This window comes from Dipodomys merriami, unplaced genomic scaffold, assembly GCF_024711535.1.
Source record: "Dipodomys merriami isolate MVZ:Mamm:240054 unplaced genomic scaffold, mDipMer1.0.p SCAF_198, whole genome shotgun sequence".
In the NCBI taxonomy this organism is placed as follows: Eukaryota; Metazoa; Chordata; class Mammalia; order Rodentia; family Heteromyidae; genus Dipodomys; species Dipodomys merriami.
Window position 1 is genome coordinate 682,678 of NW_027203359.1, and position 265,347 is coordinate 948,024.

Genomic DNA, 265,347 nt, shown 5'->3' on the forward strand with positions numbered 1-265,347 from the left:
TGTATGCATAAGGCCCTGGGTTCGATTCCTTAGTACCACATAAGCAGAAAAAGCCAGAAGTGGCACTGTGGCTCAAATGGTAGAGCGCTCGTCTTGAGCTGAAGAGCTGAGGGACAGTGCCCAGGCCTAGAGTTCAGGCCCCATGACCAGCAAAACAAACAAAACCAAAAAACTCTCAGAAGCTTCTAGAATTTGAAAAGCTAGGTTCCCATAAAGCACTGCACTCACCCATGGACTTAGTAAGGACCCCTTTCTTAGTGCTTGCCTTCTCCCAGATGCTTTAGTGCTGTCCAGCCTAGTGGGGACACCCCCTGGCACACCCAGATAGTACCTTCAGTTCTTCCAAAAGTGCCCACTATCCCCACTTTACAGATAAAGAAACTGAGGATCAAAGAGGTGACGTAAAGTCAAACTAGGAAGGAAAGGATTGCTCAAAATAAATCCGGCATATGCCGTAGGTTGAGGGGTAGAGAAGTCAAAGGATTGCTTCCCAGTCCAGCTCCATCCGGGAGACCACGCCTCGAGGCCAGCTCTGTCCCCAGTGTGGTGCTTGTCCTTGGCTTATGGCTTGGGACCTCAGCCACTTACTTCTCACCTCACCCAGCGAGAAGGTTACTACTGTGCCAGTGGCCTGCAGAGTGCTACCCGAGACAGATGGCAGGCCCGAGCCCAGCTCTGCTCCCCAAGCGCTCTTGAGAGCCCCATTGCCTATCTCAGGCAATGTTCATGGCATGAGTTCAGAATGTACATTGCCTCTCCAGTCAGAAACACCTAGAACAACACAAACACAGTGTCATAGGACCATAATGCTCCTGTGGTCCAGTGGCCAGCTTCATCTCAAAGCCTGCTCCCAGACTGCAGGCACCATGAACTTGTCACAAGAGCACCCTTGGGCCCTGGTCCAGATCTCCTAATTGAGAAAGTAGAGCTGAGAGTCAGAGGTGTGGGTATGATTTGGCAGGCGCCACATCCCTGAGTTCAAACCCTAGAACTGCTGAACAGAAAACTCAGCAGTGGAGGAGAAAAGCAGAATGGGTCTTCCAGATGAGTCTGGTTCAAGCTCAGGTTTAAGGATCCTTGGAAAAACCATTTGGGTTATATGCTGCAGAATAAACCAGAAGAAAGATTTAGGCACTAACCTCAGACACCTACTATTAGGTTCAAAAAGGCACAGCAAATAAATGAAGAGACAGCTCAGCACCAGCCCAGGTATACTGGAGAGAGAATCTGAAGATGGAGCCTTCGACCTAAGTTAGAGTCTTGTATGAACAAGCCAGCGCTTTTATAGTGAGTGGTGGAATGCTGGAATTGTCTGGTGGGAATTGGAAGGAAAAAGTAACCCTGGTGAGAAAAAGATAATGTGTAAAATGGGGAAGAAGGCAGCTAGGGGTATCTGTTCAAGGTCCTCATCTGTTTTACACTGGCAGTAAATTCTGGCCTGGCGCCATATGCATGAGTTCAGCCATCAAGGAGAGGGGGTAAGATGGCAGTGGCTATAAATTGAGGTATAGGTCTGGGGTCTCAAGATGAGGACACCTGGCTATTCCGACCTAATGCCCTATTCCAGAATTCTCTACTTTAAGCAAACCCTCCAATGGCTGATCTGAGTCTCTCAGGTGACATGGAAGCTTCCAGAATTGTAGGGCACAGCCCACTGTGTATGCTGTGTTGCAACACCCCTCCATGTGCTTCAAGATCACTACTCCATCAGCCTCCCACATCCCTTCTCCACATCAGGTGGCAATAGCAGCAGCAGGTTGCTCACCTGTGCTCTGAGCAGGTGGCTGCGGAGCCGGAGTCCTGCAAACTCCACCCGGGGTTTCAGCCATTTGTTCCAGCCATTCATAGAACCCAGGGCAACACAGTTCACTTGCAGGTCATTACCATGCCCCGCCCCCCAAAAAAGCCAGATGAAGATATGTACAGGTTATGGCTTCCAGCAAGAGGTGTGAAGCTTCTACATCTTCCCGGGAGGCTACTACACGTGTCCCCTGCTACAGGTGTCCTCAGGTGTCTCTGAACCCTGTCTTTAGGAGCTTTTATGGAGATCTAAAGCTCAGTCCCTAGCCAACTATCCCCAATAAGGCTGCTCTCTGGGCAGCGCTCCTCCCCCCTAGGTGTGGGGGTAGGACCCCTCTAGACAAGGGGGTCTTGTGGTCTATCAGGCAAAGCGTGTAGGTCAGAGAATTTCTTGATAGCCATAAAAATAGAGGAAGGTTAGGTTTCCCCCCTGCCTCTTTCCTTTTTTCTTCTCTTTCGTTCCTGAGGTTTGAACTCAAGGCTTTGTACTTGCTAGGCAGGTCCCTTCACTGCTTGAAGCATGCCTCTAGCCCTTTTTGCTGTGGATCTTTTTGGGATAAGGTAGGTGTGTGTGTGTGTGTGTGTGTGTGTGTGTGTGATGGAACTGGGGCTTGAACTCATGGCCTCTCACTCTCTCACTTTCACTTGGCTTATTCACTCAAGACCGACACTCTACGACTTAAGCCATACCGCCACATCCTTTTTTTTCTTTTGCTGGTTAATTGGAGATAGGAGTTTCACAGACTTTTCTGCTATGCTGGCTTTGAATGATGATCCTCAGATCTCAGCCTCCTGAGTAGTTAAGATTAGGGGCATGAGCCACCAATTGCCAGCTGAGATAGAGTCTTGATTCCTGCCCAAGTATTCTCCTGGACGTCAATCCATCTATTTCGGGTTCCCATCATAGTGTTGCTAGGATGACAGGTGCACAACAACTGCAGCTGTGGATTGAGGATTCTGTAAACTTCTGTCTGGGCTGGCCTCAAACTGTGATCTTCCCAGTCTCAGCCTCTCAAGCAGCTCAGGGCTTAGATATAAGCCACCAGCACTTGGAACCTTTCATTAATAACTAATTAGTGAAATTAATAAAGAATTAATGAACCAATCTCTTTTAGAGGTTGCCCTAGAGTTTGCAGTATATGGTTACAATGTGTTATGGTTTGAATATGCTGCATCTCCTTAATCCTGTGTGTTGAAGGCTCGGGCCTTAGATGGTGGCCTTGTTCTGGAAGACTTTGGAAATCTGACTTGGTCATTGGTGGGCATGTCTTCATGGCTCAGGAGGTGAGCAATGTCCACTAACACACCCTTCCGCCATGTTGTTCTGTGTTATTTATAGGCCCTGAAGTGATGGAGCTGGCTGCCCATGGACCAGGGCCTCTGAGCCTGTGAGCCCACACCAGGCCTTTGTATTTTTAACTGGTTTCCCTCAGGTATTTGTGTCAGGGATGAACAGCTAATGCCTCTGACTCTGAGTCAGGTCCCTCACATGGGCAGCAGCTGAGCCTGTCTGAGGGTCAGGCAACCATATCTGCACGTCATCTGTGCCTCTTTGGCTTTGGCCATCCCATGCTCATTGCCTTCATCACCCACTCCGAAAAGGAAGAGGAACGGAGTCAGTGCCAGGATTGGGGCATCCATGGGAACAGGGCAAGGCAGTCCCCTCTCACACACACACACCACGTGGCGGGCTCAGGGGTTGGCTACGGCTGTTTTTGACAGCCAGGAAGTTGTTGTTTCCCTTTGGGCTTTCTAGAAACTTCTTTAGTTAGAAAGGAGTTCGAATCTGGAGTTCACAGAGTACAAATACATCTCCTATTGGATCATCTTCTTCTCTAGTCACGGGCGGCGCATCTTCTTGCTGATGGTGCCAGGCCCACTGTAGATAATGGAAGGTGACAGGAGCTTCCGTGGCGTGACCCCTCACTGGCTCCTCTCATATGACTGGACAGCATTCCAGTGGAGGCAGTGAACTGTCATCCACTTCAGGAACGGGGGTGGAGGGCACCTATGTGTGGGGCTATCCGCACCACAGGGGGGTCCGGTTCACATTGGAAGTACCCATGTCACATGCCCTAAGTGTGTTAGTATACAGACGAGACCACAGGCCAGAGGCCCATCTGAGCTTCCGTAACAGTTTAATGAATCCATGTTAGAATATATAAATGTTCAAAAGAATTCTGCTCCTTGGCAGAAGGAATAGAATTCATTCAAACTCTGTAGCAAGCCCTGTAGTTTGTCCCTTTCAAGATGGAGCTCTTAGTTGACAGGTTACTGTTTGATCCTATGTCTAGGTATTTCTGGAGAGTTCTAGACACCACAAGTTCACTAAACTGAATGTGATTGTATGTGCCTATCTCCCTGGTCCTTGTTATTACTTAGCAAGACTGAGCAGAAGGACCAAGGGTCTCTTGAGCCCAGCTGACACAGACTAGTCTAGGTGAGAGCCACACTTCCACTTCCAGCTTTTGGCTGGTTAACTAGAGAGAAGAATCTTCCTGACTTTTCTGCCCAGGGTGGCTTTGAACCTCCATCTTCAGATCTCAGGCTCCTGCACAGCTGTGATTACAGGGGTAAGCCACTGGTGTCCAATTTAACAACCTTTTATGCAAGATGTGTGTCCCAACACCTGGAGGACAGAAAACAGCACCTCCCAAGCCTGCAAAAAGGAGCCTACAGAACAAAAGTAACCCTGAATTTGAGTCTGCTTCCAAACTGGCTTGAGAAACTCATCTTCGGAGGTGGGCAGGGAACTAGAGTTGACCCATAACAAGTCTACAGACCAGACTTGGCCAAAACAGAATCAGACAATTGAACCAGACAATTACCAGCAAACAAACATCTTCCATTCACCCCCTGGCAGTTTTTCTCAGAAAGAGCTTTCCTGATCAGCGACAGTGCTTTAAATTATAGAAAACAATACAGCCACTTAGAAGTGAAAACAATACAGCCCCTTAGAAGTGTCTATGACATGAACAGCCAGCTCCTTTTTGTGATCTTGAGGGTGCCACAGAATAGACTGGGGTTCATTCAGTGAGCACTGCAGGAGCACCCCCACTTTGAGCTCAGAGACCCCTTTATTCTCCACCCAAGACTGCCTCTTCATAGGCCTGGGGTCCTTGCCTGCCAGCCCTGAGTGACAGGAAGCTAAAGCCAGCCAAGCCAACCGCACTGGGTATGCCCCACCCTCAGCCTCTTCTGGGAAAGGCCAGGGATTTGCAGAAATTCTCTGATACACCCAGAAGGCTTTCATTGTCTCCTTAAAAACCTCAAAAGCCAATGGGGACTAATGGGTCTGGAAAACACTTTGAAGTGTTTGCAGCAGACACAGAACACAGACAGCTTCTTAATGACCAGAGAGGCTGAGACTGGCCCCTAGGAAAGAAAGAGTTGCTTTTCCTTGGGGGTGCTCACAGCCAGATGGAACTTCATGAAGGTACTCCCATTCCAAATCCATATTTGGCTCTGAGGGTTTGGTCTCTGCTTTTAATTTTCCCAGCAACACCAATGAGCTAAGTAACCATAATTGGAACGTACTGCCTTCCTAACTCAGGATTTTGAAGACCCATCAACAATACAATGGATGCCAAACTTCTTGGAAAACTACAAAGGTCTGTAAAAATGCAAATGATCACATGATTAACAATGGTAACACTAGACATTTTACTTAAAAAAACACATATTTAAAAGTGAACATGCTTCACAAAATGATACATGATATATCCCAACTGAATAATCTATATAAAACATAAACACAATCTAAAAAATGCTGGGCTTCAATTTTAGGAGGGTTACTATTTCATTATTAGCTGTATTTCTTTAGAGTCAGGGATGTGTTCTCTAAGTGTCCTTTCCCTTCCTTGGTGAAATGTTGCATTTCTAAATGAAATTTTGACTGGTGTCTAGACTGATCATAAACAAAAGAACATCTTTGGAACTGGAAGCAATTGTGAGCTGTCATTCTTTCCTGCTCTGGGTTCAGCAATCAATACAATGACATCGAGTGAAATAGAGTCACATGGAATTCTCAGGCCCTCCACTTACCAGTGGATGAGATTCCTGGAATCTCCCGGGCTGCAAGGAAAAGATCATCAATAGGACCAGCTAAGGTCTTCATGTCTGTTGTCCTGGTGCTGAGGTACTTGCCATCGGCAGCTTCTCCCACACACTCTACCAGGTAGGCCAATCTGAGGCCTGGGGCTTTTTTGAATGTTTCTCTTGTGAGCCTCTGTGAAATATCCTTTGTTCTTTCTTTGACTCCTTGATGCTGATGGACTGAGTATCTCCTCTGTGCAGGGCCTCTGCTGGGTTAACCAATCACATCATTATAAGAAATAGCATCGCTGGTGCCTCCGGCCTGCAATCCTAACTACTCAGGAGGCTGAGATCTGAGGATCATGGTGCAAAGCCAACCCAGGCAGAAAAGTCCATGAGACTCTTATCTCCAATGAACCTCCAAAAAACTGGAAGTGGCGCTGTGGCTCAAGTGGTAGCGCATTCACCTTGAGCTGAAGAGCTCAGGGACAGCGACCAGGCCCAGAGTTCAAGCCCTATGACCAACAAAAAGAAAAAAAATAGCACGGAGCTCTTTAGCAATTTCCTTATTAGAGTTAGAGGCTGCGAGAAGAGAGGCCACTGGTCAAGGCAACTGGAATGGCCCCAGCCAGCGTCCTTTATCCCACAGAGGGGCTGTGGTTGCTATTGGCCCCCAGCCACCGGCTTCCAGGCTCCTGTTCATTTTACAGACACGGAAAATGATTTGAAAGAGAAAAATGGGAGAATTTTAACACATAGTGAATTTCTTTAGAGAGAAAAAGAGAACTAAATGGCACAGTGGCCGGGTGTGAATATGACAGGAATCAGTCATGGGCCCATGCTAGGGAGTAGCTTAGCTTGTCAACCTTTGCTCTCGGCACACTCAGGGCGGCAGGGCCACCACACAGTTTTCACATTGGTGTTAAAACTACTAAATGACTTTATAGGCAGCCCATACTTACTTAAAATTCAACAGTAAGGGTCACTTGTAGTTCCTACTAATGTGTGTGTGTGTGTGTGTGTGTGTGTGTGTGTGTGTGTGTGTGTGTATGCCAGTACTGGGGTTTGAACTCATGGCCTGGGCGCTGTCCCTCAGCTCTTTTGCTCAAGGATAGCACTCTACCACTTGAGTTCCAGCTTCACTCTAGCTTTGGCTAGTTAGTTGGAGATTAGAGTCTCAGGGACTTTCCAACCTGGGCTGACTTCAAACTGTGAACCTCAAAACTCAGCATCCTGAGTGGCTAGGATTATGGGTGTGAGCCACCAGCACCCAGTAAGGACTTTCCCACCATCATTTAAAATTGTTATTATAAAGGTGATGTACAGAGGGATTACAGTTATATAAGTCAGGTGAAGAGTACATGTCTTTTTGGACAATGTCACTCCTTCCCTCGCTCTTTCCATTTTCCCCTCCCATCCCCACTCACAAGTTGTATAGTTCATTTTCAACATGGTGTCTAGTGAATACCACCGCTGCATTCATTCACCCTTTGTCCCTCCATTTCTGTGCCCTCCTTTGCCCTCCCAAAGACAAACAAGTGGACAAACAAGACAGAAAGAAAAAGAGCAAGAAAGACAAAACCTCTTGTTTCCATTTCCCAGAATTCACTTAGATAAATATGATTTTATATGATCAGAGGCACAGAGGCACTGTGCCCGGTGTTCCTCTCCTAAGAGCATCCTCCTTTGGTCCCAGTGAGGACTTCTGATTCTTCCTCAGGAGTCAGTGCTGGTCCACACGCCAGCCATGGGGGGTACAAACACTCCCAAGATGCACCTTCCACACTCTTCAGGTTTATGTAGCACATTGTAGCCTGGTAATTAAGAACACCACAGCCCACAGGAGCCAGGAACTGCGATGTCACTATGCTTTCAGGGCCTAGGAACGCCCTATTTTTTTTTTTATTCCAAGCAGACATTTGTCAGTAGGCTAGAAATAAATTTGTTGGACCAACTCTGTATTTTTTGAAAATGAGACCAGAACAAATTGAAGAATCTCAGTGCACTGCACAGAGACAATCTGAGCTCCACAATACTGCAAGCCAATGTTATCTGCACGTGTGGGTGCCCGCACACTCATGTGTACTGTTTGGAGGTGCAAAATGAGTTACAGTGATTGTTGTCAAGGTTATTACAACTTCTAAAATCAGACACCTGTCCCTTCATACAATAAGCATGTTGGTTTTAAAATCTCTGGCCCTGACACACAGCAAGAAGTGCACACAAAGGCTCACAGCTCCTGGCCAGCACTTACTACTCTACAATCTGTGCTGGCCAGTTCCATCTCTTTTCCCAAAGGGGCAGCTTATAGCTGAACTGAAATCACCACTCTCAAACGAGTTGTGACTTGCTGTTTGAGAATCTGCTAGATCCTGTTTACAAATGAATTCTCCATCTCCTGAGCTAGAGGCAAGGCTAAAATGGTAGGGTACTTGCTGACTAGCAAGTGTGAAGACCTGAGTTCAACCACTCGTACTGGGGGGAGGGGGGAGGAGAAAGAAGAAAGGAGGGGCTGGGAAGGGGGCTCAGTGGTAGAGCGCTTGCCTTGGATGCATGAGGCCCTGTTCGATTCCTCAGCACCACATAAACAGAAAAAGCCAGAAGTGGGGCTGTGGCTCAAGTGGTAGAACTGAAGAACTGAGGGACAGTGCCCAGGCCCAGAGTTCAGGCCTCACGACCGGGAAAAAAAAAGAAGAAGAAAGGAGGAGGAAGAAGAAGAAGGGGAGGAGGAAAGGAAGAAAGAAGAGGTAAGAGGAAGAAGAGAAAGAAGAAGAAGAAGAAGGAGGAGGAGGAGGAGGAGGAGGAGGAGGAGGAGGAGGAAGAGGAGGAGGAGGAGGAGGAGGAGGAGGAGGAGGAGGAGGAGGAGGAGGGGAGGAAGATGAAAAGGAGGAGGAAGGGGAAGAAGTAAGAAGAAGAGGAGGAGGAAGAGGAGGAGAAGGCAGTGGTAGCAGCAGCAAAGGAAGAGGAGTAGACACAAGAGGAGATAGAGGAGGAGGGGAGAAGGAAGAGGAGGAGGAAGAAGAAAGAAGAAGAAAAGCAGGAGGAAGAAGAAGAGGAAAGGAGAGAAGAGGAGGAGGAGACACAAGAGGAGATAGAGGAGGAGAGGAGAAGGAAGAGGAGGAGGAAGAAGAAGAAGAAGAGGAAAGGAGAGAAGAAGAGGAGGAGGAGAATGATTATTCATCTCTCCCTCTATTTTGGAAGATGTCATTGTCCCCTCCTGGCATGGATCTGCTATTGCAGAGATGCCCCGGGCCCTGTGGGTGCCCTGTCTGGTGTGGCAGCCTTCCCACCGGAGCCCCTGTCTTCCTGGGCTCCAGGCTGTCTTCTTTCTCAAAGGCTGGGGCATGCTGGGGCTTTGCTGGCTAAGTTAGGAGGATGAAGGCTTTTCCGCCATGGCACTCTCAACCCAGAAGGGGAGATACACATCTTGGTGGGCTTTGCACAAAACTCCCAGTGTCTTCCACAGCCCCACCTTGTCAAGTTAGTATTGGGAAATGGCTCTTCAGGACCCCTTGAAAATAAAAGCTAAGGAAGGACCCGTCAGGCCCGGGTCCTATTTTGGAAATTCACATGCGCTTTTTAAAACCCTCTTTGGGGAACAGCGCTACTGCCAATGAAAGGCACCCACAGAACACTCTGCTGGCAGCGGAGGTCAGATGCAGGAGGCTAAATTTGCCTTTGGTCCTGACTGGACGTTAGGGTTGGCAGAGGCGGGGGAGGGGATCGGGTCGGTGTGGAGGAGTGAGTATGTTGTGGGTAAATACCACAGGAACAAAAGTGTGTTGTGGCCCCCTGTCATGAAGAATGCTGGGTAAGCTGGACAGGCTGCAATCCTCGCTATCGAAGGCTGAGACCTGGAGGACTGAGGTTTGAAGCCAACCCAGACAGAAAATCCTGAAAGACTCCACCTCCAATTAACCAGCAAAATGCCTGATTGGAGGTATGGATGAAGGAGTAAAGCATCAGCCTGTGTGAAAAAGTTGAGAGAGAACATGAGATCCTTGGGTTCAAGCCCCAGCATTGGCAGAAAGAAAGAAAGAGAGAAAGAGAGAGAGAGATGGGGAGGGAGGGAAGGAGGAAGGAAGGAAGGAAAGAAAGAAAGAAAGAAAGAAAGAAAGAAAGAAAGAAAGAAAGAAAGAAAGAAAGAAAGAAAGAGAAAGAAAGAAAGAAAGAGAGAGAGAAAGAAAGAAAGAGAGAAAGAAAGAGAGAGAGAAGGAAGGGAGAAAGGAAGACAGAAAGCAAGAGAAAAAATAAAGAAGGGAAGGAAGGAAAGAAAGAAAGGAAAGAAGGAAGGAAGGAAAGAAGGAAGGAAGGAAGGAAGGAAGGAAGGAAGGAAGGAAGGAAGGAAAGAAAGAAAGAAAGAAAGAAAGAAAAAGAGAGAAAGAAAGAGAGAGAAGGAAGGGAGAAAGGAAGACAGAAAGCAAGAGAAAAAATAAAGAAGGGAAGGAAGGAAAGAAAGAGAAAGGAAAGAAGGAAGGAAGGAAGGAAGGAAAGAAAGAAAGAAAGAAAGAAAGAAAGGGAGAGAGAGAAAGAAAGAAAGAGAGAGAGAAAGAAAGAGAGAAAGAAAGAAAGAGAGAGAAGAAAGGGAGAAAGGAAGACAGAAAGCAAGAGAAAAAATAAAGAAGGGAAGGAAGGAAAGAAAAAGGAAAGAAGGAAGGAAGGAAAGAAAAAGGAAAGAAGGAAGGAAGGAAAGAAAAAGGAAAGAAGGAAGGAAGGAAGGAAGGAAGGAAGGAAGGAAGCTAGCTGGGCCCACACTGTGCACAGTCTGTGGTATGAGTTTCAGACCTCCACTAAGTATTGCTCTATTCATGTTCTTATTTAATTTTCCTAGTAACTGTTTCTCATAAAAATAGTATGATTTGCATTCTTCAGGGAGGGAAAGACTCAGAGGCGCTGAATAACGTGATCAAAGCCAAGTAGGTGGGTATCAGGACTCCCGTTCTCACTCCAAATTCTCACCCACACCCCACCCCCAGACCCCATTGCATACATTCAGGGAAGTTTAGAAAAACCCAGGGCAAAGTCCCAGAGACCCGGCCAGGGATTAGTTACTTGTATGGGGGGTGATTTCCAAAGTAAATTTGACTTTAAAAAAAGGCACCATGTCTAATTACAAACATAACGCCTATTGTTATAGAATATGTGGGAAAACACGCCCAATCCCCAAATGAAATATAGTGTGGTTGTCATTAATTCACTTATCTCCCAGTGGCTTTGGGGAAGAAGCCTGGAGTATTCCCTAACCAGCATGTAGTCTTTTATTATTTCATTTTTCTTAGGGAGCATACACTGATTGCACAAAGGGCTTTTATTATGGCGTTTACCGATTTGCACATGAAGTCTTCTTCAAGGAGGACTGAAGACAGGGATCTGGATGCTGCACCTGTGCTATGGTAGGTGATCCTGGATGGATCACAAACTCTCCTGGGCTTGTTTCTCCCTCCTCTGTAAAACAACACTCAGCCCCCAGCATCGGCTTGCTACACCACACCCCTGCACCTGCCAACAGGGGCCGGGCACAAAGAAGGCTGCTGTTTCTCATTCTCTGGAGTGGATGGAAGCTATAAGGGGATTCTGGTCAGAAGGGGTAGCGGAGAGCCTCCCAGGGCATGGAGCACCCCCCCCAAAGTGGGGCCCACACCAGAGAAAGGATTTGGGAACCTCAGGAAAGGAAGGTTTGGGGGCCTGAGTTTCAGAGAAAGACTTTTTTTTTTGATGCGTTTATGCCCAAGGCAGAGAGAAAATGACTCTGTCTTCTCTAAACCATTTCCCAGGCCCCCCAATTCTCAAAAGCACTGAAGTAAGTTTTCATTAAAAGGCCAAATGGCTTTGTACTACAACATTCAATAGCGCAACTCCCCGCTCCAAGAGCCCCGCGGGCCGCCCAGCCCCAGCTCCGAGCGGAGTCCCTGGGCGCCGGCCAGCCAGGCTCTCAGGCCAGTGGGGAGGACACTGCTACTTCTGGAAAGTGGGTGGCTAAAAATAGGCGCCAGAGCAGTTGTCAGATGGAAAAGGGTGTCGGGCTGTGAGAGTCTGACACAGTTGCCTGTCACTTTCTCCTTGAGGACATTCTCTGTCCTCACAACATGGTCACTCGATTTCTCCCCCCCCCCCCCCGTCTTTCTGTCTCTCTGTCTCTCTCTCTTCCTCTCTCTCTCTCTCTTGTTCCTTCTACTCTCCCTTGCTGGATTCACCTCTTCTCTTCACCCTCTCGATGTGAGGGACCCCAGGGGGGCATTCTGGAGTCCTCACTTAGACCCATCGTGAACTCCCCCAATTTTCTTTCTTTCTTTTTTTTTACTAGATTGGAACTTGGGTCCTCATACTTGCTAGACAAGCACTTTACCACATGAGCCATGCCCCCCTGCTTTTGCTTTTAGTCTGTTAATTTTGGATTGGGTCTCTCACTTTTGCCCAGATCGACTTCAAACTGTGATCCTCCTACCTCTGTCTCCTAAGTAACTGCATAGCGACAGGCATACACTACTACACCAGCCCTACCTCTCGCCAAAGCCTTCCAACCTGTCCTTGTAGCCAGACAACTCCCCTGAGCGTCTCTCCCTCTGATTCCCGCACAACTTCTCCATTAGTGTGTCTCACAGGGACCTCACACTTGGCAGGCTCAAACCTATGCTCTTTGTAAACAAAATTTGATTGTGGAAAAATACATGTTTTACATTTACTATTGGCGGGGAGGGGGGGGAAGGTTAGTACTGGTGTTTGAACTCAGGGCTTTATGAGACAGGACACTACCATTTTGGGCCATATCCCAGTCCTTTCCTTTTTTTTTTTTTTGGTCAGTCATGGAGCTTGAACTCTGGGCACTGTCTCTCGGCTCTTACGCTCAAGGCTAGTGCTCTACCACTTGAACTGCAGCGCCACTTCCGGTTTTCTGGTGGTTTATTGGAGTTAAGAGTCTCACGGACTTTCCTGCCAGGGCTGGCTTTGAATCGCAATCCTCAGACCTCAGTCTCCTCAGTAGCTAGGATTACAGGTGTGAGCCACCGGCGCCTGGCACTGTAGTTATTTCTTAAGGTAAGGTCTCATGTTTCTGCTTTCTCACACCATCAACATCTAGCTTATGACACCTATTTGATTGTCACCATGAGCACAGGTCTGCTGTCAGTTCTGCTCACAGGTGGATCTCAAGAGCCTGAGGCCATGCTGGCACACAGCAGGTGCTTAGGCTACCACTTTTGCCACACTTGAGTGGTAGAGTCCCAGCCGTGAGCCAGACGCCTCCACAGGTGTGCGCCTCCACATTTGGCTACTTTCTTTCTTTCTTCTTTTTTTTTTTTTTTTTTTTTTGGCCAGTCGTGGGACCTGAACTCTGGGCCTGGGCGCTGTCCCTCAGCTCTTCAGCTCAAGGCTAGTGCTCTACCACTTGAGCCACAGCACCACTTCTGGCTTTTTCTGTTTATGTGGTACTGAGGAACCGAACCCAGGGCCTCATGCATGCAAGGCAAGTGCTCTACCACTGAGCCACCTTCCCAGCCCCACTTTCTGATACTTTCTGATGTTCCTACTATGAACCCAAAGTACTTCTGATGAGCCAGGAAGAGGATTACAATATTTTAGAGAATAAAAAAGCATGGACTTAGATGTAATGTATGTCCTAGGGTGTGTGAGCCCCATGGGAGAGAACAGAGGAGAGAGGATTTGGTCAACTGGAAGCTATGTAGACATGTATGATGAGGTTATCAATGGTGCAAAACACATTACTATAAATCTCGTACTCTTCATATCCTCCAGGCACCTCAAATGCAAGGCAATGTCTTCTCAAGGATGACTGAGGCGCTCTGTTATTATGCTCAGTGAGTAATGTCCAGGACACTATACACTGTCATTAATCTTACATCTGCTTATTTAATATAGTGGAGATCAGAATCACCTATTGTTCTTGTGGATTAAAGATGGGCCTTAATAGATGAAATCAGCATGCCCAGACGCTCATAAATCTGCCAACTTGGAGCCTCAGGCTCTAAGCCTGGACCTGCAGTAGGCAGAAGCAGCGGGGCATGGTCTTGTGCTTGACCTCTAGCTCATCCTTATTAAGTAGTGAGTGAACTGAGTCAATAGAAAATCTACTCCCCAGTTTCTTCCTTTAAAATGTGAGCTAATAGCAGAGTTAATCATTGATCTTTCCTCAGGACCCAGTGCTAAATCAGCTTGGAGAAAATGCAGTGAAATTAAAGAAAAAAAAATCTACCCAGTAGATCATCTATGTAAGGGACTCCATGTGTATACACACACACACACACACACACACACACACACACACACACACACACACACACACATATGGAGAGAGAGAGAGAGAGAGAGAGAAGGTCCTCAAAGTGTATTGCTGGTAGACACATATCCCAAATTCATTATGTGTTTGTATGTAAAGGGATGAACAAATGAATGAGTGAGTGAATGAACTGGCAAGCCACCAGTGCTATTTCTGGTGTTTTGGTGAAAGTGTAATAATGTAGACCCACCTGTCATTGAAAGACAGCCTTTGGTTTTGGCCCCAGAGGAGAGAAGCAGATGTTTCTAAGCGAGCCTGCTCTGTCAGGTCCTCAGGTTTAGTGTTGGCCAATAGGAGCCGGCCTCCCAGGTAGTCGTGTCTTTAGTCACCTGAAGCAGCTCTGTGTGGGCCCTGGGATTCTGGCCAAGAGAGTCACCTCCCCAGGGCCTCACTCCTCTGGGCTCTGTGGGGCCTACCACCATTGATGCCAGTATCTTCTCGGAAAAGAAGAGTCACGTTGACAAGTGGGGGTGGTCACATAAGTGTCCCCCAAACTCTCAAGAGTGCTCAGCTTCTTGTTTCAGGCTCGCAGCCTGAGAGAAGGTGCAGAAGAAGGGATAGAGTGGGAGCTGGGGAGATACTGGAACATTCTTTTCAATGCCAGGCAAGGATGTGACTTGCCATTCCGACACAGATTCTAATTCCACCAACACTGATAAAACACAGCCATTAGAGTCACCAGATAGTGGTTCAAGGTCTGTCCTGACCACCTGCTGGGTAGGGGAACTTGCTCAAGCTTCTTAACCTTACATATCTCAATTTCTTCTGTTAAATGAAGTTAACAGAAATTGTCTTACAGAGTCAGTGAGAGGAGACATGCTTTTAGCATGCTGTCTGCCATAGTAAACGCAGAAGACAGCTTTTATTTTTAATGCTTATTATGGTCCTGGAGAAAGACCTAACTTTCAGTACTCCTGTTGTATTCACAAGGAAACTGAGGCAGAGTCTACATTGTAATTTGCTCATGCACATAGTGGGTGAAGCAGCGCCCTCTGCTGACAACCTGGAATTAGAAATCTGGCTCCCAAGTATAGACACCAATGTAAGTTAAAAACTCTCAATCAGCTCTCAGGAGCCTTTTCCTGCTAATAATCAGCAGACCCGCTAATGCATCGCACCAGCCTTGTCCCCTATCCCAAAAGCTGGGAGCTTACAACCAACAGAAGACGGTTCCCTCCCTTAGACACAACATACAGTCCATAGGTTGGCTCACACCCTTGCCTGCAGGATCCCCAAAAGGGAAGACATCCCACCCCCACCCCTTTACCTGCTCGCTGTCCAGCATTTACAAACCCTAGAGCAGTGGCCCACAAAGGAAAAAATTAGGGGTGTAAACAAACATGGAAAACTTGTTTGAAAATGGCAGCAGTCCAATAACAAACAAAAAAGAAAGAAGGAAAGAGAGAATAAGAAAGAGAAAGAGAAAAAGTCAGATGTTGGTGGCTCATGACTCTAACCCTAACTACTCAGGAGGCTGAGATCTGAAGACTGCAGTTTGAACGCAGCCCAGGCGGGAAACTCCATGTGAGTCGTACCTCCAATTAATTCAGGAAAAAGCCAGAAGTAGAAATGTGTGGCAGAACTCCAGCTTTGAGAAACAATAAAAAGCCATGCAAGAGTGAGAGACTTTGAGTCCCAGTACTGGCACAAAAGAAGGAAGGAAGGAAGGAAGGAAGGAAGGAAGGAAGGAAGGAAGGAAGGAAGGAAGGAAGAAAGAAAGAAAGGAAAAGGAAATGGCAGTAGTCACTAACCTAGAGCTTGCCTTACCTTTTTCTCTGGTCCATTTGGCTTTGGGTGGTGATGTACCATTAACAAACTCACCCTTAAAACTATCTCCCATGTTTATGATTGAAATTTTGAGCAACCACCACCACAAGTCAGAAAGAAGTAAACCATGACTATAACACAACTCCCTAGAGATCCGCTGTGTCAGCACTTTTGATATGTTTGCTTCTATCCTTTTAGGAATTCATACACAGTATAAGAACTGCCTGCTGGGCGCTGGTAGCTCATGCTTGTAGTCCTAGCTACTCAGGAGGCCGAGATCTGAGGATCATAGTACAAAGCCAGCCCAGGGAAGGAAAGTCTGTGAGACCCTTATCTCCAATACTATCAAAAGTGGAGTGTGACTCAAGTGGTAGAGCACCAGCTTTACCAAAAATAAAAATAAAAAGCTCAGGGACAGCACCTAGGCCCTGAGTTCAAGTCCCAGGATTGGCCAAGAAGAAGAAGAAGGAAGAAGAGAAAGAGGAGGAGGAGGAGGAGGAGGAGGAGGAGGAGGAGGAGGAGGAGGAGGAGGAGGAGGAGGAGGAAGGCTTAAATATTCCACTGCTGGTATATCTATGTATTTGACTGTTCTGGTTCTTACCCGTGTCTATGGCAATGGATGTCTCCAGCTTTCTGATCTTCTGCACAGCTGAAGCTGATGTACTGCTGTAGTGCAAAGGAGTTTGGGAGATGTGGTAGAATCCACTGTAAATGCAGTTTCTATTTTCACCATTGGAACTTACCTTTTCCTTGGCTTGTGCTTTTTCTTAAAAGATAAAAACATCCCCCTCCCCCTCCACTTCATTGATCATAGTTGTGAAGATGTGAAATCATTATGGAAAATATGCTCAAATGTGAGATGGAATTTTGTCTTCTGGACACTGATCCCCTCTACTGTAAAACAATAATAATAATAATAATAATAATAATAATAATAATAATAATAATAATAATAATACCTTTATGATTATCATCAGTGTTAAGCTACAAAATGCGCAGAAGAGTGCTGAGTAAAGTACCTGACAGAGTGAGCAGCAGACATGCTTCATGTCTAGGTCCTATATCTTATCCTTTGTCCTTGTACTGGCTTTCTAGGTGCTTCCTATTTGATAGATATAATTTACCCCTTTGGGTCTTGTGATCCCCTCTGGTTGCTGTGTCTCAGGTGGAGGGGATGCCACACGAGCCTCGCACATGGTAGGTGTTCAATAACGTAGGTGTGAGGGCTGGGAAGGTGGCTCAGTGGTAGAGCGCTTGCCTTGCATGCATGAGGCCCTGGATTCGATTCCTCAGCACCACATAAGCAAAAAGAAAAAAAAGCCGGAAGTGGCGCTGTGGCTCAAGTGGTAGAGTGCTAGCTTTGAGCTGAAGAGCTGAGGGACAGCGCCCAGGCCCAGAGTTCAGGCCCCACGACTGGACCCCCCCCAAAAAAAAAACAACAACTAAATGACGTAGGTGTGAATTGAGCAAATAATAACATGTTGGATTTCACAGAAACCTTAACATTTCTTAGATGGAACAGAAAGCCAGTCATCCAACACTTTGAAAAGAAAGTCTACAAAAGCCAGGTGCTACCTGGTGGCTCGTGTCTGTCATCCTAGCTACTCAGGAGGCTGAGATCTGAGGATAGCAGTTCAAAGCCAGTCCAGGCAGGAAAGTCCGTGAGACTCTTATCTCCAATTAACCCCGGGGAGGGGAGGAGGGCGGGGTGGGGGGCGCGGAACGAGGTGGACCTGTGGCTCAAAATGGTAGAGTGCTAGTGCTAGCCTTGAACAAAAAGAGCTCAGGAACAGTGCCCGGGTCATGAGTTCAAGCCCCATGACCGACAAAAAAATGAAAGAAAGTCTATAAAATTTTAGACATAAAGGATACATAAAGGGAAGCCATAAACCTGGCACAGGCTTTGCTTCACCAGTGGCATGCTGACAAAGAGTCCAGCGCCAACAGACTTCACATGCCCGTGTGTGAGTCATGTTTGTTTGTGACTGGTGACGAAATCACTTCTTGGTCATCAATGATGCCATCACCCTTAGAATGACAGGACTGGCGTGTGTTGGGATGTGAGATCCACTTTGAAGGCCTATCCCATCCAACTACTGCACTTGTGTCCGTGTAGACACCCCTCCTTACCCCATTTATTCTTTTTATTTTATTTTATTTTTGTTGGTCATGGGGCTTGAACTCTGGGCCTGGGTGCTGTCCCTCAGTTCTTCAGCTCAAGGTGAGCACTTTACCGCTTGAGCCACAGCACCACTTCTGGTTTTCTGGTGGTTTATCATCGATAAGAGTCTCATGGACTTTTCTGCCTGGGTTGGCTTTGAACTGCAATCCTCAGATCTCAGCCTCCTGAGTAGCTAGGATTATAGATGTAAGCCACTAGCGCCCGGCTCCTTACATCATTTAGAAACAACCCTGGTCTCATGCAGCACTGCATTCCCAAGTCCTGAGCTCATGGCACACAGTAGGTGTGCATATTAAGTAAGTGAATGAGTAGAATCCTGTGTATCTACCATCTATGTCCTCTTGCTATATTAGAGCAAATCTCTATCATGAAAACATTCTGATAGAGAAGTGTTCATGAACACTTTCAAAATAAAGCAACACTAAATTCTATTCTCTATAGTGCAAGGGTGGCTGATCCAGTCAGAACTTTCCAGTGGCTATGACAACGGGTTGAAATAATTCATTATTCTTAATATTTGCATTACATTCCTTATTGTGAGGTAGTGAGGGCGCCCTCTTGTGTCTCTTCATTGTAATGCTACCCTGCCCTTTGGAATAAAGTACTGACAGATACTGCTTCCAATCATATTGCTGGCTCTCCAAATTCATCTGACTGTGGACTGAAAATATTTTAAATAAAAACAACTGCACCTGTATTGATCATGAATAAACAGCAAAGTATAATATCTATTTACAAAGAATTTACGTTGTATCAGTTATCATTCAGAGATGATTTAAGAAATGCAAGAGGTGCGTGGGTTGATGTATACATTGTACTATTTTATAGAAGGGTGTTGGACATTCCTAGATTTTGGCATCTGAGAAGGATCTAGAACCAATCTTCAGAGGATAGTAAGGGCCAACATGCAATGATTTGTTTAGCTGTGTTTCTTGGTTTCATGATGTTTAAAAATGCCAAGCGAAGTCCATGTCCTTCTCTTAGGACAGACAGTGAAACTTTTGTCTATAGAAATATTAAAAGCTATTTGAAGCTGTAAATAGTTGTGCATACCTGTAATTCCAGCTCCTCTAGAGGCTGAGAGAGGAGGATTGCAAGTTCCAGGCCAGCCAGACCCTATTTCAAAAACAAAATAAAAAAGAAAGGCTTGGGGGGGGGTATAGCTAAGTCGTAGAGCACTGAAAGACCCTGTGTTTGACCCCTACTATGCCCCCCAAAAAGTGTATTTCTGCTATAAGACAAGCTGCTTTGATGATTACAAGAAGAAAGCTCGAGAGATACTCATTGCAGGCTACAGGCTTTTGTTTTCTGGCTTTATTTTTTTTAAATTGTTGTTATAAGCCAGTGCTTCCAAGGTGAGTGCTCTACCAGTTGAGCCACAGTGCCATTTCTGGTTTTCGGGTGGTTTATTGGAGATAAGAATCTCACAGATTTTCCTGCCTAGCCTGGCTTTGAACCGCAATCCTCAGATCTCAGCCTCCTGAGAAGCTAGGATTACAGGTGTGAGCCACTGGTGCCTGGCGGGAAAGTACTTTGATTCCCAACAGTACTGAAGATGGGAAAAGAAAATGCAACTCCATGACCAATAGTGATGGAAGGAAAACACACAGAATAGTGCATGGTACTTTATCCCAAAGGAACTCTACTCAGAGCACTAACGCCAACAGAGCTGGAGGAGGGGGCAAAGAACAGGAGGAGGAGGAGGTGGAGGAGGAGGAGGAGGAGGAGGAGGAGGAGGGGGAGGGGGAGGAGGAGGAAGAGGAGGAGGAGGAGGAGGAGGAGGAGGAGGAGAAGGAAGCGGTGGCGGTGGCCACATCTTACAGCCCACATTGACCAGTGCAGTTCAGCTCAGGATCTCAGACTCCACCAGGGAGTCTGGAGGGAACGGGTGCCTTGTGCACAACACTGAACTCTCATCACACAGATTGCTGACAAAGCCAGAAATGTGTGAGTTGATCTGGCTAGAGACAGAGTCGTGGCAGATTGACTCAGGTCACACAGCCCTAAGCTCTGTTGTTTATCACCAGCTGTGTTGTTTATCCTGGCCAGCAACTAGCAAGGAGCTGACAGGGACAATAATAAAGATGGGGTGTGAGGTTCCAACCTGCCACCAGTCCTAACAAAACTATTCAACTGATGCCTTCTTGGTGGGCGATCCTGAAGTCATCTTTATATGATGAAAGCAACAATTGCTGATGGCATTGACCTGGAATGCTAGGCTCTTTCTGCCTGCTTTTTGTCACTCACACAGCTGAGAATATTCAGGAACGTGGAATGCTGGCTATCATTCAGGGCCAAGGCCAAGCGCTCTAAGAGCCTTTTACCCTCTATCCTTGGATCTGTTCACTCACTCTCAATTTGAGTAAATGCTCTGGGATCAATGGATTTGAATCAAAGCAAAACGTGGGACAAAATATCTCTTCTTATGTAAGGACCAGCAGCCCAGACCAGAGGTTGCTCTGAGCTCACGTCTCAGGACAAGGGCTCCTGCCCCTCACCCTCTGCTTCCCACCATTGCGGGATCATTTGAAGCTCATGAGAGCTTTTTGTTGTTCAAAGCCCTCCAATGCATGAGGCTGGCTGGCCCACCAAGGGGGCATCTGTATATCTGAGGGCGCTGTACCCAACCTTGACCAGTGCTAGAATCTCTGCTGAAATGCCTGAGAAGTGAAGCGAGATCTTGATTGCACCTCATCCCCAAGCTGGGGTCATAAAATAGGGTGGGCACTGACCGGGGTCCCCAGTGTGGATGGGTTGTTCCGGCTCACCTGCCACCTTCCCATCTTGTCCTTGGGAAATGTGCCTCAGTGTGACCACCAGAGGGCAGCAGAGGCCAGCAACGGCTGCACAAAGCGCTGTGGTCTGACAAGTGAAAAATATTTTTTGTTTTGTTTTGTTTTTAGCACAAACCCAAGCCCCAGGCACCAAGAGTTCAAGGCAGCTGAAGGAAGGGGGAGGTCCAAGATGTGTGGTAAAAATACTCCTTCTACTTTTAGGTGTCACAGAAACGAGGAAATGTGCAGACAATTATAGGTTTAAAACATGAAGTTTTAACGTTTTATGTTAGGATCCTAACTTTTTATAGACTCCTGGCCAAAGTCATGTATTTCTTTTATTGCAGTTTTGCTTTGTTTTTTATTTTTATTTTTGTCAGTCATGGGGCTTGAACTCTGGACTTGGGCACTATTGCTGAGTTCTTTTGCTCAAGGCTAGTGCTCTACCACTTTGAGCCACAGCACCATTTCTGGTTTTCTGGAGTTCATTGGACATAAGAGTCTCATAGGTGCTGGGAAGGCGGCTCAGTGGTAGAGTGTTTGGTTTGCACGCATGAGGCCCTGGCTTCGATTCCTCAATACCACATAAACAGAAAAAGCCAGAAATGCGGCTGAGGCTCGAGTGGTAGAGCGCTGCTCTACAGCTGAAGAGCTGAGGCCCAGAGTTCAGGCCTCACAACTGACCAAAAAAAAGAGTCTCATAGACTTTCCTGCCTGGGCTGGCTTTGAACTTCGATCCTCAGATCTCAACCTCCTGAGTAGCTAGGATTCAGGTGTGAGCCACCAGTGCCTGGCTGTTTTGTTTTGTTTCTTTTTTAAATCACATAAAAGACAGATCTGTTAGGTCCTGAAGGAAACCAATTACATTGCAAATATAATGATCAAATTCTAGAACAATTGGGGTAACAGCTAATATGTCTACTTTTTCTTTAACAGTCAGAGGAACAAGATGGCAGATTGCCCTTCTGAAGTGACCATGTATAAGACTTTTGTTGTTTGTTTGGAGACACTGGGAACTGTATGGTGATCTCACCATCTCTGTGGTTTTCTTCGGTAGTCACAAAGAAATGTTGACATTGGTTGCCCACGGTTATATGGAAGGAAATGCTAAATTTCAGTTGGCAGTTAAAAATTGAAATATATTTTCCCAGCCAGTTTCACGGACTTTTTCCTGGTGGGCCTGTGGAGCCCAGGTAAAGAACTTGGGGAGACTCCAGGGCCCAACAGAGCAGAGTATCCCAGACCCCCCTCCCCCCCAGACCCCCCTGGCTCCTGGCTCAATAGACTTCCCTCGGGGTGGGCCAGGGGCCTTTCGTGGCCGCTGCTCTCCCGCTCGTGCAGTGGGGTTTATGAAAGACTGAGGACATGCCCAGGCCAGAAGTCCTTGGGGACAGACTTGGCCACCACCTCAGGAAGGGCTTGTTCTTACACTTGAAACTTTGGGGTGCTGTCAGCCTGGTGTCTGCCTGATTGCCCCAGGGCAGCCCACTTGCAGAACCAGGCGGTGACCCCCTAAAGCCAAGACACCTCCATCTGGGGGTGATTTTATCTGGCCAAGCCACCAACAGAACCCAAGATGGCTGCCCAGTCATCTCTCCCTTGGGACCAAGGAGCAGATGGGTTGCCAGGAAACTGAGGTAACCATGGTGTGTGTGGGGGGCGGGGGTGAGGCAGGAGGTGTTGGAAAGCAACAGTGACAGGATAAACACAGTTCTGGGCAGGTGTGACACTGAGCCGGGGAGGGGGGGGCAGGGGTCCGGGTTCCCACTGGTATTTTGAGCCTTGGCCAAGTCCCTGTCTCTCGCTTCCTAGGGCTTGGTTTCCTCATCTCCACTGAGAGGCTGGGCCCCGAGGCCCTCCCCAGTCTTCCCTGCTACAGAAGACAGTGTGTGTGAGAGCCCAGCCGGGCCATGGGTCCTGGCCAGTGCTGTGGTTCTGTCTCCACCCTTCCCTCACCTCTGGGGCAGATGGCTCCCGGGAAGGGGAAGGGCGGCGAGGACTGTGGGCGGCCTTGTTTCTGACTCCGGCCTGGCTGGCAGGGCCCCACGCCCAGGATGAAACCTCCAGTCTCTGCCTCTATAAATACAGACACCTGGAGGCTGGCCCGCTGTGCCGGCTGACCATTGATCTGGTGGAATGAGACTCTAGACTGTTCCAAACTACACCCAGAAAAGCCTAAGTGGCAGGAGAGCGGCTAGCTGTCCCCTCCCTGACAGGTTACAGCTGGAAGAGAAGCTGGGGGTCAGGGGAGCGGCGAACCTGCTGCTTTTGAGAGCAACAGGAGTTACCCCCAGCTGAGAACACGACCCAGCTCTCAGGAGGGTGTCCCACATGAAGAGCCACGCTCCAGAGTGACTTGATTGACCCAGCCGCAATCGACGGCCATGCAGAGCCACCGTGATGCCACCGCGTGATCAGTAGCGGGGCAGAGGCTGGCTCAGAGATGCTGGTCGCTATTTCTGGGTTGCACAGCTAGAAAGCGCTGTTTTTCTGCCTTCCGTGCCAATGTGCTCCCCCAGTCCACACAACTCCCAGCCTGTATCGCCACCGTGTATGCTCCTGCGTGGAGGAGATAGACCTGCTGGGTCTTTCCTGAGCAGCCCCATGATCTCCAAAGCCTCCTTTAGGGAGAAGCTGCAGTCCAAGGCAGAGGTCAGGCAAGGCCAGGCAGCCTGGGTACTTCCAGAATTGGGAACAGACTGTCCCAGGGAGATAGCGCAAAGCTCCCAGATCTCCACACTCTCAACATGGCCTCTTGACAGTGAACTTTCTAAAAGGCCCCGGGAAAAGAGAAGAGATGTCTACTGTGAACATTTCAGGCATCGTCTCCTGGGGAAGGGAACACAGGTTCTAGCAGGGGACTTTGCTAGAATCTTTGACGTGATCAGATTGCTGCTTCCCACTCCATTGTTTCTTAAACACGGCACCCTCTTGACTATGGAGGTGAGTGGGGTCAGCAGAAGGTACAGGACAGAGGACCCGTGGCTCAGGGACTGATCAGAGATGACTGGGGTTAGGCCGCCCTTGCTCCTTGGAGACACTCTCCTGTCCGGCTGCAAGCATTGTGGGAAATACGTGTGCCCTCCCTTAGCATATCCCTGGGGCTGTTGGACAAACACATACTTGGCTTCAATGGGTACCACCTAATAGTTTTCCAAAGTGACTGGCATGCCCACCACCGTAGATGTCACCCAGGAGACAATGGTAGCATCGCTTGCCTCTTCTTTTAGCCATTCTGGGTAGTGGTGTGAATTGTGATTGTCATCGGCATTGCGCCCACCAAGTCCCCTGTCATCTAGGTGATTGGCTATGGGTTCATCTTTTGGGAAAAGCGACTAAGGGGGCCTTGTGTCTTGGCAAACTGATTCTCAACTAAGCAGGCACACGTCATCTTTGTTTTCCCTGTAGAGACTGGCTTACTAGCGCTGTGACTATTGGTAGGGCCTGGCCTCAGTTTACTCGTCTGGAGGGCAGCAATCATCATGCCCACCTCAAAGAGAACTCCTAGCTAAGGCCTGAGAACCCCTTACCTCGGAGCTTCGGGAATAGGGCTTAGAGTTGTATTGATTCAATAATGCATAGGCATTCCAAATTATGTATAGAACAAGCATTTGATTATATTGAGATAGACTTACTGTGTATTGTTACAAGAACAATACTAAGTAACAGATTCTACTTTTTAAAAAATTAATGAGAGAGAAAGAGTAGAAGGAAATCTATTTGCATATTAATCACATTTGTCTCCAGGTAACAGGACTGTTGAGTGATGCTGACTTTCTCCTCTGTGCTTTTCTTAAAACTGCTGTGGTCTGAGCATTGGAACCTTGGTTTTCTGGGTCAGTGTTGGGAGGTGGGGTTCAGTGGGAAGTTTACATCATGGTACAAAGCTCTAGTCATCATGAATGGGTGACTGTCTTTTTTTTTTTTTTTTGGTCGGTCGTGGGGCCTGAACTCTGGGCCTGGGCACTGTCCCTCAACTCTTCAGCTCAAGGCTAGCGCTCTACCACTTGAGCCACAGCGCCACTTCAGGCTATTTTCTGCTTATGTGGTGCTGAGGAATCGAACCCAGGACCTCAAGGCATGCAAGGCAACCACTGAGCCAACTTCCCAACCCCAATGACTGTCTTCTTGTAGACGTCTTTGCTTTATAAATTACCCAGCATCAGACATTCTGTTACAAGAGCAAACAGATTAAGAGAAAGGCTATAGCAAAGAAAAAAACAACTGGGCTCTGTTGGAGAAATAACTTTAGGGAGGATTCTCCTAAGGAGCAGATTTTCTCTATTAACATGTAGTCATTTCTCTTCTGCATTCATATTGTGAGCTAATAGTTACTGTGTTTTATTATATGGAGATTATCAGTGTTAAGTGACTTACATACATAATCACGAGTCATTTATAATGTAGGGAAACAAAGCTCAGAGACATAACACAACCTTCCTACCGGTCACACAGCCAGGATTGAAGCCAGGCACTGAGTTCCTTCCACTTAGCTACCATAGCTCGTGGGCTGTGGGTTCTCGGCCTCCCTGGGATGGGCCCACCAACTCCCACTCCTTATTCAGGGATTGTGCAATAAAGCAGATCCAACCACCTCTAGGGAAAAAAATCCAGAACAGGTTCCCTCCCTCTGGAGGGCTGGAACTCATGACCTCAGAACACACTATGGCTGCCGGTACTACAAACAGACATCCCAAAGGGAGAGGCCCTGGATACCATCCCAGCTGTCAGTGGCACTGGTAGGCCCAGCTGTGGTTCCACAAAGGGTCCAGAGCCAGGTGGAGGGGAAGTAGCCAGGGTGGAGCCCTGCCCCCAGCCCCCCTTCTTCCCCATTGCTGCTTCTCTCCAAAGCCTGTTGTGAGGACAAATTGGATTTTTAATACAATGAATCAGGGAGGCATCAGGTGCACAAAGAAGCTTTGTTTCCTGTTTAATGAAATGCACCATGGGGAGCCCTTGTGCTTAGCTTTCAAGTGTCACCCACTGCTGGAGATGACATGAAAAGTCTCCGAGTTGTCCCCATTTGTAAGGGGACCTGGAGGGGGAGGGCTGGGCCACAGAGCCTCACTTCGGGGCAACGGTGGCTTGCAGTTGGTGTGATTTATGCACCCTGGATCTCCTGTGTGGTGGCATTTTCTCATGATGAGAGAAATGGAGCAATCCCTCTGAGTCTTTTTCCTCCTTAATTCAATTTTTTAAAAATAACAAGAGGAAGGATCGTAGTTTGGTGTTCCTGACCCAGAAGACAGCTCCAGTTTGGGGTTGCCCCGTAAAGTCTCTCCTTTCAGATCATTCTGCAAGAGCAGGTGCATGGATTGAGCCCCTCACCTGCCTCAGCCGGTGTACTTCCTGAGCCCGGGAGAGGCCACACCATGTATCACTCTGCCACGAGTAAGGAGCAAAGTTAGGTTCACACGCATGTTGTCAACTCTAGGGCCTTAAGAACCTGGCCGTTCCGCCCCATTATCTCCTCCTTGAGGTCCCGGCAAGAACTGGTGACCTGTGCTTATGTGGGTGTTTGCTGATTGTGCCAAAATGTCTTGTGGCAGCCCTGTCTATATAAATGCTTCCTGATAGTTACACTTTCCTGGAGCCCCTTTCCCATTGGCTCTGGCATTGGTCATGTGATTTGGTTTGGCCAATGGGACATTAGTAAGTGGCCCACAATCAGTTGATAATGTTTTCAGCATTATGATGAACTCTCCTGGAATAATCTCTCCTAGAGACCTCAACTTGCATGGAAAGTTTAGCTACCACTATTGAAGAGGCTTTGTAAAGAGGCTTCCTGTTACGCCTAGCTATGCCAGCTATCCCAGTGGACACCAGATATTGGAAGGAGAAGCCATCTTGGATCATCCATCTCCAGCATATACTTTGCACAAAGAACCACTCTGCTCAATCTCTAAGTTCCGAGACCATAGACTGTTAGCCCATACATAACACCAGAGGCCAGGTATGCCAACAAATAAAATGAAAATTATTTTGTTCTGGCATTTGCAACAGGATTGCTGGTTTTCCCTTTCAGCGTTTCCTCCATCACCAGAAATGTCTGTTTTATTTTTGCTGGGACCTAGGTCATGACAAATCTGGGCTGTGTTTTCTTTCACAGAACACTTTGAACACTGGGCGAGTCACTCCTGGGAGACAGTGGGGGGAAAGGCTGCTATCCAGAGAAGGTCTGAATCAAAACTAGGTTCAATGAATGCCATCTGGAACTGTTTTCCCAGAGAGAAAACTCCTGTTATCATCAGCACCCCTGAACTATTGTTCACCTGGATCTGGGGGACCCCTTGATGAGTTCCACACTTCAAATCCAGTCCAAGGTGCCAAATCCTTCTGGAAAGTTACGTAGTGACTCGAATTCATACCTTGCTACTCTTCCTCCCTACCCCGCACAGAAGCTAAAAGTCTCAGAGATATCTGGGCCTACCTGCCTGATTCTTCCACAACGATCTTTTAGGAGGGTGGGAGGAATCTAGAGCTTGAGCTCAGGGTCTGGGTGCTGTTGCTGAGTTTTGTTTTGTTTTTTGTTTTTCTCAAGGCTAGCACTCTACCACTTGAGCCACAGCACCGCTTCTGGCTTTTTGGTGGTTAATTCTCCAGAGAAGAGTTTCACAGACATTCCTGCCTGGGCTGGTTTGAACCATGGTCCTCAGATCTCAGCCTCCTGAGTAGCTAGGGTTATAGAAGTGAGCCACTGGGGCTCAGCCAGGAATATTTTTTCAAACATCTAGTTTCACTTACCCCAGCCATGCAGGATGTGCTTCCGGTGGGGTAGAGAGAGGGCAGGTCACTTACAGGGCATGGGGAGCCCATCCTCCATCCTCCAAGGGTCGCAGGAAACCTGGCAAGAGGAAGAAGGCAGATGGATCAGCTCTGAGTCACCACCAGATGCCATCTTCTGGGCTGTCCTCAGGAGGACTATTGGAGGTAAGAGCTGCCCGTAGTCAAGTCTCAGTTTCTAGGGAGAAATTTCTAATTCTTGGTGACCCCTGCTTGCCCCTTCTCTGAGCTGCAATGTCTGCCATCTCCTTCAAGAGACCTTTCTGTGCCTCAGAAGCCGCTCGAAGTCTATGTCTCTCATGATATTCTCTAAGCCACTGGTTTTGGCCTGAAATCACATGGCCCAGTATTCAGGGTAACTATGTACTCCTTTGTCTTGCTAGTGCTCAGAAAGTAAGCAATCCTCATTCTTCTCCAGGTCGCACAGTACGTCTCGCTACCTAAGCGAGATGGAGAAAAATGAATGAACACTGTTTCAATCACAGTTGAAATAGCAGGCCCATTATCTATCTATCTATAATATCTGGTGGGTTTTTTTTCTAGCTTGAGCTTCTTAGAATGTGGGAAATTTGTGTTTTCTCCCCACCCTCCTGTTGAAAACATGATGATTTGTACAGACTTTTAGTAAATCAATAAATACTATAATTTCCAAAAGTAAACTATGTTTTTTAAATCTTTAAAAAAATGGATGGTCTCAGGACCTGGGTATGGTGGCACATGCCTATAATCCCAGCTACTTAAGAGGTAGATATTAGAAGGATCATGATTTGAGACTAGCTTGGGCAAAAAAGTTAGTGAGAACTTCATTCAACTAATAAGCTGGGTGTAGTGATGATAATTCTTCTACCTTGGATTTTAGGCCAAGGCTAGCTTGAGCAAAATTAACTAGAATAATTAGTAACAGTATGAAAAAAATAACTAGGGCTTGGGGTTTAGCCCAGCGGAAGGGCGCCCGCCCGGTGCACACAAGGCCCTGGGTTCGGTCCTCAACCCTGGAAAAAAAAAAAAGAAAGAAAAGAAAAAAAAAAAAGCTACGAAAAAAAATAACTAAAGTAGAAAGGGCAGAGCACCTGCCTTGGAAGCACAAAAACTGCCAGGATAGAGAGAGAGAGAGAGAGAGAGAGAGAGGGAGAGAGAGGGGGGAGAGAGAGAGAGAGAGGGAGAGAGAGGGAGAGAGAGAGAGAGAGAGAGAGAGAGGGAGAGAGAGAGAGAGAGAGAGAGAGAGAGAGAGAGAGAGAGAGAGAGAGAGAGAGAGAGAGAGAGAGAGAGAGAGAGAAATTAAACAGCTGGGAGCCAGTGGCTCATGCCTGTAATCCTAGCTACTCAGGAGGCTGAGATCTGAGGACATCCCGGGCAGGAAAGTCCATGAGACTCTTACCTCCAATAAACCACTCCGAAAACCAGAAGTGGCTCTGTGGCTCAAGTGGTAGAGGCTCACTTTGAGCTGAAGAGCTGAGGGACAGCGCTCAGGAACACAAGTTCAAACCCAATGACCGACCAAAAAAAAAATTAAAACAGAAAAAGCTCTAAGAAATTGCGAAGCCTGTAAGTTGCTTTATATACTGGAGACATGTATTAGCAAAAGCTAGGCTACAAAGATACATTGTGTTCACGTGTAAGGCATGGTCCACATTCTTTTTATCCAAATAATCCCAATACCACATAGTAATAGAAAAGCAGGATTCAGTGAGTGAGTGTTGAATGGCTGGCTAATTACAGAAGGGAAGAAAGCCTAACTGAAGATCACTGTTCATCGTGAGCTTAGTGGACAGGTTGATTTCCAACAACTTTCTAAAGAGATTCTGAACCACGATTTATGTTTGTAAACTCTAATCTCATAGATGGTAAGCCCTATGACTATTTTAGCAAACACTTGAGTACATAAAATCTCCAGCACATGAAACAAAGAGAAGATTGCCCTGGAAGGGGGAGGGAGGTATTTAAACCTGACATGAGTGCTCCACTAGCTCTGGGAACAAAGAAAATACAGAGGAGAGAACATTTAGTCCCTCTGGCTGGGTGTGGGGTGTCAGAGGGATCAGGTTGGATCTAAGGCAGTTGCTTTGGCGGGTGGAGCCCTTGCCTGTGTGTTGGACTGAGAAACACCTAGACCTGGCACCCTTGACCTCCAGCCAAGCAGAGACTCACCAGCTAAGGTCTTGGATAACTGCAGCTCCCACAATCACCACAGAGGACTTAGCACCCCAGCCTGGCACTCAGCAAAGGCCAAAAGGAGGCTCACTCCATGACCTTGTGAAAGATGAACGTTTGAGGACTGTTTCCTTTCCCTTGTATTTTATTATGGAGTTATTATGAATGCAAGTGGTTTATATGTTGTTTTCCTTGCCTGGAGATAAATGTAGCTGGAAACCTGCCTGTGAAATGCATGCTGGGAATATGTCACCTGCCATGCCTCCTGGGAAGGAAGGGATGCGGAAAGAATCTACTTTATGGAAGGGAAGGGTCAAACACAGGGTGAGGTTCATGCAAAGAAAAGTCCTGAATTCACCACCCAGAGAATGCTCACTCGTCATAAATTATAGCAGCTCATTATAGGGTTCTTACTTGTGCCAGGCTCTATCATAGAGTATCTGTGTAATCCTCTTGATTTCTTACTGTGGTCTCACAAGAAAAGCATTGTCAATCCCATTATAGACAGGGAAACTGAGGCCCAGGGAAGTCAAAGATGTTACGTAAAGACCTGTAGTTCATAGGTAGAGCCCAAATCCAAAAGCAGAAGTTCATGATTAGTGTTTACACATCTAGATCTATGTATCTATATAACTGTGTATCCATCCATTCATCCACCCACCTACCCCCATCCATCCATCCATCCATCCATCCATCCATCCATCTATCCTCACTACATCTTAGAGATAGCAAGGACCATCTCCCTTCCCAGATGGGCAGACCAGAGTCTTTTGGGGCCATGCGTGTTTGAGGACTGAATTCTGAAATTCCTGTACTTTCTCCCATGACTTCTGCTGCATACCTTATACTGGCCCAGCAATCTCATTCCTCAATATCTTCTAGCACTAAGGTAAGACAAAGTCAAACAATGAATGTCAGTTTTGTTGAGTGCTCTCTCTCTCTCTCAAGATAGATAGAGATATAGATATATTTTTGAACAATATATCAAATCCACAAATATTATTTCCTACTGTAAAATATACTGGGGAGGAGCTTCATGGATAATCAACCCTCTACCAGTAGCCTGACACCCTAATCTGCAGAGCAAAAATATCTCATCTGTGCCTATCGTTGATGGCTAAAATTCTACTATTATAGAGTCATTTCTCTGCTTCAGTGAAATTGTAGGAATGTATCTACAGATGCTGTTGAAGAATGGACATTATGCTATAAGGACAAATAACATTGTAATAGAAATAAAGTAGAAACAACCTAATAGAGGTTGATTAAACAACAAAAGGCTGGTTGTGTAGAGTAGCTAAATAAATGATTGCACATGCATTTGTTTTTTTCTGGTTGTTCTGCTTTCTGGTTTGTCTTGCAGCGAGGATGCTCCTTCTGCGTCCATCCCCACACCTCCTTCAGTTTCTGTTCCCAGCCACTCTCAGGACACTCCTGGCCTCTGTCCACCTGTAAGCCTCTCCAGGAGGCCAGGCTCACTCAGTTCTGCACGAGAGGCCTGTCTTCTCCTCTCAAACCCACATACTTTAGAAACCCAGGCCTTCTCTCATTCTGTTCTGTTATGCCAAAACTTCTGTCCCTTCTTCTGGCTGAGCTAATTGTACTTATCTCTCAGAGGGCACAGACCATTCCTCTCCTCTGTGCTAATTACTGGGATCCAAGGGACAATGAGGAAGGGAGAGAGGAGGTGGTCGTAGTAAGTGCTCTGAAGAGGAATGGGAGGGGGATTGGATGGTGCTTGGACCCAATCCCAAATTCCCTCCCATAAACCAACTATCATCCTATTCTTATTAAGTCACCACCCACAAAATAAACTATTCAGGCACAGTCCATCCATCCCTGCCCCCATCCATCCACCCTCACACATCCACCCTCTCACCCACCCATCTATACCTCTAGTCACCCATTTGTCTTTCCATCCACCCATCTGTCCATCCATCCATCTACCCACACCCACACACCCACTCACCTTCATATCTAACCATATTTCCATCCATCCTTCCACTCATCCTTTCATTCAAGAAATGTTTCGATAAAGACCACAGACTCAGGACAGATGGGGCTCCAAACCTAGAGACCTAAACCTGGACAACATGCTCAGCAGCGATCATTAACTTCCCTAAGACCATTTTCTCATTGATAAAATGGGACTGGTAACAGCAGGAAGCTCGCATAGTTGTGCCAGCGGCTAAGGAGTTAACCCATGTGGGGTTTTGGGACACTCCCTTTCCAGTTAGCTCTGCAAAGCATCCTGTGCTGCTGGCTCTGTGTGCAGTGTGCACGAGTCACTCTCCATACAACAGCCACAGCCCACGCTCACGGGGCTTTACCAGCCCAGGAGACAGACATTAAACACATAATTACCATCATGTCTGTTTCCTAAGGGAAAAAAGCAAAGCAAATTGTTAGCCATAACACCCTGTGCTTAGCACTCCTGGCCCCCGTGGAGAAGGTCTAGGGGTGGAGGAGAGGAAGTGGCTGGGTCTAAAAGGATAGATAGGAGTCCAGTGAGCAAAAAGAGGTCAGCCCTTCCAACCCAGGGACAACAGGAGCAATGGCAGGGAGGCGTCCCCAGGACTCGGCTTTCAGTGCAGCTGTAGCGTGTGACACAGGTAGGAGATGGCAGAAACAGGTTCCAGGAAGGCACGCAAAGGGCCAATCAGGAAGAATTGTGAGAGATGGGCAACTGAAAAGTTTCCCTTCTAGAAAAGGACCTGGAAGTGCACAGACTGACTTAGCCCTTCCTGTGTCCTGTAGGCCAGTGCTGAGTATACTTGGGAGAGTAGCTGATGTTGTTCATGTAAAGCAGGGAGAAGAACACACACACACACACACACACACACACACACACACACACACACACACACACACACACACACACACACACACACACACACACACACACACACACACACACAGGAACACAGAAGTTCTCTGTTTTCCTTTCAGCCTTATGAGAGGAACATGTTTTAAAAATCCTGTTTTATTCAGTGTTCTCTTTCTTGCATCCACAATGCTCCGGGGCACAGAGAACACACCCTGTACATGTCTCCTTTCGGGGAAATGGGCCCAGCAAAGGGTGCACACAGAGGTCCCTGGACAGGGTAAGCAGCAGGGTGGCAGAGAAGCCATGTGGCTCAGGCGCCCAGGGCTGCAGGTGTTTCATGGAGGAATGAGTGGTTCATGGAGACCAGAGCAGAAGCTTTCATTGGGCTGGGTGAACCATGTCCCTTCTCCTGTCATAGTTCCATGAGCCAGGCACAGGAATGGGGGCACCTTATATTTATGAAGGATGGTATTTGGGAATTTCAGGGGCCCAGAAAAAGTAGAAGACTCAGTCCATACTCTTGAAGCTCATAGTCTAGCTGAAAAGAACACCACGATGCATTTCTGGTTTCCATAGTGGTCCCCTGGATCACTTTCCCAGAGCTTCCCAACTTGATCATTGGAAGAACGGAATGAGTAGGTGTGCAGACCTTGTCTCTCTACTCATTAATTTTTGTGGTGGGAGTTGCTCAGGGTTTGCCAAGAGAGTTGCTGGTGGTAGCCTAAATACAACTGCAAATTTGCAAAATAAAATGTTGCTGTAAGGAAGAAGGCATCCTAACTGTACAAACATTTCATTAAAAAAATAGCATTACAATAACAGAGACAATAGATTGGGGAGAACGCTGGCAGTCATAATTAGTATTTGTTTACAGAAAAGGTCAGCTACAAGCTATACCCCATATGCAAAGGATTTTTAACAACTATTTTCAACCCAGGCCAAATGGCGATGCTTTCTTCCTCGTCAACAAAGCCATCCTAAAGGGACAGGTGCGACAGAGGGGGATGGGACCTCCCAGCGAGGTCCAGGAAGGATCTGGCCCATGGCCCATGGCGTTGCAGGTTGATGAAGGCAAAGAGTTGTGCTTTTGTGTCTGGAGGCCATTGGCCTGTCTTGGTCTGCAACAGACACATTGAATTCCAGATCTTGGATTCTGAAGCTCATCTTCCATTTCAACACACTGAGATTCCTCAGAGAAATTCATGGCTGGGGCAAGGAAAATGTAAGTTGAGTCTGAAGCCTCTTGTCACACCAGGAAGTGAAGATGTGGTCCATAATGATGAAGGAGACGCAGGGGAGGGTCACAGATGGGATGAGCTCTCACCGGTCGGACTGGGGGAGTTTCAAACTCTCAGAGAAAACTTATGATGGAAAGAATGATAAGAAGGGGCGTTAGGGATACTGTGGTAAGTGTTTCCATTTTGTAATTGTTTCAAAAAAATAAGGACTACAGAAAATAACAAATTGTGGATAAACAAGAGCTGAAATATGTATGCATGTGTACTATTCAGCCCTGAAAAGAAATGTGCACACATGCTGCAATGTGAAGTAAACCAGACGCACGAAGACAAATTCCACTCATACAGAACCTGAGCGGTCAAGTTCAGAGACACAGAAAGTAGACTGGAATTGCCTGGGCCAAGGGGGTGGGGTGGGGGCTGAGGAGTGCATGTTTAATGTTTCAATTTGGGAGGATGAAAATATTTTGGAAGAAAGTGCTGGCGATTGTGGCTGCACAAAATGAGTATATTGGATGTCACAGAAGCGAGCAATAGAATTGGCTAAGATAGCAAGGTTTACATTGTCTCTATTTTGCCACAATAAAGACACTTGGAGTTAAACAATTTTTTAAATGTAAATTATGAGTTGTAAGATCATTCACTGAGCTTGCATCTTGAATGTTTAGTTCAGCGAGGTGCCACAAGTGGCTCACAGCTGTAGTCCTAGCTACTGAGGACAGAAAAATCTACAAGATTCTAATTAACCAGCAAATGGATCACCAACTAACCGACAAAATGACAGACTGGTGGTACAGCTCAAATGGTAAAGCACCAACTATAAGGAAGAAAGCCTAGGCAGAAGTGTGAGATGCCCAGTTTAAACTACATACACACACACACACACACACACACACACACACACACACAAAGTTCATTCAAGTTGGTGATATGGAAAAGGACATGGAAATCAGTGTGGATCTTGAATTGAATATCAAATGCTTTCAAACCCCAGTTTTCCTGTGCTGATCCCATGGAAAGGAACACCTTTTGGGAATGGAGGCTGTGTGTGTGTGTGTGTGTGTGTGTGTGTGTGTGTGTGTGTGTGTGTGAGTGTGTATACTTCATATGGTCAAATATTAACTTCCTGGCTCTGAAAATCTGGCAGGAACTCTTGTCTGCCAACATGACTGTGTGAGTGTCCATTCTTAGAGAGTTATAGAATATTTCAGAGCCTCATTCTTTAAAGGGAATCTGCCTTTAATTACCTCGCCAAGTAAAGCAACCCAGCCGAGTGGCAAAACTCCAAGGTTGGACTGCTGTGGGCGAGAAAGGCAGCCCTTCTGTTTTGGAGTTGGCTTGCTCTATAAAACTAGAGCACATGTGTTTGCTTATTTAATATGGAGTTTCTGCAATGGCTCCATTAGGCCACATTCCTGTAACCACAAACTGTGACCCGGGAATCCAGGTAGTGTTGAGTGAGAGAGCTGTCAATAGCAGATCCTGCGTCACGTGGTTTTGTAAGTCCTAGACTGAAACAGGCACTTGTCTTAATGACACCCTTATACAGCCCAGAACAATGGCATGACCTACAACCTGACTTCAAGGTCACTGAGAGCACCAATTCCTGGTTGGGGAGATTGGAAGTGGTGAGTCTCAATTGCTGCGAAGAGTTTGGGTGGCAGTCACCTGAAGATATGGCCTAAATGCATCATGCATAGAAGGCATGTGGACCTAAACAACTACACATGCTCACTCTTTGGGCTTGTTTATATTTCTTAATATGAAATGCCATACATGCCAAGATAAACATTTTTTTGGGGGGGGTCCAGTTATGGGGCCTGAACTCTGGGCCTGGGCGCTGTCCCTCAGCTCTTCAGCTCATGGCTAGCGCTCTACCACTTGAGCCACAGCGCCACTTCTGGCTTTTTTCTTTTTGCTTATGTGGTGCTGAGGAATCGAATCCAGGGCCTCATGCATGCAAGGCAAGCGCTCTACCACTGAGCCACCTTCTCAGCCCCTAAACATTTCTTTAATAGGGCCAGTGCTATGATTCCTGTAGTCTGTAACTATTTAGGTAGTGTATGAATCAACAGTTGAATTTATTATTAGTAGTACTACTACTGGCAGTACTGGGGTTTGAGCTCAGCACCACACTTGCTAGATAAGCACTCTACCACACATCCCACCTCTCTTTGCTTGAGCTATTTTTCAGGTAGGGTCCTGCATTTTTGCTCAGGGACTGTGATCCTCCTGTTTCTGGTCTCCCATGTAGGTGAGTTTACAAATGTTCACCTGGCTTATTAGCTGAGATGAAACCTCCCAAGGTTTCACAAGGCTGGGTCTTGAACCATGATCCTCTGGCCTCTGCCTCCAGAGCAGCTGGGTATTATAGGCAAGAGCCACCATACCAGATCTCAATGGTTCTATTAAGTTAAAAAATTCCTTTGGGGCTGGGAAGGTGGCTCAAGTTAGAGTGCTAGCCTTGAGCTGAAGAGCTGAGGGACAGCGCCCAGGCCCAGAGTTCAGGCCCCACGACCAGACCCCCCCCCCAAATTCCTTTGTTAGAGGTGTATGTACACATGTGTGTGTGTGTGTGTCATGTGTATGGTTTCTTTAAATGAGAGAACAATTTATTTCAATAGGTTAATATATAGAACTATTGGTCTCAGGACTATACATAAATCCAGAATTACATTTTCTCTGTCTTGCAGACACATATCATCTGAAAGCATAATTGCATAGAAGCAAATGTATATAACATAAAATCCCATTACAGGAACAGGTGTCATGGGACAGATGAAATAACACCTGCCTTTAACCTTAATCTGATCATGCTTGGCTCATAGAAAATAGGTAGTCAGGGAGAGGGATAGAGAGAGAGGGGGGAAGAGAGAGAGAGTGAGAGAGAGAGAGAGAGGGAGAGGGAGAGAGAGAAAGAAAGAGAGAGAGAGTAAATGTGTGTGTGTGTTATATTTTGGAAGACATAGTAAATCCACGTCAGAGCTAAGCTCTGACCAGGTTCATTTGCACGCCCGTCCATGCCTCCCTGAGATGGCTGGTCATCTAAACGCTGGGCAGGTTTCAGCTGTTCTTTTAGAGGATCTTCCTACCATTAAAGCTGCATCCCCAAATAGGTGAGGCTTGGCCTTACTCCGTCCTGCCCAAGGTTTTGCAACTTGGCAGGATCATGCCCGCTTTACTGGGCTTATCGCCTGAGATCTGAGATTTCATCTGATGAGTTTCCTGAGCACCAAATGTTCAGGGCTCCATTCCTGCCCCCCCATGGCATAAATCAGTGCCAGCCCCACCCCCAGGCACAATGGGGACTGCATGCTCCCAATAAGAAGCCTGACAATGTTCGTTTTAAGGTCACTGTGGACCACGATGATTGCTATACTGGGCCAAAGCAAAACTCCTTAAGAGACTTCCTTAGGAGGACTCCAAGAGGAGACCCAAGGATGCCCTGGGAAGGAGGTTGCATCCTCAGGTGCCTCCCCAGAGAGCCAGCGACAAGCCTCAGGGGACTGTGCTCCCAGAGTCTTCTCCCTGCTCTCAGCTGGCAGCGTTAGGAGCAGAGGCCCTGGCTTTCCTTGGTGCATTTCCATGGGAACAGCTCACAGCCCCGTGCTGGGAGGTGCACTCCATCTATTTCTATGGCTCCTATCACCATGGCACCTACTTGCTCTGAAAAACACAGCTAAAAACAGAACATCAAGAAGTAGGGGTTGGGGGGGGGTGACACTTCTCCACAGTCACCTTGTGTGGTGGTTGTTATACCTTGTGATTGCTCACAGGGGCCTTTTCCATTCTGTGTTGTCTGTGACCTTAAAACAACAACAACAAAAAAAACCAAGAGGCTTATTCTCCTCATCTGCACTATTGTGAGGTTGGAAAATTCCCTCTCAACTTGCAGAGGGGCCTCACAGGGGCTTGCTTGGGGCCCATAGCAGGGGGAAGAAGTGGAGAATAGGGAATGAGAATGGTGATATCAAAGTGCATAGATTACTCAAGAATCTATTTAACAAAGAGGATCACACCTGAACCTCACAGCAAAGCACTTAGCCCTGTCTCTTGTGTCAGGGAGACTTGAGTGTGACTTGTAGCCACCATGCAGATCAGTAGGTCTTAAAAGGATGAATGTATGCTATATCTTACCAGGACATGCCACGTGCTTGTCCCTCAGCCTTCACAGTTAGTCAGTTTTCTGACCTATAAAAGGAGAGGAGAGTAGCACCCACCTCATAGGGCTCTGTGGAGGGTCCAGGAGAGAATATTTATGAAGCACTGAGAAAGTAACCAAAATACTGCAGATGTCATTGGGTGTGGAGACCTGGGATGGGAGGAGGAGGATGGTGAGGACTGTTGGTAACCACAGGATATGCTCAGTGCTGGTCCATCTCCTCCCAGGCCTGGCTTCCCATCCTCAGTCCTGAGCAGCAGGTCCAAGCAGGGTACCAGTTTCTGAGTCCCCTGTCTCCAGGATACCACACTCATGTGGAGCCTTCACTGATGAAAACAGGTAACAGCCTACAGAAGAATCACTAGCCCAGACCCTGGATGGGCGGACACACAGAGCAAAGACATCTTCGTGTCCAGCATGGTCACCTGTAAGATAGGCTCCTCACTCAGAGAGAAGTTGTAGAACTGTGAAAGGGAAAATGTGGGGGAAAGACAAACCCTCTAGGGTAGAGTCAGCACACAGTAGGTTCTGAGTAACCATGGGTTCTGAGGCAGAGAAAACTACCCATTTCATGAATAAGGGATTAAACTTTATGATAGAAGGAAACAGGCCCGTTTCCTGAATGTGCCAGTGATACTGGTAAACAGTGTACAAAACCCCACTCCAAGTCTCACATGGAACCCAAGGCCTGGGGCAAGGCAGCCCCTTCAGTGGCCCCGGCCCACCTCCTAGGCTCCACTTTTCCCAAGTCACCAGCCAAACAATCTGTGGGCTGCTCTCCTTTACAGCTTACTCCTTCCTGCCCTTTGCTTTTATGAAAGTAACAGCTCTTACGATCATCATTCCGTCTCCTTGCTTCACCCACACCCACAAGGACTCTGATTTCCATGTGGGTGGGGATCTGGGTCTTCTAAGGAACTGGATTCTATTCAAGGTTCAATGGATGAAAGATATAACTAAAGTTACATCAACCTGTTAATTCTACCACTCTGAATACAGGCATTTGTTGATGAGCTCTAGTTGGTCCAATCAGAATGCCCCTCAGGACTTACCTGATACAGTGAGTGTGAGCTCTGGATGTTAGGCCCAGGACTGGCCCAATGGTTATACCAACAGAAACAAAGCCAATACCATAAACTTGCACATAAAAAAGCACCAACTAAGAGATCTCTAACAAAGCCCTGAAGACATATAAATACCTAGCCAGGGCTGCATCTAAAGCTTTCCTTTCCTCTGAATGTCTTTGTTCTCTTGGTCAGCAGTTCAACTTGTACTTCAACCAATTCAAGTCAGCTCTGCTATACTATCAAAATGGAAGTTTCTAGAACATTGTTTCTTCTCTGCAGGTGTGTGTGGGCTGGGGGAACTTGGCACATGGAAACTCAATAATGGCATCATTCTTTTTTTTTTTTTTTGGTCGGTCATGGGGCTTGAACTCTGGGCTTGGGCGCTGTCCCTGTGCTCTTCAGCTCAAGGCAAGCTCTCTACCGCTTGAGCCACAGCGCCACTTCCAGTTTTCTAGTGGCTTATTGGAGATAAGAGTCTCATGGACTTTCCTGCCCAGGCTGGCTTTGAACTGCAATCCTCAGATCTCAGCCTCCTGAGTAGCTAGGATTACAGGCATGAGCCACCAGCACCCAGCAATGGTATCATTCTTGAAGGAGTTTCTGTTCCTTTGCTTGTTCCTTCTATTTCTTCCCTGACTCCAGAACTCTGTATACTATTTATTATCTACCAAGTCCCTAATCCTAGTGGTAAAAGCCACTGAGATAGATAGTGTCTCCATTTGTCCAGTGAGACAAAAGGCCCTTTCTTTCTCTCTCTCTCTTTCTCTCCCTTTCCCTTTCCCTTTCCCTTCCTTCCCTTTCCCTTTCCCTTTCCCTTTCCCTTCCCTTCCCTCCCTCCCTCCCTCCCTCCCTCCCTTTCTCCTCTCCTTCTCTCCTTCTCTCCTTCTCTCTCTCTCTCTCTCTCTCTCTCTCTCTCTCTCTCTCTCTTTCTCTCTTTCTCTCTTTCTCTCTCTCTCTCTTTCTTTCTTTCGGCTTGAACTCACGGTCTGGATGCTGTCCTTGAGCTTTTTTGCTCTAGGCTAGCACTCTACCACTTGAGCCACAGCTTTACTTCCAGCTTTTTGCTGGTTAATTGGAGGTAAGAGACTCATGGGTTTTCCTGCCTGTGCTGGCTTCTCTACCACAATCCTCATATCTCAGCCACCTGAGGAGCTAGTAAGTTGGGAGTCACCAGGGCTTGGACTTTTTTGAATGCTTTAATCAGCAGAGGAGAAAAAAAGCCTTAAAGGCAAGTGGCTTTTTGTCAAGACCTATGTGTGAAACCTGTCAGGACTGGAAGAGGAGAAGCAATCAGAGCACCGAGGTGGGAAGGACAGGTCTCTGGATGTAATAAATCTGTTTACGTAGGTGGTCTTGAATGAGTACCTTTGTCTCTTGGTAACTCAATCTTTTCTCTTCTGTCAAGTAAAGATATAATCACAACAGCCCTGGGTTGTTGGAAGATTAGATAGCGTTAACCAAACAACCCACAGCAATGCCTGGCACAGTCTTCTTCTGACTCACTAATCACTTCTTTTTTCTGAGCACAGACAGGTATGTATTCCTCTCTTGCCCCCAAAAGATTATAACCCTTCTCATGAGTAAGACAAAGAATTTCAAGAAAACGGTGACCATCAGGTAAAAAGAAGTTCTGATCCCATTCCTTGCCAAACATAGGTTTGTTATTGGAAAGCCAGCATATATAAGAAGTGATTCTAGCCAGCCTGTTTTGTTTCATGGCAAATTCCTTGTGTTTAGATTAGAACTAAGCCTTTATCCTTTTATCTCTGCCCAGCAAGCTGAGAAAGCCTCTAGATCTGACAGCCTGAGCATTGGGTCTGATTTATTAAAAAAAAAAATAGCAAGAGGGATTTGTTAGAGCTCAGCATGCATTTTCAATTAAGATATGAAATTGTTCCTCAGAACAGCTAAAACTTTCACTGGATTTTTGAATGTTATCAAATCACCAGAATATATTTGCTCAGAAGTCTTTGTTAGCAAAGGGAAATGGAAGACTTCTTTGGGCAAATTTGACCGAGCTTCAATTACTCTGGGTTTTGATGGGGGTGGGGAGGCCCGAAGGACAGAAGGATGAACAATATCTGCATTTTTATCCACCCTCTTGTAGTCATGTCCATCCTTAGAAGTGGAAGCTCAGCTTTTATTTGATGATTTTTATTTTGTTTTTAATTGTTGAGACAGGGTGATCTTAAGTACTCTGGGCTGGTCTAACTCTTAATGTGTAGTTCAGGCTGGCTTCAAACTTTTGGTCCACCTGCCTCAGCCCAACTCCAGATTAAGCGTAGTCTCTTGCTCCATCCTTGAAGAAGGCCTTTGTTGATGAAGTTTCCTCCCACTGTGGGAAGAAGTTGGTTTCCATCTGTGAGAGGCATTGTTCTCAGAGGCTTGGATTTCTCCAGGAGTGCTTATTTAAAAAATGGACATTTCTAGCCGAGTGCTGGAGCTCCTGCCTATAATCCTAGCTATTCATGAGGCTGAGATCTAAGGGCAGTTCAAAGCCAGCTAGCTCATGCAGGAAAGTCCAAGAGACTCTTTGACTTAGTCACCAGAACACTGGAAGTGGAGCAATGGCTCAAAGCAGTAGAGTGCTAGCATTGAGCAAAAAACCTCAGAGTCAGTGCCCAGTCTCAGAGTTCAAGTCCCATGACCAACAAAAAAAATTTAATGAATATTTTTAAGGCAGTGGCAGTAGCTCATCTGTAATCTTAGACACTTAGGAGGTTGAGATGTTAGGGTCAAGATTGGAAATCAGCCATAGGCTGACAAACCTGAGTGACTCTTATGTCCAATTATCCAGCACAAAGCCCTACTAAGGGCTGTGGCTCAAGTGGTAGGACACCACTTAAGCCAAAAAGCTGAGTGAATGAGAGCAGGTGGCCCTGAATTCAAGCTCCAGCATTGGTACCAATTTTTTTTAACTGCACATTTCAGGATCTATGCCATTTCTTCTGAGACAGATGCACAAAAGATTGAGGCCGTCAGCTCTAATGCCTACCCATGTAGACCTTTAACAGATCACTCTGCCTGTCCGGGACTCAATTTTATCCTGTATGTAGAGGAATGGTGAACAGTTGTGTAGAGTACGCCGCACTCTGCCCAAACACTCTGTCCTGAGTTACTCCACTTTTTATACAGCACAGGATTATCTGAACTACTCCAGTCTAAGGGCAGAATGACTCTGTGTCTTGTTTGTGCAAGTAAACAGCCACCATCTGTCCAGCACAACCATGAGGCACAGACTTACTGACTTAATTCACATTAATAATAATACAAAAACCCCACCACCTGGGAATTTATTGCATTAGATTAAGGGCACATGGACACATGAGGTTATTGAAATTATCTCAGAACTGAAATAATGGCTCATGCTATGAATCCCAGCTACTTGGGAGGCAGAGATCTGGAGAATTACAGTTCAATTTCAGATCAGACAAAAAGTTAATGAGACTTTATCCTGCCTTGGCGGGAGACATAAGTAGGAGGACCATAATCCAAGGCCAGTCCCAGGCAAAACTTTGAGATCCTATCTGAAAAAGGAGTAAAAGACAAAAAAAGAGCTGAGGGTGTGGCTTAAGTGGTGGAGCACCTACCTGCCAAGCAAATGAGGCTCTGTGTTCAAACCCCAGTCTCTCTCTGTCTCTCTGTCTCTGTCTCTGTCTCCCTCCCTCCCTCTCTCTCTCTCTCTCTCTCACACACACACACATACACACACACCATCAGAGAAAGCAGGTGCTTGAGTTTACAAACACAGTAGGCCAATGAATGATGCTACTCACCTTACATCTTCTCAGACTACCCATTATACCTGCCTCAGGAACACCAGGGGTTAATCTCTGACTCTGTCCTCAGACTTTTGCTTAGCATGGTCCCCCCAAATGCAGCCCCACTTCAGAAACTATCTGCCATCAGTGCCTCTTCATCTGACAGCTTGGCTACTGGATCCTTAACCCTTTATCTGATCACCTGCAATGCTTCTTTACATTTGCATCGGCTCTCTGCCTTTGCTCTGGTACTGTGTCTTTAGATCCTGTGGTTACACTTAACTTTTCTCAGTCTTTCTCTAACCCATGTATCATTGTGTGAAGTATGATGTATGAGTGAAGCTCTCCGTATTAGCAATTAATACTGGACTAGAATAAATAACTTGAATTCCACAGTCATGTCTTTCAAGCGAACTCAAGGGTGAACTAAAGGAGATGAAAGCAATGGAGCTTGTGAATTCACTGTAATTCAGTAAAATCTGATGGGTGAAAAGACACAGATATGTCTCTTTTTGTTGCTAGCAATAGCTAAGTCATTGCAGCAATGGAGGGATATGGAATTCAAGTGGTTTTTATAAGGATGAGATAAAAATCATGCTTAGAGATGTTTGGCACATAACAAATATTCACTGTGCATGGGAAGAAAACATCCCCTTCATCTTATGAAGATTTAATAACACCGACAAGAGACAGACTGGCAGGAGAAAATACAAATTTATTATGTGCATATGCACAGGAGTCCCACAAAATAAGAGACTCCAAGAAGGTCTAAATGATTGCATAATACAATGTTCTGAACTATAGAAAGGAATGGAGGTCTGAGGCTTGGTGGAAAGGTTATAGAAAGAGAGGGAAGGAAATGTGCAGTGATACAAAGTGTACAGGTAAAGTTTATGTCCTGTGAGAAAGAGCCCTCAGAAGGATAGAAGCTGGCCTGTGGCCAAGTTTATGACTTTCAGTCTCTTCTTCTGGGATATAGGAGGAGACTCATGACAATTAATGTCTTTTTTTTTTTACATTGCCCAAATATTTTTGTTTTGTTTTGTTATATGAGTTTTTTGAGCCCTTCTCAAAGCTACTCAGGAGAAGACTGCTCATTAATGCATGGTCTCTAAGGTCAATATAATTTAAATCCATGCCTAATTAAAACACAAATCCCAGGTCTGGGGTTGTAGCTTAGTGGAAGAGTACTTGCCTAGCATGCACGAAGTCTTAGTTTCAATCTCTAGCAGTATTAAAAAAAAAAAAACCCACCACCACCAACAACAAATTCCTCACAAATCCTTCTCTGTGAGCAGGGAATTGTGGCTTACACTTGTAGGCGGCTGTTTCTCACATCATTGTTAGTGGTACAATGTGAAAAGGTTCAGGGAAAGGTTCAGCTGGGCACCAGTGGCTAATGCTTATAATCAGATCTCAGGAAGCTGAGATCTGAGAATCAAGGTTTGAAGCTAGCCTGAGCAGACAAATCTGAGAGACTTTTCTCTCTAATCTCCCAGCAGAAAAACTAGGAAGTAGAAACACGGGTCAGGTGGTGAAGCACCATCCAGGAATGAAAAAGCCAAAGGAGTTCAAGAAAAGACCTAAGAATGCCAGGTGCTGGTGGCTCAGTCTCTCATGAGACAGATCTAAGAATCATGTTGGGAAGCCAATGAGAGCAGGAAACTCCACGAGACTCTTATCTCTAATTAGCTATCAAAAACCCAGAAGTGGAGTTGTGGCTCAAATGATAGAGCACTAGCAAAAAAAAAAAAAAAAAAAAAAAAAAGGCAAAAAAGCTACCAGTGCCTAGACCCTGAGTTCAAGCCCCAGTATCAGCACCAAAAAAAAAAAAGTGCCTAAGAAGCCCCATTATTGCCACATTATACCAGCCTGTGTAATGAACCAGGAAAAAGAAAAGCAAATAAAAATGTGTAACATTTGACTTAGGTGCAAAGGTTCAAGTCTGTAATCCTAGCTACTTGGGAGGCAGAGACTAAAGCATGGAGTTCTGAGGCTAGCCTAGGCCAAAAAAAAAAAAAAAATAAAATAACGAAACTGTATCTGGACCAATGGAATGGCTGGTGTTGTTCAGCAACACAAATAAGGGAAAACACAAATAAGAGGATCACAGTCCAGGCTGGCCCAGGCACAAAGTGAGACCCTTTCTATCTTGAAAATAAGCAACAGACAAAGATGCTGGCAGAGCAGTTTGAGTGGTAGTATCTGCTCAGCAAGTGTAAAGCCCAGAGTTCAATCCACAGTATTGGCAAAAAAGAGTAAGATTTGGAAAGAAAGAAAGAAAAAAACCTTGCAGATGCTATGGTTACATAGAAAACTCAACATTATCTAAGAGTAAATTATTAAAATTTATAATAGAGTTCAGGAAGGTTTCCAGAAATCGATATGTCCAAGTACATTGCATTTCCATTCACCAGTAATAGTTAAAAACTGTGATTTTAAAAGAGACTGTATAGTATCATGCACAATTATAACCCAGAGGTAAACTTAACAAAACACATGAAATACCTTCATGGGGAATGCTACTGAAAGAAATAACAGCGAGACATTGGGTTCCTAACACAGACTATCATATATCCATTCTACCCAAATCAGTGCATATATTCTAGGCAATCACAATCAAAATCATAACACACTCAGAGAAAATCCACACTTGCATGGGAAAACTTGGCTTCTGGTAGGAAAGGCATTGCAGGTAACTGAGTAAGAGTGAGGCTGGAAATATTGTTACCAAATCAATTACCAAAACCAAATCCAGGCTGGTAAACATTTAAATAAGAAAGAGTAAATGTAAACTTAAATCTGAACTACAAAGCTAGAAATCTACTGGTTGCTGATGGCTCATGCCAGTAATCCTAGCTGAAATCTGAGGATCATAGTTTGAAGCCAGCCCAGGCAGGAAAGTTAATATGACTCTTATCCCCAATTAGCCACCCAAAAGCTGGAAGTGGAGTGTAGCTTGGGAGGGCTAGCCTTGAGCAAAAAAGCTCGGGGATGGAGCATAGGCTCTGAGTTCAAGCCCCATGACCAATATAAAAAACAAAATAAAAAAGGTAGAAAATTTTAGGAGATAATAGAAAAAAGTATCAGTGTGATACTGAGTAGAGAATGTAAATGCAATCTCATACTGCAAATCTGTATTTCTTTCTTTCTTTCTTCTTTTTTTTTTTTGTTGGTCATGGGGCTTGAACTCTGGGCTTGGATGCTGTCCCTCAGCTCTTCATCTCAAGGCGAATGCTCTACCACTAGAGCCACAGCACCACTTCCAGTTTTCTGGTGGTTAATTGGAGATAAGAGTGTAACAGACTTCCCTGCCCGGGCTGGCTTTGAACCATGATCCTCATGATCCTCAGATCTCAGCCTCCTGAGTAGCTAGGATTACAGGCACGAGCCACCAGCACTCCATCAAAAAAGGTTGTTTTTTCTTTGTTTGTTTGTTTGGGTTTTTTAACTGTATTTTTTGTCTTTTCTTTTTTGGAAAGGGATCAAACCCAGGACATTACACTTGCTAGGCAAGTGCTTTGCCACTGAGCTACATCTCAGCCTAAATCTATATTTCAATATACAAAACAGGCTGAATTATCTAGAATATATAAAGAGCTCCCTTGAATCAGCAAGAAAAAGATGAGCAGTCCATTAGAAAACTGAAGGATGATATGTATAGACTTTCACAGTAGAGATGAAACAGTTTATAAACATGAAATGATTTCCACTTCAATAGTAAATAAATGATGTTGACCCAAGCCAGGCGCCAGTGGCTCACAACTGTAATCCTAGCTGCTGAGGAGGCTGAGATCTGAGGATCACAGTTCAAAGCCAGCCCAGGCAGGAAGTTGGTGAGACTCTTATCTCCAATAAACCACTAGAAAACTAGAAGTGGCTCTGTGGCTCAAGTGATAGAGTGCTCTTGCCTTGAGTTGAAGAGCTGAGGGATAGTGGCCAAGCCCAGAGTTCAAGCCCCATGACCAACAAAAAAAAAAAATGATGTTGACCCAAAACTAAATTTGATTACAATGAGACCAACGAGATTGTTATGATATCAGGTGTGTGTGTGTGTGTGTGTGTGTGTGTGTGTGTGTGTGTGTGTGTGTGTGTGTGTGTGTGTGTGTGTGTGTGTGTGTGTGTGTGGTGAATCAGCATTATTTCATAGAGTAGAACTACCTTTTAACCAGAAGTTTTATTCACACGTTTATATTCCAAAGAGTAAGAGGGATAGATGTAAGGAGAGCTAATTGCCAATGGAATACCAATATAGGAGTGAAAAGTGAATCACAGTTACCTGTACCAACAGAAATTAATCTAAAAAGGTAACATTGAATAAAAGAAGTCATAGAAGAATATATTTCATATTTTGAATAAAGCATTCAAAATAGGCTTCCAAACATTGGAGATGTAGCTCAGTGGCAGAGTACATGTCCAGCTTGGTCCCCCCACCATTGCCAAAAAGAAAAAAGAAAAGACCCCCAAAGCTTTGCAGAATTACACAATACACCACCTGAAGATTGAAGTGTGTGTGCATGTGTTTGTTAAATCATAAACAGAAGCGTCTGAGAAACTGACTCTGATCCATTTCTTCACTTGGGCAGTAGGGACACTGCTGTCTGTTTTGCCACACTTTAAGCTGCACGTATGGCTTATATGGATAAGATAATATTTCGCAAGCAAAAGAGTTAAACGAAAAGATAAAAAAGCCTGTAGGTGATGGGGAGAGGTAGAGAAAGAGGTTGGGTGTCTTGAGGGGGAAAGCAGGAGCCATGTTGATTGTTGGGCCCCTGACCAACAGAACAATGCACACCAAAGGTCTGCTCAGACTCAGCTCTTCCACATCTGTTTCCGTTTCCCAAGCAAGTGTTTCCTTTAAGAAATTGTCTTTTCCCTGACTTTACAGATTCACATATCACAAGTGACTCAGGGTAGATAATCAGGTCATGGCCACTCATCTGAACTCAGTGATAAGTGAATGAGGAGGTGAAGAAAGGTCCAAAGGGATCCCAATCAGGGCCATCCCTCTGCTGGCTGTTGGAGCAACCAAGAATGAAGTGGACTGTTGCTTGTGAATTCATTGTAAGCACAGAATTCCATAAAGCCCAGCTGGAAGCTGTAATCTTTGCTACTCAGGAGGCTGAGATCTCAGGTTCATGGTTCAAAGCCAGCCTGGGAAGGAAAGTCTCTGGGACTTTTATCTCTGATTAACTACCAAAAAAATCCAGAAATACATCATCCTTGAGTGAGAAAGCTAAGGGTCAGTGCTCAGAGCTTATGTTCAAACCCAGTGTCAGCACAACAACAACAAAACAGAGTTAACAACAACAACAACAAAACAGCCAGAATATAGAAAGGAGGGCTGGAAAAACCACAGAGGACAGATAGAGGACACAAGAAAAAAATAAAAGAAACTCAAAGGCTATTATTTTCTGGGTTTAGCTTTCCCTTGTGCCTGGCTATGTAGGCTCATACAATCTATTTTCTGCATCTTTTTTTTTTTTTCCTTTTCAGTGCCAGTTCTTAGGGCTTCATCTTATGGCCTTACATGCTTGCTTGACATTTTCACTCAAGGCTGGATCTTGATCAGTTAAGCTACATTGGCACTACTAGGTTTTTGCTGGTTAGTTGGAAATAAGAGTCTCATGGGCTTTTCTGCCAAACTGCGATCCTCAGATCTCAGCCTTCTGAGTAGCTAGAATGATAGGCCTAAGTTACCAGTGTCTTGCATAATCTTGGGATTTTGTACCAGGAGCAGGAGTTTGGAAGTGACTCTCTCTAGTATGTGGAACTAGTTGGTTGTATTGTAGAGGGGGAGGAAGGGGTTGTGGAGAGGCAGGGCAGTGTAAAGTTGTCCAGTTCCACCTCCCTCTGCTTTCCAAAAAAGAAAAAGAAAAAACGTGAGCAATTCCCATCACATGCCACAAAATACGTAAGCACTTCGGTCAAATTTGGTCAGTCAATCCACAATCCATCCAAGGCTGGAAATGTAGAGGACTCCCTTTCAAAAATGGAGGAAGAGAAAGTGGAGGAGATGAACTAGGAGAAGGAAAAGGAGAAGGAGGAGCAGCTAGGATCCCTGTGGGGGGGTGCACTTCATCAGCTTAAGGAAAAGATGTGCTTCAGCCCTAGTTGACCTTTTGGAAGGCAGAGAAAGAGGAATTTAAAGCCAAGAGCTCCTCTTTCTGCCTGCACCCATGCATTCAACTTAGCTGAGAGCCAATAGTCACATTTCAGTTTTGCCTGAAGTCTAATTTTCTGTGGCACTTGTTCTGGGGCAAGCTGATGCCCGGGGACAAGACAGAACAGAGCCCCAGGGCTCTTCCCCAGGCTCTACCTCCTCCAGCTCTCACCCAGCACACACACAGCCACCAGGCAGTGGCCAGATCAACCCTGCCTCGGCTGTTAGCCCAGTGTGTTCAGGGCAGAGGCCAAGAAGTCTAGGGAGAGGTTATCAGGGGACATGGCAAGGACAGGGTCCAGGTTCCACAGCATGCCTTGGCTAAGTTATTGGCTCTGGTTAGCAGCAGCTCCTGGAGTTATCAGAAAAGGAACTCTTTAGCAACTATCTAAGAGTGTTAACAGAGTCCAATTGCCAGAGACACCCCAGTCAAGCAAAGCACAGTGTCCGATTGCTCAACACCCAGGCCAGCCTTGGCCTTTTCTACTTATCTGCCATTAGAGGCCTGCTGGGGATACAGGCTGCAGGAGGGATGTTTTCTCCATCCCTTCTCTCTTGTCCCCAGGGACAAGGGAGTGGCTCCCAGAGAGCAGTTTCCAGATTCCCTTGGCTGATGGAGGAGCTCATATCCTTCAGCAGATAGCTAGTGGCTCCTGGCCAAACCTCTTCAGTGAACATTGGATGATTGACAGCCATGTCCCTCTCCCTTCCCATCCATTACAGACACAGGCAGGTTTTAGTCAGAGTATCCAAGTTTATTCTTCTTAAAGGCTGGGGAGTGCTTACATTTACCATTTAGCTATTGATAGATGGATTAAGAACAACACCCAGACCCGATAGAGAAGAATGTGAAGCAGCCAGCTTTGCTTGCACTGTGGGCAGCTTGTCTCCTGGTGGGTGGTGCCTTTCTGAAACTGTTTATATGGAAAAGGGCATGGGCGGGTGTGGGTAGCCAAAGAGCAGAGTGTAGGGGCCATCCTGCAATGGGTTGACTTATGCACCCCTCCCCGTTCCCCCTTCCCCAAAGATGTCTGAATATGATCTTATTCAGATATAATGACCTGAAGCATCTGGAGATGAGATTGATGTGGATTCATTGAGTGGGCCTTAAGTCCAATGACAACCATCTCTATAGGAAGAGAAGACAAAGAACAGGAGAAACCTAGAAGCAGCCATCCTAGAAGAAGGAAGCTAACCTAGGAGAGAGGCACCTGCAAACTCTATAGGCTCTTCCTAATAACACACACACACACACACACACACACACACACACACACACACACACACACACACACACACACACACACACACACACACACACCGATGGATCCCAAGCTGGATGCTAGTGGCTCCCATCCATCATCCTAGCTACTCAGGAGGGTGAGAGCTAAAGGACGGTGGTTCAAAGCCAGCCTGAACAGAAGAGTATATGAGATTCTGTTCTCAAAATAATCAGCAAAATCCAGGCTGGAGGCATAGCTTAAGTAGTAGGTCTCCATCTGAGCAAGTACAAGGCTCTGAATTCAAACCCCAGTACTGACATAATAAATAACAAAAAAATTAAAAAGGATGGATTCCAGAGGGATGGAAGAAATTCTCTTAGGATTCAGTATCACAAGGGATGGTAACTTTCTAGAGACCAGAGATTATGGGATCTACAACATACATTGAAAAAGTTGTTAAAAGATTCAGAAAAACAATTTTAAAAAGACATACTTCAATGCTCCTGGTGCTAGGTTTAGCCAAGAAAGGCACAGGATGGACAAGCTGTAGCTGTGTCCGTCTGACCAGCCCACAGGAGATAATCACATCGCTGTCAGAAGTGTTCATTTGAAACACATAGCCAAGAGTGATCACTAGGTTTTGCTAAAGAGGCGATCCAAGCAAAGCAGGCATCCAATAGATAAGAAGTAGAACATAGCTGTTGCTAGTGACTCACACCTGTAATCCTAACTACTCCAGAGGCTGAGAGCTGAGGAGTGGGATTCAAAGCCAGTTGAGTCTGGAAAGTCTGTGGGACTCCTATCTCCAATTAACCAGCAAAAATCCAGACATGGAGGCATAGCTCAAGTGGTAGAGCGCTAGCCTTATGTAAAAGCTTAGGGACAGAGCACAGGCCCTGAGTTTAAGCCCCAGGATTGGCACAAAGAAGAAATGGAAGAAGGTGAAGGAAGAAGAAGAGGAGGAAGTAGAGGAAGAGGAAGAGAAATAAGCAGAGAAACCAGCAGGAGACATTTATAACTTCAAATTCAGGTCCAAGGCACATGTCCAAATGGAGAGATTTCAAGTCCAACTTTGACTAAGCAATAAGCTAGAAGGAACTGGGCTTCTGAATGATGCTGCAGTGCAGCCTTGTTCCTCTGCCCTGCATTGACCATCTACCTCTTAAGTGAAAGAGAAGTAATCTTCTATTCCATTTGAGCAAACATATTTTGAGTTTTTGGTTTCAACTTTAGCCTGTACCCTAACTAATGTATTTCTCTTAAGCATGAATAGTAATGTTAGACTAGTAATACTTATTGAAAGCTTACCACGTGCTAGTCTTTGTTCTATCTCATTCAGTTCACACAATACTCTCTTAGATGGGAGATCTTGTCTCCATCTTAGAGAGAAGGAGACCCTGAGAGATGCAGTACTTTGCCAGAAGATTTATCACTTTTTTAATCACATTTATCTGGTGGGCAAACCAGAGTCTAGCCCAAGTAGACTGGAATGAGATCATGTATTTAGTCACTATGTGTTTAAATATGTTAAAAAAAGCATTGCCTTTTGCAATCAAAAAGACATGGCTTATTTTCTAGTGACTTGTGCTTGACTGTTAACCTCAAAATTATTGAAGGACCAAAGAAAGTCATTCCGCTTCTCTACAAGTCAGTTTCTTCTGAGAGTATGGGGGGAAAAACAAACTATTTACCACATGGAAGCTTCTGGAAGGATAAAATGAATTCATGAATTTTTAAGAAAAGCTTTGAAAGCTAAAAGTGTGGCGTAAGTGAAAGACTGCCCTAAGGTAAGTTGGGGGGGAAAATCCTTAAAACCAAAATAACAAAATTCACTGTTATTTTTTTTTAAGTGCAAATACCATCTAGCAATTTGGCAGATTGCCTGGAAAGGCTGTGTGAAATCTGTCAAGGAGAGAGGTGCATTGGCTATGTGCATCTGTCATCCTAAGCTGAAAAGGGGAGATATTAATTGAAATTAATTGAAAGGTTATATGAAGCCCTGTGCCCAGAGTATGCGTGAACAGTCTATACATACACATACACACAGGTATGTTCTCCATAGAAAAGTATCATTATTATGAAGACCATGAGCAGCCACACCCAATCAAGGAGTGAGTACAAACGCTCATGGTACAAATGATGATGGTGTGACTTTGGCAAACCAGTGGCTCTGACTTCAGTTGCTATGTCAACATGGGAGTCCAGTGCTGCTGGATCTTTCAGGTTGACATGTGAAATGGCCCTATTTCCCAAGGATGCTCACATTTATAAATAAAACATGTTAGGGACCGCCAGTTGAACCCTGGAATCCACTTTTCCTTAAGACTCCTTAAGACTGTTACAATTTGAAGTTGGGCACCAGTGGCTTATGCCTATAATTCTAGCTACTCAAGAGGCTGAGGTCTGAGGCTCATGGTTCAGAATCACCCCAGGCAGACAAATCTGAGAGACTCTTATCTCCAATACCAGCAAAATGATGGGAAGTAGGGGTATGGCTCAAGTGGTAAGGCATTAGCCTTGAGCAAAAAATAGCGCCAAGTGAGATCGGGAGGTCTTGAGTTCAAGGCCCAGTATCAGTACACACACTCAAAGCTCATGTTTTGAAAACTTGATTCTTAGTGCATTTGGTACCCAATGGGATTATGAAGACTCTGACCTCTTCTATGGATGAATCCATTTATTAATTCAAAGCTTGACAGACTATCGGGAGGTGTGGAAACTAGGTAGTGGGCCTTGTTGGGGTTAAGTAGATAACTGTGGAGTGCCCTTAAAGGTTATTTGAAGGGTATGATTTGTTTTCACCCCTTCCCCTTTGTTTCTCTCTGCTTTCTGACTGCCATGAGGTGAGCTGCTTTCCTCCACCAAGAACTTCCACTCTGCTGCATCGCCTCCCCACAGGCCTGCCAGCTGCAGTGAGCCAAATAAACCTTCTCTCCTTTATCTCAGTATTCTGTCACAGTGACAGAAAGCTAACACGAAGATGCTTCATCCTAATCATGTCCAAGCCCAGTTTAGCTTTGCTTTGGCTAATTCTACCCTGCCCCAGTTTCCTACCACCCTTGCATCAAATACAGCCAGCTTTCCCTTTGTCTCCTTCCTTTTCCTGACCTTGCCTTCCCTTCCTTTTAGCTTGTCTAGGACCCAGTCACCTTGAAGTTTCTTCCTTCTCCTGCATGCCAGTCAATGCCAATATATTTTGTGTCTACTAACATAATCTCAACCTGCTGCTACGTTCCCCTCCCTGGTACATAGATGAGTCTTACATGTAAGCTGGGTTATACTTAGCTCTTGATCTTCTACAAGAAAAGAGAGGCACATGGATGATTCAGAGACAAGACTCCCCAAAGTCACAAAGTTCGGCCTGCAACTTTGGGTAGCACACAGGTTGAAATGGTGCCAGCGTCACATTGCTACTGGCGCCCAGATGGCATCTGGGGCAGGATGTTTGGGTGGTCCAGGAAGCTGTCTGGCTAACTTCTACATTTCTGCAGTGGCTTAAAGTCTACTTCCCCACCCTTATTTTCCCCTCCCCCCAGTAGGTAGCTGCCAGTTGCTACCCACTGCTACCTCAGCCATAAGCGTCATCACTTTGTCTCCAGCAAGCTGTGGCCAAAATTAACAGACACCCCCCTGACAGTGCCCCTCTCTTTCTCTGCTTTTACATGACTTTGGGGGTACTCCAGGGCAGACACACAGAGGAGGAGAAACTCTACCTCACCTCATGGGCTACAACGAGGCATCAGGTGCTGCTTATTAAGAGCTGAGCCCTGGATTTTCAAGAAGCACACACAGGCCAGTGGAGAACTTCTGAGGATGTTCAGGCCTGTAGCCCGCCCCCCTCCCCAAATTGGTCTATTCACTCTATGGACACCTCAGGTAGGGTAGGTGCAGGGGCAGCCTGGGGTCAGCTGTGAATTCTCACTTGATTTTGTTTGGGATGTCTGGAGTGTGGCTACACATAGTTCTCTTTGTTTTCACAGCCTTGAAGAACACGTACATCCCCGCCAAAGGCAAAAAGACCCCCTTTGTTCAGCTTACCCTCACTGCCACTGTTCTGCGGGGCTTGTAGTTCGGAGTTCAGGTCTTCGAGCCTGGTCAAGCTCCAGGCCAGGCCCAGGCACTCTCAGTCGCAGCTCCATTCCAGCAGCCTATCCAGCATCTTGGCAGGTCTTAAAGACACAGAGCTGCTGGTGGCTGAAGAGATCTAGACTAGCGAGTTCTCTGGCAAAAACAATTGACAACAGGGATGTAGAATGCAAGGATGTGATTCATAGCAACCAGGGAAATGCAAAATCCTGGTGCCCTGGTCAAAGGCTGGGCAATTCTGATGTAATGGCTTTAGAGATGCAGATGAAGCACTAGTGATTTTTGAAAACCCCGGATGATTCTAATGTTCAGCTGGAATCACCAGCTATGCAGCTCAGTCTCTGCGTATTGGAATCACGTGGCGAACAGGTGAGATCGCAGATTCTCATCCGGGAGGTCTGGGGGAGGCAGAATCTGCATTTTCAACTACTTCAACAGCAATAAGTCACAATGACAGCTGACCTGGGTTAAAACCAGGGTTTTAGATCCTAGGCCCAAAGTTCAGGAGTCCCAAGTGAAGTTAGACACTTGTCCTCGTATGCCAAATAAAGAGACCCAGAGAAGGTCAGAGAAAGATCTATTACATAGCAGCCATGGGAAGACAGCACTTCGGCACATCTTCAGCTTCTTCAGGGCACAGACATTGGCTTCAGGTGAGCTAGGGAGACTTGAGGGAAGGATGAGAAAGGTAGGCAGGATTGAAACAGTCTCAAGTCTGGCCTGGTTGACCATTCGTTAAGTCTTTGTCTCAGGAATAATTCCAGAGAGGTTTGTTACTAGAACACAACAGACCCAAGGTGGTTGCCTGAGATTTTTGGCTGTTTGCTTTAAGATAACAAGAACATTGCTTGTTTGAGGGGAACAGTTTGCCTTTCACACAAGATTGGTATCTGTGAATCTGGTCTTTCTTGACACCCATGGTGATCACAATTCCATTGAAGAAGAGAATAGCTCAGATAGAGAGCTGGGGACTTTCAGGACCCAGCAAAAGCAACTTTAGTTGTCTCTTGCAGGGCCACCCTACAGCCAGCAAAGGTGGTGGCATCAGATGCTATCACTCACCCTTAGAGGGCCTGAGGAGTCTCTGAAGTCTTTAGTTTCTTCCTCGCTCATCTGAGGATTAACTGAGATAATACAAATGAAGGACCAGGTTGGGCCCAGGACCCAGACAGTGCTCAGAACTCTCTGACTGTTCCCGTGATTTTCTGCTGTGTGCCATCTGTGAGGAAGAAGGGTCTGCTTTCTGCTGCTTCAAAGCCATCAGGACTTCCCTTTGGACCCAGTATTGTCTAAACACCATGCTCAGTCCTTCTCTGAATGGCCTCTGCCTTGCCCTGGGATGTTATGTTCCCTCTGTCTCATGAGTCTTCACCTCATAGTACAAATCACAAGCCTAAGCCCACTGCAGGTCTGGTGGACTCCAGGACTTGGTGGGCCTCCCCTCTACTATGTACCTCCCCCTCTGCCTCCCACCACTTCCATACACTTTCCCAGCTTTCTTCCTCTATCTGGATAATATTTCTTCCTTTAGTTTTCAGGAGATCAATGTCCTCAAGACAGCCTTTCCAGTTCCCAAGACCAGGCAGAAGCCCCTTCTTTGTTCCCAGAAGCAGTAGCAGCAGCAGCAGCAACAACAACAAAAGCAGGCCCACTTCTTCTTCCCACTCTGACCTTGGGCGTTGTCTGTCAACTTCTGTGTCTGCATCTTGGGGCTGTTAAGTCAGGGCGTGCAACTTACCACTTAACTGACTTATCACCTGATTCCTAAGTCTACTGATATTGGGATAACTAAACAAATGAGTGAGTAAGAATGAATGAATGAGGGATTTAAGCACACCCTATGTAATATAGTCCCATGCATATAAGGTATTCTCTCTAAGAGCAGTGGAATCCCACACATAGCTCTGTAAAGGCTCATCATGACCCCATCTACCCATACTTCAGTTCTAGCTTGCCTGAAGAGCCTGCTTCCAGAGGATAGAATAAAAGTAATTGGTTGTGATATCAGTCCAAGTCCTGGTTATTCCTTTCCAATTTTGTGGAAGCCTACAGCTGAGACGCAGAGGCCAGAAGGGGGAAACTGTGTGGTTGACTGGAAGAGCAAGGAATGCCAAATATTCTGAGTTGTTCTCTTCAGTGGGTGACACTGAAGAAGAGATAGCTATTACAATACTCAGGGAGCCAGAGTACACTCTGGAAGAGAAGCAATTTCTTACATGAAAAGAATTTAGAGTTTCAATCATGCCATTGTTTGTCACTTCTTAGCTGAAAGAGGACCCTACAAAAGAATTCTAGGCAATTATTGATACCCATTTAAAAGACAGGATGAAAGGAAGTGGTTGAAGGGTCTCAATGAGTGGCAAAAATAGGAATTTGAGGTCCTTTTCTCAAGGAGGTACCTCAACCTGAATTGGTTATGAAGGTTCTAGAAAGAGTCACTTCTGCCAATGGAGACTATTCTGGACTAAATATATGTGCTTCCTCTAACTGCCTGTGTTGAAACTCTTAACTCATACTAAGATGGAATTTAGAGATGTGGGTTTCGGAGGTAATCACAGTTAGGAGAGGTCATGAGGGTGGCATCTGAGTCAGATGGGGTTAGTGCATAAGAAGACACACCAAGGAGTTTCCTCCTCTCTTTGTCATTTGTCTACACAGCCAGAAGTGAATGATGTCCACAAGCCAAGAAGTGAGCCCTCACCAGGATCTCATGGTGTGGGAAGCCTCATCTTGGATTTCTACCTTCCAGAACTGTGAGGGAAGACATTTCTATTGTCTAAGCCACCAGTCTTTGATATTTTGTTCTGGGTGGAAGTGACCAACACAGTGAGGCTGAGGAATTTATCTTCAAAAGTTGACTTGGCCTCTCATTAGAACTGAACTTTCTACAGATTGTTAAGGAAAGATCCAAGTCCTTCTTCTTGGCTCCGTTCCTTTGCGTTACCTTCCTGAAACCCCCAAGAGCAGCCTTCAATCCTGGACCATCATCCTCTGAGTCTCCCCCTCCCCCCCTTTTAAATGTCAGCCTAAAAGATGCAAGGTCAGGTAAAATTCTGAGAGACAAGATTGGAACTTCTGGGTAGATTGAGGTGGTTGGGAAGGACTTGATTTCTGGCATCTGCTCTCCACACTTGGGCTGGGTCTCTGCCTTACAGGCATCACTCCACCTTCCATTTCTACAAAGTGCATTTACATCTCTGATTTTCTCCAATCTGACCTCTTCAAGGGGAAAGACAGAGGAGATCAGGGATTTATAATCTAAATTGCACCCCAGGCTTCTAGAGTCCTCCTAGACTCTCCTAAGCCAAGTCATAAGATTGGCCTCAGAGCTCCTACAGGTTCAAGGAAAGATGCAAGGCACAGGTTCAACCCTTCCTTGCTTGGGTTCAGATCTCAAGTCTAGCTGTTGCTCCAGATTACACAGAGCCTCCTGTTAGAACCTCTCATAGGTCCCAACTTTACCTGTATAGAACTTTATACTTTATAGAAGCCCACATTCATAAAATCATTTATCTGATGAAGCTGCCCAGAGCTGCAAGTGTGCCCATTTTCCTAGGTGATAGGTCCCTGTGTCCACCAAAGCAAATGGCACAGAGCAGGTGTTCAAAAATACCTGATGGATGAAAGAGTGGTGTGGAGGGAGCCGGATATAGCAGGAAGGAAGCTTTGAAATGTTCATTTAGGACCCTAAAAACTAAAGTGCTTGTTCTGCGCTTACTTCATTTTAACCCCAAAGTTAGGTCAATTATAGGTAATTCCCAACCATAACTAGTAATTATAACTACCACTTCTTAAATACACACTGAATACCAGGGGCTCATAGTTGTTCTCATTTAGAGATTTTTTTTCAAATTGGACCCCTGTTAATTATGGAATAGAATTAGATTATTATCCCCTTCTTTTCTTTCCCTTTCTTTCTTTCTTTCTCTTTCTTTCTTTCTTTCTTTCTTTCTTTCTTTCTTTCTTTCTTTCTTTCTTTCTTTCTTCCTTCCTTCCTTCCTCCCTCCCTCTCTCCCTCCCTCCCTCCCTTCCTTCCTTCCTTCCTTTCTTCCTTTCTTTGTTTTTTTGTTGGTCATGGGGCCTGGGCGCTGTCCCTCAGCTCTTCAGCTCAAGGCTAGCACTCTACCACTTGAGCCAAAGTGCCACTTCCGGGTTTTTCTGCTTATGTGGTGCTGAGGAATTGAACCCAGGGCCTCATGCATGCAAGGCAAGCACTCTACCACTGAGCCAACTTCCCAGCTTCTATTATCCCATTTCAAAGATGAAAAACATCCAGACTCAGTTGGTCACAGGTCTTGTCCCAAACCGTATAGATGTCAATTGTTAGAAATTTGACTCAGAATTTAACTCTGAATGTTTTTATTTTTTATTTTTTTGGTCGGTTGTGGGGCTTGAACTCTGGGCCTGGGCACTGTCCCTCAGCTCTTCAGCTCAAGGCAAGTGCTCTACCACTTGAGCTACAGTGCCACTTCCAGTTTTCTGGTGGTTTATTGGAGATAGGAGTCTCACAGTCTTTCCTGCCTGGGCTGGCTTTGAACCGCAATCCTCAGATCTCAGCCTCCTGAGTAGCTATGATTACAGGTGTGAGCCACCAGCACCTGGCTAAAACAACTGTGCTGTCCCTGCGCTCTTCAGTTCAAGGTGCGCACCGTACCGCTTGAACCACAGTGCCCCTTCCTTAACTCTGAATTTTTGTATAGAATTATACTTCAGGTTTCTACATAATTGCTTTTGATCTTTACATGGAGGAGCTAAGGTCTGGAGAGGTTAAGCTACCTGAATGAAATTATATACCTAGGAAGCAATAGAGATAAGATTCGAACCAGGGTCTGAGTCCTGAGACAGTTCTAGTTAAAACCATCTTCATCCTAGATCAGTAGAAAACATCATTTTAGAAAATGACTCGAGAAGTCAATCAAAAGCAGTCATTCAAATTTAATTGAATGCAAACTCAGAAATTGCTGTTGAAAGAGCTGAACCCACTCCCTTTAGCTCTGTCCCCCACTTCTGATCTACTTGTGACTGCAGCCACTTCTACCTCTGGTGAAAATGTGGGCCCAGGACCAAAGCCTGGGGCACAGCAGGTCTGCCTGTGTCCTGGCTGTAAATCTCCCAGTTTCTCTAGTGTCTGATGGCACCCACCACCCACTTTTCCTCTGCAGTGCCATGCTCTTGCTCTACTGGGATTTCCACAGAGATGAAGCAACTTCTCCTTTGTCTCAGCAGAGGGAAATCAAGGCCTTGGCTAGAATGGGACCCTGCCCAGTAGAGAGAATCCATAAGCCTGACTGAGCTTGTGTACAAGGCCCCCAAGGTGTGAAGTTTTCTAAAGTCCATTTCTCAGTCACAAATAATACCATTGTCACCTGTGTTGCCAAAATTAGTCATATTAAAAACAGGAGGAGACAGGAGGCTGGCACTCACTGGGTCTTTCGGTTGCTCAGGAAATGTTGGTTTGGGGGAGTTGGTGCTGTAAGGGCAGGCAAAGAGTCATGGAAGTCAGAAGCTGGTTCACTTTTCTTCCCTTTCCACCACCTCCTGATCCAGCGCCTCAGCTGAACCATCCCAGGGCATTTCCTGACTGCTCCGTGCTCTCTGGTCTTTTCTCCACACAGTCTGCACAAGTTGTGGTATTTTGGTTCCATAATTTACTTGCTAAAAAAAGATCCCACAATGGGGAAGTGGAGGTGTGGCTCAAGTGGTAGAGAGCCAGCCTTGAGTGAAAAAGCCAAGTGAGAGTGTGAGGCTGAGTTTATGCTCTAGTATAGGCATGCACGCATGCACACACACACACACACACACACACACACACACACACACACACACACACACACACACACACACACACACACAGGTTTTTCAATAGCCTTCCCCTGACCAAAGTCAAGTCTAAACACTTAGCCAGTCCCTCTTCTAAGAACTGCAACCTTATCTGCAAAGATTGCTCACCAGAGCTGAGACTGGAGTAAAACTAGTGCTGGACCTATAGGAGCTATCAACAATTCACTAACCAAGATAGCAAAGTTCATGCCAACTCTCCCTCCATCCCCCCCCCCCAAAAAAAAACACCACAAAACTCCAGGGCTGGGAACGTGGCTTAGTGGTAGAATGCTTGCCTAGTATTCATGAAGCCCTGGGTTTGATTCTTCAGTACCACATAAACAGAAAAAGCTAGAAGTGGTGCTGTGGCTCAAGTGGTAGAGTACTAGTCTTGAGCAAATGAAGCTCAGGGACAGTGCCCAGGTCCTGAGTTCAAGCCCCAGGACTGGCAAAAAAAAAACCAAAAAACCCAAAACCTCCATGATAAGCAAAATACTTAAATTTAATTAGGAACAGGGATGCCCCCTGCACTCGTGGGCTAGAACCCCCGGCTTCTGCTGGTCCTGGATTATTGTTTTCTCACTGAGCCAATTAATTCCTTCTCAGACAACCCAGACTCTTTCCCCAGGCACACACTGGCTCTTAGAAGTCTTTCTGTATTCTAGCCCTCATCCAGCTCCACAAACTCTACTATTTTCTCCCCTTTCCATGTTCCTCTAGTTCTTCCTGACCTTCATGGGTTTTGAAACTTCCTATCAGAAAGGGCTAGGGGTGTGGCTGTGTGGCAAGGCTCATGCTCAGTATGTTCAAAAGTCCTGGGTTTGATTTGCAGCACACATGGGGTAGAGTCAGGGGTGGGGGTGCATAAGGACTATTCCCTCCTCTGGTCTCTGCTTCCCTGGCCGCGGGAGGCCTCTCTGGTCACTTTCTCAGGTGCACTCTATTTCTCTCTCTCTAGCTGTTGTCTGGCTTTGAGCCCTGGAATCCAGGCTTCATGAGAGCAGGGCTTCACATTTGTGTGTTCACTGCTGAGTTCCAAAGCCTGCTGCAGATCCTGGCATGAACCTGAGACTTGGGAAACAGCTGTCAATCATCTTCAGGAGGCAATTCTTAGGTAGACACTTAATCCATAAAATAGATCAATGGGTGTTTCAGTTAGTAGGAAATGATTTGATTTGTTCAAATGCATGTGATTACTTAGGTCACCAAAGTTTGATCTTTTGGTTTTGTTGGCCATAACATGTAAAAATTAATGTCTGGACACTTGTGAACATCAAGTCACCTATGTTAGCCTCATTTCACCTTGAGTTTAAATTTTGTTCTGTCTGTACAGTCTTAAGAGAATTTTTTTGGTGGGGGGGGGAGGGAGGTTGGTCCTGGGCTTGAATTCAGGGACTGGGTGCTGTCCCAGGCCCTGAATTTTGCCCAAGGTTAGCTTTCACACATTACCTTCAGCCCAGGTCACTGATTCACTCAGAAGACTGACATCAGAAGGATCGCGAGGTTTGAGGCCAGCCTGGGACAAAAGTTTGTAAGACCTCATTTCAAAAGAAAAGACTGGGCCTAGTGGTTCATGCTTGTCATTTCAACTACAGCAGGAAGTAAAAGTAGGAGTGAGGTCTAGTCAACCGAGGCAAAAAGTCTGATCCTATTTTAAAACGAGCCAAAACAAAAAGAGCTGGAGATGTGGCTCAAGTGATAGAACACCTGCATCTAACCTGCAATACAACCATAGCACATTCTTATTCTTTTCATTACAGTTTTAAAATAGTTTACCATACATGTTAAAATAGTGTCCGTGAGGAATGTAATTTGTGCAACGCTTTTGGGAAACTATTGGTCTTTAAATAATTTGGCACCAACTGTCTACTACCTAATATTTCCATGTGTTTCTCTGTGCACGTTTATTCACTACAGGTAAGCTCTGCTAACTAAGAATTCTGCTTTGCATCCCATGAACCCCCAGCCTTGGTACTGACTCACTGATCATGCCCAAACAGTGTGTTTGTTTTTAGTTTTATTATTTTAAAATGAAATTGAATCAAATATCTGTCTTAATTGGATCTGGTTTATCCTCAGTATCTGTTCTTGAATTCTGATGTGAAGATTCATTTTCCCTGAAACCTCATGAGTTCTTAGCCAGGAGAGATTTCAATAATACAAGACATATTAACAAGAGGAAAAAAAAACAAGCAAGTTTATTCACATATACAGTCCACATCAAGCATCAGTAAAAATAAATAAATAGCTCATGGCAGTGGCTTAAAACTGGCTTTTATGTTCCATAAAAAAACCAATAATGTGCCAGTTGTGGTGGCTCACACCTATAAATTGTAGTTACTCAGGATTCAGACATCAGGAGGATTGTGATTTGAAGCCATTCCAGAAGCCCTGTCCTAATCGATAAAAAAAAAAAAAAAGATAGGTGTGGTAGCATCTCAGCAGTGCAACATAATAAAAGGATTTTGGTTAAGGATGGCTAGGGCATAAAGGCAAGAGACAATTTGAAAAATTACTAAAGCAAAGGAATGTTGTAGAGCACTCATCTAGCAAGCATAAGACCCTGATTACAAATGCCAATAACACTCAAAAAAACAACCTGCCACAAAACAGTAATAATAACAAAAGGAAAAACAACAACAATAAATCCTAGAGAAGAGACCAGACAAAGGAGAAGCAATCCCAGCACCCAAAGGGGAACACTGTGGGATGGTGAGTATACAGGAAGGCACACATAGAATGAAGTCTGCTGTCAGCTCCTCCAGTGCCACTTCTGAGCTGAGCCCTGCCTTCAGTCTCATAGTTGAGAAAGCATCAGAAAGCCCTTTTTGTCATTATAAACCTCTGCCCTGCTTTAGGCAAATGGAAGGGACAGCAGGGGCCTTGCCTTCAGCTCAACAATCCATATTTTGGGCAGGCTTATTCTAATCTCCTGCAGGTCTCCAATAAAATAAAATAAAACAACAGTCAATTTTTAGGTCATAAAAATAACAGCTAACTTGAATTAAACTGTACCATGAGATTGGTTTGGCATTCCTCATTCAGTTATTACAACTCATTTGGTGCTTTACTGAAGAAGAAACTGAAGTGCCAAGTAACAGATGAAATTGCTACTATGAATGCTGGGACTCTCAGATAGTTGGGTCCCTAAGCCAGCCTGGAAATGATAGGAAGCCAAAGAACAGAATGGACCAATTAGGAGAGTGGAAGGAGAAACATGAGGAAGTCAGATCATGTCGCTACGCCTCGACCAGCAAGGAAGACGCGACACCGGATTCTTCTCTCTGCAGTTTATTCAGGACCTTTTAGTAATCTTCTGACCCCAACCCCGGGGAGAATTCCCCACAGCCTTAAGTACCCGCTGGGTAGCCAACCCTGATACGCCATGTAGGAACCACCAATAGGTTCAGGTGCGCGGAAGCAAGCCAGATTCTTTGCCTTAGCCATGTAAGGAGTTGTTTACCACGAGAGCACTCGCCATCGGGAAGGCGGAGGGCAGAAGCCGGCGCCATCTTCCAGGTGCGGCCTCTTGCAGCTCTCTACAAGATCAGGGAAGAATGGACAAAGGGAAGGCTGATGGATGGGATCCTGAGCATCTGATGAAGGATCAGCTTTGGCTGGCAGGAGAGACTCTTTGTCTAAGGTTAGAGGAGAAAGCCAGCCTGTGGCAGATGATGTAGGAAGGTGGACATACTTGGTGCTGGAAAGAAGAGGAGTTCCCATCTGCTGGCTTCTATTTTCCCAGCCAAGCATGTGGCATGGTCATCCGCAGAGCTAGGAGGAGGAGGAAGAGGAGGAGGAGGGAGGAAAAGACAGGCAAACCTTGTGCTGGAGTGGAGCAAAACAAACCAAAAGGAGAAGGGGGCAGGATTAGTAGGCAGTGCTGATGGCCCATTTGCAGTCCAAAGCCTTGTGTTTGAAATGGGGCAACTCTGTGTGGTGAGATTTCCCCCAGCTACTACATCTGCTCTGGGAATGGCACAAAGCACAGGATGCAGTCTTAGAGACTGGCCATCAGCTCTCCCAAGTAGCCTTCAGGGGCAAGGCCCCAATGTTGAGTGACCTTCCTTCTGCTAGAGGGAAACATGGGGGTGTCTCTGCCCCACCTAAACCAAAATGCCCGCTTCTTCTCTGCAAGTCATGCCTCTCTCCTACTCCCAATACCAAGGTGATAGGTGGATTTAAATATCCTCCAGTGTTAAAGGCTTATTCTCCACAGTGTCAGTGTTGGCGGGGGAGGGGGGGAGGCCTAATGGGAAGTCCTTAGGCTCTTGCTGAATTTCTTGTGACTTCACCCTAAGTGAAGAACGGTTTTGCCCTTCCACACACTCTCCACCGTAATGTGCCACCTTTCCACAGAACCAAAAGCAATGGCCGACTGATCATGGATTCAACTTCCAAGAGTGTAAGTCCAAATAAACCTTTTCACTTTATAAATGGATTTTCTCAGCTTTTTGTTTTGGGGGGTGTTTTGTGTTGTCTCTCTCTCTCTCTCTCTCTCTCTCTCTCTCTCTCTCTCTCTCTCTCTCTCTCTCTCTCTCTCTCTCTCTCTCTCTCTCTTTCTCTCTTTGTACAAGGGGCTTGAACTTGGGGCTTGGGTGCTGTCCCAGAGCTTTTTTTTCCCCAAGGCTAATGCTCTCCCATTTGCCACAGCTCCACTGGTAGCTTTTTTGGTGCTTAATTGAAGATCAGATTCTCATGGACTTTCCTGTCTGGACTGGCTGGGAACTGTGATCCTCAGATCTTAGCCTCCTGAGTAGCTAGGATTATAGGCATGAGCCACTGGCATCAGCTCTTTGTCACAGAAACAGAAAGCGGATGAATCAGCTACCTTTCCTTTTTGGCTCTTCTTTCCAGTCCTAGAGAGAGGTGGAGGGGCGAGTCCTTCATTACCTACATTTACCATCTGCTCATGTCCCACTGTGGGACATGAAAGAAAAGGGCCCTTGAGAGGAATTTAAACTCACCCCTGATACCTTCTTCCACAATTTATCCATCCATTCCATGAGGACTTTAAGAGTAACAGAGTCTTCTAGAAGCTTGGACCACTGTTCACTTTAGTTGAGCCAGAAAATTCAGAATCAAAAGCAATTTTCTTGTGGCTGACTTTTGGCTTAAGATCAGGAATGATTTGACAAGCCAACTTTATGATTCCTATGACATTCAGAACATCCCATAACAAAGGAGTGGATGCTTTTCAGTGTCATGTGGACAAGTGGCATCGTTGTAAAGACACCAGCAATGCTGGGTATCTGAGGATGTATGTACAAAGAAGATTCTGATCAAGAGGCATCCCACCCTCATACCCAGGCTCCAAATGGGGCAAAACAAGCCAGGTGAAGAATGATGAATACTGTGGGACTTCACTTTCATGAGGTATCGAGAAGAGGCAAATTCTTAGATTCAAAACGTAAATGGCATAAAGTTTCAGTTGCATGAGATGAAGCAGCTCTAGAGATCTTCTGTCCAAATAGCAATTAGTGCTGTCTTGTGCATTTAAAATCTCATGTTATATGTTCTTCTGCAATAAGAATACATTTTAAAAAGAGGGAAGGAAGGAGAAAGGAGAGACTACAATGAAGGAGAAAAGAAAAGGGAGGGACAAAAAGAGAGCCCTTTCCACAGAAGGCCTGTTAGAACCCTGAACTTTACCCTTCTCTAGTCCTGGGAATACTGATGCTCATGGCCTGAGGCTTAGTGGAGGAACACAGACCTGAATTTGGGTCTTGGCTCCATGGAGCTACATTAACTTGGGTAATTGCCTTTGCTGCTTTCTTATACATTGAGAACTGTCACACTATATCCTGAGAAAGAGTTTCAAAACTCAGAAAGAAATCATGTCAATCCAAGGTCCAGAGAAGGCCTTCAGTAAAGAAAACAGTTGCTATTCTTGTCGCCATGTTCAGGCATCTCCACAACTCCCAACTCTGTGGATTAAGCATTTAAGACAAGCATGGACATGGCCTCAGGAGTCGTGAAGAGGTTTCTGAAGCAGTTACCTTCCCACCTGCTCTTCCTCCTCTTCTGAATACACCAAAATAGCCCTCAACACCCACCAAGCCACTGCCAGTGACGACATTTCCAAGCGGAGGAGATAACTGATCACTTTCAAATTCAGTATTATTTTAAGTACATTATTTTCAAAATCTGGGTCAGGATGACAAATGAACTTGGGCTCCTAGAATTACAGCTAAGAAGAAACTTCCAAACCATCAATCTGATTTTCTCATTAAAGATGAAGAGGTTAACAATGAGGGCTCAGAGGCCCAGAGGGGAGAGGTAGCAACTTGTCGAAAGTAACAGAACAACTAAAATGACAGGTGGAGAGCAGGAAGCCTACCATCTTGTCTACCAACCCTGGATGGGTAGAAAAGACCCCGAACTTCTGAGTATGATGATTCTCATTCTTATATCTCTCTAAGGGGAAATATCAAAGATCAAACTGAAGACTTCGAGCATGCTAAGCACGTGTGCTGTTACTCTAGCCTGGGGAAGACTCTACCTGTGTCAAGACATTCTTACCATCTGTCTGCAGCAGCTTCTGAGATTTCTAGCTCCATCTCTGTCCTTCCTATGGGTAAAATTCTTGGGGTGGGGGGTGAAGGGTACAAGTATCTGGCTCAGGTCAGGAAGACTTTTATTTATTTTTCTCCACAAAGTAGGGTAAAGCCCATGTTCCCTGGGACACTGAAGATGTGAGGTTTGGCTTGAAGAATGAATAGTAGAGATGGTTGTAGATGTTAAAGACAGAGGATGGCTTTGGTTGAGGAAAACTAGGCCCAGATGATAAGTTGAGGCAGGGAAGGGCTGGGCCAGAGAAGAGGACCACTGAAGTGAGTTGAGAGGATCTCAATGTGACAGGGAAAATGTAGAGAGTTTGCTTCTATCCAGTTCCTTCAGCCACATGGGATTTTTTCCTCCCCCAATTGTATCTTCTTCCTCTCCATCTTTCTCTCTTCCCATCCCACACTAGAAGTAATTGCAAGTCTTTGTTCTTTGCCTGGGGAAATAGCTTCCCCAGCTGTTACCACATTTCTGAACTTAATAAAGCATCTCTTGAAATCCACAAAAGAAACTGATTGAACTATATGCAATTTAAAAAGAGAGAGAGAGAGAGTTGAATCCATTAGGGGGAAAAAGGTCTTTCTTGTAAAAGAAAGAACATGGAATGTACCCAAAACCTTCTGGCTGTCACCTGCATGGACGTAGTGACAAGCATATTGTCAGAGTGACTCTCCCTGGTCATCAGCCTTGCATTGGCAGACATCAGTCCACCAAGCATAGGCTTTAGAGGTAGAGCGACAGCCTCTGATCCTTCTCTTCAGCCTCCTCCCTCCTTGTGTCTTCTGGAAACAGCTATTTCCAACCACATCTCTTGGAAGCTGTTTAGGCCAGGGCAGTACCTTAGCAATAATCGTGTTTGTGGCATTATGGAAAGCATAATGCTCAGGAGTCAGGCCTGCTGAGGAACAGCATCTGCTCTGCTGCTGCTGCTGCTGCTGCTGTTGCTGTTGCTGCTGCTGCTGCTGCTGCTGCTACTGGGAAGAAAAGCCATCAGGGCATATGGGGCCAAAGGAATTGGAGTGGGTGATTTCTTGTGGATGCTGACTCAGGATGGGTAAAGAGAAAGAGGGGAGCAGACTAGAGAGCTGCTGGTGTTTTATACCTCCTATGTCCTTGTCCAGATGAGTAGGTTTTGTTCATTAGGATGTAGAGGGCACCCTCTGATGCACTTACCTACTCCTTATATTGATACATGGCCACTGAGGCTATCTCGCATGCTTACAGTGTTTGACTTCCTGCTGCAGACCTCAAGGGACGACAGCATGCTTCTACCTAAGGCCCAGAATCCCACAGGGCTCCTATCCATGGTCACCCCTGCCTTGGGAATCCTGTTTCTACATGGGTGATGTTTGCTGTCTTTGTTTGCAACTGTGGTTAAAATACATACAACATACAATGTACCACCTCTAAAGCATATAATCAACCTGAGTTGAACCTGAGTTCAAGACCATGGACCTGCACAATGCTGTTGTAGCTATTAACACTAATTCCTAAAATTTTCATCATCTCATATGGAAACGCTGTACCTATTAAGCAGTCATTTTTGCTTCCCCTTCTCCCATTCCACAGTCATTGATCTGCTTTCTCTATGGATTTACCTATTCTGAACATTGGATTAAAACGGAATCACATAGTATGTAGCTTTTTGTGATTTACTTCTTTCATTTATCAGGGAGGAGTAAGGGTATGATAGTGGATAGCTTCCATCCCATATGTACAGTAACAGGGAAGACCAGCCTTGGACAGGTGTAATGTGGGTCAGTACTAGAGCTATGCACTGCTTACTTAGTCCTATGGAGAATAAATAAAATATGAGCCGAAGCTATCGGGAAAGGTCAGGGAAGAACCTGGAAGGACAATAGTGAAAGAACCTGGGTCTCTAGATAGCCAGAGGCAGGAATGAACAAGGAGTTAGAGATGTAGCAGAAGAGGAATGAAAGAAGGCACGTCCCAGAAAATTCAGCCTAGCAGAGGGAAGAGAACCAGGAGCTTGGAATGGTTGCAAAGGAACCATGGAGAAAACGGAAAGAGGTGAAGCATGAGAAAGAGATAAACCCTTCACTGTTTGGTACAGCCAGCATCCAATATTTGAGCACACCCTCTGGCATTTGTCTATTTGCTTGTTATTTCTGTCTCAGCTAGCATCCAACACCCCCTCCCCCTACCATTCCACATAAAGAGAGGCCATTCAGCCAGGGATGAAAGATCAGACTAGCCTTGGAACAGGAGTGGGGAAGGACATCCTTGCTTGGGAGAGCAGGGAAGATGCTGGGGGAAATGCCGCTTCCCAGAATGTATGTGGTTTCAGGTACCCCACTCCAGGTGTATACAACCTGTGTGTGTGTGTGCTCATGTGGACACACATGATAGGATTAGGGGCCAGCAGGCTACGGCTCTGGGAGCTGAGGTCACTGTAGCCAGCAGTAGCCCCTATTGAAGCCTCTTGTCCCCCTCCCTGATTACTGCTATTGTCTCTGCCTGGGAACACTTTCCTCTTGGAGAATGTCTGCTCTCATGCTCCAGGCTTCAACTAATGCCTTCCTTACTGGCAGCTCTGGGTAGCCATAGCAGTCAAGGGCAACCCCTCTAGCCTGCCTACCTGGTGGGCCCATCCTCTCTCCCTGCCCAAGACGGTCATGATCTCTGTCCCTGAGGACTAAGCAGGGCCCTTGGAGTTGCAAGATTTATTACACAAGACTGAGTGTCCTCAGAAGATAAGAGGGGTGCATGCAAAGAACCATATACAAACTGTCTTTTTAGGTACCAGCCCTGTCCCCCAAGTTATCCATGCAGGGTCCCTGTTTTCTGCCATATGGAAACCCTAGAGCTGGCAACAGAGCTTGGCACATGTACTGAATTCTCAGTGATTCCTTGCAGTCCGAGTGGGGCCCTGTTCTCCAGTTCTCCTCCTCTAGTCTGATACCTGTCTAACTCCTCCTCACCCCTTGGAGACTCTACTCAGCTGTTACTCATCTCTCCAAGATGCCACCTCAGACACCCCTCTCCCCATCTGAGCTAGATGCCCCTTCTCAAGGCTGCTAAAGACAACAGGTTGGGCCTGCTCTGATTATTACTGCAGAATAGCAGTTTTAAGACTACCTGGCCTTGACCCACTTCATTATGTAAAGCAACAGGTTTTTATTTATTGTTGTTGTTTGCTGTGTGTGTGTGTGTGTGTGTGTGTGTGTGTGTGTGTGTGTGTGTGTGTGTGTGTGTCTGCCTGAGGCTTGAACTCAGGGCCTGGGCACTGGTGTGTCTGCCTGAGGCTTGAACTCAGGGCCTGGGCACTGTCCCTGATATTTTTTGCTATTGGCTAACCACTTGAGCCACAGCTCTACTTGTGAGTGTTTCTTTTTGCTTTTGTTTTTGTTAGTTTATTAAAGAGTCATGTATTTTTCTGCTTTCCTGCCTAGGCTGGCTTCTAACCATGATCCTTAGATCTCAGCCTCCTGAGTAGGTGTGAGCCACTGGTGCTGAGTGTAATGCAACAGTTTTGACCTAAGCCACTTCATTTTGAGTATAATTGCCAAAACAGAATACCTCTGTGTCTTTTTAAATCTGTAAACAACTACCACCTGTCCTGCAACATGAGGTACAAACTGATAACTTATTTGTGCCAATAAACAATTACACCATCAAATCATATAGGAAGCTCCAAATACATGAACTTATTGATTTCACTAGATGTAACCCATATACCTGGGACTGTAAGGGGAGGAGCACCCCAAGACTGAGACATAGCAGGCACAATAACCCCATCACCAGGCTACCCTTCACAAGCCTCATCCAGGAAACTTGCCAAAGCAAAGGACCACTTCCTCTGTCCTAGAACGCCAGCTGGAATGCAGTTTCTCTTGCCTGTGGCACTCTGCCTACTTCAAGCTGACACTGGAAATGGCCTGCTACCTAATGCTGCATCTGTCAACCCTGTGCCTTGGAAAGTTCTGTACCTGTGCTTTCTAGAGCTTCTTATCTGCTCCTCTTCAGAGACTTTTTCCTGTATCTGTATCAGCTCTCTGCCTGTGCCTCTAGCACAGCCCCCTGAGCTCTGTAGCATCTTGAACTTTCCATATTATTCTGTGATGTGATGTGTGATCTGAGAGTTAATATTAATAATTAAGAGTGGAGCTAGCTGGGTATTAGTGGCTCACACCTGTAATCCTAGCTACTCTGGAAGCTGAGGTCTGTGGATCATGGTTCAAGACCAGCCCGGGTAGGAAAGTCTCTGTGAGACTCATCTCCAATGAACCACCAAAAACAACAGAAGTGGAAGTATGGCTCAAAGCGGTAGAGCACTAGCCTTGAGTGAAATACCTTAGGGATAGCTCCCAGACCCTGAGTTCAAGCCCCATGACTGACAAAAAGAAAAACAAAGGAGTGGAATATAAGAACCTACATTATCAAGTAACCTCATAGTACTCAGCAAATGAATGTCAATGAAATGAACTTAGCTGGTAAATGTGTTATTCAATATATTCTAACGTTGTGGAAAGACACAAGTGGGTCTGTTTCTGACATAGCTCTTTCATGACAGTTGCCTTGTTGTGTCTGATTCTAAGACCATTTCACTTACCAGACCCAGGGCTTCTGGCACATAAGGGGTTATCAATGGATAGTTTCTGAGGACAAAGGTGATTATGAAAGCAATGTCTGATTCCAGGCACAGATAAGATGATAAAATACTGATTAAGTCCCACAAGCTTCTTTGAGGCTTGACTTTTTCACTCTATATAAAATCAGGTGAAGAGCTGCTTCCAGGAGTACTGTAAGCCAGGTGCCTCTGGCTTTCTGAGCTGCAGTCCATGAGCTGCAGCCACCTGTAGGTGCAGCCTTGATTTAGACACTGGAATCAGTCCTGTCTTGTTCAAGGGGAACTCCATTAAGTCTAGATTCTTTATTACAAAGTGTTTATTGAATGTCTTTCCTTCAAGGACTTTCTAATCTGATGGAACACCTGAATCAGTAACGAATATTGATTCACCCATGAGACACAGTGAGGCCCAGGTGCTGGGCAATGAGCTCTACTGGGGCAGGAAAGATACAGGAGAGCAGACCAGGAGAGGCTTTAAATGGCTCTTGAAGTGATCAGGAGTTTCCCAGGCAGCAGTCAAAGAGGAAGATGGCTTGAATGAAGCCGCTCACGGGTTTTCAAGACCCATTTAGGAAAGAGACCCATTGACAACTCTCTTAATTAAAAAACAAAAGAAGCAAAATCCCTCACCCAAACCCCTCTGATATACAGAAAATGACAGATTTTCCTTAACAACATTTGACACATAGAGGATTGAACATTTTCAGCACAGAACCAAAGAGTGGGAGAAAGTACTGTTTTGCTTTCATTCTGCACATTCCCACTCCCACCCCAATTCCAGTGTATCTTCTGAGGGTGCCCTCTCCCCCACCATCCAGGAAATCATCCCCATAACTTTTGAGAGTGGCGCTGAAGGCAAAGCTTTCAGGCAGGGAAGAAGCATAAAAGCTTATGAATGTTCACCTGTAAAACCGTTCTTATCTCACACCAAAACCAGTGAGCAGGCTCTGACCCCCCTGGCTATAGTTTGCTGAACTCCTTAAACCAAGCCATTCTTGCCAAATTAGTGTGCCACAACTTTAATATTGCTGTTTCCCTAGACACATTTTCTTTTCTTTCTTCCTTTCCTTTCTTTCCTTTCCTTTCCTTTCCTTTCCTTTCCTTCCTTCCTTCCTTCCTTCCTTCCTTCCTTCCTTCCTTCCTTCCTTCCTTCCTTCCTTTCCTTCCTTCCTTTCTTTCTTTTTTTTTATATGTGTGCTGGTATTGAGGCATGAACTCTATCCCTTAGCTGTTTTACTCAAGTGCTTTACCACTTAAGCCACTTCACCACTTATACTTTTTGGTGGTTCACTAGAGATAAGAGTCTCACAGAATTTCCTGTCCAGGCTGGCTTTGAACCACAATCATCAGACATCAGTCTCTCAAGTAGCTAGGATTTCAGGAATGAGATACTGGCACCTGGCCAGTGTTCTTGTTGTTGTTTTCTATCTGAAGAATTACTAGCATGTCTAGGGAAGTTTTTCTGAAAGGCCTCATGGTGCAATAAAACAAACAGAAATAAAAGAGATCTGGCTCTGTCACTTAATAATTTAAAAAAACTATAACTTTGGGCAAGTGATTTTGGAAAATCAGCTTGTTTCCCCATCTGCACATATAACCTTGTTTCCGTATCTTCAGTTCCTGTGGACAAAGGTGAAGTCACCTGTTTCGCTGGGTGTTGAATTCATCTTTTCCTATACACAAAGTTCAGCAATAAAGACATGTGTGGTGGTATGAACTCCAGGAGTAATTACTTTGCAGACCCTTCTAATAGCTACATTTAATCATGTATTCTTTTAATCATTCCTCTATTTTTGAGCGTGTATATCATTTTTAAATTGTCTGCTCTTCTAAAACTTGTTTCTGTGATCATATTTGTACATGATTCTTTGTGCCATTCAGTATGACATGTACACAGCCAGATGAAATGCAGTGATAAAGCTGACATTCCCCTCAGAGTGGGTCAGACTCTCCCAGCCAAAGGAATGTCAGAAATGCCTGCTCTTCTGACAGCTGAGTTGAATTAGAACTCAATTTGTGGCCTTGACACAATTCTGTCAGTTTCCTAAAAGATCATGAAGTATAACAGGAGATTCTCTGGAAGCAAACCAACCCATAAACAAAGTTTCTGAATATTATAGAGAACTCAAGTCTTCTCTAAGGGTTTTTCCCATTGCGTCATTTAGATATGGGAGTCATATCTATCTAAATAATATATCTTGTTATTTTAATTGTCATGCCCTTTAAATTGGTGTAATTTCATAAAATAAACTGTAGCCATTGCGTCAGATGGAATGATATGTACTCTGAAATGACTGGAAATTTCATCATGGAATAACCTTGGGATTTTTTTTTTTTTTTTAGTTTTGTTTCCTTTGCCAACCTTGCGCAATTCAAATGTATTCTTAATTTCTCCAACCAAGGCAATGATTTATTTGCGGAAACAATGCTACCACCTTGCACAGACTCTCACTTAATTCTCGGAACAATACTCTAAAGTACAAACAGCTATTTTTATTATTCCAGTCTTACAGAGGCAGAAGCTTGGGCTGTGTGCTATAAAATGACTTCTGGTCTGTTTCCCAATTTCCAGGCAGGCCTGTGAATGATGTCTAGAATGTAGTAAGCATCTGTGACTTTGATGGTCTCTGGTTCCTACTCCCATCTGCATCCACCCAGAAAGGCTCCCCTTGTCCACAGAGCACGCATATACAGCGTGCCAGCACCAGGACCCGGGACCTCCTCCCAGAGTCTCTGATAGGGGCTACATATTCTGCAGTACCTGTGGATGCATGGATGGCTCTAGCTCTCAGAGAGAAAAGATTTTATTAGCTTACATTAGTTATAGCTATTCTAATCAATCCCACCGTGGCCATTACTCTCCCTTTCCCTTCTCCCAAAACAATGTTTCATTGTTCTATAGGTACATTCTATTCAACCATGTTCAACCTTCATCTTCTTTGTTAGTCCAGCCCTCTAATAATCAGTATCCAGACATAGTTTATTTCTATTTTCCTCTCTTCATCCCCTTAGCTCAACACAAAATTTAAATTTTTAAAAAGTTATCTTGAAGTAGCTGTGCAAAAAGGTTTTAATTCAACGTGTTAATTTACGAGTAAGTGCATCTTGATCAATGTGACTCTTTCCATCATTCTACCCACTCACTGAGGTTCTATATGCTATTTTCATGTATGCTTCAGATGTATTACAAAATTAGTCACTGTCTACCTTTCTTCTTTTTCCCTTAAAGGAGGAAGATTTCTTTGAGCTTGACTATTAAAATCACAAGAGAATCAGTGGAAAGCTTGAAGTTTTAAATTATAGTTCTCTCCCAAAGAGAAGATTTTTTTTTAGGAAGATAAGAAAAAATACAAAAGACAAAGAGAATAAGTCCAAGAGGTCCACCATTGAATTGGCAGCAGCTGCAGAAAGAGAGAGCACAAAAATGGAGGGAGAAATGGGATCAAAGAACTAAAAGAGAGCTATCTGGTGGTGAAGACCACATAACTGGACTGAGAAGAACCATGGGTGAGCAATAACTGAATTATTTTTTCTTTTAGAATAGCAAAGAGAAAGGAAACAATAGAAAACTTTCAATAAGACAGGCACTGATGGCTCATGCCTGTAATCCTACTCTGGAGGCTGAAATATGAGGATCATGTTTCAAAACCAGCCTGGGCAGGAAAATCTGTCAGACTCTTATCTCCAATTAACCACCAGAAAATGAGACATGGTACTGTGGCACAAAGTAGTAAAGCACTAGCCTGGAGCACAAAAGCTCAGAGACAGCATGTAGCCCAGAGTTCAAGACCCAGAACTAGCAAAACAAACAAACAAACAAAAAACCTTCCAATACTTTTTTAAAAGGTTATGTATAGAGGAATGAAAACTAAAATAGACTTCAGACTTCTCACTGAAAACATTGGTTTATAAGAACCAATAGTGTGAACCCTTCAGTATTCTGTGGAAAAATGACTTTCAATCTAGAACTTTAAACTCAACTAAAATGTCAGACAAGGGTGAGCAAAGAGTTAAGATCTCCTGAGACCTACAAGGCTCAAAAAAATTGACCTCTCACACACTAGTTCTTAGGAAGACACTTGAAAACATGCTGCAAAGAAAGCAAAGAAATAATGTAAAAAGTGTGCAGCTTGGCTGACTTTGGCAGATCGGGACTTGACCGAAGGAAATGCATGACTGTAAATCACATCCATGACAGTTCTGCAACAGGTTGGTGGTCTAGTGGAAGGTCTCAAAACAAAACAAAACAAAAAACAACCACTTAACAGTAAGCTGGATGCCCGTAGCTCACACCTGTAATCCTAGCTAATCTGGAGGCTGAGATCTGAGGGTCATGGTTCAAAGCCAGCCTGGGCAGGAACACCAGTGAGACTCTTATCTCTGATTAACTACCAGAAAACTGGAACTGGTACTGTAGCTCAAGTGATAGAGTGCTGGCCTAGAGCTGAAGTGCTCAAGGACAATGCCCAGGCTAGGAGTTCCAGCCCCATGACTGACAAAACAAACAAACAAACAAACAAAAAACACCCAAAGCAGGAAAAGAAACAAGACAAAACAGCAAACCTGATTGGTTAAAGAGGAAAGGGTAAAAGGAACTACAGTATGAAAAAAATGCAGCAAGTTAAAAAAAAAAGGGAATAGAAATCCAAGGGAATAGAATTACATACAATCAAAGAGAGAATAAGCCACACAAATACTTTTTCTCTTCAGAGAGTGATATTTGCAGTCACAGCAATGTAAATGCTGTTTAAGTCATTTTTCCTTCTTAGCGATTAGTCTGTGAAGTTAATTATCGTTAAGAATAGAATATAGATGTCCTTGTCTCTAAAATTATATAGGGAAGAAGTTAGGAGGTTCACACAGGAAAGAATCTGAAGAGAAAAATAAGGAGGCTAGGACTACATCTTAAAAAGTAAGGATTCAGCTGGGCAACAGTGGCTCATACCTATAATCCTAGCTATTTAGGAGACTGAGATCTGAGGATTACAGTTCAAAGCCAGCCCGGGAAGTAAAGTCCTTGAGACTCTTATCTCCAGTTATCTACCAAAAAATCTAGAAGTGGAGCCAAGGCTCAGTGGTAGAGCACCAGTAGGAAGCATAAAAGCTCAGGAACAGTACCCAGGCCTTGAGTTTAATCCTCAGGATTAGCACCAAAACAAACAAACAAAGAAAAAAACAAGAAAAGAAATAAAAAGGAAGGATTCAAGAGATACTGCCCATGGTTGGTCAAATGGGAAACAGAGTATAAGAATATTAATGTCAAAAAGTAACCTATAGAGAAATAAAGACAACATATAAGTATGTATATGGAGGAATTACCATGAAAATATACAAATGCCTTACTCATCACGGAAGAAGAAACATAATGAGGTATAAGATAAATAAGGAGGGGCTGGGGAGGTGACTCAGTGGTAGAGCGCTTGCCTTGCATGCATGAGGCCCTGGGTTCGATTCCTTAGCACCACATAAGCAGAAAAAACCTGAAGTGGCCCTGTGGCTCAAGTGGTAGAGCACTGGCCTTGAGCTGAAGAGCTGACGGACAGTGCCCAGGCCCAGAGTTCAAGCCCTAGGACCAACCAAAAAAAAAAAAAAAAAAAAGGTAAATCAGGAGTAACAGGAATGCAATTTTTGTCAGCACTAGGGTTTGAAATCAGGGCCTCAAACTCAAGGCCTTGAGCTTGTTTGATTTGCTCCTGACTAGTGCTCTACCACTTGAGCTATGCCTCCAGCCTGACTTTTTGCTGGTTATTTTAGAAATGGAATCTCATAGACTTTTCTACTGGGCTAGCTTTGAACCTTGATGCTCTGGATCTTAGCCTCTTGAACAGTTAGGATCACAGTCATGAGCCATCAACATACAGCTAGAAGCATGAGATGTAAAGATATGTACCAAACATAAAAAAAAAAATCTATCTAAAAGAGTCAGGATGGTTATTGCTGAGCAATGGGACTTGAGGAAAGATGGGGATGGGGGCAGGGAGATTACTTTTCTCTCTCTTTGTCCACTTGATCTCTCACTATGCAGCTTTCCAACGTTCCTGTAGTCACCTTTCCCAACTCCCTTCCATTCTTTAGTGTTTTGTCCTAAACTTATTTATTAATTTAAAACCTTTTGTTGTTGTTTTAAAAGTTAAAGGCAATCACCCAATTGTTCAAAAGGCACCACCTGATTCAAAGTCTCTAGAAATGTCTAGCTTAAACTGGAGCCTTAGAGCCACTGCACAAAATGACCCATCTTTTCCACAGAACATTTGGATTCCTGATGGCTAAAAATTGGATGAAGAATAAGAACTGCCATTAGATAAAGGTGTCTTGGAGATGATGCTGATCTGATGCCGAGGTAGGTTTATCTGGCATATAGAAAAAAGTGTTTTATTACTCAGCTTTTTATTTCTAAGTATCACTGACCCCATCTGAGTATATAAAATGGTATTCACTTATGATTTCACAGTTCTGTAGGTCAGAACTCCTTGCCAGCTAAGGATTCTCTGTTTACCTTCAGGGGGATGAACTCAAGGTACCCACAAGCTGGACTCTTATCAGGAGACTGTGGTGAAGAATCTACTTCTTGGCTCATTTGGGTGGAGAGTAGAATTCAGAACTTTACTGCTGGAGGACCTAAGCATTTTTGTTTTTTGTTTTCCTTGATGATGATTGGCAAGGAGTTGCTTTCAGCTTCTCTAGTCAGTGCCTAGGGTCTTTCTATGTGGAGTGTTCCAGCATCCAAGACAGTGGTGGATGTATTTCTTTGAATTGAAGCTTTTTTATACTTTAAATCTATCTGCTCTCATCTGGTGAGGCTAAGCCTACCTCTTAATTATAAAATTATAATTTATAATTTTTATAATTTAATGATAAAATGGTTTTTCCTGTCACACAACATAATCACAGGAGTCACACATGATGACAAAGGAAATGAGGAGCATCTTATCATTCTACCATATTTTTCAAGAAAAATGGCTGCTAGCAGGCCAGGCATCAGTGGCTCACACCTGTAATCCTAAGCTACCCAGGAGGCTAAGATCTGAAGAGTGAGGTTCAAAGGCAGCCTGAATAGGAAAGTCCATTAGACTGTCATCTCCAATTAACCATCAAAGAGCTGGACCTGGAGCTCTGGCTCCACTGTTAGAGCACTAACTTTGAGCAAAAAAGCTCAGAGACAGCACCCAGGCCCTGTGTAGTGGTGTTGTTTGTGCCAGTGCACACACAAAAAAGCTGCTGTATTTCAATAGGATGTGTTTTATTATAGGAGACTACAAAGAGGAAGTAGGTTTTCTTTTATTTGAAGTGCATCGAATCTCACTTCCTGAAAACAGTCATCAGTATGTGGAATATATCATCTGAATGGATACATGGCAATAGCAACAGAGCAGAACTGGCAACTGGCAATTGGCAACAGTGAGATCTTACTCTGCAAATTATTTTTAACTAAAATTAAGCTTAATTGTATAGAAAAAAGAAATTGAAGCAAAATTGATGGAACAGCTGATCGTCAGCTAAGTGTTTCTGTGTCACAAAAATTCTTAAAATATCACCGTAAAGAAAAACGAGTACAAATATCACCAAGGAGTTAGAACCATGCCTTTTCTTTAAACACTGAAAGTCACGCATTCCATTTTTTTAGAGAGGATTATTTCCCAGCTACCAAAGATAAGTAAATTTATGTGGCTGTAAATTTTTCCATTGCCCTTTCTCCTCACTTCTAAGTTTTTGTTTAACATATAATTACTTCTGTAGCCTAAGAGTTTTAAATGTTTATATTTTGTTCTTTAGCTGTAAATTCCATAGAATTCTCCACATTCTGTAATCCTAGTTTGTATTTTGAAACAAGTCAAAATTTATCTTCAGTGTTTTCTTGGAATCTTCGGTTCTCCTTGTGATTTTCTTTTCTTCTCAGCATTATGGAGGTTTCAATTAAGGGATTCACGTTTTCTGAAAAGTTGGCTTTCTACCTCTAAACCACACTTTCAACCCTTTTGTGTCCTGGTTATTTTTAAGGTAGGGTCTCATTTTCTGCTTGGAGGCAGGCCAAGATGACAATCCACCTGTTTTAAGCTTTGCATCCAAGTTGGAATGACAGGTGCACACAACCACACTCAGTACCTATCCATTAAGATAGAGTCTCATGGACTTTTCTGGGGTAGGCTCAAGCCACAATTCTCCCAGTCTCAGTAACTACAATTACAAGTGTGAGCTACCAAACTCCCAGCTCATAATTTCTTTATTTTGGCTCATCTTGTGATTGATTGAATTTCGGCAGGAAGAATGTTTTTTCAAGCATGTGGAGTCCCAAAGTTCATTCACACTCATGAATGACTGTGAATAGACTAAGTTCATTCACACTCATGAATGACTGTGAATAGACTTTGTGACTAGGGAATGACTTGCTAGGTTATGAGTTCCCAGTGACACCTCATCCTGTCAAATTGTATAGGCCTTGTTTCACTGTCAGTGAACATTAAGCTATTGATTGTTGGCTTCTGAGTTTTAAATTAATTTTTAATTTTTTATAGCGCTGGGATAGATTGCAGGGCTTTGTGCATGTTAGATAAGTGCTCTATATCCCCAGACCCTCTCTTGAGTTTTTAAATTTTGTATATCTTATTATGGATCATTTCTTGCATTTATTGTACCTGGGCATGCTGTATACTTTGTGGATTAAATTGTCATTTCAGTCCTGCTATTGCTCTGTTGTTTCTTTTTTCTTTTTGAATGCTTCTTCAGGAATGTCAATTATGCAGATGTTGTGTCTCCATGGTTTATTTTCTTTAACTATCTCATTTCACAACTATTTTTAACCTTTGTTCTTTTCCATATTATTCCACTTCTGTTCATTTTTTTCTCCTCGTGTTCATTTTGTTTTGGGTGAGACTGATGTGTCTTCTCTTTTTCCCAGTTTTTTTTTCTCTTTTACTAGAATTTCTTATTTGACCTATTGAACCTCCTCTTTGAGTAATTTTTAAAAATAATTTCAGAGAGAGATAACATTATAATCTCTCTACTGTGATAAAAAAAAACCTGTTAAATAACATGACCAAAGGAAAAAGAAGAATTTTTTTTAATTTAATTTTATTTTATTTGAGAACATACTGTACAGAGGGGCTACAATTACATGGGCAGGATAATGCATACATTTCTTACCAAGCATTGCAGCCTCCTCCTTTGTTTACCCTTCACCTCCCTTCCCAGAAAAGCTTCAAATATTCTTTTTTTTTTTTTTTTTTTTTTTTTGGGTCCGGTCGTGGGGCTTGAACTCTGGGGCCTGGGCGCTGTCCCTCAGCTCTTCAGCTCAAGGCTAGCACTCTACCACTTGAGCCACAGCGCCACTTCCGGCTTTTTTCTTTTTGCTTATGTGGTGCTGAGGAATCGAACCCAGGGCCTCAGGCATGCAAGGCAAGCGCTCTACCACTGAGCCACCTTCCCAGCCCTCAAATATTCTTTTAAATATATAGGTAATTCAACTTTTTTTTTTTTTTTTTTTTTTTTTGGGAGGGGAGGTCCAGTCATGGGGCCTGAACTCTGGGCTTGGGCACTATCCCTCAGCTCTTCAGCTCAAGACTAGCGCTCTACCACTTGAGCCACAAGCCACTTCCGGCTTTTTTCTTGTTGCTTATGTGGTGCTGAGGAATCGAACCCAGGGCCTCGAGCATGCAAGTCAAGCGCTCTACCACTGAGCCACCTTCCCAGCCCGAAAAAGAAGAATTTTGAGGCAGCTGGCAGTTTAGTTTGGTATGCTTCCAAACCTCTTTGTCTCATGAGGACATCTCTGGGATTCTCAGAGTTTGCACTTGGGAAGTTACTGAGGGCTCTCACAAAGCACTGGGCAATTTGGGTTATGTCCTAGCATTTATCTCTATACCTTTTTGTTCATACATTCCTGAAGACTGCTTGGCTTAAAGGCAATGACACAAAAATACCTAATTATTAGCCTGGTATCGCCTTGATTTTGACCTTCCCTATTATCATACTGGTTTTCCACAGAAACATCACTTGTGTTACTTGTGGCACTGTTGGAGATTGTTGCTGGAGTCTACATTTCAGTCATTAGGGTACCATGTCCATTAGTTTTGCCTTCTCCACTGATTACCTCTATTCAAATCAATAGTCTTTAAATCACTTTCCAGTTTTTACTTAAAGGAGGCACATCACTATCATAAGGGGAAACTCAGTATCAGTTGTGACAGAAAGAAATAATTTTAAAAATAAATACATCAAAAAGAAAAGAATAGAATGTTCTAGCTAGACACATTCCCTGCTAGAAGCTATGTCTGAGGTCTATATTTTCTTTGTTATAGAGATTAGGGGCTGTGGGCATGGCTTCAGTGGTATAGTGCTTACCTAGCATCTGGAGGACCTTGGTTCATAAAAAGGAAAAAAGAAAAGAAAAAAAGAAGAGAGAAGAAAGGAGAGATTAGCACAAGTTACACAAAAGCTAAAGGCTGTCAAACTGAAAGACAAACAAAATGGAATCACTATTTTAAATTGTTATTAAATATCTTATCTCCTTGTTCCCCAAGAATACAAGTCCCCTTTCTCTTTTGGAAGGCATCACTGCAAACCAAGGATCAATAATTTGGTCCCTTAAGGCGGTGACACTAACATCTGGAGGCAGTGTAGGTCAGATCTCAATATTATACCAACTTTACAGTATTTAGCAGATGTATTTCATGGTTTGTGGTTTGAAGTTCTGAGTGTATTCTTGTTTCATTAAAAACAGGGCTTTGGAAGTGAAGCTGTGTCTCAAGTGGTCGAGCACTAGCCTTGAGCACAGAGAGGCTCAGAGACAGTGCCCAGGCCTTGAATTTAAGCCCCATGACGAACCACAAAAAAAAATAAATAAACCACAGGGCTTCCCTGGTAAGTTTTCCTTTCCTTTGTTTCTCTCTTTTGTGCCTGTCCTGGGGCTTAGACTCATAGCCAAGGTGCTATCCCTAAACGTTTTTTTCCTGCCAGTCCTGGGGCTTGAACTCAGGGACAGGGTACTGTCTGTGCTCAAGGCTAGAGCTGTACACAGTGCCACTTCTGGCCTTTTCTGTTTATGTGACACTGAGGAATCAAACCTAGGGCTTCATGCATGCTAGGCAAGCACTCTACCACTAAGCCACATTCCCAGCCCTCCCTGAACTTTTTCACTCAAGGCTGTGCTCTACCACTTGATCCACAGCCCCACTTCCAGACTTTTGGTGCTTAAATGGAGGTAAGAGTCTCACAGACTTTCCTGCCTCCCTTGGCTTTGGACTGTGATTTTCAGGTCTCAGCTTCCTGAGTAGCTAGGATTACAGGTGTGAGCCACTGACTCTCAGTACTTTCTTTTGTTTTTGTGTTGCTTCTGGAAGGTTTCAAAGGCAGGGAAAGGAAGGGAGTACAATGTCTTTACTACCTTTAACTGGGTCTTTACTACCTTTAACTATCCTTGGCCCCTCACAGCCAGGTGCTAGTTGGTCTGGGTTCACAGAGAGGCATTCAGATTTGTAACCAGCATTCAGATTGGAGTTTCGTTAAGCGTAGTACTTACTCTGCCACCTTTGGAAGGTTTCTAAGCATTGTTAGGAACTTTCCAAGAACCAGAAGGTAGTGAGAAAACAACTTCCTTGTTTGCTTCCTCATTCACATCAATTGTGACTTGCCTTCTCCACATCCTGATATCAGAAACTCTAGCAGAGCATGGGTGCCTTCAGTGTGAACTTGACATCTCTTAACTGAGGTGGTCTTTGTGCCCTACAGCTAGTTTCTTTAAAGTATGAGATCCGTGGGGCTGGGAAGGTGGCTCAGTGGTAGAGTGCTTGCCTTGCATGCATGAGACCCTGGGTTTGATTCCTTAGCACCACATAAGCAGAAAAAGCCAGAAGTGGCCCTGTGGCTCAAGTAGTAGAGCTCTAGCCTTGAGCTGAAGAGTTGAGGAACAGCACCCAGGCCCAAAGTTCAGGCTCCATGACTGACAAAAAAAGAAAAAGAAAAAAAAAGTATGAGATCCCTATCACACAGTAAAAGTTCTGACAAGATCAAAATACAGTATTAAGATATTGACAATGTAGTTTTTGATATTACAAATTTTATTGTAAAGGCAATGTATAGAGGGATAACAGTTACATAAATCAGGTATTGAGTACCTTTCGTTAAATTTTTTTTTTATCATAAAGATATTATACAGAGGGGTTACAGTTACATGAGTAAGGTCATGAATACATTTCCTATCAAGCATTGTTACCCTCTCCCTGAGTACATTTCTTTTTGAACAAGTTTTCATATTTTTAAGATATTCTTTCTCATCTGAGCATACTACAGAGAGCTTTGATAAAATTAATTAACAGAATTCTGATGGAATGCCTCACATCTTTTCCACTTTTTTTGGTGAGGGCAGTTGTAGGGGTCAGTACTGGGATTTGAACTCAGGGCCCTGTGCTTTTCAGGCAGGTGCTCTACACTTGAGCCACAACTGCAGCCCTCTTTTTTGCTGGCTGTTTTTGAAATAGGGTCCTACTTCCCATCCTTGCTAGGATTGAGACTTGGGCTGTGTCTTCCAGTTTCTTTCAGGGGAGATGGGTGAGACTTTTCTGCCCTTGCTGGTTTGGCACCATGATCTCCCAATCTCATCTACAGCTTGAAATACCAGGTCTATACAACTGAGCTTAATTGTTGCTCAGGCTGGTCTCAAACTGAGATTCTCCCCATCAACTTCCCAAGCAGCTAGCATTACAGGCATGAGCCACCCGTCCTGCCTTCCCTGTTGTATAATTTTATAATCAATATTTTTTTTTGCGGGGGGGGGGGTCTGATCGTGGGGCCTGAACTCTGGGCCTGGGTGCTGTCCCTCAGCTCTTCAGCTCAAGGCTAGCACTATACCACTTGAGCCACAGCGCCACTTCCAGCTTTTTTACTTTTGGCTTATGTGGTGCTGAGGAATCGAACCCAGGGCCTCATGCATGCAAGGCAAGCGCTCTACCACTGAGCCACCTTCCCAGCCCTTTATAATCAATCTTATGTCCTGCTATGGTTGTTCCAAACTCTGCTGGTACCCTCAAATCCCTAACTCTTCTTCCACAATATCATGCAGTATAGTACTTGTGACTGAATGAAACTCTCTTATTTCTAATTTACTAAGTTTATTACACTTTGTAACTCTTCTGCAATTTTAAAAGTATTTGGAAATGAAAAGGTCAAATAAAACAAAGGATGGGAAACTTCCTACATTCCTCCAGCTAGGACCTTCTTTCTTTATCCCCCTCCCCTATCCACCCCTGCCCAGAGGCAAAGTTCTTGAATAAAAGATGCCTACACACACAGTTTCTGACTTGCTTTACTATAACCACTTTGGATATTGCTGCCAGAGGCACAAAGTTGCAAATTCATTGTCTCTTTCTAGACCTCGTGTAGAGCTCTCAGGGTATTTGACATAGCCATCCACTCCTTCCTTCTTGTGACATTTTGGCTTCTGAGTTACAAACTCTCCATATTTCCCTTCTACATCTCTGAGTCCTCCACCTCCTCATTCCAACCCTCTAACATTGCAAGTCCTTAGGCATCAGTCCTAGGATCGCAGCCCCTCCCCTGCCCCCCATCTTTCTTCATAGTCTTTCTCCTGGTAATCTCATTTGGACCTCTGGCCTCTAATAGCATCTATGTCAATGAGTTCTCTCCCAGATATTTCTTTAGTGTTCTAGACTCAGACCTCAACATACTTAATATTGGCACTAGAGGTCTCAAAAAAATAAATCTTGGGTATTGCCTCTTAGTGTTCTTTATTTAATCTGCCCTTCTCATTAAGTATTTCCATAACCCTCTTCCATCCCCCCATTGCTTGTGCTAGAAACATTGTTAACTCAGCTAAAATCCAATCCATGCAAGTGCGTGCGTGTATGTGTGTGTGTGTGTGTGTGTGTGTGTGTGTGTGTGTGTGTGTGTGTGTGTGTGTATGTATGTATGATGTATGTGTAATTCCATTTCTTTCCAACTCTACTATACCCACTCATTGTTTGCCCAGACTACAGTGATAGTCTCCTAACTGGTCTCCTTGTATTTTACCTTGTCCATCTAGCCTAGTCTCCAACCATAACCCTTAACCACAGTGGCATTTTAAAAATACGACCCAGTTACATGATACTCTGTTTGAATTCTTTGCCTGGCTTCCAATGCCACACAGGATAAACCTCATAAATATTAATCAGGCCAGCCACACACTTCAGGATCAAGTCTCCATCTATCCGTCCATCTCATGTCATCTCTTTGCTTACTATATTAAGGCTCCATTGGTTTTTTTCTAAATTTCTCAAATGCAGTAGACTCTTTTCCTGTCTTAGGATGTTTTCCTAAAACTGTCTCCCCCCCAATCCATCTTAAAATTAAAGGTATAAGCTAGATTATGCTTTGGTAGGAAAGCATCCCAATATCTCAGTAGCTTATAATAAAAAAGACTTACAGCAGAGTCTAATCAAGTAATCGAATCATGCTTTCACTGGAAGCTCAGAAGTTTAAAACTCTTCTAAATTGTAGCACCCCAATATTCAAAATGTGGCCTTTGAGGTCGGTGTCCAAAGAAAAGGCAAGGCAATGTAAGTGATTATGGATGGAGTTTTCTGGCCAGGCTCAACAATAGCACATCACGACTGTCCATACCTCATTGGCTGGCTCAAAGTCATATGATCCTAACCAAACTGCAAAAAGAGGCCAAAAAGTAAAAAAAAGAAACCAGGCTTTCCTGTTTATCCAGGAAGAGGAAACAAGATTGGTGAGCATCTGGCCATTTTCTGCCACATCCTGGAGAATTGTACTCATCTTTAAAGACTTTTGTTAAAGAATACTTCATTCAAAAAGCCTTCCTATGGCAAAGTCTACATCATTAAGTCTCTCTTTTTCCCATTCTCATATCTGTTACTAAAAATCAGAACTCTATTATCTCTTTCCTTGCAACCATATTCTTTCCCTGCCAACTCTCTTCATTTCCTTCAGTCCATCTTTCTCTCTACAATCTAACCTAATTCCCAACAGAACAGCCATCCCATGTGCACTAAGGAAAATGTGTACTTCAGCATTAGTCTTTAAGGTTCTCCATTCTCTTTCCTCACTTGTTCAACTGTTTCTCTCCCATCATACTTCCATCTACTTTTGTCACCCTCTTTGGCTTCTTTACCCTAGGTTTATGCTCAGTTACCATCTCTCTGATGCTGGCATTTCTAATCCTATTCAAATACTTCTGTGAACTCATTCCTCCCTTCCCTCCTCCCCCCAGCCCCCAGCTCCTCTGAGAATAATTACTGTCATCCGTGAGAGTTTCTAACGCTCTGTACTGTACTACTATTTCATTTCAAATTCTCCTGTGTATATTACTCAGGTTGTCGGTTTCTCACGTTCCACCGAAGTTTCCAGGAGTTAGTCATTAATGTTCTATTTTCTTAATCTCTGTATCCTCCTGGTGCCCAACAGAGTTCAGTAGAAATGATTTTTGTGTGTGTGCAAAATTCCCCATGGAAAGGGAGGGATAGGACTGTGAATTTTGTAATGTTTAAGAGTCCACTTAACTTGTTTTGGGATCACTCCTGCAAATAACACCTTTTTTTGGCCACGGCATTTTTCGGACAGTCACGCACGTGTGTCTGTGGGTACCACTGTCTGAGATTCCGAGGCTGTGTGCAAACACGTGGGTAACAAGCGCTTTCCTCTAGGCCCCGCCTCTGTCTGCGGTGATTGGCGGACCGAACGTTCCAATCATCCCTCCCCGCCTCTTTCAACAGTAGCCAATCACAGACCCCGAGAGCCTCCTGACTACTAGACACTGTTTACTAACAGATGGAAGCTGGGGAATAAGGGGTGTGACCGCTCCCGGGGAGGTCAGGGAAAGCAAGGCTTGGATTGCGCTTGCGCATTGATGGAAATGGGCGGAGCCCAATCTTAGGTCTCACCAATCCGAGAGGCCGCACTCCTCTCACTGCTGCCTCCCCGCCAAGCAACAACAATTCGAGGAGTGGGGCGGGGAGGCTCGTGAAACGTCAGAGAGAATTGGCCAATAGAAGCCAGCGCTGGCAGACGCGCGCGCCTCGCGCCCAATAGACGATGGCGGCTCCATGGCTCCCCTACCTTGCTGGCTGTGGGCGGAGCGGCCTGGAGGAGGCGGCGGCGGAGCAGGGGGCGGCTTGGTTGCGCGGTACTAGCGGTGCCCGCCGAAGGGGGAGGAGGCGGAGGCTGGAGTCGCGCGGACAGAGCGGGAAAGAGACTCGTCTCGGCGTCCGAGTTGTGGAGCTGCCACGCGCGCCCCGGCTCCCGGGGCTGCAGCCGGGGCTGTGAGGGGACGGACCCCCGCTGTCTCGCGTGTTTCCATCGGAGCGACGCGCGGGATCGGAGAAAAGGAGAAGATGGAGGAGGAGGGCAGCGGCGGCGGCGGCGGCGGCGGCGCCGCGGGCAGCAGCGGGGACGGCAGCGACGGCGGCGAGCGGCTCCTCACGGTCAAGCACGAGCTGCGGACCGGTGAGCGTCCCCGCCGGGCGCTGAAGGGACTGGGCGCGGGGGCGCGCCGGAGGGGGGGGTTCCGTGAGGGGCCCGCGCGGGCTGGGGGCGCGGGCCGGAGCTGCCGTGCCGAGGGGCGGGCCCGGGGCGGGGCCTGGCGCACGGGGCGGGAGCCCGGGGGGTCCCGGGACGACCGGGGCGCGTTCTGGGAAGGCAGCCCAAAGTTTTCCTGCAGCGGGTGGCGCCGGGGCCCCGGCGGCGGCCGCTGGAGGCACTGGTCGCGGAGGATGCCTTCGCGCCCCTGCCCGCGCGCGTGACGCGCCCGTCACGGCACCCCGTCTGGAGTGAAAGGTGCGCCTTCCTGGGGGTGAGGCGAGGGCGCTTCATTCGGGGCGAGCCTCGCCTCGCCTCCCTTCCTGCTGTCCTTACCCGGGTCCTGGCGGGGGCTCGGGAACCCTTACCCACGGGGCCGCGATCCTGTGACAGCTAAGTGGGGTGGAGGATCGTCTCCAGGGCGTTCCACGAGGCCGGTCTTCGGAGTGCTCTGGGACTGAGCGTTTTTTTCTCTGCAGTTATCATGAAATCCTATACTTGCCCTTGGATTTCTTGCAGAGGTCCCTTGAGAGTGCAGGCTCTACCTGTTTGAAGCTCTAGGTGAAGGGGACTCACTAACTAGCTAGCAGGCTTTGGCGCTTCCCGTTCTCCTGTTTGAGATCCCCAGAGTTGCTCTAAAGCCTCGTACTGGCTAAATTACTTTTTTCATTGTGTAAGTCTGCGTCGTTCGGATATGTAAGTGCTTATCCAGACCCATCAGTACACTTTGGATTGATTTTATTTTTGACACCCTGGCTTTGGCCTATTGAAATAGCCTTTATTATGTAGACATAGAGCTTAAATAGCTGGTTTCAGCAGTGCACCTAGTTCACCTTACCTTGTCTCTGAACCGATTGTATGGTTAGCTCTGTTCTACGGTTCCTTTAGTTTTCTAATTTCTAATGAGATTATTTATTAGCATTCCTAGTGACTTTTATGAGATGCCAAATTCAGCATTCATTTTTAAGACATCATTCTTTTTTTTATCATTTTGAATCTGTAATGTCCTTGGACCACTCTATAATATTTTTGAGTTCCTAGTATATTTTGTATAGGTTCCATTGGTTTAAGTTTTCTCTCAGTTTAATTGATGTGTGTGTGTGTATGTATGTATGTCTTGGGGCTTGAACTCAGGGCTGGGTTCTGTCCCTGAGATGTTGTACTCAAGGCTAGTGCTGTACCACTTGAGCAACACCTTCACTTAGCATTTTTGTTGTTGGTAATTGGAGATAAGAATCTCATGGGCTTTTACTGACAGAGCTGGCTTTGAACTGTGATTCTCAGCCTCCTGAGTAGCTAGTATTACAGGTGTGAGCCACTGGCACCCAGCTCAATTGATGTGTTTTTTTAAGCTATTAATTTTAGTATCCATGATTCCAGTATTAATAGCTGATTTCCATGAGAGTAGGTGTAAAGATTTTGTAAAGTTTTTTCCCCTTATCTTACATAATGATTCACTCTTTGGTATATGTAGAATTGTACAATACTGCAAAAACTACTTGAAGTCAGATACTCCTCAGTCATTGACTATGATGCAACAGTGACCAGGAAGCAACACACTTGTAGTAGCCAACCAACTGCTCAGTTCCTGGGTTTTAAATATAATGCTAGCTCTATAGAAATCAGTGAGTACTGCTTTATTTCCTCTTCCCTATGAACTGAATCATCACCTTCAAGTTTGCATTTTAGATAAGATTTTTTTTATCATTTATTACTGTTAGCTGTCAAAGAAAATGAAGAGTCATTTCGATTTATTGCCAAACACTTGAACAACTGCCCGGATGTAGTGGTCAAAAGCACTGTTAAAATATAAACTGAGAGAACTGCTCATCTTCAGCCAACTGTGTGAGCTCTGCTCAGCATATGATGCTATAATAGGCACTATAGTAATTTGATCTGATGTGGTCCCCTCTTGACATGTGGACAAGCATAAGATCATATCAGGTTGGTAGTTGGTGATAAGAGATGTGTAGAATGTGATTGTATGCCATGGAAGGAGCAAAATAAAAAAAAAGCAATAAAAGCCAATGTAAGGATCTGAAATTGCTTCAGTTATATAAACCAAATAGCATGGCTTGCCTGGACATGAATTGGAAGACACTTATAGCTGTGTAGACTTGGGCAACTCACTTCACTCTTGCAGACTTACTTTTATCAGCAAAATATGAAAATTGAATGAGACGTTGTTGGAAAAATGCTAAGCACGTTGCTTTGTCCAGAGTAATCACTGGGAGTTGCTGGTTAAATGTAAATCTAGAAATTATTCCAAACAGGGCTGGGAAGGTGGCTCAGTGGTAGAGCGCTTGCCTTGCATGCCTGAAGCCCTGGGTTCGATTCCTCAGCACCACATAAGCAAAAAGAAAAAAGCCAGAAGTGGCGCTGTGGCTCAAGTGGTAGAGTGCTGGCCTTGAGCTGAAGAGCTGAGGGACAGAGTTCAGGCCCCACGAACGGACCCCCACCCCCCAAAAAAGAAATTATTCCAAACAGTATTATATGGTAATGGTGTGTGTTGTGTGTGTATATATTAGTTTAGTGTAACTTGGAACAGAAAACACTTGTTTGGTGATTGTGTCACACACTTTGTTATATTGTCTTTTCTGTATATGTCCTACCTTTTCAAGCAGAGTGTAAACTCTTTGTAATCCTTGTTTTCTAGCCTCCTCAGGAACAATTAACACACAATACTATGAAAAAATCATTCACTTGTCTGAGCTAGACAGTAAAGTCCTTGAGTCCTATCAAGTACTTTTTCTGGTTTGTAGCTCTGGCATATGGTAGGTAATCTGATAGTTGATGAGTGAATTCACCCAGAATGAAAATGTAGAAACAGATCTGATCAATTACTGTAGTCTCCTGCCTTGCAGATGTTAGGTACTTGATAAATTGATGTTGTACTGTGAAAGCTGGAGAATGTATATTATGGTATCAAGAAGATCAGTTAAACATAACTTTTTGAGTACTTTCTGTTTTCTAGATTAGAATTGATGTTACCAAAAATGGCTAAGAAAATGCTCTGGCAGTAGAAGGAGCCATAAAAACTAGTGATTAGCATATATTATCATAAGTATTGTAATAAATCTATAAAGTCTAAAGCTAGCACAAGAGAGATTTTGTCTTTTAGCTTTTAAATGATCAACTATAACTGAACAATGAGAAAATTGAACAATGAGAAAAGGGGAGTATCATTGGAGGGATTATTGGGTTATCTCATTCACTTATTTATTCAATGATGCTCTTTTGATGGCTGGGATTACAAGATATAGACAGGCTCTCCACTGGAAGAATGGCTGCACAAGGAATCATTAGAATGAGACTTCTCATCTGTACTGTGTATCTGAGTCTGTGTATATGATGGCTTAATTCTTCTCCATTGCTGTACACCTTTTCCTGCATGGGAAAAATTATGCTGCTGGGAGCTCCCAGGTTTTACATCTTACGGCTTCAGGTACTGAAAAGACACTGTCCCTTTTTCAGTTTCAATTAGAAAAGTCTCAGGGGACTTGATTGACTTATTTTTGGTCAGGTATCTACTTTTGGTTCATTCAGCTAAAGCTAGATGATTGGACTGTGCTCTACCAACATGACATTAGCTACAGTAAATATATGGATGGGGGTCAGCTAAACTCAGAAGAGAAGGAACTACTAGAAAGATACATCCTTAGATTTTCTGTCATTAGGAGAGAGAGCCTAACACTAAGGACAGTGGAGGAAGACTATCTGTTGTACATAACAAATTACTAAGCACAAATAACTTAAAGTAACAAAATTTCTGTGGGTCACGAATTTAGTGTTGCTTAGCTTCATGGTTGTGTCGTTGGGATATTCATGAGATTCCAATCAAGACAATGGCCAGGACTGTAGTTACTGAAGACTTCCCAGGGCTGGAAGTTCTCCTTCCAAAATGGTGTACTCATATACTTTTGGCAGGATTCTTTAGTTCTTTGTCATATACACCTTTGCATAAGGCTATTCAAATGTCCTCATGACATAATAACTTGTTTCTCCCAGAACTAGTAATCCAAGAGATACTAAGGTGAAAGCCACAGTATGTTTTTTCTTGAAGAGCTTTATTGAGATGTGATTTGTGTGCCACATAAATCACTGTACAAATCCACAAATTTTAGCATCATTACAGAGATATATAGTCATCACTACAATCTAATTTTAGAATAGTTCCATTGCTCTAAAAAGAAACTACATGCCCACTAACATTAATTAGTTACATTCTCACTACTTAACCCTAGCTATAGGCAACCAATCACTGATCTATTTTCTATTTTTTATGTATTAGCTATAATAGTATCTCATTATAACATCATTATGTAATTGTGGTCTTCAGTGACTGGCTTCTTTCACTAAACATTGTTTTTAAGATTTATCCACGTTGTAACTTATGTCAGTACTTCCTCTTTTTGTGGTTAACGAATTGTATTACAATGTAATAGATATACCATATTTTGTCCATCCCTTTTTCAGTTGATTGACATTGGGTATTTATGCCTTTTAGTTATTTAAATAATATTGTTAAGTATATTTGTGGACATTTTTTGTGTATACCTATGTCTTGGGAATTTACCAACAGTAAAATTGTTGTGTTACATGGAATCTATGTTCTATTCTGTAAGAAACACCCAAAGTGTTTTTCATTTCCACCACTAATATATTGTGGCTGTGTTTTTCTGCAAGTATAGCTAAAGCTAACACCTGTTATTGTCTCACTGCTTCTACCATCCTTGAAGAGGTAAAGTTTTTTCATTATGGTTTTGATGCAAATTTTCCTAATTATGTTGAACGTCTTTTCAAGCACTTTTTGGCCATTTGTGTCTTTGGCAAAATGCTTATGCCTGTTTTTTGCCCATTTTTCAATTGGCTGATTTGTCTATTGAGAATATTTATTCTTAATGTGTGAATACTTTATTCAGATATAGGGTCACAATTATTTTCTTCCATAAAGTGAGTTGTCCTTTCATTTTTCCTTCCTCTTAACTTTCCTTTTTTCTTTTTTGATGGAGACCTGTGAAGCAAAGAAGTCTTTGATTTTGATAAAATGCAATGTGCCTGTGTTATTTTTTTTCCTTGTTCTATGTTTAATCATGACTAATCCAAGGTCATGATTTCCCCTATGGATTTGGGGTCCGCTTATTAATTTCTGTAAAGAAGCTAGCTGGGCAAAGTTCTAAAAGGGATTGAGTTGAATTTATAGGTCAGTTTTGAGCATTGCTGTTTCAGAAATGTTAATTCTTTTGAGCCTTGAACATAGGATGTCTTTCCATTTATTAAGATTAATTTTCATTTTTCAACAATATTTTGTAGTTTTCAGAGTATGTTTGTACTTCTTTTGCTAACTTTATTTTTATGTTATTCTTTTTCTAATATTGTAAAAGGAATTATTTTTATACTTTAATTTTTGGATTGCTCATTTCAAGTATCTAGAGACCCATATCCTGCAACTTTTCTAACCTAGTTTACTAGTTTTAATAATACTTTAGTGGATGCCTTGGAATTTTTTTATTTATAAGATCATGTTATCGGTGAATAGTAGTTTTAGTTCTTCCTTTCCAGTCTCAATGCCTTTTCTTTTCTTTTCTTATTTAATTGCCCTGGCCGGAACATTAAGCATGGTATTCAATAGAATCAGCAAGAACAGACATCCTTCCCTTGTTCCTGATGTTAAAGGAGAAACATTAGTCTTCTACCATAAAGCCTAAGGTTAGCTTGGGTTTTTTTGTAAATGTTCTTGGTTGAGAAAGTTTTTATTTTTGTGTTTTTACTATTTGGATGTTTCTTTTAAATCATAAAAGACTGTTAGTGGATCAGATGCCTTTTCTTTATCTTTTGGGATAATGCAAGTTTTTTTTTTTTGAAATGTGGTTTATTACCTAGATTACTTTTTGGATGTTACATTAACCTTGCATTCCTGGTATAATTTCTTTATTATTGTGGTATGCAATCTTTTTATATGTTGCTGGTTTCAGTTTGCTAGGATTCTCTTGAGATTTTTGCATCAGTATTCATTTAAGTGGTTGTATTTTCTGTGTGTGTGTGTGTGTGTGTGTGTGTGTGTGTGTGTGTGTGTGTGTGTGTGTGTGTGTGTGTGTGTGTGTGTGTGTGTGTGTGTGTGTGTGTGTGTGTGTGTGTGTGTGTGTGTGTGTGTGTGTGTGTGTGTGTGTGTGTGTTCTCCTTCTGTATAGTCTAGTTTCCCAGAAATGTTCTTGACTGCTTTTTGCCAACTTTTTTTCACTTGTTTGGTTACTGGCATTCTTGTTTAGGGTTTTTAAAGTAAGATTTAACAGTTGTTAGGGGTTGTTCATATTCTGCTGCTAATTTTCAGTGTGACACACACACATGCATACATCATTTTATTTTTATTTGTGTACTGGGATTTGAACTCAGCTTTAACTCACTCACTTAACTAGTATTCTGCCACTTGAGCCAGGCCTCCATCCTGGTGTGTGACTTGGAATAAGTCATTTAGCTCAAGATTTCTCATCTGTGAAGCAAAGGTGTTGGACTAAGTACTATCCAAAGTACTTATTAGAATTTCTAAGGGATAGTCAGATGTCAGGAATGGTGATTTACTTGTGAAGATCATGTCGCTTCACAAAAAGATTCATATAGAATACTACTGAAAAACAGCAGTTGTCTGTTGCTTTTTTTTGGTGTGTGTGTTGGGGGGGTCCGTCGTGGGGCCTGAACTCTGGGCTGTCCCTCAGCACTTCAGCTCAAGGCTAGTGCTCTACCACTTGAGCCACAGCGCCACTTCTGGCTTTTTTCTTTTTTGCTTATGTGGTGCTGAGGAATCGAACCCAGGACCTCATGCATGCAAGGCAAGCTCTCTACCACTGAGCCACCTTCCAAGCCCATCTGTTGCTTTTTGAGTATGGCTTCATAATGATTTAATTTGTAATTAGTTCCTTAAGCATACAACTGTTGCCTATAGTAAGATAAATTCAACAATTTCAGTGACAATCTTAGTTATCTGTAAGTATACTGCAGCTCTTCTTTGTATACTAAATATGAACCAGTATGTACTTATCCTATATTTTATAATATGTACATTATTTACTTTGAAAAGATAGGTAGAACTCAAGACCTTTTTAGTTTTTTTAGACACACTGGGAAGGTTAAAAGAGGAGTAAGTATTTACACTACCCTAACTTGATTCTTTAGCATCAGAAAAGGAACATTCAATCATAGGTTCCAAAGTTTGAGAAAATAAACTGTTTTGGACCAAGAGAATGGCTTCACAGTCTTCATGTCCAGGGTGATAGAAAAATATTTTGTATTTGCAGTGCATAGATCTAATGTGGTATCAGACCCAACAGTAACCTTTATTTCAAGGAACTATCGTGAAATCAAATCATGCAGGAGATGGGATTGGTTTGATGGAGTGGTTTGCTGGGCATGGTTGAATTTTCCCTGTGAATGTGAAGCTGATACTTGGTGAAAGCTTCTCTAAGGAACATCATGAGTTGGTTGAATTTTACAATTAAAGATACTGTTGAGAGATGTCAATCCCCAAATGTAGTGGGAGGAGAGGAGTTGTCACAGTTATTGCCTTTGAGTTCATTTAATGATTTACAGATTTTTGTGCACCTCAAAGATGTAATCGATCACTCCTACCTTTATCTTGTTTGTCAGGGAGCATGAACAGGGCCTAAAATAGAATCTTGCTCTCATTGTGTTTGTTTCTAGCAGTGTCCCTCTTGGTTCAGGTGTAGCTGTTCTCCCTGAAATCAAACTAGTTATCTGAACTTCATATATCCCTAAAGTTTGAGTGACCTATCTCATTTTTTCCTTTTTCTAAGCATTCATTAGGAATTTCTTCCTATGACTAAGAGGAGAATTGGGTGATAAAGTTCTTGAGTTTTAGTACAGTACTTTGTATTGCAGTTATTTTATTTCACACTCAAGCTTTTGTGTAGGTGTGCTTCTTTTTATGTACTCAGTGTGTTCTTGACAAAAGCTGCGTAAATAATATTTTAATATCATGTCATTTGGAATATAGAAAGTGAATTTGGTACTAAAAGAAGTCTATCATTAGCTCTTTCATTTAAAAAAACTTTTAAGCTTTCCACTATGGCTCTTAATAGTGTATACATTTTTCTGATATACTATCCTTACATTTTAGGTAGCCATAAAGTAAGTGACAAGTCTTGTGTGGAAGGCTGAATAATGAGCCCTTTCTCCTCTCCTTTCAAAAGATGCCCATATCTTATATATTCTCTGGAACCCTGTGAATATGTTACATGTTACATGGCTAAGAGACTTTGCAGGTGTGATGATTGAGTATCCTGAAGTAGGGAGATTATCTTAGGGTAATATAGAGGAACCCAGTGTAATCCCACAGGTAAGAAGAAGACAGAGAACGTGATGTGAGAAGCAGAGAGAGAGATAAAAACACAGATCACAAAGAATCAGAAGATAAGAGTGAAATCATTGTCCATGGATATGAGTAGCCTCTGGAAACTGGGTAGCTGATTTTCTTGTGAAGAAATGCAGCTCTGCCATCACCTTGATGTTAGCTTCAGACTTATGAGATCCAGAACTGTAAGAAAACAGATTTGTGTTATTAATATTAATCTTGTAGGCTGGGTGCCGGTAGCTTAGGCCTGTAATCCTAGTTACTTTGGAGGCTAAGATCTGAAGCTCGAGGTTCAAAGCCAGCCAGGGTAGGAAAGGCACCAATAAACCACCAGAAAACCAGAAGTGGCTCTGTGGCTCAAGTGGTAGAGCACTTGCTTTGAGCTGAGGAGCTCAGGGACGGTATGTAGACCCAGAATTCAAGCCCTGTAACTGACCCCACCCTCCAAAAAAAAAATTAATCTTGTAGGAGCAATAGGAGGCTAGCTATCTTGCTTAAGACTGGATTAACTAGGAAATGCCCCTCTCCCCTGGCATGAGGTCCTGTGATAACAAGACATGAAACAATTATTTAAACAATTATTTTAGTAGAAAAATGTTAACAGGTATTTTTCCTTGTAGAACTACAGTGTTATTCTCTCTTCCTTAGTACTCTCCAAGGGAAACATTTTTTTTCTGATCTTAAAACCAAGCCTAACTGACCAACTCTTCTGTTTTTTTTTTTTTTTGTGGGTCGTGGGGCTTGAACTCTGGGCCTGGATGTTGTCCCTCAGCACTTCAGCTCAAGGCTAGCGCTCTACCACTTGAGCCACAGCACCACTTCCAGCTTTTTCTGCTTATGTGGTGCTGAGGAATCGAACTCAGGGCCTTATGCATGCAAGGCAAGCACTCTACCACTGAGCCACCTTCCCAGCCTCTTCTGTTTTTTTTTTTTTTTTTTTTTTAATAGGAATGCTCTGGGTGCTTTTCTGGGCCAGAGTTTCTGATTAAGTTGGTAGCATGAAAGACCCAGGCCCAGGCCATTTGACATTGTGACTGGGCCTGCCTCTGGGGTTTCCTTCTGGTGCCATTTGTGTGTCTATTTTTATTCTTATTTCTCTTCTTCCTTTACTTATGCTAAATTATTAATATAATAATTTACCTTACATATTTTGTTAGTTCCCAAAAGGACTTAAGTAAATGTTTAAGTATATTTAAATCCATGCATAAATGCCATAAGTAATACGGAGAATATTTGATTTTTCTCTCTGTATTTTGCTTCTTAAGTAAAATCTTTGTTCATATACTTTTTTCCCCCCACTATTTTTATATTTATCCTAAAGGGGAAACAAAGGTGAGGCCTGTAATTAGTAACACTTTTGATTTTGGAAAAAAACATACAAAATGATAAATCAATAAGATTCTTAAAAATTTTAGAGGCAAAAAGGTGGTGCTTATGCACAGGGCTGTCATTGTACCAGACTGTTTGCTAAATAAGTGGAATATCTCATCCTTAACTGGAAAATTCAGTCAATTGAAGCACTGTGTTTTCTAACCACATTGACAATCTCAGGCAAGATACTATGCTTTTTAAGGAAAAAAAGTATTTAAAACGTGTAATAAGGAGAATGTTGAACTTCGTATCTAAATATTTTGTTGCGTTAGGAATGTGTGAACAGAATTTAAGCAGTATCTTTGCCCTAGTCTACTTCCATGACCATAGAGCAAGATCATATTTTTCTTTTATGTCATTTGTTCGTAAGGAAACATAGTAAGTAGGGCTGGAATGGAACAAATCTAATGAGGCCACACACAAATGAAACCCATAACTTTGACCTAATTTTGCCATTGTGTGAAACAGCCACAGTTGTATTTTTCCATTGAGGGTATTGATTACCCATTGCCCTAGATGCTGGTTTTAATATGGAACAAATAAGACATGGCTATCATCATTGAGAATAATCATTGACCTTACATGCATAATCATGGAACTATATGATTGTGATTGTGGTAAATGCTGAAGAAGTATAGGATTCTGTGACAGAGCCTAATTGTGTGACCTGATACTGTGCTGGATGAGGGAAAGCTTCTGTGAAGCATAATGTTTAAGCAGAGGCCCTGGCTATTAGTGGGGTGAAAAATGGGGGGACAGGATTTCTGTCAAAGGATGCAGTACAGGTGGTCTAAAAGTAAGAAGTGATTTGGCACACTAGGTGACTGGAGGAAAGGCCTCTGACTTGAGCATCATATCCCAGCAGGTGAGTCTCAGGATATGGCTGTGGAAAGGTAGGTAGGGCCATTTAATGGAAGGTTTACTAGGTTAAGTGTCAGGCCTTGTATCCATTGTGAAGCCATTGAAAGATTTTCCGTTGAGAAATGATGAGATTAGTTTTGCTTGGGGATTCCCATTGCTGTGAGGAGGATGGATGAAAGAACCCCAGCTAGGGACTCTTGTAGAAATTTGGATGGAGTGTAATGATTTGGATTAGGTGATAATTGAGATCAAGAACTGTGAATATGTTTGAGAAGTGTTTAAGAGACAGAATGAACAGAACATGATAGTGTATTGAACAGATCATGATACTGGCTAGAACGAGTATGTTTGAAGATGTTTCTTGTTGAGATAGGTTATTAATTTTTTATTGCTGCATAAGAAATTACAAACGGGTGGCTTATAGTAGCTCCCTTTTACCGAGCTCATACTTGGATTGTTTAGAAGTCGTTAGGACCTGGCTGGGCTCTTTCTTCAGGGTTTCACAAGGCTGGCAGCAAGGATTTATCCAAGTTAACTACTAAAAATCTACTTTCAAGATCATGCTTGTTGAAAGAATTTAGTTTCTGTGATTGTCATCCTGAGGTTCCAGTTTCTTTTCTTTTCTTTTTGGTTGGTTGTGGTCCTGAACTCTGGGCCTGGGCACTGTCCCTCAGCCTTTCAGCTCAAGGCTAGTGCTCTACCACTTGAGCCATAGCATCACTTCCGGCTTTTTTTGCTTATGTGGTGCTGAGGAATCGAACCCATGGCCTCATGCATGCAAAGCAAGCACTCTACCACTGAGCCACCTTCGTAGCCCCCCCAGTTTCTTTACTGTTAACTAGGAGTCACTGTCTAGAACCCAATATTCTTTCTCTGATGGCCCTTCTACTTAAAGTCAGTGAAAGTATGTCAGTTAATTCCAGCGCTTTAACTTGTGACTTCTGGATCCCCTCTGGTATATAGGTCCAGATTTAAAGGGGCTTTTTTGATTAGGTTAGGCCTACTTGGATGATTTTTCTATTATAAGACCAGCTGATTTGGTACTTCCCATGTACAGAATCCCTTTATTACAAGAAATAGCATCTCATCATATTCACTCAGAGGAAAGTGATTATTTGAAAGGTAGTGTCCTTGGGGTATCTTAGACTTTCCAGGTGGTAAACTAGGGGAAATACATTAAAAGGTGGGAACAGTTTAACTGATCAAAGCAAGTTTGAGAGGCCTTTGACATACTCTAATGGATCTGAATGGTAATAGTAATTATAGATGATGAAACCTTGTTATGTGTTATATAATCAACTCATTTATACCACATAGTAACCCTGTAAAGTAAGTACTGCTGTTCTTATTCCAGCTTTGCAAATGGGGAAACTTAAGTCTTAGATTGGTTATCAAATTTCCCAGGGTTATCCAGGAAGTAAGTAGAAAAATTTGGTTTTGAAACTGCAGCAGTCTGTCTGCTGGTCACATCTTTGTAACTGCTTTGTGGTCAGCAGTGGGCTATGAGTCAGAAACTTAGAAAAGAGGTCCAGGCTGCATTTAAGAATCCTGGTGTTATGGTCACTGTACACCAATAAGAAAGATCACCTCAGGAGAGATTGTAGAATAGAGAGGAAGAGGACTTAGAACTGAGCCCTGAACACTCCAAAATGTAAGGAAGGGTTAGAAAAGGAACTACTGAGAAAGAATATAGAAGGAGAAGAGCCAGGAGAAAAGGATAGAGAAAACCTAGGAAACTTGTGGAAGCCCAGAAGAGAAGATGCTGGGGGTGGGGGTAGGGGTGGGGGAATTCTGTTCAACAGCAAGTTGTTTTATCAAGAATATTTTGGTGGAAGAAGCTGGATTGAAATGGGTTGAGAAGTGAATACAAATGAAGATAATTTTTGGCAGACCTTGTTTGGGGGGATTGAAGAGAGGAATGTAGCTAAGAGGACTGTAGGTTTCAGGGAGGGCATAGGTGATAGTGTCAATACCCCTGAGAGGAGGTAGAATTTAGAACACATGAGCAGGGTCTGGTCCCCATATGAGTTTTAGAATAGGAGGGAGGAAGGAGAGGATACAAGTGCTTAGGAGATAAAAAAGCTTTTAGGGCATAGATTTTTTTTTTTATTGTGAAAATACTGTACAGAGGGGTTACAATTACATGGGCAAGATAATGAGTACATTTCTTATCAAGCATTGTAGCCTCCTCCTTTGTTTCCCCTTCCCATCCCGTCCCCCCCCCCATAGATTTTTTTTTTTTAATGAATTGTTAAAGCAATTTCTTATTCAGGGAGAAAAGCTTCATTGTCTAAAAAAACTTGTTATTCTGATCTTTGATAAAAAATTTTCCTAGTTACAGAAAAAACACCCAGAGAGTTGACTCAAAACTTACATGCTGCACAGTGAAAGCTTCTAGAATGTTGAAGAACAACTTACAGGAAAAGGTTTTCAGACACAGCCATTGACATGCTTCTGTTTTCCACAAGGTCAGTCCCTGAAACATGTTCTCTGGGTCATGCCAAAATTCTTAGGAAGCTTAATGTTCTGTTACTTCTTTTTGAAGTGTTTTATATTTTTAGTTCAGTTCTAAATTAAATTTATTTGGTACATGTATTGGAAAAAAAGGCTGTTTATTACCACTTTATAATCATTTGTTGTTACTGACTCTGTTTTCATATTGGCTCCGTCATGTAATTCCAGAATCACTTGACTAAATAAACACCACTGTTTTATACACAAAAAGTACAGTGAGTCTCCAAGGCAAGCGACCCCGGCAATAGGAGAAAAGTGGGCAGCATTGTTTTAAAAGTACACAGATATTAAATATAACTTTGTTCTGCCACCCGCAGAATGCTGTCCAGAGGCATGGTTTGAGGCCCAACCACAAATCTAAATAGCTTCAGAATAGCTTACCACCTGGCAGTTAAAAGGAACTTTATGTGCTAGCAGTTTTCCAGCTCTCATGCATTTATTTGCTAGAATTGGCTAATTGGGCCTTGTAGACCAGTTAAAATTTTGGGATTCAGTATTATGCATGAGCTCTCAATACTGTACTGCACTGGGCACCTCCTAACTATGGATCTAATAAATTGCCTTATAATTCTTCCTCCCCCTTCCCCCACAAAAAGGTTCTCACCAAACTTCAAATAGCCGAATTCTCACTGAATACAATTGTCACCTTTTGACTGGAACTAAATTAGCCCAAGAAGCTTATGTTTTGTAATGTTGAATAAGAAAGAACAAGGTTTTATAAGAAAAGCTATTTTATAATCTTAGTAGGTTTATCCCAGGAAATGAGATGCTGAATCTACACTTTCTGATAGGTATATTAAAAGCAAATGCGAACATATTAAATAAAGCTGATTGAGTCAGATTGTGTTCTACAAATATTTAAAACATCTTCCTCAGACATCATTCCATTTTTGCCTTTTACATAAATACATTTGAGTCTTGCAGTACAAACAGAAAAATCATTTGTGGCCTTCTAGTTATTGAACACCACTCCCCTTTTCACCAGATTTTGAAGGAACAGTTTATTCCAGTGGTTTTCTGCTTCTTTATCTCCCATTCACTCCTCAATGTACAGTAACATTAGGCTTCCGTCTCGGTCACTGCATCAGACCTGTTCAGTTACTTACTAAAGGGACTACTACCTTTTCCTACTCTAGTGGAATGTCTCAGTTCAGAGCAGACATCACTTCTTTAGAGCAACTGGTGCTAAGTGTTGGCATCAACTAATGTCACTTTGTCTAGTAGCAGTGTTGGTACTGATGAATATCCCTTTGCCTAGTAGCAGTCTCTGCTCTTCTCCCTGGTTCTCCTCTCTCACTGGCTGCCCCACCCCCTTCCATTGGCTGATGTCCCTTTGCTTTTCTCTATAATATTGATAACCTGTAGACCCACTTTTCCTACTTAGATCTTCTTTTCTTGTAACTATACCTGTTCTTCCTGGGGAATCAAGGTATTATCATGGCTTGAGCTATTACCCAAGTCTCTATTTTCAGCTTAGATTGCTTTCTTGTGCTCTGCACCAATTATATCCAATAGTGCAATCAATACAAAACATTTGGATAGTCTACAGGGACCTTAGTCTTTCAAGCTAAACAAGTCTTCTTCCACCAGCTTTCTATGTTTTGTTTTGTGACCATTATCTATTTTACTAGTACCCTACTTTTCTTCCTGTTCACCCAATTACTGTCCCTGTTGTGTCAATTGTAATTGTGAAATATCTCTATTTCTTTCTCTCTCATCATTGCCATTATCACAGGGTTAGTCCAGTGTCTAACCTAATGGTAATAACTACCATGTATTGAGCTTTTTTTTTAAATTTAATTTAATTTTATTTGTGAACATACTGTACAGAGGAGTTACAATTACGTGGGCAGGATAATGCATACATTTCTTACCAAGCATTGCAGCCTCCTCCTTTGTTTACCCTTCACATCCCTTCCCAGCCTCCCCCCTCCCCCCATGTATTGAGCTTTTTGTGTGAGGTTTCTGCCCAACATTTCAGAGGCAGAAGTGTCACACCTGTGTGATGGGTATTGTACCTGACACCTGTGGTACACAATCTCCCACTTGTCTGCCTCACTGGAGTCCGGCTGTAGTTGTGACAAACAGTTCTGAGTCAGTATCACCTCACTTTATGTTGATGGCATTTATCCTCAGGCATATGTGCTGTATACTTTCTGTTTTCCATGCCAGGACTTTGACTCCTGCTCTGAGTCTTAGGACCCTGGTTATGGAGGCTGACTCAGAAAGCACAAACCTACATTCCAGAAACACAAGTGTATTAATGTTGCAGTGAGGTAGCCCTAAGCTGATAGGATGTGGGAGATGATGATATACAATTTCTGTATTGATTTTGCAGTGGAAAATTCTGAGAGGCCTTCCATATGTTCTTTAAAAAAGTCCAGATGAGCCGGGCGCTGGTGGCTCACGCCTGTAATCCTAGCTACTCAGGAGGCTGAGATCTGAGGATCGCGGTTCAAAGCCAGCCCGGGCAGGAGAGACCGTGAGACTCCAATCTCCAATAAACCACCAGAAAACCGGAAGTGGCGCTGTAGCTCAAGTGGTAGAGCGCTCGCCTTGAGCTGAAGAGCTGAGGGACAGCGCCCAGGCCCAGAGTTCAAGCCCCACGGCCGACAAAAAAAAAAAAAAAAAAAAAAAAAAAAAAGTCCAGATGAGATTGCGTTGATAATAGGTCCTTGAATTGTTTTTTTCTTATTCCTTGTTTCACTTTCCATTCCTCCTCCTTGTGCACTGGGATAACCTCTTAAATAAACCACTCACATGTGAGTCCAGGTGAAGATGGATAGGGTCTGAAATGGCTCTAGAAAGCATATCCCTGGATGGAATATGAGAATGGGATTATTCACTGATGAACCTGTTGCAAGGACCCCATTGTAGGTGGCAGTAATGACTGATAACCCCTCACATTTGGTGCCTGGTTACTAAGACTCAAAGGACTAGTACTGGATGGAAGGTAAAGAATTGGGTTTATGTTGTAGCTCTAGGGGGAAGGTGGTGATTGTAAGGGCTCTTAGTTGATGGACCTTAGAAACAACCGTTAGCCAGTTACTATTGCATATTGTGAAAAGAAGACATATACAAGCAACATTTGGAAAGATCCTCAATGTTTATGGCCATAAAACAGCGAGACCCTATCTTGAAACCAACAAACAAAAGCCCAGGTCCAGGATTTAATCGTAAGGATAGCAGAGCTGAGGAGATGAGTTTGTACTGTATCAGCTGAACTGAACTGAACTGAAATGATGTTTCCCAGAGCTCCCTTCTGGAGTTGGGGTGAGCACTGACCACAGAAAAATTTTGAGTGAGATTGGAGGGTAGAAATGAAGCAGCAGCTGTGTTTCTTTTACTTTGTTTAATGGTTGGTGATGGCCCCCACACATTGTTGCTGTATCCTGTTGTTGGCATGGAGTAGTACCCAGGCTGCAGCTCCCCCAGCTCCCCAGACTACCTCCATCAGCTTTTCTTGAGGTCACAGGCATTACATAAGTCAGAGGCCTAGAGATGGACACAGACATGGAATCCATGCTTGTCCTCATGGGTTTCAGCTTTGTGTTTAGAATTCCAGTTTGTCTTTGTTATTTGTCCCCTCATGTCCAAGTTTTCTTTCTCATTATCTGCCCTTTTCTTTTTGTCTTCATCTCCAGGAGCAGAGGCAAGAGTTGCAGACTTTTAACCAACTTCCATGCCTTTATGGAAGGCAAAGTCCTATGAAGTTCCCTATTATAGCTGGGTGCTGGTGGCTTACGCCTGTAATCCTAGCTACTCAGGAGGCTGAGATCTGAGGATCATGGTTAAAAGCCAGCCCAGGCAGGAAAATCCTGAGTTTCTTATCTCCAGTTAGCCATTAGAAAACTGGAAGTGGCTCTGGCTCAAGTGGTAGAGCATTAACCTTGAGCAGAAGAGCTCAGGGACAGTGCCCATGCCCTGAGTTCAAGCCCCATGATCATCATCATCATCAACAACAACAAATGTTCTCTATTATCTGTCACTCACAGTGATTCTGCCTCTCCTAAACACTGTGTATGTACGTATGTGTGTGTGTGTGTGTGTGTGTGTGTGTGTGTGTGTGTTTTCTATGGCTTGAGCTCAAGGCCTTATGTTCTATTTCATTTTTTCACATGGCTGTCTTTTTCATTCATGGTTTGTTTTTCACTCATGACTGATACTCTGCCACTTGAGCCACACCATTAGTTACAACCTATTGCTAGTTAATTGGATTTAAGATTCTCAGACTTATCTGCCTGTGCTGACACTGAACGATGATCCTAAGACCCCAGCCTCCTGAGTAGATAGAATTCTAGATGTGAACCATTGCCTATCTTCCTGTACATGTTTGACAGATATTCAGGGTCTGAGTCAGGGCCACAATATGGAAGAGTAGAAAGAACCTGAGATCTCAGAAGAGAACACCTGGGTAGATGAACCTGAATTTTTTTCCTGAATGCTGTGGAAGGCAGGATCAACACCTGGATAGATAAAAACAGCCTTCCTGCTTAGAGACCATGCAGAGTTCCTTTTGAAGTAGATGCTGTTTGTCCTCTTTGAGATCTGCCCATCCCCTGTTGCCATCCCATCTGCCCATTCCCTGTTGCCTCCAGAACAATAACTAGACAATCTTGGCATTGTTTAATCAGGGGAAATGGTGTTATTTTGAAAGAAAATGGTTTGAAAGGAAATATTCCAGTGCCTGGCAAATAAGTACCACTAGGAAGAATAGGAGGAACATGGGACAAAGTGGATCTGGAAGGCATTGCGTAGAGCAAGGGAGAGGGAATATAGCTGGATAGTGGAGAATGTATCACCTTTAAATAGATTTTATTAACATGGAAGGGCTATTAATAACTCAAAATTAGACATCCTAGTAACCTGGTCCTGAGGTTGCTGGGATCATTTCTTAAAGCTTAGACCTGAGAATGACCTGCAGTAAATTAGGTAGTTACGCAGAACTTCTTTAGCAAAGTGTTAAAGTCAGATGTCTCAGAAAAGAGAGGATGTATAATTGAGACTTAGGAGTGCACTGCCTGATCATGTTCCTTAAGAGGGTCTAAAGGAAATACTGCATTCAGAAAGGTTAAAAAAAAAAAGAACAAAACATGTTGGTGAGAGGACATGGGCTGGAGTTGCAAGGAGATGTTTGACTGGAACTGGGTTCTCTAGTATCCATAAAATCCATTCTGATTGACAGAGGCAAGATGGTGGCACTTACCATCTGGAGCAAGGGAATGTCATTATAGTAGGCTAGAGTGGCATTCAGGCTGACCTGACCCACAGAGGTTGGGGCAATGTCTAATAGCCATTTGGACAAGAAAAATGGACAGCCAACCAGGATATTACTTTCCTTGAATGATTCAGACCTGTGAAGGTCTGAATCACTTGCCTTGCTGTTGCTGGGTAATGATTGTTCTGCATAATTCAGCAGGCATGGAAGCATCAGAATCATTTCAGTATATGCCTTGAGTTCCAGACAAATTCCACACTGTAACTAGTATGTAGTGAAGCATCTTGAAGTAACCAAAGTCAAAGGGAATTCACGTTGTATTTTGTTAGTTTTTTCTTAAGCATTCAAACTCCTTTTATTCACTTTCCCATGATAGTGTCTCATTTCAAGCATGCTCACTGTATGTCTGCTCCTTTCTGCTCCAAGGCTTCTTCAGTGCCCACCCAGCTGGAGATACAGGTGCAGCATGGGAGTGCAGGGAAGTTAATGCTCCTCCCTTCGACGTTCTTTAGGATGGCTCCACTGGCTTCTTCTGTCTTAGAAGGAAGAGCATTCTAATCATTCCTCAGAGAGTCTTGGCAAGATTTCCCTCCAGATCCCACAGCACTGACCATGTCAGTCCTATTGTTTCATTCCCCTTTCTGGTTTTGCCTTTATTGGTCTTTGACTTCCAATTAAATTACCTCTATCAAGTCTTTTTCTGATGCTGTATTTTGAGGAAGAACCCAGGGTCAGACATATACAGTTTTTATTCGTGTGTGCATATGTTTTGTCTATCCTAGGTGTGCCTACCTGATTACTTATCTTTTTTTTCTGCCCATCCAACCATTCATCCATCCATCCAATTACAGATGAAAATAACAAGGTTTACAGTGGTAAAAATAATTGATTAGCACAGCTTTAGTAAGTAGTAGAGCTCGAGTTCTAAACGAAGTTCATCTGAACCAAAACATGTTCTTTTCTTTCTTGATTATACCTTCTCACCTTGGAAGATGAAATCAATAGGCCTTGGTTAATTTTTCTTTCAAAGTGCTACCCGCCTGCACATACTGGTTGTTTATAGTTTACCAGTCTGTAAGTTGTGGCAGGCACATGCCCATTCCTTTGTTGGTCACTTCTTTTCTCTTCCCTGTGCTTCATTGTGAGAGCTGCCTTCTTTCTCCACCTATTTGGAACCTGTCTCTGTACTTTTGTTCCTCTTCTGAGTTCAGTCAGTTCTGGCTTCATTTCTTCCACTTTGTATGTTGGCTCATCTCTGTTCTTTGTTTTTATATATCTGCTTTATGATGCTTTTCCCCTCATACCTTAAGTAGTTGCTTTTAAACTCATTTTGGAGTGTTATCTTATTTTCCTTTTCTTCAGCTTTGTTGGTGTTTTGTTTGCTTGTTTGTATCTGAGGGGGAAATTTCATATGCTGTACTGCTTTGAAAACATTTTCTGATACACATTTTCTGTGTGTGTGGTCTGCTTTTTTTTTTAATGTGCCAGTTCATTCTCTGTTCAGGAGAATAGCACCCTCCTCTGTGCGATTTCTTACATAGCTTCTGTCTGGAGAAGGGTGGCATGGTATGTCTTGTTTCTCTTCCTTTTCTGTGATCTCTTTGATTTTTCTTTCTTCAATGCCATTTTCCAAGGTACCCACTCTTCTCTCTGTCAAGGTTGCCCTGGAAGCTGTGCTTCACAAAGGATGACCCTCTTTCTTGCATGATGCATTCAGGCTTTTGTTGTTGGATGCTTTCTGGGAATGATTGTGTTTTGCTCTATGTCATCTGGGCTCTTCCACCCATTTTCAATGTCTCATAACCCTCCCTTCTTGTCTTTCATACCTTAAGACTTGCTATGGGAAGCTCAGCTGGATTTGGTCAGCTTTTCTGTGACAGGTAGTTTGAAGGTTGCAGTATCCTTTCCTTCTGTAATACAGCTAAGGTGGGTCATACATGGTTTCGTTTGTTTTCTTTACTGGATTAATGGTGTTGTTGGGCTTTTTTTTTTTTAAAGATAAGCAGAGAGATTTAAAATTGGGTCATTTTCATTGTTCCTGAAGCCCAGGAGTTCTTTGTTATTTCAAGGCTCATACTGCAATCTTCTCTGAAGTTTCCCTGTTAGGAGGTATCTCCTAAACTGATAATTGACTTGCAACAATATAGACAGCTGGACACACAGTGGCTCACACCTGTCTGTAATCCCAGCTGCTCATGAAGCTGAGATCTAAAGATCTAATTGGGGGGGGGGGGGGGACTTGTAAGGTGGCTCAGTGGAAGAGTGCTTGACTTGCATGCATGAGGTCCTGGGTTTGATTCCTCAGTACCACATAAGCAGAAAATGCCGGAAGTGACACTGTGGCTCAAGTGGTAGAGCACTAGCCTTGAGCTGAAGAGCTGAGGGACAGCGCCCAGGCCCAGAGTTCAAGCCTCATGACCGACAAAAAAAAAAAAAAAAAAAAAAAAAGAAGTACAAATGGAAAAACTTGTATGATGATCAAATTTTATTATAGTACAAAAGTTTGAGGTAGTAAGATTACTATTCTCTCCTACCTGAATAGTTTATGTTAATTTCTTCCTTCCTCCCCTCTCTATCTCTCCTTCCTCTCTTTTTGTTTCTTTGGCTGTACTGGGATTTGAACTTTGGACTTCCCTCTTGCTAGGCAGGCACTCTACCCCTTGAGCCACATCTACATCCCTTTGTGCTCTGGTCTCACATTTTGCACAGTCTGAGCTGGGCTGATATTCTCCTGTTTGTGCTTCTTGCTGTAGCTAAGATGACAGGAATACCACCATGCTCAGATTGTTTCGCTAAGATAAGGATCCTGTAAACTTTTTTGCCTGGGCTAACCTGGAACTAACAGTCCTCCTGATCCCAGCCTCCTGTGTTGCTAGCATGCCAGATTGATACCACTGCACCCAGCTATTGGTTGAGATGGGGTCTGGAGAATGTTTTGTCCTGGCTGGCCTAAAAGCATGATCTTCTGGATCTCTGCCTCACAAGTAGTTAGGATTGTAGGCATGAGCCACGAGCATCTGGCTATTATGTTAACTTTTAAAGATTCAAGTGTTCTTTACAAGTAGCTTTCCTTTTCTCTAATATTGTTAAATAGTCAAAACTTGGGAACATGAAATAATTCTTTATTTTCTTCCTCCCTCTCTTCCTCCTTTCCCTTCCTCCCTCCTTCCCTCCCTTTTTTCTTCCCTCCCTCCCTTCTCTCCCTCCCTCTCTTTCTTCCTTTCTTAAACATTATCAGGCTTCTAAAATTTTAATGATTGGGGCTGGGAGCGCTTGCCTTGCATGCATGAGGCCTAGGGTTTGATTCCTCAGCACCACATAAGCAAAAAGAAAAAAGCCGGAAGTGGCACTGTGGCTCAAGTGGTAGAGCACTAGCCTTGAGCTGAAGAGCTGAGGGACAGCGCCCAGGCCCAGAGTTCAGGCCTCATGACTGGACCCAAAAAATAAATAAATAAATAAAATTTTAATGATTTGATAGAAATGGTTTCCCAATTGAAATAGCATTTCTCTGAACACTGATAGGAGTAATATATATAGGAGTAATATATTTTTGCCCATTTGATATGTGTGTGTGTGTGTGTGTGTGTTATTGACCTCATACTTGCTGGGAAGGTGGGCTCTGATATGAAATTGTCTTTCATATCATTTATCTTTCATTTAAAAAGTGGATTTTCTGTTGAATTGTCTGACTGAGTTGTTCCTTACATTGTGCAGTATAGCTTTGTTTTGAACTTAACCTGTCTTGTTATATGTAGGTGCATGTTATTCTTTACTGTGATTTTATACTTTTACATGTATGAGGACTACAGTTTGTTTCTGTCAACAGACAGAGGTTTTTTTTTTTTTTTTTTTCCTATTAAAAGCAACCCTGATGTGAATATTTCTCGTTATATTTACTCTGCTACACATGTTGTAGCTGTAGTGGTCCTGGGTATAAACATCTTCAAGTGTACTTTGATAGTACTTATATATTTAAAATTTATGCTGCTTAATAGCCATGTGTAAGTAATCTGATTCTTCATTTTGATCAACACTTTATTGTCAGAATAAAAAGAAATCTTTGCCAATCTGGTAGGTGTGAATTTTATTGTGATTTCATGATTTTTATAATTACATTTCCATGATTACTAATAAGGTTGAACATTTTTCATGTTTATTTGCTTTTTAGATTTCTTTTCCCATTTTGAGACAGGGAATTGGCAGACTCACTATGTATCCTCATCTGGCCACAAACTTCTGATATTACTACTTCTGTCTCCCCAGTGCTGGGGTTACAAGTGTGAGCTTAGATTTCTTTTGCGAAGTACTTTTTTGTGTCTTTTGCCTATACTTCTACTTTATCATTTATCTTCATCTAAGTGTTCATATAAATTCTGATGGCAATCCATTGTCAACTCAGAAGCCCTTATTTTTCTTGAAACTGCTTTTTATTTTCTCAGTTGTGCTCACCCTTTCTTTCCCTCCTTCGCTCCCTCCTTCCCTTTCTTCCTCCCTTCCTCTTTCTTCCTCTCTTCCTTTTTCTCTCTCTCTCTCTCTGTCACACACATACACACACACACACACACACACACACACACACACACACACACACACACACACACACACACACACACACACACACACACACACACACACACACACACACACACACACACACACACTTTCTCTCTTTCTTCCTTGTTTTTTTGTTTGTTTGTTTTTGTGCCAGTTCTGGGGCTTGAACTTGGCCTGAGGTGGTGTTTGTTTTTTTTTTTTTGTCAGTTATGGGGCTTGAACTCAGGGCCTGGATGCTGTCCCTGAGCTCTTTTGCTCAAGGCTAGTGCTCTACCACTTTGAGTCACAGCACCATTTCTGGCTTTCTGGTGGTTAATTGGAGATAAGAGTCTGATGGACTTTCCTGCCTGGCCTGGCTTTGAACCACGATTCTCAGATCTCAGCCTCTTGAGTAGCTAGGATTACAGACATGAGCTATGGTGCCTGCACGTGTGCTATTTCTTTAGTATGAATGGACATTTTTGTTAAATTCACAGAGTTCTTCAGAGTCTATCTCAGCCAGCCACTTGGAGATCCCCATGTGAGTTATTGCAGTATACTCCATTTTGACTGTAGTGCATCCTGTTTGGTGCATTACAGTTTTTTTATTGGATACATTTAGTTTAGTATATATGTGTGAGGGAGGAACTGTTGCTCCATCCTTGTTTCCCAGCAGTTACATACTTATCACAGCAGTGAGTGCTTTTGGCTGAAAAGAATAGAAAACTCAATCATATTGGGCTTAAATAAATAGGATTTTAAAAAGGAACCCAGATAACAGGGAATTAGAGTCATGCAGCCTATGCCCCTAAGAATATAGATCTTTTTTGCTCTGTCAACCTCAGTGCATTTTGATTTTGTCAAGTGCGTTGGCCATTCACATTAAGATGGAATATGGGAAGAGAGGAAAACACTTGATATTCATGGATTATAGCCTTTGTATTTAGGATTTGAAATGTTCAGCAAACTTTTCTGTATATTTAGTTTTTGGTCATATGGTAGTATATGGCCCTTCTTAAAACAGAGAATTGAGCTTTCTAACTTCTCTAGACAAGAATATGGTTGAAAATGTGACCTAGCCCATAGTCTGCCTTGAAGAGTACTTAGTAAATACTGTTTGATTTAAAAAGTTCAATCAAAATCATCAACACAGAAACTTAGTTAAATAACACCACAGGGCTTATACAAAAACAAAACCCAGACCAAGAATTCCTACCTCTTACCTTTTTGCAGTTTCTACTTTCTTTGTCTTACTAATTATAAGTGCTATTTTACATCTCTTAAGTCATCAATTTTAGGCTGCTTTTTACTTCTCTGACCATCTACTTAGTGTGGATGTAGTATAATTAATTATAATTAATGTTGTATAAATATTTTTTGGGGGGTCCGGTCTTGGGGCCTGAACTCTGGGCCTGGGCGCTGTCCCTCAGCGCTTCAGCTCAAGGCTAGTGCTCTACCACTTGAGCCATAGCACCACTTCCGGCTTTTTTCTTTTTGCTTATGTGGTGCTGAGGAATCGAACCTAGGACCTCATGCATGCAAGGCAAGCGCTCTACCACTGAGCCACCTTCCCAGTCCTGTATAAATATGTTTAAGGCAAGTATTCTATGATTTTGTTTCCTTACTTGTGTAAATTTCCTTTCCTGTAGTTATTACCCCAGTCTTTTCATTTACTTAATTTCTGAACATTTCTATGTTTTAATATAATTTTCTGTGAAGTAGGTGATTCCTTTTCCCTCCTTAACTACGTCCTTATCCTCTTCCATTTTTAATTTGTTTCTCTCACAGCTACTACATACCTGTCATCCTGATAATACTGTTTCTTGGTTCCAGTGGCTGGTTTCTTTTATGTATTTTATCTGTGGAATTTCCTCCAGTAGATTACTGAGAAGCATTCATAGATTAAAAAAAAAGATTTTTCAAATATTATATCTTCATTATGTTCCCATTCTTATGTTACATTAGCTTGATGTAAAACTTAGGATATTGCAGCCATTGTGATGTTGTCTTATAGCTTCTAATGAAGTTTGAATGCCATTGTGATTAAGTGTTTATTTTTGACCCATTTTATTCTTTTTGGTTAATCTCAGGAAGGCTTACATCTTTTCCTCCTCCATGGTTTGGAATTTCACATTTATATTAACTTGTTAATATAAATGCCTGAAAGAATAATTTATGAGAAAAGATTTCTTTTAGAGCATGGTTTCAGAGATTTTAGTTCATTGTGGTGTTGGTAGAGGGCATGGTGGAGCAGCTTACATTGTGGCAGACAGGAAGTAAAGTGCTATAGCAGGAAGGGGCCAGGGCAAAACGTAGCCTCCAAGCCTGCCAGAGACCTGTTTCCTCTAACCAGCCCACCATCCATAGTTCCCCCACCTCCCAACGGTCTGTTCAGATTCTGAATCCGTCAGTGGACCAAACCATTGATTAGGTGAATATCCCTCATTTTATAATTGATTCTGATAATGTCCTTAAAGATATATTAGAGGTGTGTTTTATTAATCTCTGAGGCATTTCTTAATTCTTCATACAAGGCTCAATACTGTTGTTTCATTTTACAGATGAGGATACACAGATACAGAGAAGCTAGATAAAACTCATCTGAGCATACATAACTAATAAAACAGACCTATTCTGTAGAGAGAAATGAATCTACCACTCTTCTAGATGGCCCTATATAGTGCCTTAGTTCACTTTGAACTTACTAATATTTGTAGAATGAATCTTTTAAAATGTATTTGGGTTTTAATTTTTTTTTTTCCTGGTCCTAGGACTTGAATTCAGGGCCTAGGTGCTGTTCCTGTGCTGCTTTTTTGCTCAAGGCTAGCACACTACTACTTGAGCCACAGCTCCACTTCTGGCTTGCTGTGTGTGTGTGTGTGTGTGTGTGTGTGTGTGTGTGTGTGTGTGTGTGTGCGTGCGTGTGTGTGTGCATGCACAATGCACACGCACATATGTCCATACATTTAATTGGAGATAAGATTTTCACAGACTTTACTGCCTGGGCTGGCTTTGAACTGATATCCTCTGGTCTCAGCATAACAAGCATGAGCCACTGATACCCAGCTGGAAAATGTTTTAAATGAAGCAAGGTAAGGAAGGTGTAATAATGTGTACAACAGAAATTGTTAAAGAAGAAAAATAAACTATCTAAGAAATGTAGTTCCAAGAATTAAACAAGACCTGATTCTACACATTGAAGCCCTATTAGTTACTGGGGAAAATGGATAGGATGACTTGATCAGCTCACCACCAACTCTGATATATATATCCTAGCAGTGCTATTGTTAGTATTACTATTAGTCTTTAATATTTAGTGTTAATAATATCATTAGACTAAAGACTTTTTAGAATCTTCAGAGCCTCAGACAAAAACATGAAATAAATTATACATGGCAGTATAATTCACATATCAGACTTCAAAGGAACATACAAAGAAAGCAAATAACACTAGAGCAATATCACTTTTCAAAAGAAAATTAAGGAAAGAAAGTTACAAACAAATATTAGATCCAGCCAATTATCTTAAGGTAATTGTCTTAAGATAATTGTCTGTCTTAAGGTTCTAAGAAGAAGTTTGAGCATGCAAGAACTCCAAGAGTACCCTACACAGACAGTTAACCTGGGGGTCTAGTCAGTTCCTTGAGATATCTCACACAAGCAGAATGCAGAAACTGTGCAAACCACAAAACCATTTTCCAATTCAGACATTTATTTTCCATCTAAAAACGTGGTAGGAAAGGAATATAGCATTTGAATCCTTAGATGCACAACTTCAAATTGCTTGGTAATGGGTGCCATAGGCCAGGCTTTTACACTAGCTAGAAGTGTGGACAGTGTTGATATATTTCGTTGGTGTAAGCTAATAATATTTGGGTTTTTATCATTCAGTTAGGTCATTATTCTTGCAACCTCATATTCTTATTTGTTCTGGGTTGTTGGCCATATGCTTATTGGTTCGATCAGGATGATTTAAACCATTAAAGAAGTTTAATTTCAAATTTTTTTACATTCAAATAGTTTTTTGTATGAGGACACTAAACAACTGTAAGCCAACAGAAGGAGGCAGATATCTCTTACAGTGATTTGAAGCGCATGCCACACATTCATATAACCTAAGTTTATGTATAGCATAAGAATGTACACAGGAGGTTGAAGTATACACAAAATAACATAAGTATGCATAACCTAAATACATCTTTCCCAGTTTTCTTTATGAAAAAGCCTTGAAGGCAAAGTATACAACTAGCAGTGAGAGTATGTGGGCCCCAGACTCTTGTTTAAAATGACATTGTTTAGTAAAGGGAATAAAAGCTACTTATAAGAGGAATAAAAGAAATGCTCAAGAAAACAAACGGAAGTCCATGAGGATGGACTTCCAGGTGGAAGGTGCTTTCACTATGCAGATATTGGAAATTTTATATATAAAATGACAAGAAAACATTTTAAACTGATAATCCCTGAGTGATAGATTGATAGATAACAATAGATGGATGGCTAGTCCAGTGGGAATAAGGAGGGATCTTCTCCACAGTTCATTACAGATACATCTGGAAGGAGCGGAAGAGCTGGATGACTCTGGTAACCACTATAGTAAAGAATGGTTCAGATGAGAGTCATCAGCGGATGTCAAATGCAGATGATAGTCATCAGCAGGGTGCTGGGGATTTTGGTGAGAAATAAGTATTTCAATGGCTCTACAGTGTTCAACCACAGGTTACGTATCTCAAGAGGAAAATTAGCATGTAGATAGTGGAGAACCCAGACAACACCTAGATTTGGTGACCAAACTTATGACATTGTGTTTTTCTGCTTGTGACACATGGAGAAGCCCCTATCACTGAATTACGGGGTATACCTAAAACCAGCCTCACAAGAAAATGTCAAACAGAACATTTTTATTTAGATAAAAAAATATAAAAATTTAGAAATTTTTATTTGGATAAGAAAACAGGACAGTGACCTCTGTTCTTCAAAAACAGCCAATAGTAAGACATGATAATTGCAAACTCTTTCAAAGGAAAGACATGAAGGGCTGGAAAGGTGGCTCAGTGGTGGAGTGCTTGCCTCACATGCATGATGCCCTGGGTATGATTCCTCAGCACCCCATAAACAGAAAAAGCCAGAAGTGGTGCGGTGGCTCAAATGGTAGAGCACTAGCTTTGAACTGAAGAACTGAGGGGCAATGCTCAGGCCCAGAGTTCAAGCCCCACAACTGATCAAAAAAAAAAAAAAAAAAAAGACATGACAAAGGCAATATGCAATTTCATACTCCAGAAAAATGTGCTATTTAGGACATACGGTGTAACTTAACTCATAATGGTTTGACTTTGATTTCCGGCTTGATAATGATGTGAAAGAAGTTAATAACCATGCTTAGCATTTTGACTTTTGAGCTTTTCCCTCTCTAGTGATATGTAATCTGGTCCTCTGTTTTGATGCTGAGGTATGCCTGAGGGCCGTGCCTCCCAGGAGCCCATACCGACATTCTCCCATGTGCAGATTGTTCAGTAGGCCAGCAATGTTAAGTACATTTTGTGGTGTGTGTGTGTGGGGGGGGTGGTACATTTTGTGGTGTGTGTGTGTATGTTGGTACAGGGGCTTAAACTCAGTGCCTCACTTTGCTTTTTCTGCTCAAAGCTGGTGTTCTATCCCTTGAGTCATGTCTCAGATTTGACTGCCCTGATTGGCTCCTCACATTGATTCTCAGATCTCAGCCTCCCTAGGTGTGCACCACCAGCACTGGCACTAATGCTTTTATATTTTTCTTTTTGTTCCTTGTGAGGCTTGAACTCGGGGTGTGGGTGCTATCCCTGAACTTTTCTGCTCAAGGCTAGAGTTCTACCACTTTGACCCACAGCTCCACTAACAGTTTTCTGGTCTGTCCAGTCTAACTTTGAAGTGTGATCTTCAGATCTCAGCCTCCTGAGTAGCTAGGATTATGGGCATGAACCCCCAGCGCCTGGCTTCAAATACATTTTGATTTAACAACTTAAGACTAGTTTATCAGGCTATAACCCCAACATGTCAATAAACATCTGTATGATTGATGTTTCTGTCTTTTAAAAACTTCCTTTATGTTAACTAAGAGAGAACAACAGTGGTAAACTCACCTTCCTAATATTAGATGTTCTTATTTTTGCATGTCCATTTCCAGTTTTCCTGCCCGTGTATATTAGGAAACATACACTTGCCAGCCCTTTATAATCTAGACCACACCAACTCAACTTTCACAGTGCATGGCAGGTAGTGTCCCCTGTCTCTGCAGGTTCCCTCCATATCTGGGAGGGCTGGCCTCCTCAGAACTCATAGAGTTGCTCTGCCACCATGGCTTCTCATTTGTTTTTTAAATTATTTTTATTTTTAAAATTATTTTAATTTAATAATAATTTTGGCAGCTCCTGGGGCTTGAACTAAGGGGCTGGGCACTATCCCTAGGCCTCTTTGTGCTCAAGGCTCTACCACTTGAGCCACAATGCTACTTCTGGCTTTTTTGAGTAGTTCATCAGAGATAAGAGTCTCATGAGACTCTTCTGCCCTGGCTAGCTTTGAACCATGATCCTCAGATCTTAGCCTCCAGAGTAGCTAGAATTACAGGCCTGAGCCAACAGTGCCGGCTTATTTTTTAAACGTATTTTTAAAAATCATCTTTAAGTATTTGTGCAAAAGAGGTGCCATTTAACAAAGCAGTTTATGAACCCAGTCCATCTTGATCAGCATCACTGCTTCAACATTCTCACTCTTCGACCTACCCCGTCCTTTGCTTTTCTTTGTTTTGTGGTATATACTGCATTCACCCTTCCTTTCCTGCTTATCAGTTGTCTTCCCCCCTCCCCTTGACCTTACCTCCTCTTGGATGTACCCATTTCTTGGTGTTGATTTTTGTTGGGCTTTGACCTAATCCTTCTAAAAGATTATACTATTTGATTTCTCCATAGAGTATTATACTTCAGTTAATTTGTTTGTAACTGCTTCCACACCACCCAGTGTGTTTACTTACAGATTTATAGGTACATTTTAGGCTATCACATATGAGGGAAACCATGCAACCTTGGTTTCTCTGGGTCTGGCTAGCTTCACTTAATATAAATTTTTCCATACCTATTTCCTTGTGATTGGTATAATATCATTCTTTCTAATAGATGAGTAAAAATCCACTGTGTATTTATGCCACATTTTCTTGATCCGTTCCTCCATTAAGGGGCTTCTGGGCTGATTCCCACGGTGATTAGTGCTGCAGTGAACATCCATCATAGCTTTATCTACACTGCCCCAATCCAGGTATCAGACAAGTCCCTGTTTGACTTTCTCCATGGAAGGTAGACCAAGAAAGCATTCCACACTTACGTAAAGATTTTTGGAGGAAAGCCTTGCTAGGAACAAAACACTAGGAAACTACAACCCCTTCAAGAGCACAGGAAGAGGAGCATTCAGAATCTGTCTGCACTGTGCAGCTTGGGGGAAGGGGATGTTTATCTCCCCTCTCCCCTGGCCTCACATCCTTTCTCTGAATGTTTCTCCGTGCTCTCTCCTTGCCTCTTAGGATCAAACTCATGGAATTTGTCCTTTGGTTTTCTCTGCTGCTTCTGACCTGTCAGGCCCAGCTAACCTCTACACTTCAAGGGTTTCCTGCCCTGAAGAGAGCTTTGATAGCAAGGCAGTGTCCCAGTTCAGGTCCTCCTAGGAAGGAATTGTGGTGTTCTCTGACATGGTAATGTTTTCTTCTCCCTTACTATCTTCATGGGCTTCATGTAGTGGTCATACTCTGCATGCAACTATGCAGTTTACTAATTGAACAAACATCCAGAATGTTTACTCATATCCAAGAGCTTAGGCAGACTAGAGCCAGAGTAAAAAGGAGACACTCTGGCAAGGGACAGGGTCTAAAGTTCAAGCACAACTAGAGAGGTCTGAGGTACAGTGTGGTGCCAGAGGGACCAGGAAAGCATCTTGAGGTTTGAGGAAGTCTGGCAGCTGATGGACAGAAAGTTAGAAAAAAACCCAAAATCCTGTAAGGAAGAAAGAGCAGCATACAAAACCTGGTTGGCAACAGAGATAGAGGATGTCTAGGAATGAGCACTTACTTGTTGCAGACCTGTAGATCATGGGAAGGACAGAGAAAGAAGGCACAGCAAAGAACCAACTCAAGAAAGAACTTAGGTCTAACTTTTTCCTCTTCTACTTTCAGGGCCTTGGTGTGGCCTTTATTATTTCAGGCCTTGACAGCTGTGTTATCCTGTGCATTGTTCTGTTGTCTTCCAGTTCAACTCCTTTTTCATTTATCTTCCACATGGCTGATTATCTTAATCCTCTGCTTAAAAGCTTTCATCCTTCTCCCCCATCACTCCCAACCTAACCCCTTATGAATGAACTTAATATTCATGTGAAGAAAAAATTTAGTGAGCAATCTAGCAAATCCAAAGGGTTGTGTAGAGATTTTTAAGCTTTTCTTTTAAAAATCGGGTTCCCTTAATGTTTATAAATTGTTCACATCTCATAGATAGGTCAGATACAATCATGCTCCAAAACTGGATCTATGGAGATAGAGAGCAGATCTACTCTCTTAATGCTCAGCAGCATTCGTTCTTAAGTTAGACTTTCATTTATAATAAAAAAAAAATCATGTGGGCTCAGAAGTTGGCTCAGTAGTAGAGTGCTTGGCTTGCATGCATGAGGCCCTGGGTTCGATTCCTCAGCATCACATATGCAGAAAGTGGTAGTGTGCTAGCCTTGAGCTGAAGAGCTGAGGGACAGCACCCAGGCCCAGAGTTCAGGCTCTACGACCGACCAAAAAAAAAAAAAAATCATACCTCATAAGTTTGGCAAGTAAAAGTTAAATAACTTGTGAATAATTAAAACAATCAAATGATTGCAGCAAGGCATAGATTCTAGCTTCCAAAGTGCTACCAGATATATTTTTGTTTGTTAATAATTTTGTTAATTTTGAATTCTATTTTTCATGCAAGATAGCAAAGTTTGTCATAGTCCAAAGTAATGTTCCCAAGGATCAGATTTTACTCTGATGTAAAAAAAAAAAAAATACAGTAACTCTTTGTTCCTCCCAAGTCATGGCCTGAATTTTCCATTGTGATTCTGTCATCACTTCTGCAATTAATTCTGTTGTGAACAAGTGTTTCATCAGTACCCGTTCTTTTTCTGTCTTCCAGACTACATGCCTCTGAGTGCCAATTTGATTTCTATTGGCACTTAAATGTAGCAGCCTCAAATCACATATTAGTTTGAAATAATTTGTAATTACAGCCCTCCATTTTCACAGGGCTACTGCCAGCTCATCTTAAAAAAATCTTTTAGAACACATTAATTTTTAATCTATAATTATGTAATCTAATGAGATGAAAACTGGGGACCAAAGAAACATGTTTGACCCATCTTTTCTCCCTTCCTTCAGTTTTAACTTTTTTTTTTTCAGCCACAGCAATGCACTGGCGCCGATGATTTAGAAGAAACTAGCCAAGGAATGCTTTGTAGGGATTTGAAAGCAGCGTTGAACTTTGCCACCATCCCCTCCTTTTTTCATTTTAGACAAAGTGTTGTAAAATTCTGAAACTAAGCTAACTGCTGAATGCTTCCATTTTATGATGGGATGTTAGACAAAGTGTACTACCATATAAAAACTCACAGATCTTTTGAGTCTGTAAATACATCTATGGTGTAGTTAATTTAGAATTTGATCTTAAAATGATTTTAAAATCCAAGTTACGGGCTGGGAAGGTGGCTCAGTGGTAGAGCACTTGCCTTGCATGCCTGAGGCCCTGGGTTCCATTCCTCAGCACCACATAAGCAAAAAGAAAAAAGCCGGAAGTGGTGCTGTGGCTCAAGTGGTAGAGCGCTAGCCTTGAGCTGAAGAGCTGAGGGACAGTGCCCAGGCCCACAGTACAGGCCCCACGACCGGACCCAAAAAAATAAATAAAATAAAATAAAAAAATAAAAAAATAAAATCCAAGTTACATAAAATAATAGATAATTCATATTCATAAACTTTTTGATTGATACATAACTTAATTAGCCCTTTATTCGTTGCCCCATTTAGTATTATATCACATTTGTTTTTTCTCTTATTTGTATTATCAAATTTATGTACACATCTATCATATCTATTATTCTGTTTCTTACTTTTTTGGGTCTAAAGTGCCCAAATATTTGGTCAGAAAATGTTGTGGGTATTTCCATAAGGTTTGTTGGATGAGATTAGTATTTAAACTGGTTGGCCTTAATAAGTAATGCAGATTTTCCTCCAGAACGCCTTCTCCATTTTTGCTTTGCCCATGGCCCTTTTTCCCCATCTAAATTGGGAACATGTTTTATCACACTCTCACCTATTTTTCTTTCCTTACTTTGTTTTGTATCCTTATTCCTTGAACAGAATTGCCTGTAATTATTTGTGCAGATTGTACAAAAGCCCATGTTTCCTTTTATTAGCATATGTTAATTGTAAAAAAGGTCAGCATTCTTTTAAGGGTATTGCTTTTCCATTTCCCAGCCTTACTTCTTGACCCTCTGTGTTAGGCTTGGGGCTGATACTCAAGCTTTGTTTATTCATGGGCAATTATATATATATATATATATATATATATATTTTTTTTTTTTTTTTTTTTTTTTGCCAGTCCTGGGGCTTGAACTCAGGGCCCGGACACTGTCCTTGAGCTTCTTTTGCTCAAGGCTAGCACTCTACCACTTAAGCCATAGCACTACTTCTGGCTATTCCTGTGTAAATGATACTGAGGAATCGAACTTCATGCATGCTAGGCAAGCACTCTACCACTAAGCCACCTTCCCAGCCTTGGAGCTTGATTTTCATTGTTGGCAGCTAGATGCCTATTACAGTGTCATTGCCACTAAGAGGTCTCCAGACTACCTTTAAAAGATTAGATGTGATTTAGGTTGTAACACTATCGAACAATCCGGTGATCACATAAAGGAATCCATGAAGTCTCCTGGAAAATCTTACGGTCCTTTCAAGTAGTTTGTTGTTTGATCCTGGATAATTTTCTTGGTCTCTAGTTTAAAGCAGGTTGTGAGGTCACTTCTTTGGTCGCTATCCTATTTAGCAATAATGCCATTATCTGCTTAACGACAGGCCACCACACTAATAACACTTCTTTTTGACAGTTTCATTTTTAAAGATAACCCTTTCACCTTTCTATATTAAAAGAATACAGAAAAGTGCGACTTCACATGTTCCAGGAATGTGGCTCTTGCTTTTATCCTCCCACTATTAACAGTTCTCAAACAAAACAAAACAAAACTCCCACTGAGCCAGCTCTGGGTTAGGGTGTTTCAGCCTTGTTCCACTTCCACCTGCTGCCACATTGATTTCCTCAGAGCTCTTTGTATTACATCTTAGCTTTGTGTGGGTTCAACATGTGGTTAGTCTTCTACCCATTTCTCTAGCTCTTTTTCTTCTTGCTTCCTAACTCTAGGAAGTAGTTAAGATTCGCTTTTCTCCTCACTTTGGCCATTGCTCAGAATTTTAGTTCTTTATCTGGAGCTGCCCACTGGACAGCCTTTTGACTTGTCTACCATTACTTCAGAATCAGTACTGAAACCCCAAAACTTCCCCTTTTGACTTATTTATTCAGTCAATAATATTACCATTCACCAGACTCGGATTTCTTCAGGGTGTTAAAAGATGTTAAACTGGTTGCTTTATAAACAGCAGACACTTATGTCTCAGTTCTGGAGTTTGGACAGTCCCAACATTAAGGCTTTAGTGGATTTAGTGTTGTGAGGGCTCTCTGCTTCTCAGGTAACCCTTCTTGCTGTGTCCTCACATGGTAGAAGGGTCAACAGGAGGCTCTCTGGAGGTTTTTTGTTTTTGTTTTTTCTTTGCCAGTCCTGGTGCCTGAACTCAGATTCTGGGTGCTGTCCCTGAGCCTCTGTGTGTAAGGCTAGCCCTTTATCACTAGCCCCTTCTAGCTTTTTCTGAATGGTTTATTGGAAATAAGTCTCCCAGGGACTTTTCTGCCCAGGCTGGCTTCTAACCATGATCCTTAGATCTCAGCCTCCTGAGTAGCTAGGATTACAGGCGTGAGCCACCGGCGCCTGGCTTCTGGAGCTCTTGTTTTAAGGACAATGTCTTTCATGAAGGCAGAGCCCTAATGGTTTATCCAAGGCCCCATGTCTTCACACTGGCACATTTTTTGGGATTCAAATTCAGCATAAACTTTGAAGGGGAACAAAATTAATACTATAGTGGGTAGTAGGGAAAAAATATAATGGAATTTCAATTCATCTTTGAGAATGGAAATCCTATCCTGCTTGCTTATTGTAATCTTAGCATTCAAGGCAGTTATTCAGTGGATTTTTTTTTCTTTTTGGAACCAGAAATTACAGTGATTCTTGGGTTCCTTCTTTTCCTCTTCATTCTAGTGTCTACTTAATCAGACCCTCTTTTATCTTCCATCCATCCATGCAGTGTATTTCTGCCAGAACAATTTTTCTAAAACATTACTTGTATTATGTCATGGGCCTTGAGTACTTAGAGATTCAATTAAACCTAATTAGTCTAGCATTCTAGGTTTTGAATCAGCTAGTTCTATTTTATGTTATGTTTTTACTGGGTTTTCCACATAACAACATGTTGCTAATTAGAACAAGTTTCTCTCTTTCTTCTCTCTATACAAGCTGTTTACTTGAAATGCCAGCTACAAGTAGGATAAAACTGGTGTTACATTCTTATCAGTAATGGTAGAAAAATAGAGCCAGTGAAAACCTCAGTATAACTATTGCTATGCAAAAGATAAATATATTGTTTTACAGTGCTTCACACAGATATTTCTCAGAGTTGGAGGTACCCAAATAAAACTGCTATACGTGTGTGTATCTTTTTATTTTTTTTGTTGTTATTATAAAGGTGATGTACAGGGGGGTTACAGTTAGACAAGTCAGGTAAAGAGTACATTTCTTTTTGGACAGCGATCTTTTCAAACATTATGTAAAATTGAAACATCAATAAGGTTTATAATGTACTGGTTATGCAGGTTGTAGAAAACACTTGCATAGGACATGAAATCAGTTTTAAGAAAAATTAGAGTATGTTTATCATTCTTTATTAAAAATATAGCTTTTCTCCCTGTATACCTTTACTTCAAATATTATTCTAGTCCAGAATTCCCCAGCCATCCTCTTTCCCTTCCTGTGGTGCTAAGAGCTGAACTCATGCACATGCTAGGTAAGCATTCTACCACTGAGCTCTAGTTCCACTTCTTCATATTTTGAAACAGGTTCTCACTAAGTTGCCAGGATGTCCTGGAATTTTTGTTTTTCCTCTTTCTGCCTCTGTGATATCTGAGATTATAGGCATTTTCTACCATGCCTAGATATCCTTGCCCTTTTGGTAATATAAATCCTATACTTTGTTAGGTAAGACTTAGTACCTGTCCTAGGGCTTAAAGGTCTTTTGTAGGTATTTGTGATTTAAAAAAAAATAAAATGAATGCACAAATCTTTCTCAGAAAGCCTTTCTGACTAGTTTCACATGATGATACTCATGTCTAGAGGCTCCAAAATCCTGTTTGTTAAATTATATTCTCTGTTGGAAATAATTATCCAACTGGGGAGGAGGGGTATAGGGAGAAGGGATTGGGGAGGGAGGGAGAGTGGGAGAAAAATGAGGGAAGGGGTAACAAGTTTGACAAGAAATGTACTTACTACCTTACTTATGTAACTGTAAGCTTTCTGTACATCACCTTGACAATAAAAAAAGTGCAAAATGATACATTCTCACATATTTGTGCAAATTTAATAGAGTTAATTTTTATTAAATAAAATGTAGGTAAGTTAGTCATAAACTGAAAAATGTACTTGAAATGTCTTCAAATCATTATTATTTATACTTTTACTTCTATTATAAATAATTTTTTCTTTTTTTTATTGTGAAAATACCATACAGAGGGGCTACAATTACATGGGCAAGGTAATGAGTACATTTCTTTTCAAGCATTGTTGCCTCCTTTGTTTCCCCTTCCCATCCCTTCCATCTCCCACCCCCCCACCCTATAAATAAGTTTTTCAATAAGCCTTTTCTGAGCTTTAATGAAATAATTTCTGAGCTTTCTAATGAAATAATTTCAGCATATATTCTGTGAATTACATTAGTGCAGCTTAGCAGAAACTATGGCAACTGAAAAAAAATGTATTGTTATTGTTTTCTTCCTTAAGAATGGAGGTTTCAAGTTAAACATCTCACAACTTTAAAAAATGACATATGACATGTCTTAAAATTGTGTTTGATGATGGAATTGTCTAGAAAGTTAGGAAACCTTTTATAACTGGTTAAGGTAGTGCACACAAGTAATTCCAGCACTTGGAAGGTAAAGGCAGGAGGATCATAAGTTTGAGGGCAGCCTGCCTGGGCTACACAATAACACCAGAGCGGGGGCGAGGGGAGGCTATCTATCTTATAACTTTATGGCTAAAATGTACCAAGAAGAATATACCAAAAATTAAGAATAGTTATTGTAGGATTATGGGAGAATTTTCAAAAATTAAGAATAGTTATTGTAGGATTATGGGAGAATTTTCAAAAATTAAGAATAGTTATTGTAGGATTATGGGAGAATTTTCAAGGGATATTTTATTCCATAATATCATCTTTTTGTTAAACAGTTAACCTGGATTATTTTATACCGGAGGAAAAAACCATAAAGTTATTGAAATTTGGGGAAAAAGCAATTATTCTTTTAGCTTAAATGTCTTGTTTTAAAAACTATATCATGGGCTTGGAAGGTGGATCAGTGGTAGAGTCCTTGCCTTGCATGCATGAGGCCCTGGGTTCGATTTCTCAGTGCCACATAAGCAGAAAAAGCTGTAAGTGATGCAGTGGCTCAAGTGCAAAAGTGCTAGCCTTGAACTGAAGAGCTGAGGGACAGCGCCCAGTCCCAGAGTGCGAGCCCCACTACTGATTAAAAAAATAAATAAAAATAAAAACTATATCATGATGGGACGCCAATGGCTCATGCCTGTAAACCCTGATAGCTACTCAGGAGGCTGAGATCTGAGGATTGCGGTTCAAAGCCAGCCCGGGCAGGAAAGTCTGTGGGACTCTTACCTGCAATTAGCCACCAGAAAACCGGATGGAGCTGGGGCTCAAGTGGTAGAGGGCTGCCTTGAGCTGAAGGGCTCAGGGATAGCACCTAGGCCCAGAGTTCAAGCCCCACGACTGACCAAAATAATAAAAATCAAAACAAAACAAAACTATACTATGTTGGAGGATTGGATATTGGTAAGGAGCTGAAAGAAAAATGGTGAATTGCTGTCTATGAAAGGATAAAATTAATAAATGTAAAATGTGGTACCCAGTTCTTGCAAGAAATATTTACAGTAGAACAGGAAGAGAAAAATGCTTCTCATTCAGTTTTGCTTCGTGTTTGTCACAAGATTGTATTAAATATATATATTTTCCTCTACCAAAAATCTCAAGTGCCAGTTGCTTCCTCATATCTATCAGGATACAAAAATACATAATCAGCTGTTGGTGAGGATATAGACACAGGAAGCTCCTAGGCAATGTTGGTAGCAATATAAGACAGTATATAATGCCTCTGTGAAAGATAGTTCTTAAAAAAGTTAAAATCAGAATTTCTCTTTGATCCAGTAATTCCATTTACCATAACATTTCAGTTCCTGTAAGAATTGAGAGCAAGGTCTTGAAGAAATATTTATGTAACCATAATTATCATAGCATTATTCATAATAGTGAAAATGTGGAGGCAACTCAAGTGTCTGACAAGATGAATAATAAGCAAAGTGTAGTATCTATAAACAATGGAATATTATTCACCTTTGAAAAGGGAGACAGTTTTGACACATGCTTCAGTATAAAAGAAACTTACGCTAAATAAAATAAACCAGCTACTGTGTTGTATGATTTCACTTACAGTAACCAAAATTATAGAGACAGAAAGTAGAACATTTGTTGTCAGGGTTTGGGCCAAGGGAGAATAGGAAGTTACTGTTTAATGGTTGAGTTTCAGTTCTTCAGGATAGAAAGTTACATAGATGCATGCTGATGATGGTTGTATAACTTTATGAATACATTTAATAACAATGTTGTACACTTCAGATAATTAACATGTTAAATTTTACATGGCTTATACCATAATGAAATTTTGAAAAATTACATCAGCCATATTCTGCCATACTACATTTTAGTGTATATACTACATATTAGTATATATTAAGTATAGGAACAGGTGAGGTTATTCAGTCATAGTGCAAGGAACCAATTATTGTATTTGTTACTGGAGTTTAGATTTAACTGGCGCTATACCATTAAAGATACACTTTCCAGTTCAGCCTTTTTATTTTCTCTGGTTAGTGAATGGAAGATAGAGTCTCAAGGACATTTCTGCCTGGGGATGCCTTCAAACAGTGATTTTCAGGTCTCAGATTCCTTAGTAGCTAAGATTACAGGTGCAAGGCATTAGTGCATGAAACACCTTCCCTCCCTCCCTTTCTTCCTCCCTCCCTCCCTCCCTCCCTCCCTCCCTCCCTTCCTCCCTTCCTTCCTTCCTTCCTTCCTTCCTTCATTCCTTCCTTCCTTCCTCCCTCCCTCCCTCCCTCCCTCCCTCTCTCCCTTTCTTTCTTTCTCTCCTTCCTCTTCTCCTCTCCTCTCCTCTCCCCTCCCCTTCCCTCCCTCTCCCTCTCCCTCTCCCCGCTCTCCCTCTCCCTCTCCCCCCTCTCCCTCTCCTCCCTCTCGCTCTCCCTCCTCTCCCTCTCCCTCCTCTCCCTCTCCCTCTCCCTCTCCCTCTCCCTCTCCCTCTCCTCTCCTCTCCTCTCCTCTCCTCTCCTCTCCTCCTTTTCTTTCTCCCATCCTGGGGCTTCAACTCAGGATCTTGGTGCTGCCCCTGAGCTTCTTTTGCTCAAGGCTGGCACTTGATCACTTGAGCCATAGCTCCCATTACCATTTTGTTGTTGTTGTTAATTTCTTGGAGATAAGAGCCTCACAGACTTTCCTGCTCAGGCTGGCTTTGAACCACAACCCTCAGATCTCAGCCTCTTCAGTAGCTAGGATTACAGGTGTGAGCCACTGGCACCTGGCCATCTTTTTTTTTTTTTTTTTTTAAGTTTAGTAATGCATTAGTGTAAACAAAATATCAACTGTAAAACTTTTGATAAGACTGATGTTATTAATAACAAAGATAAGCTTAAAGTAGACATTGAAAAGATCTTAAGTTTTAGTCCAGTTTTCTACTCATACTCATCTGGTATGCCCATTAGAATAGATGCCAGCTACACTGATATGATCACACTGCTGAGTGTCAGCTGACTCACTCCAGTTTAAGTTTCTTATGATTATTATCTTTAAGTAGTTTTACAAATGGGTTTCAGTTCAACAGGTCAGATTATAACATGTATGTTTCTTCTTCCAATGAACTTTAAGTTTTTTAAAGTTTGTTGATATTCCTTATTTTTTGTGTTTGTGGAAATGTTTTTATTAAAGCTGTTTCTGTGGGAAGGAGTTAATTCTTTTAGGATTTAGAGGCATGTGAGGTTTGGTGCTATTATGCTGTTAAAACAGCATGTGAGGTTTGTTGCTATCATGCTGATAGCAACTCAGAAGTGCTGATACTCCGCTCTGATGGGCCTCTCCTAGGAGATAAGAGGGGTCCGTATAAAGAATAGTAGCTACTGGAGAATCAGTGATGTGTACACCCAACACTTCAGTATAAAACTCTGTAGAAGCTGCATTGGTGCATACAGTGTGGTTTACAACCTAACTGGGGTCTCTACTTCTGTCCCAGTCCCATCTAATCATTATCATGTGGACAACATGTTCAGCATGAGACCTAGATGATTAGGAAGAAGACCAAACTATTGAGTGAACACCAGTTTTCTTAGTTCAGGCTTCTTTGACAAGAATGCTATAGACTAAGTGGTGCGAACAACTAACATTTGTCATAGTTATGGAGGCTAGGAATCCAAGATCATGTGCTGGCAGCTCTAGTCTCTGGTGAGGACCTGTTGCTAGTTTGCAGATGCATGTCATTGTATTTCTTACTGCAGAAAGCAGAGAGTGTAAGCAAGTGTGTTCTCTCCTGTCTCTAAGTCAGTAGCCCATCATGAAGACTCCATTCTTACGAACTACCTACCTTTTGTCCTTATACAACCACAATAAAGTACCATCTCCTTTTGAATACTAAGAAAGACAACGGACAGCTCTTACCTTCATCTCAAAACAGGCCTGTTTGGGGTGTTTCGGTCCTAGGCAGGAGAAGTAGTTCCACTTCTTTTGTTCAACCTGTTTTGGACTTTATTGAGGCATGTAAATGACTCAGAAAGGCAGAAGATTTTTCTGTAATAGGTGATGTTTATTTCACGTTTTGGTGGGGGAGGAGTCAAACAATATGTGTAAATATTTGTCTTATTCTAATAAATGTTAGTATTGTTGGTTAAATTTGGGCTCTTGTTCTTAGGTTAACAATTTAATTAAGAGAGATGAAGTTTATTTTTAGATATTCTTGCTCAAAGACTTTAATCTTTGTGACAAAATAATGGCATAGAAATGTGTTCTAGGCATCTAAACCACATGCTTAAATGATTTTCATTGCTTACTATTCTATATAGCATATTTATTATTTGCTTTTCCCCCTTCTAGTATTGGAGACCCAGCTTATTAATAAGGACATGGTTTACCACTAAGCTATACCCCTAGCCCTACTATCCACTTTTATATGCTTTCTTGTTAATATAATTAAAATAATTCTCCTACTCTTGAATATGATCAAGCCTCCTATTGGTTTGCTCCCATCTGTGTAATTACTTACTTTGCCTAATAAATATAATATGAATATTAAATTTGAATGATATCTAGCTACTAAGTTCTAAAAATTATTATAATGTAAAACTTAAAATTTCATATGACATAGCTATACCATTGAACAAGAATTGGTCTTGTGTTACCATTGAACAAGCAATGACCATGTATATGTTCAGTTAAAGAAATCAAACTTTGCTGGTATCTCAGAAACCCTACAGACCCCTTCTGTTGATGATGCCCTTTATTATTTCTTACACTTTTTCTCTTTCTTTCTCTAGCTAACTTGACAGGACATGCAGAGAAGGTGGGGATTGAAAATTTTGAACTCCTGAAGGTCCTAGGAACAGGAGGTAAGTCAAAACAAGAACTGTTACTCCTAAGACTCAGGACTGATAACCTCAGTTCAACAGTCAATAAAAAAAAATTAGAACCATGAGGAATCCAATAGGAAAACTATCCAAGAACATGAACAGAAGAAATACAAAGGCTAACATGTCAAAAAAAAAAAACAACAAACCTCTTGTTAGCTGAGGGACAGCGCCCAGGCCCAGAGTTGAAGCTCCACAACCAGACCCCCCCAAAAAAACCCTCTTGTTGTATGTACATGATGGCACCCCCTGAAGTCTCAGCACTCAGGAGGCTAAGGCAGAAAGATTGTGAGTTTGAGGTTAGTATGGGCTACAAAATGAGGCCTTGTCTCAAAAATAAATCCCACTCTGATGCGTATTAGTACATCTTCACATAGGACACAGTCATTTAAAAAAGTATTACAGGGCTGGGAAGGTGGCTCAGTGGTAGAGCACTTGCCTTGCATGCATGAGGCCCTGGGTTCGATTCCTCAGCACCACATAAGCAAAAAGAAAAAAGCTGGAAGTGGCACTGTGGCTCACGTGGTAGAGTGCTAGCCTTGAGCTGAAGAGCTGAGGAACAGTGCACAGGCCCAGAGTTCAGGCCCCACAACCGGACCCCAAAAAAAAAAGGATTACATATTAAAAAAAGTATTAATATTTATAGGAGCTTGTTACATGCCAAGTACTCCTTTAAGTGCTACTCTCTCTCTCTCTCTCTCTCTCTCTCTCTCTCTCTCTCACACACACACACACACACACACACACTTTTTTTTGGGTCCGGTCGTGGGCCTGAACTCTGGGCCTGGGTGCTGTCCCTCAGCTCTTCAGCTCAAGGCTAGCACTCTACCACTTGAGCCACAGCGTCACTTCCTGCTTTTTTTTTTTTTTTGCTTATGTGATGCTGAGGAATCAAACCCAGGGCCTCATGCATGCAAGGCGAGTGCTCTACCACTGAGCCACTTTCCCAGCCCTGCTTTATATTTTTGATTGACTCATTCATTCCTCACTTAATGCTGCTACTATTTAATTCTCATCATTTGTACTAAGCTCAGGGCTCTTTAGAAACCCCAACTAAGCATTTGGAAACATGGAACTTGGATTTATATATGTTCTATTATCTATAAATTAAAATTTAAACGAGCTATCTTTATGAACATTTTAAAAGGTTCTCCAGCAAGGGACAAGTTTCACAGAAGAGCTTGTACACTGTGCCATTTTCATAACATAAATAATTATGTGAATAAATGTCAATATAGTATGTATATAAAAAATCTCTGGGCTACATAACCAACATGGTACCACTCATGGTCTCTGTGTGCATTAGGCGACCTTGATTTTCTGATTTTCAGAAAAGTCTTGTTTCCTCAAAATTATCTACCTCTGTTTCCACTGCTCAGGAGCCCAAACTGGCTCCTGGTTGTCCAGCCAGGGCTGTTGTGAGCCCTCCACACTTAGAGAGCCCCATGTGTACTGTAATGCTATGCTCTGATTGTTGTAGGATCCACAAACATTCAGGAACCAGGTTCTATACATTTTCATTTTGCTCTGGGCCCTGCCAGCTGTGTAGTTGGTCTTGACAGGTGTGTACCTGTCTTCACACCCTGGAATGTGTTGCTCTACAATCACAACTGTGACAGCTAGCTTTGCTCCTTTTCCTTCTCTCAGTAGACTTGAAAAGGAGGCCCTGAACTTTTCTCTTGCCAACTTTATCAGCCCCAGGGCTCTTTCTGTGGAAGGAAGGTGAAGACCTCAGGGAACACAACATTTTTCTTTCCAACTGTACTTAAATTTCTCAGCTGGCCATAGTAGGTGGGGGGTGGGTTGCAGGTGTACCTTGAAAGGTACCTGCCCCTCCCTTCTAAGTGTCAAACTTTCCAGCAGGAGAAAATGTTCAGCCACTGGCCTAACAGTACGCACATATATTTAATCCTCATGTGTAAATTGTCTTCAGGTAATGAGCTTTCATGCCTAATGCTATGTCATATAAATCCTTTATAGCCTCTTTGAGTAGTTGGGCATATAATGTGCCAACTTACATAACAACTAGTGAATAAGCCCTGCCATTATTCATGTTAGGTAGGCCTTTTGATGTCAAAAGAGTTTATTGTGCTTACCAACTTGGAGAATTTGCAGTCCATTCTCACTTTTGGGTCATTTGTAAAGGTGTCTTTTTTAAAAATAGAAACTAGCTCCACCCCAACCTATCTCTAAGAAATATTGCTTTAAAATAATATCAGAGCAATGTCCTTTATCCCTACCTTTGTTTCGGATTTCAAAGGCAGAATCTGCTCATAGGGCAAAGAGTCCAGACCTGTGGTGTGTCAGTTCCCTTGAAAATTGTGTTTGTGACATCTTTGAGAAGCTTTCCAGGGCAAATTTTATCTTATTTACAGACTGTGTTTTGTTTGTCTTTTTTTTTGTCTTTTTGATAATAACTTTATTGAAATATAAATCACACTTTTGTGTGGCTTACCCATTTTAAGTTATGCAGTCATTGACACTACAACCCTTTAGCTATAACTTCTGAAGTTCACCATCCTCTAAGCCCTAAAGCACCCCACTAGTCTACATTCTGTATCTATATAGTTGCCAATTCTCTAAGTGGAATCACACAGATGTAGTATTTGCTGACTGTGGCAAACACTACATTAGTTTCCAGGTTTATTGGAGTTATAGCAGTACTTTCCTCTTTTTATGGCTAAATATTCATTATGTGGATATACCACATTTTGTTTATCCATTCATTGATGACCTTTAGAGTTGCTTCAACTTGTATGCTGTTATAAGCACTATGTTTTGCATGAACATAATGTTTTCATTACTCTTGGGCATATTCCTAGGAGTGAATTGGCAATTCAAATGTTTAACTTCTCTTTTCTCCATCTTTCCTCCTTTTACTCTCCTCCCTTTTTCTTTCCTCTTCCATTTCTTCCTCCTCCTTTACCTTTTATGTTCCTGGGGTTTGAACTGAAGATTCATCAAGCTTGTTAGGCAGGTACTCTACTCGTATCTTCAGTCCTTTTTTGCTCTGGTTATTTTCAACATAGAGCCTTGCTTTTTGCCTGGGCCAGTCTGGACTATGGTGCTCCTATTTACACTTCCCTCTGTAGCTGGGATGACAGGTGTACTCTGCCACACTCAACTTTTTCTGTTAGAGTCTTAGGAACTTTATATCTGGCTTATAACTGTAATTCTCTCAGTCTTACCCTCCTGTATAGCTGGGATAACAGGCACATGCCATTTTGCCTAGCTATTAGTTTAGCTCAGTCTCATGAACTTCTTGCTCAGGCCTCAATGTATGATCATCCTGATCTCCATTTCCTGAGTAGCTAGGATTACAGGCATGAGCCATTGGTTGCTGGCTGTATTTAACTTTGTGAGACCTATGAGACTTTTTCTCAAAAGTGGCTGCACCATTTTACATTCCTCCCTGCAGTATGTGAGGATTCCAATTTCTCCACCTACTTTTAACATTTGTTATTATATAATTTTTAATGATACATTCTTCTGTATGTGAAATGGCTCGTGCTAATTTTTGTGTGTGTATGTGTGTTACTAAGATTTGAACCAAGGGATTTGCTAAGCAAGCACTCTGCTGCTTAAGCCAGGCCCCCAGCTGTTTTCAGCTTTAATTTGTTTTTCAGATAGAGTCTTGTGCTTTTGCCCAGAACAACCTCAGACTGTGATCCTCCTTCCTTCACCTGCTGCATAGCTAGGATGCTTGGCTTGTTTGTTGTCATACGGCCTTGCTAACTTTTTGTTTGAACTGGCCTCTAGCTATAGCCCTCCTGCCCTCTCTCCTCCTTTAGTTGCTGGGATTATAGGCATGGCCACCATGCCTGGCCACTTAGGTTAAATTTTACAAATTAAAATTTATTAATAGCTCTTGTTAACCTGCTTAAATGATTTATTCAGGCTAGCTCACTCATTTTCCACAGTCAGCTATGTTACAAGATACTATGCACACATTTACATATTTTGTACATAAGTTTATGTAAATTCCCTCTTTGTTTATTACAGTTTTAAGTCATTGGTGAGGTAAGAATGGTCTTATTGTTCTTTTTACTACAGAGTTGGTTTTACAATTTGTATGATAAGAAGAAATCCAAGAAAAATATCACATAAATTTAAATTTTAATCTATTTCATTTGGAGAATTTATAACATCATGCTGTTTGAAAATGTAGAGAAACTAGCACCCATGACCTACTGGGGAAAATAGGGAGCAGGATGTGGTATTGACGTTGTGTTCTTTACACATTGTTTCTTTTGTCTGGTCCACAGCCAAGGCCTAATTGTCCAACCTTCCACCAAGGAGTCCTCAAGTAGAAAACTTGCTTATATTGGCGCATATTTTGTGGCCTTTGACCCATGCCTTACCATTTTGCTGACCCGAGAAGCCAAACTTTGCGTTCTCTCTGGTATCCCACAGTAAATCCAGCTTAGGGTTGCTTCTGGTTCTTTGCATAGAAGGCACAAATGGCTGCCAAGACACATAAAATTGTAAGAAATCACTATACTTGGCATATTTTTTTCATCAGAATTTATTGCTAATTCAGTAACATACTAGGAAAATGGACTTTAAATGAACATAAATTTTCTGAGTAGATAACTTTTCCAGAATAATTACATATACTAGCCTATTATTTAGCAACTGGGTGAATAAATAAGTATATCCCATATAGGACAGGACTTCTGTAGTAAAGATCCTTGGATATTTTAAGGTGAATATTTGTAATGTTTACATCATCTTTGTATGTTTCAGAGTTTTCTAATGTGATAAGAACCATTAGACTGTTTCTATTCCTTGACCTGTTTATTTTATATATGGCAATATATTCCTAGTATAGAAGTAGAAACAAAATATTTTCCCCCATCTAATTAGGTGACAGCTTTGATATCCAAGAAAAAGCCTATCAATAAAACCCCTGAAGGGCTAGATAATATACATTTTTTATAAGGTCTGTTTATTGCACGGACCAGCTAGAAAACATAGGGAAAACCTTTAGATTCAAAAAAGAAAATGAGGGCAAGACTCTAGAATAGTAACCAAGCCCCCAAAGATGGAGGTTATAGTTGGGAAATCAGTGAATTATGAGCTTGCATTTAGGTTGGTCATTTTCATGCTTGATATGGATGACAACATCAAGAGGTGTAGAGTCCACTCAGCTACTGATCATTAAAAGACAAATGAGGTGCTGGGATTGTGGCTTAGTAGTAGAGTGCTTGCCTAGCATTCATGAAGCCATGAATTCGATTCCTCAGTGCCACATAGAAAAAGCCAGAAGTGGTGCTGTGGCTCAAGTGGTAAAGTACTAGCCTCGAACACAGAGAGGCTCAGGGATAGCACCCAGGCCCTGAGTTCAAGTCCCAGGATTGGCAGAGAAAGAAAACAGAAAGACAAATGAGACTAGTGATGGTGTCTTCCAGCTGTAATCTTAGCTACTCAGGGAGCTGAGATCTGAGGACCACTGACCTAAGTTGGCCCAGGGAGAAAAGTCCACAAGACTCCCTCTCCAATTACCAGCAAGAAAACTAGACTAGAGGTGTTACACAAATGTTAAAGTATCTACCGACTGTAAGGGAAAAGGCAAACAAAAATGTAAGGCTCTAAGTAGGGTGCCACTAGCTCACACCTGTAATAGTCCTATCTACTTACGATGGTGAGATCTGAGGATCTTAGTTTGAAGCTAGCCAGGGCAGACAAATCTGAGAGACTATTTTTCTTTTCTTTTTAAAATGTTAATTTTATTGTTATTGTAAAGATAATGCATAGTGTGGTTGCAGTTACGTAAGTCAGGTAATGAGTACATTTCTTTTAGAACAGTATCATATTTTCCTTCATTTTCTCCCAGTTTTTCCCTCCCAGTCCCCCACTTACCCTCCCCAGAACAGATAAACTTACATACAATACAAAAAAATGAATAATAAGACAAACAGAAATGAGTAACATTTCCATTTCCTTATGAATGGTACAATATCATTCTGATGGGAGCATAGAATTGCATTTTGTATGTATTTTACATATTCTTCAGCCATTCATGCACTGAGAGACATCTGGGTTGATTCCATATCTTGGCTATGGTAAACAGTGCTGCAGTGAATGTAGTTATGCTGGTAGTTTTAGTGTGGCCTTGTTTGTGGTCTACTGGAGTGGAATTGCTGGGTCATAGGGAAGCTTTATGTTTAGTCTTTTGAGGAACCTCCATACTGCTTTTTAGAGTGGTTGAACAAGTTAAATTCCCAACAACAGTGTAGTAGCATTTTCCCTTTTGGCCACATTCCTGTCAGCATGTGTTATTGTTAGAAACTAACTAGAGTGAGGTGGAATCTTAATGTTTTGATTTGCATTTTTTATCGTCAGAGATGATGAACATTTCTTCATTGGCTTTTTTCTGAGAAGTCCTGAAAGACTCTTTATCTCTAATTAACCAGCATAAAGCTAGAAGTGTAGGTGTGGTTCAAAGCCAAGCAAGAGTGTGAGGTCCTGAGTTCAAATCCTAGCACTGGCACAAAAAAGTGTAAAGCCCTAAATTGAAACCCTGGTACCAATACACACAAACATACACACACATACACGCACAGTATAGGGGATAGATAAGGTTTCTGGCTCAGCACTGACACTGGCTGAGGACAGAACAAATTCTGCCACAATTATTGTAATTGTAATCATTTACAAACTTCAGGGAGTAGAAAAATGGGAATTATTTCCTCCAGGTCTTTTTTATGAGGCGAGTGTAACTTTGATTTTTGTACAGGACCATGATCTTATAAGGACTATGTAAGGAAGGAAAATTACAGTCCCCTTTACGTATGTGAAAAGTGGAATATCACATCTATGAAACCAAACCTTGTGTTTTATTCTCTCAATACATTTAACAGATTGCCCCAGCCCCTGCCTTCCCTTTGGGTGCTGATCCCAGGCATTTGAGGCAGGGCCAGTGTAATGTTTTCCTTTCACGTTGAATCTGCACTTCATGCCCTTCCCTGTGCTCTTACAGTTCTTTAGGGAGCTGTGGATTTACTTTTCTTTTCTTCTTTTTTTCTTTTGTCCATCATGGGACTTTGAACTCTGGGCCTGGGCACTGTCCCTCAGGTGTTCAGCTCAAGGCTAGAGCTCTACCATTGAACCACAGCGCCACTTCTGGCTTTTTCTGTTTATGTGGTGCTGAGGAATCCACCCCAGGGCCTCATGCATGGGAGGCAAGCACTCTACCACTGAGCCATCTTCCTAGTCCCATATGCTGCTCTTGTCTGTCAACTGACAGTGTACAGTTCTCATGAGAAGATGGAATAGCTCAGAAAGGTCATTGTAGATGTTTCTGAATTTAAAATCCAACTTTTGATGACTAAATAGAGTAGGTGCAAACTTTTTTATACTGAATATAATAAAATCTCAGTTTTCAAAAATTTCTCCACTAATCTTAGTTTCATTATCTTTTAAAGATAATTTTTCTGCACTTCTTACAGTATTAGAAAAGCTTATATATGTAATGTGAGGTTTTCTTTGGAAGTGAAACTGAAAATTTGTGATAATTTGTATATATTTTGAAATAGAGTTTGTGGGATATTTGAATATAAAAGATCTACTATTTTTTAATCTCATACTTAAATGCATGTACTATTCATAATCTTCTATTCAGCAGCTTGATTTCTCTTTCACCTGCCTTACTTCCTTTAGTCTATCACTAATTTGTTGGTCACACTCGTAAGCCAGAAATAATTTTTGGTTCTTCTGTATTTTGGTATCTTTATTTCTAGTCTCATGAACTTTTATGACTTCCTGTTAAACTGACTCTTGATTTCGCCTTTTTTTTGTGTGTGGGAGGCGGATGGAGGCGTTCTGTTCTAAGTGCCATTGCTCATTTTGCCAAATGTATAGATAGATTATTGCAAAAGGTTTCTTAAATAGTTTTCTTTTGTAAGCTTTCTCTTCTCTTTTATATTATATCCTGTTACAAATAATATGCAGCCTCAGATAAGTACATTATTATGCAGTTCTCCTATTTAAGAACATATAGTGCTTTTTTTCCAGTTAGTTATTCAAGTTCAAATTCTTGCTTGTCTTTCAGCTTTTCCTGTCTGTTTTCCTTTGCTCCCCTGATATCCCGCCTACTTTCTAGTCCAGTTTATTGTCTTGTCTCCCCTGCAGTGATGTGTTCTTTCCCACCCTCCTGTGCCCTGCCTTAGCTTGTTCTCCCATCTGCAGTGCGTCTCCTCTTCTAGCTATCTAGATCCTGCCCAAATTGCTTGGTTCTCTGGATTCGTTTCGTTTAGAACCCTTTGTAGAGAACAAAAACTGAAATATTCTCTGAATTTTCTTTCGCATGTTCCATGTTGACTAGATTGTAAACTCTTAGCATCATCTTTCTTGTGTTTTTTCCAGTGCTGTTGCCCATTGCCCTTGCTATAACCTAATCCTAGGTGAGGTATAATAGGCCTAACGAGTATTTCATTTCTTCTCTTGTCTCTGGCATTATTCTTTCCATTGATACTTCGAAGTCCAGGAAGTATCTTTGGTTTGTCTTTCAGAATTCATTTTGTGATGATAGGTTAGTAGTGGGAATAATGATTCTACTTTACTTCTTTTCCTATCTTCTCTGCAGCCTTCCTTTTGATCATTCTGCTTTCTGTCCAAGTACAATCTTGTCACTTAATGGCAGGATTACATACTAGGAAACATTGCTAGGTGATTTTGTCATTGTGTGAACATTATAGGGTGTACTTATACAAGCTTAGTTGACATAGCCTACTCTCTACCTAGGCTATATTGTTCACAGCTAGTCTTGGTTAATCTCTTATCCACATCAAGACAAAGTAATCTATGAAGTTTTGATTTGATTAAGACACATTGATTAAGATACATTGTGTGTGACGTGCTGGTCCGCAGGCTTGAACTCAGGGCCTGGGTGTTGTTCTTGAGCCTGCTTAAGGCTAATGCTCTACTACTTGAGCCAAGGCTCCGCCTCTGGGCTTTTGGTAGTTTATTGGAGATAAAGAGTCTCATTGATTTTCCTGCCCAAGCTGGATTTGAATGGTGTTCTCCAGGTCTCAGCCTCCTAAGTAGCTAGGATTACAGGTATGAGCCTCCACTGCCCAGCAAAGACACTTTTTGATTTTAAATTCTTCAGTTTATTCCTGATGGTCTGCAATTCATTTATGCAGATGTACTGATTTAAAAGCAGGTACTGTTCTGGGTGCTGAGGATAGAATAGTGAGTAGTTTGCATTTTGTTTTGTTTTTCTCAGTTGTAGGCCTTGAACTCAGGGCTTGGGCACTGTCATTGAGTTCTTTTGCTCAAGGCTAGTGCTCTACCATTTTGAGCCACAGCTCCACTTCAGGTTTATGAGTGGTTAATTGTAGATGAGAGTTTTATGGGGACTTTTCTGCCCCGCTGCCTTTGAACTGCGATCCTCAGATCTCAGCCTCCTGCGTAGCTAGGGTTACAGGTATGAACTACTGTCGCCCGACAGTGAGTAGTTTTAAAAGATGTATTACATATAAACTTGCAAATTTAATGATAAAGATCTGAACTTAAGGGTCTAAGCTGAGTGCCTGAAACCTTGGAATGAATATTGGCCAAGTGCAGGAATCCAGAATGTTTTGCATACAGTAGTTGTCTAATGAGCAGTACTGTCTGTCCCTGGGGCCCTCTTGAGAAGTTCATTTTTATTTTAAAACATGTTTTCTTTTTTTCCTCCAACTAATCTGCAGCAAGTCTTATGAAATTGTTTGGTGAAGATACTGATTACTAAATAGACATTATCTTTGGGCTGCTCACCTCACCTGTGAATACCACCTTCATAATGTAGCTGTCATTTCTTTACCCAGAGACCCCAGACTCTAAATTATCTTCTCCCACAGAATAACCCCATTTAAAAACAAAAGTATTTTTGCAGAAGACTTTCTTTCTTTCTTTTTTTTTTTTTTTGGTCCAGTTGTGGGCCTGAACTCTGGGCCTGGGCGCTGTCCCTCAGCTCTTCAGCTCAAGGTTAGCGCTCTACAACTTGAGCCACAGCACCACTTCCGGCTTTTTTTTTCCTGCTTATGTGGTGCTGTGGAATCGAACCCAGGGCCTCATGCATGCAAGGCAAGCACTCTACCACTTAGCCATCTTCCCAGCCCTTGCAGAAGACTTTCTAGAAACATATTTCATTTGTCAAAGAAAATATATTTCATTTCTCTTGAGTAATTTGCCACTAGAGGGTGCTGGAAATTGCATTAGGCAGCTGAAGGACACTTTGTAGTAACATAACAGGGAATAACTTTAGTTGAGTCATGGTAAAAGGTTGTTTTAAATAGTCTCATGATTTAGTCATCATTTATCATCTTATTCTTTTAACTGTTGTGAGAGTATCCCATTAAAACAACATGTTTAAAATCATATGTTCATTAAATTGTCAAAATTGTCATTCAAAAAATATATAATTTTGCATTTGTGTATACCCACTATGCCTTATGTTTCAGTATAAGCCCACAGTGTTTATGTAATTCCTACAGATGTGATGTTTGTGGTAAACAAAAGATGATTCCTATGAAAGTGTTGATTGACATTGTATCTCTACTATGAATAGTTTTTATTTCTTATTGATGCTGTATGAGGTCATGTTAGTCAGAAACAGAAATTGCTGCATGAGAAAATGAGAGCCAGAATGGACAGGTATGGAGCCTAAACAACATGAGTTTAAGCTGGACTCTAGATTCAGCCTGAACTCATGGAAAGTTTTAGACAAGAGTGAAGGCTGCTTGAGTTGAGGTGAGGTTGAGATTGGTGGCATGTAATCTCCTAGGTTAAGTGGCATCCATCTACCTTCTCCAGAGAAAGGATAGTTATGGCCATTAGCACTCACAGCAGCAGAGGTATAGGTGCACCCACTAGAAAGTGGGGGTCCTACCAGTTAATAACAACAAATACTACAAGTCACCATTTTAACTACACTAGTTAAGATACAACTATTGGGGCTGGGAAGGTGGCTCAGTGGTAGAGTGCTTGCCTTGCATGCATGAGGCCTTGGGTTCAATTCCTTAGCACCACAGAAGCAGAAAAAGCCAGAAGTGGCGCTATGGCTCAAGTGGTAGAGCACTAGCCTTGAGCTGAAGAGCTGAGGGACAGTGCCTAGGCCCAGAGTTCAGGCCCTACACAACAGACAAAAAATAAAAAAACAACTATTGAGGTAGGCAAAGCAGCATGATATATATATATATATATATATATATATATATATATATATATATATATATATATATGTATGTATGTATGTATGTATGTATGTATGTATGTATGTATGTATGTAGCGATCAGTTATGCATATGTTTCCTAGCATTCCTGGAATCCTTGTTTTTCGTGGAATTTTCTTTTCTTGTCTTTTTTTGCCAGTCATGGGGCCTGAGCTCTAGGCCTGGGCGCTGTCCCTCAGCTCTTCAGCTCAAGGCTAGCATTCTACGATTTGAACCACAGCGCCACTTCTGGCTTTTTCTGCTTATGTGGTGCTGAGGAATCGAACCCAGGGCCTCATGCATGCAAGGCAAGCATTCTACCACTGAGCCACCTTCCCAGCCCGTCATGGAATTTTCTTTTAGTAAGCTCCTGTGGTTTTCCCAGCTAGTTTCCTTTGTGTTTTAGACCTTTCATTTGGGCATGATTTCTTTGCCATTTTTATTCTTTTCAAAAGCTGGACCAGAACACTTTGGTTTTCTATTCACTTGAGACTAGAGAAATACCTCATGAACTACATGGGTTATTCCTCTCCTGCTTCTTAGGACAATTTCAACCATTTTCTATTTTCATATATGCCTATAAAGTGCTTCAACTATGTTCATTCTCTCTCCATTCCCCTTCTCTTCTCTAGCCCAACATAGCCTGTTGTACATCCCTGTCATTCAATTTTTAGTATATATTAATTGTACAGAGGGATTTCACTGAGGTATCTCATACTTGCATATATTATACTTTAATCAAATTTTCCACCTCTATCACTCTTCACATCTCCTTTATCCCTTTATTATTCACTAGTTTCTTATACCATCTTCATACAGAGACACATTGTTTTTCTATATTATCCACCCTCTCATTCTCTTCTCCCCATCACCTGTGCCACTCCAAGAATTAGTCATGTTTTATATACAAATGTATGTATGTGTGTGTATATATGTATGTGTGCATGTATATGTATATATATAAAATCTTGCATATGTATTTTTAATGTCATTCTTTATTGCTGATGAATTCTCCATTGTGTATATATGCCACATAATCTTTATTTATTCACCAGTTGTAGGACATTGAAGCTGCTTCCATTGCATGGCTCTTGTGAATAGTGCTTCAGTGGACATGGTGTGTAAATGTCTGGTGTATCCTGACCTACATTCCTTTGGATATATGCTCAAGAGTACTATTGTTAGATAATAAGGTAGTGCTACTTTTAGCTTTTTGAGAAACTTCCATATAATATTTAGTGTGTTTTGAAGATGATACATTTTCAAAAAGAGATATAAGGAGTTTTCAAAGAGAAAAATGAATGAATAACTACATAGAAAAGAGACTGGAAGCTGAATTCAAATGAAATTGTTCTTACTGATATCTATAATAAAGGAGACATTGTAATTGAGCCCTAAATTTAACTATGAGGTTATTAAGAACTTAAGCAAAAAAGAAAATACTTGACCTATATAATTTGTGGGGTTTTTTTGGTGGGGTATATAAATTAATCCATAACTGTGTCTTTTAAGTATTTGGCTATTATACATTTCAAGAAATAGGTACAATTATGAATATATCTTTTTGCATGTATGTAGGCACAAAGATACACATTTTTTCACTAATACTTATATAGTATTTGTTATCTGCCAGGCCCTGTTCTAGAATATATATTAACTTATTTAACTTTCAAATCATATATGGAAATTGTTACTATCCATAATGAGAAAATTAGACACAAACACATGAAATACTTTGTTGAAGTCCAAGTAGTTAAGAAATAGCATACCTAGGATTCATGAGGTGTTTCTCTAGTCTCAAGTGAATAGAAAACCAAAGCGTTCTGGTCCAGCTTTTGAAAAGAACAAAAATGGCAAAGAAATCATGCCCAAATGAAAGGTCTAAAACACAAAGGAAACTAGCTGGGAAAACCACAGGAGCTTACTAAAAGATACCTACCCATGCATGGAGTACCAAATTCTTCCTCATTGCCTATAAATGCCCCTCCCACATGCAGTTAGTTTACGTTCATGTATTCATACACATATATGCCTATATATAGAAAAAGAAGCATTTATAAGATAAAATGTAATTTTTATTCCTGATTTTCTTTTGATTGGAATTGGAATTTTTAAATATTAATCTCTTCCTGAGCTTTTATTTGCAGAATTGTAAATATAGTGAACCAAGAATACAACCTTCAGCTATCAAGTTAGGAAATAAGTTTTATGAAACATTTTTAGTGTATTTGATTTTGTTTATTTTTTGAGGGGAGTAGGACTGGGGTTTGAACTCAGAAACATAGTCCCTAAAAAGTGTCACACAGACAATGAAATTTCAATTTACTAATGTCTTTCTGAGTAGAACTTCTGTACGGTGCAAATGCAGAACTGTCTGTTGATTTGTCTTAACACAAGCTATGTTTAGAAAATTACTTGTGTACAGTATTTTCACAATAAAAATGGTTTTTTAATTTAAAAAAAGGAAATTACTTGTAATGGGGAATAAAGGTTCTTTTCGATTGAGGTCTAGTCATACGTTTTTCTTGAATTTTAGAAATACAAAATCGTGGCCAGCCAGTTTCATGGTTGAACTCATAGTCTTTGCTTTTTGTTGTGGGTTATGCTACAGTATTCCAAAGTGAAGCTCCTTCTCTTAGAATCCTTTTCAGGGCTGGAAAGGTGGCTCAGTGGTAGAGCGCTTGCCTTGCATGCATGAGGCCCTAGGTTTGATTCCTCAGCACCACATAAGCAAAAAGAAAAAAGCCGGGAATGGCACTGTGGCTCAAGTGGTAGAGTGCTAGCCTTGAGCTGAAGAGCTGAGGGACAATGCCCAGGCCCAGAGTTCAGGCCCCATGACCCGATCCCCCCCCCCCAAAAAATAAGAATCCTTTTCAGTGGTGGTGGATTGACTGGAGTGTTGCTAAGTACTTCCACAATGTTACTGTATACATTTAGGAAGCACAGAGCCGTCCAGTAAGGATACCAATTTTGAGGGGCATGACAAATGAAATTTAAAGATCTAATAGAATATTTCTTACTTGATCCCTTTTCTGGAACGCTGTACTAGAGTCAATGAGGTTCTGTAGTGGAAAAAGTGGGTATGTGAAGGAGGACTGATTTTCAGAGCGGGAAGCCAGTATCCAGGACAAATCATATGTGGGGAAGTGATGATCTTTCTACAAGTGAAATTGCACGTGAGAAATGGATGTGGCCAGGCATTGTAATTAGTTTTTGCATAGTTGTGGGAGGTCACAAAGTGGTGACTATATATAGATGCTGCTATGTTAAGCTGCTTTCCTGTTCTAAATGGTGCCAACTATGTTTCTTGAGGTCATTTTCACCAGAGAATGTAACTAGGACTTGGATTTAATATCAAAATTAAAAGAAATTGCTTGATGGTAGTCCATTGTCCAGAGTTGGCCAGCTCTGCCTTTATATTAAAAAAATCTGAGTTGCTAGATTCTTCCACTAAAGGAGGGTATTTGGCAGTGCTTTATGTATTTCTTTTTCTGATGTTTTCCTGTTTGCTTACTTGCATATTCTTTTTTTCCCATTCAGTCAGCATAATTTGAGCTCCACTTGCTAATACAAGTGAATAAAATCAGAAATGGGCCATGATTTTGAGAAATTCATAGTCTAGTGGATATTAGACAAAGAAGCAATCACACAAATACAGAATTACATTTATGATTGTTTCCATGACAGAGAAATGAATTCATCAGGTTCTGAGAGCCTGAAATAGGAAGACTTGTCCTAATCTGCGAGGTTAAAATAAGGTGATTGGATCAAAGTATAACTGAGATGATAGGAAAGTGGAGATAGGTAGAAGCTCGCTAACTTAGAAATCTAGTTATATTAAGAATGTTCTTTATCATAATAACAATGAGAAATGAAGTGTTTTGAATTAGAAGGGTTATATTTGTATCAAGTTCTTTGACAGCATAAAAGGCGTGTAAAGGTAGAGGATGGGAGCAAGCTGGGAGGCTTAGCTGGAAATACTGATATGAATGACCGGTTCATTTTATAAGGTTCTGATTATGTGGGAGGATGAGCAGGATGCAATGCACAAAGTGACTTGAGTCTCTCTTACAAGACAGTCGTGCTGGGCTGGGAAGGTGGCTCAGTGGTAGAGCGCTTGCCTTGCATGCCAGAGGCCCTGGGTTCGATTCCTCAGCACCACATACGCAAAAAGAAAAAAGCCGGAAGTGGCGCTGTGGCTCAAGTGGTAGAGCACTAGCCTTGAGCTGAAGAGCTGAGGGACAGCACCCAGGCCCAGAGTTCAGGCCCTACGACCGGACCCAAAAAAAACCCACACAGACAGTCGTGCTTGTGGGGAATCTATGAATGATGGCTCAGGTGAGAATGGTTTTACAAAGAGCACATTTTAGAACATTTTTCTTCCCATAAAATTTTACAAATAATACATAATTTGCCAATCATCAGATGTTGTGGGCATAAGACTTTGAGAGTTAAGTGTATACTCAGTGGTTTATTTTACTTAAACCACATTTGTAATCTGTGTCTTAAAATGAACAGTTTCAGATTCTTTTTTTTTTTTTTTTTTTTTTTTTGTAGTTCTTAGGGCTTGAACTCTGGGCTTGGGCACTATCCCTGCCCTCTTCAGCTCAAGGCAAGTGCTCTACCACTTGAGCCATAGCACCATTCCTGGTTTTCTAGTAGGTAATTGGAGATAAGAGTCTCACGGACTTTTCTGCCTGGGCTGGCTTTGAACCGTGATCCTCAGATCTCAGCCTCCTGAGTAGCTAGGATTACAGGCGTGAGCCACCAGTGCCCAGCAAGTTTTCAGATTCTTTAAGGACTAAGAACTAGATACATTCAAAGTAATCTGAGTACAAAAATCTTTGCAGATTTTCATAATTTTCCCCTACCTTTCTCCTGTTTCTCCCACACCTAATTTTTCAGTAGTTGCTTTTTAAAAGTGACTTGCTTGTTATCTAATCCTTTCAGCATTCACATTTCAGTGGCTTATGTAATACTTAATTACAGTATATAATAAGAATAGAACATGTAAAAAGCATAAACCTGCAGGGCAGCAAGTATCAGTGACTGGTGGGAAGCCTGGGGGAGGGAGTACATAGGGGGGTGAACAACTCACCAGTATTTGGGGTGCAGCAGGTGTTTACCAAAGGAAAGAGGGGCACAATCTTGGAAGTTGGCTGGCTAAAAGGCTAAGTGGAAGAAGCACTTAAGAGAATTTCCTTGGTATTAATTTCCTAAAAGCTTAAGTACAATAGTTTAAATGCTAAGTTTGGTATGATCTCAAAGTGTGACAGGACAATTAGAGGTGTATGTAATGGATATAATTTTAAGCAGCATTAATAAGCGTTTGAATGATAGAAAACAATAGGCTCAGGAGATGTCAGTAGGATCCCAGAGAGAACAGCATGTCCAAGTTAAACACCTTAATGACAAAAAGCAGAGGCCTTCTGAGCAGTGCTTCTGAACGCTTTAAGGCTCATGACTGCTTCCTCCAGGATAGTGCATGTAGACATATATATGGACAAAGTTTTACATGTTTTTAATTACACTGCACAAGTATTCTCTGTGTTAGTTAGCTTTCCATAGCTGTGACCAGACACCCAAGAGACCAGCTTGAAAGGAGGTATTATTTCCTTTTGGTTCATAGTTTTAGATGCTTCAGGTCATAGTCCTTGGCTCTATCGATTCTGCCCTTGGTGAGGCAGAACATCATGGTGATGGGAGCATGTGGTAGAGTTACCTCATGGCAGAAAGGAAGCAGAGAGAGGAAGGGAACAGAAGACCAGGTATAGTCTTCAAGGAAATACCCCAGTTACCTATTACCTCCAGCTAAGCCCCATCTCCTAAAGATTCTTTTTTTTTTTTTTTTTTGGGTCCGGTCATGGGGCCTGAACTCTGGGCCTAGGCGCTGTCCCTCAGCTCTTCAGCTCAAGGCTAGCGCTCTACCACTTGAGCCACAGCGCCACTTCCGGCTTTTTTCATTTTGCTTATGTGGTGTTGAGGGATCGAACCCAGGGCCTCGAGCATGCAAGGCAAGCGTTCTACCACTGAGCTACCTTCCCAGCCCCATCTCCCAAAGATTCTACCACTTCCCAAAATAGTGCCACCAGCTGGAGACCAAGTACTCAGTGCATAAGCCTGTGAGGTAACATGTCATAGCCAAACCGTAACTAACACTTGGGGAACTGATGCTTTTACAGATAGACTCTCAAAATACTTTAACAAATTAACATCATTATTTTAAAGATTAAAGATTATGGCTTGAAGTTTTAATAAATTCAAATTTTACACATAAAGTATAATTATGTTCAAAGTAAATTTCATCAAGAAGCTGCTCTTAGCTTAAAAAAGAACTTGAAATTGTACAATTTTTTGACATGGAAGCATGAATAGTTCGTTTCTAAGCTGTAAGTTTTAATTTTTTATTTTGGCATCAAGTTCTAAAATCTTGATTCATAAATGGGAATCATAGTAAATGGATTAAGAGCCCTACATTGAGAAAAGCAAGCTGGGACGAGATCTACTCCCAGGAACCAGAAATTTCTCCATGTGGGTCCTTTCATTATTTCCTGTGCCTCAAGCTACTGAGGTCATTATCAGCATTTGTCAATACTGTGTCATAAATCTACATTTCAGTTTGAACAAAAGAAACCTTCACTGTTTTGAAATTTTATCATAGTTTTCTTGATGTAGTTCTCTGCTATGAAAAGGCTGCTAGCTCTAAAATCACACGGATTTTTAGCAACATCCAAAATGATGTCTATAGTGCCATGAACGGAAAGATTGGCCTTATTCACTTGGTCATAGATGTCTGCTAACACAAAAAGTAGTCCTCCCTGCTCTTTTTAATATAATAAGATTCATAGAGATAGAAATACTTTTGTAAAGATTGGTAGTAAAGCAGTTGATGTCATGGCATGCTGATGTAAAAATTATAGTGCCATACAGATAAGTGCGAAGCCAGTCTTGTCACCTAAGTACAAAATACTGTAGTGCTGCCGAATATCTATCTCAGGGCCTCCATTAAAACTGTTGTCTTTTTTCACTTCAGTAGCCTTTGTAATTCCCCCAAAATGTTTGTAAAATAGTATCCCTTCAGTAATATACACACACATGAATGGAAGCCAAGAGCTTGGCTATACTGGCAAGCTCTCAGTCACCCAGGTGCAAACTAAAAAGAAATAGCGGCCAGTTCTACTGTTGGTGGCCTCTTTGAAAATACTAAGAAACACCTAGGCCATTCTGGAGTGGATGGCACTTTTTAACAAGACCATTTCACTTTCTCCCTCTGCCCTAAACTACAAACCAGTTACCTAGTGAGGTGTCTTTTTCCTGGTTTCTCCAATAACAAATGTATCCTCTTCCCACCTGGCAATATGAGTGCCTTTGGGTGCTTCAAAACCAAGGGTGTTGGAGGCAGCCATGCTTTAGTCATGTAGCCTACTACTAAACAAGAACTTTGTTTGAAATACATGTTTGGACCATTGTGAGACACTCCTTGAAAATTGACTTACCATGTGGTTAGAATACCTTAGCTTTAATGTCAACTATGGCAACCTTAGAAGTAAAAGCAAGAGATTAATGAGTTTCATACAGTTTTTTCCTGACATCTTCTGATAGGTGAATATAATTATATTGGCAGGATATATGGTCTTTAATGTGAAATACTGGGAAATGTTTGGACTTTATCATCAGACAACGACATTAACTATTACTTGACCTTATAGTGATGTGACAATAGGATGATTTTTAATTATTTAAGCAATCAATGTACATTAACACCTTGTGCTACTTTAGGGTTATTTGGAGTAAAATACAACCTTTAAAAAATAACAGGAAAGTTATGAAAGAAAAAAAAATGTACAAACCCATAGCATTTATCAGTGAACCCCACCTAGTGGTGAGATCTCTCAAAATCAAATTGCTGTAAGATTGGCTTCAGGAATAGGAGAGGGCATGATAATGTTTTTAAGTATTTTTAAAAATTATTTTAGAGAAGTGTAAATATATTTTTCTCTAAGTACAGAGACTGTAGAAGGACCAGCAAATGAAAATTAAAAATCAGCCTGTTTGCAGATAGTATAAAGACTTTTTTTTGCCACTTAGAATCTCCATCAATCATGGCTATTTTGTAAAACTTCCTTGTCTTAGAGGAAGTAGTACTGAGTCCATTCCATTGTTAAAATACTTCTCCTGCATTCTTACTTGTTTGATGTTCAGATCTACCTTCATTTGTTGCTGAGGTCATGTATGGAAGCAACAGGGGCACAGGTAAGATCAAGATCTTGAACAAGTGACCAGTTCTTCTATATTTTCAGTTCTTCATCTATAGAGGATTATTATTTCCCTCCCTTTATTGGAATGTTCTAAGAATAAAATAGATTCTTGCTGGGAGCTGGTGGCTCACATCTGTAATCCTAGCTACTTAGGAGGCTGAGATCTGAGGATCCCAGTTTGAAGCAAGCCCAGGCAGGAAAGTTGGTGAGACTCTTATCTCCAGGTAATCACTCAAAAACCAGAAGTGGAGCTGTGGCTCAAAGTAGTAGAGCACTAGCCTTCACTGGGAAAAAAAAGCTCAGGGACAGCATCTAGACCCTGAGTTCAAGCCCCACAACCCAACTGTAAAATAAAATAGATTCTTACGTATCTAAAGTGCCTCACAGAACGGGAGTATGTGGAAAAATGTAGAATACTGGATGTGTGTTAGAGATACAAAATCATCTTGTATAGGCTCATTTATTGAAAACTTGTAATCCTATATTGAAAGCTCAATTTACATATATAGTTTTCCAGTTACTTTGCTTACCTGTCACTTCTGATCACAAATCCTCTTAGGAATTTTTATAGTATCTTTGGAAAATCACACTATTTGCATGTAGGAAAGACAGTCTGCTTTTACATCTTTCATTCTATATGCCAAACCTTATTTTTTGTTTGTCTGTTTGCTTAATAAGTGTGTTCCTGGAAACAGGATATTGACAGCAAAAAATATAAATAAATAAATAAAGTGCCTCACAATACTTATCTAAAGTGCTTAGATGTTACACAGTAACACCCAACCATTTGTCATATAATCACCTGTGTTGAAAGATACACATGGAGTGCTAGGAAAGAGCTGAATGCCATATTTCAGTGGTGACAGGGAAAGTATTTTCCATCTTGAGAAAATAAATGGATTCTGGTATTTCTAGGCCCATAGTATTCTTGCAGGGAGAGCAGAGTTTAGGGTAAGTGCCGTGTGTATGTAAGGAACATAAAAGCTACACAGCTGCCTAACAATTTCACTGTCTGCCAGTGTACATAGTTAGAAGATAAACTTATTAGAATGTTTCCTAGCTTTACATGGCTTCTGAACAGATATACCCCTTTGCATTTTTATTTTCAGTTGCTTTGTTAGGATCTGAAAGTTGCCATTCTTTTGTTTTGATTTACCTCTGCCTTTCTAAGGTCTCAATCTGTATTTATTATAAATATTTATCAGATGCAAACCTCTGTGAACCTTTATTCTGTTCTTCTTTATGAAGCTGAATTACTAAAAGTACCAGTGTCATTGTCTGTGATAGAGATTAAATGAGTCAGTAAGGAGAAGGGGATTGGCACAGGGCCTGGTGTTGACAATTCCTTATCAAGCATTGGTCTCCTCTCTCCAGTACAGGTTAGCACTGACATGGCATAGCATGGTCCTAGACTAGGTGCTAAAGTATTTGAACTGCATCATATAGAGTACAAGAGATCTTAGCTTCTACAGAGCATAACTGGCTTAACCATTCCAAGAAGCATTTTTCAAGGGAACTACTTCTTCCTTCTTCTTGTTTTTTTTTTTTTTTTTTTTTTTTGCCTACTCCAACTCCTCTCATTTCTTCGCCTTTCTTTGTGCCTAGAAATAAATGCAGAGACACTGCTTTGCCCAGTGAAGCACAGATCCTGCCTGCATGGGTCCATTCCTGTACCTGGAAGAGGGGAACCACAGACAGGATTCTGTCCAGCAGGGTTTTTGTGAAAAGAGTTGTGAAGTTGGCCTGTTGAGACATGAACTATTGCTCAGAGATATTAAGAAGTATCTGTCTATACTGTTCCCAGTTTAGTCTTTTAATGTTTATTAAATCTAAAGACTATTTAGTATGCACTGGAACTTGAGTTTGGCCTCATACTCTCATTTGTTTTTTTTTTTTTTTTTCTCTCTTGGTCACACTTTCCCACTTGGGCCACATCGCCAGCCTGGCATTTTGGTGGTTATTGACGATAGAGTCAGACTTTTCTGCCCAGGCTAACTTTGAACAAATGATCCTCAGATCTCAGCCTCCTGAGTAGCTATGATTATAGGCATGAACCACCTGCACCCAGCTAAGGATCTATTTACATAAGGTCAATTTATATTGCTTTAGATTTTTAAAGATAAATCTTGAGGAATACTTCAGGTACTTGATTTATATGAGAGGATGAGCTTTTTACATCTTGAGCTGGGTGTGGGGGTGTGTGCATAACCTTTCATCCCAGGTATTCAGGAGATGGAAATGGGGAGGATTATGGTTATTGCCCAGCCAGCTTGGGCAGGGAAGTTAACAAGACCCGCATCTCAGCATTAATGGGAGGATTCAGGTCTGGGGCCAGTCCTGGACACAGTACAGGACCCTATCTGAAAAGTTACTAAAGGAAAGAGGCCTGGAGATGTGGTTCAAGTGGCAGAGTGCTGAGTTCAAACTCCAGTACTGCCAAAGAAAAGAAAAAGAACTGAGCACTGTCTTCATTTTTTTACATCAATAGCAAATATATACATACACAAATATGTATATACACATACTAATGTTTATATATTTGCTAGAGACCTAGCGACTTTATGTGATGTCTAAAATGTCCTAGCTTTTCCACAATTGGACTGTGATTATCTGACTATAGTAACAACTTCTTCTAGCTGAAAATCTTGAGGAGAAAATCACATTTAAAGAGAGAAAGCAAAACTGTCAGCAGTAGCCAGACCTGTAAATACTGAGGGCTAGACTAAGAAATATACAAGGCTAAGAAATCTACTATTTATAAAACTGAAAAAAATTATCAAAGACCTGTTTGAAACAGAATCAATGGTGCTTTTAAAGAACATTTTTGTGTGCATGAGCGTTAAATAAATATATTTCCACAAATTACATTCTGCTAGTGTAGCATTTAATTCTTCTTTTTCTTTTTCTTTTCAGCGTATGGAAAAGTATTCCTAGTTCGTAAAATAAGTGGTCATGATGCTGGAAAGCTGTATGCCATGAAAGTTTTGAAAAAGGCAACAATAGTTCAAAAGGCCAAAACTACAGAGCACACAAGGACAGAACGGCAGGTTCTGGAGCACATTAGGCAGTCACCATTTTTGGTGACATTGCACTATGCTTTCCAGACAGAAACCAAGCTTCATCTCATTTTAGGTAAGTGCCAGTTCTTGCACATTCTACATAAGAACATTTTTCCTTGCGTCTTTTGAGTTGTAGCTCACTCAATAGACAACGTACTTCACTCTTAAATGAAATGTTTGGGTGCTGATTTTCCTCTTTACCGTGACGTTTCCTTGAACATTATGTACTGCTCTGGATCAAAAACTTTTCAACATGAAATGTGTGTGCTTATCTTTGCACATCATTATGAATCATAACAAATAGTTGTTTTATTAGGTCTGTCTTCTCAGAGCAGTGTTCATCCACATGAGAAGAACTACATGGTGCAGTGGGCCATGACTGTACTTTAAATGTTTTCAGGGATGTACAGGTTTGGGCTGAAGGAAACAGTCAAGTAAGATCATTTTCTGGTCCTTCTAGAAGTAAATGGCAGTGCCTATAGTATTGAATAGTCGCAAACTACCATTGACGATTTCATGTTAACCATTTGGTCTGTGCTCTTTTGTTATGCATATATGTATTACAGTGCCCTCTATAACTGCGGTGGGTGCTGCCTTGTCACCTGGTCACTCCTCAGTAGGTGTGTGTTCCGGGTATCTCCTTTTGTGCCCTAGCTCTCTTTTTATAGACATGACTCTAATGGCTTATTTTAACTCCAGATACTCCAGTGCTGAGGCATTGGAAGTTAAGACTGTGACATATGAATCTGGAGGTGATACAGTCTTGCCCATAACAATCCCTAAAGGTGTATTGATTGACTTTTTTCAGTGTTTCTGTGAGGTGATAGCATGGATTTACAGGTCCTGACTGCAGTGCCCCAAGGACATTTTGTCTTAATGACTAAGCACTGTAGATATTTAAAAAACAGGTTGCTCCATTATTGCGAAGTCTATGTATATGAATGCTGAAGCTACAGAAAGCAAAACTAACACAAAATCTTATTATGTTACTACAGGTAGTCTCTGACTTAAAATGATTTGACTTATGTTTTTCATCTTTAGGATAGTGTGAGGACAATATATGTTCAATAGAAATTGTACTTCAATATTTGAATTTTGGTCTTTCCCTGGCCTAGCTGCACTGGTATGATCCATTAACCACAGCTCTTAGACAGCCACAAGACCACAGCACCAACAGCCAAGACAGTTATAAGAACACTAAGCCACTAAGCTGTGATGTTCAGTACATTAGCTGTATTAATTGTACTGGCAACTCATGAGTTTTTCGACTTACCCTTGCAAAAGTCAAGCATCTGCATGTCTCTGTTAATACTATACATCCTACAAAGTGAGTGTCTTGCATATGTTTTTACTAGGGTTTTTTTTTTCAGTTGATGACTACCTTTCCCAGCTAAAAAAATTTTATTTTATTTAATATTTGGTTGTAGAAGTTCCTAAGGGGGGAAAACAGCCCACCTAAAATGTATTGATTTATTTTCTCATTCTGAGGTGGCTGGGCCAGTTCTCTGCTGGTGTAGCCTCAGTTCACTCATGTACTGTACTTGGAGAGTTAGCTGGACTGGAAGAACCAGGGCATGCCTGGTGATTGTTGGCTAGGCCATTGTGCTTGTCCATATGGCCTCTCATTCTCCATTTCTTGGCAGTCTGAGGGTATTTCACGAGAACCACCAAAAGGCATACTAAAGTTCAAAACACCTGAGTCTCATCCCTGGGCTCATACAGCTTCCCTATCAATCAGTATATGGCCAGCCTAGATACACATCGTTTTTTGTTTTTCCTTCCCTTCCCTTTCCCTCCCCTCCCCTCCCCTCCCCTCCCCTACCCCTCCCTTCCCCTTCCCTTCCCTTCTCCTTTTTTCTTCTCTTTCCTTTTCTTTCTGTCTTTTCTTTTGCAATTTCAGGGTTTAAAATGCAGGCCTTGTGCTTGTGAGTCTGGTATTCTACCACTAAGCCACACTTCTACTGATCACTTTTAGGATATGGCAAGCTTAGGTAAGATCTGCCTGTTTTCAGGCTTCCTGTATTGCTGTGATGTATGCCACTGCATCCAGCTTCCCTCCGTGGAGATGTAGTTTTACAAACCAGCTTGGGCTGGACTGGTACCCCAGTCCTTCCAATCTCAGCCTCCCACATGTATTGGAAAAACAGGCATGCACCACTGTGCCCAGTAATGGGTTAAGAAAAGGTATTGAGAACTCTTCTGCCTGGGCTGGCCATGAACCACAACCCTCCCATTCTCAGCTTGTGTGTACTTTCTATTTGTGTGTGAAAAAACAAACAAACAACAAGCTTAATTTCCAAATACCCTCCCATAGATGTTTGAACATTTTACTTAAATGTTTATCTATATTGGATAAGAGTGTCTGCTCTTCTAGAGCATACTTCCAAACTTCTAGATGTTTGTCCTTATCAGATGAGGAGTAATGCCACATTATAGAATTGTTTATTTTTATTTTCTTCTGCTAAAGGAGTCTGAACATCTTTTTATATCTTTGTTCTCCCTTTCAATTTTTTGTTTGGTCCTGGCTGGCCTTGAACTTGTGATCCTTGAGCCTCAGCTTCCTAACTGCTGGGATTACAGGGGAGTAATCCATCTGTCTCTCTTTATATCCTGAAGGAGCCATTTTTATTTTTTGAGCATTTTATTTGTACCATTTGCACATATTTTCTTCTCAATTTCAGAGACAATGTGATATACATTGTAAATTGCCACCTTTTCCATTTGTTTTTACAATGTAAAAATTTAAATTTATTTATAGAATTTACATTTAAAATTATTATTCTTATGGCTTATGGATTTGCATCATAGATGAAAGACCTTTTCTTTTTTTGGGGGGGGGGGTCTGGTTGTGCGGCCTGAACTCTGGGTCTGGGCGCTGTCCCTCAGCTCTTCAGCTCAAGGCTAGCACTCTACCACTTGAGCCACAGTGCTACTTCGGCTTTTTTCCTTTTGCTTATGTGGTGCTGAGGAATCAAACCCAGGGCCTCATGCATGCAAGGCAAGCACTCTACCACTGAGCCACCTTCCCAGCCCTTGAAAGACCTTTTCTACTCTTAAGATGACCTTCTCTTCTCTTACTCTTAAGACCTTCATTACTCTCAAAAGGAATCCAACTGGTACCCTTGGCTCATGCCTGTAATCCTATCTACTCAGGAGCTAAGGATTACAATTTGAAGCCCACTTAAGCCAGGAAAGTCTGTGAGAGTCTTACATCCAGTTACCCACTAAAAAGCCAGAGATGGAGTTGTGGCTCAACTGGAAGAACACTGAAAAAAGGAAGAGGGGTGGGGTGGGAGGAAGGGGAAAGGACAAAGAAATTCACTGCCTTTTTTCTTTTAGAACTTGTGTGGTTTTAGTTTTTACATGGAGAATTTTTCTTGGAGTCTGATGTGAAATAAGGATCCATAAGTAGCCGCTTAGTTTTTTCAAATTATATAGTAAAAGTCTATGCTTGTCGTTTATTGTATATGTTTACATCACTCTTTCTGTTCCGTTTGGTTTGCTGAATCATGTGCTAGTACCATGCTGTTTTATCTTGCCATGGTTTTACAGTATGTTTTGCTCTCTGGTAAGGCTGGTCCTTACTTTGACCCTTGTCTTTCATTGCTTATATTCAGAGCTTTGTGGAAGGTTCTTCTGCTGGTTTTCTATGTGAATTTTATTTTATTTTAATTATTATTATTATTATTTTGTCAGTTGTGGGGCTTGAACTCTGGAACTAGGTGCTGTCCCTCAGCTCTTCAGCTCAAGGCAAGCACTCTACCACTTGAGCCGTAGCACCACAACTCGTTTTCTGAGTGGTTTATTGGAGAGAAGAGTCTCACTGAGTTTCCTTCCCGGGCTGGCTTTGAACTGCGATCCTCAGATCTCAGCTTCCTGAATAGCTAGGGTTATAGACACGAACCACTGATGCCCAGCTTCTATGTGAATTTTAAAAGCAAATTGTTTGGGTCTCTGAGAAAAAAAACACATTAGATTTTTTTTAAAAAGATTACCATTAAAAATTCACTGAGAAGTGATGTTTTTGTGATATTGGTTAGTCTTGTTCAGGAACATGGTGAATCTTTTTATATGGAAATCACTTTGTAGATATTCAGGGTTATTTTAACATTTTCTTTCTATCCATGTTTCTTATTAAGTCAATCTTAAGTATCTTTTCATGTACTGTTATTATAAATAGAGGCTTCTCTTCCACCATAGCTTGCAACTGATCATGTTCTGATAATTTTGTACTTTGCTATCTGAGGGTATGTTATCATCTTCCAACAGTGCTTATATCCTGCTCTGTGCTTTTTCAGCCTGACCCATGATGTCTTGTATACCACTTTTCTCTGCCTTGTAGTTTTGCTTAGAGCGTAGGTCCAGAGACTTATAGTCATTCTTGATGTTTTGTTAAAGATGTCTTGAGAGCAGACTCGATTTAGGACTCAGTCGCCATCAGCTCCTACTGGTATTCATGGCTCAGTACAGAGTGCGGGATGGAGCTTATTCTAGTGGCATAAAAATTGCTTGGTTAGCATAGACTTTTCTGAGTAAGGTAATTATGATCACAGTGCTTTGCCAGATGCTTACTTGTGACATTTGCTTTTAGTAGCAGCTACGCAATAGACAAGCATTTCTAAAAGAACTGAGTGTGTGGCTGTTCACCCTGTGTGCTTTGTTTGGTTGTCTTCAACTTGTTTATATACTATCCACTGTTCTCTAGATCAGTGGGCAGTACTTTTTCCTCACAAGAAATGGGCAGGATGGTAAATATTTCAAGTTTTGCAGGCCTCTAAGCTTGGTTAATCATGGATACTAGTAAACTAGTAAATATGGTGGTATTCAAATAAAGTTTTACTTACAGAACTGGCAGTGTACTGGATTTTCCCTATGGGTTATAAATTGTTGACCTTTACTCTAAACCCATGTTCATTAAGTTACATACAGCATTAACGTCATTTTAGAATCTGTTTTAATTTATGTCTTAGGGCATCATATGGCTTTGATGGATTATTTTTCTTTATATTTCTTTATATTTTTTCTGAATCTTAAAACATGGACACCATATAACTTTTACAGACTTTTAAAGCTTTTACCCTACCCTACTTTTTTTTTTTTTTTGGTCTGGTCGTGAGGCCTGAACTCTGGGCCTGGGCGCTGTCCCTCAGCTCTTCAGCTCAAGGCTAGCGCTCTACCACTTGAGCCACAGCGCCACTTCTGGCTTTTTCCTTTTTGCTCATGTGGTGCTTAGGAATCGAACCCAGGGCCTCATGCATGCAAGGCAAGCGCTCTACCACTGAGCCACCTTCTCAGCCCAACCCTACCCTACTTTTATAATCTTTTAAAGCTTTACCTTATGTCTTATAAGAGGCATAAAACATTTTGAGCTATTCTTTCTTAAAATTCATGTTCAACAACAATGGATGGGAATTCTCTATGGGAAAATAATGTATTAAAAAACATTTTCTCTTATAGAGTCCTTGGTTTCTGTTAGTGATGATTTTTCGAAACAGCTCGTCTATGACTACAACATGTTGAGTGATAATCAGTAGAATTCAGACATTAAAGAAGGATGTTTTAAAAGTATTTATAAAGGTGATGCTAAAGATCATTTTCTCTAATGAATGCTACCCCAATTGTCATGAGTCATCCTTTCAAAAGGAGTTAAAAGATATTTAAAACATTGAAGCTTCACTTTTGAGTATTAGTTTCATCTCAGAAATTGCAAGGGTGGTAATACTGCTGAGATGGTAACAATGGTTCATGTGCATCATAGTTGCTGGTGTGACAGATTAGATAGAAACTGCAGGAACTTCTCTGCTTTTAAGTAATTATGAATAATTCATAGGCCAGCTAGATATTCTCAGCTAGAGTGTTAAAATGGTTTAATTAGCTGGAAGGTTCCACCTTGGAAAGAAATGGGGTATTGAAAGAGAGTACGCATAAATAAATATAAATATTGATCCTACATATAAAATAAGTCAATAGTAAGGTTAGATGGCTAGAGGCCCACAGAGATGGTACTAGAAACAAACAGGTGGTTTTGAGTAAGTCATTCAAGCCTGATATAAAATGTAGTGGTACATCTGTTAGTTCTTTCTCCATATCCAAAGTACTCTAAATTCAGTGGCTTAATCCACCCACTTTGAGGGGCTCAGTGCTTATCCACAGGGGTACTTCTTAAATCATTCCCACTTTGCTCTTCTAGAATTATTTTCTTTCTCCACCATCTTGGGGTTTGTACTCTAGGCCTCAAGCAAAGAGAAGAAGCAGGAAAGGGTCAGGGTCAAGATACACTCTTCAGAGGCACATCCCAGACACCTGCTTTCTCCAACCAGGTCCCACCACCCACAGTTCCAATAGTTCCCAGTTCCCAGTAGTCTATTCATATTTTGAACTTAGCAATGGATTAAACCATTGTTTAGGTCAGAACCCTTATGCCGTAATCCTCTCTAGAAATACTCACATAAGCCAAGTGCCAGTGGCTCATACCTCTAATCCTAGCTACTCAAGAGGCTGAGATCTGAGGATCATGGTTCAAAGCCAGCCCAAGCAGGAAAGTCTGCGAGATTCTTATCTCCAATTAACCACCAGAAAACAAGAAGTGGCGTTGTGGCTCAAGTGGTAGAGTGCTAGCCTTGAGCTGAAGAGCTGAGGGACAGCGCCTAGGCTCAGAGTTCAAGCCCCATTGCATTAAAAAAAAAAAAAAAGGAACAAAAGAAATACCTGCATAGACACACCTGCAGGTATGCTTGAATAATCTAGACTTTTCTCCATGCAATCAAGTTGACCATCAAAATTAACCATTGCAGTTTGAACTCTGTAGTCAGACTTTCAAACCAGTCTGATCCAGCCTGTGTTTCTCACTCAGTCTTCCTTTATTGTGCTCTGTTAGCCATGCTGCAGTCCAGCTAAGTAATGGTACTCCTCTGTGTGCATACATTTTTCTTTTCTTTCCCTGTTTGCAGAGTTCCCTTACTGAAAATCATCTTGATATTTCCTAGCTGAGGACCCTAGGTGCAGTATCTAATATCACTTGTCCTGTGTATGTTATTCCTGTGGCGTTGTGGACTTAAATGGAATGATGTCTATGAAGTGCTTAGTGCCAGCCTAGTAGAAAGTGATCCATCGATGGTGTTTGTATTAAAAGAAAGCCTAGAAAAGTACAAGATGAAACTAGAACATCTTGTTGTGTGGCAGAAAGAAGAAAGTGCAATCAGTGGGGGTGGAGGAAAGTGCTTCCTCAAGTGCTGCCACAGAGAAGGAAAGATGGAGTTACGAAATCACCACCTGATGCCACCGAAACCAGTGGGTGAGAATTTGATGAAGAACAGGATATTTTTATATAGTCTGTATTTCCCTTCTCCACAATTCGCCACAGTCTGAAGGAAAACATAGTAACTTCACGATAGAGAAAGCTGGCAGACACCACGTTAATGACTATACATTAACCACACAATGAAAGTGAATACCAGTGGTAGAAAAACTAACATCCATATTTTCTGATACAACACAGGGGTGTTAAAAATCATTTCTCTGGTATTGTGAAACTATTTTATTATCACATTAGATGTACAGAGACAGTTTTATACATGCATACAAAGTGCCTGATCAAACTCACCCATCCACCATTCTCCCTCATCTCCTCTAACCTTTTTAAAATGATTTCAACCAGTTTTAGTGTTCTATTTTCATATATGGCATATAAAATACTCTTGGCATCGTAGTTTTAGGGTTTTTTTGGTGATACATGTTTGAACTAAGGACTTAGCCATGCTTTCAGCCTTTTTTCTGCTTTTGTTGTTGTTTGGTTAGTTGGTTTTGTTTGTGAGTGAGTGTCTTGGTTTTCCCTCAGGCCTTTCAGTCCTGCTGTGCCATATCCAGCTCTTGGTTGATTTGAAATTCTCTGGAACTTTTTGCCTCAAACTCAGGCCTCCCAGTCTCTACCTCAGGACTAGCTAGAACACAGGCATGAGCCTCCAGTGCCTGGCATTTCATAGAATTGTTCCAAAAATTTATAACCTGTATCTGATCTTGAGAAATCATCATATAAAGCCCAAACTGAGAGTTGGTCCACATAATAGAGAAAGCCTGTCATCTTCAAAGAAACCAAGCGCAAACAAGAAAGAAAGTTCCACACAAAAGATAGATGACCTTTAATGCATTGTATGATCATGAACAAAATCATAGACTGGAAAAGGAGTAGATGCACCTGGTGCCAGTGGCTCATGTCTGTAACCTTAGCACATCTCTAATGCACTTTTGCAATCCTAGCACATCTGTAATTGGAGGCTGAGACCTGAGGATCACGGTTTGAAGCCAGTCTGGGCAGAAAAGTCTATGAGACTTATCTCCAGTTAATCACCAAAAAGCCAGAAATGGAGCTGTGGCTCAAGTGGTAGAGCACTATCCTTGAGCGAGAAAGCGTGGAGCCTGTTCAAGCCCTAGTAACCGTGCATGTGTGCAAGTGCGTGCGTGCACACACACACACAAACACACACACATTAGTAAATGTAAAAATTATTGTTGGGCAGAGTCTGAATACAAAGTATAGATAAGGCAATAGTATTTTTGTCATAGCTAGAGGTCCTGAAGTTGGTAATTATGCTATGGTTGAGTATAACAGAATGTCTAAGGATATGTACACTAAAGTATTCAGAAAAATACATCTCCAACATATTCTCAGCTGGTTCAGGTGAAATATACATGCATATACAACAGAGAGAGGATGAACAAACTAAAAGAAATGGAGAAAATGTAAATAACATGTGTATTTTCATAATGAACTTTGTGGATTGCTTGTTCTGTTCTTACAATTTTTTGAAAGTTTGAAATTATATTGTTTGCTTTTTTTTTAAGTCCACAGGTAAGGCATTGTGATCTAAGAAACCTTTAGCAGTTCTTCCTTTCAGAGCCCCTTGTGATACAAGGGACTTCTCGTTGGCCTCTTTAGACTACACACCACAAGCAGCTTCATAGCACTCTTCAGGCTTCCTGCTGTAGGCCTGGAACACAATGACAGGCTGTAGAACTGTGTTTTTCTCTAGAACTGTGTTTTTTAAGTTTGTAGCTTTCTCTGCTCTGACTTTGTCCACATCTATAATAGAATATGAAGGAAGATATAGAGGTTACACATACTGATGATATTTGGAGGTTCTAGTCTCTGGTAGGAACAATGAAGGTAGGTCTCCTCTGTTGCCAAGTTCAGAGCCATCTGCTTTCCCAGGCAGGTGGATTAAAAAGGACAGCTTCACAAGAAAAATTAAGAGTTTGCAAGGATGTAGGTAATTCCCAAAGGTATGCCTAAGTGCTTTAAAAACAAACAAAACGAAAAAAAACCAGCACTGATTTTATTTCAAGACATAAATTTTATTACAAGATTTTATAAAAGGCATAAATTGCCATTTTTAAGTTCTATGCTATTGAAAAAATCTGTCACCAATCATTTTAGCTATCACATTAAAAATATTTAAAATTTGTCGTCTACTTACACATTTAAAATAGATCTCAATGTGTCGCCCCTGTAAATAAAATATTACTCTCAACTACTGGGACATTCTGAGCAGCCTTTCACATTTTAATTGGGAAAAGCCTAGTGAAGTGGTGTGACGTGGTATTTAGAGTCATTGGCTCCAGGCTACTGTCTTTTACATTTGAGAGACAGTAATGAATGGTAAGTAATTGTTCTGAGGCTGGTTAGCCAGGCCGCTGCCTGGGAAGCCGGGAGGGGAAGGCAGCTCAGGAGAGTGCGAACAGTCCGTTACCCTTGTTCTTCCACCTAGAATGATGCAGCTCTGGGTAACTTAGAACCTCTACAGGTTTCATTTTCCTCTGATGACTATTGTGTTGTCTTTGGAAATAAGACTTTTACTGGTGCGTATTTTACAGTTGTTTGTAAGGATGAAATATTCCTAAACACAGGAGGCACAAAATAAGTCTCCAGTCACTTCCTAGTCTCAGAAGCAGAGAGGATGTATTGAGATTCAGGTTTTAAAGGATGAAACCCTTGTTTAAGTCACTAGACCATTCAGGTTGGGGAGCACTGACTTGGGGGTGGAATAGCCACCGGCAGCGAGGAGTGTACACTGACAGTAGCACTCAGCCCATTTTGTGTTGCAAAATCATAGAGGCAGGGGCTGAAAGAATAGCAGTCTCATGCTATTCCTGCGTTGTCCTATAGCAGAGAGACAATAAAGAAAATCAGCTTAAGAAAAAATAAATTCTGTCTTGCAAGTTGCGCTAGAAATTGGCAGAAGAGGAGAATTTCCAGAAGTTAGATCCATAGTTTCATCTGAAAAGTATGAGCTGGGGGGCTGGAAAGTTGGCTCAGTGGTAGAGTGCTTGTCTCGGATGCATGAGGCCCTGGGTTCAATTCCTCAGCACCACATAAGCAGAAAAAAGCCAGAAGTGGCGCTGTGGCTCAAGTGGTAGAGCACTAGCCTTGAGCTGAAGAGCTGAGGGACAGCGCCCAGGCCCAGAGTTCAGGCCCCATGACCGGACCCAAAAAAAAAAAAAAAAAAAGTATGAGCTGGTATGGGTCAAGAGCTCTCCAGGCAGGCTGGGCCTTAAGTAGCCACAAGCAGTTTTCTCTCAGGTACATTTGTTCGGCATGAGTGGCTGTTTTAATGGGAAGAGATGTTATTTTATGTCCAGCATGTCAAGGTGTGAATGTTCTAGGAGCTAGGCTTCCCTGAGCTCTAAGGCCCAAGAGACCTCTCAGGTCAGGTCAGTGGGCCACTAGGGCCTCTGGCCCAGCATCTGCCTGCAGCCCCTGATTATGATGCTTTCTTTTGAGAGAAAGAGAATGTTGAAAATTCAGCTTAAATTGAACCAGATGGTGTTTTCCACATTGTGTCTTATTTGTTATTTCACTGCCCTGCAGAGTTGTTTTGAGTTTCCAGAACAAGTTCCAACTCCCCCAACAAGTGGCTTGAACCCCCGTGCTAGACAAAGAGATAGAGCCGGCTTACCACATTCTGTGGTAGTCATTGCTCCATTTCTCTCTTCTGAAGCTCCAGGGTTCACCAGTGCAGTTCTGATCACAGCTGGGCTCTACAATAGAACTGTCGGGAAGTGGACCCTGGATGGTGTGGACCCACTGGACAGGCTGTCTGTGTCCCTTGTGTCCATCAGTCAGCTCACTGGCCTATTTGTGAGCCAACCCCACCAGGACGTCCCCATTCAGGTTACAATGCTCATTCACTTTGTTTGGCTCACAGTTCCTTAGAGAAACTTATTTCTGTGGTTTCTTTTTAGAAGATAAACAGTATATATATATATATATATATATATTTGCCACATGGTTCTGGGGGATGGAACTAACCACCACCCAGATATCCTTCAGCCTGTCGTAGGAGAAACATCAAAGCCGAGCATCCTCTTTTCCCAGAAGAGTGCTCATGTACTTACACATACTCAAAACATTTTCACATGATCTCAAGGAGTTTATGTGAAACATCTTCAGGATGGCTCATGGAACTTCTTAATGCTATTAAACCAGTCACAAGAAATCTATTTTTCTGGACTAGGCACAGTGGCTATAATCATAGTAACTCTGGGATTATTGAAATTTGAGTCCAGTCCCAACAAAAAGTTAGCAAGATCCCTGTCTCAACCAAAAGGCCTTATGTAGTAGTACACTTCTATAATCCTAGCCATGCAGGAGACAAAAGATTGAGAGCTGAAGCTGGCCCTGGGGAAAAAGTATAAAACTTTCATCTGAAAAATAAAGCCAAAGGGAGCATGAATCAAATTGTATAGTACTTGCTTAGCAAGCATTGTACTCTGAGTTCAAATCCCAATATTGCCCCACCAAAAAACAGTCTATTTCCCCCTTCCCCAAAGATCTCCCGTCGGGCTCTCTTACCAGTTTTGAAAGATACATAATTAGAGATAATGATAGTGACACATATTTATTGAGCTTTTATCATTTCTCAGTCACAGTGCATCCCTAAAATCCGGAAGAGTGCCCTTGACCTCCCCTTCTGAAGCTGTTGAGCCCTCAGCCTTCCCCATACCACAATACACCACCTCCACCTCCATCTCCAGCGTAGGCAAGGCTGTTGCTGTGTCTCCTAGCCACTGTTATCTCTCTTACCTGGTGTGCTGAAAGAGATCTTCCCATTCTTACCCTTCCTACTCTCAATACAGTATGCACAGCCATTGAGCCCATTGATAGGAAAGTCATGTCCCACCAGTTTGCTCCAGAGCCCTCTAGCAGCTTCGCATTCCATTCAGAGTAAACGCTAGAGTCCTTCCAGTGGCATAAGCTCCCAGGGCCCTGCCCCTGATATATGTTGTGCTCTCCTGGTATACGGAATAGACCCAGTTAGTTCTGCAGGGCCTCTAGAGCCTGGTCCACTGCCCTAACTCACTTCCTTTTGCAACCTTGCCCCTTCTACCACTTTCCTTCATTCACTCTCCCACAGCCACTAATAGCCTCTTTCTGATGGTGCATCAGGCCTGCTCCTGCCTCAGGGCCTTTGCAATGATTGGTATTTCTGCTTGGAACAGTCTTCCCCCAGATAACTCCTTAGATGGCCTGTGCCATCTATCCTCATTGAAATTGAATTCTTGTCTCTACACTGGCACTCCCTGCCCCCTTCTATCTCTTCCATTTTCCCATAGTAATCCTTACTTCCTGGCATATAATAATACCTAATTTACTTAGTTTCTTTCTTCTTTCTGGATTTCAAGCTTCACTAAAGTGGAGATTTTTTAAATTATTATTCAGTGCTTTGTGTGTAAAAAAATGATTGGCATATAATAAGAACCCAGATGGTTGCAAAATGAAAGGACAAACCCTAGAAAGCAATAATATTTTTCTTTTCTAGTATGGATTTGCATCCAGAGTGATTAAGCATCTTACTCAGTGATGCACAGCTAATAAAGGATAGAGCGCGGTCATATTTGGATTGTCTGATACCAAAGACCTGTGCTCTTAGTTACTACATTTGCTTTCCCTTATACATATAAATATATTTTTCTTTAAGAATATGAAAAATAGGAGGTAAAAAATGTAGTCCAGAAATGGTAACCTTACAAGGCTTTGGGGTGGGAAGCTAGAGTTTGGGACTAACCAAATAACTACAAGTTGTGGAAGAGAGAAGAAGAGATCAGGGAAAGAAGGATTCTGTGACTATGTGGAGAGACAGTCTTAGGTAGCCTGGATGAGAGCAATTCTTGAGGCTGAAGGAACTGACAAAGATTTCAGCAGTCCCTCAACTCATGGGACAGACTTGGAATAGATCCTTCTGAGGTGTGTGGATACTTCTAAGAAGGGTTATACCTGAGTAGCCAGTAATACATCCCCAGAGTCAGAATAAATGATCGACTGAGACAGTTGGGCACCTCCCATAGGGCACAGAACAAGTTCCCATGGGCAGCACATATTTTGTGCTTTCATAGATAAGCCACAAAAGGGCATATACAGCTCCCAAATTAAAACTACAGCAGCTGCTAACACAGGTGCAAGTAAGAGTCAGTACCTGCCAACAACCTGCCTTTTCCTAGTGACAAAGCTGCCTGCAAGGAACCTCAGACAGACACGAACACTAGCAAGTCTAAATTCTTTATTTACATGAAGGACCTGGGTGAGAACCTTGGACAGGAATTAATCTGCTAGATGCCTTTTGGGAATTGCTCTTAGTAAGAACTATGTCTCTGATCTTGGTGGGCAGATATCCCAGTGGAAGTCTTGACCAAAATTTCTGATCTGGTTTCTACCATTTCTGGATCCAAGAACTCAGTCTTCAGATACATTAACACAGTTTAAAGCAGTTGAATAGAACTATGAACTCATTCAGATAGAAATAAATTGATAGTTTGATAGGGTTAGAAGAATTACGTAGTTTCAAACTACTTTTCCAAAATTGTCCATTATAGAGATGAGATGAGATATGCACTCTCTATGATGAAGCAAAAGAGATACCACCTTCATTGAATGACCGAAATAAAACTCATAGATCATAGAATGAATTGAGAAGCAAGTACAAGAACAGTGTCACTGCCACTTTTTCCTCCCAAAGATGCTCACTGTGTGAGAGGAACTCATTTTCAAGCTAGTTTACAAAATTAACAATTTTTAAGTTTCAAAAACATCAAGGTTATGCCAGGCAAGGGAAGACTGAGAGACATTGTTACAAATTAGAGAAAATAGATAGCCATCTGACCCTGACATTTGATTCTGAATTGGATCTGTTCGCTTATAAAAGATATATAGAGAACAGTTTTGATGACTTGAATTTAGACCTGAGGATTAGATGGTAAATAATATTGTCATGTTAATTTTCTGATCTTTTAATGACTATGTTGTGGTATGGAATACACATGACAGGGCTGGTTGGTTAAATGGTTCAAGAATTCTATGTAATGCACTTGTATCTTCGCTATAAATTTATTACTGCTTCAAAATAAAAGCAAAAAGGTATAAATGTATTTCTATACACTGGCATACAATAATTGTAAAGTAGAATTTAAATATCCTTTGTAGTATATTTTTTAAAACATAAAATACTTGGTAATAAATTTGCTCTATAAATTAGAGTACACTACTGAGAGAAATTAAATAAAACCTTCATGTTACAGTTACAACACATATATGATGGGAAAACTCAATATTCTAAAATTTTACTTGTCTCCAAAATGAACTTTAGAAATAAAATTGCTGAAATAACACCCAAGCAGATTGTTGTAAAAAACAGATACAGAGAAGCTGTTCTAGAATTCCTATATAAAAGAAAGTGGACAGAACCATTTAAATGTTTAACAAGAGAGAGTGGGAAATACTTAAGCTGAGAGTCTAGAGGCTCCCTCCACGGCCTGTTTCTAGAACACAGGGGCCATCTGCTCAGTAAGCTGAGCATAGGAAGTTCTGATCACTACAGCTGTACTCTGATTAGGGAGTGAGGATCCCATCCTTTGAGAGGCAAGCTGGGAAGACCGGAGACTGCTGCCCTTCCTCAGCATCTGCTAAGAAAATAAGAATGTGACTCCATGAAGGGAGTCACTGTCCTCACTCAATTCTAGAGCAGTGGCTCAGAGATGTTTTTCCCAGGGGGAGAGGTGGTTCAGAAGAACAGAGAGACCTTACTAAAAGATTGGGCTACCTTTGGTGGATCATAGTGGTATGGTATATGTAATTAAGAGGAGGTTGGTGTCTTCATTAGAGCAACAAGTTAAATGTGAACAATGAAGAGCTGTCCTGGAGTCAGGGTAAACCTCAAACTCTGGCCTCTAACTACCCCTTGCAGAGGCCTGAGTTTATTGGATCAGATTTGGTTGGACTGGAGTAATTGATTCCTCCGAGCATGATGGGAAACAACAGAACAACAAACAAGCCAGCAATTAGTGGAGCCTAATAACTGGTTGTAATACTAGCAGAGGCAGACAGCATGGCCAGCAGGGAAAGAGAGAAGAACCCACTGGAACCGTTGTTCAGATATTCAAGGCTTTGTTCTCTGAGGAGCAACATTGGAGGCTCCACACTGCATATGAAATAGACTTTACCCTAATAACTAGGCCAAGTTATTAAGTAAGGAAGACAGAGCAATTGAAAAAAAAAAACAGAGGTGGAGGGTGGGATGTTGAAATCAGATCATTTGAATCCTCCCAAGCAAGAAGAGAATAAAAATTGGTAGCTCGGAAGACTACTCAAAAAATTTACAAATATGGGGCTGGGAAGGTGGCTCAGTGGTAGAGTGCTTGCCTTGCATGCATGAGGCCCTGGGTTCGATTCCTCAGCACCACATAAGCAAAAAAGGAAAAAAAAGTGGGAAGTGGCACTGTGGCTCAAGTGGTAGAGCGCTAGCCTTGAGCTGAAGAGCTGAGGGACAGCGCCCAGGCCCAGAGTTCAGGCCCCATGACCAGAAAAAAAAAAGAAAGAAAAGAAAAATTTACAAATATGTAGTTGTTCTCTCTTCTAAAAGATAAATATATATATATATAAAGTAATAACTGTAATATATTATGTATTGTTAGGTGTGCAATATGTAGTTGTTCCTCAGCGTGCATGGGGGATGATTTCAAGATCTACCTCTACCTGCAGACCAGAAACCACAATGGTTCAGTCTCTTACATAAATTGCTGCATAGGATTACATATAAGTTATGTACATTCTGTTGTATACTTTACATCATCTTTTGATTTCTTATGCTACCTAACACAATATAAATGCTTTGTAAATAGTTGTTATATTTTATTGTTAAAGGACTAGGGACAAGAAAATAGTCTCTATGAGTTCAGCACACATTCTTTCCCAAAATCTGTTAGTCTGCAGTTGATTCAATCAATGAATGTGGATACAAAGAGCCAGTGGTGAATAGTTACACTGTGTCTCACATTAATATCACAGAAAGGAAGAGGAGAGCAGAAAGCTGAATAGGAGTAAAGTTTCTATATATCACTAAAGTTAAATTAGCCTAAATCTTATGCTATTTGTATGTTAACAGTATACAGCAAGTTGTATAGCAACTACTAATAAAATAATGTAAAAGTTCATTAAAGGAATTAGTATGTTATACTATAAGACATTCACCTATTGAAAGGTAAGGAAATAAAGGGAAAGAAACAGAAGAATACATGAGATATTAATAAATAATAAAAAAGGAAGTGGCGCTGTGGCTGAAGCAGTAGAGTGCTCGCCTTGGGCTGAAGAGCGCAGGGACAGCGCCCAAGCCCAGAGTTCAAGCCCCACGACCAGCAAAAATAATAATAATAATAATAATAAATAATAAAAAAGTAAAATGACAAATATAAATCTACCTATAATTAATAAAATGTTAGATATGAATAGTTAAATATTATTCCAGCCAAAGAGCAGAAATTTTCAGACCGGGGGTAAAAGACCCAACTATAGACTATTTAAGGAGATACAATATATATTCAAATATACCAAAGGGGGAAAGGATGAAAAGAGATACATCATGCAAACAGCAGTTACCAGAAAGTTGGAGTGATTATACTAGTAACAGATAAAATAACAACAACAATAAAAGTTTACTAGAGATTAAATGGAACATTTTATGATCAGAAGGACCAACCCTTTAGAAAAATGATTGTAAACATATGAGCACCTTACAACATAGGCCCACATGGATAGACATGCAAAAGTGGAAAGAAGTAGAAGAGGAAATAGACAATTAAACAATAACATCCTATTTCAATAAAATGTAAACCTAACTAGTGAAAATATCAACCAGGAAAAAGAAGAATTGATCAACACTCTAAACCACTTAGATGTTACAGATACATAATAGAACTTTCTAAACAACAGCAGCAGAATACATGTTTTTCACAGGTACACATGAAATATTCTTTAGGATAGACAACATTTCATCCCATAAATCACCAACATATTCAAGGTTAAGATCATAAAAAGTATATTGTTTGACCATAACTGTGTTGTCTCAGTAAGACTAGAAATCAATAACAAAGAAATTTTAGTTATTCACAGCTATTATGTGCAAATTAAACAATCTAGTACTAAAATAAACAGTGTTGAAGAAGTAAAAGAATACTTTAGAGAAAATAAAGACACTACAGAATATTTCTAAAGTAATGCTTGCTTAGTGGGAAAACATAATCAACCAGTTTTTTTTTAAAAAGGAAAATCGCAAACCAATTCAATTTTCTACCCTAAGACATCACAAAAAGAACAACAAGCTGGACACCAATGACTCCATGACAGTAATTCTAGTTATTCAGGAGCTGATATCTGAGGATTGTGTTTTGAAGCCAGCTCAGGCAGGAAAAGTACCTAAGACGCTCATCCAGTAAGCTACCAAAAAGCCAGAAGTAGAGCTGGAATTGGGGGGTGGGGGCGGTGGTAGGGGGGTGGGGAGGGGAGGTATGGCTTGGAGCTCAACTACAGAACCCAAGCTTAGATTTCAAGCCCCAGGACACACAGACACACACAGACACACACAGACACACACAGACACACACACACACACACACACACACACACACACACACAGCAAACTAAACTTAAAGCAAGGAGAAATTATATTTTAAAAAATCAGAGAATATGAAAACAGCAGAAAACAAAAAAGAATCACAAGAAGTTACCATAAATAGCTATGTAACAACATAGAGTTAGACAGTTGCTTCATATTAGGTAACTTGGATAGCAGCAGTTTCAGGCCAGCCTAGATTGCCTATGGAGTTTAAGGTGCAAGGAAGGAGTTGTAGAGGCAAAGAGAGGGAGAGGAATATTTCTAGAGTATCATATCACAGAGTACTAGAACTGATTCAAGAAGAAATATAAATTCTAAATAAACCTATAACAAGTAAAGAGATTTAACTACTAGTAATAGCACTACTAATAGTGAAAAATGAGCTTGGAGAAAACAACCAAGTATTTTCAGTGGTGATGTTACTGAACATTTAGAAAGAAGGCCAACATTTTACAAATTCATCTGAAAAATAGAAAACACCTTATTATCCAAAGAGACTAGTAGTACCTCAAACAAACTAACCTAAAGAAAAATACCACAAGAAAACTGCAATAAATGTCCCTTAGGAATATGAATGCAGAATTTCTCAAACAATTCTACCAAATGGAATTCAGCAGTGAATAGGATTTATAATATTGGTAAGTAGGACTTGTTCCAAGGATGCAAAGTGTCTTAATAACCAAGAATCAACTTGATACTGTACCATATCAATAAAAGATTCATATAGTTTTTCAGTAGCATAGAAAAAAATTGACAAAATTCATCCATTTATGATAAAAAAAAAACCCTCAACAAAATGAAAAACACACAGTCGGCCCACAGTTAATATAATACCTACCTAGAAGGTAAAATCAGGAACAGTAATTCAGAATGACCACTTTATTTAACATTTGGACAGGATAAGGATAAGGTTACAAAAGGCCTTTCAATTAGAAAGGAAGAAGAAACACTTAAAAATGATTTTGTAAGTAGGTGGTTCTGAGAAATCGGTGTTAATAAACTAGCTAAGCAAAAATTTAAGAGTAACATACAAAAGTTAACTGACATTTTTTACACTTGCAGAATTGTTTCACTTTCAGATTTTTATCTGAAAATAGAATTAAGAGAACAATTCTATTTGCTGTAGAATCAGAAAGGAAAAAAACAGTTGGCAATAAAAAATACATAACTCAACAAAATATTGCTGAAAATGAAATATAACCCCAAAAATGAAAGGATACCACATTTTCATACATTGATTTACTATTCTTGGAGTAACGGGAGTTCCAAAATCTTTTAAATTTTTATTTTATTATAAAGGTGCTGTACAAAGGGGTTACAGTTACATGAGTAAGGGAGTGAGTACATTTTTTGGCAAGCATTGTTACCTCTCCTTTGTTTTTCTCTTACTATCCCTTCTGAGTTCCAAAATTTATTAACCAAGTGATCCAGAAATTCACATAGAAAATTATGGGGCCTGAAATATCAAAATACAGTAGCTCATTTATTTATTTTTGAGGTAGTATATTTGATGACGCTTAGGCAGGTGCTCTACCACTTCAACCAGGCCTCCTATGCTTTTTGCTTTAGTTTTTCAGGTTGGTTTTCACTTTCTTGTCTGGCCTGGTCTGACTGCAGTCTTTCTACTATATGCTTTTGATGTAGCAAGAAGTCAAACATGCACCAGCAGATCCAGCTTTTTACATTGAAAAAGTACTCATTAACTTTTTAGCCCAGCTGTCCTTGAACCATGATTCCCTCCCCCACCTCCACCCCACTCCCTATATGTACCTCTGAGTAGCTAGGATTGCAGGAGTAAACCACCACACACTCAACCTCTAAAAGAGTTTTGAAGAGGAAGAATAAAGTTAGAAACTCACACCTCATATTTTCAAATTTTATTCCTAGCCAGGTTTAGTCGTGTGTACCCGTAGTCCTAGCTGTTGGGAGACTGAGGAAGGAAGATTGTTGGAGTACAGTTCACGGTCTCAGTGTTAAACAGGAAAAAAAATTTAAACAAAAACTGACTGAAAAGCTATTAGAATTGAGAAACATGTGACTGGTGTAAGAATGGACATTTAGATGAATGTAGATCTGTAGGATAGAATTGGGAGTCCAGAAATCCTCACATTTACAGTCAACTAGTTTTTCAGCAAGAGACAATGTGGAAAGAGCACTCTCTTCAACAAATGGTGTTGAAACAACCAGATAGCTATATGCAAAAAAAAAAAAAAAAAAAAAAAGTATAAATTTGGGCCGTACTTCATAACACAAACAAAAGTTAATTCAAAACATTTGGGTACTTTTTTGTGTGTGACATTGGGTTTGACAGTGGCTTCTTAGACCAGGTACCAGAAGCACAAGGAATTAAAGAAATGATGAGATCATTTGGAATATGGGGATATAGTGAGTAATGAGAATGTTGTCCAGTTGATTATGATGGCTGTACAACTCACTAAAGACAATTGGTTTTATACATCAAGTGGTGAATATCATGAGATTGGAGATAAGTCTCAGATGAAAGTGAAAATCCAACTGGGCAACAAAACCTTACAACAGAAGTTGTAAAAAGGTTGGTAGATGGTAGAGTGACATCACAGATGGAGGGAACAAATGCTTAGCTCTTCAAGGAATTACTACCAGCACCTCCTGCCTCTGCCTGCAAGTACCACTGACCTCATTCACCAGGATACTCTTGGACAGTCTCAGTATCAGCTTTACCACGGTGGTTGCCTGGATCCTTGAACAGTTTGCTGTTCACAGGCCTGCACCTGTAGAAAATGCTGCTGTTTTTTGAATATCAGGTTCTTATGCTATCAAGTCAGCCTGTTTCAAAGTAGGAGATAGTTTACTTGACACTGTAAGTTTGTCTCCTTAAATGTATACTTTTCCTCAGTCTCTCCACTAAGTGAAAATTAAGCACCTTCCATGTTCTAAGGAACAGTATTCCATAAGTAGTTGTTATTCCTGTTTAATAAGAGTTGAAGAACAGACATCTTCAATTTGTTCCAGGCAGGACATGAGTGGAGCCATCTAATCTATCAGTTACACAATCTTCTGTGTCACATTGCCTCTGGGGACACTAATGGATTTTTAAATTGCATATTAATTTTTTTGAGTTTCAGTGATTGTTTTCAGAGACCCTACATAACATCCAACATAAGGAGTTTTTATTCAGTTAATTAGCACTGTGTGTATCTATTGTTTACTGCATACAGGCACTTATCTGTTGATCCTCATTCTTAAAAAGCCTGTTTGGCAGATAAAACAAGTGTGCAAGAAAACATTTGCAGAAAAGCAAGACAGTTGCAGTGGCCCAAGTCTTTAATAACTGGTGTGATAACATTTGAGGAGGTGATGGACTCTCTATGAAGTGGCTATTTGAAGTCTTTGATTCAGTTGCACCTGCTCTTGGGGACTTGAAGTTAAGTGGGTAATGTAAAAGAAAAACATGTGATCTTTCTGAAACTATGTGTTTTGGCCTCTGGAAGTGCCTTTTTTATTCTGGTAAACTTTACCTCTGTTCTGTATGCCAGTCCTGGGGCTTGAACTCCTGGCCTGGGAGCTGATTGTGAGTTTTTTCATTCAAGGCTAACACTCTACCACTTGAGCTACAGCTCTACTTCTGCTTTTTGGTGGTTAATTGGAGATAAGAGTCTCTCTAACCTTCCTACCTAGGCTGGCCTTGAACTCTTATCCTCTGATCTTAGCCTCTTGAGTTTCTAGGATTCCAGGCATGAGACACTGGTGTCTGGCTAACTTTACTATTCTTAGTGAGTTTTGCTATCATATTCACTAAAAAGGAAAAAAAATATTTTTGTCAGTTGGCTTTGTGTTATCAAATTGAAGTAAACTCAACAAGTAAATATACCAGGGATACTCACTTCAGATTTTTCAGAAGAAAAGCTTATATGACATCTCTGATTCTTCTAAATATAAATTGTTTCTCATCCAGATGTGCTGTATTGTAGCCGTGTTTAGTCTCTGGTGAAACTGTAGTTTAAGGTGTGTGTGTGTGTGTGTGTGTGTGTGTGTGTGTGTGTGTGTGTGTGTGTGTGTGTGTGTGTGTGTGTGTGTGTGTGTGTGTGTGTGTGTCTGTCTGTCTGTCTGTCTGTCTGTCTGTCTGTCTGTCTGTCTCTGTGTGTATGCCAGTACTAGGGCTTGAACTCAGAGCCTGAGTGTTGCTTTAACTTCTTTGCTCAGGCTGGTGTTCTACAACTTGAGCCCCAGCTCTACTTCCAGCTTTTTTGGTAGTTTGAGATAAAAATCTCCTGAGTAGCTAGGATTACAGGTGTGAACCACCAATGCCTAGCTAGTTTAGGTTAAGTTTTTAGGGTTTTTTTTTTTTTTTGCAAAAAAGTTTATTTTATAATTTAGGACAATTTCTAAAGTTATAATTCATATCATTGTTACATAAAGTAGTATTGAGTTATCCATTTTTATGATGCCTTATCAGAGCCAATTAATAACCTAATTGTTTTGTTTTGTTTGGCTGATCCTGGGGCTTGAACTCTGGGCCTGCGTGCTGTCCCTGAGCTCCTTTTTAGTTCAAGGCTAGCACTCTACCACTTGAGCCACATCACCACTTCCAGCTTTTTCTCTGACTAATTGGAGATACAAATTTCACAGACTTTCCTGCCGGGCTGGCTTCAAATCACAATCCTCAGATCTTAGCCTCCTGAGTAGCTAGTGCTCACCTCCTGATTTTTTTTAATCAGCCTGCTCCCTTATTATTTGTTACTGCAGCCATAATGTGTCCTATTTTATTATTCCCATTGGGATAAATGGGGAAGAGAAATTGGAACCTTTTAATTTTGAATGTTTTCATTTGTTGGTTATACTTTTTTACTTTGTTCACCTTTTTATTTTTATTTTATAGCTATGGAGCAAAAAAAAAAAAGCTACCTATTGACTAACATATATTTTAGGAAGTATACACAGACAATCCTAAGAAAAGGGACTTTGCTTGTAGATCTTAAAAATAGTGACTGACATCTATTACATAAGACAAGGTGGGGGACTAGGAATGTGGCTTAGAGTTAGAATGCTTTCCTAGCATGCATGAGGCCCTGGGTTCAATTCCTCAGTACTACATAAAAAAGGTAATAAGACAAGCTGGAGTTTTACTTGTGCTTTGTTTGTTGATTTGGTTTGAGTTTGGTTGTCTTGATAGCTGATGCTTGCCATTTTTCAGTAAGTACATTGTACAGCAATGGCAGAGGTTTCTGATAGGCTCTATTTAGAAAAATGCTTCTAAATATATGTTGATTTTATGTAATGGTTGTATTGGTTTAAATCAGATGAGTACTTTTTGCAAACTGATTTGATTGGCTGAAGGCAGTCATCACCTTATGAAATGGTTTTCCTATATGAACCTAGTAATATTTTTCTAAGTACCAAATACTGAAAAAAGTGTCGTTAACATCAATGCCTTATGTTCAAAGTGATTAAAAAGGAGATGCTTCCTTTTGTTTATGAATACAAGTCAAAGAAAGAAAAAATATATTTCATTTTTAGATTATATAAATGGTGGAGAGCTTTTTACTCACCTTTCTCAAAGAGAGCGTTTCACAGAGCATGAGGTGCAGATCTATATCGGAGAGATTGTGCTTGCCCTTGAACACCTGCACAAGGTAAGATGTGTTATCTTTGGACTTTTTTTCCACAGTCTGCTAACTGAGGTGCTGACAGCTTAGCCAGCTAATGTTTTCATGGGGTTATTGTCTTGGTGGAGGTTGTCAACATTGCCATCTTTTGTTTCACAATTCTCTTGTTCACGAATCTCCTTTTCTATTGTGGTTGCTGGTAGAACCTGCATAGTTTTGTTTTCTTCTTTAAAAATCCTAGGGGCTGGGAAGGTGGCTCAGTGGTAGAGTGCTTGCCTTGCATGCCTGAGGCCCTGGGCTCGATTCCTCGGCACCACATAAGAAAAAGAAAAAGCTGGAAGTGGCGCTGTGGCCCAAGTGGTAGAGCGCTAGCCTTGAGCTGAAGAGCTGAGGGACAGTGCCCAGGCCCAGAGTTCAGGCCCCACGACCAGACCCAAAAAAAAACAAAAACAAAAACTTCAGAGCACTTGCCTTAAAAAATCCTAATGCTGTATGTATTATGAAGTGTCATTTTAGTTCTTAAAATGACCTATAAAATGAAACAAAAGCATAATGTGTGTTTCCTTAATTGTGACTTACTCCATGGCAGTCTTGGTCTGCCATCGTTGGTAGAGGCCAGAGAATGAGCCTCTCTGCTTTCTCTCCCATGCTGGTTTTCTTCTGCCCCAACCCATTCTCTCCCTCCATTGTCTCCCATGCACTCACTAAAATCTTTCCATGAAGATTGTGTTCATGAACTCATTAGAACTCTATACAACAAATGTAAACTTTCTTTTTATATTGCTGAAGTTTCTGTTAATTTTGACCCATGAAATGACTTAATTTTTTAATTTATCAGGAAGCATTATTGTAGAAACAAAGAGTCACCATGTAGCATAAGCTTTTGTGTTTCTTTGTTAGAGAAAGAAGGGTACTAAAACCGTTGATTCCTAAGAGGATAAGGTCATAAACTGATGGCTAGTCTGGCTTGAGTGACTAAATTTCAGCAATACAGGAACACTGTGAAGTCACTATTTTTTGTTTTGTTATAGTTAGATCTTACCCTAGGCATGATCAACAGAGATTAAAGGGCTGGTTATAGATCATAAAAAAGAGGAGAGAATTGAAAGGGAAAGGCAAGGAAGAAGGAAGTAGGTTTTAAATGGGCAGGGGTATCCACCAGAAATCAAATCAAAGAGGGAAGTGGTAAGTTGGAAAGGGTAGGAAAAGATAATAGAAAAAAAGAACAAAAGTAAGACTGGATATGTGGTAAGGGAAGGAGACAGGTCAGAACAGTTCAGAAGGTGAGACAAAAGGATCATGAGTTTGAGGCCTGCCCTTAAACTATACATAGAAATTCTGTAAAAAAAAAAAAAAAAAAAAAAAAAAGTACAGGCACCAGTGGCTCGTGCCTATAATCTTAGCCACTCAGTATGAGATTTGTGGTTCGCAATTTGATGCCAGTCCCAGCAGGAACTCTTTGTCTTCAATTAACTACCAAAAGCCAGAAGTGGAGTTGTAGCTCAAGTGGTAGAGCACTAGCCTTGAGCAAAAAAGCAGGGATAGCACCCATTCTCTGAGGTGCAACCCCAGTACCAGCACATGCACACACGAAAACATGGGGGAACGGGTAAAAATATATAAGAAACAGAAGGACAAAGAGCAGGCAGTCAGGACAGGCTATAGACAGTACAGTGGAAAGGGAGAGTAGGAAAAATGTCGAGAATCCATTTAGGTCAGGGGACAGACATATGGACTTCTTTGGACAGTATCTTCAGTCTGGTGACAAGCTTTATATCTATGGGATATAAGGTAATTATACAAGAAACAAATTGAACCCCAGAATAGGCTACAAAGACTCCTGAAACTTATGATTAGATGTAGTATTTTATAATATAAAAATAGTGATAGAATTAACCATAAATGCCAAAATGAAAACAAAACACAGGCCTCCAATGGGTTAGCTAGAAAATACAGGTTTTTAAAAATTTATGTGACACTTTAATTCTGTTCATTTTACTCAAGAAAAATTCATGAATATTCATTATTATCAAATAGTAGTGAGAAGCATGGAAGTAGTGTACACAATGAATCTGGATCTAAATGTAATTGATTTGGCATGATAGTAATATAGTAAATCAGGTCTCAGCTGTCTCTTTATCTTACTAGCCTAAAACGACACATATAACACAAAGCCAGCAATCTTCATTGTGATATACCTACTGATAGTAGATTTCACAAGGAGAAAAAAAATGTAAATTTATTTGGAAGTGATGAGATAAGCAAGTAGTAAAAAACTTGTTTCTTAAAAAAAATATATATTTTCCAAGGCCAGGTGCCAGTGGCTCACGCTTGTAATCCTAGCTATTCAGGAGGCTGAGATCTGAGGATCTCTGTTCAAAGCCAGCCCGGGCAGGAGGGCAGGAAAGTCCGTGAGACTCTTATCTCCAATAAACCACTAGAAAACTGGAAGTGGCACTGTGGCTTAAAGCGGTAGAGCACTGGCCTTGAGCTGAAGACAGCTCCCAAGCCCAGAGTTCAAGCCCCAGGATCGACCAAAAAAAAAAATTACCAAAGAGATTGTTTAACAAAGCACTGCTCATTATTAGATGCCTGTAGTGCTTCAAGTCAAATGTCTTGTCAACATGGACACTATCTACATGTTTTCCTTCCCGTGTTTCTTGTAAACCACTGAAGATCTTGGAGGAAAATTGCCTAGTGTCTTTCTTTGTATAATTTGTTTCAGTTTTGAGGAGTAATTAATATTCTTTTCATATATTTGAGAATATTACTGTTGCAGGGTTTAAAAACATTCATCTAGGATACCATCACTAAAAATAAGAAGTGGAAAATTCCTGTCGACCAAACCTCTCTAACATTATATAGATAGATTTTTGTTTTATAGTTGCAATGTTTTGTTTCAAAACTTATACACAAAACAAAATAGATATATAGTTATGGGCTGCATAACAATATTTCTGTCAGTGATAGACCACAAATACAACAGTGCTCCCCTAGGATTGTAATGGAGTTTAAAAAAAAAATCCCCTCACTTAGCAATGTTGTCGTGCCATTGTGCTACATACTATTCACGTTTATGACAATGCTCTGCTGGCAGTCATATAACAGTGTCACACTCTGATGTAGATAATAACTGCATTTTTATGAATTTACTATACTCATAACAAAAGGTTAATATAAAAAAGCATTCCATGTTACACTGCCAGCAGCTCCATACTTGCTGTATAATCATTTCTTTTGTGCTTGATTTAATCTTTTTCTGTTTTGTTCATTATAGCCCTAGAAACTATATATAGATATAGATATATGTGTGTGTATATTTATATCTGGAAAGAGAGGTATATAGTTGGCTGTATATATAGGGTTGTTGACATATACTCTCATGATTCTTATGATGTTTGCACAAGCACAAAATCACCTAACAACATATTTTTAAAAAATATAATCCTCACATTAAGCAGTGCATGACTGTATAAATGTTATTTAATTGGTTTTATAAGTTGAGTTTAAGGCCAGCCTGGAGTACATAGCAAGAGGATATATCACAACAATAAAACAAAAAAATTAAAAACCAAAGAAAAATGAAAAAGGAAGTATAAGAAGTGAGCAGTGTGAAATCTGACTTATTAGAAAAGCTTTATGAGGCCTGGCGGCTCATGCCTGTAATCCTAGCTACTTAGGAGGCTGAGATCTGAGGATCGCAGTTCAAAGCTAGTCCAGGCAGAGAAGTCCCAGTGAGACTCTTAACTCCAACAACCCACTCAAAAACTGGAAGTGGCATTGTGGCACAAGTGGTAGCGAGCTAGCCTTGAGTACAAAGAGGCTTAGGGATAGCATCTAGGCCCTGATTTCAATAAGGACAAGATCTAGCTAAGAAGACACCTGAAAGTCATCTTGAGCCAGGTTGAAATAAGAGGAAGACAGAAAGATGGCAGTCATCAGTAGGGAAGTTCTCCAAAGCTTGCCCCACAGAGATAAACCCTCTTTACAAAGAGAACAGCGACTTGATTCAACAGGTCTAGAGAACCCATCTGATAAGGTCTGAGATGGAAGAAGTTGCATCTTCCCTAACACCAAAGCCATAGACCCTGAAAAGGCAAATGACCTTTTTTTTTTAAAAGGTTGATTAAAAAAATATTGTCCTAATTCAGTTTTTAGAAATGGCTTTAAAATGTACATTTGTTTGTTTTTACAGTTGGGGATTATATATCGTGACATTAAGCTTGAGAATATTCTACTTGATTCTAATGGCCATGTGGTACTGACAGATTTTGGTCTGAGTAAGGAGTTTGTGGCTGATGAAGTGAGTATAATATTTTATTTTATAGTAATGGCAGAATGACTAGAGATTTTCATTCAGATTTACAGTAAAACCATCCTATTGCAATTATAGTAAACTTTTGATGGATATGTCAGAATTCTTCATTTAAAAAATATACTTTGCACTATCCCCATAAAAATGTAACAAAACACTTAAAATGATTCTTTAGAAGACCCTTTAGAAGAATTATAGCTTAGCTAATAGCCAATAAAGAATTACAAAAACAGGCTGGGCGCTGGTGGCTCATGCCTATAATCCTAGCTACCCAAGAGGCAAGATCTGAGGATCATGATTCAAAGCCAGCCTGGGCAGGAAAGGCTGTGAAACTCCTACGTCCAATAAACCCCAGAAAACCGGTAGTGGCACTATGGTTCAAGTGGTAGGTAGAGCGCTAGCCTTGAGCTGAAGAGCTCAGGGACAGTGCTCAGGCCCAGAGTTCAAACCCCATGACCGACAAAAAAAAAAAGACAAAAACAGCCAGGCACTGACATTCACATTTGTAATCTTAGCTATTGAGGAGGTTAAGAACAATGTGGATCAACATGCAAAGTTAGCTTGGGCAGAAAACTTTGCTAGACCCCTCTTCAATCCATATGTAGATACATTAGTGCTTCCCTGTCGTCCTAAGGTATGTGAGAGCTGAAAATGGCAGAAAAGTCGGAGAGACTTGTGATTAAAGCTGATAAGGGAAGCCCAAAGTAGGCAGGTGTGGCTCAGTTGCGCATCTAGGTATGAAGTGAGACTTTGTATCTCAAAAATGACCGGTTCTAGAAATGTAGCTCATTGGTAAAGGTGCCTACCTAGCAAGCACAGAGCCCTTGGTTCAAACTCAACTACTGCCCACCACCCAAAAAGAAAGAAGCACAATACCAGATACCGACAATTTATTTTATAATTACCAAGTAAGTCATGTATCATTGCACTATGAATTCATTTGGCAAGAAACACAAGCGTCTGCTGACCTTAATTCTTTGATAATATTGCTGCGGATATTTGTTCAAAATGAGTTAAAATGTACTAGTTGGTATGCAGATTTTAGATATTGAAGGTCCTCACATTTTCACATTAATTAGAACTTAGAAGTGCATTTAATGATATTTAAAGTTGTATGTTTGTTGTTAATATTATGTATATGGCAATTGTAATGATTTATATTTTTGGTTCTAATTATTCAAGGTAACCAAAGTTGAATGCCAGTTTTATTAATAAGTTATTGATGTAGAACATGGAATATAGTAAAAATTTCTATAATGAAAGACATTGTTGTGTGACAGCACATCATTCTTGGGTTTCACATAAAGCACAGGTTCAGCAGCTCTAGTCTGGAAATCCAAAGCCTTTTGGGTGACAATGTGATGCCACAAGTGAAAATTCCATCCCTAATGGAATGGTGGATGGTATATAGTCAAAACACAGACACATAAAACTCAGTTTATCAAGCATCCTTCAAAAACAGGAGACACTCTTACCCACTTCAGCTTAGATTTATTGTTTCCATGCACAGCCAGATTCCTCCACAGGAGCCCAACACTGACAGAGAGTAATAAGACGGCTTGTATACAGGTCTATCCTCCAAGGCACATGGAGCCAAGACCAGTATGCATTATTGTCTTTTTTCCTTTTTTTTATTATTCTCTGGTTTGTGGTATATATTGTTGAAAACGTCAGCAAGGGCTACAGATGATTTATATGGACAACAATGATAAGAAAGAGAAGCATTTATGTTTATCTCTAGCACAGAAAGCCAAGCTACTAAAGAAGTTGCAAAGCAGTGTGTGAAATGTTTTAGATGAGAATGTGGTTTTGGAGTGACCATCATGTGTGACCTGAAGAAACTGAGGGAGAAACTGTGAAACTTCTGTGCTGAAAGTGATGAACTGAAGTTAATGAAAAAACAGAAAACATATTATGTAAAAGCAAAAATGAATGTCTTGATTTTGGATTGAGAGCAGATCCAGCAGCATTGCCAGGAAGTGCTACCATTTAACAGTGTGCTTGCAGATCACTGTGGTCGATGAATTGTGATGAACTAACAGTTGAAGGTAATGACAGATACTCTATAGGCTGGTTGCAAGACTTAAGAAAAGACACAATTTTAACTTGAAAGATCTGTAGTAATAAGATATATGCTGATGAGCCCGCAGAGAATGAGTTTGCCAGGGTCATCGCTTAGAAGCATATGATGCTACTCCGTCTATAACACTGATGAGACATGATGGCCCAGAAAAAATCACCTTTAAAAAATTAAGGATGTTAAGACAGAAGGACTGTGCTGGCATTTGCTTTGTGTTACATATGATGCAACCCCCTGGGATGGTCAAAGGCTTATGTCCTCACTGTTTAGGGAATACATTTCTTACCAGACCGTTATGCTAGCAGAAAAGCCCCAGTCACCAAGGACCTCTTTTCAAACTGATTTCACTTTTAGTACCAACAGTTGATGTTCACTGGAGAGAAGTTAGACTGCATGAAGATAGCAAGATTTGTGTGATTCCCTGATAACTGTCCTGCTCATCCTCCAGCTAAAGTGCTTATGAGAATTGGTGCTTATGTCATGTGCTTCACAGAGTGTGGCTTTATTAATTCAGCCATCTGGGCAGAGAATCTTTAGATTCTCAAGAAGTAAATATAAAACCACTTTCTTAAAAGCACAGTAGCGGCAGTAAACAAGGTTGTGGCAATGGACGGTTTTCCACGGGAGTTCAGCATGAAAGCTGCCTTGTGTGTATGCAGTGATTGAACCGGGGACATAATAAAAGAAGGTGTACGTGCCTGGAATGTATGATAATGAACAAAGTGGTGATTTGAAGGATTTTTTTATGTCAAATGATAAAAAAAGTGATGTCTGACCTCCTTTTAGAGCTTGTCAATAAACTGAAAGAATCAGTTATCAAAGAAGTTTGACATCAGTAACAAAACCCCAGTTTTTCATTATCAATGGCAAAATAGTTGAGATAGTTCTGAATCCAAGTATTGGTGATAAGGGTGATGGTGAGGATGATCCTGTTAATATTGGATGGGGGGAATGCCTGTAAAAAGCATGGTGAAAACACATGATGAGCTTTCTGCAAGACTAACGCAGAATGCATTCACAACACATCCAAATCATCACATAAAATGAAAGAGATTTTCAGACAAGGGCATAGTTACTAAGACAAATGACTCTGGAGGACATATTTTTTTTAATTTCTCATATTCAGAGACCCATTTTGTGGTACCTCAACTGCTGCAGATGTATCTTCTCATCCAAATATAAGGTATACATAGCGAAGCTTTAAATTGAAGTGTGTTCTTACAGCTAGAGAACTGTTTGGTGGTGGTAGTGTCTAGCAGCTAGCATGAATTCTGCATTCTCAGTTCTCCTCCACACATGGTTTTTTCACTGTATTAGTGATATGCCATTTCCCTCCCTGCTAAACACTTCCTATGATTATTTATGGGTTGCATATAAATTCAGAGCAATGAATGATGGTGATGCCAAACAACCATAGATGACCCATAGGGAAGGCTGGGAGAGTGACACCTGGCCTTTCTAATGTTTCAATGTACCCAAACTTTGTTTCGTGCACAAAATTACTTATAAATTATGTAACATGACATTCAGACTACATATATAAAGTATAAATGGATTTCCTCTTTAGACTTGGGTTTTTATCCCCAATATACCTGTAAGTACTCAAGTAAAAGTGACAACACTGAAATCTCCAGCATATCTGGTCCCAAGTATTTTGGGCAAAGGAAACCACGTATGTATATATGTCTTCATGATTGCTTCTTATAGTATTGACAAAGCAACTGTAAGGCTAGTGAGAGGATGGTGGCATTACAAAGCTAAAAGACACTAATTTCTTTTACCATATGTGTATTTATGAGGTTCATTTAGTCAGTAGTTACTGAATGAGTACCTCAAGTAGGTGACAAAATGATACATAAAATAGAAATAATCTCTGCCTTAATGAAGACATTAACAGTAAGTTATCTTTGATAGAAAAATCATAGTTATAGAGTAGATGAATTCTGATGAATTCAAAATTTGTAGTTATACAAATGAGTGCCATTCAACAAAGCAGTTTATGAATGCAGTGTACCTTGATTAATGTCAACATTCTCACCCACCCTTCCCAACCCAGTCTTTCCCTCACTTTTCTTAATTTTGGGGGTATGTGTTGAGTCATTATTATTTTTTGGCCATTTAACAAAGCAGTGGGCAGAAGAATTGTCGTGAGTGATTTGCATCACACAGCAGTGTCTTAGGCCAGTAAGGCTACTTGGCACCTCTGAATCCCCAGAACGTCCTAGCAATTAGAAGAACTAGCTGTCCTCAAGAGTAGAAGTTTAGTTAATCCTGGGTCTAGAAAGGATAGGTTGAGAGTCTGTTTAAGAAAAAAGTAATCTTAGATCCTTACCTTCAGAGAAGAGTATAAAGGTCATATGGACTTTGGGTTCTGGGACATTGAGCACAGCTGAGAATGAGGATACCGCATGCAAAGAGGAAAAGCAAGAAGTGTCACGGAACTGTGCAATTTCCATGGCTTTTTTCCTACCAGCCTGTTCTGAGCATAGTGGCATTCCAGTCAGTATGGAAAATTCCTATCTGAGAAGCCAAGAAAAAAAACAACAGATCTTGTCATGTGGGGATTTCAAAAATGAACTAACGCAGTCAGATGTCTCTATCAGAGAAAGCTGTGATCTGAGAGGCCCAGCCTGCCACAGAGACACATTTGTGATGATTCCATAATTTGCGATATTTTTATGACAATATTGCAGTGTAAGTAGTTTCCTTGGTATGTACCTAAAGTATCACAGTATCTGATTATTCTGAGAAGAATACAGGCCCCAAGTAGACTGCTAAAGAGCTCTATTATCCCCTTTACTCCTCTCCATTGGACCATTCATTCATTCCATTGAAATTTGTTGAGGGCCTTTTGTGTGCAAGATATTAGGCTAGGTTCTGATAATACAGTGAAAAAAAATCAATGTTTATAGATATGTGTGATTGATCATGTAGACATAGGATCAGAATTTGGCCCTAGGAAATACCGAAGTGTTAGTACACAGAACCAAACCACCAACAACAAGAATCAAACGTGATCCAAGTTGTTAGATGAGCCATTGTTAGGTTAGCAGCTAGCTATTCCTCAGGAGGGAAGACTCTTGGGTTTTCTTGGGGCATTTCAATAACCTCTCTCAAGGAAATGAGGGTTTCAACGGCATAGGATTGAAACCCTCCGTAAGCTCTGAGCACTTAGTTGGCAGGTACAGAGTGAGATAGGGGAATTCAAGCTGAAGCAGAGACATCTTTGATAAGTTTCCTGAATTCTTCATTGGAAACAATCTTGCTATTAAAAAAAACACATAACTATTAAGCTTTTCTTTTGCCCAAGGATACCCTTGGGAAAAGGGGAGGAATGAACTGTTAGTCTAACCCTTAAGAGGTTAGGCAGGCTCTGGTGGCTCAATGCCTGTGAGCCACCTAGCTACTATAAGCTTCCTTGCTACTCAGGAGGCTGAGATCTGAAGATCTTGGTTCAAAGCCAGCTGAGGCACAAAAGCCCGTGAGATTTTTATCTCTAATAAACTACTCAGAAAGAGCTGGAAGTAGAGCGACAGCTCAAGTGGTAGAGTACTAACGTTAAGCAAAAGAAACTCAGGGGTAGCATCCAGGCCCTGAGTTCAAGGACCAGCTAAAAAAATAATAAAGTTTTTACTGTCAGGCACTAGGTAGGAATGAGCCTTTACTAAATCCGCTAAAGCTTCAATCCACCCGACACCTGTTCAGCAAGTTTCCCTACTTAGACCTTTCTACCATAAAAATAATACCTTGAGGCCAGGTGCCAGTGGCTTATACTTGTAATCCTGGCTATCTAGGAGGCTGAGATTTGAGAATCACTGTTCAGAAGCAGCCTGAGCAGGAAAGTCTATGAGACTCTTATGTCCAATTAACCATCAAAAAATCTGGAAAGGCAGCAGTGGACCAAATGGTAGAGTGCTAGCCTTGAGCAAAAAGCAGCTCATGGACAGCAACCAGACCCTGAGTCCAAGCCCTAAGACTGGCACAAAAAAACGAAAAAAAAAAATTTTTTTTTTTTGGGTCCAGTCGTGGGGCCTGAACTCTGGGCCTGGGCGTTGTCCCTCAGCTCTTAAGCTCAAGGCTAGTGCTCTACCACTTGAGCCACAGCGCCACTTCCGGCTTTTTCTTTTTGCTTATGTGGTGCTGAGGAATCGAACCCAGGGCCTTGAGCATGCAAGGCAAGCGCTCTACCACTGAGCCACCTTCCCAGCCCGAAAAAAAAATTTTTTTTTGGCGTCCAGTCATAAGGCCTGAACTCTGGGCCTGGGCACTGTCCCTCAGCTCTTAAGCTCAAGGCTAGTGCTCTACCACTTGAGCCACAGCGCCACTTCCGGCTTTTTCTTTTTGCTTCTGTGGTGCTGAGTCATCAAACCCAGGGCCTTGAGCATGCAAGGCAGGCACTCTACCACTGAGCCACCTTCCCAGCCCCAAAAAATGAAAATTTTTTAAAAAGACTGAAACCAACCATTATTTCTCAGGTTTTCACTAGCATCAATTAGCTGTACAGAGAGGTTTCATTTTGACATACCAGTATATGTATACAATGTATGTTGATGGGACCAATTTTCTGTTCCTGCCATTCATTTTTTTTAAAGTTTGTTATTTTTCAGTGGGATTTCACCATAGTACCTTTGCACATAAATACCTAGAAAACATAGCTAGCATTAAGATTAGCTAGCATTCCTTGTTTTGTTTCATACATCAGCCTTACTCACAAAATATCATCTTTGTAGGACCATGTTTATTTTCTCCTTCCCTAATCTGCCTCGTTGTTTTCCAGCTAAAAATGTCCAAGAGCCTTCGCTTCTCTTCCTCTTAGTTTCTTGCTTTCCCTATTTACATATGCCCTGATTTAAAATATTTAAAAATGGGAGAGATAATGGATGAATGGATGGATAGAGAAAAGGAAAAAACAAATCTCAGCATAGCTAGATCACAGGTGTATACCACCATGCCTGACTTACTGACTCAGATAGGATCTCACCAAATTTTTGCCTGACTGGGCCTTGATTCCTTCCAGTCTGTACTTTCTGAGTAGCTGAAATTTTAGACATGAGCCACTGTGTCCAGCCCCTTCCCATGTTTTCATGTTGGACTTTAGGTTTTATGTTGAAGGCAAGAATCTTATTTTTTTGTGTGTATGTAGATAATCTAGCCCCCATTTAAGTATTCAGTCCCTTTTCTGCTAAAGTAAAATGTAACTTCTGTCATAGAATTGTGTTCCAGTGTACCCTCTTTGAGACTACTTTTAGGCTTTTTATTGAATTTCATTTGTCTGCTTCTTTCTGCATCAGAACCAAAATATCTAAGCACCCCTAACTATATAGTAAGCTTGAATTGGGAAAAGTGAGGTCCTGGTGCTTTCCCTTAGTCTTTCTCACTTTCCTTCTCTTCTCTGTCCTCAGCTCCTTTTCTGCTTTGGCTTTTTGTGACTGCTTGTGAATTATGGAGTTGAATTTGTGTGTTAATTTGGAAAGAATTGCATTGTTTGTAGTTTCAACTTTTAATCAATGAATTTTTATCAATGAATAATTGTTACCTTTTATGTCCTCCAAAAATTTTATTACTGTCTTTATGTTTTATAAAACTATACTACTTAGGTTTACTTCTACTTTTTAGAGAATCAGTTCTACTTTCTATAAATCAGTTTTTGTTCCAACTAGAATATTTACATTTTTCTTGTTAAAATATGGGAACATTTTTTATCACATATGTAAATAATATTGCAGAATTCTTACAGTTCCACAAATGCGTAGACTCACTTGGATTTCTCTGTAGCTGACCATGTTAAGAGAGAAAAACCAGAACTACTATTTGCAAGTAGCAATGGTTTTCTTGCTTTTCACTTTTTTTTCATTTTTCATCCTTTCATGGATGTTTTGTTTTGAGTTGATTCACGTAATTGCTTTCTCTACTATGTATTAGAATTTTCTTATTTTTAATCTTAGTTGGAATTCTATCAGTGTTTCATTTTTTAATTGCCACTATTGGTGATGTGTAATTTGTCTTGATCAATTTTGCAAAGGTTTGTCAGTCTTTTGTAAGAAACAGTATCTGTCAGGCCTCTCAATTTTATCCATTTCTTCATGTGTTCCTTTTTTCCTTTTTCAATTTTGTTTCACTCTTTTTCTAAACTCTGAAATTTCACATCTAGTAATTATCTTTTTTTGAACAAAGCTAAGACTTTCTAAAAATAATTTTTAACTATATACCACAAGTTCTGATTTATAATATTTTTACTGTTCTTTTAACTCATTCTCCTTTTTCTTTATGCCAAGAATTACTTAGGACAATAAAAAAAAAGAGCTACTTAGTTATTATTGTCAGATTAAGTAAAACACAGTAAATACTGATGACATCAAATCTTTCCAGCATGAATCAGTAGCACATGTATTACATACTTTTTGAACCAAACTTAGGAATATATAATGTCTTTCAGAACAGATTTTCATTTGAAAAGTTTGATGAACTTAAAGTTTAATTTTAATAGCTTATATTAAGGAGAAATTGCCTATATATGAAAATAAAAATGTATAGTTATGTAGAAGACTAGTTTTTAAAATAAGAATCTAGAAAAGCAGCTGGATACTTGTGGCTCACATTTGCAATCCTAGCTACTCAAGCGGCTGAGATCTGGGGATCGCAGTTCAAAGTTAGCCCAGGCAGAAAGTTCCCATGAGATTCTTATCTCCAATTAACCATTCAAAAACCAGAAGTGGCACTGTTGCTCAAGAGGTAGAACACTATCCTTTAGCACAAATTGGCTCAGGGACAGTGCCCGGGCCCTGAGTTCAAGCCCCACAACCAACCAAAAAAAAAAAAAAACCTAGTCAATTCATTATCTTTTTACTCTTAAATCAGTTTGGAGAATTGAGTTCTTGTTTTGGTTTTGCTGTGGTGTAGCAAGACTTGATTTAGTCTATGGTATTTTAGTGATATCTTAAAGGTATTTTTCAAAGTGATATCAAATGATAATTACTATGACTAAGTAATTTTTATTTTATGTGTTGGGTTAAACCAAGACCTTCACATGCTAGGCAGACCTTTCTGTCACTGCGCTGTATCCTCAATAGCAATGTTTCTGCTTCTTTATCTTGGCTGTGCAATGGGATTTTGCTTACTGTCCTAAAAAGGGAAATGTGAACAATAAAGGAGCTTGAAGTTCTTTGTAAAAATTGATTTTTCAAATATTTTTAATCCAACTATTTGAATGCTTCTTAATACACCTTTTTACTAACTAAGCATATTCAATAAAATGTCAATAATTTTTCATTGACTTATATACAAATGTATATGGGTTCAGTTTATCTAGTTTTCATCTTTTTCAGTAGTTTGCCACAGCATTGGTCCTGATATGAGAAAGCAAAGAGATAAGGATACATGATCTCTGTGTAATGTTCAGAAACACTATTCTGCCAGCTAACTAAAAAAGAAAATTTCCCTTAGTTTCTAGAAGAATAGTGGTCTTCCATTGTGTATAGAATGTAAAAGCAAAGAAATGAATCACAAAGCACATGAATTTTATTTACGTGTGTGTGCATATATGTGCACAGTTAAGTTCATTGCGTTTAAATGAGTTTATTACAATTATTGTCTCTGTGGGCTAACTTAAACTTGAACTAATATAAAGGGATTTCTACCACTTCTGTGACAAAGCTTTACCAGTTAAAATTGGTGAATAAAAAAGAATGCTTGCTTTTCTTGGAATTTTTCTGATGGAATAGGGTAAAGTATAAGTCAGAAAGCCTTCTCTAAGAATTATTGGTTTTGATCTGGGCATGCTGGCTTCTGCTTGTGATCCTACTCACTCAGGAGATCTGGAGGATTGTAATTCAAGGACAGCTTGGGCAAAATTTCACAACCTTTCCATCTCAACTAATAAAAAACTGGGCTTGGTGAAGTGTGCCTGACATCCCAGCTATGTGGGAAGCCTAAGTAGAAGATCACAGTCGAGGCCTCTTAAGGCATAAATGAGAGAACCTATTTGAAAAATTATGAAAGCATAAAGGACTGAGGGGTGTGACTGAAGTGGTAGAATGCCTGTCTTAGCAAGCTGAAGGCTCTGAATTCAAACCCTAGTACTGCCCCCCAAAAAAAGTATTTGTGAAAATTACTTTGTGAAATATTTTAATGACACCAAATGTCCTTAAAAGTTTCAGATAAATCCAAATGAGTGTGTATTATTCAAGAATTCATTTTCTTTTATGTATATGTGTGTATGTATATATATGCTTATATATATATGAATTTCAGTTTAAATATTTACTCCTTTATTATATTGTGCCTAGTCAGTAAGCATTTTAAGTTTTACTTAAGTTTTTTAAATATTAACATTGAGGCTGTCATATTCAATTACCTTTTTGAATTTTGTAAAGTTCGATAAAAACGAAATGCTTTGTTTAAGAGACATTATTTGTTCTTTTAAAAAGCTTCTTATGGGAAGGTGGCTCAGTGGTAGAGTGCTTGCCTTGCATGCATGAAGCCCTGGGTTCAATTCCTCAGCACCACATAAGCAGAAAAGGCCGGAAGTGGTACTGTGGCTCAAGTGATAGAGTGCTAACCTTGAGTTGAAGAGCTGAGGGATAGTGCCCAGGCCCAGAGTTCAGGCCCCACTACTGACCAAAAAAAAAAAGCTTCTTACTTCATTAAAATTTTGCATATTGATTGAACATAATTTCAACCTATAATTTATGCCTTTTCAAAAAAATGCATAACAAGCCTGAGTACATTCAAATTCTGTCATTGCTATTATACTTTCTTCTTCCTCTGTATTTCTGATTTAATGATCTACCAGAATTTTAAAATGAGATGATTGCTTGATTGTTGGAGTCCATCAGGAAAAACAAAATGGATCCAAAGCTTGCTTTATCTAACTTTCTCTTTCGTCAGCCATTAAGAAATGGCAAGCAATATTTCTTTTTTTTTGGGGGGGGGGGTTCCGTCATGGGGCCTGACCTCTGGGCCTGGGCGCTGTCCCTCAGCTCTTCAGCTTAAGGCTAACACTCTACCACTTGAGCCACAGCGCCACTTCCGGCTTTTTTCTTTTTGCTTATGTGGTGCTGAGGAATTGAACCCAGGGCCTCATGCATGCAAGGCAGGCACTCTACCACTGAGCCACCTTCCCAGCCCATAAGCAATATTTCTAAAAACTCAGTCTGCACCAGGCACCAGCGGCTCACACCTGTAATCCTAGCTACTAAAGAGGCTGAGATCTGAGGATCATGGTTGGAAGCCAGTGTGAGACTCTCATCTACAATTAACCACTCAAAAAATGGAAGTGGTGCTGTGTCTCACAGTGGTAGAATGCTAGCCTTGGGCAAAATTGCTCGGGGACAGCACCCATGCCCTGAGTTCAAGCCCCATAACAGACAAAAAAACAAAACAACAGCAACAACAACAAAAAAACCCTTCAGTCTACATTCTAAACTTATGGTGGTAATGAAAATAAAAGTAAACCTTTTGTGTATAATAGTTTTAAATTATTTAGGATTCTGAAAATTTAAGTGATTTCTATTGGCTTTATATAAAGTATATAGAATACAGATAAACAATAGTTTATTCCTTGGCTTAAATAAATAGATTGAAATATTTAATGCTGAAATTAGACCACTAAAAACTTTATAATATAAAAGCCAGACAGTGGCTCATCCTGTAATATAAGCTACTTAGGAGGTAGGGATCAAGAGGATTCAGATTTAAGGCTATCTAGGAAAAAGGTTAATGAGACCCTACCTCTTGGGACCCTTGCTATGCTAGTTTGAAATCAAATCCCTTTTTTGTTTGTTTGTTCAAGACTGAAAGAGCATATTCCTTTTGTGGAACTATTGAATACATGGCACCAGATATTGTCAGAGGGGGAGATTCGGGACATGACAAGGTAGGTTCTGTTTTTGATGCCTCTTTATGTATTTCCATGAAATGTACAGTATGAATCTCAGTTAATACCCTTAGGTACAGAGCTGTCTTTGTATATTGTCATTTGTTCTCTTTTGCTTCATATACCTGAACACTTGCATTTTTAGGGTGTTATTAGTAAGGCTATCTATCTTGTTTTGTAGACTGATGTTTGTGTTAAAGTTAAGACATCAAAATTAACTTTTTATTCATTTCCATTAAAAGAGCCTGTCTGTAGCTTAAGCAAACACCAGCTGTGACTCCGTGGGGGAAAAAGAGAAGAAGAAACCATTCTTCTTCTGGTGCATGGGACTTGATCTTTAGGACACAGCTTAACTACAGTACAATACTTGGGTGTCACTAAGTATGTACACTGTGTGATAGATTCCTATCTGAATCATGATAAATGATTTTTAACAGTGCCTTATTGACATAATTAATTTCTGCTAGAAAACAGAGGTGTCGTTATGTGTGCCATCTTTAGTTAATAAGTGCTCTCTAAGTTGTTGAGAAGTCATTGAAAAGAGTCCTACATATTTCCTTATTTCTGATTTCTGCCTTTTACTTTACCATGGTACTTACAACTTACTGATAACCTCTCCAACAGAAATAAACTTGTTTTTTCTGCTGGGACTGGGGCTTGAATTCAAGGCCTGGGCACTGTCACTTAGCTTTTTCACTTTATCTCTTGAGCCACAGCTCTACTTAAAGAAACAAACATTTTTACCAACCTTGGAAGAAGAAAAAGTCCTGCAATTAAGATCTATCTTCCTGACCCTCTGAAAAGCTCAATATTTTTTGTCTCTTTATTTCTCTTCATATGTGCAAAATAAAGACCATGCAGCAGCTTTCTAAATAATTGTATTCTTAAATCTAGGTCATCCTATATTGAAGGATAAAACAGTCAGTCTCTCCTTAACACTTGTAACTTTCTCCAAATAAGAATATATGACTGATTTTTGTTCATTGACTTTATTTTTTTCTTCATACCCTTTGGAAGGGCTACATATGCAGTCCATTATTTAACTAAAACTTTGATCTCCTTTCTAATGTTCACTCACATACATTATATAAGCCTATCTCCAACTTGCCTAGCTTTGGTTCTGAAGCCATGGCTAGGAATCTAATTGCAAATCTGTATCAATGGAAGAACATGATTTCTCATCCTATTGCAGGACATCTTCAGGGCTTTGATCAAATGGCAGTGGAGTTGCTTTATGAATTAAAGAATTTAATTGTTGATATAGTTTGTTTCATGGTGTTCTTTGAAGCTGCTAGGAAAATTGGTAGGAAATCATAACTATTAAAACTGGAAATTTATTTTCTAAGATCTAAAGGAGTTTGTGTACAGATGAAGAAACATTATCTTACTTCTAGAATCTCTGTATACCCCAGGTCCACACCACAGCTAGTTAATACATAGTCTTTCTGAAATGTGGAAAACACAAACAACTTTAAGCTAATTAAATGAGGTCTTTGCAATACCTGGATGGATGAGGCCTTCAGTAAGTCTAGTTCCTCTCATGATCCTGACCTAACTGTTGCCTGTGTCATTGTTCTCTGGGCTCATAAACTCTTCTACCTTTTGGAAACCAGGTAGTTCTTAACAAATGTTACAAATTCATATTTAAGTTCCACCAATTTGTAATTGATTTAATTACTCAGATTTTGATTGGATAATTTTAAATAATTCATTTTCAACATACCAAAATTCTTTGAACTGTATTTAATTCACTGTGTTTTCTGTTTAGGTAACTAAATTCATAAATGTGCTTCCAACTTAGATCACCTTTTTCTATTATTTTAAATCTTCCTATCAGTAAAGACCCCCAGATTTATGTAAATATTTAATTTAGGAAGTTACAAAAAACTAACACTCAAGGATGAAAATTTTTTTAAAGAATTTTATTGTAAAATAAAGTTAAAGTTTTTTTGGTGATGAAAAATGCTGATTCTTTCCCCCTGTCATAACTCCAAAGATCTCACCTACTTAACAATTTTTTTAATTAGGTTATTTTAAGTTAGAGATAAAACTGCAACTACATTAACAATCTTTCTGTGCTGAGGGTAACTGGCTATTTGTTCTGCATATATCCTTCTTGTATGTGCTAATTTAATACTCCTTACACAGAAAGCTATATACAATTTTTTTGTTATTTTCCAACTATATAGCTTTTCTCAAAGACTATTTTAGTTGATCATGCTGCAAAATGAAATTGTTGTTGTTGTAGGCGGTTGACTGGTGGAGTCTAGGAGTTCTTATGTATGAACTGCTTACTGGAGCATCTCCTTTTACTGTTGATGGAGAGAAAAACTCCCAAGCTGAGATATCTCGGTAAGAGTGAATACACACAAATGCTGTTTTTCTCAAAGGAATTGATCAGATTTTGAAATCAGCCTGATAAAAAAAATAAGAGAGATAAGCAAATGATGTTTACATGGTGGATATTCTTATTTATGTTCCTATAATGTGTAGATATATAATCTCGCTATGTATTTTCACTCAGTGTCTTAGATACTGAGATAGTATCCAAAATCTTTTTTTAAAAATATTTCTTGTAAAATGGTTAAGAGAATGAAAAGACAAGTCACTGACTGGGATAAACTTGTAAATTATATATCTGAGAAAGAACTAGCATCCAAAATATGAAAGAACTCTGAAAACTCAAGTTATAATAAAAAAGACACTTCATAAGAGATAATCAGTGGGTGGGAGTCAAAACTGGAAAAGTGATGAACATGATTAATCTTTAGGAAATGCAGATTGAAACTATAGAGAAATACTGCATCCCCAACTCGAGGGATCATACCAAGTGCTGATAAAGACACAGAAGAATGATAACTCTCATACACCACAAGGGGAGATGTAACATAGTACTATTACTTTGGAAAATAGGAAGTTTATTCCTATAAAATCATCAAAGAAAATGAAAGCACATCCATTGCTAGGCACTGTGTGGCAGATACCTGTAATCCCAACTACTCAGAAGACAGATGCAAAGGATTAAAGTTCTAGGTGAGCCTGAGCAAAGTTGGTGCAAGTAGTAAAGCAATAGGAGACACTGGCTTCTCCATAAAAAAGAAGTCTGTTCAAAAACTTGAGCAATAAATGTGTTCAACAGCTTTTCTTGCAACGTCTAAAACCTGCAAATAAGACCTTGTAAAGTCTGTGGACAAGGCCTGGCGCCAGTGGCTCACATTTGTAATCCTAGCTACTCAGGAGGCTGAGATCTGAGGATCACAGTTCAAAGCCAGCTCGAGCAGGAAAGGCCGTGAAACTCTTATCTCTAATGAATCACCAGAAAAAAACAGAAGTGGTACTATAGCTCAAATGGTAGAGCGCTAGCCTTGAACTGAAGAGCTGAGGGACAGCACCCAGGCCCATAACCAAAAAAAAAAAAAAAAAGAGTGTCAACAAGTTATTAAACTAATTGTGTGGTTAATACATACAAATGGTGTACTGCTGGTAAGAAATGAGAGGTGAGCAAGTGATGTGGACTCAGGGCTTTAGTGGGGGACAGACCTGCTGGGTAGCTTCAAGCAGGAATGGAGGCAACAGCAGAGGACAGGTGTGAGGGGAGTTTAAACAAAATTTTAGGGGGCAATCACATGGGTCACATTACTAGGACCGTGGGAATTTGGTGGTGAGGAGTCAGTTCTGAGATGGAGGTGTTATATGGGCTCTGGGAATTGGGGAGAGAGTCACATTTTGAGAAGGAGTGTAATGAGACTGTTGCAACTGGGGTGGGGATTTGTACGTCACACCAGGAAAACAGTACAACATCGGGGAAATAGAAACTTAACAGGGACTTAATTGGCAAGCTGACTCTGAGACTTTAGACTACTTACCAATAAAAACATACAGTGTGTTAACATACACAGCAACGTGGTCAAATCTCAAAATAAGCTAAGAGAAAGAAGGTAGGCAATATAGAGTGTATACTGTATGCTTCCAATTCAGGAAAATGCAAATTCATCCATAGTGACAGAGCAGAGTAGTGGTTACCTGGGGACTGGCCGGGGGAGGGGAGGGGAGGCAAGAAGGATCACATAGGAGCTGAGCAAAGTAAAGGGAGTGGCCATCTTCTTTATATAGATTGTGGCAGTTGTGTCACAGATGGATGTATATCTCAAAGATGCACTTTGTGTGTGTGAAATACATATCTATTGTACTTTAATAAAACTTTTTTGGTTTGGAGTTTTTTTGGTCAGTCATGGTACTTGAACTCTGGTCCTGGGCACTGTCCCTCAGCTCTTCAGCTCAAGGCAAGCATTCTACCATTTGAGCCACAACACCACTTTTGGTTTTCTGGTGGTTTATTAGAGATAAGAGTTTCATGGACTTTCCTGCCCTGGCTGGCTTTGAACTGCGATCCTCAGATCTCAGCTTCCTGAATAGCTAGGATTACAGGCATGAGCCACTGGTGCCTGGCAATAAAACTTTTTTTTTAATTAAGAAAAAAATGAAGATATGCCTTTCCCAGAAAAGCTGAGGAAGTAAATAATTTCTCAGTTGGACTCCAGTGGCTCACACCTATAATCCTAGCTACTCAGGAGGCTGAGATCTGAGGATCACAGTTCAAAACCAGCCCGGGTAGGAAAGTCCATGAGACACTTACCTCCAATAAGCCATAAACCACCAGAAAGCTGGAAGTGGTGCTGTGGCCCAAGTGGTAGAGAGCTAGCCTTGAGCTGAAGAGCCAAGGGACAGCATCCAGGCCCAGAGTTCAAGCCCCATGACTGACCAAAAAAAAAAAAGGCTAACTAAATAATTTCTCAATGTTTCAACTTAATGCCAAAGTTGAATGAATAGCAATTTTTTTCTAATTTACTTTATTGTTGTTTTAGAGGTGATATACAGCAGGGCTACACTTATATACGTCAGGTCATAAGTGCATTTTCTTTTGCATAGTGCCATCTGTTTCCTCATTCTCTCCCATTCCCTCCCTCCCATCTCTACCCATGAGTTGCACAGTTCACTTTGGTCAGTGTCCACTGCTGTCCACTGCTGCACTCTTTCACTCTTTTTCCTCTGGTTATGTGCCTCCCCCGCCCTCCCACAGATGTGCACGTGAGTACACCGTATAAGGTAATGAATACAGTCATCAGAAAAAGAAAGAAGTCCTTTGTTTCCATACTTTGGAGTTTGTCTTAGTACATATGAAGAGGCACTTGGGTATTGCACCTTTGTGATTCTCGCCTAAGACTATCCTCTTTTGGTCTCACTGTATGTGAGTGTCTAGAATTCTGTGTGATTTACATCTAACTTCCACATATCAGGGAGAACATGCACCATTTGTCTCTCTGATCTTGGCTTACCTCACTTAGCATGATTTGTTCTAGTTGAACAGGAATACTTTTTAAAATTATAGTTAAAATATACTTGTTATGAACTTTTCAAATACGGGTTTTCTTATTTTAAAGTTGATTTTGGGGAGTTTTTAAATGCCTCTGTTGGGTGGGAGGGGCGCACACCTGTCCTCTCAGCTATCTGGGAGATTGAAGTAAACTTGATCATAGATTTGAGGTCAGCCTAGGCAACATAGCAAGAGCTAGTCTCAAAATTAAAAAAAAAAATTTAATGTCTCAAAGTGATAGGAAACTGGCTTGAGTCTCATTACAGCATCTGTCCCAGGAACACTCACAAAGTATGGCCTTGGTCTGAGAACATTACACAGTCGCTTCTCTGACTTCTTTCTGATTCCACAAATACCACAGCTTTTTATAATCTTCATTTTCATTGCACACAGAGAGAAGTATACTGCTTATGATGGCAGGAATATTTTAAGCCAAGTGACATGCACATTTCACTTCATTTGTTAGCCATTTATATTGACTTTTTGGCATTCTGATTTTAGAAAAACAAAAGAAAGCTTGAATCAGATTGTCTTAAATCTAAAAACTAGAATGTTAGGTCAGAGGTGGGGATCCAGGGGTCATTGAAGGCCTAAGAAATCATTTGATCAGGTTCTGCCGAGGCAAACACAGGCAAGACTTGAAATTCAATAAATGCAGGAGTCGTTCTCATAGCAACATAAGTTAATACTCAGCGATTCATCATAATAGAATAAATTTTATGAGACAATAAAGCATCCACCATAGAACAGATGGAACATGTGCAGGTATGTGACAGGATAGACATGTATGCTCACATTGGCTGCCTGAGGCCTATCTATGCTGTGATGACTCAGAGGACAGTTGGTGCCAAGCATCACTGGGAATGAACACCATGCAACACTGCTAGCACACCGTGTAAACTATGGTAACCTGATGACAAGACAAGATTCAACGGGCTGTGATTCCTTATGATGTTGATGACCTTGCCTCCAGTGATTGATGACAGTGTTGTCCACGTCTTTGTCAACACAGCTGGTAATTATGTCCACACAGCCATACTCACCAACTCTCACATGAAGATGAAGAAAAGACCTCAAGCCTTGATGATAAGGATGTTGGATATGTTCTCAATCCAAGATGCAGTATTAGAACTTCAATCCAAGCCAAACAATCACATGGCTGATGAAACACACACATTGGGTAGTTATTAAACTTAAGTGCAGTGACAGCCTACAAATGGTGACTATAAAGAATATTGATATTTCCAAGGGAAATGGACAAATGATTTTTTTGTTGTTGAAGTCAGAGGCTTAATTGTAGTGATGTTTTGGTAATAACCAAACTTGCAATATCTGGACAAAGTCCATCTGTTCAGCAGTGTTTGGAATCACAGGAAGTTACTTTTACTAAGTCTCATTCTGACAGGGACAGTGTTACTCCAAGGAGTTTTGTAGTGGCAAGCTACTTGAAAAGAAACTGAGAGAGAGTTTGTGAAATAGTGCATGGTGGCTACTGTGGGGTTGTTAGCTCCAGACAAAGTAAAATTGTTGTGGAGAGTTAAGTTTGTCTTGGAGAACCATCTCAGCTCAGATAAATGACTTAGCACAAGATATTGAAAAAAAACATTGAAAGATTCTGTAGGCGATTTCCAGCTTTTCTCTCTGGCTTATGACAAGACAAAGAACATAACACTGCCCACTGTGTTTGTTATTTGTGGGATAACCACAGAGTTTGACACATAAGAAGAACTGCTGTCACTGGAAGCTATCTAGGCTTGGCAGTACAAGAGGTGAGAAACTTGCTTTATCAATTGAAAAACTTGAACTAACATTTGAAAAGTTAGGTGGCCTTCCTAGAGATAGAGATGCAGTCACGGTTAGCTCAAAAAAAGGTTTCATTACATTTGTCATGCAGGAACTGAATTGTCTCAGTCTTTAATCCAAGTATTTAATTACATGCCACTACATTATGCACCAAGAAAATCTCTATGCACTATGGTTGTGGCTCAACAATGTCATTTGTTGTCACACTTAAATTTTGTAAAAAGCAAAGGGTTTAACAACAACCAGTTTGAAGACTGACTGAATGATCTGAATGTCTTGATCTTATCTATTTCCGTACTGGAGAGATAAAAGCCCTTTACAACAACACTTGAATGTGCAAAACTAAATTAAGGAATTTAATGAAAGATTCAAGAGTATGGAAAGTAAACAAATGGAATTGAATGTCATTGCTATACCATTCAACCAGGCAGGAGCTGGTGTGCCTGATGACTTACAGCTATAGAGATGATCATGAAAGCTAGGTACAGTCTCCTTTCAGGGCCTGAAGCCTGTAACCGGTAATAAATAATAATGAATTTCCCACTTTGAGGAAGTGTACATTGAAGTATGCATCAGAACAGCTTACCGGTATGAGCAGTTCTTTTCAAAACTTGCTGTCACAAGAGCTCACTGCACTTCAGATATCACATTAGGCAGACTAAATCTTAAGCTGATAATTTTGTATGAATGTTGTAAATATTCAAATAGCCCTGGTCAGAGAAAAGGTTCCCCATCCCTGAAATAAACGTTCAAAAATTTTAATAAGATTTCTGCCCTTTAGTTAATCAGTTATCTGCTTTGTTGTATAAATTAATTTTATCTAAACTTGTTTAGATCAGAGACATAAACCTCTGATTGTATATGTATGTGGGACTGAAATACAAAAACAGTGTAACAACTGAATTGCTCTGCACTGCCTTTTATTTCAGATAATCATTCTGATCGTTCTTTCTGAAAAAAAAAATCTTGCCTGAAGGGTTCTTCTTAAAATAGTATAGTTGAGATTAATTATCTTATCTCCACATGCCTTAATTAGCTAAGGCCTTTTCTTGTTATTGAATTCTCCCATTCCTTAATTATTGTGTTCTTCCCTGAACTCTGCTGAGTTTTGTTTTGTTTTGTTTTTGAGACATTTAAAAGTAATTATTCATGTTGTTTCTTGTGTGCAGGTGACCTAAAATAAAAATAAAAATGACTTTATGGCATATCAAAATTCAAAATATAAGAACTTAAACACTAGGAAACGGGCACTCAAAAACAGAGTAGGGTCAAAAGGAAGGGGATGGATGCATGAAGAAAGGAAGTGGGAGGATACTGTCATAAAGTTCAATGCATGTCCTACAAAATTAAGAAAATTGAGGGAAGCGTTGGGGTCAGAAGGGATGGAGGAGAATGATGAACAAGGTGTCAGTGATCAAGATGCAACTCCTTTGTGTAATGAATAAATAACATAAAAAGTTACTCTCTCCCTTGGGGAAAATCACTGGCAGTCATGTGTCATCACTATAAGTTTGGCTTTGTTGAGTAGGTGTTTTCACTAAAGCCCTATTCAGTATCAGTCAACTTCAGTTGTATCAAGTTTCCCTCCCCTTAAAATAATATATAAATAATATAATAAATTATAAATAAAATAATTATCTTTCTTTAATCTCTCTTTGTTAATCCTTGTCCTGTCCACTCAAAAATATACAGTGATTTTGTTCAGTCTTTTTATTTGTTGCAAGTACTCAAAGGAAATTTTTCCACCTGGGATTTGAACTCAGAGCCTCCTATTTTCTAGGCATTTAAAAAAAATTAACCACTGGGGCTGGGAAGGTGACTCAGTGGTAGAGCGCTTGTCTTGCATGCATGAGGCCCTGGGTTCTATTCCTCAGCACCACATAAGCAAAAAGAAAAAAGCCAGAAGTGGTGCTGTGGCTCAAGTGGTGGAGCGCTAGCCTTGAGCTAAAGAGCTGAGGGACAGTGCCCAGGCCCAGAGTTCAGGCCCCACGACCAGACCCCAAACAAAAATTTAAAAAATTTAACCACTAAGCCATGTTCTCAGTCCATTTTACTTATTTTTGGATAAGAGATAAGTTCGTGTGTGCACATGCGTGTGTGTGTGCGTGTGTGTGCGTGTGTGTGTGCGTGTGTGTGTGTGTGTGTGTGTGTGTGTGTGTGTGTGTGTGTGTGTGTGTCCTTTTTCTCTGGTGGCCTAGACCATGATCCTCCTACTTAATGCTTCCACATAGCCTGGACCTCAAGCAAGTACCACACCATCTTTTTGTTGAGATAGAAGTCTCATTGGCTTCACACAAGCTTTCTGAGCTCTGCCTCTCCCCAGTAGCTGAGATTACAGGTTGAGCCACTATGCCAGCTCAAAGACAATTGTAGGATAAACCTTTCCAGTTCTTTGATCTGTTTTTGTGAAATCATTTCCAGATTTTTCACATACTTGTAATCTATTTATAGTATATACTTGAGAGCCATTGCTCTTTAGCTTTTCCATTCATCTATTTCTTATTTTTATTTCATGAGTGTTGCATGGGCTTTTGTGTGTCCACTAGCTTTTGTTACCTTTCTGCATAGAACTTTCTCTGTCAGGGTATGTGAGTCAGGAAGTCCTCCTTGGTTATTCTGCCTGCCTCTACAAGGAGGAGCCTTTTGCTTGCCTGGGACTTTGGAAACTGTAATTAATCATGTCCTCTCACCCAAGAATCATCATCACGGACAGGGTGTTTCTTTGCTTTACTTTCTGAAGACCATCCTCAGATCCTTGCCATCTGGGCCTCTAACATGACAGCTTGCTTCTTCAATGCACAGGAGTTGGGACAGACAGCAGAGAGTCTGCTAGAATGAAGGAATATTTTTGCAACTTAACCACAAAAGTGTCATCTTGTCCTCTTTGCTGCCGAGGCTGGCTTCAAACGACAATCCTCAGAGCCTAGCCTCCTGGAAAGGGATGGAGGGAAGAGAGGCCTCTACATTCATGACTCCCCAGGCCTCTGACAGAACCTGTGGTTGTTTCTCATAGGCTTATGGTTCACCATGGTCCCTAAGGAGGTCTCATCCTTTGGAATGAGAATCTTGCCACTGTGGTATGGGTCTTGTCTATTTAACAATCCTTAAGAGAAAAAAAATCTTGCATTGTGCTCTGCTCTGGGCTCTAACGGCTGATTTAATTTTTACTGGCACTTATAGCCAGTTGGCCCAAAAGCCCCAGAGTCTGGCTCTGTACCCTCACCTGTCACCATCATTTCACCCCTTCTAGAAAAAGGTACTCTGGTAGTGGTAATAGAATGAACAGAAAAGCTTCAAAACCATTGACTGGGTCACAAAGTATAGGAGGAAGAAAGACATCTGTCAATAACAGCTATAGTAAGTGTGGTAAGATCCCAGCATTCACAACTTAGGTAATTTGTGCCCACCTGGGAGACTGACACATTCAATTGCATCTGATAAACAAAAGCCACCAGTAATCTGTGACCATTCACTTGTGTGCTACAGAAGCCTTAACCGTGGAGAGTCAGGGCAGTTCTTGGGAAGTACTCTCACTTTTAGGAGGGAGATGCTGTAAGTTCAGGGAGAAAAAAAAACTTTTAGCAAAATCTGCCAGATATGCATACATCTTTGGTTTCTCTGACTTGATAAGGAACGGGGTTTTCCTTGGGCACTAGAAGCAGTGGCAGGGGTAGGCAACTGTCAGATGGCTTCTCAGGCAGTAAAGTAGAAGCATGCTAAGCACAAAAGAGCAACAAAATGCCTTATGTGAGAGTGAAGTATGGCCACACACCACCTGTTAATGGGGATGTGGTCTGAGAAGCACATCATGGGATGAACTCCTTACATTGGACTTAGATGAACATGACTACAGCATCACCAGACAATGTAAGAGGTCACTGTAGTGTATGTAGTCCATCACTAACCAAAATGTCATTATACACTGTATGTATTTATAGCTCATTTATATAAGTTGAGGGTAGATACAAATTCCACAGAAGCAGGTGAAGTCACCAGCCAAAGTATCTCATTTCATTATTCTTGATTAGCCATCTGCTATGGCTAAAGGAAAAATAGGCACAGGGACCAAAGAAGATCTGCAAAATACTCAAAGGTTGTTAATGGCCTGACGACTATCATTTGGGCAGAAAGGCCTATGGAATTATCCACAGCACTGTTCACTAGAGGATGGCTACATGCCAGCTTCTATGGTAAGAAGCCACCCACACGATGCCCTGGAATCCTTATACCCCTGACCAGTAGGAAGTAACATGTACTGTCACATGGATGAAAAACAGATGACTCAGGTGCTGGTGGCTCATGCCTGTAATCCTAACTCCTCAGGAGGCTGAGATCTGAGGATCGCAGTTAGAAGCCAGCCCTGGCAGAAAAGTCTTTGTGAGACTCTTATATCCAGTTAACTACTCAAAAACTTTGTGCTGAGACACAAAGTGGTAGAGCACTAGCTTGAGCAAGATTTCAGGAATAGGGCCCAGGCCCAGAATTCAAGTCCCACGACCAATAAAACAAACAAATAGAGGTGTTCATTTCCCAAGGATCCTGAGCTACTGTGAGGCTGGACCAGGGTTTGTTTCATGTTATCCCATGGTTTTATTTCCATGCTGCTGATTTCTTTCCTAGCCTGGCAAACGTTTATTTCAGAAAAAGGGCTACAAAATAACAACCCACAGACAATAGGGAGAATTGGTGTTTGTTTGTTTTTAAGCATGGAGTATTTGTTGAGTTGGGTTTTTTTACTCCTACAAATATGAAGGCCTAGTTCTTTTCCTAAGAAAACGTATATAATGTGTGTGGAGATAAAAATAAATACATGTAAGAGCATAGTATCAGGGAGTTTTGGCAAATGTAAGAGTAGCAGGAGGAATGCTGAGGAAGTAGAGAGCAGGTGTGGTTCCTCGGGGACCAGAGTGGCAGGGAGGCATTCATGATGGAGTAGTGGGAGGCCTGGCACCCAAAGAATCCTTGCAGATGGTGGCAAGCGCACACAGCAGCCCCTGCATGTGGCAGGCTTTAGACTCCCTTGCTTCCCTGCCAATGATCTGGTGAAGGAGTTCTGTCAGTGCTTTTGTTCATGAAGTTTGTTTAATTCTTAGTCTGAAAATCATGTTCCCAATAGCTGTTAACATGCCTGAAGAGGAAACTGTCAATAACAACATTCAGAGACAGGCACTGCTAATACTTTGATATATATCATTTTAGTCTTTTTCATTGACATGCGATAATTCGCTCACACTAGAAGTAACTTCTGTACTTCCCAGTTGTGGCTTAAGTTTTATCATAGCATGCTCTTGTTGCAAACTTGGGTAATAATTTGTAAACGACTATCTAATAATGTACTACTGCGTATGTACCCCTCTGCTTACCTATTGCTCTCATGTTGGTCAAGATTTTCAAGCAAAAGCTCTTTTAAACTCAGGATAGTGTGTAAGTGATTTTGACTGAAAGTAAATCATCAACATAAGTCACGAAATAGGATAGATGATAGACTTTTAAATGAAAGATAGATAGAAACAACTCTTGTGTCTTGGATTGAATATGAATTGTCCCACACACCTAGCTGATGATGCTATTTAGGCAATAGGCCTGTCTTCATGAATGAAATGGGGAGAGTGTGCCATTGAAGTTTACGTCTTGTCCCTCACCCCATTCCCCTGTCTCTGCTTCCCAGCTGCCATAGGGTGAGCAGCTTTGCTCCACCACATGTTCTCCAGCCTTTCTTCAGGCCCACAGCAATGGAGCCAGCTAAACATGGACTGAAACCATGAGTCAAAATAAATTCTTTCTCCTCTCAGTTGTCTTGTCATAGTGATAAAAAGTTGACTAATGCACCAGCAGAGGACATGCCATCCGCAAGTAAGCAGGCCTCAGATTCTGAGTGAGCAAGGTATATTAAATGGGCAGTGATAAAGTATTTGTTTCCTCACTATCCATTGAAAATATACTATATGCCACACAGTGTTGGAGGCCCTGGAGATAATGCAGTGAGCAAAACCAGTCTCTTACTCCTCTGGAGTTTATCTATTTAGTTAGGAGAAGTAAATTATAAACAAATACATATGTAATATGCTATAAGTGCCAAGAAGAAAAGTCAGACAGTAAAGGGAAACAACTGATTTTGATAGGGTGGTTGGGAAGGTTTCTCTGGGAAGGTGACACTGGAGCAAGCCTCCTGCCCCTAAGCTGGGCTGAAGAAATGAGCATGTACTATTGTTTCTTATATTGCTGTGCTAAGTGATGCTTCCTTATGGACCATTCGTTCTTTCCTGTATAATTCAGTGAACATATAGAATACATGCTTGAAGTTTCATCATCTCACTTCTTCTAAAACATTCTAGTATTAAATTTTCAAACTCATATACTCACTGCCCCGATTGAACACTAATGCTTTACCATCCTAGCCAGTTGCCGTTCTACCCATCTCACTTCCTGTCCACTCCTCCCCTTCCCATCATAGGTTTTATTTTAACTCTGATGTCCTGTCTGTCCTTTGAAGTGTTGAAGCTTGTAAGTTTTAAATTCTTTTTATCCCAGGGCTTTCAGGAACTAAACACTCATGAAAAGCTTTAGATGTGTTTTTTTTAATTAGTTCAGATTTTAATTTCATTTAATTTTGTTTCTTAGGTGAAATCTGTAAGTCCATTCGGAGTTTATTTGGGATTGTGATATTGGTTTCTTCACATTTGTTCAACAAAGTACTCTTTTCTAGGTAGACCAGTTGCATTTAAAAACAATACTAACTTTTTATAAATACTTTGTATTTTCAAGATGTCTGCTCATGTACTTGATTTAACTGTTGATTTATTTTGCTGCCACCTCAATTAAGTTTTACAATATATTTCGGTTAGTGATAGGCAGATCATTCTGAATTTGCTTTCTCAGAATTTTCTTAGCTGTTATGTGCTTACTTTCGCAAGTATATACATGTTTTAAACTGTCTTGCTAAAGTTTTAAGTAATATTTATATTTTCTGCTTTCAAAAGAATAACACTTTCCTCTATCAGATTGGCCTTACTAGTAGTCTTGGGGCTGCTGTGCGGCTTCAGTAGTGACGTGACTCATGAAATGTTATTTATGGGACATCAACTCAGAGCCTGTTCTGAGTCTACAGAAAGTTCTGAGATGTATTTGGGCTCACCTGATTAACAGTTCATGTCCAGAGTTCCCATGATCTGTTTTGAAGCCAGAAAAAAAAAATTAACAGTTCTCACCAATTCACAGCTAAAGCACTTTGGAGGGGGTGAAGTGCAGCATTGGCTTCCATCCCATAGGGACCAGGAGATGTGATGACAAGTGTCCCAGGAATCTTCCACTGTACCCTCACCCCTGCAGGGCCGATTCTGCAGAGCCAGCAGGGGCCTGGGGTTCGGATGCATGTGTACTCCCATGCCACAGTGGGCTGGAATCTGTAAGAGGATACAGGAGAAGAAACACGGTGTGTCCTCAGCACATCTCCAGTCAAAGGCCCTTCCAGACACCTGCACATGGCTTCCCACTCCACAGAGGGCATATCCAGCCATAGTGATGAGTCCAGCAACAGTGTGGGCCACCCCAGCTGGGGAAGTCAGCATGGCAGTAGTGTCTTATAACTGCCCACATGCATAGACGCTCCCCCCCTCCCCAGGACCCCTGTGTGCAGCAGAGTGGTGCAGAAGAAAGCCTTGTCATCGTCCAGAACAAGAAGACCCTTGCTCAGCCTGTTGCCTTTTTTGCCTCTCAGTGCAGTGTGATTCTCTTCCCACAGCCTGGCTGCATCTTGTCACTTTTGTCTTACCCCAGCCCATCTCAAGGATCCGTGTAAATCTGAGGAAAAACGAGGTGAGCCTGCCTCTCCCTCTCTCTAGGCCCTGCCCTAGCCCTGAAGCTTTCTAACAGAAATAGACCAACTCTCTCTACCCTGCCAGGGAACTTGAACTCCCGTCACCAGCCCTATTTCCAGCAGAAATTCCTTCAGATAGCAGCTCAGTTTCTTCTGACATTCCTCTTTAGTTCCTTAAAAGTGACGGTGCTGACCCCCTTAGCTGTGCACCAGTGCTGTTGTTGGCGAGCCTACCATAAGCTCCCAGGCTGAGGTCTCCTTGTGCTTGTCTTCCAGGCTTGGCATTCAGTGAAGCTGTATCTGTTTTCCATTGTTGCTTTTGAGATGGACTGTTGTGGGCATTTCTGCTTTGTATATCATCACAGGACTGGCTGTTACTTTCCATGGCACTGGGCACAAAGGAGACTTCCAGTATGCACTGAAGCCTTCCTGGGACTTAAAAATAACATGGTGCAGAGTCAGTTCCTAATATGTTAGATGTGGGCAAATTTTTCTGCTCTAGTGCAGCAAATAGTGAAGGTCACTAACAGTATGCCTCAAAAGCCCTGATCCTAAACACAATTCCTTCCTTCAAAACATACAGTAAAGATGAAAATGGAAAGGCTTTTTTCCCGGGAAAGCAGATCTCAAGTTTCTTTTTCAGACATGCATAGGGCCTACTTTAAGGAGAGGGCTGTCTGCTAATGCTTAAAAATCCTGCAAGCAGTGAGCAATGGGGGAAGCAAAATATCAAGAGAGGAATTCTTTCTCTTACTTGATCTACCAACCTTTACTTCAAATTCCTAGAATAGAATCCTTGAAGTTGAAGTAGCTTTGATATCAACTGCACTGCTGTAAATTTTTGTCAAACATTATAGCTCTGAGGTGCCAGTAGCTCAGGTCTATAATCATAGCTACTCAGGAGGCTGAGATCTGAGGCTCACAGTTTGAAGCCAACCCCAGGCAGGAAAGTTTGTGAGACTCTTATCTCCAATTAACCACTAAAAAGCCAGAAGTGGAGCTGGGGTTCAAGTGGTAGACTGCTAGCTCTGAGCAAAAGAACTAAAGGACAGCATGCAGGCCCTGAGTTCAAGCCCTAGGAATGGTACATGCGTGTATACTCTCTCTCTCCCTCTCCCTCTCCCTCTCCCTCTCCCTCTCCCTCTCCCTCTCCCTCTCTCTCTCTCTCTCTCTCTCTCTCTCTCTCTCTCTCTCTCTCTCTCTCTCTCTCTCTCTCTCTCTCTCTCTCTCTCTCTCTCTCTCTCTCCCCTCTGTCTCACACACACACACACACAATTCTAACTTCAGTCTTTTCTTTTTGTTGGTTGTGGGGCTTGAACTCAGAACCTGGCCTCTCCTGAGCTCTTTTGCTCAAGGCTAGTGCTAAAGGCTACCACTTTTGAGTCACACTGCCACTTCCAATTTTCTGGTGGTTAATTGGAGATGAGCATCTCACAGACTTTCTTTCCCAGTCTGGCTTTGAACGGTGAGCCTCAAATCTCTACCTCCTAAGTAGAGCCAGCAGAGGTTGGCTTCTATTATTTTCAATGGGTACTTGACACGGCTTCTATGCCTGTTTCCTTTATATTTTATTACCTTAGATTGAGGGAGTAGAACAATGAGCTTACATTATCAAATACTTGGTGGATTCCAAATTCTTTTAAGCATAATACATGTTAGCTCACAATTCCCATTTTAGGTGTGTGCAATCATTCCCACTGTACATGTATGAATGAACTTAATTCATTATGTCAAGATTGCACAGCCAGTAAGGAACAGAGTCAGAATCTAACTCTTGTCTGGCCTCAGTTCACCATCATACCATGCTATACCATCACACATTTATTTTCTAGTTTTGTCCTGTACGTTATAAAATGCATATTGTATCTTTGTTGTAATCCAAATAATAATGCTTGGAAGCGGGACTGTGGCTCAAGTGGTAGTGAACCAACCTTGAGCAAACAAAAACACCATATGTAGGCACTATTCTAGCCCCGTATAGAATATACCAGCACCGTATAGAAGAAGAAAAGGAGGAAGGGTGGGGGAAAGTAAAAGAAGGAAGAGTAGGAAGAGGAGAAAGTACTACCAAATAACACTTTGTTATAAACCACAGTGATAAAATAGCTCTTGGTCTTCATGAATATTATGGTGAAGTCTTAATTTTAGTTAATTCCCTCCAATAATTTTACTCATTAAATTATTGATCTGGGGGCTGGGAAGGTGGCTCAGTGGTAGAGTGCTTGCCTTGCATGCATGAGGCCCTGGGTTCAATTTCTCAGCACCACGTAAGCAGAAAAAAGCCAGACATGGTGTTACGACTCAAATGGTAGAGCGCTAGCCTTGAGCTGAAGAGCTGAGGGACAGCGCCCAGGCCCAGAGTTCAGGCCCCATGACCAGCAAAAAATAATAATCATTATTGATCTGTCTCTTCATGGGAAAAGGGTCAAGTGGATTGGATTGATTTCTTCTGGGACTGCAGAATAAATTTCTCATCAAGAAACGCATTTACTTTCTTTTTTTAACTTTTTTCTATAGTAATTAGATTTTCCTCTCTGTATTCCATCTTCCTGGAAGGGCTTTCTGTCTATGGGATAGTAGCAATAATGAAGCAGGTGCTTTCACCCTGTGAAAAACCTAGCTTTTTTTGCCAGTCTTGGGGCTTAAACTCAGGGCCTGGGGACTCTCCTTGAGCTAAGCTAGTGCTCTGACACTTGAGCCACAGCTCCACTTTAATCTTTCTTAGAAGTTAATTGGAGATAAAAGTCTCAGGGATTTTCCTTTCTAGACTGGCTTTGAATGGTGATCCTCAGATATTAGCCCTCTAAGTATAGGCATGAAACACCAGCGCATGGCTTCTGGGTGCCCATTTTCAGAAATCAAAAACTGATCCCTATCCATTTGATTCAGATTTGCTCTAGGTAGGTCAGCCTCCCTTATGAGCCGTCTGGGCTAAGGGCACAGGGAAAGAACAGTAACATGGAGGAGGCTATTTGGGGGGCTGGGAAGGTGGCTCAGTGGTAGAGCGCTTGCCTTGAATGCATGAGGCCCTGGGTTCGATTCCTCAGCACCACATAAGCAAAAAAAGAAAAAAAGCCAGAAGTGCCCCTGTGGCTCAAGTGGTAGAGCACTAGCCCTGAGCTGAAGAGCTGAGGGACAGCGCCCAGGCCCAGAGTTCAGGCCCCATGACCGGACCCCCCCAAAAAAAAGAAAGAAAAGAAAAATATTTGGGATTGTAGCTTTCCATTAAGATGGACTTACATTGAGAAATGTTTGAGTTTTAGAAATTTGACTGGATGATATTTCATTTTTTAATATTTTTTCAACTATATTGAGGCTAATTATTGATTCATCTTAAATATCTTTTCTGACATTAAGTCCAATAATAACATGTTTCACCATAGATGGTTTCACTAAAAATGTTATTACTATAACTTCATTTTCTGGTTGTGTTAACATCAAGTTTTATCTGCCTACAGGAGAATATTAAAAAGTGAGCCACCGTATCCCCAAGAAATGAGTGCTCTAGCTAAAGACCTCATTCAGCATCTTCTGATGAAAGATCCCAAGAAAAGGCTGGGATGTGGCCCAAGGGATGCAGATGAAATCAAAGAACACCTCTTTTTTCAGGTAAAGTTTAGTGAATTTAAAATTTAGAGTTTCATACCTCTGCTGTGTTTTGCAAGTTCAACATTCTTGGAGTTCACTTTCCACCTACTTTCACCTACATTGTGCTTTTCTTTTAAAATGGAAAAGACTTTCTAGGAAGGACCAGAGTTTATTTGTAAAATCCTTTGGGCTGGGAAGGTGGTAGCGGGCTTGCCTTGCATTGCGTGTATGAGGCCCAGGGTTCAATTCCTCAGGACCACATAAGAAGAAAAAGCCAGAAGTGGTGCTGTGGATCAAGTGGTAGAGTGCTAGCCTTGAGCTGAAATGCTGAGGGACAGTGCCCAGGCCCAGAGTTCAAGCCCCAAGACTGACCAAAAAACAACAACAAAACAAAACAAAACAAAAAAAAACCTTAAATGGTCTTTTCCTCTGTAAATGCATGGTCAGTGGAGAAACAGAATAGCATTCCATTTTTCCATCCTGCAGTGGTTTGTAGCATCTGTAACATATATTCTCATTGTGTCTGATAGTGCTTTTCCAAAATGCAAATGAGACCATTCCATGGGATAGCAATTGATCTGTTCAATTTAGTTTTCTCAGTTTATTCCAAGTAAACACCAAAATACTGAATTACTGACTGATAGCATAAAAGAAGCATCCAAGTTATATTTTATTTTTATTCTGTAATCTTTTGTATAATCACTAAAACAAATGAAAAAGACCAAGCTAAAACAAAGATGGGTTTTCACATTATTTATTGTTTTTAAAATAAAGAAAAATGAGGCCGGAGTGTATTTCAGTGGTAAATTACTTGCTTAGCCTGTATGTGGGGTATGTGTGTTTGTGTGTGCACATGGTAGAAAAAAAGTATAAAAACTTGAAAATCAAACCATCTCAGCATTTCTATAGTCAAAAATGAGCAAGCAGTCTCTAAACGTAATCGCTAAAAATTATTGCTGTACAACTTCCAGAGTGCAGTAACCATGAGAAGTACATTGTATATAAGTTGAACTCAATATGGCATTTCATAAATACATATGGCTTAGGAAGAATGTTATTTAAACAAACTTTCAAATGTCTTGTCAGTTTGGCTTAAAAGTTGACAATCAGATAAAATTTAATCATTTTCCTAAGATACTGTTTTTATCATTTTGGGGATATTCCTTTCATATTAGAAGAATTTTTATTCTTAATGGCTTAGATAGTAATTTTAATCTGCTTAATTACTTTGACTTTTTATAATTAGAAAGGATTTTTTAAATAACAGACTCTTGGAAAGCTGGAAATCCTTCTTGTAAAGATCTTAATAGTCCTTTCTTTATAAATGGTACATGGATAGAAGATCAAAATAGCATTCATTTTTCTATTTATTCATTATTTTTCTGCCAACAACATATTTCTTTAAATCCCTTCACTTTAGAAAGTTTCTCTTAATCTCATTATAGTTGTCTAGTACAAATCATGCTTCTCAATGGGAGTCATTATAGCCACATACAGGAAAAGAGCTAAACTGATTTAATAATTTTATTTCCATTACCTTCAAGGAACATAATAAGAACAGATTGTGATGGTTGATTAAACTTGCTCAATTTCTTCAACCAAGAAGGACAAGTTTTTACATGTTCCATCATTGAAATTAACCTACATATCATCTTATTCTGTGAATAATGCTTTTTTTTCTTAATAATACATAAAATAATGGTATATTTTACTATCAATCTGAAGACATAATAATTGGAAATCTGTAGATTTCAGTTCAGCAGGTATTATCTGAGGTTGTTTGAAGTGACAGAAGGAACATTAAGAGGAGAGAGTTGAATTTGAATAATATAAAATGTGTCATTTAGCTGACAGTTCTGACTTGGGTGGAAAGGTAGCATAGATTTCTTTGGGGAATAAGAAACAGCATCTCAAATGCTTGACTACAGTTAGAAGAGAAAAGAGCAACTACATCACCGTGTTAATTAAACTTTATACATAACTAATGCTTGATTCACAGTGAGGTTTTTTTTTTTTAATGCTGGGTCTGGGCCTTGAACTCAGGGCCAAGGCACTGTCCTTTAGCTTGTTTGCTCAAGGCTGGCACTATGCAACTTGAGCAACAACACTTCCAGCTTTGTGTGTGTGCACGCACATGTGAACTTGAACACCAGGCCTGAGTACTCTCCCTGAGCTAATGTGCTCAAGGCTAGCACTCTACCACTTGAACCACAGTTCTACATCCAGCTTTTTGATGTTTAGTTGTTGTAAGAGTCTTACAGACTTTCCTGTGCAGGCTGGCTTTGAACCTTGATCCTCAGATCTGAGCTTTCTGAGTAGCTAGGATTACAGCCATGAGCCAGTGGGTGCCCAGTTACTTCTACCATTTTGCTGGTTAGGATTTTTGCTGCTCAGATTTGTCTGCCTGGACTGGCTGTGAACAAAGATCCCTTAGGTATCAGCCTATTGAGTAGCTAGGATTACAGGCATGACCACCTGTAACTGGCAAGTGAGCTTATTTTTCACTCTGTGCGGGTGATCTAGAGGAAAAGCAAGTGTAGCAGAAGAATTGAATGAAATGGCCTCTAAAAAACCTGTCCACCACTAGTACTGAGTTTCTAGATTTAAGAAAAATTTTTTACATAAGTGAGAAAGGATTCCTGTTACATTGGCATCTAGCGTACAAAATATTGTCTACTGTATTGAATATATTATTTTTTTTACTATATGGAAAGTAGCCAGTAAAACATTTGTCAGAGAAGGAAAAAATAAAAAGACAAGAATGTTTCCTTGAAATTAATGTTCATATTCATAAAATATTTTAAAGCCCTTTATTGTGGTTTGGTTTGAATTTTTTTATTTTATTGTATTTTTTTTCAATTACAGGGCTTGAACCTAGGCCCTGTGTGTTGTTCTGAGTGCCTTTGAACAAGGCTAGTGCTTTACCGCTTTGAGCCACAGCTCCACTTCTAGTTTTTGAGTGGCTAATTGGAGATAAGAGCCTCACTAACATCCCTGCCTGGGCTGGCGTTGAGCCGTATTCCTCAGATCTGTCTCCTGAGTAGCTATTTAGCTTAACTCTTTCTCAGAAGATTGTGGACAAAAGTACTTTTCCTGTTATCTCTAAAAATGACCAGGTGTGTTGGTGCCCCCCAGAGGACACTGTGGGAATCCTGGAGAGGAACAGCTGGAGCTCACTTTCAGATCTGCATCAGCTGGAGCGGGGTCTGAAAATAGACTCCTACATATTTTTAATTATCAGTTTGAAACATATGCCCTTATTTTTAGCCTCTGTCCTTATTGATCAACTGAAGTCTAATCTATCCTTGCTATTCATAGAACTATATTTTGGCTTGTTGCTTTATCCCAATCTTCGTTCTCTGCTTTAGAAAATAAATTGGGATGACTTAGCTGCTAAAAAAGTGCCTGCACCATTTAAGCCAGTCATCCGAGATGAACTAGATGTGAGCAACTTTGCCGAAGAGTTTACAGAAATGGACCCCACCTATTCTCCGGCTGCCCTGCCCCAGAGCTCTGAGAGGCTGTTTCAGGTAATAATCCACAGGGAGTGTGCCTGCGTTCTCTGGCCAGGCATGCTTCAGAGAACTTCCATTTTCTTGAGTTCAGTCACTTTTTTTAGTACCTTGATTGTATTTTTTTAAGAAGTTAGTTGTGTTTATAAGCAAACTTTTATCAACTATGTGAAAGAATTACAGTCCAGAGTGAGATTTTGGGATTTGAATAGGAAGTTGTTCACTCCCCTCTTCTCCTTCTCTCCCGTTCCCTCCTTTACCATCCCCTCATCCCCTCTCTCCTTCCTCTTCTCTCCTTCCTTCCTTCCCCCTCTATCCCTCCCTCCTTCTCTCTCTCATCTTCTTTCTTTCTTTCTCTCCCTTTCTCTCTTTCTCTTTCTCTCTTTCTTTCTCTTTCTTTCTCTTTCTCTCTCCCTTCCTTCCTTCCTTCCCTCCCTCCCTCCCTCCTTCCTTCCTTCCTTCCTTCCTTCCTTCCTTCCTTCCTTCCTTCCTTCCTTCCTTCCTTCCTTCCTTCCTTCCTTCCTTCCTTCCTTCCTTCCTTCCTTCCTTCCTTCCTTCCTTGTTATTTAACAAACAGAAGTTTATTTCTTGACCACACTGTAGGTTTGGTATGTATGGTCACCTGCAGGAGGAAGCTTTTTCTACCTTGATTTTTGAACTGGTTTCATTTTACCAGAAGGTGGCATTATATCTCCTTCTAAAAGCATTTTTTCTAGACAATTGAGATAACCCTCATTTGGAATTGCAAATGAAGTAAGATTGCATTCATCTCAACAAATATTTGAATGTCTTTCTGATCACGAACTAGTCCATGCCAAACTGCAAAGCAAATTTTCTTTTGCCATTCCTTCCCTTTTTTTAGGGTTACTCCTTTGTTGCTCCTTCTATCCTCTTCAAGCGTAATGCAGCTGTTATAGACCCCCTCCAGTTTCACATGGGAGTAGAACGTCCTGGAGTGACAACCGTTGCCAGGAGTGCCATGACAAAGGTTCGTGCATGTGGTTCCCAGTGGTGCACATGTGGCCCCCATAAGCACTTAAATGTGAACAATAATCAGTGTGCTAAGGCCAGTGGATTGGATATTTTTAGCACTCAACTAATGTGTCATTTTAGAAAATGGATAAGTAAATGGAAATTCGCCTTAGAGAAGTAGTATCATCAGGGCTGGGAAGGTAGCTCAGTGGTAGAGCGCTTGCCTTGCATGCCTGAGGCCCTGGGTTCGATTCCTCAGCACCACATAAGCAAAAAGAAATAGAGCGCTAGCCTTGAGCTGAAGAGCTGAGGGACAGCGCCCAGGCCAAGAGTTCAGGCCCCACGGCCGGACCCAAAAAAAAAGAGAAGTAGTATCATCAATTTGAACAATTCCTCTTAATAATGATAGAGGATTATCTGGTACTTTCATACTCCACAGTTTTACACAATCTTTGTGTATCACCTTTTCTTAAGTGTTGTTACTTTCTCATCAGGACTCTCCATTCTATCAGCACTATGACCTAGATCTAAAGGACAAACCACTTGGTGAAGGAAGCTTTTCCATCTGTCGAAAGTGCATACACAAAAAAAGTAACCAGGCATTTGCAGTCAAGATAATCAGTAAAAGGTATGGGCACTTATAACAGTCTTTATCCTACTCAATGAATTCTGTAAATTAAGACATTTTTATTGAAAAGGGTAACTAACGGTATGTAAGATTTTCTACCCTTGGGCTTAACCACTTGGCTTATTATTTGATCTGTGATACTCCTAGGTCCAATCAGTATTTTCTGATGAAGTCATCTGTTTCAGACAATCATAATCTGATGTGCTTTTGAGGTCCTTATGGGAAGACTTTCTTGTGGTGATAACATATTTAATCAGACTTGTTAGGGATTTTGGCAGCTATTGATTGCTATTTCTGCTAGTTGAATATTTGAAATACTTTTCTCTGAAATTATTTAGTAAGCTCTTGGTAGCTTTTGAGAGCCAGCGAGATGTTTCGATAACTGCTTATTACCTGCATGATTACATGTTCCATTACCAAATTATGAGGCAAGTTGAACATCCATTTCTGTGTATAACTAGCTCATAGCTGACTCAGAGTAATTTTCTCCAGAAAAAAAAAAACTGCTTACCTTTCTTGTGGGTGGTAAGATTCATTACTTTTAGGGAAACCTCATTGTACAAGTAGATTGTACTATAAATAAAAACAAAGTTAGGTTTGGGGCAATCACAACATAAAAACTTGCTGGAAGAGACAAGTAGATTCTAGTTATTTCATCTTACAGGATGGAAGCCAATACCCAGAAAGAAATAACGGCTCTGAAACTGTGTGAAGGCCACCCCAATATTGTGAAGCTGCATGAGATTTTTCATGATCAGGTATTCCATATGTGTCTTTGTTGTTTAATGAGTTCATATGTGGGATAATTCACATATGGAGTTCTATTCCGCATCAGTTTTGTTGGTGCTACTGAGTTAGTCAAGGATGTGGAACATTATCCAGCCACCAGGAAGGATAGAGAAACACAACACACACAAAAAACCACACACACATTCTTACTCAGATCAATCAATCACTTCTGCCTTCTTCACTCAGTCCTTACAACCTGTGGCATGAAAGAACAGAGATATGAACTCAGTGTCGCTGTCACAGGCTGCAATGTACTGGTGCCAGTACAGCTGCTTCCTACTATGGCTTAATCACTCCTATCTCTCAGTACATGGTAATGTTCCTTGCACTTCTAAAGTAGAACATAGAGTTTTTTTTTGGGGGGGGGGGTTGTTTTTTTGTTTTTTGAGTCCGGTCGTGGGGCCTGAACTCTGGGCCTGGGTGCTGTCCCTCAGCTCTTCAGCTCAAGGCTAGCGCTCTACCACTTGAGCCACAGCGCCACTTCCAGTTTTTTTCTTTTTGCTTATGTGGTACTGAGGAATCGAACCCAGGGCCTCATGCATGCAAGGCAAGCACTCTACCACTGAGCCACCTTCCCAGCCCGAATATAGAGTTTTAAGGACAGACAAGAAGCAAAAGGGCAAGGTTCATCCCCTTCATCTCCTGTTCCAAGTGGCAAAGTCTATGTGGGTTCCAGGCTAAGTCCTGTTCCACCTCCATTCCCCATTCTGCTTTCCAGCAGGAAGCTAACAGAAGTATGTCACTTGGGGTATGAGAGGAGTGCCATTGTATCTTGCCCCACCTGTCATCTTCCATGTCTGAAATTGCACCATTACAGCATGAGCAGGAATGGAATCATTCCTGCTCAGAGCCAAGTGGAAGCACAGAAGCTAAAATCAGTCCTAAGTACGGTTTGCCTAAGGGTCATGAGATTTCTACCAAGATCAAATAGCAAGTTGGTGAAAAATCTCATAGGCAGAACCTGATCCCTAGATGTGGGCATTCCTCATTGTGCAGCTGTGACAGCCATGGGCAGGATAATGGGGACTCAGCTCTACCACAGTGACATCTCCCAAAGTACCATGGCTAAGTATGGTAAATCTATCAGGGTGAAGTCATGCAGCAACAGGAGTAGCACTGTAACTATTTAATAACTGTTTCCATTTATAATCACATGCTTTGTTTGCTCCAGGGACTGGGCCAGACACTGTACAGATCATCTTAGAACTTACCATAACTCTGAGGGGAGAAAACAAAAAATCACAGAAGTTCAGTAACAGTGTGTTCTGGTATGTGAGTAGTTATGGCTGGGATTTGAGTGCAGCCATTAAACTTCAGAGCCCAACAATCTTTTAATTACTTTGTTCTTCTGTCTTAGAGGAGGCAGAAACACAACCTGCTCTTCACCTCATGCAGTAAGCACCCAAAACTGTCATTGTCCTTTACTTGTTCTTTGGTTCTCATAGTCTTTGAAGCAAGGGTTCAGGGGGAATGCTCTCTTGGCTGCCCCCTACCTCTCATCTGATCAATTTATTCATTTTTTATAGAGAGAGGGAAACTGTCCTCTAGAGGTGCTAGAGAATAGTCTAGACATACTTTGTTCCTAAAGGAAATTCATGCATCAATCAAAGAATCAGAGAATGACCTTTGAAATCTGGCCTTATGCTTTTGTACTTGTTGTTCTAACCCTAGCTATTCCTAGCCCGTGTTTGAACTCTGACTAATGTCAGATCTCAGAACTATAGTTTTTTAAATTTATGTCGTAAGTTAATTATTTGCTATTTTTACATTTGAGAGATACCAAAATAGCCAGATGCATGTGATTCATGCCTGTAACACTGGGCTACTCAGGAGGTTGAGATCTAAGAATTGTGGTTCAAAGTCAGCTCAGGAAGAAAAACTCCATGAGACTCTGTGTGTGTGTGTGTGTGTGTGTGTGTGTGTGTGTGTGTGTGTGTGTGTGTGTGTGTGTGTGTGTGTGTGTGTGTGTGTGTCCCTTGGGAGCTTGACCGTGTGTGTGTGTGTGTGTGTGTGTGTGTGTGTGTGTGTGTGTGTGTGTGTCCGTGTATGTCCCTTGGGAGCTTGACCGTGTGTGTGTGTGTGTGTGTGTGTGTGTGTGTGTGTGTGTGTGTGTGTGTGTGTCTCCGTGTGTGTCCCTTGGGAGCTTGACCTCTGGGCCTGGGCGCTGTCCCTTAGCTCTTTAACTCAAGGCAAGCGCTCTACCACTTTAACCACAGTGCCACTTCCGGTTTTCTGGTGGTTTATTGGAGATAAAAGTCTCATGGGCTTTCCTGTCCCTGCTGGCTTTGAACCTCAATCCTCAGATCTCAGCCTCCTGAGTAGCTAGGATTATAGGAATGAGTCATCTTCAGTTAACTAAAAAACACAGAAGCCAAGATGTGGCTCAAATGGTAGAGCACTATCCTTGAGCATAAAAGCTCAAGGACAGTGCCCAGATTCCTGAAGTCAAGCCCCAAGACTAGCACAGACTGAAAAAGAATTACCAAACTGTAACTTGTCCTACAATATAATACTAGTATATTATGTTCATACTACTATAAATACAGTTCTCAGTCTAATGTTCAGGGTGGTAAAATATACTTTCAGTTATTCCTGTGATGGTTATACAGCGTTTGTTTCACAATGTGTAACATTGATCCAGGTTGGCTCCTCAGCCTGAAGCTGTACAATAGTACAGCTCTTTTTATGTAGAATGACCTGTGCTTTGCTCAGAGTTCCTACTGCTGTGCATATATGCATTCCAGTTATAACAAAGCACCTCAAACTTAAGATAATGCATGTTTATTTTCTTAATAAATGGAGATCCAAAGGCCAAAATCAGTCTCCCTGGCTTATAGTCAAAGAGGGGACAGACAAGATTCCTTCTGGAGACTATTAGGGTAGTTTGTTTATTTGCCTTTGGGACTTTTCTATTCAATAATCTCTTCTTTTGTCCCATCTGATATCATGGATGCTGATGGATAATCAAGATAATCTTCCCATCTCCAGATCTTTAACTTGCCGAGAATGATGGCACTCACCCATAATTCCAGTGCTCTGGAGACTGAGGCAGGAAAGATCTTGAGTTTCAAGGTTTGAAGCCAGCCTGAACTTACCCTGTCTTAAGGGAAAAAAACTACTGAAAGTCCCTTTTTCCACCTAAGGTTAAAAAAATAGGCTCTGAAGTTTAGGTCATTGACAACTTTGGAGGACTTTTATTTGAGGAACTATGTATAGATTTTTCTCATTGTTGGCTACAATTTTAGAGGTAAAGTAGCATCCCCAAGATCACAGGAAACACAACCTGGGGTGATGACACACGCCTGGAATCCCAGCACTTGGAAGCCTGAAGCAGGAAGATCACGTGTTTGAAGCTAGTGTAGTCTCCATAATGGGATTCTATCTCACAAACAAAACAGAGAGAGTCGGGGAGAGAGAGAACAAGAACAGAAACAAAACAATACATTTTGGGGGCATGAGGCGAGGAGTACTAGGGATTGAACTCAGTGCCTTGTGCTTAGGGAATCGCACCTCCAGTCCCCTTTTACCCTGGTCATTTTCAAGGTAGGTTCTTGGGCTAGATTGGGCTGCCTTCCTCCTGCTTGTGCTTCTTTGTGTCACTGGATGACAGAGATGCACCACTGTACCAGCCACTGAGACAACAAGCATGCACACTATACCCAGCCATTGGTTGAGATGGAGTCTCACAAAACTTTTTTTTTTTCCTTTGGTCAGTCATGGAGCCTGGACACTGTCCCTCAGCTCTTCAGCTCAAGTCTAGTGCTCTACCACTTGAGCCACAGCACCACTTCTGGCTTTTTCTGTTTATGTGGTACTGAGGAATCAAACCTAGGGCCTCATGCATGCAAGGCAAGCACTCTACCACTGAGCCACCTTCCCAGCCCCTCACAAACCTTTTTATACCTAAGCTGACCTCAGACTACAATCACTCAATCTACCTCACACATAACTATGATTACAGGCTTGGGATCAGTTTTCATATTAAACATGTTGTTTGTACTAGATGCCAGTGGTTCATGCCTATAAATCCTAGCTACCCAAAAGGCTGTGATCTGAAATTCGTGGTTCAAAGCTATCCCACACAGGAAAGTTCATGAAAGTCTTTATCTCCTATTAACTACTAAAAAAGTTGGAAGTGGAACTGTGGCTTAAGTGGTAGAGTGCTAGCCTTGATCAAAAAAAGCATAGGGACAGCACCTTAGCCCTAAGTTCAAGCCTCAAGATAAGTACACAGACAAAAAAAAGTTGTTTTCCCTTTACAATCCCTCTGATATATCAGCATAGTGTACTTATAATTGTTTTTTAGGCAACAGTTTTCTGAGTTTTGCTAATTCCAGAAACATTTGTTGAGTGATGTTGGCACTAACACAGCACCTGAATGTGAACACTAATATTTTTTCCAAACTATTCATATTTAAGAGCTAATGTAAGTATTTTTCAGTAGCTCTTATGTTATTTTCTTTATGGAGATATATACAAGCATAGTAAACATATCAGTTACCAAGTATTTAATTGGGATCAAAAACAGTTATTAAAGAACATACATGGTGAGTTAGAGATATTTGCAAAGGAGTGCTAACAGGAATCCTGCAATTAACAGTACTACTTTTCAACAGGTAAATTTGCCATTAAGTGGGTTTACCAGACCTGATGTGGATAATTGCCCAAACCTAATTAGTAACGTGGATTATTTACAATAGAAACTTCAGATCATTGTCAGCATGAGATCATACTTTAAAAAGGAAGGTGGGAATGAAATTCAAGGTAAAAGAAAAAAAGTCAAGGGAACCATAAATAAAGATTTCACTGCAGTGCTTGAAATGTTCCATTTCTGAAGGATCAATTTTCCTAACAATTTCCAAAATAGAATTTGTAGAAGGCCACATTATTCTTCCTTCAACTCTTTCCCTTAAAATACAATAATTGCTATTTGTTTTAACAAGAGATTATTTAAATATACTGGTGATTGATAAGAATCAGTGAGTACTTTATATAGTAGTAGATGTCTCCTTTTCAAGCAATCCTTTGCAAGGATTGCTACTAGCTATCACTTGGGGTAAATAATAGTCAATAGATTCTTGACCACAAGTGGATGCCCTCTCCTTTTCATTAAAGCCCCATATTATTCTTTTTCTAGCTTCATACATTTCTAGTGATGGAACTTCTAAATGGAGGAGAACTGTTTGAGCGCATCAAGAAAAAGAAACATTTCAGCGAGACTGAAGCCAGCTACATCATGCGGAAGCTCGTTTCCGCTGTAAGCCATATGCACGACGTTGGAGTGGTACACAGAGATCTGAAACCCGAGGTATAGTGCAGTATATCCCCCAATAATTGTGAGGTATAAAGCAATCTCCTCTAATAATTGTTAGGTATAAAGTAATCTGTATCTCCAAATAGTTGTGAGGTTTTAGGGAGGATTGTTTGAACCACCCCTCCTCAAGGCTAAGCGGATACTAGAATATATGTTTCTTAGAATTTCTTCTTTTTTCTGTGTTAGTCTAAAATAAACCTTGTCCTTTTTTGCCAGCTGATCATCTTAAGGTTATATTTGTAAGCGTGAGAGTCTTTTAAGGAAAAAATACTTTACACAGCAGTTGTGTGCTAAAAATAGTAATGGAAAATTTTGTAGCAGGAAATAATATCCCCTTCTATATGTGTTCCATTTGGGAGAGGCTTTTTGTTTAGGGATATATTTTTCACATTTGTAATCAAATTAATTAGCTTCTGAATAGAAGAGTGTATAATTATATTCTGCATACTTACGCATGAAGCCATTGTCTTGGTTATTCAATTAGGCCATCTCTCTACCTGCTTTTTCCATGCTCATATATTGTCATGTGTATGGAACCTATGACAACACAAAGCAGCAGCCTTTTATATATCTCTTCTTTCAAAAAGTTAATAAGAAAAAAATAGTGAATAAGGAAGGTTCTAACACAGTGATTCCTTGTTAACATAAGAATAAGAAAATTCCTAGCACTTTAGAAACCAACAAAATAATAATGAAAAATGAAACAAAAAAACAGTAGTTTATAAGACAATGACAATGAATCATTTTCATATGCTAAATAATGCATATTCCCTCTCCAAAATAGAACTTTTATTTTTAGTTCCCATGTGAATATAATGCATTTTCAAGCACAAAAGAGTATTTCTCTGGAAGCACTATTTTTGCCTTTAAATATCTGAATTTTTAGAGAAAAAGGGTGTTTGGAAAAATGGGAATCTGCATTCACATAAATGCTCATCTGACAGTATGTATGGAGGACTGGTCCTAGGACCCCTCCCCTCCTATCCCCCTGGTACCAGACCCCGAGATGCTCAAGTTCCTTATAAAAATGGTAAATTATTTGCACAAAAAACTACACATATCCTCCAACGTACTTTCAATCCTCCATAGATTACTTATAAAGCCTAATGCAATGTAAATGCTATGTAAATAGTTGCTATGCTGTATTTTTTAAGGAATAATGACAAGGAAAAATAAATTTATAAACGTTCAGCATAGCTGCAGGATTTTTGTTGTTTTGCCTTGTTTTTAAGGTTGTTGTTGTTTTTTGTTTTTGCTGGTCCTGGGGTTTGAACTTAGGGGGCCTGGGCACTGTCCCTGAGCCTTTGTCCTCAAGGCTAGCACTCTACCGTTTGGGCCACAGTGCCACTCCTGGTGTTTTTTGAGTAGTTTATTGGAGATAAGCATCTTGGACTTTACTGCCTGGACTGGCTTCAAACCATGATCCTCAGATCTCAGTCTCTTGAGTAGTTAGGATTATAGGCGTGAGCCACCATTGCCCAGCTTTTGTTTTTAAGTGTTTAATCCATGGTTCATTATAGCCATGGTGGTGGAACTCATGGATATAGAGGGCTGGCTCTAATTGATTTATTTCGTTAAAGTGTTTGAATTTCTGCCTTGTACGTTCTGTTACTGTTAGTTTGCATTACTAATCAATCAGAAGTGGATTGTGTTTCTTGAACTTGCAAATACGATCACTCCCTGCTTCCTTCATCATAATTCTCACTCTCCTACGAAACGCCCCCTGAAAATATGGTGCTCTGTGCATTGGAGATTAGTTTTCTATTTTTAAATGTAAAAGCACACCACTTAAATGTTTTCTTGATAGACAAGAAACAGCCATGTAGTTTTTTTAATGGAAAAGATCTGTTGCATGGCTGTATAGCATTCATTTTCACATGTTATATTCTTTGATAACTGGCCATCCATCTGTCATGAGTCTCAAATGAGGCGGCTGTCCTCTGCAGTAGAATTTAAATTTGCCTTTCTACTTTCCTGATACAAAGATCCTTAGGTAGCTTAAGTCTTCTCATTGGTTCTAAGATTTTTCTTTTATTTGAGTTAAAGCAGAATTGTTAGATTATTTGAAAGCACTCCACTAAAACTTAACCTTAAATTTTGGAGAGATGACAATGTACCTTAGAACATTTTTACAATCATATAGTTTTTCCTTTGACTTTTAAATGGCAGAGTATATTATTTCCAAACCAAAAATTGACTCTCTTTTCCATGTAGCATTTTAAGATCTGATTATATATTTTGTGGCATTCATTTTCTGCATTGGCAAAATCCTAAATTTTAGGTGAGAATCAGATAAGTTTAGAAGCTGGCTGACATTCTTAGTAGACTACTTTGTATTTTTCGAACTAATCCAATCTCCTTCAAAGATAAAGAAAAGTTACATATATGGAATGAGTTTCAGGAAGACCTTAAAATGAGGACAGAGGGGAATGTCTGGCTCCTTCCTGCCTACTGGTTCTTTGCCTGAACACACACCTTCATGGAGTTAACTCTCCATTTTATGCCTGAGAACTGGAGGTAAGGAAGTGAGCAGGGACAGGAGGAATGTGGATTCGTCACAAATTAATGTGAATGTTATCATCCCTTCAAGAAGTAAGATCAAGGGCCTGTTTCTTTAGCCTTAATGTGGAATAAACTTAAGCCATTTCCAAAGATTTATCAGGCCGATGAGAACAGGGGCAAGACACATTTCTTACCCCACTGGGTACCATAGCATGTTCCCTGAACTAGAGGAGCTCAGGCATGCTGCTGAAAGACATCTCCCAAGCATTGAGAAGTAAGCACTGTGGAACTGAAAACTTAAGACTTTCCAGTTTTGGGGGGGTTTTTTTTGCTTTTCTTTCCTCCCATTTGATTCATTTTTACCTTTTACATGAAAAGCCTTGAAAGTTTTTCTTCTTTGTATCGATAAAGTTTCCTATGATGTCTTTATTTCAGCCTACATGGTATTGACAAAGCAGATGATGTTTGAGATCTGGGAATAAGTTAACCACTATGAGTACATAACAGATTTTGGTAAAAATAGTATAATCAGATTGATTTGAGGTACTATTTTGGTACACCTGTACTGACTAAAATGTATATATTGGTACAATTAGTATTTATTAAGCATGTGAAATGTACAAAAGTAACAGAGGAAAACTAAGTGATCTAGAGGCCTTGTTAGATGGGTGATTCAAGAAAACATGTTTTTTGAATATGTGAGACACATCTCAACATCAAAAAAAATTTTTTAAAGGCTGAGATCTGAGGATCACAGTTCGAAGCCATCTGGACAGAAAGGTCCCCATGAGACTCTTACCTCTGATTAAATACTCAAAACCTGGTAGCGGTGCTAAGGTTCAAAGTGGTAGAACACTAGCCTTGAGCAAAAGAGCTCAGGGACAGCACCCAGGCCGGGAGTTCAAGCTCCATGACCAATAACAACAAAAAAAAGTGAAAAAGATTTTTTTTACTGTTTTGTGAAAATATTTCTGAAATATAATACATAGCTCAACTTGTGTTTTCTTTAATAGCCTATACTAGATATTATTTATTTATAGTTTTATTCAATGAACAAACACAGCATATCTCAGAATAGGCTTGTTTCTGCTGTAATAAAATGCATATCACAATAAAGCAAGTTATGGGATTTTTTTGGTTCCCTAGTGTATATATATAAAGTTTTTATAGAATAATATGGATTATTAAGTGCCATGATCTTCCCTGCTTGGGCTTTGAGCCTTGATCCTCAGATCCTCTTGTGAAGCTAGGATTACAGATGTGAACCATCAACATCAAGCTGTATCCATTTTTTTTAATGGGACAACAATGATACTGACTTGGTTAACTTTCTTTCATGAATGATTTCTCTATAGTATATAATGTTGTTTAATAGCACTTAACAATAGAATGTCTTTCAAAATTGGTTACTAAGCTAATGTCGCATTCTAAATTTACTCAGAATTCATTCTAAATTCATTTTAACAGTGTTTATAGAACCCTTGCCACTTCAAGAAACATTTTGTGCCAGGCACTGGTTGCTCATGCCTCTAATCCTAGCTCCTTAGGAGGTTGAGATCCGAGGATTATGATTGAAGCTATCCAGGCAGAAAGTCCATGAGACTCGATCTCCAAAATAATCAGTAAAAATCTGGGCTAGAGCTGGGTGCGGGTGGCTCATGCCTGGAATTCTAGCTACTCAGGAGGCTGAGATCTGAGGATCGATGTTCAAAGCCAGCTTGGACAGGAAAGTCCGTGAGACTCTTAGCTCCAGTAAACCACCAGAAAACCGGAAGTGGTGCTGTGGCTCAAGTGGTAGAGTGATATCCTTGAGCTGAAGAGCTAAGGGACAGCACCCAGGCCCAGAGTTCAAGCCCATGACCAACCCCTCCTCCCTCCCCCCAAAAAAAATCTGGGCACAAGTGGTAGCATGCCAGCTGAGCAAGCAAGCTGAGCAAGCTCAAGATCATAAGTTCAAACCCCGGAACTGGCAAAAAGAAAAAAGAAACACACTTTTGGTCATCCATTAGAGGTAACTCCACATGCATTTAAAGTTTTATCATGTAGCAATTCAGTCACATCTTCAGATTCTACTTCCACTTCTAGTTCTGTTGTTTTTACCTTATCTCTGTTACTTCCTCCCCTGAAAATTTTAACCATTCGGCATCATCATTAAGGAATCATGGTGTCATCTTCATGGAATCTTTATGAAATCTCCATGGCTTCCTAGAAGCCATTTACTATTCTAAATAGTAAATCCTTCCTTGAAAGTCTGTGGTTCCCCAGATCCATCAAAGGAATCACAATTTCTGATAGGCCTAATGAGCTATATTTCTTATATAATAAGACTGGGAAATCAGAGTCCTTTATTGCCCCTTGGGTTGCACGATGGAAGTTGTATACACAGGCTTGGGAATAACGTTCATCTCATAGGACACCTACATTCATTGCACATCCTTGTCATTAAACATCACCAGGTCCAGTTTTTATGAGTAATAATGTTTTAGAAGGAATCTTTTTTTCCTGAGCAGGTAGGTGGTCTCAACAATTAACTTAAAATGTTTAGCAAGGGCTGGGAATGTGGCTTAGTGGTAGAGTGCTTGCCTAGCGTACATGAAGCCCTGGGTTCGATTCCTCAGTACCACATAAACAGAAAAGGCCGGAAGTGGTGCTATGGCTCAAGTGGTAGAGTGCTAGCCCTGAGCAAAAGACACTCAGGGACAGTGCCCAGGCCCTGAATTGGCAAAAAGAGGAGGAGGAAGAGGACGAGGAGGAGGAGGAAGAAAGAAGGAAGAAGAAGATTCAGCAAACCATGAAGAAGAAGGAAGAAGAAGAAGATTCAGCAAACCATGTTGCAAACAAATGTGTTTTCTTCTAGGCTTTGTTTCTCCATTTGTAGAACTCCAGTAGAGTAGTATTTGTGTAATTCTTAAAGACCCCAGGACTTTCAAGTACTAAATGAACATTGGCTCCCCTTAAAGTCACCAGCTACATTGTCCATATCAAGAGGCAACGTGCTTCCCACAGACAGCTGTCTTCTCACCAGAGATGCGTTCCTCGCGGTGATCTGTGCTAGTTCTAGGTAGCTTGCTGCAGCAGCTCCATCAAGACCTGCAATTCCACCTCCAGCTTCATGCTACAGTGTTAGCTTCTTAAACTTCATGAGCCAACCTCTGCTGGCTTCACACTTACCTTCTGTGGCTGTTTTTCCTGTCCCAGCCTTCAGAGAAATAAAGAAAGCTAGTGCCTTGCTCTTGGTTACGTTGGGATAAGGGAGTTGTGGCTGATTTCATCTTCTCTCAAGACCACTAACTTTCTCTGTACCCACAAGAAGGGCGTTTTGTTTTCTAGTCATCTGTGTGTCCACTACCATAGTATTTCTAATTTCCTTGAAGAATTCTTCCTTTGCATTCACTACTTAACTAACTGATGCAAGAGATCTAGCTTGGAGCTTACCTCAGCTTTTGAACTGCCTGCTTTGCTAAACTTAATCATTTTTAGTCTTTTACTTAAAGTGGAAGCCCTGTGATTCTTCCATGTATTAAATACCTAGAGGACACTGTAGGGTTATTAATTGGTCCAATTTCAGTGTTGTATCTGAGGGATTAAGTTGTCCTGAGAAGAGGAAGGAGCGAGCTGTTCATTCATGCCGTCTGAACACATGCTTTTACTCATGAAATTTACTATCTCACTGAATGGGATTCATGAAACCCCAAACAGTAACATCAAAGACCATGGATCACTCTAGCAGATACAGTAATGATTAAAAAAAAACTCTTGAAATATTGCGAAAATTAGGTAAAAATGTAATAGGGAGCACATGCTATTGGAAGAATGGTGTGGATAGATTTCACAGGGTTGCCACAAACCTTCACTAAGCAAACAATGATCCACAAGCTGTGATAAAATGAAGCACAATAAAACAATCTGTATCTGCACACCCATGACAGGTCCTGCAGATAGCATCAGAAATGAGGAGGATGCACAGTCCTTTCCTTACAGAGTTGTGGTCTAATGGTGACCAGAACAGTCCACTAAAAACTACAGAGGTGACTTAGTGCCAGAATGGAGCCAGAAAGGAACCTGTCCTAGGAGAAACTCCTGGGAGTTCTCACTTCTGTTTGGTGGGATGGTTAGGGTGGCGGCATCTCTAAACGAAGACTGAGTATATAGGGGCCAGGCTGAAAAATAACTTGATAGAGGAGTAGAAGACAGACTCATGCAGAGGGGAAAGTTGAGACAAAGTCTGACATCAGAAGAGAAATGAGCCGGGTGCCAGTGGCTCACACCTGTAAGCCTAGCTACTCAGGAGGCTGAGATCTGAGGATCATGGTTCAGAGTCAGCCCAGACAGAAAAGTCCCTGTGAGACTCTTACCTCCAATTAACCACTCAAAAACAGCAACAAATGGAAGTGGTGCTGTGGCTCAAGTGGTAGCACAAAACGCTAGCCTTCAGCACAAAGAGGCTTAGGAACAGCGTCCAGGTCCTTAGTTCAAGCCCCTCAACTGACCAAAAAAAAAAAAAAAAAGCATGATACAGTCAAAAAAGATTGAAGGAGAAATAATACTTTAAAAAATACAAAGAAGAGACCAACCGTGCATAGACATCCAGCCCTAGACTGTCTACATGAGACTGTGAATCATATGTCAATGTATACAAAAACAATGTTCTATAAGCTGGATCAGCAGATCCCCTGACATTTTAATGACAAACTAACCCAAGTATTGGCATCTTGCAGAATTTACTGTTCACGGATGAAAATGATAATTTGGAAATTAAAGTAATTGATTTCGGGTTTGCACGTCTCAAGCCACCTGACAATCAACCCCTTAAGACTCCGTGCTTCACCCTTCATTACGCGGCCCCAGAGCTCCTGAATCATAACGGCTATGATGAGTCCTGTGACCTGTGGAGCTTGGGCGTCATTTTGGTGAGTTCATCTTGGCAAAGCCACAAAAATGCCTGGCCACTTCTCTCGGGTTCTTTCTTCTTAACCCTCTCTTTGTTCTTGTGCTCACATTCATGAAAATTAGCAAATCAGTTCTTTTCTCTGAAACCAACTAGAGGCTTTACAGAAGAACATATTCACATCTTAAAAGCTACATTAGAGAAAACATAGGATTTTGTTATGTTTCTGATAAGTTATCATTCATATGTTATACATTGGTTTTGTAAAAAAATATATAAAATTCTCTTAGCTATAATGTGAAAATAGCAGTGACTTGTGAATACAGAATCTTAAAAGTAGTTGTGTGGAACTCTAGTTAAAACATGTAACTAAAGAGTCATGTAGGAAAAATTAACAAATTAATAGATAAAACTATAGAACTATGTATGTTAATTTATGGTAATCATAGTATACTTCACACACACACACGCACGCACGCACGCACGCACGCACGCACACACACACACACCCTGGCTATTGAATACTAAGCTAGAAAAACCTCCGAGTTTTTACCCCAAAATAGCTTAACTTGTCTTGAACATAATTTGTAATATATGAGCTGAGGATAAAGGGAGTGAAGTGGCAATCATTCATGCTCTCTCACCATGCAAAGACGTGGCTGCCAGCCCCCCAGGGTGTGTGCTTGTGCCTCATACCTTTCAACATCTTTTTTGCTCTGTGTGTGTATATGTTAGATCTTTAGCATACAGGATTATATTATTATGCACATAGCCTGGGTCTCAAAAATACAGTTAACTTTTTTGTGGTACTAGAGTTTTGAACTCAGGTTCTCACACTTGCTAGGCAGGCACTCCAGTGCTAAGCTACACTGCTACACCCCTTTTTTGCACTCGTTATTTTTTAAGTAGGATCTTGCTTTTTATTTGGGTTCCTACCTCAACTATCATTGGCCTATTTTGTACTTCCTGTTACTAGAAAGAGCAGGCACATGCTTGCATACCAAGCCTCTTTTATTGAGATGGAGTCTCATAGACTTTCTTCCCAGACTGGCCTGGAAATACAGTTTCCAAATCATAGTATCCCCTGTAGCTAGGATGTTAGGCCCATGCCCCCTTGCCCCGCTGTTGGTTGAGAAGAGGTCTTACAGGTAGGCCTGGACTGGCCCTGAACCACAGACCTGCCAGCATGAGCCTGCCACCAGTGCTTGGCTGGCCATTGCTTTACTAGGGAACAATTCGCATTTAGGACTTTTTTTCACTAATCATAAACTTAAAGTAAATGTGTCTGTATTTCTTTGCATTTGGCTCATTTTCTTCAGTTAGGATAAAATTCTAGTGAAAGGGTCTACACATCTTTATTTTAGCATAGACACTTAAATTTCCTTCTTTGTTTCTTCCTGTTTGTTTGTTGATTGGCTAATTGGTCTATAGGGTTTTGAAGGGAACTCAGGGCCCCACATTTGCTAGGCAAGAGCTCTATCACTTGAGCCACAGCTCAAGCACCTAGCCCATTTTGCTTTAATGGTTTCTCAGGTAAGGTCTCATTCTGTCACACACCCTGTAGCTGGAGTTACAGCTGTCCATCACTGTGCCAGGCTTGTTCTTTGAGAGGTCATGTCACTAACTTTTATGCCCACCCAGGCTAGCCTCAACCACCATCTTTCCATTCTCTACCTCACAAGTAGCTGGGATTACAAGTATGAGTCGCTGTGCTTGGCTAGAAATGGAGAACAAAAGTCAAGTTCTTATTAGCTATATGACAGTTCATTTGAGGCTTTCAACTTAATCTTAAATTATATCCCCACTGTCTGTATGATTTACATGCATTTCTCTGATGAACAGCTAGTGTGAGCATCTTTTCATGCAATTGGGCATTTGTGTTTTCTCTCACTCGCTCGCTCTCTCTCGCTCTCTCTTGCTCTCTCTTGCTCTCTCTTACTCTCGCTCTCTCTCTCTTTTGTTCTAGGGCTTGAACTCTGGGCCTGGGTGCTGTCCCTCATCTCTTCAGCTCAAGGCTAGTGCTCTACTTCTTGAGCTACAGCACCACTTCTAGCTTTTTCTGTTTATGTGGTCCTAAGGAATCGAACCCAGGGCCTCATGCATGGGAGGCAAGCACTCTACCACTGAGCCACCTTCCCAGCCCCTGTATTTTCTCTTTTATGAATTGCTCTTTATGAGCTTTAACCATTTTTCTATGATGAGGTTTCTCTTACTGAACTTTAAAGCTCTATTGCATTTAAAGCTTAAGCTCTGTTTTAATTCTTTGCCTTCGACAATTAGAAATGTTCTTCTGACTTATCCTTTGTTTGAAAACTTCATTTTTAGTAATACGGGATTTTGATTTTGTTTGTAGAAGAGCTTATGTAGAGTCTAGTATATTACTGCCATGTAGTAAGGTATGTCTGTCTTTCCCTTTATGGTATGTGGCTTTGATGTCAGACTGTCACTACACCCCTACCCTCAACCCAAGACTGTAAAAATATTCTCCTAAGTTTTCCTTTCGAGTTACTCTGGCATATTTTTATACTTCAATCTGTACTCCATCTGGGATTTATTTTGGTGTCGATATGTTTTCTCCCAGTGGCTAGCCACTTGTCCCTGCAAGATGGTTCTTTATTTTTAAGCTTTATATGGTTTTCATCTGAGCAGTTTTAAATAATCATTTATCACTTTCAAACTAAACTTACATATTTATGAATAAGATACTTTAGTAAAAATAAGCTCCTAACTTCTCTATATCTGAGGATTTTAAAGTTTCATACTGATGACATTTTCATTAGTTAGCAATGTCCTAAAAAAACCTTTAATTGTAGTATTAACTTTCTTTTCTATTGTAAAAGACTTGACTTTATCTAGAACAATTATGACTGTCACAGTCTTTAGAGTTTTAAAGGCACCTCAGACATGCAGAGCACGTGGATGTCTATTAAACAAAGAGGGAGCCACATAGCCCTCTAGATCTGATCGTCAAATTTTTTTAAGAGAAGTAGGGGGTAAGAAGCAAGTTAATTGTGCCATAGAGTACAGTCTCAAAGTCCACACTGGGAAGGCACACCATCAGTTTCATCAACAAATAGGAAGAAAAGATAGCATGGGAACCTATAGATTAAAACAACATGAGTGGTGGGCATCTGTCTGTAATCCCAGCTACTTGGAGATTAGTAGAATCATGGTTGGAGATCAGCTCCAGCAAAAAGTTAGGGGGAGACACCATAATAAGCTAGATAACCAATCATCTGGGCGTGGTAGTAAACATCCGTATCCTACTTCTGTGGGATGTATAGGTAAGATATTATTGGAGGCCAATCTGGGCAAAAAAACTCAAGACCCTGTTTGAAAAATAACTAAAGAATAAAAGTGCTGGACATGTGGCTCAGGTGCCTGCCAGCAAGCACAAGGCCCTGTCAAAAAAAAAAAAAAAAGGAAGAAGGGAAGAAAGGAAATGTAACTGCTCAGGAGGCTGACACTTGAGGAGTGAAGTTCATAGCCAGCCTGGGCAGGGAAGTGTGAGACTCTTATTTCCAGTTAACTGCCAAAAAAAAAAAAAAAAAAACAGAAGTGGAGCTGTGGCTCAAAGTGATAGAGCACTATCCTTGAGCAAAAACGCTCAGGACAGTGTCTAAGCCCTGAATTCAAGCCCTACAACTAACCAAAAAAAAAAAAAAGGTTTATATTGTCTTACTTGAATCTTTATTTAAGAAATTTCGAACTTAAATTCTGTTTATTAAATTGAAATTCTAAATGTGTTTCCTATAGATATATGTGCATATACCACATACCACCTATGTAACATAGTGGGGGAAATTTGAACTTTGATTACATATTTAGTGCTTCAAAAGAATAACTATGAACTCTGGATGTGATGGTGTTGTAAAAGTCTTGCCTTTTTTTATCTAAATGTTAAACTGCCAAAAAATAAGTACGGTTTGCAAACTTTTTCATATCTCCTGATATCTACATACTCACCCCCTTAGCAAGCACAAAATGTATAGAAGTCTCTTGTTTTAGAAAGAGATGGCCCTTTTGCATTTACACTTAAACATGATGTAGATACTTCAATATGAAAATAAAATTATATTATCTTCATTGAGTACAATAAGTACTCCAGGAAAATGTGTCATATAACTTTATGTGGCTTTGACTTTAACCCAGTATATAGCAGAAATATGCATTCCCTGTCTGAAAATGTAGTCATTTAACTAGAATATATTAATCTGCTTGTGCCGCTAACACAATATGCCACAAAGCTATTTTCCTATAGTTCTGGAGGTGGGGTAGATCAAGGTGCAACACAGAGGATGTCTAGTAGGCCTCTCCCTTGGGGCCACACCCAGCCACCTGCTCTTTGTGCTTGTCCAACCTTTCCTCGGCACATTCACCCAGAGAGAGTTCTCTCATGTCCCTCATCTTAAGGGCAAAAAACATGGTAGATCAGCCCTTGCCTGTATAACTTTCTTTAACACCAATTACCTCCAGAAATACAGTGACATTGGTTTGAGGACTCAACATAGGAATTCAGGGGAAGCACAAACATTTGGCCTGTAGAATATATACTAAATATCTGACCTTTGAAGTAGCACCTAATTGCATTTAAGGTGTACTTTCTCCAAGTTTTTACTCGGGAGACTTTTAATTTTTTTTACTGTTTCTGAATTTCTATTTTGAAAGTTTCAAAACTAGAGAATAGAAGGGAAAAATATAATTCACATCTAAAATTTTGCTACACTTTTTCTTTCAGTATAATTCTTGTGTACATTCTTTTTCCATATATATGTGTGTGTGTGCATGTGGATGTATATGCTACAGACTGACACTTGCATATGGACCTATGTCCATATGTATATAAATATCTGTCCTTGTCTGTATGTACATAAATATGTTTTTTGCTATACCATTTGCAATTTGCAGGCATAAAATTATTCTTAACCAGAGTTGATTGGTGGATAATCAACTAAAACTGTTATGATATTAACCCTCATGAATAAGGCTAGGGGGTTACTGTAATTATAAAATAGTTCTAAATATTGGTAGCATAAAAAGCTATCTACTTTATAGATCATTGAAATACGTGGTTGATATCGCATAATCATGTAAGCCCCGAGCTAGTTGTAATAGTTGGAAGTTGTGCCGATTAAGTTAGTGATGTGTGGGTGGAATGATTTGGGAGTTAATTTATTCTGTTCTGTCACTTTTTCCCTACTGTAGTATACAATGTTGTCGGGGCAGGTTCCATTCCAGTCTCATGACAGAAGTCTGACATGCACTAGCGCAGTGGAAATCATGAAGAAAATTAAAAAGGGAGACTTCTCCTTTGAAGGAGAAGCCTGGAAGAATGTGTCCCAAGAGGCAAAAGATCTGATCCAAGGTAAGACTCAAGGATATGTCATGTAGTGTGTCACATGTATTGACTGAGATAGAATCACACCCATTACATGTGTGTATGTGTGTTCATTATTCAGGGATCCTACATGAGTTCTCAAAGGCTGACCAGTGACTCTTCGCCTTCTTCTTAGTGGAAAGCTCTCTCAGCAGTCTTATTCCTGTTCTCAGCGTGAGCTCATGTTTGGCTCTTACTGCCTTCTCCATCTAATACATTAGAAATGAACCTATATTTTCCTGCTATCCTTTTCCTGCAAACACATTTCTCTCCCCATCTCTCTTCTTTTGGGTGTGGCTCTTCCCAAGAGCCAGACCACCAAAGCAAAAATACTTTGGTGCTGCTGTGGCCACCTGCACTCTCCTTGCTCTGCACAACTAGGCTGCCTTCCCCCACCTAGATCCTGCCACCATTGACCTGCCCTGGTCTTCTCACGTCCTTTCAACTTGTTTCACCCCCTTTGATTCTCTTGCCCATCATGCATCGACAGAGTGACAAAGATGATCATACCTTTTTAGATAAAAATGGAGAATCTCCATTAGCTGCAGGTCAAACTCCTTAGCCTGGCATTCAGGGCTTGGGCTCCCCTGCCAGTGCTACCATCACCCCAGCTCTGCCCATTATCGAACAACTGAGTTCTTCACATTTTCACATTTTCAGACACCTTCATTTCAGATGACTTCTTGATGCATACGCTTGGTAATCCTGGCAGCACCTCTTATTCCTTCTTTTTTTCCTTCCTTCCCTTCTTCCCTCCTTCCATCCCTCCCTCCCTCCTTCCTTCCTTCCCTCCCTCCCTACCTCCTTCCCTCCTTTCTCCCTTCCCTCCTTCCCTCCTTTCTCCCTTCCCTCCTTCCTTCCCTCCTTCCCTCCCTCCTTGCTTCCTTCCCTCCCTCCTTCCTTCCTTCCTTCCTTCCTTCCTTCATTCTTTCTTTCATTCTTTCCTTTCTTTCCTTGTTTTGCAGTCCTGCCTGGACTTGACTTAGGGCCTGGGCATTGTCCTTGAACTTTTTTTGCTCAAGGCTAGCACTGTACAATTTGAGCCATAGCTCTACTCCCAGCTTTTTAATGGTTCATTGGAGATGAGTCTTATAGACTGGCTTTGAACCATGATCCTCAGATCTCAGCCTCTTAAGTAGCTAGGATTACAAGCACAAGCCACCAGCACTCAGCTAATCCTTGGAACCCAGGATATGCCCTCTCTATGCAGACCCTTCTCCTGGACCTCACTGTCTGCCCGTGTTACTATTGCACCTATCTTGTCATGGTAGAGTCTCCCTTATCTCCTGACTGCTCCTCTGCCACACTCCCTGGTGAAGAAGATGGGTGACAAAGGCTTCTGCTCTCTCTGAAGTAGACCTCATTGATGACTCTGCAGTTGACGTTTACCCAGTCACCAGTGGGAGTCCTTGTTTTGGGTGATATTTTCTCCTGATTGGAAAGCCAGTTCGCCCACAGCCTCCTAGAAATAGGCTACTGTGACCTTATCTTAGCATCCTGTCCACTGGGAGATACAAATGTCTATGCAACAGTAATTATCTTTTGGGAGGTTGAAGCCTCATCAGCACAATCATGTCATGTGAACATAATTGAAATTTATACCTGAAGTATAAATAAAACCATGTTTAAAATGGCATATAAGATTAAAATCTCTTCCATTCATTTCCACAGGACTTCTCACAGTTGATCCAAATAAAAGGCTTAAGATGTCTGGCTTGAGATATAATGAGTGGCTTCAGGATGGCAGTCAGCTGTCCTCCAATCCTCTGATGACCCCAGACATTCTGGGATCTTCAGGAGCTGCGGTACACACTTGTGTGAAAGCAACCTTCCATGTAAGGCCCGGTGCGGTGCACATGGAGGGCAGTGTGGAAAGGGATCCTATCCTGTGGTCTTCTTGGTAGCCTCAGAGACATAGTCTCCTTAAGACACTGAGCGTGTGTCTTTTTCATTTTAGGCATGCTTTTACTAACTGTGACATGGAATAAACACATTGTAAACAGAGATCATGTGGGTGGTCAGAGTCACTTCTAACCTTCCAAACACTTAAAACTTCACATTTAGGATGACTTTGTGAGAAAAGACAGTAGTAACCTGATACTTGAACAGTTAATTTGGGGTAGGTGATGATAATAAGATATATAAGAAACTGTTTCCTCTGCTGGCTCACACCTGTCATCCTAGCTACTCAGGAGGCTGAGATCTGAGGCTCACGGTTCAAAGCCGGCCCAGGCCACAAAGTCTGTGAGACTGTTATCTCTAATTAACTGCCAGAAAACCAGAAGTGGCACTATTGCTCAAATGGTACAGTGCTGAAGAGCTCAAGGACAGCACCCTGCCCCAGAGTTCAAGCCCCACAACCAACAGAAGAAAAAAAAAGAAGAAGAATGGGTGAAAATCTGTTCATTCAACAACTATCAAATGCATAGCATGATCTAAAGACTGTGAAGGACATGAAGAAAGTTAGTTGTGTCAGATCCAAATTGGATTCTTGACAGGCTGGGACTGCCTGGTAATAACTACCTTGTGCAGCTTTGTGTCAGGCATATGCAGTGCATTGAGATAACTAGAATAAGATGACATCAGAGACACAAAATTATCTCCAAAGAGATTATCTTGAGAAGTGAGATGGAATAGCACCACGAGACTTGGAAAAGTGATAGACTAGGAGACATTGAGAAATGGAGAGAATAGCTACAGGCACCATAGCTAGTGGTTCAGGCTTTCTCACTGACAGCGATGATGGCTCACTGTAGTACTACCCATATCTGGTGCTAAGAAAATCAAGACAAATCTGGGTGAGATGTGTAGAACTAAGCTGCTCTGGGGTGAAGTGTCCAGATACACCAGACCTTGTATTAGAAAGGCCTAGCAAGGCTCCACAGGGATCAGTCTGGTCTTCCTTGAAAATTTGGGATCACAACTTTAAATCTGAGACAGATTCAGTAAAAAGTAGCAGAGTAACTAACCCAAGTGGCAGTGGCTAACACCTGTAATCCTAGCTACTCAGAAAGCTGAGATCTGAGGATCACTGTTCAAAGCCAGTCCAGATAGGAAAGTCTGTGAGATGCTTATCTCCAGTAAAAGTTACTCAGAAAAAGCTGGAAGTGGAGCTGTGGCTCAAGGGGTAGAGCACTAGCTTTGAGCACAGAGAAGCTCAGGGACAGTAGCCAGGCCTTGAGTTCAAGCTGCAGGACCGTCAGAGAAGATAGATGTTGGTAAAAGTGGTAGAAATGGTATTGGTTTAAAGAATTGATATTCAGAAGTTCCCAGTAGGTGGTGGCTTCTACTGAGATGTAATGCTAACTTCATCAAAAGATAAACTAGGAGCTGTAAGGCTTAGGAGTAGGGCCCTTGCCATCCAAGCTTAAGGCCCTGAGTTCCATCCCCAGCAACAAGGAAAAATCAGTATTAGAATTCTGGTGCCTGGAAAGCCCATCTGGTTTGATTCAGGGCAATCAACAATTTTACTTGGGTCAGGGTGTGGCTGAGTGCTGTGTGGGGGCCTGGGTTCTATTTCCCAGGATAGCAATCTTGCCTGAGCAAGATTGTGTGGCTGTTTGGATAGAAAAGTTTTCAGAGCTTTTTTCCCCAAAACAACTTGGAGCTGCTTCTGCCAAAAGAAAGTTATCTTCTGCTGTAAGCTTCTACAAAAAGCTTCAATATAAGAGGGGGGAAAAGCGTCAATACTTTTTGATCTTTACTGGAGTTCCCTGTGTTCTCTCCCATAGGCCTTTAACAAATACAAGCGAGAAGGGTTTTGCCTTCAGAATGTTGATAAGGCCCCTTTGGCTAAGAGAAGGAAAATGAAGAAGACGAGCACCAGTACCGAGACGCGCAGCAGCTCCAGTGAGAGCTCCCACTCCTCTTCCTCCCACTCCCATGGCAAAACGACGCCCACCAAGACGCAGCCCAGCAACCCTGCCGACAGCGGGAACCCAGAGACGCTCTTCCAGTTCTCCGACTGAGCAGCCTAGGAGTGGTAGAAATGGCATGGCTGCCCCTCAGCAGGTGCCTGAGGTGCTGATCTGTGCTTTAAATGATGTGTCCTGGTGGTCTCGCTGGAATCTGACTCATAGTGAACTCTTTCAGGAAAACCCCATTTGGTTGTCCAAAAGCACGGGACAGAGAGCGTTACTGTGAATAGAGCGCACGTGAGGCTTTTAGCCACCCAACCCGGTGCCCATAGAACTGTTCCTTAAACAGCTAAGGGCTCTATGAAGTTAGGTAGGCACTGGTGAGGTTGGAGCTTTCAAATGTCCGCCAATAAGACTCAATGATGCCTTTTTCTGTGCCTGGTAGATTAGGTGGATTTTTATGCGCTTTTCACCCTTTGGATGGTGATATTTATCAGAAAAAAAAATAGTCTGTTTTCAAAAGAGTGTAATGAATGTTATTTGTGGCTTATACTTATTTCTTGAGAGAGAATTTTAACTTATTGTTTTATTTTATGGCTATATATGATGATAACCTGCTATTGTTAATCTTTTTTTGTTTGTAAAATGTTAAAAGGACGTATGAACTTAAAAGTGTCATGCTGTACATTTGGGTCTGAGATGCATGCCCAGCTTCATGTTTTTCATTTTGCACTGCTCTTTCCTGGCAGTTTGTTTTCACGGTTTTTGCAGAATATTAAGGTACATGTCTCTTTGTTTTAAAATAATATGGCACTTTATACAAGTGTGGCTAAAGCAATCCATTTTATAAAGTGCACTGTTTTAAGTATATGTACTGTATGTTTGCCATTTTTCTATAAAGTACTTTAAATTTGTCCTCACATCCCTCCTCTGCTTTGTGCACAAGTAGAATGGGTGTGTGCGTTGTGTAAATGAGTCATTAGTCACTTATGCACCAATATGAAGAAAAACTAAAGGGAAATCTCAACACTGTGCTTCATATCTGTACACTGTGTTGTACTACAGCGGGCACTTCCTTCTGTGGTCGTATATTATGTACATAATATTTTAGAATCACACCTATGACTTGTTTTTGAAATTTTTCAGTTAAATTTTAAATCCAGAAAGCATATTTTATAAACTAATGCAGAGCACTATTTTATTGCTCAGAAATTCTGAATTCATATTAAAAAAAAAACAAGTGCTATGTGATGAATACATTTCATGGAAAGACTGCTGCATTTTAAAATACAATTAATGAATTCCCTATGCAAAAAAATGAAGTGATAGGATTGTATGTTATTTTTTTCTTTTAAAGCCATCACACGAATGAATGTCAGGACTGAGAAAAGTGATCTTTGCTATGTTTACAGGAATTATGCTTCAAAAGATAATGCCCTATATGTTTATTTTGTAGTTTTGGGTAATGGTAACCTATTAAGCTTTAGTTTGGAATTTGGACATGATATTTATTTGTACCTTTCTTGAGGTAATAGCAGCATTAATTTTAATCAGTTATAAATGCTAAAAACATGTTGCATTCTATGTAATGGTAGTATATTTATTACTAAATGTGTATATTAATAACACAGGCAACAAAATGGCAAATATTAAAGTATTTTCAAAAAATTATATTATCCTGTTGACATTTTTGTCCACAGTGGTTGTTTTGTTTTGTTGTTGTTATTATTATTGTTTGGGGTTTTTTTGTCAGTCATGGAGCTTAAACTCTGGGCCTGGGCGCTGTCCCTCAGCTCTTCAACTCAAGGCTAGCGCTCTACCACTTGAGCCACAGCTCAAGTTAATTGGAGATAAGAGTCTCACGCCCTTTCCTGACAGGACTTGCCTTGAACTGTTATCCTCAGATCTCAGCCTCCTGAGTAGCTAGGATGACAGGTGTGAGCCACCAGCGCCTGGCCCACATTGATTGTTGAGAATAACTTTTTTTTTTTTGGGTCCAGTTGTGGGGCCTGAACTCTGGGCCCGGGCGCTGTCCCTCAGCTCTTCAGCTCAAGGCTAGCGCTTTACCACTTGAGCCACAGCTCCACTTCTGGCTTTTTTCATTTTGCTTATGTGGTTCTGAGGAATCGAACCCAGGGCCTCAGGCATGCAAGGCAAGCGCTCTACCACTGAGCCACCTTCCCAGCCCGAGAATAACTTTTAATACTTTTCACTGACCTAAATGGGTACCAAATTTTCATTGAGGCAGAGAAAGCTTTATACTCCTAGTTTTCAGTTGTTCCTAGGAATAGTGAGGAAATTTGATGTGAATCATTACCAAACGAGCTAATAAACTAAAGTGAGACCCTCAGTTACAGATTTATAATAAGGAATATTTTTGCATTTGATATATTTGGTTTATATATTGAAATGAATAAGTTAACTCTTCAAGTTTTTTTTTTTTTTTGGGGGGGTCCAGTCGTGGAGCCTGAACTCTGGGCCTACGCGCTGTCCCTCAGCTCTTCAGCTCAAGGTTAGCACTTTACCACTTGAGCCCCAGCACCACTTCTGGCTTTTTTTCTTTTTGCTTATGTGGTGCTGGGGAATCGAACCCAGGGCCTCAGGCATGCAAGGCAAGCACTCTACCACTGAGCCACCTTCCCAGCCCTCTTCAAGTTTTTTGTTTTGGGTTTTTTTTAGTGGGTTTTTTTTTTGGTTTTTTTGTTTTGTTTTGTTTTGTTTTTTGTCTCAGTCCCTGGGCTTAAACTCAGAGCCTGGGCATTGTCCATGAGCTTCTTTTGCTCAAGGCTAATGCTTTACCACTTAAGCCAAAGCTCCACTTCCAGCTCTTTTGGAGATAAGAGTGTCACAAGCTTTTCTACCCAGGCTGGCTTCAAACCTTGATCCTCAGATCTCAGCCTTCTGAGTAGCTGGGATTATAGGCATGAGCCATCAGCACTGTCAGACTCAAGTCATGTTTTAAACTGTATGTTCTGGTGATAAATGAGTTGTAACAACGAAAATGATCCAGAAAAGCAGTCCAAGTGATTGACTGACTCATTGTGAATAATTTCATTTCTTCCCCTTGGGTCTTCTGGAGGACTTGACAGACACTGAGATGGGCAGAAAGCAGACAGAGGAAGAGACCGGAGGAAAGGCAATGAGCCTCCCTGAAGTCCCTGGAAAGGGCTTTTGACAAGACTGTAGGCCACACACACTCAACCACATGCTCCTGTCCAGTATCCTCTGTCCAGTATCCTCCTGTCCAGTATCACTCTGAAAGACAGAACAGAAAGACAGCATTTGATGCAGTTTGCTGCAGCTGACTTGGTGTGCAGACTCTGTGTTAGTGTCCAAGAAATTGCCCTTTAAACCTCACAAAGCTTTCATTTGGTCACAGCAAAAGTTCAACAATACAGGTTGTAAATGAAAGAACTCTGTTAATGTTAGTAGCAAAATAGAAGTAGACCTCAGAAAAACATACATAAGATTCTCTTCCTGAGACTAACTTGAGGGATGGAGCCAAATTCCTTCCTTCTGTATTGATTGTATTTTATATAATTTATACTATCATATATCAAGTTAAATTTTTGAAACTACATATGCCTAATCTATTAAGAGGCAAGAATCTTTAGGAAAGGAAGTTAATAAATAAATGAAGAAAGACTAGTTTCTTTAATTACTATGCCAGCTACTTTAAATTTAATTGATTTTCAAAGATACCACTGAATTACTGGAATGCAGCTAATTTTAATATGATTGTCTGTCTTGGAGTTACAGGGTTACTTGTCCATGAAAAGTCACCTTTTAAATATTTTAGTTGGCTACTGATTTTCTTATTTTAAATAAGCATGGAAATGGCTACATTTTCACTACAAGGTATTTTAAAGAATCCTAGTTAGCAATGACTGATTCATTTTTTTAAGTAAGAAATTCCTTTGATAACTCACTTTAAGTATATCCTCAGATATTTTATAAACGTATGCAACTTGTCTGTTCACCTTGCTTCTATTTTAAACACCCATTATTATTAGATTAATTAAGAACAGGATACTTTGCAATGAAGAAAATTTCTAAATGTTTTACTTTAAATACCTTAGACAACCTAATTACTTTGAGTGTTCTCCCAGCCACCAATAATAACCCAATAATAATAACATGACTTGGGCATTTGTATTTTTATACTTGGTGTGTGTGTATGTATGTGCATGTGTGTGTATATGTGCTGGTTCTTGGGCTTGAGCTCAGGGCCTGGGCATTATCCCTGAGCTTTTTTTGTTCAAAGCTAATGCTCTACCACTTAAGCCATTTGAGTTTTACTTGTTTTTTTTTTTTTTGGTAATTAATTGGAAAAAAAAGCTTTCCTGCCTGGACTGGCTGAAAATCGCATTCCTCAGATGTCAAAAATATTTTGTTTGTTTTTTGGGTCCATTTGTGGGGCCTGAACTCTGGGCTTGGGCGCTGTCCCTCAGCTCTTTAGCTCAAGGCCAGCGCTCTACCACTTGAGCCACAACGCCACTTCTGGCTTTTTTCTTTTTGCTTATGTGGTGCTGAGGAATTGAACCCAGGGCCTCAGGCATGCAAGGCAAGCGCTCTACCACTGAGCCATCTTCCCAGCCCAGATCTCAAAAATCTTAAGTAAATGAGTTAAATTCTATTATACCCACCTACCTGATTTCAAAGTAATCATCTAATAGATGAATTATAGTAACATAATGAAAGATCTTGAAATTATGATATCTAGCCCCAAATGCCAAATAAAGAGTCTGATTTCTGAGCTTCATTACACTGTACCAGTGTCTATTGTCACTTGATACCTTTATCCAGCACCAAAATGGACATAAAAAGCTCTTAATGAAATGTGGAATCTAAATGAGCTATGATTAAACTCACCAATGGAAAAAGAAAGCCATATGATTAACGAAGTATTTATCAAATGCCTATTTTAAGTGTACAGTAATCTACTCAAAGGAAACATCTACTACAGCAACATAAAGGTTTTATTCCCCATGTTGATAAGTAACTTCAAATCATGATATTCTTTAGAAATAGTACTTTCCTTAAGAGTAGTTATTTCAGTTTTGATTCTGTGGTAGATACAAAGGCCTATGTTCAAGGAGACAACATCTTAAGAGCATTTGATTAGTGCCACTCCTGTCCTCTTTGTCAGCATTGCTTACTTTTGAGCTTGCAGGGTATTTCTTCTGAACCTTCATATGGTCAGCTTTCCACTTCTGTAATTAAGTAGCTAATTTCTGTCCTGAATGTCCTCTTCCCTTATGCAGTGCTTTGATCCATCCATTTCATGAATTTGTGAGGTAAGCAGAATATAATTCCTTAGCATGAAGAGGAATAAAGAGAGGCATAGCTCCAAACACATGTCTTTGTATCTTCATGAGTGCCACGTGGGGACCACCAGTTGCTAGCCAGCGCCTCTCCTTCATTACGTCAGCTACTAGGCAAAAAGCTGGTATTGCGGATTTATATTAAAGGCAAGACTCTTGGAAGCCATTTTCAGGCTTAATTTTCCCCATGTATTTCTGCTGGGATAGGAGAAGAACATGTTATAATATTTTCTAGTTGGAAAGTTGCTTGGCTGGTTGTGAGGCATTGATTGAATACTTCACATTAATTATCATGTATCTAATCCAGTGACTGGTCTCCAGAGCACAGGAATTTGAGATAAGCCCTATATAATGCCTAGATGATACCGGGATGTTTCTGTCTTCATTTTCCATTGGGTAACCCTACCATTTTGTACAGTCTTATAAAATTTGTCCCTTTACATTAAAAATCCATTTAATTTTATTCTTGTCCATTCCTACATGAAGAAGTTTTTAGAGAGTTTACTTGGAGGCTCTAAGCCAGGGAGCACAGCTACTTGTATATTCTTAATTGAAGACCAGTCCTTCTCTTTCAAGGATGGTCATCCTCTTTCCCCAAGCACACAGATTTGGGAGGGATGTACATGGAGCCAGAGGGAGGAAGGGATATATCCCTAACCAGCCAGATCAGCCAAATCAACCCTGGCGATCAATGGTGGTGGCATGTCACAGCCAGATCACCCTCACATCCTATTGTTACGTCTTGAAAGTCTTTCTGTAAGTCAGGTGATACTGGCTCATGCCTGTAACCCTAGCTACTCAGAAGGAAACCAGCCCTGACAGGAAAGTCAGTGACTCTTGTCTCCAATTAACCACCTAAAAGCCAGAAGTGAAGTGTGGATCAAATAGTAGAGCATTGGCCTTGCACAAAAAAAGCTCGGGGGCTGGGAAGGTGACTCAATGGTAGAGTGCTTGCCTTGCACCCATGAGGCCCTGGGTTCGATTCCTCAGCACCACATAAGCAGAAAAAAAAAAAAAAAAAACAGAAGTGGCACTGTGGCTCTAATGGTAGAGCGCTAGCCTGAGCTGAAGAGCTCAGGGACAGCGCCCAGGCCCAGAGTTCAGGCCCCACAACCCACAAAAAAAAAAAAAAAAAAAAAAAAGAAAAAAAAGAAAACAAAAAAAGCTTAGGGACAGTGCCTAAGCCCTGACTTCAAACCCCATAACCAACCCAAAAAAGTCTGTATTTAAATAGAAAAGAAAGATGACACAGAAACAACACAAAATTTTGACCTCCAGAAGGAAATTTACCTTTACACTTATAGGTATAACTTTTTTACTTGTAGGTAGATTGAGGGAAAAAAATCCATTGTCTACTTTGTTTTTAAATCCAGAAAAGCTGAGGCATTTGACATCTTCAACTGCAGTTTTATTTTTCACTTAATCGGAGGCTGGTCCTATAAATGTGTCTGTCCTGTTGTGTTGAATGAACCTGGGGCCATGATAGGCACTTGATTACCCATAATAGTTTATTTTAGGGTACTGTATGGCTTTTTATTTGCTAAAATTATAAACAGGCAAAAGGAATTATTAAATGTATAATCATGTTCAGTCTGTGAAATGAGAAATACGGCATGAATTATTAAAAAGAAGAAAACAAGCCATGCACTGGTGGCTTACACCTGTAATCCTAACTATACAAGAGACTGAGATCTGAGGATCATGAGTCAGAGCCAGCCTGGACAAGAAAGTCCATGAGATTCTTATTTCCAGTTAATCACCACAAAACTGGAAGTGGTAGAGCACTAACCTCAAGCCAAAAAGCTAAGATAGCAACCAGGCCCTGAGTTCAAGAATCCCCCTCCCCACCCCCCAAAGAGGAAACACATACTTGTAGTTAGAGCAATTTGTTAGAACAGGCATTTTATGTATAGTTGGTATACTTTTTCAAAAGTATCTTAGCTGTAACTAAAGACTTGTCAAAAATAATCTAAGATGCATTCATCTGTGTACCTACTCTTCAACTGCTTAGATAGAAATGTAAAGAATGGTTTTATTAGAAAGCAAATGGAGCTAAGAAGATAGAAATTGTTGTTTTTCTTCTTTTGTCTGTGTGAATAATTGGGAGTAAACAGTGCCAAGTTGTCTTCCTTACCTGAATTGATACCTCCTGTCCTCAGTACACACTTTTACTTGCAGTGTTTTGTTTTTCAGTCAGCAGTGCATGTACATTAGTATGTCTTAACACTGAAATTTCTCTCCCTACTTCTTAAAATGTACCCACATATTGTCCTACACTTACATTTAATTAAGATCATAGAAATAAAAGGCTTGATTGGAACAGAGAAAAGAAACGTTAGGAATGAAATGAGGCTGTGTGGGAAAGCACTCAGACTTACAACTTTTAGATAGAAATATTTCCTATAAACAGGGAAGGCTACTTTAAAAAAAAAAAAAGGTATTTTGATGGCTGTATAGGTAAATCAGTTTTTAAAATGTCATCTGTTGTATGAGTGAAGGGACCTCTTGAAAGGTGGTTACTTTCTTCCATGAGGCCCATGGATTGTTTTCTCTCTCTCCGCAACTCCTTCCCCAACTTTTCCACTACCTAGTGCACTTAACACATCAGGAACAAAAGGACCAGACCAAATGGAGCACAAAGACTATCTGAGAGGAGTAGTAATTCTTTTAAAATTTGTATAATATGACACATGAAATGAACAGGGTTCAGTATACAGCTCTGTGAGATTTTTTTACATGTGTACACATCCAAATTGCCACTATCAAGACCAAGATGTCAATACTCAACAAAACCATAATTCGGACTTTTGTCACTATTCTTGACCCTCCTAAGAAATGACAATTTGCCTTGTGAAGTTTAAAAAAAAAAGAAAAAAGAAAAAGGGCTGGAGTTTTTTGTGTCTGGTTTTATTTGGTTAGCATTATGTTTATAAACTCATCTATGTTGCTGCATTAGGAGGACATAGCTGACAGCTCACTAGTTCACTCTTGGGTATTGTTTTGTTTTTTGGAGAGGGGGTTGTTTTGTTTTGGCCCGTCCCTGGGCTTGGACTCAGGGCCTGGACACTGTCCCTGAGCTTCATTTGTTCAAGGCTGGCAGTCTACCACTTGAGCCACTTCCAGATTTTTTTGGTAGCTTATTGGAGATAGGAGTCTCCTGAACTTTCCTGCCAGCATGGCTTTGAACCGTTATCCTCAGATCTCAGCCTCCTGAGTAGCTAGGATTAAGGCATGAGCTACCTGCACTCAGCTAGTTCACTCTTTTTACTACTGATGACAAAATAGACATTCACATTGCTTGTGCATGGTTAGCTTTTGTGTCTAAAACTTCTGTGAGAATCTTGTATATACCTTCTAGTGAACATTCTTCTTTGCTTTATAATGTAGGAGTGTAACGACTAAGACATAAGAGGAATAGACATTTAGCTAAAAGATATTGCCAAGTATTTTCCAATAATGGTTGAAAACCTACACTCATCAATAATCAGTGTCTCTAACTGTCCATCATTTTAACCATTCTGACAAATACATATTGGATTGTGGTTTTTCGTGTGTATTTTCCTGAGAAGTAATGATTATGGAACCACATTTGTATTTTCATTACCATTTGGATATCATTTGTTAAGTGGATGTTCAAGACATTTGCTCATATGTAATAGATTGTCTTTTTTCTTTGTAGTTTGCAAGATCCTTTTATATTTAGTGGATGTGAAGTTTTGGTCTAATATATTATTGTTAAATACTATATTCCTGAGTTTGTTTGGGGTTTTTGTTTGTTTGTTTTTCCAGCAAGAGCTCTACCACTTTGAGCCACTACTCCACTTCTGGTTTTCTGGTGGTTAATTAGAGATAAGAGTCTCATGGACTTTCCTGCCCAGGATGGCTTTGAACTATAATCCTCAAATCTCAGCCTCCGTGAGTAGCTAGGATTACAGGTGTGAGCCACTAGCATCCAGCTCGGATTTTTTTCTACTTTTCAGTTTCCTTGGTGATCAAAGGTTTTGTGTAGTCTTATATACCAGTCTTTTATTAAGCTTAAAATTTTGGGGTCCTATTAGATAAAAAACTTTAACACAAGGTTATGAAGATATTCTTATGATCTTTCTAAAAGTACTCTATTGCTTTTCCCAGTTTTTTTGTATAAAGGAATAGCCAAATCTGCTGAGTGCTGGTAGCTCATGACTGTAATCCAAACTACTCAGGAGGCTGAGATCATCAGCATCATGGTTCGAAGCCAGCCTGGGCAGAAAAGTCCTAGGGAGACATTTATCTCTAATTAACCACTCAAAAACTGGAACTGGAGCTGTGGCTTAAGGTGGTAGAGCTCTAGCCTTGAGTAAAAAGAGCTCAGGAATATTACCTAGGCCCTGAGTTCAAGCCCCATAACCAACAAGACAAAAAAAAAAAACAGCCAAATTCATTTACTTCCATTCGAATGTTACTTGATCCAGCACAACAAATTAGTCAGATGAAAATGTCTCATCAATATAGTTCATCAACAGTGAAATAGGTAATAAAGACTAAGTCAGAGTCCAACAAAATAAGTCCCAGGAAATGAGTCCTTGCAAGGGGGGAGAAGTTAAGGAGAGAGGGATGACAAATGAGGTTGGGGAGAGAGGAGATTTCAGTCAAGAATTCATTGTGTGTAGCACAGAATTGAAAAAAATAAGGAAGGGGTGAGTCGTAGGGGGTGAAAATGTTGTAGGGATGACAGATCAAGATGCAGTGTATGCATAAACTGCTTTGCTAAATGGAAAAAAATCAGTACATATCCTACAAATTAAGAAAAGTGAGGGACAGGGTATGTTGGGAGAGTGAGTGACAATGTTGAAAGGGATGACGTTGTGAAGTTTTAGGGTTTAGTTTTTAGTTTTTTTCTTTGGGGGGGGGTTGTCATTGTGGGCCTGAACTCTGGGCCTAGGCACTGTCCCTCAGCTCTTCAGCTCAAGGTTAGCCCTCTACCACTTGAGCCACAGCGCCACTTCCGGCTTTTTCTGCTTATGTGGTGCTGAAGAATCCAACCCAGGACCTCATGCATGCAAGGCAAGCACTCTACCACTGAGCCACCTTCCCAGCCCTTGGTTTAGTTTATGAGTGACAACTTCACAAGTTTCTGAAGCGCAAAATCCCATGGAGACAGTTGCTTTGTATGAAACTTTGATTTAGAGGACTTTCTCTAAGCCTGTATTATAATATAGGTAAGTAAAGTATCATGACAAATTGTCCTTTGTTTCTTAGAGAACTCATGTATAGCACAACAAGCTTACTCCTTTCAGCCTACATTCTAGGCTTCTTTCCTTGTGACAGCTTCACAGACTTAATAATTGTCTTCCCAGCAGAGGCCAACTGAAATGTATTTTTGTTTAAAAGTAAATGTATTTTTCACATGGAGAAAGTAGAGTTGCGAACTCTGATCATTTTTGTTACTTTTAAGTGGTTGTACAAAGGGGTCCTCAACTCAGTAGAGTTGCAAACTCTAAATAAGCAGTAAGTATCCAATACTACGTGAACTGCCAGCTAGCCTACACACACACAGACACGAGAGGCTAAACTCAGCGCTGTGCTCACACTGCTCTCAGACAGATCTTATTCTGGTAAAGTTCTCATCACTGGATTAAGGCACCAATGTCGGCATCCTGTGAGAATATTTAGACATTGGAAATTAGTGCATTGTGTCTGAGTTGTTGATTTGAGAACACATTTTTGATGATATTTCCATTTTTAAAAATGATTTTGCAAAAAGGAGGTGGAAAGGCAATTTTGTGATTTTTTTTCTCAGACTGACTAGAGATGTGCTGACTCAGCATCTCTGCCTCCATTTCTTCATCTGCAAGATAGAAGACCCAAAAAGCCAGAACCTTGTCTCACGGTACCTTGATCCCCAAAATAGGGAGAACAGAGAGGTGATATTTAATTTTAAAAGTGTCTTTGCTTCTGTACAGTGAATAACTGACCGGCCTCTTGAATTAGAAACTGAGGATAAGTTACGTGAATAATGAGATCAGTCGAGTATTGATTGCCATCAAATGGCATGAGTGAACATTTACGGCGTGGCTTATAGATCTGAGTGTGGCTTTAAATATTATTGCACTTAGCTCATTTATCTGAGTCCGCCTCATTTATTTCTGAGAGCTACATAGATTAAGCCATGTTGTAGCAGTGTTTTAGCATATTTGAGAATCCAAGTTCAGAATCCTTAGTGTTCACAGGGCAGTTTCCTGCCAGAAGCTGGGTTCCTTCCTGGTGACTTCACACACCAAGGTGCCAGGGGCTTGTTAGCCTCTTCCTGGGAACTTCTGGGGAAGTGTGGAGCTGCTACCTCACTGGTTTGATGTATACTCTGTGTGTGCATGTGTGTGTGTATATGTACACGTGCGCGCACACACACACACACCTGTCCTGGGGCTTAAACTCAGGGCCTGGTCACTGTCTCAGAGCTTTGGTTCAAGGCTAGTACTTTATCAGTTGAGCCACAGTTTTGTTTTTTGTAGTTTATCGGAGATAAGAGTCTCATGGATTTTTCTGCCTGAACTGGATTCAACCCATGAGCTTCAAATCCTCCTCAGTAACTAGGATTATGGGTGTGAATCACCAGTGCCCAGCTCTGATGTGCACTTTTTGTTCCAGAGTATCCTAAAACTTAGATCTAACCATGTTATTTTACAAGATGAAAGCATTTTCAATTTTAATACTATCCTTACTCAAAAGGCCTAGTTATCATAGTATTTTCTGGGCTTTTCTCATGGCTTCCCCTATTGCTTAGCTTCTTTTCTCCAGTGGTGCTTGCCACTGGGTATTCGTGGTGGCAAGGAAATGGGGTGGGTGTTGGTTAGGTAGTCGGCAATCTCAACTGTATATTCATCTTTCTATGGCAACTAGATTGTTTACCATCACTTACTTCAAGTAAGTTCTTCAACGCTGCAGCAGCAGAATCATTGCAGACCAGTGCCTGAGAAACAGAACCAGGACCTGAGCACCGTGGGTATAACTTCTAGGATCCCAGAGGAAGAATTCAAGGTTGGTTCATGCCCTTGAATAAAGAGCATAGAGAGCCAGGTCCCTTCCCAGAGCAGAACAAAGCATCAAAATGCCGTGAATCATTATTTCCTTCCAGGGAGCGTAGTTCGGGGATACTTATAATTTGGAGAGTCCTGGGGGCTCTGGTGTATGCCAGCTGCCTGGTAAGATCAAAACAGTATGTCCATTGTCCTTTAGCAGGTCAGATTTGAGTCATCCTCTACCATTGACGTTAATTGCATCCACCCTTTGTTCTGGTTTGGGCCCCAAATTAATATCAACCAGTAAGTCACTTTGATTGTATCGTTTCTTTGGGTCCTTTCATTTCATGTGCAAGCGCATGCGCACACACACAGAGTGCCTTCTTTATCCTATCCAAGGGAAGCTGTGCTAGACCTGCCTGGCTGTGCTGCAGGCACCACGTTAACCAAACTGCATGGAAAGGAGCCAGCCAGGAGCCCTAAACCTCAGCAGCAGTCCTCCCGGCAGTCCACCATGGACTGTCAGCGAGAGATGTACTTAAATAACATGGCCTTTCTAAAAGAACATCTGCTGTCACCTATGGCAATGAGCGGCTGTCAAAGGAAAGTTTTGCCACCCATTGCGCCAGGCTGGTGCCAAGGTTGTCTTTTTAGCCTTTTGTTTTTGACTATTTGAGGCCTGATAAACAGGAGCTAAGTCTTCCTTTCCCAAATCTGAGAGGTATGCCTGCATAGGCAGGTCCTCCCCACTGGCAGAATTTTTTTTGTCAGTCATGGGACTTGAACTCAGAGCCTGGACTCTGTCCCTGAGTTCTTTTGCTCAAAGCTAGTACTCTACTACTGTGAGCCATAGTGCCACTTCTGGTTTTCTGATGGTTAACTGGAGATAAGAGTTTCACAGGTTTTCCTGCCCGGGCTGGCTTTGAACTGTGATCCTCAGATTTCAGCCTCTCAAGTAGCTAGGATTACAGGTGTGGGCACCAGCCACCAGCTTGCCTCTGTCTTTTATTGGTCTTTATCCTTCTCAACTCAGCATAGTGAAGTGTTTTGTTTTGTTTTGTTTTTGTCCGTCATGGGGCTTGAACTCTGGGCCTGGGTGCATAGTGAAGTTCTTTACCTGTGAATCTATTGATCACTCCCCTTCCACACATACTTCTTTTAAAAAGAAACAAAAACACAATTATGAATCCTGATTCTGTAAAGTCTATGGGTAACTTTTTGAGCACACATTTGACAAAGCCATGTAATTGGCATGTAATTCATATTTTGTTTGCATGGCTATTATTTTTCTCTCTTTAGAAGAATATAAGACATTCATCTAATGCAAAAGGGGTCAGTGTTATTTTGTATCTTCATTTTCATGCCATCTTTGAGTATTTTATTAATATTAATTTCCCCAAAAGGAGTGGCTTTTTGCTTGAGATACCTCTTGCATTTGATAAATAGAGCTTTTCTTTATCTGCTTTCTTGAATTCCATATTTATACATCTAATGACAGATTTTTTAATTGATTCATTCTAGCTGGGCTAGAATCTTTTAAGTATTAATTTATAACAAACTTTCCCTCTTCTTAGGGAATGACTAAGGAGGGCTAAGTGTGCTTTTGTTGCTTTAGATATGCAGTTATTTTTATGTCTTTTGAATGCCTTATTTTCAATGATAATTGGTACTACTTGATTAAAAGTAATCTAACTGGAACTAAGAATTTTTTTTTTTTTTTTTTTTTTTTTTTTTTTGGTCATGGGGCTTGAACTCTGGGTCTGGGCGCTGTCCCTCAGTTCTTCAGCTGAAGGCTAGCGCTCTACCACTTGAGCTACAGTGCCACTTCTGGTTTTCTGGTGGTTTATTGGAGATAAGAGTTTCACGACTTTCCTGCCCGGGCTGGCTTTGAACCGCGATCCTCAGATCTCAGCCTCCTGAGTACCTAGGATTACAGGTGTGAGCCACCGGCGCCCAGCTGGAACTAAGAATTTTTATACTCTTATTTGTGGAGAATTGTCAGGGATCCATAGTTGCTTGTCTTTGACCATTATTCGAGGCATGTACTTTTCCCCAGCTGTGGTCTTGAAACTAATTTTCTCCTTGTGCTGGCATCTCTCAGTGAGATCTTTAAAACACAGGAATCCAAAAATGACTTGTGTAGAACTGTGATGGTTTCTTCTTTGGAGAATTTGGCCAGGATGCTTAATGGATAGGTTTCATTTTTTACTAAGGTAGGAAGGGCTTACTTTTTACTAACTTCTCTCTGTATTTGTTTGAGCTGTAAGAAAAGAATAAACCTGTCCGTGCACACACTCCTGATCTCTGACTTGGTTTTGCTGGGATTTTTCTTTAGGGAGGTCGAGTGTGTGTTGTTTGGGGAGCTAATAGCAGTATTTAAGTACAGTGGTCCATGTCAGTAGTGTAACTACAGGTGAGAAGCCTTGAAATAAGTTGCATTTGAACTCACATTGTGTGGCTAGCTGAAGAGCGAGTTTCTGAGCTCCCCTTGTCTTCTCTGCTCAGAGCAACACCTTCAAAGGTGCATTCACATCTCACCCTTCAGCTGCCCCTGTTACGAAGCCCTGGGGTTGGGAAGGAAAAAGCCCTGAGCACACTGGTTAAAGGGGGAAGAAATACCTGGTTCTTCAGTTCTGTGTTCCCAGTAGCTAGCTCTGCAGTCTCCTTGGCTTGCTCCTCCCCATCATCCCTCAGGTTAGCTCTGTCCTCTAACATCACCACCTCTCAAAACAGCTTCTCTCAGTCCTCATAAGGAATAAGTTACCGGAGTTGATCTAGGAGGCAGCAGCAGTTGATAGGATAAGGGCAGATTCAGGGTCTGTGTTAATGATCTATTGCAGACCAGGCCTAAGGACAAGAGGCATCACCAGAAAGGACAAAGAGAGATATTCTCCCAACACCTGCCAAGTGGAGCCAGTCCTTCTGGCACCTTGACATAGACCAGAGAGACTGATCTTAACCTCTGACCTCCAGCTCACATGTCAGAAGCTCTACTCCAGAATGGTGCAGCCAAAGCCAAGGCTGCCTCCAAGGAGAAGTCATGTCTGTGGGTCTCTTCTGACCTGAGGCAGAGTTCATGGTGCATTGAGAACACTGAGGCCCAACATAGCTTCAGGGCAGATTTCACACGTGCTGCAGGGGACAAGCCCAGAGGACTTGAGGCTATTGTGTTGTCATTGCTGTCATCCTGACTCTCTCTCTCTCTCTCTCTCTCTCTCTCTCTCTCTCTGTCTCTCTCTCTCTCTCTCTCTCTCTCTCTCTCTGTCTCTCTCACACACACACACACACACACACACACACACACACACACACACACACACACACACACAGAACCTCTCTATCTCCTACAGGGTGTCACTCAGGGGAAGCTCACCATGGTCCCCAGCCCGCCAGAAACCAAACTTGTGGTTGCTTAGGACTGGGGGTTTGGCACAATGGGGATGATAGCTAACTGGTATAGGTGATAAAATTACTCATAATAATGTACATCATCTATGTAATCTATGCTAAAAAATCTATTGAGGGCTGGGAAGGCGGCTCAGTGGTAGAGTGCTTGCCTTGCATGCATGAGGCCCTCGGTTCGATTCCTCAGCATCACATAAGCAGAAAAAGCTGGAAGTGGGGCTGAGGCTCGGGTGGTAGAGCGTTTGCCTTGAGCTGAAGAGCTGAGGGACAGCATCCAGGCCCAGAGTTCAAGCCCCACAACCAACAAAAAAAATCTATTGGGGCTGGGAAGGTGGCTCAGTGGTAGAGCACTTGCCTTGCATGCCTGAGGCCCTGGGTTCGATTCCTCAGCACCACATAAGCAAAAAGAAAAAAGCCGGAAGTGGCACTGTGGCTCAAGTGATAGAGCGCTAGCCTTGAGCTGAAGAGCTGAGGGACAGTGCCCAGAGTTCAGGCCCCATGACCGGACCCCCCCCCAAAAAATCTATTGAATTGTACATTTTAAGTGAATGGTGTGGTAAATAAATTAGATCTCAGCAAATCTATCTTTAAATAGATTCACTTAACTTTGTGTTGCTTTAAGCCACTATGTTTGTGTAATTCCTTATAGAAACCATAAGAAATGGCACACCCTCATCCCTGTCTACACCCACCGCTGACCCTCCCACTTGTCTCCCCACTATGTGTGCTCCACACTATGTGTGTGAGAGACAGACTCCCCCCCCCCGTCTTTCCCTTCCTCTCTTGTTCTTTTTTTTCTCTTCTTAGTACCCCATAGCCTTTGGAGAAGACTATGTTCTTCTCAGCTGGAGTCCCGGGCTTTGTATCACACCCAAGTGGCTTTGGCACAGAGATGGCTCTGGGGAGCGGAGGACAGGACTGCCTCATCTCCCCTGCCTCCACCTTCTTCTGCGTTGGTTCTGCCTAGGATCCGGCCCTCAGCGCAGAGCTTTGCCTAAGACTTGCCATCTTGAGCTCAGCCAGCCACAGGAAGACTGAGGGGTGAAATGCCCTGATCCCAGCATACTAGCTGAGGACAGTAGTTGGCTGAGAGTAAGCTATGTTGGCTCTCCAGCCCAACTTGGGCTCCCTCCATTGGCCCAGTGTACACCTTCGTTTATGCTTTGCATGAAGTTTGTGATGCAGGACGTGTTTTCTAAAGCTTTGTAAACTGTGTGAGTGAAAAAGAATAGGAATTTATTTTATTTGCTGAAAGAGAAACATCACTTTCAGCCATGGTCCATTTTGCACTCTAAATTTGCTTTTGTGTTTTAGGCATGCCTTCCAAATTTGGAGCCCTTGCCCTGGACACCTGGCCCATTCTCCCTCTCACTGGGGCCAGAAATCTCCTGGCCCAATGGAAAAAGTTGACGTTTGCTACAAAGAATTACTGATTACCACCTGTGACTCTTCCTCAGACCCAGGCCTGTGGCCCTAGGACGTGAGCCTGGGGTAGCACCCAGGATTGTGTTGTCAGGACTCTCTAATTGCTACAGACTTAAAAATTAGACTGACACCTTCCTACTTGTCTCTTTAACCATGGTCACTTCTGCTGAGTGTGTATCAGCTCTAAGGTAGACACAATTCTGAAATCTCCAGAGACAGCCCCGCAGATTAACAGCTAACCCAGACATGTGTTTGACTATTTATAAGACAGAGAGGAAGTAATCCCCAGGGTAAACCAGGCAGTACCACCAGCTGCCTCACAGAAGTGTGGGCTAACCTCTGACCACTCACCCAGCCACAGAGGGACAGCTCTGGCTTGAGATGCCCCCACTGTCTGTCTACTTTGTAGAATGTTGGTTTGCAAAGGATACAGTACCATGTGCTCAAGAATGTACTATCTGGAAGATAATAATGGATGTCAAGCATCCATGATCGTTTCTAGTAAATGCTATCATTCTATTATTCTATCATGTGATATGACTGAACAACACCTTCAGCCATTGCTTTTCAAGCTGTTCCCTGTGATAGTTGGAGGCCACAGCTGGTACTGGCATCTGGAACTCAAAAACAGGGTAAAGCACTTTGGGTCCTTCCATTGGATAGCTAGCACAACTGTTAGTGGCTAAGGAACAACCAAGACAATGTCTAGACCAGCCAGTGAGAAGCAAGAACCAGTTGTGGTGAGCCTCAAAAAACCTACTTCCAGGGGCTGGGAGGTGGCTCAGTGGTAGAGCACTTGCCTTGCATGCATGAGGCCCTGGGTTCAATTCCTCAGCACTACATAAGCAAAAAAAGAAAAAAGCTGGAAGTGGCGCTGTGGCTCAAGAGGTAGAGCGCTAGCCTTGAGCTGAAGAGCTGAGGGACAGCACCCAGACCCAGAGTTCAGGCCCCACAACTGGACCCAAAACAAACGAACAAACAAACCAACCCTACTTCCTCAGCATGTTAGATAGTACCACTTGATGTTGGGTTCCAGCCATGTCTTTTTGAGCCTCTCGTTCCCATATCTGTAAAAGAGGGATGAAATGATAATATGTTGGTCATTTTCTCTCTACCAGGTCCTCAAATTGCAGAAGACTGAAACATCCCATGGGTAATAGGTAATTCTTTATAAAGTATTCTTCATAAAATACAAATTCTTTATAAAGTATTCCTTACAAAGTACTCTATATAAAGGTAATTCACTATAAAGCATTCTTCATAGAGAATTGTAAAGTCTATAGAGTATGTCTATATATTCAAGTTTTCTAAAATTATAGTTGCTATGAATAGATTACAGATACTGAGGGACCCAAGTGTGGTGGTGCACTCCTATGATACCATCTACTTGGGAGGTAGAAGCAGAAAAATCATAAGTTCAAATTAGCAGAGACCCTATCTCAAAAACAAAATATGACAAAGGGACTGGAGGCATGGGTCAACAGGTCCTCGGTTCAATCCTCAGTGCTGCCAGAAAAAAAAGAGAATTTATGTTCTTCACAACATATAAAAAATAATTCAAAATAGATCATAAACCTAATCATAGAAAACAAAACCAAAGAATTCTTGGAAGATATAAGCATCCATTTTCATGATCTTGGATTAGGCCTCTGAATCATGTCTTAACTATAACACTGAAAGTCTAGGTAACAAAAGAAAAAATTAGATAATTGAATGTTATTGAAATTGCACTGCCAGGTGTGGTAGTACGTACCTGTAATCCCAGGCTCAGGAGGTTGAGATAGGAGGATCTTGAGTTTGAAGCCAACTTGGACTACATAGTGACACACTATCTCAAAAAATTAAAAAATCTAATGTTTATACTTCAAAAGACACCATCAAGAAAATGGAAAGATAATGGAAAACATTTGCACATCATATATCTGATAAGGGAATTATCTAGAATATATAAAGAACTCATAACTCAATAATAAAAAGATAATCCAATTTAAAAATGGGCAGAGAGTTGGAGTTCTCCAAAGACCAACATGAAGGGTTGTTCAGTATTATTTGTTATTGTTACAGTCTGGACATGTGTCCCCCCAAAAGGTACATATATTGAAGTCTTGGTCATCTCTCAAGAGATGACTGGTTCATGAGAATGCTAACCTCACCCACCAATAGATAATCCATTGATGACTTCTTAGCTGGAGACTGATTAGCGGAAGTAGATTCCTGGAGATGTGCCTTTGAAGGTACTGTCTTATTCCCAGAACCTCCTCCTCTCTCTGCTTCCTGGCTGCCATGAGATGAGCAGCTCTCCCACCACATGCTTCTGCCATGACGCTTCAGCCTCCCTTTGGGCCCACAGAAATGTCTCAACCTCTGAGCCATTGTAAAATTTCCCACTCTTCAGTTGTTTTTCTCAGGCATTTTGTCACAGTGATGGAAAAATGGCTGACAATTATCAAGAAAATCAAAATTGCAGGGTTCCAGTGGCTCATGCCTGTCTGTAATCCTAGCTAAGATCTGAGGATCACAGTTAAGAGCCAGCCTGCGCAGGAAAGTCTGTGAGAGACTCATCTCCAATTAACCACCCAAAAGCTGGAAGTGGACCTGTGGCTCAAGTAGAAGAACCACTAACCTTGAGCTCAGGGATAGCACCCAGACTCTGAGTTCAAACCCATTATTGGCAACAAAGAGAAAGACAGAGACGGAGAAAGAGAGAGGGGGGAGAGAGGGGAAGGAAGGAAAGAAAGAAGGAAGGAAAGAGAGAGAGAGAGAAAGAGAGAGAGAGAGAAAGAAAGAGCCGGGTGCTGGTAGCTCACGCCTGTAATCCTAGCTACTCAGGAGGCTGAGATCTGAGGATCCATGTTCAAAGCCAGCCTGGGCAAGAAAGTCCGTGAGACTCTTATCTTCAATAAACCACTCAGAAAACCAGAAGAGGTGCTGTGGCTCAAGTGGTAGAGCGCTCACCTTGAGCTGAAGAGCTGAGGGACAGCACCCAGGCCCAGAGTTCAAGCCCTATGACCGACCAAAAAAAAAAAAAAAAAAAAGAAAGAAAGAAAGAAAGAAGGAATCAAAATCACAAGGAAATGCACTTCATGTATGCATGAATGGCTAAACCCAAAGACACACACGAGGGTGAGAGTGTGGTATTCTAAAATGTGTATTTGGACTTCAACCCAGTTTCCTGGCAAACAACTCCAACAATCTTCCCAACCGTAGGGCTGTGTGACAAGAGTAGCTGAAGGGTGAGATGTTTGTGTACCTCTGCAGGTGCTCCTCTGAGCCGAGAAGACAGGTACTGACTGATGGGGTTTTTTGGAAGACAGGCTGACTTGAGGGGGGTCATCCAGCCCTACTGGGGAAAGGTGACACTTCGTTCGGGTCACTGGCACTGCAGTCAGGAGGCCTGAGCCGGAAGTGACCACCCACCTTCACCATCCCTTGCTTTCTCAAACTGTGCTCCCAAGAAAGCCCGTGTGCCTGGGCCTGCAGTGTGGGCTCAGAGAATCCCACCTGGGATCCGGGTCCTTCCCAGATGCTGCACCCCTTCTAAGGAGCACAGAGCTTCAAGGGCTGGTCCTGCTGGATTGCTCTGCATCATCAGAGGCCTGGATGTATGTAAGAGCTGGCTGTGCTGGCATTGAGGGAGGGGGCATTTTAAGCCTTGTCTTGCAGTGTAGAACAAGGTTTTCACCCCTAGTTGAACTAGAACTCTAGGTGAAGGACAGCTTTGGGGGCAGGAAGAGGAAAGTGCTAGGAGGTGGCTTGCTCCAACCACAGAGCTGCCTGCTTTTCTTTCCTGCCCCAACTGCCCTTTCTATAGCAGGAAACAAGCCCAGCCTGCAGAATACGAAGATCAGAAAGCAGTGAAAGAAATCCTAGCAAGAAGATCTTCAAGCAGTTCAGGGTTCCCAGGCCCTTGGGTGACTCTTGCAGGGGCTGCAGGATGCCCCTACTGACCTGTTTATGTGACTCGCTTCCCTCTGCTGGCTGGAGACTTAGTGTGAAGGAAAGCCCTGCTGTGGGGCCTCTCCCTTGATGGCTGTGTGCATCCTCAGCCCACCCTTAGCCCTGTGCTATTTCTTCTGTCTGGCACGCTCCTCTTGACCAGCCGGGGCTGCCCTCCCACAGGAACCTCCTTCCTCCATTCAGTCTCTGTCTGGTATAAGCTGCAGACCCACTACCCAGGACCACTGCAGGCAGGAGTGGAATTAACCAAAAATGATCAACAGCTCTGGGGGTAAGGAGCCAGCCTGGGCAGCTGGGCAGTGGAGACAAAGGCTAGGCATAGCTCAGGATGGGGACGGGTGCAGACTCCAGGAGCTCTGCCTGCCCCACCTGTGAAGCTTGCCGGAACAAATGGCCTGATGTCTCAGGCAGAGGTGGCTGCCACCCTCCCATACCTGTCTCTGAGGCTACCTAATCTCAGCCACAGGGAGAGTGGCGCACCAAGTGCCTGTCACCAGTGGGAAGGGGGTTCTACTAACATTCAAAGGAAAGGGGATCGAGATCCTAGGTCCCAGGAAAACCTGCGAGAGGTCCACTCTGCCTCCCCAAAGAAGATCTAACTGCCCACCTTCTCTAGCCAGCACCAGGGCTCCAGCTCCCCCGGCTGCCTTAGTTGCTCAGTCTGCACACAGTGCTTAGGACAAGATTTCCTGTGGGCCAAGGGTGCTCTGGACTGCAGTAACATGAAGGCTGCACCAGCTCCTAGAAACAACTTACAAGAGGCATCTGTGATCCGGATATGAATGGCTCAGGCCTGTAATCCCAGCTACTTAGGAGGCTGAGATCTGAGGATTGCGGTTCAAAGCCAGCCCAGGCAGGAAAATCCAGGAGACATTTACCTCTAGTTAATCAGCAAAAAGCTGGAAGTGGCACTGTGGCTCAACATCAGCCTCAAGCAAAAGACCTAAGGGACAGCACCAGGTTCTGAGTTCAATTCCAGGAACAACACACACACACACGTAGGAGAGAGCCAGCCCAGCCTAATGCCTGCCTCACCCTTTCTAAAAGACATTCAAACCCTCTTCCCACTGCATCCCTGGAAAAGTCACTCTCTGGACCAGGCGGGGGACAGCTTCTTCCTGCTGACCACACACAATACTAGGCAGGATTCTGAAAATAAAAATGAGTTATTAAAAGCAACAAGGCCCAGGCTGACTTTACTGCTACGCTGTGGGTAGTCTTGATATGAGACTCAAGGTCATGACCTGAGTGTCCCGGGGATGTGGAGAGGCCCCGGTGTCCCACTGCCCCTGGCCACACCACCTGGGCAATTCTCCCTGGCTGCAAAGCAAAGTGTTGGGCGGTACCCACGTGACACAGGTTTCACCCAGCAGAAAGAAGTGACCAGCCCATGGAGGTTTGGCTGATGTCCTTACATGGTTCAAGTGATTCGTGAATCTGCCTGTCTGACTAGATTAAAACAAAGCAGACCAACCGTACAACTTCACAAGATGAGCGTTTCTTCCCACACCCCCAAACAAATAAACCATTCTCCAGGGTGATGGGACTCTCCCACACACACCTCCTGAGCATTTTCTTTCCTCTCGGAAGCTGGAGATGGGCCTGATGGGCCTGAGTCATGGCATCCCAGGCTCCCTGCTCCCAGGGTGGGAAAAAGCAGAACCTGAGTCCAGGCCCTGTGGCCTCCCGCTGTGCCGCCCCGCCCTGCTCCTGAGGAACCACCAATGAGGGAGCGAGGGAACTGTATGACTTCATCAGCAGACGCTCTCATTGGCTACCACCACTCCGGATCTCCCCTGCTCCCCTCCCAACCCCCAAGACGCTAGGTTCCCAGGCTGCTCTGCCGCCCCGGGAGGCTTCTGGAAAATTCAAACAACAAATCCCCTAGAAGGAAACGGGCCTTCAGATCAAGCACCAGCCGGAGTGCTGGCTTCCTAAACTGAGCTTGCTGTTGCTGTGCCCCTGATGTAGCTGATTCTTTGATCTTCCCTCCTCCCTGTCTTTAACATCTGCCAGATTCAACTTATTTTAATCATAGACTGTAACTGAGCATCTCAGTGGATGAACACCCTGCTCCTCACCTGACTATGGTCATCAACTCCACTGATATTTACCAGGGAATTCATGACACCAAGGGGGTATATAATGTTAATTGGTCACACAACTGGTCAGAGAAAATTAAATCCTTGTGTTAGCTTCTCTCTTTGTGTGTGTGTGTGTGTGTGTGTGTGTGTGTGTGTGTGTGCGCGCGCGTGTGTGTGTGTGTGTGTGTGTGGCAGAGTGTTTACATTTAAAAACAAACAAAAAACTTTAACACAGTTTGCTAATCCGGCTCCCTAGGAACAACTCAGCCTCTTGTGCATTCCTGGGTCCTGATTTCTCTTTAAAACTCTGGATGTGTGGGTCAGTCTCATTTGTGGCTGTGTACTTGTGCACTGTGGATTAAATCAAGGTCTTTATAAATGCCCAGCACACATTCTACCACTGAGTCAAGCCCTCTGCACAACTCCATGTTCCTTACATGTCTATATCTAACCCCTCCATGTGTTTTCTTGTATGTCTAGTCTCCTAGGAAGCCCTAAGATCAGTTGTATTTGCTCTTAGCAGCAATGTAATTATGTAGCCAGGCTGGCTTTAAACTTGTGATCCTCCTGTCTCGGCCTTCTAAGTGCTGAGATCACACAGTGATAAACCAAAACCCACTTGTTATGCTGACCAAAGCCAAAGCAAGGTTAGCATGGATGAAGATGAAAATCACAAGCTGGCTCAGCATCCTCCTGGACAGGGGGATGCTACACTCAATCGTCACCAAAAGGCCAAGAAGCAAAAGCACCAGCCAAAAGAAAAGATGCAGAGCATGAAGTCAGCAAACACCCAAAGCTCCAAAGCATCTGGTGCCCTCTCCCCATAAAGTCTGCACAGATCATTCTCAGAGCACACGAGGGTGCAGTAATGCACAGTGTGGTAGATGACAACCCTCTTGAGGGCTTCTCTCTCTGGTACCAAGTCCAGGCCAACCAAGCAGGAGAGATTTCAGCTAAGGACCACTTTAGCTTAGCATCATAGCACTGGAAACAGGGTCTCCTGGAATGGCTTCCACTGTCAATGGGAGTTGGTGTGGGGCTTCCACAGTCATCTCTCATTAGCCAGAGGAGCACAGTACCCAGCAACACAACATGTTCTAGACCTTCAAAGCTGAAGGTCACACTCTAACCATGTTTTATGAATGAGGTTCACACCATGCTGAACAGCCAGCCAACTTCTAGTACCTGTCTGTCCCTCCCAGGTATCAACTAATGATAAACTAGAAGTGCCAACTATGATGCTTGCAATCATCCAGCAAGTTGCCTATTAGCGCAGGACAAGACAGACACATAGGCTTCTTGTATGCTTCTTGTCATCTGCCTGTAAAGCTGTCTGCCCGTATTGATCTGTTTGTATGGCCCATAATAATGTTACAAATATTCAAATAGCCCTTAGCAGAAAAAAAGGTTCCCTATTGGATAGGTGGATGGACAAGCAGATGGATGGACAAGCAGATGGATGGACAAATGGATGGATGGATAATTCCAATGTGAATTACACACAGAATATTACACACCAGAGAAAAGGGGGAAGAACTTTAGGCAATAACAGGATGAATTCAGAAATTTGTGATCAGAAGAGGGTAAGTTGTAGAATCCAACATCATGTTTAGAAAGATCAAAACCAAGCAAAGCCGCACAATACCCTGTACAGAGCCACATCATATTCACATATAACAAGTTGCAAAAAGGAATTTTGGTGAGAAAGCTGGTTTAAAACAGAAAAGTGCTGGTGGCTCATGCCTGTAATCCTAGCCACTCGGAAGGCTGAGATCTGAGCACAGTTTGAAGCCAGCCCAGGCAGGAAAGTCCATGAGATTCTTATCTTCAGTTAACCACCAAAAAGCCAGAAGTTGAGCTGTGTGGCTAACGGGATAGAGCACTAGCTTTGAGCAAAACAGCTCAGGGACAACGTCCAGGCCCTGAATTCAAGCCCCAGGACCAGCACCAAAAAAGGAAGAGGAGGAGGAAGAGAAGAAGGAGAAGGAAAAGAAGAAATAGAAGAATAAGAAGAATTTAAAAATAGTTTTACTGGTGTTCATTGTACTGTTTTACCATCAAGACATCTCTCTCTCTCTCTTTTTGTCAGTCATGGGGCTTGAACTCTGGGTCTGGACACTGTCCCTGAGCTCTGCAGCTTAAGGTGAGCACTCTACCACTTGAACCACAGCACCACTTCCAGTTTTCTGGTGGTTGATTGGAGATAAGAGTCTCACAAACTTTCCTATCCAGCCTGGCTTTGAACCACAATCTTCAGATCTCAGCCTCCTGAATAGCTAGGATTACAGGCGTGAGCCACTGGTGCCTGGTGAGGCATCTCTTGAATGTCTATATTTTTGTATGCATCAACATTACAGAATCTAAAGCCAGCCAAAGGCACCGCAGCCCTCATTGCGCATACTCCAGGCCTACAAGCCACGGTTCACGGTGCCTCACTGCAGCTGCCCCCCGCAGCACCAGCTGTCTCTGTATTACACCTCAGAGGGCTGAAGCTGCTCCCTGGCTTTGCAGACAGATGACAGGGTGCTGCCCTGGCAGGGCAAGGTCAAAAGTTAGAAGTGAATGCCCTCCTTGTTAGCACACAGAGCCTCTCTTTCCTACTTTTGGATTTCCAGCTCCTCCTAGTCCAGAACCATCCATTTTATGGTAAAGAAGTCCCCTTCTGCTTTGTGTGTATCTATCTGTTGGATGGCACCTGGCCAGGCCCCACCTACTACCTTCCTGTCACTCATTTATTCATGCACCACACAGATGTTTGGGCCTGGTTTGGTGACACACTCCTGCAATCCCAACTATACAACAGATGGAGATAGGAAAATCTCCTTCTGAAGCTAGTTAAGGCAAAATGTTGGTGAGTCTCTCTCTATCTCAGAGAGAAACTGGGTGTGGTGGCTTAGGCCTGTGGTCTCAGTTATTCAGGAAGCAAAAATAGAACTTTGGTCCAAGCCTAGCTCCTGGCAAAAACTGAAAGGCTTTATCTGAAAAATAACTAAAAGTAACTAAAGCCTCAAGGGGTAGAATGCCTGCTTATCAAGCAATAGGTCCTGATTTCAAAGCTCAGTATTGCTGGAAAACAGAAAACAAAAGACAAAATGAATAACACCCAAAACGCAAACAAGAGCTCCCCAAGCACTTCTAATGTGCTGAGCACTGCTTGGGATGCAGAAATGAACAAAACCACATGGACGGGAGGCAAGCCACACGGATTAGCAAACAATATATGTAAGGTCCATTCCTGGATGGCGAGCAGACCCCGCCCAGTACCTGCGTTACCTAGGCAACTGGGACACCTGGAAGAGGTCACATCTGCATCCACTGAGGTCACATCTGCATCTGATGTAACCACACCTTTCTCCCACCTGGTCCCACCTCTTACCTGGTCCCACTTCCCTTTACCTAGACACAACTTTCCCCGCCCCCTACCCTATATAAGACCCAACCCAGGGCCAGACCATTTTGCCAGCCGAGTGGAGTGCCAACCTTGCCTGGTCCCAGCAGGTCTACTAAATAAACCTACCCCTTACCTGAATACCACGTGCATGGTGCTGTTCTTACTCGGCTACCTCTTTTTAAAAACCTAACAATACAAAGCAGGTGGAGC

At 41.6% G+C, this 265,347-nt stretch overlaps 1 protein-coding gene across 3 annotated transcripts; it reads left to right on the forward strand.

Annotated features, from left to right (window-relative positions):
- Nucleotides 1–87,424: 87,424 nt before the first annotated feature.
- Rps6ka5 (ribosomal protein S6 kinase A5) lies at nt 87,425–240,215 on the forward strand. Of its 3 annotated transcripts, none has more exons than XM_070028560.1 (17): nt 87,425–87,745; nt 129,739–129,810; nt 152,198–152,416; nt 175,776–175,891; nt 180,060–180,167; nt 192,050–192,133; nt 194,382–194,485; nt 210,585–210,735; nt 214,083–214,244; nt 215,089–215,214; nt 215,693–215,826; nt 216,491–216,584; nt 221,753–221,923; nt 229,150–229,341; nt 234,525–234,684; nt 236,368–236,531; nt 238,428–240,215. In XM_070028560.1, the coding sequence occupies exons 1-17, from the start codon at nt 87,634–87,636 to the stop codon at nt 238,662–238,664; spliced, it is 2,406 nt and encodes an 801-aa protein (XP_069884661.1). In that variant the 5' UTR covers nt 87,425–87,633; the 3' UTR covers nt 238,665–240,215. The 3 variants fall into 3 exon arrangements, with proteins under 3 accessions (XP_069884661.1, XP_069884662.1, XP_069884663.1); XM_070028561.1 differs by lacking the exon at nt 87,425–87,745 and adding an exon at nt 87,945–88,075; XM_070028562.1 differs by lacking the exons at nt 87,425–87,745; nt 129,739–129,810; nt 152,198–152,416; ... (2 more) ...; nt 192,050–192,133; nt 194,382–194,485 and adding an exon at nt 207,107–207,125.
- The last annotated feature ends 25,132 nt before the right edge of the window (nt 240,216–265,347 follow it).

Excerpts from the sequence above, each read along its gene's own strand:
- Rps6ka5 (XM_070028560.1), top strand. The coding sequence starts at position 87,634 with ATGGAGGAGGAGGGCAGCGGCGGCGGCGGCGGCGGCGGCGCCGCGGGC. Across the intron at positions 152,417-175,775 it reads CAAGCTTCATCTCATTTTAG|ATTATATAAATGGTGGAGAG; the intron begins GTAAGTGCCAGT and ends TTTCATTTTTAG. Across the intron at positions 175,892-180,059 it reads CCCTTGAACACCTGCACAAG|TTGGGGATTATATATCGTGA; the intron begins GTAAGATGTGTT and ends TTGTTTTTACAG.